Source organism: Micromys minutus (genome assembly GCF_963924665.1).
Source record: "Micromys minutus genome assembly, chromosome: 14".
Taxonomy (NCBI): Eukaryota; Metazoa; Chordata; class Mammalia; order Rodentia; family Muridae; genus Micromys; species Micromys minutus.
The window spans coordinates 6,484,621-6,772,978 of NC_137983.1; the positions used below are offsets into that span (position 1 = coordinate 6,484,621).

At 38.4% G+C, this 288,358-nt stretch overlaps 1 protein-coding gene and 3 pseudogenes across 4 annotated transcripts; 2 read left to right on the forward strand and 2 right to left on the reverse strand.

Moving 5' to 3' along the window:
- The first annotated feature begins 3,848 nt into the window (after nucleotides 1-3,848).
- On the forward strand, nucleotides 3,849-4,816 carry LOC308429683 (E3 ubiquitin-protein ligase TRIP12-like; annotated as a pseudogene). Its single transcript has one exon. The product of its transcript is annotated as an E3 ubiquitin-protein ligase TRIP12-like (transcript).
- Nucleotides 4,817-33,156: 28,340 nt separating this feature from the next.
- LOC308429684 (serine/threonine-protein phosphatase 2A catalytic subunit beta isoform-like) lies at nucleotides 33,157-145,535 on the forward strand (annotated as a pseudogene). The gene is made up of 4 exons: nucleotides 33,157-33,228; nucleotides 59,166-60,013; nucleotides 145,223-145,298; nucleotides 145,498-145,535. The product of its transcript is annotated as a serine/threonine-protein phosphatase 2A catalytic subunit beta isoform-like (transcript).
- Nucleotides 145,536-179,860: 34,325 nt separating this feature from the next.
- On the reverse strand, nucleotides 179,861-180,224 carry LOC308429894 (low molecular weight phosphotyrosine protein phosphatase-like; annotated as a pseudogene). Its single transcript has one exon. The product of its transcript is annotated as a low molecular weight phosphotyrosine protein phosphatase-like (transcript).
- Nucleotides 180,225-268,547: 88,323 nt separating this feature from the next.
- On the reverse strand, nucleotides 268,548-268,961 carry LOC308429582 (NHP2-like protein 1; the record flags this gene model as incomplete). The annotated part of the gene is made up of 1 exon (XM_080928487.1): nucleotides 268,548-268,961. Exon 1 carries the CDS (start codon nucleotides 268,932-268,934, stop codon nucleotides 268,548-268,550), a length of 387 nt encoding a protein of 128 aa, XP_080784613.1. The 5' UTR covers nucleotides 268,935-268,961.
- Nucleotides 268,962-288,358: the final 19,397 nt, after the last annotated feature.

Here is a 288,358-nt window from a genome sequence, read left to right on the forward strand (position 1 = left end):
TGGTCTCTGGTTAGTTTAGCTAAGGGTCTATCTATCTTACTGATTTAATCAAAACACCAACTCCTAGTTTTGTTGATTCTTTTTATATTTCTTTTTGTGTTTGATTTTAACTCTGAGTTTAATTATTCCCTACCTGTCTACTTCTCTTGGGTGAAGTTTTCTTTTCTTTTCTTTTCTTTTTTCTTTTCCTTTTCTTTTTTCTTTTCTTTTTTTTTTTTCTTTTTTTTTTTTTCTTTTTTTTTTCTTTTTTTGTTCTAGAGCTTTCAGATGGGCTTTTAAGCAGCTACTATATGCTCTCTCCAATTTCTTTATGGAGTCACTTATAGCTATGAGTTTTTCTAGCTTGTCCAGTCTCTGTTGAGAAGCCTAATATAATTCTGATTGGTCTGCCTTTATATGTTACTTGACCTTTTTTCCTTTACTGCTTTTAATATTCTTTCTTTGTTTTGTGCATTTGGTCATTTGATTATTGTGTTGTGGGTAAAATTTCTTTTCTGCCCAGTGTGTATGATGTTCTTTAGGTTTGTATGGGAATCTCTTTCTTTAGGTTAGGGAAGTACTTTCCTATAAAAAGTGGGTGTGTCTGAACTCCTGGAGGTCAAGCTGTCTTCATTGTTTGAGGTTGTGAAGTCTGTAGCACAGGGTCTGTTCCTGGGCCCAAATTTGAACTGGAAGGAGAGCATCCCAGGCTGGTAAGTGGGTCCTGTGTTTCCTAGGCCATGGGTGGGTTCCATTTAGGCCAGGTATTAGGATAGTAATGTTGTACTCACCCATGAGCCTGGGTGTGTTTGAAATTTACTGGGGTTTGGAGGGCTATGGCACAGAGTTTGCTCCCTGGCACAGATTATTAACCATCATTGTAAACATTAATAATCCATTGCTAAAATTTTGAGATTTTTAAAAAATTGAATAAACCTATCCACCAGTACAAAATTATTCTTCAAACTTATTTCCCTCTAAGATGATACACTTATGAGGTATCCAATGTTTAGAAACTAAATAGAACAGCAAAAGTTTCAATGGAGATTTTAACACAGACAGAAAGTCAGTGACATTGAAATTAATAGTTTTATGAGTTATAATAGAAATAAAAGCTAATCTATAAACAAAGATGTGCAACAATATTGTACTAAAAGTAATATAGGATGAAAGGTTGCTTGGACTAATTCTTATCTTTCTTATGCCTATAATTTATATCTACCAGTATTCTAAAACCTTTTCAAAAGCAAGTTGAAGCAAACCTTAGGTATGAGGCTTTATGGAGAAGTATGATCAGTCAGATGAGAATGTTATACTGATCTTTTAAAGGTCCAGTTCATTTTTAGTCCTTATTTTCCTAGAAGATTTAAAATAAGAGTCTATTCCTTTATCTTCTGCTCAACTCTTAACACTTGCCCTGCCAATATTTCTGCATTGAGAGCTCTTAGCAGAGACAGAATAACCCCGGTGCTGTTCTTAATTTTTCTCTCATTATATGCTCTGTGCTAAAGCCCAGACTCTTCTGAACATTGATCTTACAGTGCATGGTTGAGAAAATGCTGTCTTAAGTTTGCTCTCTGAGCATCTTTCTCTCATGTACAGTGTTCTTTCTGTTATTAGCCAAAAATAAAATAAAGTAAACCAAGAAGAAAGAATGTCATAATGACAAATGTAAACAGGTAAAAGCTAAAGACATTTCCTTGAGTGCCAATAATCTCTGAGCCATAAAACCATGAAAGGAGAAATACTCCCTCTTGGAGTTTTTTAATTCAACTTTAAATTTACTCTCACAACTTTTACAATAATGAATTCTATTGCATGTATTGCAAGGTCTCTCTGTGCTGTACAGGAATACCATCTTTCCATTAATGGCAATGTTCTACATTGTACTAATTCTTCCCCATGTTTCTATACGTTTTATACTTTATCATCTACATTTGTACCGAGTTCCCTCCCTCTTTGCAAATATTTTACACTTTACCATCAAATATATACTTTCAGTGTAGTCTCATTGAGAAGTGGAAAACTGTCTGTGACAGTATTGAGCAGATGTACAAATGCTGAGAAATCTTGAGCCTCAAACCCACATTCGTGCTGGATGAGTTTGAGCATAAGTTACAGAAAGATGTTTGACCAAGTACAGTCTGCATACAGGCAGATGAAGACACAAAGGCTAAACCAGTCAGGAGGGATAGTTCCTTGTCATGAGAAATTATCATAGAACTCACAGAAGATAAATGTACAGCCATAACATCAAAATCAAACTGTCTAGTGTGGCTGCACTGGATATGGATGCAAGCCCATGCTCCCAGCCTTCCAGAGCATCAGGCTAAAAGGTCTGTTGGTTTACATCAAGCATAGACTCATAGTAAGAATTTATCTCAAAAAATAACAAATAAAATTAGAAAATTATCAAGCAATGAGGAACACTTTTGATTAAGGAACATAATCTGTAAAGGAATGTTTTGTTTGGGTTACATACTTTCTAATATACTCTGAATGGTACAGTTTTTCAGTACTTCGGATTTATCATATGCATTTATTTTTAGAAAATTCATATTTATTTTATTTGACAAAATTACAGACATGGACACTCTTGTAAATAATTTCCTGAACATATGTATTTTGATCAGACCCACTGGCAATACTCTCTTTTTCTCATTATTCTCCTGCAGGTACCCACCTACTTTCCTATCCTTTCTGGGCCACTGGGCTTAGACTGAGGTTGCTTGTATGAATGTAGATGAACACATTGTGTTAAAACTCTTCATTCTTTTTATTTCTTTATCTTTCTGGTTGTCATACTTTGCTTATGTTAATCCCATCATTACCCTCTCCTGCCTTTACCCTTTCTCTCCCACAGGTTCCCCTCTTCCCCTACGTAGACACCCCCTAATTCACTGACATACCTTTTAATCTAGATTCTTCGTATGGGATAAAATGCACCAGACTGTCTTTCTCAGATCGGATGAATATAAGCATTTTTAAAGGCACAAGGGATAATCTTAGGAATGCTTCAATTCAAAAGTGTAAATTTAGGAGGTGACTGAGTTACAAATAAAGATGAGTCATTACAATAAAGATAAGATGCAAGCATTAAACTGAAAAGCAGATCTGAGAAAAATGTATCATGGACAAGTGAAGAGATAAAGAAAGATTAAAATAACCTGACACAACCATATTCAAAAACCCTAATAAAAAGAAGTTAACATGATGCAGCATTTTACTATACATGGTACATGAATTAACAAGTAAACTATAGGACTAGAATTGGAAGTCTCAAAAATACATCCTGACAGATACATGACAAGAATGAGTTAGTTCCAATATCAAATACACAACAACAAATCAATTGGAAGATAGCATAGAGCATTACTTTGGAGCTTCAATGTAAGAAGATACAATTAATCAAAGGATTAACAAATACTCTATAAGAAAACTTGAATTAGTGGTACTGGGACATTCGTCTTTTTGGGGGGTGGGGTGGGGGAGTGCAGCTCATTAATAAAGAGTATTTATTTGTCCAGCATGTTCACAGGCAAAGTAAGCCAAGAGAAGAACAGCATGCTTACCAAAGCTGGAACCACACTCTTCACAGGAACCCTCCTGGTGCCTCTTCATTCCCCATGACCAATAGCTGACACATTTCAATGGCTGCCTGAAGATGTTGACTTTCATCACTAGCCTGTAGTTCTTGAGGAAGCTGCTGGGCCTCAGAACTAGCTATGCTTCCAAATGTTCTATGGAAAAGTTGTGACATCCAAGGACCAAGAGGAGCAAACAGGTGAGGAGGAAGACCCCTGGCCTCTAACAGAGCTTGTAATCATCCCATCTCAGAATCATCAGATTCACTCTGCCCAGCGGTAGTCATGCCAACAGCCCCTGCATCAGAACTAGAGGCCGCAGCTCCTTGGGGAGCTTCAACTGTCCAATCAGCTGCTCGAGGAGTGAAACGCAGTGCTAGTCCAGATTAGAGAAATTATCCTAGCTCTGCAAAAAAGCCCAGAGGATTTCAGCATATTGAGTCTCTCTCAGAAACAAATAAGCCACCATAGTAAGTCAAAGAAGAGACATTCGGACCGAAAACAACAACTGAAATCTGCACAATTGCTGTCAGCAAGGAAGGCTCAAACCAGAAAGAGCATAGCTGCTGGTAGTTTATGGAGTCAAAACAGGAAAAGGACAGAGAGTTTTTGTGTTGAGTGGGTCTGGGTCCGAATCAACTGGTGCCGAAGAGAGATCTGCAAAACCCACCAAACGGGCTTCGCAATCGGCCACCTCAGCCAAAGCTGGGCATAGCGCCATCACTGATTGTCTTTCTGCTGCCTCTATCCCACTGCCTCCTCATCTTCAGCTGTAGTCTCGGCCTCTTCTGTACCAGCAGGTGCCAGGGTAAAGCAAGAAACCAGAGAAAGTCTAGGCATTCCTACTCAGCATCCAACCCTTGTCCCAAAAGAAGTAACAGGGAAACGGAACTGGTGGTTCTTCAACATTTGATTGGGCTGCTTGCTTCAGCCCAAAGTTAGCCTACCTAAAGCAAAACTGTCTTCTCCAGGGTCTTCTACGTCAGAGACATCAAAACCTGGACCTTCTGGATTACAGGCCAAATTAACAAATTTAAGAAAGTCTACCAAGAAGCGCAGTGAGTCCCCACCAGCTGAGCTCCCAAGTTTGAGGAGGAACTGGCCAAAAGACCACAGGCTCCTGTGCTCGTACCGGTCCGCAAGGCTGACAATAGAGAAGCAGCTGAGATCCGGTGCAAGAGAAAATGGCAGACACTGAAAGCATCCAGGAGACAGCAAATTCCTCAGCGGCTCAGACAGAACCTCCGTCTTAATGAAGAGGGAAAGATGAACTGACCAAGCCAGCTCAGCAAGTCAACAGGAGCGAGTAAGGGCAGGAGCAAGGATTAAAAAGAAGACTGACAATTAGACAACATTGTAGCATGACCCCAGCCAGTTCTGAGGCTGGGATGGGTTATTTTTCTCAATCTGCTTTTATAGCATTTTAATTACATGCAATTAATAAGGGCAGTTCTAGATTAAGAAACAAGCAAGACAAAACTAATAGTCAAGTGACAAACAAGATAATAAGCACTTATAGTCAAGGAAGAAGCAAGGCTATAAGCAAAGTTCCATAATCGCTGTTTCTAAGGACTTATCAGGATTACCTAGATATCTGAGGCTACTTCCCCACCCTAGCCCAAAGTCATATTCTTGCCTAGATTCCTGCCTGAGCTTATTCCCCTGACCTGGCCCAAAGTTGAATTCCTGCCAAGCAGCCCCAAAAGCTTTCCGAAGTGACCCACTGAAAAGCTTGCATTTAACTGGCACAGAGCCATTTGGAAGGCAAAAAAAAAAAAAAAAATCAGTCTCCCGAGTCCCTTCTGGAGGATGGCAGTAGACAGAGAGCGCTGTCAGAGAGTGGGTGTGATGATGATAAAGCCCTCCCTTATAGTGGAATTACTACTGTCTTTGTTGCTTTTCTATTACTGTGGCAAAAGGTTACAAAGGCAACTTGTAAAATCAATTTTTATTTGGTTCACAGACTCGAAAGATAGTGTCCACGATGGTAAAGTATGGTGGCAGGAACAGCTGAAGCCTTACAACCTTGATCTGTCAAAGTAACTCTTATTAACTAGACGTAGTGGCTAGCTTGGAGGCTTTTTTCTGAACAAGATCACGCACCCTAGTTCTTTATAAACTGTGGATGACTGGTTCACCTCATCTATGCTGGATCAAACCCCTTTCTCAAAGCTGGCTGATTCAAACTGGCTTCTCTTGGCTTCTCACTGAATTGCTCTGCTTAGCCTCAAGCTTACTCTGGCAATTATCTCTACCCGTGTGACCCCTTTATTTTCTGTGCCTTGGTCTGTCTTTAGCTGTTTCTATCTTGCTCTCTCTGCAACCAGTCTCTGTTAAACTCTCTGGGTGAAATTGTCATACCGATACACTACACTCCCTTTCTCTCACTCTCTCTCTCTCTTTCCACTCCTCTGACCTTATGAAATTCTTAAGAAAATGGATGCATCTAGAGACTATCATCCTGAGTGAGGTAAGCCAGTCACGAAAGAACAGACATAATATGCAGTCACTGATAATTGGATTCTAACCCCAGAAAGCTCTGAATACCCCAGAAACAACTCACAGATTCTGTGAAGTTCAAGAAAAAAAACAGAAAAGAAAAGAAAAATCCATTATGTTTACTCCTTCCACACCAAGAAAACCTTGACTAATTCCAGGTTACATCCTGTTTTACATGTACTTTATGCTCATTGTAACTAGTAAGATCTTAATGCACACTATCAAAACTTATTTTTTAAAAAAAGCCAAGCAATGACAAAAATGTATTTGTATACTTTTATGCAAAAAAATGCTTAAAATTTGTACATTTATTTTTGTTTTTTTTAAATAAAGTTCTTCAATTAAAAAAAAACAGTGTAGCAAACACTGAAAAAGCTATTAATACAAAAATAACTGAGGAAGACTCTGCCCTAGGTCAAGAGCACAGAGAATATTTTACTCTATTATATACAATTTGAATTATTCTAAATAACTCAAAACACATAGGTGTTATTTTAACCCTTTCGGTATTTACATAAACTCAAAACTAACCGTCTTGGGTCTGGGGAGATGGCTTAATAGACAAAGTGTTGGCCACATTCTAAGAATCCACATAAGAAATTTCAACATAATCATGAACATCTGTAATCCAGCTCTTGAAGGAGTAAGACAGGTAGAGACAGGCAGATTCCTGAGCATTATTGTCCATCCATCATAGACAATGAGGGTCATGTTCAGTGAGAGATTTTGTCTGTTTGTCTGTGGGATGGTAACATGTATGTGTGGAGGGAGAAAGTGAAAGTCTGACATGGAGATTAGAGAAGGTGGGGACTATAACAATCAGAATGTACTATATTACTCTGTATATTAATGAAATTTCAAAAGATGAACTTAATGAAAGAATTTAAAATAATCTTTAGAAAATTAAAGTTTATAAAGCTGGAGAATGACTTATGAAAGAAACCAATGTCAGCTTCTGGCCTCTACGGTCATGCTTGTACACACACACACACACACACACACACAAACACACACATACATACACACCTGCATGCTCAGACCCATGTACACACACCCATGCTAAGAAGCACATATAACACACATGCACTCTCATACATGAACACATGGAGACATTATATTAAATAAAATATGAATGAGATGAAGTCACAATTAAGACCTTTTGTAAAGATTTTTATTTGTAACTATGTTGTACAGCTTCCATGTTGCATCATCAATAAGCTTCCAACTAAGTATCAGGATGCTTGGGCTCAAAGTTTGTTCTCACTTAACCAATTATTTGACTAAAATAGACCAGGTAACATTCCTACTTAGTCTTCTTGAGGAGACATTTGCATTCAACTTTAATATCTATCCTAACTTTAGATATCTTGTAATTTTGATTTCTGGGCCAATATAGTAAGTACATTCTTTCCTTTTAACCCAGTTATTGTAAATTTCACATAAAAGAGGGGATAATGTCAGTGCTAAGAAGAGCAATTATATGGTATGTTGGAAAAATAACATTTACAAAAATCACATAATATACATGAGGTGTATACAGCACAAGATAATTTTTCCCATTCAATCTGACCTTTAGAAATCAGAAATATTTAGAGTACCCCTATGCAAAACAACCCTGACCTTTGTAAAAAGCAATGTGTAGAACTCTGAATGGGGTTCTGAAAATCAACCAATAAAGACTACAAAGTTATTTACCCACATAATGAACAAGCTTTTGGTGTGGAAAGGAAGGCTTTTCTAAAGCAATCAGATAAACAGCCTAATAAGTGATAAAGGTCATATTGCTGCAGCACAGACCCCCCCCCTTCTCTTCTGGCAGTCTGCCTGTTGTCTGATAAAAGAGCTAATTAGTCTCTATTTTGTTTTGTAAAGCATCATAAAATCTCAATTAAATGCTCAACATGGAAAAGTGTGTGATTTCTGTTACATTCTTTCATTTTCTCTGCAACATGAACATGAGGATTTGGGGACATAAAATACTGAATTTCCTTCCTCCCCTCTAAGTCACGTCCCTGTCTGCATAATCCCTGGCATTCCAACTTCCAGCTTTGGAAGAAAAGGGCTAGCTCATCCACTTGTCTGTAATATTCACAATAGGTAGTTTTCAGCCCATCCCTCTAAAGTCTAGGTCATTCTGCTGGTGTATGCATGCCCTTTCCTCTCCAAGTCCCAAGCTGCTTTCTTGGAACCCACTAATGGGTGTGAAATAAATTTTGCACTGTGCACTACCATATACTTCCTTTCATCACAATTCTTTTAAAAATAATAATAGTGTTAAAGAAGGATTTGAAAAGGTTCGTTGTGCTTTTTGAGAATGAGCTCAACCTGTTACTTCAGGGTGTAGGGTAATTGTACAGAAGTAACTTAGGAAGATCCAGCTCTATTGCTTCATACTTTTTAAATCAATTCTCCAGTCCTTTTCTGTCTGATTTCTTCCTTAGCTCCATTTTCCTTTCCTTTGTCAGCTTGTACATTCTGTGATAAAGGATTTCTTTCTAAAACACTTTTAAAAAAACGTTGCCTCGTTAATAAAAACAACGGTCCCAGTTATACGCCAAGTTAGATGTCTCCTTATCCAGGGGCGATCCAACAATTTAGAGGGTTATTATGCTAATTTCAGGTAGTGAGGGACAGGAGCCCAATGTATATAATTTAAATGTTCTTTTTAATCTTTTTCTTATCAATTTTATTTTATGTGTAATAATCTTCTCATGCCCGCACATGTGCACATGCTAGCACACAAACGATTGCATATGCCTTTGTGTGTGTGTGTGTGTGTGTGTGTGTGTGTGTACCCATACACACAGACAGCCATGCAGACCACATGACTGCTGGGTGCCCATGGACATCACAAGAAGGTGTTAGATTCCCTGGACTGGAGTTATGAATGGTAAACAACCTGTGGTTGCTGGGAGGCAAACCCAGATCCTCTGTAACAGCAGCCAGTATTTTTACTGAGTCATCTCTCCAGCCCAAAGACACCAATGTTTAATGCAGGTCTCAGGGGCACTTTTTCCTTGGAATCTGAATAACATTTGCAAACTTGAAGGAAAGATATGAAGCCAAAAGGTATCTAAAATATCCTAAAAAACTCTAACCATAAAATTAGGCAATCCTATCAACTCACTTAAAGGCATTAGGAAAAATATTCAGTACTTTAGAAGTTTTATTCCAGACTGGAAAAGCATTGTAACCAGAAGTTTAGTATCTGAATCCAGGCAGTAACTTATTTAGGAACATCTCTTTGACTATACCACATTCCTACTTCCTGTTCTAATATGAATTGAAAGCAGAAAATCCAGGCACAGCCACTTGTTGTGGGATTGTAATCCCAGAAGGTACAGTGGCAAAAACAGGTGACTCCTGGGACCACAGGCCAGCCAGCCTGTTGAATCAGGATCTGTATACACGTGAGCATACACATAGTATTACACACATGAATATGAGCACCTACATACACATGAACATACACATAGTCGCACACACATGAATATGAGCACCTACATACACATGAGCATACACATAGTATTACACACATGAATATCAGCACCTACATACACATGAACATACACATAGTATTACACACATGAATATCAGCACCTACATACACATGAACATACATATAGTCGCACACACATGAATAAAAGAAAGTATTGGACAACCATAATCCACAATCATATTTATAAATATTAGGCTTTAGGAAAATAAAACGCTGTGGCAACTAGTGTGACACATTTTGATATTCTTAAAAACTAGCTAGTCTTTTAGCAGTGAATTTTGTCTCTAAGTAAAACAAAATCTCAAAGAAGCAGTAGAGAACCAAACCTGATTATCTGAAGATATAAGAAAATATAAACTAAGCCTACATTCAGTTTTGACCAAAAACTTAGTAGAATCAGATCTCCCTGTGTCCTTGAAGTTAATATATGTACATATAAATTATTTCTTATGTCCTTGACATTATTATATTGCATATGTAATACCCACATATGCACGTATATGTACATGCCTACATATATGTACATATAAGTACATATCTATGTACATAATACGTATATATAAGAGATATGCATATATAATATATATATATATACATATATATTAGAGAAAGAGAGGCTATTTGGCTTTCGGTGCATCTGAGAGGTTTCTCTGTAACTTGAAGTTCCTAAAAGACAGGAAGCCCTAATAAGCTGATGAGGAATAAGAAGAGAATCAGCACACCTCACAGAACAAGACTGAAAGCTCTGTGCAGACATACTGCCCAAAGATGAAGACAATCACTCAACCTGCCTGATGGCCAGGGTGGCTGATGGATATCGTTGTAATAATGAGTACCAATCAACCATTCCAAGAAGAAAATTGGGTTTAAGTAGCTGACTGTCTCTGTGTAGATAACAGTCTGAAATCAAGTAGTGGGGAGAATTTAATGACTAAGATGCACACAGCCAATCACATAGGTTTTCATTCATCCCTGAAGGTCCGTTTGATGCCGTATAGGTAGGGCCTGAGCTTGAATTTCATTTTACTTCATTTCTATTTCCCACCCTCTGGTGGAGACACTAATGAGCGGTAAAAACAGCCAAAAGCCAGACAAAATGGGGAGGAGATGTAGAGAACATGAATAATATGCAGATGGAAAATCATTCCCAGAAAAAAAATCAGAACTCGGTTAGTGATGCCATGAAATAATGAGAATTGTCTCCCAAAATACTTCCCTTAACACACTGTAGACTAAGGAATTCAGAGTTCCTACAAGAGAAAATTTGTGGTCCATGTAATTAATTTTAGCAACTCTTACAAAAAATTCCATGGAATTCTTGAGTCTAATGTACTTAAGAGATGTTAGCCTTATAGGACTGTACTTTTCTGAAGACTGTAAGTTTCTTACGGATTAAGATCTTAAAGGAATTGTGTAAAAAATCTAAAAAGCTAGAGATTTTAAATTTTCAAAGAGCTAATTAAATATCAACTGAAATGTACAGAACTTTAACAGGAAAAGTAAAATCACAGCAACAACAACAACAACAATAACAACAACAACAGACTAAGTAAAAAGTTTTATTTTGAAGAATGTATTACATTCTCAGCTCACTGGAGAACACTGGTAGGTATAATACTTAATTGCCTCAGTTATCCAAGAACTTCAGTGATATTATCCCTACAGAGATGACTGTGACTGAGAAATTAACTGACCTGTTCAGGACAGAAGTGTGTGTGTGAGTGTGTGAGTGTGTGTGTGTGTGTGTGTGTGTGTGTGTGTGTGTGTGTGAGTGTGTGTGTGTGTGTGTGTGTGTGTGTGTGTGTGTGTGTGTGTATGTATTGTATAAAAGAGAGAACTGCCCTTCATTTCTTATAAGTGTTGGATATTAGAGTAGACAGATGACATGGGTTAAATAAGTGTTAACATCTGTTCATATAAAAAATCATTCATTGAATTTGAGTTCATCAAACGCACTTGTCAAGCTTTCTACAAAGTGTTTAGTTATTTCATTAAAATACTCATACAGATCTCAAAACGCATACACACTTGTAATCTCTATATACCATAATTATCATTCTTCCCAGACTTCCTTATGGAGTATAGTGGTTGAAATGAAAATGTTGTCCACAGGATTAGATGTCTGAAATCTTCATCTGCAGTTGGTAGTACCAATCAGGATGGGTGGTGTTCTTGAAGGAAGTATGTCACTAGACGCAAGCCTTGAGAGTTGAAAGACCCATAATATTCTGAATGTATTCCCTTTGCTACCTGCTTATGGTTTCAGATGTGATGGTTCAGATTCTGCTCCGGCTTCCATGTCTGCCTCCTGTGGCCACAATTTCTGGTCATCATGGAATCTTAAGCATGAAAACATTAGTCCAAATAAAGTCTTTTTTAAAATTGCTTATTGGATATTCTCTGAATTTACACTTCAGATATTAATCCCCTTTTCCGAAACCACATGCCCCTCCTCCTCCCATTGCCTCCATAAAGGTGTTCCTTCTCCCAACCTCCCTTTCCCACCTCAGTGACTTGGCATTCCCCTACACTAGGAAAATGAGCCTTTGTTTAACCAAAGTCCTCTCACTGATGCCAGAGAATGCTATCTTCTGCTGCATATGCAACTGGAGTCATGGGTCTCTCCATACAAACACATTGGTTGGTGTTTTGATCCCTGGGAGCTGTGGTGGGTTTGGTTAGTTAATAATTTTGTTTTACCTGTGGGGTTGCAGACCCTTTCAGCTCCTTGAGTCCTTTCTCTAGCTTCATTATTGGGGTCCCCATGTTCAGTCCAATGGCCTTTGATGACTGCTTCTATTTCTTTAGGGGTTACGGGGCTGTTTAGACTGTTTATCTGATCCTGGTAACTGTCTAGTAAAATGTCTATTTACTCTAGATATTCCAGTATTCTTTTGTGGTAGAATCTGATGATTTCTTGAATTTCCTCAGTTTCTGTAGTATTCTCCCCTTTCATTTCTGATTTCATTAATTTGGATACTCCCTCCATGCCTTCTCCCTAATCTGGCTACAGTTTTATCAATCTTGTTGATTTTTCCAAAGAACCAGCTCTTGGTTTTGTTGATTTTTTATGTAGTTCTTTTTTTCTATTTGATTTATTTCGGTTCTGAGTTTTATTATTTCCTGCTCTGTACTCCTCTTGGGTATATCTGCTTCTTTTTGTTCTAGAGATTTCAGGTGTGTTGTCAAGCTGTTTATGTATACACTGTCCAATTTCTTTTTGGAGGTGCTCAGAGCTATAAGTTTTCTGCTTAGCATTGCTTTCATTGTGTCTCATAAGTTTGGGTATGTTGTGCCTTTATTTTCATTAAATTCTAAAAAGTCTTTCAATTTTTTTTATCTTTATTTCTTCCTTGACCAATATATCATTGAGTAGAGCATTGTTGAGCTGCCATGTATATATGGGCTTTTTGTTGTTTCTGTTGTCATTGATGACCCAATCCATGGTGATCTGATAGAATGTATGGGATTATGTCGATATTCTTGTATCTGTTAAGGCCTGTTTTGTGTCTGAGTATATTGTCAGTTTAGGAGAAGGTACCTTAAGGTACTGAGAGATGGTATATTCTTTGGTTTTAGGATGAAACTTCTATAGATGCCTGTTAAATCCATTTGGTTCATAACTGCTGTTAGTTTCACTGTGTCTCTGTTCAGTTTCTGCTTCTATCTTCTGTCCATTGATTATAGTGAGGCATTGAAGTCTCCCACTATTATAGTGTGTGGTGGTGTAATATATGCTTTGTGTTTTAGCAATATTTCTTTTATGAATATGGTGTCAATAAATTTGAAGCACAGATCTTCAGGATTGAGAGTTTATCTTGATTGATTTTTACCTTTGATGAGTAAAATGTGCCCTTCCTTATTATTTTTGATGCCTTTTGTTTGAACATCTATTTTATTTGATATTAGGATGGCTACTCCAGCTTGTTTCTTGGGACCATTTACCTGTAAAATTTTTCCCAACCTTATACTCTGAGGTACTACCTGTCTTTGCTGCTGAGATGAGTTTCCTTTATGTATCAAAATGCTGGGTCCTTTTTACCTATCCAGACTGATAACCTATTTCTTTTTAATGGGAATTAAGTCCATTGATGTTAAGAGATATTCATGAATAATTATTGTTCTTTCCTGTTTTTGTTTTGTTTTTGTTTTTGTTTTTTTTGTTAGAAATATATTATACTTGTTTGTCCTTTTTCTTTTGGTTTTGTTGCAAGAGGATTTTTTTTTCTTACTTTACCCAGGGTGTAGTTTCCCATCTTGTGTTGAAGTTTTCCATCTAATATCATTTTTACAGCTGGATTTGTAGACAGATATTGTGTAAATTTGGTCCTTTCCTGGAATATCTTGGTTTCATCATCTATAGTAACTGAGAGTTTTGCTGAATATAGTAACCTGGGCTGGCATTTGTGTTCTATTAATGTCTGTATTATGTCTGTCCATGATTTTCTAGGTTCCATACTTTCTGTTGAGAAGTCTGATGTAATTCTCATTGGTCTCCCTTAATATATTACTTTTCCATTTTACCTTACTGCTTTTGGTATAGTTTCTTTATTTCGAACAAATGCAATTTTGACTATTATGTATTAGAGTAATTTCTTTTCTGGTCCAATCTCTTCGGTGTTCTGTAGGTTCCTGTATGGTCACAGTTATCTCTTTCCTAAGTTAGAGAGGTTTTCTTCTATAATTTTGTTGAAAATATTTACTGGGCCTTTCATTTGGGAGTCTTTGCTCTCTTCTACATCTCTTATCCTTAGGTTTGGTCTTCTTATTGTGTCTTGGACATTCTGGATGTTTTGGGTTAGGAGCTTTTTATGTTTCACATTTTCTCTGATTGTTGTGTCAATGCTTTCTATGTTAACTTCTGCCCCTGAGATTCTCTCTTCGTTTTCTTTTTTTTATATGAATTCAATTTTATTTTATTTTTTTGTTTACACATTACCATTTATTCAAATTAAACATTTCATAGTAATAAGATAGATTTGTTTATTTTTACATAAAGAATTTGATCATAGCTGAATATTTGATACTGCAGGACATAAAGCATCTAACCTTTTCTAGAGTTGAATATATTGATTTTTGTAACAGTCAATGCTATAGATACCACTTTTGACAAATGCGTTGTATGAAATGGTAGAAGTATGCTTTGGACAATTTCAAAAACTGACTGAAATCCTATCCTAATCTTCAACCAAAATCCACTTAAATATTTTTTTTAGTTTTTTTAACTTTATTTTAAAAAACAAAGATAAAAGAAAAAAATTTTAAACATTTTTGCATAACTGTATACAAATACATTTTTGTAAGTGCTTGGCATTTATTTTCTTTTTTTTAAGGTTTGATACTCTGCATTAAGGTCTTACTAGTTACAATGAGCAAAAAGTACATGTAAAATAGGATGTAACCCGGAATTAGTCAACATTTTCTTGGTGTGTAAGGATTGAGCATAATGTTTTTGTTGTTGTTGTTGTTGTTTTCTTTTCTTTTTTTCTTGACCTTCACACAGTCTGCGAGTTGTTTCTGGGGCAGTCTGAGCCTCTGGGGTTAGCATCCCACTATCAGTGACTGCATATTATATCTGTTCTTTTGTGATTGGGTTATCTCACTCAGGATGATATTTTCTAGATGCAACCATTTTCTAAAGAATTTGGTTAAGTCATTGTTTCTGATAGCTGAGTAGGACTCCATTGTGTAAATGTACCACAATTTTTGTATCCATTCATCTACTGAAGGACATCTGGGTTCTTTCCAGCTTCTGGCTATAATAAATAGAGCTGCTATGAACATTGTGGTGCATGTATCTTTGTTGTATATTGGAGTGTCTCTGGGGTATATGCCCAGAAGTAGAATAGCTGGATCTTCAGGTAGTACTATGTCCAATTTTCTGAGGAATCCCCAGCCTGATTTCCACAGTGATTGTATCAGTTTACAACCCCACCAACAGTGGAGAAGTGTTCATCTTTCTCCACAACCTCGCCAGCATCTACTGTCATCTGAGTTTTGGATCTTGGCCAATCTGACTGGTGTGAGGTGGAATCTCAGGGTTGTTTTGATTTGCATTTCCCTGATGGCTAAGGATGCCGAGAACTTCCTTAGATGTGACATGGCTGTATCTTGTAAGAAATCATTGTAAATGAAACAAACTGAAAGTTACACCATTTTGATAACTTTTGGTTGGAAATTTACTTTATTTGATATTAGAATAGCCACTCCAGCTTGCTTCTTGGGGCTGTTTGCTTGGAAGTTTTTTTCCCAATCTTTTACTCTGAGATAGTGTCTGTCTTTGTCTCTGAAATGAGTTTCCTGTATGCAGCAGAATAATGGATTTTGTTTATGTATCCAGTCTGATAGCCTATGTCTTTTTATTGGGAAGTTGAGTCCATTTGTGTTAATAGATATCAAGGAATAGTGGTTGCTGTTTCCTGCTATTATTGCTTTTGTAGTTTGAGTTGTCTCTGTGTCTCATTCTTCTTTTGATTTTCTTGCTTAGGAGTTTTCTTGTTTTTACTAGGCTGTATTTTCCCTCATTGTATTGGGTTTTCCACCTATAATTCGTTGTAGTGCTGGGTTTGTGGTCAGATATTGTGTAAATTTTGATTTGTCTTGAAATATCTTCATCTCTCCATCGATGGTGATTGATAGTTTTGCTGGGTATAGCAGCTTGGGCTGGCACTTGTGCTCTCTTAGGGTCTGCATGATGTCTGTCCAGGCTCTTCTAGCTTTCATAGTCTCTGTTGAGAAATCGGGTGTGATTCTGATTGGTCTGCCTTTATATGTTACCTGACCTTTTTCCCTTACTGCTTTTAGTATTCTTTCTTTGCTTTGGGCACTTGGTGTTTTGACTATTTTAGGAATTTCTTTTCTGGTCCAATCTATTTGGAGTTCTGAAGGCTTCATTTATGCTGGTGGTCATCTCATTCTTAAGGGTAGGGAAGTTTTCTTCTACAATTTTGTTGAAGATATTTACTGTGCCTCTTAGTTCATATTCTTCTCCCTCTTCTATTCCTATTATCCTTAAGTTTGGTCTTCTCATTGTGTGCTGGATCTCCTGGACATTTTGGGTTAAGAGCTTTTTGGTTTTCGCATGTTCTCTGACTGTTTTGTCTATGTTTTGAATGTTGTCTTTGGTCCCAGAGATTCTCTCTTCCATCTTTTGTAGTCTATTGGAAATGCTTGCATCTGTGACTCCTGACTTCTTTTTTAGGTGTTCTACCTCTAGGGTTATCTCTTTTAGTGTTTTCTTTATTGTGTCAATTTCCGTTTTAAATTCCTTCTTCCATTTGTTCATCTCTTTGGTTCTGTTTTCCTCTAGTTCTTTGAGTTCTTTGAGTTTTTTTCTTGTTTCCTCTTTAAAAGGTTCTGATTCTTCTTGCTTTTCCTCCTGTTCTTGTTTTAGGATCTCTATCATCATCTTGAGGTATGATTTTAGGTCTGCATCTTCTTTTTCTGGAGTATTTGGCATTCCGCTGTTTGCTGTGATGGGTGAGCTGGGTACTGGTGTTGCCAGGTTGTCTTGGTTTCCCTGGGATATGCTCTTTCGCTTTCCTCTTGCCATCTTGTTGTCAGTGATATGTTCTTTCATTTCTCTTGTACTTGGACTGTGTCCCTGGATCTCCCCTGGTCTGGGTGTCGGATGGTCCGAGCCCTGTTCTGCGCCCCAAACCTGCTAGGTGGGAACAGAGGTCCCAATTCTGGCTTCCTGGTCCCTGAATCACCCAAGGCAGGGGCATGCTTTCCGTGTGCACTCGGCAGAGATCTCTCTGCTCCCTGGCTACTCGGATCCCCTTCTTGCCAAGCCTTTATCGCTGGGAACTGCTGGTTCAGGTGGCCCTCTCTTCATTTTCTTGTATTCTGTTGGTAATGCTTCTCTTTGACTCATGACCTCTTTCCTAGGTTTTCTATCTCCAGAGTTGTCTCTCTTTGTGTTTTCTTCACTGTCTCTATTTTCATTTTTAGATCTTGGATGGTTTTGTTCAATTTCTTTATCTGTGTGTTTATGTTTTGTTGTGTTTCTCTAAGAGCTTGTACTTGTTTTTCTGTGTTTTCCTGTATTTCTTTAAGGGAGTTATTTATGCACTTCTCGAGGCCCTCTATCATCAGCATGAGGCAAGATTTTAAGTCTAAATCTTGTTTTTCTGGATATACACAATTGGTTGGAGAGCTAGGTTCTGATGTTGTCAGGTTGTCTTGATTCCTGTTGCTTAGATTCTTGCACTTGCCTCTTTCCACCATCTTCTTGTCTTTGATGTTAATTGATCTTGTTGTCTCTGAATGGAGCTTGTCTCTCCTGTGAGTCTGTGGGCTGTGGGTTCCAGAGGGAGGTTGGTCCTGGGTGTTCAGCTCTCTTTGGGCATGCTGTGAATTCTGATATTATGTGCTGTCTCTATCTCTGGATGCAGATGGGAGCCTGAAGGGCACAGACCCAAACAATACCATGATACTTGTGCTCTGAGAGTTCCTGGATATATCTCCTCAGACAATCAGTGGAAAGAGAGTGTGGGCTCACTCATGGGCTCAGCAGGGTGAGCGCTCCTCCATTTCCTTTGGGTGCTCAGCTCTCTGCAGGCAGGCTTTGAGACCTAATGGCTGTGTGTAGGCTCTGCCTGTGGCTCTAGGCACCCCAATAAAGTTATTTATACCTGAATTTTTTATGGTGTCTTAACATAGCAATTGAACAGTAACTAATACCAAAAGTGGTTACACAAATCTGAGTGGCATTAAATCAGAAACTATAACATCTATAGAACAATTAGACAGATTACCCACTTGTATCTTAGTGTTCTGTCATGTTTATACCTGATAAAATTCTCCTGGTTTGCATATTGGGTAAAGGAGATTAGGACTTGTTTTCTTAAAAGTTCAAATTGCTCTCACAAGAAGGTAACACGGAAATATATAAATTCAAATAGCATTCAGTTTAGAGGGAATCTGTATAAGAATTATTTGTTATTTCTACTTTATTTCAATTAATTCTATTAATACAGCAACATAAAAATTTTGGTTTTTAAAAATTGACTTCCACTTATTCTTAGTTGTTCACATATCAATTCAATTATGTAAATATCATAATTAACTGTCTACTTAATATGATATCTGAAGCTATTTAACTTGATATCATAAAAGCCAAAGCCTATTAAGTCATTTGCATTTCACACCAGATAATTATTGGTAATAGTCAGCCTCCAAATCTATAACCATGTATTCATATCAGTAAAAATATTTTGAGTATATACAAACATATGTAAGTTTCTAGTAACCATATACATGAGTACATTCCCTAACAAATGGCCTCTCAAACTGTTTATCTCCCAATCCTAAAAAAACTAAGCAGGGCCCAAAACTACAGTATTTTTCTCTGAATGAGGCAAAATTGAACTGAGACTATGGGTTAGAAATTTACTGTCCCTCAAAAGAAGTTTTCTACTACACTAATGTTACCTAATTCCAAACACAGACACAAGTCTAAACAGAACTACACTTTGCTTCTAATTTCCTTAGCCAATCAAGAACCATCAAATGAGTAAGCAATACCTTGAACATAAGAAGTTAATTTCAATGATTTCAAATAAGCAACAGAATAAAAAGAAAATAAAGAATGAAAAAGGAGGCACAGGAATGCTAACACTGAAGATAACAGGTGGGACCACTACTGCTACCCAAAAACTTGGTCCAAAGGGGACCTGCCAGAACCCACAAGACCCAGGAAACAGGGGCAGCCAGGAACAGGATTCTTTCTGATTCCATCTGTGCCTGGGACTGATCCTGTGTGAGATATATCCAGACCCCAGTCCTGACCCCACCTCAGTATCAACCACTAAGAGCAGGTATTTTAGGAGTGCTAACTCATCAAAAATCAGAAGAGTGCTGACACATCTAAGACAATAGGCCTACAGGCTCACAGACTTACAGGCTCACAGACTCACAGGCTCACAGGAGAGACAAGCTCCAGTCAGAGACAACAGACCAGCCATCACCAGAAATATCCAGATAGCAAAAGGCAAGCACAAGAACATAAGCAACAGAAACCAAGGCTACCCTGCCATCATCAGAACCCAGTTCTCTTGATGCAGCAAGCCCTGGATACCTGAACACAGCTGAAAAGCAATATTCTGATCAAAAATCCCATCACATAATGAAGATTCAGGGCTTTAAGAAAGACATAGATAAATTCCTTAAAGAAATAAAGGAGAACACAGGTAAACAGGTGTTGGGAGTGACATCTACCCCTGAAGGGTTAATTGAACTGCCTGCTTGTATGCTTAGACATTGGAAAAACAACCCACCATGCTTCGTGTTTTAAATTTGGCCTAGTAGGTGACTCACAACCTTGTCCTTCTTTATGCTGTTCCTCTTTATGCTGTGCCTGTTTACATTGTTTCTTAGGTCACAGGATGCACCCAGGGGGTGTTTATTTCACGGGGCAGCTGGAGAATTTCCATACTGCTTTTGTATGTAAGTTTTTTTTTTTAACTATTCAGAGAGTAAATGGCATTTTCCTAAATGACACAAGTTGTGTCTTTCTTTAAATCCTCAGGCCTTCACCAGACTTGGAATAGATTCCGACAGTGCAGATGCTGGCAAACAGGTAGAAGTCCTTAAAGAGAAAACACATAAAACCCTTAAAGAATACTGAAAAACACAACCAAACAGGTGAAGAAATTTAACTAAACCATCCAGCATCTAAAAATAGAAATAGAAACAATGAAGAAATCACAAAGGAATCCAACCTTGGAGATAGAAAAACCTAGAAAAAAGATTGTAAGACCCAAATTGAGTCTTATCCATTTGAGGCTCCAATGAATAAGAGGAGAGATTAGGAATCGATGCAAAAGCAGGGAGGTTAATTTTTCCAGTGCACTGGGGTGGCCTACATCCAGAGGAGAGGCAACCCCGAAAGACTGTTACAAGCAGTTTTTATACTTCTTAGGGATATAAGTTACATCAGCAAATTCAAATTCATTGGCTAAGCATATTGACCCTTTAACCTATTGGTTAGTGAGCATATATGTCAGGGCCCTAACTGGGACCCTCTAGAGGGTCAGATGGCTATCAGTCAGCACATTCTGTGGTTTATCAAGAATACTGTTGCTTCTCCCAAGAACTTTGGGTGGAGAACTTGGCCTGGCCTTGTCCTGAGGTGGTAGGATTAAGTCTGGCAAAAGCCCCTATGGTCCTTTAAGATCAGGAGTCATAGCCTCAAGCATCACCAACAGAATACAAGAGATAAAAGAGAAAAATCTCAGATGTAGAAGATACCATAGAAAATATTGACAAAAAAAAAAAATCAAAGAAAATGCAAAATGCAAAAAGCTTCTAATCCAAAATATCCAGGAAATCCAGGACAAAATGAAAACAACAAACCTCAGAACAATAGGTATAGAAGAGAGCAAAGATTCCCAACTCAAAGGGCCAATAAATATCTTCAATAATATTATAGAAGAAAACTTCCCTAACCTAAAGAAAGAAATGTCTATAAATATACAGCAAGCCTACAGAACACCAAGCAGATTGGAGGGTAACGACATCCAACAAAAAGCAAGAAATTAATCTTTCAACAAATTCAAAAGAAGATGCCCACATGCACTTAATTTCATTTTAACAACAAAAACAACAAGGAGAAATAATCACTGCTACTTAATATTTCTTACCATCAGTGGACTCAATTCACTAATTAAAAGACATAGACTAACAGACTGCATACATAAACAGGACCCAGAGTTTTGCTGCACAGAGGAAACATATCTCAATTTAGAAGACAGACACTACTTCAGAGTAAAAGGCTAGAAAAAAAATGATTCAAGCAAATGGTCCCAAGAAAAAAGCTGGAGTGGCCATATTAATATTAAATAAAATCAACTTTCAACAAAAAGTTATCAAAAAATATGAGGAAGGACATTTTATACTAATCAAAGGAAAAATCTACCAAAATGAAATGTCAGTTCTGAAAAGCCATGCCACAAATGCACTAACATTCATAAAAGAAACTACTAAAGCTCATTGATACTGGAATAATAATACTGGAAGACTTCATACCCTATTCTCATCAATGGACATATCATAGAAACAGAAACTAAACAGAGACAAAGGGAAATAAACAGAAGTTATAAACCAAATGGATTTAACATATATCTTTAGAATATATCCTAAAACAAAAAAAGAATATACCTTCTAATCAGCACCCCATTGTACCTCCTCCCAAATTGACCATATAATTGGTCACAAAGCCTCAACAGATACAAAAAGTTTAAAATATTCCATGCATCATATTAGATCAACATAAACTAAAGCTGGTCTTCAATAACAAGAAATACAACAGAAAGTTTACATACACATGGAAGGTGAACAACTCTTTACTCAACCATAACTTTATCGGGGAAGAAATAAAAAAAAAAAAACCTTCTTAGAATTTAATAAAAATGAAGGCAAAACATTCCCAAACTGATGGGATATAATGAAAGCAATGCTAAGAGAAAAACTCATAGCTCTGTGTGCCCCAATAAAGAAACAGGGGAGAACATACACTAGCAGCTAAACAGCATATCAGAGACCTCTAGAACAAAAGGGAACAAATACACCAAAGAAAAGTTGACAGGCAATAAATAATCAGACTCAGAGTAAAATCAGCCTAGTAGAAACAAAAAGAACTATGCAAAGAATGAACAAAACCAAGAGCTGGTTCTTTGAGAAAATCAACAATATAGGTAAACCCTTAGCCAGACTAACCAGAGGGCACAAAGACAGTATTCAAATGAACAGAATCAGAAATGAAAAGGGAGACATAACAACAGAAACTGACGAAATTCAAAAAATTGTAAGATCTACTACAAAAGCCTATATTCAACAAAACTGCAAAACATGGATAGAATTGACTATATTTTTCGACAGATACCAGGTTCCAAAGTTAAATTAGGATCAGATAAAAGATCTGAACAGTCCCATAACACCTAAAGAAATAAATTCAGTCCTTAAAAGTTTCCCAACCAAAATAACTCTGGGAGACCAGGAAGTTTTAGTGCAGAATTTTATCAGACCTTCAAAGGCCTTATATCAATACTTTTCAACCTATTTCACAAAATAGAATCAGAAGAAACACTACCTAATTTTTTCTATGAAGCCACAGTTACACTGATACCAAAACCACGCAAAGACCCAACAATGAAAATTTCAAACGAATTTCTCATGTAAATAATGATGCCAAAATACTCAATAAAATTCTTGTAAACAGAATCTAAGGATACATCAGAATGATCATTCACTATGATCAAGTGGGCTTTATCCCAGGTATGCAGTGATAGTTCAATATTTGAAAATCTAGCAATGTATTCCACTATATAAACAAACACAAAGAAAAAAGCCACATTATCAACTCATTAGATGCTGAAAAGCATTTGACAATATTTAACATGACTTTAAGGTAAAAGTCTTCAAAAGATGAAGAATTAAACTCCCATATCTAAACATAGTAAAAGCAATATACAATGATCAAGTAGCCAACATCAAACTAAATAGAGAGAAATGTGAAAGAATTTCACTAAAATAAGGGACAAAACAAGGTTGCCCACTCTTTTCCTGACTATTTAATATAGCACTTGAAGTTCTAACCAGAACAATTAGATAAACAAAGGAGGTCAAAGCAATATAAATTGGAAAGGAAGAAGTCAAAATATTACTATTTGTGGATAAGATGATAGTGCTTAGGTTCCTCCAAAAACTCTACCAGAGAACTCCTAAACCTGATAAACAACTTCAGCAAAGGGGCTGGGTATAAAATTAACTTGAACAAATCAGTAGCCTTCTTCTATTCAGTGAATAAAGAGGCTGAGAAAGAAATTAGGGAATCAGCACCCTTCTTAACAGTCACAAATAATATAAGATATCTTGGTTGACTCTAATCAAGCAAATAAAAAATCTGTACAACAAAAACTTCAAGTTTCTGAAGAAAGAAATTAAAGAAGACCTCAGAAAATCAAAAGAACTCCCATGCTCATGGATCAGCAGGATTAACATAATAAAAATGGCCATCTTACCAAAAGCATTCTACAGATTCAATGAAATCTCCCTCAAATTTTCAACCCAGTTCTTCAAAAAAAAAAAAAAAAATAGAAAGAATAATTCTCAAATTTGTTAGAAACAGCAAAAAAAAAAATAGAATAAAATAAACAGATAGTGAAAATTCATCTCAACAGTAAGAGAACTTTCAGAGAATCTCCATCCCTAACGTCAAGCTGTATTACAGACTGATAATACCTGTACTCTATTGGTATAGAGACAGGAAGGTAGATCAGTGGAATAGAACTGAAGACTCAGAGATGAACCCAAGCACCTATAGTCGCTTGATCTTTGTCAAAGAACCTAAAACCATCCAATGGAAGAAAGATTGCATTTTCAACCAATGGTGCTGGTTCAACTGGCAGTCAGCATGTAGAAGAATGCAGACTGACCTCAAGCTCTCCTGCAAAGCAATAGTAATTTAAAACATAAAACACATGGCATTGGTACAGAGACAGGCTTGTAAAGCAGTGGCATAGAATTGAAGACCCATAAATGAACACACACCTATGGTCACTTCATCTCTGACAAAGAAAACAGAACTATCCAGTGGGGAAAAAGACAGCATTTTCAACAAATTGTGATGGCTTAGGTGGAAGTCTGCATTTAGAAGAATGCAAATTAACCCATTCTTATCTCTTTTTTCAAAGATCAAGTCCAAGCGGATCAAGGACCTTCACAGAAAACCTGATACACTGAAACTAATAAAAGAGAAAGTGGGAAAGAGCCTTGAACATATGGGCACAGGGGAAAATTTCCTGAACACCGATGACTTATGGCCTAAAATCAACAGTGAACAAAAGGGACCTCATATAATTGAAAAGCTTCTGTAAGAAAAAGAACACTGTCAATAGGACAAAACAGGAACCTACATTTGGGGAAAGATCTTTACCAATCCTACATCCGATAGAGAGCTAATATCCAGAATAGACTAAGATCTCAAGAAATTAGACTCCAGAGAATCAAATACCCTTTTACGAAGTGAGGTACCGAGCTAAACAGAAAATTCTCAATTGAGGAGTTTCACAGAGCTGAGAAGCACCTAAAGAAATGTTCAACATCCTTAGTTATAAAACCAAAGATATAAAACCAAACTACGTTCATCTGTGGTTGAAGAAAGCAGTTTATGGGCTCAAAGCAATAATATTCAACATTTTAAATAAAGGCAAGCTTCACGTTTGAACAAATTTCATAAGCATGTAAGCATGCAGATTATTGTGTAAATTAAATGAGTTAAACAAAACTATAAATGCTATATAATCTACATAATTTATTTATATATGTAATTCTAAAAATTAGAGAAAGTTTAAGTGATTCAATCAGAGAATAAAGCATTAGTAGCCAGAATTTGGGAGAGAGTAAAGGATGTTGAGGAAATATTCACAGTTTTAGTTAGATTATGAGTATGAGATCTCTAATACAACAAAATAAAATGGCTATAGTCAATGGGAACCTACTGCATACTTAAAATATGAATGCAAATTTCAAAGTTTTATCATATATGAAACTGTATATGAAGCAATGAATTTGTTAATTAGATAGATTAGCCAGTCCACAATTTGGACATATATATGGGTGTGTGTGTATGTATTACATTAAATAAGTGTTACTTTACTTGTCAAAAACAAATGGATAAAGATATATAAAAATTAATGAAAATTATTTGGGGAAAATCAGGACAAGCAGATTTATAAGTCATCTATTTCATTATATATTTAATTTACATATATATTTGCATATATATTATATAATATAGTTTCATTGTATCAATGAAAGTAATTCTAGGAAGACCTTTCTTTGAGAGGGACTGGGCATTGGACAAGGAGGAAAAGAAACAAAGTCCATAGAGTGGTCAACTGTAAAGCTATTGAATATGAAAATGATGTTAACTTGTTCCTACTTTTAAAATCAAGTCACAGACATAAGCCATACAAGATGGATTGTGATAATCCACACTGTCTATGTCAAAGAGGTTGGAAAGGGGAAAAAAAGTGGATAATAGAACTTTCTAGAAAGGATACAACACGGCATAAAGTTTGGTTACTTTGATGTGCAGAGGCGACTGACTACTCAAGGTTTATTGGCAGAGCAGAGACATCAAAGGGGAGTTGTCTACAAAACCAAGCCCTCATCTGCTTTCCAAATGAGGTCAGTGGTGATATGGACCTAATTTTGAATAGCCCTGAATATCCAAAACACAATGCCCACCAAGTTAAGCCATGATGTGTGCCGTTTTTGAAATCTACTTGGCTCTAAAAATCATCATAGCATACTAACAGGGTGCATAATAAATCCACTTTATCTTACAAAGAGACAGTAAATAAAGAACTGAGAGTCACTGTTAGAATTTAGATCCCTGAACAGGTAAATGTTGAATGAGGTCAGAGAGCGCATGCTCGGTTATTTTTATTGCCAGTATCACCTTCAGGTGGTTTTTAAGCCTTTCTCTATGGTCCAGACTACCCCACTCCAGTGCCTGGTGGGCTTTTCTTCCTTCTAGGGGCTTGGGAAAAAATCACTTACATTCAAAGCCATTGTCTCAGCCACAGACTCTTACTGCTTCTTATCCTGATCAGTGTTTCAGTGAGACAAGCATGTTTTTATGGCAGTGGCATCTGTTTTATGGGTGGCCTTCAAATTGTCTTTAAAAATAAAAGAAAGACATGGCTAAAGGGTAAACTAATGATAACTCAGGATTTCAAATAAACATTATGTAGTTGCATTTTCAAAGGGAATGTGGTACATATACACAGTGGAATTTTTCACCCATGCAGAAGAATGAATTCCCACCATTTACAGGAGAATGAATGCAAATCCAGGGAATCATATTAAATAAACTAACTCAGACAAATGTTATGTTTTATCTCATAAGTCGTTCCTATTTTATGTGGGTGTATAAAAGCATGTCTGTTGATATGATGTGCAAAGTATCTAAAGGGACAAGCAGAACTAATGGGTAGAGATGGGAAGAACGGGGTATGAGGCATGAAGGGAATATCTTCAGTATATAATCCATAATTGTGTGACATTGCCTCTCTGTGACATAGTACTGGGAACAATGAATATATCCAAGGAGAAGCTTTAAATATTCCCCAAAGCTCTGCCCTATCTACGTGTTTACACACATAGAAGCAGGAAATCAAAAGAGTAACTTGAGTCAAATTTCAGTGTAGACCCAGACTTCATTGACAGGCACTGTGAGTTCACCAGGGGACAATGTGCATCTGTGGTATTTCTAAATATAAGAGTCCTAAGGCTTAAGACAAAAAAGAAATCTCCTGGCAAGAATTGACTAAATTCCCAAGGGTGGATGCTTGAATATCACTAAGAAGAGAAAATAAAACTGTCACTAGAGGTGGAGAGGAGGGGGAAAATGGTGGAAGGCAGGGAAAGGGAATTGGGATGGGGATCAGGTGTGGGTAGAGCAGAAGTGGAGGGAGAGCGTTGGGAGAGAGACTAGAACTCGATAGAGGTGGGCATCTATGGGACAAGCTGCAGACCTGGAATGGCACAAGCTTCTGGGAGTCTCTAGGGGTAGCTCTAGCTGAGAATCACAGCAGTGCGGTATAGCAAACCTGAAGTGGCCAGATCTTGTAGCCAGGGAAGACTTCAGTGGAGGAAGACGAACATGAACCTACACACAAAACCTTCAAAACAAAATTTCCCTTGTCTACAAGATGCACAGAGATCATGATGGAGCAGGGATTATAAGACTTGCCAGCCTGGCTCAACTTGAGATGCAACCCATGGAAAAGAGCCAATTCCTGACACTACCAATGCCAATCTGCTAGGCAAGCAGACAGGAGCCCAGCGTAACTGACTTCTGAGAGGCTTCATCCAGCAACTGATGAAAACAGGTGCAGAGACCCACCTCCAGACAAAATGTGGAGCTCAGGAATCTTGTGGAATTGTCCTGGAAAGAACTGAGGGAACCTGAGGAGTCATGGGCAACAGTTGAATTAACTCTCCAGTCTTTAAAAAGCTCATGTGCTTTTTAAAATGTGTGTGTGTGTGTGTTTGTGTGTGCATGTGCGCACCCACATTATGTGTGTCTGTGTCTGTATGTGTGCAGTGTGTATGTGTGTGTGAGTATATGTCTTTCAGTGTGTGTGTACTATGTGTGTGGTATGTATGTGTTTGTATGTGTATATGCTGATGCGTGTACATGTACATGTGTATGGTGTTTATGTGTATATGTGTGTGGTATATATGTGTGTGTCAGTGTATGAGTGTTTCCCTGTGTGTGTGATGTGTCTTTATATATGTGTGGGATCTGTATTTGTATGTGTGCAATGTTGTATGTGTGTGTGTGTGAATGTCTTTCAGTGTGTGTGAATGGTATGTATGTATGTGTGTTCAATGTATTTCAGTGTGTGGGTATGTAGTACGTATATGACTGCATGCGTGTGCATGTGTAGAGTCTATGTGTGCAGTATATATGTGTGTGTGTGTGTGAGTGCATGTCTTTCAGTGTGTATGTGGTATGTGTGTATATGTGTGTTGTGTGTGTATGTGTATGTGTGCATGTGTGTATATGTCCATGTGTGTGATGCCTATGTGTGCAGTGTGCAGTGTGTGTGTGTGTGTGTGTGTGTGTGTGTGTGTGTTAGTCTTCATCTCTCACTTCAGTTGAGACAAGGGAGCTTGTTACTTGCTTCTGTTTCTGGCATTCTAGTTGTCCTTCCCCGTTCTCTTGTCTCTGCCTCCCATCCTGTCATACGGTTGCCATTAAATACATGTGCCATCACATCTCCCGGCCCTCTGGGGTTCTAGGGATATAAACAGAGGTCCCCACACACACATGTAGCACGTGCTTTACCTGCTGAGAAATCTCTGCCCGAAGAGTGATTTTAAACATTCACCTTTGCAATGGTATGCAATAGCAGAAAAGAGTAAGATGATAAAGTTTCTCCACAGAGTGCTAAGCAGATGGCTGGCACAATCCGTGTCTCGGTTCAGATCTTATGGCAACTGCAAAGATGTTGAATAACATCTGCAAGTGATTTCGAAGTGATAAAAACTGTTCTTGTTTAAAGATCTGCCATAAATAGCTACATTGCCTTCTCAGCTGTGCGATGCGAAAAGAAAGGTTTCTGTCAGATAGCCTTCGTTTTGTGATTGAACCACCTCAAGGGGGTAATATACAAACCCACCGAGTAGAAGTTATGAATTAAGGGCAAGCTAACTTTGTAATGACTGACACAGTGATTCTTAGTATTTAACCAATGGAAACTTGTAATTCTGCTAATTTTCAGAGATAAAAAGTGACTTGGGGTAGGTGAGTTAATAGTTTTGTTACTGAGAGGGAAGTTGGGGAAGTGACAATTTGTCTGCTATGCAGTGACATGAGTGACAGAGAAATGCCCTCCCCCACTCCTTGCCACTTGAGGCAGGGTAGGCCAGAGAATTGTCCACAGGTCATGAAAGCAAGAAAACTGGATATGCCCAAATGTTAGAATAAAAATGTCAGATAATGGATTTTAAATTTCACATACTGTGAACCAAAGTCTTTTTAATTTCCCAAACCTTTATTAAATTGCTGAAAGCTCAGATACAAATAGGGGTGTGTGTGTATATATATGTGTGTGTCAAGTACAAAGAGTATGAGTTTGATGTTTGGTTAACTTATAATTAGCACATGCGAATGAGATACAGTATAATGCTTTAACATGTATGAAAATTAAATAATATTCAAATCAGTGCATTTAACATATCTATCACTGCACACATTTTCCTCCATTTCTAATAAGATTCCAGGGTTCTCTCTCTTCTAGTATTTTTGGGATTCAATCTAATATTTCTGCTGTAGTCACCCTACTATGTAACAGAACACTAGAACTTGTCCTCTGGTTCTATCTCTAGACACCCTACTGTGTAACAGAACACCAGAACTTGTCCTCTGATTCTATCTCTAGACACCCTACTGTGTAACAAAACACCAGAACTTGTCCTCTGATTCTATCATTGTCACTGCATATGAAGGTCCTTCATTTTTTATGACTGAATTATATCCCATTACATACAGAACATGACAGTTTCTTAATCCATTCATTGATTCAAAGTGGACACTGAGAGCAGTCACTTAAAGAGAAGAGTGACCTAATGTACTTCCTGAAGACGTGTCTTTGAAAATGAAAGCACAGTGAGAAGATTATGCTTTTACTTCTTGAGGCATTTCCATATATATAATATCCCCATATACATAAAATGTTTTCTCATATTCTTTCTAGTGATGTCTAGATCAGAAATACTCACATGCTAAAGGGTCTTTGGAATATAGTTTCAGGAAAAATAAAGGAAATACCAGAGTACAAACATCAAAAGACTTCAACGGGGACAAAGTACATGTTCCAGGGACAGAGAAGCCCAACTGCAAAACACACACACACACACACACACACACACACACACACACACACATACACACACACACATACACACACACACATACACACACTCTCTCTCTCTCTCTCTCTCTCTCTCTCTCTCTCTCTCTCTTTCTCTCTCTCTCTACTCTCAGAAATTAAGCATTCTTAAATATCAAAAGGGAATTCAGTTGAATTTATCTAGTACCTAACATTTTAAGTTACCCAAGAAAAGATTGAATTAAAAAAAAAAGGAAAAGTAGATACCATATGGTGAGAGCCTGAATTGTTATTTAATCCAGAGAGATTAATCAGGGTGAAGTCTCTTGCTTTCTAGCCACACTAAAGGCAAAGAAGCTAAGGCTAAGAAAGTGTTCTGAAAGTTTTACAGGTAAAAGGAGAAATGTTAATTTTCATTATGACTGGAATCTAAAACCTCTTAAGGTAATTTTTCTTAGTCTGAGCAAAAAGACATTGTGAACAGACAATAGCTCTTCTAAAATACATCAAAGCTTGCGAGTCAACCAGCGAGGTAGAAAGGCAAGTTCATAAACTGTTAATGAACCTTTTTCTGGGATGGGGGCTCATCTCCATGTAAGAAGGTCAACAGCTAGATTTGTTCCACAGTAGAATTGACAGAAACAAAAACTATTTACATGAATGACACAGACGTGATAAGGGGTTACCCATTATCAGTCCGATAAAGTGGGGTATGGGTGGTTTGCAAGCTTTATTTAAGAATTTAACATACTACATGCCTAAAATCTCCATATAGAATAAATTCTTATTATCTTTTTGCCTGTGTTCTATGAATAAAAGACTAAATTTACACATATACATCTGCAAAAATTCCTATTTAGTGATTTTCTTTGTGCTACAAATAGTATTGCATATGTCTTGTCTTATTACTCCAACTCTAGTAGGAAAAAAATACCTGATGAATTATATTTTTCCACAACAATGCTTCTAACCTAAATCCTCCCATCCCTAAACATTTTGGCATCTGTGGCCAGAATTTCATAAAATATTCTATAATTTTTGGACAATCAAATGCCTGACTATACAACCGCAATTTTATTTGTCCTCATGGTATAAGAATTCTTAAGTAACCATGATCTGTGATGCTGAAGATGGGCTTAAAGTTAATGAAGCCTAGGATAGCTACTGGAAGAGATCCCAGCTTCTCTTACATGGTGATACATAAAATTTTGCTCATCCATGAAATGATTACAAATAAATTCAACTTGCTCAGATTTTTTTCTTCATTGGGAAAAAGTACTTCAGGTATCTTTCTGAATTGTTAGATCCCTCAAAATTTGGAAAAGAGGAGGATTTATTTTCAAAATGTATTAGTTTCTATCCTTTCAAGATACTTGTAAATAAGAGATTCTAATGCACCAAAGATTACTTTGCATGTCTTTCTACGAAAAGACTAGACAAGAGTTCATCTACATGTGCAGATGTGCACACATGTGGACCTTGCCTGGATATTCCTTTCCCATGTGGATGCAGCTCACGTTTGTTTGTTTGTTTGTCTGTCTGTCTGTTTTGCTTTATGTTGTTTGGAGAATGATCATCAATACCACTGATTAATATGGAACTAAGATCATTCTTGCTAGTCTGTGTAGCAGAGTCAAATATAACTTGAGGGACAGCTAATGCTGTTCTTCATGGCTTATTTAAGAGAAATTTGAAATGAAACATTTATTTTCTTGGTGTGTCTTCATCTTAGGCCTCATGGTCTCTCTTTAGCAGCAGCAGCAAATCTGAAGGCCTTAGTATATGGTTTGTGATAAATAATGCAATGTTTTCATAGTCTACTGCATCAAGTGGCATACTCTTGAACACAGTATTTTCTATGGGCTATCTATTCAGGGCTTTCTGTAAGTGCTCAGAAAACATTCATCACTGAGCAACTGAATAAGGGGAAATGCCTGACTCATGGGAAGTTGACTCATCCATGTCTAGTTGATAGTCACATCAAAAATAAAAACTTGTAGTATACAAAACATGAGGCAATGACAATTGTAGTATCTTATGGTGGATAGTTGAGTTTGTGCACCTCCAATTATCTGATACTAATTAAACAATGTGTTAAACATTTTAAACACATTTTAAGTGCATCAATTAAATTAATGATTAACATTTATTAGTTTATCATATTTTACATAGAACACTGGAATAGACTTGGATACTGTGAGACCTACGTCTCATGAACTTTAGCAAAGAGGTACTTGTATTATTAGGGCCCAATATACAAATAGAAAAATAGACTATAGTTAAGCTCTGAACTTTGTCACTTATTATATATACAATAAAATTCTTGCTGTCTTAGATATTTTGGCTATAGTTCTTAATACTTAGTGAATTTTAAAACCTCTTTCTTTCTAACGAGTAAAAGTACAATGATCTCTCAACAATAATGAATAAAGACAGTCATGCTTGTAATTTAGGATTTTACTTAATCTTAAGATTCATAATCAGAAGGATAACATTGACACCAGTTTAAATGTTTAAACAAATTTCAAAGAGTATATACAACTATCCTTAGGCGTTATAGACAATTACATGAAAAATGTTAATAGAATTATGTAGAGGGGGGAGTCTGCAGAGAAGGATCAGAATCATGGGCTTAATTCACAAAAATTACACAATGACTGGCCTACAACTTTCTGTAACTCCAGTCCGAGGGGATGTGATGCGCTCCCTGGCCCCTCCAGCCACTGCTTGGACATGGTACATAGTCATGTATGCAAGCAAAACGCATGAATAAAATACACATAAAAGAAAAAATTAATAATTATATGACTGCTTATGTTGAGTAGTTTTAATTTTTTCTGATTTCCCTTTATGGTGTTTGCTATTGTATTATTTATACCATAAAAATAACTCATTATTTATTCTTCAGACATCATATTGAATAATAATACTGCTTGATGATTGCTATCCATATCATTCAAATTATTATATGTGAGTCCAAATACATACACAGATATGTCTGTGTTTATGGATGTGTGTGTGAATTATGTTCCCCCTCATACCGAAGCTTTATTCTCCATTGTGATGGTTTTCTGTGGCTAGAGCCATTGGGGAAGAATTTGTGTTAAACGTCATGAAAATAGGACCCTTTAACAGGAAATACTGACTTGGTACATCTGTGTCATCCACTACTGGAAGACACTACATGAAGAAACAGGATGTCATAATAGCCAACCGTGATGGCACCCTGATCTTGGACTTCTCAGACTTCAGATCTGTAAGCAATGTGTGTCAGTTGTATAAATTACCTACGATGGAGTATTTTGTTATTATACCTTGCCCTAGTTTGCCTTAACTGTAAACTTGACACAGCTTAGGAGAGCCTGCAAGTAGACTATCTGTTGAGAGATTTACTTCATCCGTTTGGCCTGTAAGCATCTTCCTGTCTTAAATTTTAATTAGTTTAGGAAAGCCAAATGTGCTATGGGTGTCATTATTCCCTTTGTAGGTTGTCATGAGCTGTGTAAGAAAGCTTGGTAAGCATGAGCCTGCAAGTGAGTGAGCCAGCGAGCAGCATTCCGTGGTTTCTGTTTCAGGTTCTTCCTAGAATTTCTGCCATGATCTCCTTCAGTGATGAACTGTGGCCTGTAAGGATAAACCCAATGGATTGCTTTCTTCCCTGAGTTGCTTTTATTCAGGACATTTTATCACAGCAAGAGAGATGAATCTAAAACACATCCCATTGTTTTTAAAACTATAGGTGCATCTACATATTCTGAAAGGTTGCACAACCTTAAGAATGTTGACTTCTAAGAAAGTTTGGAGGAAGACAGGGATCTTTTATTATGTAATCTTTAAGTTTTGACTAATGAGAATATTAGTTTTTATTTTAAAACAGAGGACATTAAGTAACTGGTGACAGTATAATATCTTTTGCCTGCCTTCATTAAATAATTAAAAATCCATTGGCATGTAGTAAGTGCTCAAAATAGATTAACTGGATGTATAGAAATGTTGTCTTTATGTAGTCATATACCTATTTACCCTTTCTGGTGGATTTTCTAGAAAAAAAACCCTATTTGTTATGTTCATATTTCTAAACTAAGACAGCACAAAATGGATCCTGCCACTCTTCCTTAATAAAGTTAGACTTTCTTTATAAAAATAATATCACAATAAGATAGAACAATTTCAGGTTGCAGAAGAAAAAACATTCTGGAAACAGGCAGCCTTCCAGGAAGAGGAACAAAGGGCTCAAGGTTTATCACCTGGCATGTATGGGTATGCATGGCTCCCTCCACTCAAAGAATAATCCTCAACAAAATGTAAAAAAGGAAAGATGAGACTGGAGCTAAACCTTGGTGCTGGAGTACAAGGTTAGGATGCACAAGAGCCAGAGTTTATCTCCATCACCAAAAATATTGGCAACTCAACTTTTTTTAAGGCGATGTAACAAAAGAAAAGAAAGAAAAACACAATTTGTATGTATGAATATATAAAGCACTTCCAATCTCCATCTGTGCCCAAAGCTGTGGACATTCCACAGCCACTGGGACACAAAACCTGCCCACAGAGAGCAGATTGCTCAGCAGTGCTCTTACTCCTAAGCCAACAGGTAGGACCCCACATTCTCTCCACTGACTGTCCAAAGAGAAATCCACCAGGAGCTCACAGGACACGGGAATTATGGGGCTGCCTGGGACTAGACATCAAGATCCCCGAAGTACTCTCACACCTAGGCTCACAGAAGGGACAAGTTTCAGTCAAAGGCAGCAAGATCAACTAACATCACAAATAACAAGAAGAGTAAGATGTCAAGAGTCAAGCACAAGAACTTAATTAACAGAACCTAAGACAATTTGGCACCATCAGAAGTCAGTTCTCATACCAGAGCAAGTACTAGATATGCCAACACACTGGAAAAGCAAGATTTGGAGTTAAAATCATACCTAATGATGATGGAGAATTTTAAGAAGGATATGAATAACTCCCTTAAAGAAATACAGGGGAACACGGGTAAACAAATAGAAGCCTGTAAAGAGAAAACACAATAATCCCTTAAACAGTTACAAGGAAACACAACAAAACCAGTGAAAAAGATAGAACAAAACCATCCAGGATCTAAGACTAGAAATACAAACAATAAAGAAATCATAGTAAGACAGAACCCTGGAGATAGAAAATGTAGAAAAGAGATGAGGAATCATAGATGCAAGCATCACCAACAGAATACAAAAGATAAAAGAAAGAATCTCAAGTGCAGAAGATACCATAGAAAACATTGACACATAGTCAAAGGAAAAGCAAAAAATCAAAACAAAACCCTCCTAACCCAAAACGTCCAGGAAATCCAGGACACACTGACAAGAACAAACCTAAGGATAATAGGTATAAAAGAGAGCAAAGAGTCCCAACTGAAAAGACCAGTAAATATCTTTAACAAAATTATAGAAGAAAACTTCCCTAACCCCAAGAAAAAAATGCCTTTGAACATACAAGGAGCTTACAGAACTCCAAATAGATTGGACCAGAAAAGAAATTCCTCTCATCACATAAAGGTCAAAACACCAAATGCAAAAAAAAAAAAAAAAAAAAAAAAAACAAAAAAAAAAAAAAAAACAAAAAAAAAACCCCAAAATTAATAATAATAATAATAATAATAATAATAATAATAATAATAATAATAATAAAAGTAAGGGGAAAAGGTCAAGTAGCATATAAAGGCAAAACTATAAGAATTATACCAGACTATTCAACAGAGACTATGAATGCTAGAAGATCCTGGACAGATGTCCTACAAATCCTAATAGAACACGAATACCAGCCCAAGCTACTATTTACAGAAAAACTCTCAATTAACATAGATAGAGAGATCAAGATACTTAATGACAAAAAAAAAAAAAAATCACACAATACATGTCCACAAATCCAGCCCTACAAAAGATCATAGATGGAAAACTCCAACACAAGAAGAGAAACTACATCCTAGGAAAAGCATGAAAGTAATCTTTTGCAAAAGAAAAAACAAAAGAAGAAGAAGATAGCTACAAAAACATAATTCTTCCTCTAAACAGAAATCACTATTCCTCTATTCCTTAATATCTCTTAAGATCAATGGAATCATTTCTCCAATAAATTAAACTGACAGACTGGATACATAAACAGAAAAAAAGCATTTTGCTCCACACAGGAAACTAATATCAGTGATAAAGACAGACACTACCTCAGAGTAAAAGGCTAGGAAAAATTTTTCAAAGCAATGGTCCCAAGAAACAAGCTGAAGAAGTAGCCATTCTAGTATCAAATAAAATTGACTTTCAACCAAAAGTTATCAAAAAAGATAAGGAAGGATACTTAATACTCATAAAAAAATCTATCAAGATACTCTCAATTCTGAACATCTATGCTCCAAATGTAAAGACACCCACATTCATAAAAAGAAACTTTACTGAAGCTCAAAGCATATATTGTACCACACAGAATAATAGTGAAAGACTTCGACACCAAATTTTTGTCAATGGACAGGTCATGGAAGCAGATACTGAACAATGACAAATTGGTAAAGTGAGAAAGCAAAAAAGGAAGGAAGGAAGAAGGAAGGAAGGAAGGAAGGAAGACATTAAAGATCTTTTAGAATTTATGAAAACAAAGGCACAACTCAGAGCTGAAATCAACCAAGTAGAAACAAAAAGAAAGATATAAAGAATCAACAAAACTAGAAGCTGAGTCTTTGAGAAAATCAACAAGACAAATAAACCCTTAGCAAGACTAAGCAGAGGGCACAGAAACAGTATTCAAATTAACAAAATCAGAAATGAAAAAAAAAAGACATAGCAACAGAAAATGAAGAAATTTTTAAAAATTATTAGATCCTACTACAAAAGCCTATACTCAACAAAACTGGGAAATCTGGAGGGAATGAAATATTTTCCAGACAAACACCAGATACCAGAGTTAAATCAGGATCAAATAAACCATCTAAATAGTCCCATAACTACTAAGGAAAAAGAAACAGTCATTAAATGTGTGCCAATCAAAGCCCAGAACCAGATGGGTTTATTGCGGAATTCTATCAAACATTCAAAGAAGACCTAATACCAATACGCTTCTAACTATTCCACAAAATAAAAATAGAGGGAACACTATCTAATTATCCAATTATTTGAAAAAAATAATCCAAAATTGTTTTTCTATGACATGATTGTGCTTAGACTTAAACCACACGAAGAAAGAGAATTTCAGACCAATTTCTGTCATAAACATTGATACAAAAATACTCAATAAAATTCTTGCAAACAAAATCCAAGAACATATCAAAACAATCATCACCATGATTAAGTAGGCTTCATACCAGAGATGCAGGAATGGTTCAATATATGAAAATCAATCAACATAATCCACTATATAAACAAACTCAAAGGGGGGGGGGGACATGATCATCTCATTAGATACTGAGTAAGTATTTGACAAAATTCAACAACCTTCATATTAAAAGTCTTGGAAAGATCAGGAATTCAAGGCCCGTATTCAAACATAGTAAAAGTGATAGAGAGCAAACCAGTAACCAACATCAAACAAAATGGTGAGAAATATGAAGCAATTTCACTAAAATCAGGGACTAGAAAAAGGTGACCACTCTCTTCCTACGCACTCAATATAGTATTAGAAGTCCTAGACAGATCAACAAGACAACAAAAAGAGGTCAAAGGAATACAAACTGAAAAGGAAGAGACCAAAATAACACAATTTGCAGATGATTTGATAGTATACTTAAGGGATCCCAAAAATTCTACCAGAGAACTTCTTAAACCTGAAAAACAACTTAGCAAAGTGGCTAGAAATAAAATTAACTCAAACATATCAGTAATCTTTCTTTATTTACGAGATAACCAGGCTGAGAAAGAAATTACAGAATCGACACCCTTCAAATAATATAAAATACTTTGGTGTGACATTAACCTAGCAAGTGAAAGATCTGTATGACAAAAGCTTCAAGTTTCTGATAAAAAAAAAATTGAAGAAGATCTTGAAGATGAAAAGATCTCCCATGCTCAAGCATTGTAAAGATTATTATTGTAAAAATGCCCAACTTGCCAAAAGCAATCTAAAGATTCAGTGCAATCTCCATCAAAATTCCAACTCAATTCTTCATGGAGTTAGAAAGAGCAATTTATAAATTTATTTGGAATAATAAAAAAAACCCAAGATACAGAAGGAGCTGAAAGGGTTTGCAACCCCATAGGAAAAACAACAATATCAAGCAACCAAACTCCCAGAGCTCCCAGGGACTAAAACACCAACCAGTGAGTACATATGGAGAGACTGATGGCTCCAATTTTATATGTAGCAGAGAATGGCCTTGTCTGGCATCAATGGAAGAAGAGGCCTTTGGTCTAGTGAAGGCTTGTTTTCCCAGTGTACGGTAATGCCAGGGGGATGAGGTGGTTGATAATGGGAGCATCTTTATCAAAGCAAGGAGAAGGGGCAAGGATAGAGGAAGCAGAGGAAATGGTATAACATTTGAAATATAAATATATAGAATATCCAATAAAAATGATAAAAAGAAAGAAATGAATATATAGAGCATATCATATACAATTTAAAAGGTATATATGCCCATATCTATACGAATACACACATAGGTGTATATGTGTTTATTTAGAGTTCAAATTTAGAGATGTATTGTTGATCAGTAAATGAATGCAAGAAAAGTCTGGTGTCTATGTGCTCCTGTACACAAATCTTAAGTGACATAAATTGCTATATCTAAGTCTATCATTATGTCTCCCCAAGGGGTCCTTTCATTCCTACTTACTAGATAAAGGTGCCTTGAGAGTGAAAGGCTTGCCTCATTTGTCTTGTAGAAGAAAGATCTTAATTTTTTCTTCAAAATAATTCAGTTCTCTGTTCTCAATGTTATAAAACAGAAAAGCATAAGTTTTCAAAAACTTTGCCATATTCTTTTTTAGATTATAAACAATTACAACATTTTCTCTTTCCAATCTAGCCTCCAAATCTTCCCATATACCCTTCCCTTCTCTCCTCAAATACAATGTATCTTTTCCACTAAGTGTTATTATATATATATATATTCCTAAATATTACCTACTTAGTCTATATAATATTATTTGTATGTGTGGGTTCAGGGCTGACCATTTTGCACTGAACACCATTTGACATGTTTATCCATGGGGAAGACCATGCATTTTAATAAGCCATGTTAGATTTACACATTGTTTTCAGATACATCTTCTCAATGGATCATCACAACAGCTTTCTTGAATCAGAGATTTAATTTTTACTACGGCAGACCAGAAAAGCAAACATAAAACACCTGGCTGGCAGCCGGAATAGGATGTGATCGAGACACACTTATTTTGAATCTAGCCTTGTAAAATTCTGATGGGCATGGGAGCAATCCCATAATAGTTTTTGAAAGCTGAAGAACAATAATAATAGTGATAAACTCCGTATTGTTGAATCTTTAATTTTTCAACGCTTTGCCAACTGAAGCTGCAAATAGTTTTAGCATATTCTACAAAAGCAGTATTTTATCTTTTGTCTTTTCTATATGGCATGCACTTGGTAATGAGAAATGTCATAGTTGAGTCAATTGATCTAATAACAACTCTTTAATCCTAATTTAAAATTTAGAAGCATAAGCTAAGGTGCTAACAGTATTGTGCATGTTTAAAGGTTCATGGAATTGACTTTAAATGAGCCAGATGAATCTCCTAGGCCGTGGAGAAGCCGGCAAGCTCATTAGAGCAGGCACGTGTAGCAATTACTGAAGCAACACTTTTTAACTGCTGAAGCTCCTATGATTACAAGTCACTTTCTTTTATGAAAATGACCAATTAGCAGCAGGCTATTTTATCAACCTGGAAACATGAATTTGAGTTGGGTATTTTAATGAAAAAGACAGTTAAATCTTTAAATTTGAGTTTAATAGCCTGAAATTTCACCTCTTAACTTGCAGCATAGAAATTTAGTCCAAGGAAGAATGGATATATTTATGAAAACCCATTCCTCTTCTTTCATACAAAGTAGAAGACCCAGGAAGAGTTTCAATCACAATTTTCCTAGGAAAGATAAAAAGGTTATTCAGTCCATACACTTCCTCAGGGAGATGGAAAGATAACAAAATCTGAAGGTCAATGTCATGACTCCACCAGAGAAGTAGATCCTGACTTCAGAAAAGCTCTCAATTTGGTATCTGAAATGTAGATACATCTATGAAAGGTAACCTAAGCAAGAGTAGGAGGTCCAAGTCCTGAGACAGCATTATCTATACTTCCAGCTTCTCCACTGGCTCAAGGGGTCGATTAAGAGCAAAGATTCATTAGCAGTGCTACAACTAAATAAAACAGCAAGGTTGTTATTCTTGAGTCTTGCTCTGTCAGTGGTTGATGTCACCTTAAAAAAAGAGATGTGACCCAAATCCAGATTAGTGCTCCATAACTGCAATCCTATCATTCAAGGAACTGAGGCAGGAGAATCATGACATGGGCTATTCTGGACTACATACTTAATAAGACTTTAAAGGAAGGGGGACGGGGGGGGGGATTGACTATGCATGACTAAAACACTGAGGCACAGCTGATGGGGGCATCAATAAGAAAACTGATAGGCAGCTACCCTCTTGCTTTACAGGTGTGCTGTGTGGTTCAGCTCCATCTACTATAAGTTGTACACATCTACCAGTAGTACTTATGGGTCTGTTATATTTGATATTGATTGTGAGCTTGTTATATAAAACATAAAATGTCAGAAGTTAACAGGACTTGAGGAAAGATAAATCATCACCCAGTTTATCCTACAAGAATCTGTTAAATAATTTAAAGTGTTAAGGTTTAAAAATATACACTCCTTACCCTGAATATGTCATCCCAGTAAGAATAAACCAGTCAATGAGATGTCTCTGCAGATAAAGGCACTTACCACCAAACCTGATGACTTGAGCTCTCATCCTACAATGGACTGAAAAAAAGAAAACTGACTCCCACAAACTATCCTCTGGCCCCAAGCTACACTTCCCAGAATATAAACAGAACACATACACACACACACACAAAGAGAGAGAGAGAGAGAGAGAGAGAGAGAGAGAGAGAGAGAGAGAGAGAGAGAGATGTGAATTTTTTAAAGAATACAAACAATCACAAGCAAAATATATATTATATATGTGTCTACATATATTCTAGAGGAATATTAATGAATAGATAGATGATAAATAAATAGACAAGTAATGGACAGATTAATAGATATAGATATGAAGTTGTTTGTTTAAGTACAGTTAATAAATTATCAACCAAGTTGAAATAAAGAAGCATGCCATTAAATTCTAAGAAGGCAGAAAAGCCTAGTTCCACGAAAGCTGTCTCATGGTTATAGCAATTAAGTAAGTCAAATATTGCATAGATGGCCCTGCTACACACAAGGAAAATGTCCCTTCTTTAAGATGTCCTCGGACACAAAGGCTATTCTGAGGCTGGTAATTGCTCTTTGCAGGAGTCTCAGCTGCTTGGCTATTTGTTTATGCACCAGAAAAACCATTAAGTCTGTGAAATAGCTGAGTCATTGCTACATGTGGTTGTTTATGAACTGACGTGAAGAGAAATATTAATAGCAATAATGTGAGATGATGCTTCTTCTAACTCCTACTGAAAGCTGAAAAAGTGTAAGTCTAAAGACTAATGAAAGAAAGTAGCAAATGAATGTCAAGATTGTGAAACAAAAGAAATGTTATTTGGGATTAAAATTTGTGGAATTGTGGCAGGTTTGGATAGCATGCACCTATAATCCCAGCATTTGAAAGGCAAGATCAGGAATTCAAGATCATTTCAAACCAAAAGGTGAGTTTGGGTTACCCTGGACTACATGAGACTCTGTATCAAAACACAAAACAAGAGATGGAGAAATTATTTAACGTGTATGAAAAATGAAAGAAAGTAAAAATTAATTACTAAAGAGAAGAATTGGGCATAGCAGCACAACATTAATCCAGGAATTCAAAAGACAGAAGCAGGCAGATTTGTATGAGATTAAGGCCAGCCTGGTCTACATAGTGAGTCCCAGGACACCTAAGAGCATGACTCAAAATAAGAGAAAATGAAAATCAAAACAAAAATACTTAAAGAGAAAAGATTCAGATTCAGAAAAGCAAATACTCCATGTTTTCATTCATATGCAGAATTGACAGAGATGGAAACAGAAAGGAGGCAAAGTATATGATAATGAGGGAGACAATGGGGAAATAATGGGAGGACAAACAAAGGACCAAGGGGGTGGAAAGTGGGGGAACAATGGAAAGGAAATTATGTAAAGCTAAAGGGAAACAAAAGAGGAGGGTATCACAGTCCCCGTGAAAATGGGGGAACAATGGTGGGGACAATGGGTGGAGAATGGTGGGACAAGGAAAAACACTGCAGGGAACAATGGGGGTAAAATGGGAGTACAATGGGAAGCCAGTAAGGGGAAAATGGGGGGTGGGGAGGGTAGTATGGGGCAAAATAAGAGGAAACTGGTGTGAAAATGAGGGAAACACTGGGAAGATAATTGAGAAACAATGGGGGAAATGGGAGAGACAATGCAGGGAGAACCACGTGAGGACAGTGAGGAGAACAATGGAGGAGTAATATTATCAATGGGGGTAATCTAATGTGGGAACAATGGAGGGAAGCTAGTTAGGGGAGCTATGGAAGCAACAATGGGATGAACATTGGGGGAAAACTAATAGGAGATCAATGGGGGAACCAAAGGGGACAATAGGAGGACAATGGGAAAATAATTTGGGAAAATTGTGGGACAATGGAACAATTGTATGAACCATCATGGAACAATGGTGGGAATGAGTTAGACAATGAGGGAACAATGTGTGAAACATTTTTGGGAACAATGGTGGAAACAATGGTAGAACAGTGGGAGAAATGTGATGATGGTGAGGGAACAATGGAGGAATAATAGGGGTACAACTCTACATTTATGTAGGCATAAATGAAAGCAAATGGTGCCCAGATGGATAAAGAAAGGGACCTTGCCGCACACCATACAGGCTTTTCTGGGAAGTATCACCCAGAGCATTCAGAGGAAAGTTAGCTGGTGCACTGGGATTAGATCCTTTTCAGCCCAATGAGAAGGCCAGGGAGGTCAGGACCCACTAGCAAACAGCTAAGCAACCAGAACAGCCTCAAAGGACTCTCCCACCTGAGCCCACCAAGACAGAACAGATTCACTATAATCAGAACTCACTGGCTGCACACAAAGAGCCAAACACTCAGAAGCAATTTCCTTCCTGAGCCCAACAGGCTTTAGATCCACATAAAAAACAGGCTCCAGCCTGAGGCAACAAGGTCACCTAGAATCACAGAGAACAAGATGGCAAGAGGAAAGCAAAAGAGCCTAAGCAATGGAAACCAAGACGACGTGGCAAAATCAGAACCCAGCTCTCTCACCACAGCAAGTAGTGGATTGCCAAACACACCAGAAATACAGAACTCAGACTTGAAATCATACTTCAGAATGAGGATGGAGATCTTTGAGAAACACTTGAATAACTCGCTTAAACAATTACAGAAGAACACATATAAATAAATAGAAGCTCTTAAAGAGGAAACACAAAAATCACTCAAAGAACTACAGGAAAATAAAACTAAACAGGTGAAGAAATTGAAAACAGAAATAGAAACAATAAAGGAAACACAAAAATAGACAATCCTGGGGACAGAAAACCTAAAAAAAGAAAACAGGAGTCACACAAGCATCAGCAAAAAACTACAAGAGATGGAAGAGAGGATCTCAGGGGCCAAAGAAAACATATAAAACGTAGACAAAACAGTCAGAGAAGATGCAAAAACTTAAAATCTCCTAACCCAAAATGTCCAGGAGATAGAAAACAATGAGAAAACCAAACCTAAAGATAATCGGTGTAGAAGAGGGTGAAGAATATCAACTAAAAGGCACAGTAAATATCTTCAACAAAATCATAGAAGAAAAATTCCCTACCCTCAAGAACAAGATGACCATGAACATACAGGAAGCCTAAAAACCTCCAAATAAATTGGATCAGAAAAGAAGCCCCTCCTGACATATAATAGTCAAAACTAATACTCAAAACACGAAATATTCGAAACAAAGAAAGAATCCTAAAAGCTTTAAGGGAATAAGGACAAGTAACACATAAAGGCAGAACAATCAGAATTACACCAGACTTCTCAACAGAGACTATAAAAGCTATCCTGGACAGAAGTCATATAAACCCTAAGAGAACACAATTGTCAGCCCAGATTGCTATCCAGCAAAACTGTCAATCAACATAAATGGAGAAATCAAGATATTCCAAAATAAAAGAAAATTTACACATTATCTGTCCACAAATCCAGCCCTAAAAGGGATAATAGAAGGAAAAAATACAACACAAGGAAGGAAACCACACCCAAGAAAAAGCAAAGAAATAATTGTGAAACAAAACTAAAACAAGAAAAGCACACAAACTTGAGTCTACCTCTAACAACAAAAATAACATTAAACAACAATCACTATTCCATAATTTTTCTTAATATCAATGGACTCAATTCCCCAATAAAAAGTCATAGACTATCAGACTGGATATGTAAACAGGATCCAGCATTTAACTGCACAGAGGAAACTCATCTCAGAGACAAAGACAGACACTATGTCAGAGTAAAAGGCTGTAAAAAACAAAAAAAAAAAAAAAAAACAAACAAAAAAAAAAAACAAAAAAAAAAATCTTAGAACAAAATGGGCCCAGGAAACAAGCTAGAGTAGCTATTCTAACATCAATTAAAATAGATTTTTAACCAAAAGTTATCAAAAAAGTTAAAGAAGTACACTTTTTACTCATCACAAGAAAAATCTATCAATATGAACTCAAAATCTTGAACATCTATGCTCCAAATACAAGAGCACCTATATTTATAAAAGAAACTCTGCTAAAGTTCAAAGCAAATATTAACCACACACAATAATAGTGGGAGACTTCAACACCCCACTCTCATCAATGGACAGATCATGGAGGCAGAAATTGAACAGAGACAGAGCAAAACTAGCAGAGGTTATGAACCATCTGGAGTTGACATACATCAACAGAACATTTCATCCTAAAACAAAAGAGTATACTTTTTTCTCTGCATGTCATGGTACCTTCTCCAAAATTAACCATGCATACTATCAGATCACCAAGTACTTAGGATTGTCCTAAATAACAACAAAAACAACAAAAAGCCAACATACACATGGTAGCTGAAAAATGTTCTACTCAATGATAACATGGGTCAAGAAGGAAATAATGAAATTAAGAATGTTTTATAATTTAAAGAAAATAACAACAAAACATATCCAAAATTATGGGATGCAATGAAAGCAGTACAAAAAAGGAAAGCTCATAGCTCTGAGTGCCTCCATAAAGAAACTGGAGAGAGCATACTCTAGCAACTTGACTGCATATCTGAAAGCTCTAGAACATAAAGAAGGAAATATACCCAATAAGAGTGGACTGCAGGAAATAATCAAACTCAGATTAGAAATCAACCAAGTAGAAACAAAAAGAACCATACAAAGAATCAACGAAACTAGGAGCAGTTTCTTTGAGAAAATCAACAAGATCGATAAACCCTTAGCCAGACTAACTAGAGAGCACAGAGAGAGTGTCCAAATTAACAAAATCAGAAATTAAAGGTGAGATATAACAAGAGATATTGAGAAAATTCAAGAAATTATCAGAACCTACTACAAAAGCCTATATTCAACAAAAGTGGAAAATCTGGAGGAAATGGATAAATTTCTAGACAGATACTAGATACCAAAGTTAAATGATGATCAGATAAACCATCTAAATAGTCCCAAAACACCTAAAGAAATAGAAGCAGTCATCAAAAGCCTCCCAACCAAAAAGAAAAAAGAAAAAAAGAAAAAAGAAGAAGAATAAGAAGAAGAAAAAGAAGAAGACGACGACGAAGAAGAAGAAGAAATGAAACCAAAAATCCAAAAAAAAAAAAAAACAAAAGTCCAATATCAGATGGGTTTAGTGGAGAATTCTATCAGACTTTTATAGAAGACCTAATACTATACTATGCAAACTATTCCACAAAATAGAAACAGAAGGCACACGAGCCAACTACTACTTTGAAGGCACAATTACACTCATACCTAAACCACACAAAGACACTACAAAGAAAGAGAACTTCAGACCAATTTTGCTCAAAAAAATTAATGCTAAAATACTCAATAAAATCCTTGCAATCTAAATCCAAGTACACATCAAAACAATCATCCATCATGATCAAGTAGGTTTTATCCCAGGGATTCGAGGATGGTTCAATATCTGGAAATCCATCAATGTAATCAAACTTAAACACACTCAAAAAAAAAAAAAAAAAACCCACATGATCCTCTCACTAGATACTGAGAAAGGAAGCATTCAACACAATTCAACACCCCTTCATGAAAAATGTCTTGTAAAGATCAGGAATCCAAGGCCCATACCTTAACAAAGTAAAAGCAATATACAGCAAACCAATAGCCAACATCAAACTAAATGGAAAGAAACTTGAAGCAGTCCCATTAAAATCAGGGACTATACAAGGCAGCCCAATCTTCCCCTACCTATTCAATATAGTACTGGGAGTCCTGGCCAGAGCAATTAGATAACAAAAAGAAGTCAAAATATCTCTATATGTAGATGATATGATAGTATACTTAAGTGACCCCAAAAATTCCCCCAGAGAACTTTTACAGCTAATAAATAACTTCAGCAAAGTGGCTGGATATAAAATTAACTCAATCAAATCAATAAACTTCCTCTACTCAACGAATAAATAGGCTAAGAAAGAAATTAGAGAATTGACACTCTTCACAATAGTCACAAAGAATATAAAACACCATGGGATGACCCTAACCAAGCAAGTGAAGGATCTGTATGACAAGAACATCAAGACTCTGAAGAAGGAAACTGAAGAAAATATCAGAAGATGGAAAGATCTCCCATGCTCATGGATTAAAATGACCAGCATTTTAAAATGGCCATCTTACCAAAAGCGATCAAAAGATTCAATGCAATCCCCCTCAAAATTTCAACTCAATTCTTCATAGAGTTGGAAAAAGCAATTTGCAAATTCATCTAGAATAACAAAAACCTAGAGTAGCAAAATCTATTGTCAAGAATAAAACCACTTCTGGGAGTATCACCATCCCTGATCTCAAGATATATTACAAAGCAATTGTGATTAAAAACTGCATGGTATTGGTACAGAGATAGGCATGCAGATCAATGGAACAGAATTGAAGACTCAGAGATGAACCCACATACCTATGGTCTCTTGATCTTTGACAAAGGAGCTAAAAACATTTAATGGAAAAAGGACAGCCTCTTCAATAAATGGTGTTGGTTCAATTGGCAGTAACCATGCAGAAGAAAGAATATCAATTCTCTCCTTTCTTCTTGTACAAAGTTCGAGTCCAAGTGGATCAAAGACCTCCACATAAAACCTGGTACACTAAAATTATTAGAAGAGGTAGTGGTGAAGAGCTTAGAATGCACGGGCACAGGGGAAATTTTCCTAAACAGAACATCAATGGTTTGTGTTCAAAGATCAAGAATCAACAAACGGGACCTCAGAAAATTGCAAAGCTTCTCTTAGACTAAGAACAGCATTAAGAAGACAAAATGGCAGCCAACTGATTGGAAAAAGAACTTTACCAATCCTACATCTGATAGAGAGCTAGTATCCAATATATACAAAAAGTTCAGGAAGCTAGCTAGACTATAGAGAATCAAATAACCTTTTTTTAAATGGGGTACAGAGCTAAAAAAAGAATTCTCATATTAGGAGTATCAAGTGGCTGAGAAGCACCTAAAAAATACTCAACATGCCTAGTCATTAGGGAAATGCAAATCAAAACAACCCTGAGATTCCACCTCATACCAGTCAGAATGGCTAAGTTCAAAAACTCAGATGACAGCAGATGCTAGCGAGGATGTGTAGAAAGAGGAACACTCCTCCACTGTTGGTGGAGTTTTAAGCTGGTACAACCACTCTGGAAATCAGTCTGGTGGTTCCTCAGAAAACTGGACATAGTACTACCTGAAAACCCAGCTATTCCTCTCCTAAGCATATACCCCAAAGATGTTCCAACAAATAACAAAGACACATGATCCATCATGTTTATAGAAGCCTTATTTATAATAGCCAGAAATCGGAAAGAAACCAGACGTCCTTCAACAGAAAAATGAATACAGAATGTGTGGTACATTTAAACAATGGAGTACTACTCAGCTATTGGAAAGGATGACTTCATGAAATTTGTAGGCAAATGGATGGAACTAGAGACTATCATCCTGAGTAAGGTAACCCAGTCACAAAAGAACACACATGGTATGCACTCACTGATAAGTGGGTACTGGCCCCATAAAGCTCTGAATACCCAAGAAACAAATCAGAGACATTATGAAGCTCAAAAAGAAGAAAGGCCAAAATAGGGATGTCTCAGTTCTTCTTAGAAGGGAGAACAAAACACTCATGGGAGAAAATGCATGGTCAAATAGAGAAATAGGGATTGAAGCAAAGATCACTCAGAAACTGCCCACCTTGGGATCCACCATATATGTAGCCACCAAATCCAATCACTATAGCTGATCCCAAATGTACTTACTGTCAGAAACCCGATAGAGATGCCTCCTCAGAGACTATGTTAGAGTCCTATAGATATAGCTGAGCATGCTTATGGCTAACCATCAGACTGAACTTGGGGACCCCAATGAGGGTGCTAAAGCAAGGACCTAAGGAGCTGTAAGGTGTTGCAACCTCATGGGAAGAACCACATTATCAACCAACCAAACCCTCCGAAACTCTCATGGACTAAATCACCAAACTTTGTCCACATATTGAGAGATCTATTGATCCAGTTGCATATGTAGCTGAAGATAGCAGTGTCTGGCATCAATGTGAGAAGAGGCTTTTGGCCCAGGGAGGGCATTTTTTCTGCAATGTAGTGGAATGGGGTGGAGATGGTGATTAGGAGGGAGTGCACCTTTGTGAAGGCAAATGGAGGGGTGGGGGGAAGGTAGCAGGGTGGAGGAAAGAGATAGCATCTCAAATGTAAATACAGAGTATCTATTTAAAAGAAAAAGAAACAAACAAACATGTCTTGTTAGTGTTCCAGGTGTCCGCAAACCAATGCGATTCTTACTTAAGTTGTCAGGCATAATGATTCTATTATTTTTATGTTTTATACCACTTGTCTCATCCTCCTCAGACTTGCACTAACCTGATTGGTCTACTTGTAATTTGAATTATAAAAAAACAAAAGTGTTGGATTCCTGGATTCAATATACAATATATTCTGCTCTTGAAATAAAAACTTAAAACCAAATAAAATTTTTAAAATAGCAACAGTCTTCTTTTGTATTTGACTTCAGGGGGTTTTGTTGTTGTTGTTGTTGTTGTGTTGTTTTAATCTGGCAAACTGCCTGGATTTCCTCAAGCCACTTAATTCAATAACAATTATTTCTCCAGTAGCATCATAAATTCACAACCACAGAGCTTTTTATAAAGTATAACTAACATACAATTATACATCTAAAGCAAAAAAATATGATGTTTTGATATGCATGTACATTGTTAAACAATTACTACTATCACATGAATTAACCTAACCACTGACTCACTTAACTGCATATGCATATAGTGACATTTAAAAACTTGGTTGTAGCCCCCCCGTGATGTCTGCCATATCTGTAGAAATTATTCATTATATATATAATTAAAACTTTGTGCCCTAACCAAGTTTTCTCATAACCCCCCCCCCCCCCCGCTCCAGCTACCTGCAGACATGATTCTCTCTCCACCTCTAAATTTTACTTTTCTAGGATCTACACATAAGTGAGACCATTCAGCACTAACCTTTCCCTGCCTGCCTCATTTCACTAAGCATAATATTATTAAAGGTAATATATGATATAAGTTATATATTTTAAGGCTTCCAAATATTGTTCTATGCGTACTTTCCTCCATATGCCAATGGATGCTTAGTTTGTATTTTTGTCTGAGCTATGGTAAATATTACATTGGAAAGCACTTGTGCCTCATGAGTCTGTGGAGAACAGACTGTAGTGGGGTGCACTGGGATAGACTTTGGACATTGATCTGTGACGATGGATCTCAAACCTACATTGATCTAGTGACACAGAACTGCCCACAGTTCCCATGAGGATAGACTGATGTTAGAGAAACTTAGGGGGCAAAAATCTTAAAGTTTGAGTTCACAAGGATAGGCCTGGGTGGTCTATAGAGGAGTCTGGGTCTGCAGGAGCCAATCCTGGGCTTCGGTTCAGTGGTCCAATAGAACCGTGGCGAATATTGATCCTTAGGCCATTGCGACGAGTTTACTGCTGAGGTGAGCCTCATGTCTGGAACCTGAGGTGTGACCTAGTTTCAGGATTCAATAACAGGGTCTAGAGCTGGGTCTTTGGAAAAGTTTGGTGCCCATATCTCTATTCTCCACCCATACACAGAACTCCTCTCTCTATTCTGTTCCCTGAGCTTGGGGGAATGGTGAGCAAGTACAATAAACCTTCCCTTCCTCCTACAGTCCCGTCTCTTCTCTGTGCTCTACTCAGGTTTTGCGATCTTGAATCTGAATTCCTCAGCTCTTTGGCATTTGAGAAAATTATAAGGCTTTCCAGATTGACAGTTTCAGAATTGCAAGAGCACTGGAAACTCATATCCCTTCAGCAACATAAATTCTTAATGTTAAATTCAAATGACACACTGTGTGTCTCTAAAATAGAAATATGCTTTATTTGAATAGCTGAGAGACCAGTCCATAGGCAAGTTATCTTTTCTATTGGTCACCATGAAAATTATAGAATCAATAACTAAAGAAGTTTACATAACATTAGCCAATTCCTGTATTAATGGTCTGGGTAATTTATTCCACTCAGTAGACTCCCTGACTATAGTGATCTAAATTGATTGCTTTTAGTGTTTGGAACTGACAAATCAGTTATATCTGTCCTTTGAACTCTGTGAGAGTTATGTCTTGGACATTTTGTAATTTTTTTGACTAAAAGAATTAGTTTTCTCTTTGCTTTATTACTTACCAACAATTAGCACTAGCAAATTTTCATATAATCCATGAAGTGAAATATACTTAATCAAAAGGTAAAGACTCATCCTATGAGTTCTTTCCCATTGGAGTCTGGGAAAAAAAGAAAAATAAAAGAATTTTTAGCATTTAATTCAACATTAGTTCATGTGGCTAGCTAGGATGTATGTCTTGGGTTAAAAATACATACACAGGAATTGGGAAATACTATATAGCTATGGTATTTTAAAGAGTTTTTTTTTTAACATATAGTTGGTTATAATCCAGAGACTTCTAAATTTTTAGCTTGAGGGCCAAGACCAGTCTACCACGTGATTTTATAAATGGCGGATTCATTGTGGCAAGGCTGGGCTCATGTATTTGCCAGTCACCTAAGGAGTTTTCTTTCCATTCCCAATTGAATGGTTACATAAGTTCCATGGTGCAAAAAACTTTAAACAGCCAATAACCATTATACTCCAGGAACCCTATCGCTAAATGGTCAGAGACAGGAAGATGCTTGGAGTTCACTGGTCGTGAATCTGTGAAATGCAGGTTCAGTGAGAGGCCCCTGCCCCAAATGTAATGTGGACAACAGCAGAGGAAGACATTCAACAGCAAAAACATTAACCTCTGGCTTCCATAGACACATGTGTGTGAATACTTGTATACCCACACGCACACATACAAACACATAGATGTGCATATACTGTACATATGCAAACTCTCATTCTTCAGACTAATAAAAAAGCATAAGATACTATACTATAGAAATTATCAGAAGGCTACAGGAAAAAATTAACAGTTGAATAGTCAAATGTTTAAAGCTCTAAATGTTTCCAAACCACTGGCTTCTCAAGTTGGCTTCCTGAGTTTCCATCACTTCAGTCACCATTCACCTAATGGGAAAATTATATTAAATGAGTATGGGTAATTCACAGGGACCAGACGTGCAAGAAAATGTGAGTTATTACTACTTGGATTATACAAATGATTGAACTTCATATAAAAAAGTCAGGGGCAAACAAGGCCATTTACAACAGAGGGTTCCTAAAAGAAATATGATTCAGTTGAAGAGAAAAGTGGGCTGACCATAATCATGTATCAGACAGTGGTTCTACCCCACATATTATAGTCTTACTAACTCGTGTGTGTGTGTGTGTGTGTGTGTGTGTGTGTGTGTGTGTGTGTGTGTGCTGGAGGCAAGACTCAGAACCTTGTCCATGCTGGACAAACATGACAAACTGAGCTATATCCCTAGCCTCTAGCCAATATTTACGTTTAAGAATTGTTTAGGTCTGTGGAGGCAAAGGACTTCACATTATGCCTGACCCACTAAGCTTCAGGTGACTGTGAGCTATTATAGGACACTAGGATGCATTTGAACATTCTTCTACGTGCACTGAAAAATGAAAAGGCAGGAGGTTCTAATGAAATGCATATTGTTATCTAAAAACACTAACCTTAATAATATGTAGAATGTGTGTGTTCATAAAAGTATGTGTTGGTGTGTGTGAAAGTGAGAGAGAGACAGAGATGGAAACAGAGAGACAAAGAGAAAGAGACAGATACAGATAGAGGGAGATAGAAACAGAGAAACAGACAGACAGAAACAGAGGGGAGGGAGGGAGGGAGGGAAAGAGGAAGAGAGTCAGAGAGAGGGAGAGAGAGACTAGCCAGTGTGGGGGCAAAAATGGCACTGAAGATAAAAACACAGACAGAAGGACCCGAGCTTAATCCTTGGAATCTACATAGTAGAACAGAATCTCAAAACACTGTCCTCTGATGCCAGTATCTGTACTTTGACATACACAAACTACCCACCCCTGCCAACACACACAATAAATAAATAAATGGGAACATTTTAACTACTACTTAAGGCCTGTTGATAATTCCAAGTCCTTTGTAAAGCCTGATTGTAACATAATAGCACCTGTGGAACTCTGATGGATGATTGGACTCCAGAAAAATGTCAACTGGATGTACTTGCTTCCAACTAGAGAAAGAAGTGCCTCCACTTTGGCTCTGTGTTAGTTTATCTCTTGCCCAGTAAAACTTTTGAAGCCACTTTGAATTGCTATCTAGTTTAATGGAGATGCTGATAGTTTGTACCCTGTTACTTAGCAAAAAAGACCAAGGAGAATTAAATAAAGATTAAAGACATTTTTCATTCATTTAAAAGTAGCAGGTATTACCTTGAGCTTCCAAAGTCATTTGGAAAACATGACCTATGGAAGTCCACAGTCCTGAAAATTACACTGTAATAAGTTTTCATCATTTGACATATTTCAAACAACTTCTTATGCTCACTGTTGGCCTAGGAATGCACTGGACTGAAAGCCAAGAAATCTTCACTTTGGCCCCAGCTTCTGCCTTCAGGCCTTCAAGCAAACCATTCTGCTTCAGATCTAAGACCTAACACATATTGGTTGGAAAAGTCCCTTTCACTGCCTTTGAGCCTATACAGATACACATGCAAGGGAGGAATTTAAAAACCAACATCTGGTGTGACTCTTTTCCTCCCTAGTGGCAACACAGAGCAAGGACAAAAAAGTCTGTGGTCATCACATGAAACTGTCTTGCCAAGGGAAAGAACCATAAAATTCTAGTATCTTCCAAGGTTTAAACATCTTCATTATTTGGATAGAAATTTTCTGTTCAATTTACTTTCTATCTCACATGTGTGTTGTGTGTGTGTTTGAGTTTATATGTGCGTGCACTCACCTGTGCCTGTGTGAGAGAGCCAAAGGTTGACCTTACATATCTTGCTCTGTCATGCCTCACCTTGTTTTCTGACAGAAGATCTAACTGAACCTGGAGCTTTTCAATTTGGCTGAATTGGCTGCTCACAGAGCTTCCAGGACCCACTAGCAGTATACTCACCATCCCTGAGATTATTGGATGGATTCATCAGCTTCCCCCCCCCCTTTTTTTTTCCATGCATGCTGGAAGTTAAAACTCAGACTCTTGGGCTCCTGCAGAAAAGAGCTTACCTACTAAGCTGCCTCCTATGTCTTGTGTCGAAGCTCTTTTTAAGGCCACCACACAGGCAGCAGTGAAGGCAGTTAAAAAACAAGATGATGTGCTTTTCAAATACATTTGTTAAGATCCTCAGTGCAGACTCTGATTCCTTGACCCCCATAATAGCACAACAAGAAAATCTCACAGGAAACTTAATCTCTGATGCAGAGCCATCACATGATTTCAAAATAATCTAATGAGGACTTCCCTTTCATCTACTTTTAAAAGACCAAGTAGCTTTGAGCAATCCAGCAGTGAATTTAACTTCATGCTTGAAGACATGATTTCCTTGAACTGCAATTTTTCCCTTAAAGAATTGTTTCCTAGGATCATATCAGGGCTATAATTCTTGTTTCTGGTTTATAAAATGGCTTCACCCAGAGAGTAAAATGGGCTTCAGATTAAACTAAAATAATAGGTTGATGAAGTACTAGAAAAATGTTTGTTGGGTTGATTTACCATTACAACATGCATCCCATTACACTCAGGCAGAGCAAGTGCTTCCAATTACTCTTGCCCATTTTTTAAATAAAAGCTTTCTTGATGCTTTTCATCTCCTAGCAACACAGAAATGTACAGAACTGACAAAGATTCTGAGTAGCTTGTCAGGATCACAGTCAAAGAAGACCTCAAAAACTACATCTGCTGTAAATGGATGGAACTAGAAAAATAAGCCAAGTGAAGTAACTCAGACCCAGAAAGACAAGTATGAGAGGTACTCTCTTATAAGTGGATATTAGCCTTAAAGTAAATGATAATCATACCAAAATTCACAGACCCAGAGAGGCTACATAACAAGAAGAGATCATAGGAGGATGCATGGATCTCCCTGGGAAGGGGAAATAGAATAAATTTGCAGATGGACTGGTGGTGGGTGTGAATGGAAATAGTAGGGATCAGGTTTTGAGGGCTGGAGGGAGAGAGGACTAGATGTAGAGAGTATTTGAGAGTGATTTGGAAACCTAATACAGTAGAAATTCTAGGATTCTATGAGGTTGACCTTAGCAAGAATCTCTTTAAAAAAAAAAAATAAAAGGAGGATATGGAGCCTACACGACTTTTCCTCTATAACCAGGCAACTTCCAGTGTTGGGACATGGGACACCAACCCAATCATAAATGTGACAAAACTTTCAACCTACAATCTTTCCTGCCTGCAGCAATAGAGGCACAGAACTTGTGGGAGCGTCCAATCAATAACTGGTCTAATTTAAGGCCCTGACAAAAAGGGAGCCCATGCCTAACAATGCTTGAATAACTAGGAAGCAGAGGCTGGATATCTCAGAGACTGAGGAAAGAAAAAGATCAAGAAAATGATTCCAAAGATAGAACTTCTACTGTACTCAAAGATCAATGAATATCTAACACAATCATCATCCAAGAGGCTTCCTCCACTAGTATATGCAGAGACCCACAGTCAGATATTAGGTTGAAAAAGAGCAAAAATGGATTTCCCCATTGGATCCCTCCCTTTGGAGCTAAGGGAAACCTGGGGAAGAGAAAGAGGAAGAATTGCAGGAGCTGGAGTGGTCAAGGACACCAGGAGTATACAACCCACATAATCAACTAAGCAAGGCTGACAGTGGCTCAGAGACTGAAGTAGCAATCAAGGAGCCTAAATAGTTCTGTACGAATATGTGAATAGGCCCACTGCAAATATGTTATGGTTGCTAGCTTGGTGTTTTGTGGGCTTCCTAACAGTGGGGAAGAGGGTATCTCTGAAACTTTCACATTCTTTTCATGCCCCCTTTCTCATACTGAATGCTTTGCCCAGCCCTGCTATATAGGGTTAAGCCTAGTCTTCTTGTAACTTGTTATGACATGTTGGGGTTGATATCTCTGGAAGACCTGTTCTTTTCTGAAGGAAGGAGAAGTGAATCTGGGAGAGATTGGGGCCTAGAGAGGAGTGGAAGGAGGGGAAACCATGATGGAGATGTATTGTATGAGAGCCAAATTAAAAAAAAAATACATCTGTCTTGCTGACATGCCACCCTGTCAAATAAAGTGGCTCTATTTTTTTTTTTTTTTTTTTTTGTATCCTACTCAATACTGGAAGCTGGACTACTAGATTAACATATCATGCTTGTGACTCAAAGATCACCATTTCAGCCCAGAGTTCTTAATCAAAATGTGTGAGTCTTCAGGTATTATAGAAGAATATTTAAAGTTAAGGAGTGTAGGCACATTGGGCTGCCTGCATCTTAGTTATCACAGCCATAGGAGGCATTTGTGTGACTGGAGGATGTTCGTTCTGGACTGCTGTTCATAGCCCAATGGCCATGGGCACCAGGCAATATTTCATCTGGCCTAATCCAGGGCCTAATTAGCAAGTCACCTATCAAAAGCAAATGAGTCTTCAGTGAAGTGTGGACATGTCCAGTATGAACATGTATATAGGCCTTCCTCAAAAACATCCAAGGAGGTACACGTTCTGTGTGTGAAACAACTTTGTACATTACCATCCACATACTACACACATCCAGAAAACACATACATACTATACGGGAGTACAGCTTACCTGTAGGCTGAATGTGAATCATATAGGATATAGACAGGATATAGTTATTGAAAGAATTGCCTTCAATGAGCTATATTCCTGTCTGCTCTCTATGAAGCATGCAAGCTACTGGCCATGAGTACCATCCTGGGCAATGCGAGCTTCTTGACAGTAATCTCTCTGAGGTGTCAACCATAGCCTGGAAAGAGTTATGTGTGCCATTCATGGATTCTTGGGAAATGATCATCTTTATAAGAGGACCTTTCAAAACATCTGCTCTGCACAAGACTCTTAAAAGAATGAACCATGCATGGAATGCGTGTGCCTTCCAGCTGCTGCCTCGTACTGAGTATGCAATGTGAGTATTGCATACTAAAAGTATAGTGTCAAGTGTCAAAGACTTTTCAGAACATATTGAGTGTTCCTCTTGAGCAGACGTCCCTGGTCTGAGAGTCCCTGTTCCTCTCAGCAGGTAACAATCCCTTCCAGTATTTAAGTTATTCAGAAAGAAGCAGTGTTTCTAGTCAGTACCAAGTACGCGGGAGTGCAGTTGGCCTTCCTATTCATTTGGAAAGTTTCCTGGGGTGGATAAGGTGAATGGGACTAAACAAGCAGCTTTTGCTGACAACTCAAAGTCTGCAGTGGCCTACTTATGTCAGACAGTTTTCAGTTTCAGTGATCCAAGAAGAGAAAAATGGAAACCCTTTTCTCGCCGGAGTCCTTTGCTTTTGGCAAAAGTTTCTTAAATACTCATCCAGTAAAGATGCCTATGAGAGAAATAGTCACAACCATGAGTTTAGTGCTGTGCTGAGCCTAAAGGAGGGAGTGCCGGGCAGTCACCAAACGTGGGTGCTGTGACTTCCAGCCTCCCTCAGAGTTGAGCACCAGAGACTTCTAGAACTGTTTCCCTGCTTGAAATGCCCCCGATTCTCTCATGAGTCATCTAAAGTTTCAGAACATCTAGAGATGTGACCCTTCCCATTTATCATTCAGGCCATTTTCCCAAGATGCCCCACAGCGCTCTTCCTTCATTTCATATGCTTAAGCCTCTATGGAGTGATAACTGCTTCTTCCTCACTGTTTTTTGTGTCTAAAATTAGGGTTCTCCATTCTGGGGAAGAATTCTCAAATGCTTTGGTGCCATCCTTTTGTCTTTAACTTTTAAACTTCATTGTGTAATCATTCAGTGTTCATAAATCAATGGACTTGTTTACAGTGTGATGTTTTATATTATTAAATATAATTTTTAATAAAGCTAGCGAGTACAGTAGTAAATTTACTTTATTAAAAACCTTGTGTTTCTTGTGTTTTCTGGATAAATGTGTTCCATAAAGAGATAGAAAGATTTCTCAGTGGTTAGGTGTGTTTGTTGATCTTCCTGAGGATTAGAGTTTAATTTTCAAAACCATGTCAGGTGGGTTACAACCACCTATAACTCTAGCTCCAAAAATTCAACACCCTCTATTTTTTTGGCCTCCCCAGGTACACACACACACACACACACACACAAACACACACACACACACACACACACACACACACACGGTGGGGGGTACACATAAAACACATGTCTTTGCATATTTTTTTCATATAGTATTCAATAACTTATACATCTTTTCTCACATTTTTTGGACAAATTTAACTAATACACCATTTTCGTGTAGGATGTTATAAAAATAAATTGTCATTGGGAAACGAGTCCATGTAGTCTTTCCTAGTATGGTGCACACAACTAAGGGAAAATAATAATTCAGACTGCTGTTTTAAATATTGCGTATTAACGTTTTAAAGTGTGGCTGAAAATACGCCTTTACTGATGTTGTTGTAGGTTTATGGTTCTCAGTAGAATGACGGCTTTAAACTATGGCTGTAATCATTTCAGTTTTTGTAATTTTATTTCTATATCCATATCCAGTTTTTGACACGTTTTTACGTGGGGCCTAAAAGGTTGAATTTAAGAATATTCATGCTGATGGTACAATGGTGAATAAAATATCATTCCTTCTTGTTGACCTAAACTCAGTGAGCAAAGAAATGTGTGAAAGAGTTGTGGGGGGCTACAAGCAGAACTGGCCAAACACCCTTTTGCTGACAGTCACTATTCACGTTGGAATGAACACCACAAAGGTGTACCTGCTCAGGTGTGGGCTGCTTGGACTTCTGGTTAACATGCTCCCTGGTCCTATCCTGGCTGAGTGACAATGACTTCAGAAATGTGCAACCTCCCCTTGAAAGAGGGTGCCCCCTTCAGAAGTTTTCTTTACATTAGCAGCCCACACTCAACATGCAAACACAAGCATGGTAACGTTTTCCTCAATTATCAACTGCATTTTCTCTTCTCTTTTACTGAATATTAGTCGTTTTTCTCATTGCTATGTTGGAGTAGCTAACAGACACAAATTAAGGGAGGCCAGATCTCGGAGAGGTCCACGGGAAGCAGTAGCTAGCAGGCACTGTCCACCAGAGCCTCTCCTGAGCCTGCTCTAAGCCCTTCACTGCACCCCGATGGGCGGGGCACAGGCTGCGAGCTCCACCTCTTGGTGGTCCCGCCCGGCTGGTGTGTGTTGGGGGCGGGAATCGTGGGTCCCCGCCATATAGGACAAGCAGTTCACCGAGGAGCTGGACCAGTGGAGCAGCTGAAAGAATGTTAGCAGCTGAAGGAGAACCAAGTGCTGTGTGAGAAGCATAAGGAATGTTAACAAAAGAATCAAATGTACAAGAGGTTCACTGTCCTGTTACCGTCTGTGGAGATGTGCACGGCCAATCCCATGACCTTATAAAACTTCAGAACTGGTGGGACAGCACCAGATACAAGCTACAATGTAGACAAAGGATATTATTCTGTGGAGCATTAAAGGTGCTCTTCAGGTAGCATTAAAGGTGCGCTATTCAGAGCGCACCACAATATTGCAAGGAAATCATGAAAGCCGGCAGATCACAGTTTATGTCTTTTATGATGAATGTCTATGGAAGTATGGAAATGCCAGCGTGTGGAGATACTTTACAGATCTCTTTGATTATCTTCTACTTACAGCTTTAGTAGAGGGGCAGATGTTCTGTCTCCACGGTGGCCTCTCTCCATCCGTAGATACACAGGAGGCCTAGATCGTTTACAAGTAGTTCCACAGGAGGACCCAATGTATGATCTCTTATGATCAGATCCAGATGACCGTGGTACCTGGGACATTTCTCCACGTGGTGCTGGTTACACACTTGGACAAGATATACTGGAAGCATTTAGCCATGCCAGGGGTCTCACACGGGTGTCTCGTGCTCACCAGCTCGTAATAGAAAGATGTAATTGGTGCTGTGATCAGAATGTGGTTACCATTTTTAGTGCACACCAGTACTGCTACTGTGAGGGAACCAGGCTGCTATCACGGAATTAGATGACACTTTAAGGTATTCTTAGGTTTGATCCAGTACCTTCTCGTGGAGAGCCTCATGTACCCCAGACTACTTCCTATATATACATACATATATCTGTGTGTTTCTGTAACAAATTGTAATATGTCTTGACATTAAAACAGATCATGGACCAAAATGTACCATACTAATGATGAGTGGTTAGCACAGTTTGAACTTTAGTACACTGTCCTAGATGAATTAGCCCAACAGCCTGCCTGCTGTACTGTAGTAACCATTTATTTTTTTGGGCTGGTTAAGCAAAAGGGGCCACTGACTGCTTTATCTCCTTAGCGTTTACTTGGAAATTTAGTTACAAGTAAATTTAGTAACTGGCATAGATTATAAGGTTAGAGTTTTGTTTTTCAGAATTCACAAGCTGACTTACACTTAAATTCATAACCCTTTATTTTATCGAAATGTAAGATTAGCTAAAGAAGAGATTCTTGGTTGGATGTTGTCATAACATTAAAGAGATTTCCTTTAAAGTTTCCTAAACTAAATTACTGTTGGATGTTTATCTGCACATTTCCTTATATTTGTCATGACAGTGCTTGCATCCTGTTTGGTGTACTGAACAAATAAACTTTCTAATTTAGAGAAAAACAAAAACAAAAAAGGGGGGAGGGGGAGTGTTGAAACTGTCTATATTGCTTGGAAGGTGTGACAGCTGGAGTGGCTCAATTAGGAATGAGATTGTTCACATCTTGGTGGATAAGGAAATCAAAGACAGGACCACCCACAAACCTATGTGGCCACAGTCTCTGAGGTGTAGAAACAGCCTCCCAAAACAGTGCCACCAGCCAGATACCAAATGCTCAAGCACTCTTGTCTGTGGGCGACATTTTGTATTCAGACCGTGGCAGACTGCAAATGATCTTTCCACAGGTGATCGTCAGAGTCAGTCTGGTGTTATATGCCTATTCGTGGACTGTTGAAAAGTACTCTTTCAGAAAATTCTCAACTAATTGTTATCTCCACACTTATTCTTCCCATCTTTATGTTTCATGAGGAAAGATCTGAGAAGACTATAAGTCAAAGCTCCTTAGGCCTTAGATAGTGTCATGGTCTAGAATGACAGACAGGAGATCTGTAAGTCTGTTCTCCAGAGCCTAAGAAGAGGAAGTGTTTTACGGTTCAACAATGAAAGGGCCAGGAGGCTAAGATGTTTCTAGGTGTAGAACTTGAACCCGATCTGTATCAAACTGCTTAAGCTAAACTTTCAGACTCCTGGGAATAGAATGGCCTTTTCAAAAGCAGGAAGCAAATTGCAGCCTGCACAAAAAATGTAACCATCTGAGCAGTAGTACACAGTCTTCTCATGTGCGAAGAGCCACAGAAAAGCCTCCTAAAATTCTTAACTTAGAGTCCCTGGCAGAACGTGGGCACATGGGGGAGATCTCATGGCTTCTTAGACATGACAGGCTGGCATGGTTTCTTTGCTGGCTTGCCCGGAATTGCTTCCGTTTCTGATGTTTTGCCCAGATGCAAAGATTCTGACAACTTCAAAGAAAGTTGTATATGTAGTCAAGACAAAACGAAAAAAAAAATGATAGGGAGAAGAAATGGCTGAATTTCAAACCAAACCCCCCAAGAATAAAATATTTTAGCAAGATGAATGATAATGGAATTTTTATTTTAAAAAATGATTTTCCCTTTGTTTATTCTCAGTACATAATGCACCGTCCCTGTTCCTCCAATGAAGACTCTTGAATGTCTCTTTTCTAAATAAGCACACTGAAAGGTTGTGGTTTCCCTAGCAACAGATGACTTCGTTCTATATTTCTCTTTGGGGAGAAAAAACATACTTTGGCTTTATAAAGAGGCTTTCATCTGGGTAATGAAGCATTTTTGTGTTCAAATTGTCACCTTGCCCCAGCAAAGTCGATAAATCCGTCCACCCCCTTCATCAACGATGAGGAAAATGGCAAGTGGAAGCCTCAGCCCCAGCAGGAGCTTTTGCCTATTGTGCTTGGAGAAATGCCTTTTTCACCTTGGTCGATGGCCCAATGAGAACTGTGCAAAGGTGGGATAAAGACAGCACAATGTCATCATAGTCCACGTCTCTGAATGACTCTCATCCCATTTGGGTGGGTTCCGGCAGGATAGGTGACTTACTTTAACCAATAGAACATAACCAGTGTCATGGGGTACCATTTCCTTGAAGATCTGATCTTATCTAAACTTCTTGACAGGGGTTGGAGAGATGGCAGTCAGGTGGGAGTAGGTAAGTGGGTAGGTGGGTGGGGGAGCACCCTCAAATAAGCAGGGGGGTGGAAATGAGACAGGGGGTTTCCAGAGGAGAAACCGGAATAGGGGATAACATTTGAAATGTAAGTAAACAAAATATTCAGCAAAAAAAATACAAAAACAAAAGAACTTACTTGCAAAAGAGCAGAGTTTGGCTCCCTGCACCCATGCCTGGTAATTCAGGGACATTTATGCTTCCAGCTCCAACATCATCTTCTGGCTTTCAGGGACATCCGCACACGTACACGGGCATTCATACATATGCAAGTAAACATAAAATAAATCTTTTAAAGCTCTAAACTCTGCCACGTCACAGTGAAAAGTGAGGCTCCTAAAGCCCTTCAAGAAACAATATCCTTGTATTCACGCCTAGGAAAAGAACCAAGTGGGTAGCCTCCAGGAGAAGAGGGAAAACTCCAACAAGCAGCAGCCCCAGACACTAGAAATCTTATGTTTCTAATAACATGAACGGGGTTTTTAAAAAATGTCTTCATAAAGGTCTAAAATCCAGATAAGCATCATGTGTTTTTTAAAGACTCGAACATATGGAACCATTCTCCAGGTCCATAAAAATTGATGTGATCATTATATGTCTCTTTTATGAACTAATATAGGTGTACATCAAAATTTAGCTAAGAGGCAAGGCAAAGCCAACTGTCAAGTTGAGCCGAGAGGTTAGAGAACAGTGAAAATTAGAGTAGAAGGGTCAGAAATGTAGCTCATTGGTAGGGCATCAGCTTAGTGAGCTTGAGACCTGGGGTTAATTCCCCAGCATTGCAGAACACAAGGAGGGGACTAGAATAAAACCTTTGGAGTCTGACACAGACTTGAACATAGATAAATATGCAAAGCCTACAAGTTATGCTTTCTCATGCATGAGTATGCAGAGGCGAGCATTTGTAAATGTATAGAAGGCAAACTAGAAAGTGCAACAGATTCCCCCACTGAGTTATGTGTTATGCTCAGGAAATTAACTGTCCTAGTATAATTCAAAATAGAAAATAAAACAAAGCCAAAGCCCTTAGCACCAAACACTAAGCCGTTAGGATGTAGCTACACCAATCCAGAAAGCAAAACCAAGATGAGAATCTCAGTATACTTTACTAGAAAGTTACTGCTTAGTGCATAGAAAAATATTCTTTAAAGGCCTGGAGACTAATAGTATTGCTAACATTACTGTGAGAGTTAAAGGGTGCGTTGGGAAGCTGCGTGTTCTAATTTGTGTTTGAGAAAATAAATTTTCTTCGCTATGGCACTCCTAGATTACAAATGTTAAATGTCTTAGTTTGGTTTCTATTGCTGTGATAAACACCATGAGCCAAAGCAACTTGGGGAAGAAAGCCTGGCTCGATTTATACATCAAAAGTCATTATCTATCACTAGGAGAAATCAGGAAAGAAACTCAAAGCAGGAACCTACCCTAACTAAAGCAGAGGCAGAAGTGCTGTTTACAGGTTTGCTTTTCATGGTTTGCTCAGCCTGATTTCTTACATAATCTGCAGTGGTTTAGATGAAAATGCCCCCTTGTAGGCTCATACATTTAAATACTGGGTCACCAGGGAGTGGCAATATTTGTAAGGATTAAGTGTGGTTTTTTGGAGGAAGTGTGTCACTGAGGGTGGGCTTTGATGTTTCAAAAGCCCATTTCAAGCCCAGAATCTCTCTCTTTCTGCTGCCTGGCAATCCAGATGTAGAACTCTCAGCTACTTTTCCAACACCAAATCAGCCTGAATTGCACCATCCTTTTCACCATGAGGACAATAGAATAAACCTCTAAAACTGTAAGCCAGCCCCAATTACACATGTTCCTTTCTAATTGTGTCTTTTCACAGCAATAGAACAGTAACTAAGACATGACCCATGACCACCAGCCCAAAGGCAGCACCACCCTTGTCACTCTTCAGTCAGAAAAATCCCCTTACAGACTTGTCCACAGGTCAATCTAATATAGGCATTTTCTCAATTGAGATTCTCTCTTATATCAAGTTGAAAAAAAAATTACCCAGCACATTAAGTGACATGAAAGTCTCCCAAATATGAGTTAGCTTTTCGGAGACAGAAAAGTTTTGTAGACTACTGTTTCTGGGCATGATGAAACCAATGCTCTCTTACACTGTCAGTGTCTCTGTGATCACTTGGGGACCAGGACAGGACTGGGCTCATTAACTTTCCTTCACGGAAAGGGAGGAGTGTGGCCATGCTCCTCCCCAAGGATTTATAGACAAGTAACAATTGCTTAGGCAGAGATATTTTCTCAAGCAGTGTAGAATGTCCATACTCCTGTGGATAAGCCTAAACCCATTCTCCTGGAAGTAATCCTAGTTAACCTTATTGGTTCACCAAACTACACTAGTGTAGAATGGATTCATGGTTCCTGTGGTTAGTACCCTGTGTGAGGTGAATAGAAATGTTTTTATGACTCTTCAGAAACAGTTCACATAACAAAGGTTCTCAACTCAATGTGCCCGAACAAATATTGACTGAGGAATGAGCTATGGAGGAGCCCAACATCAAACCAAAAAGGACACTGAAAACAAGCGTGCCTTGTTTTCCTAATTTCTTCAAGGCTTGTGTTAACTACACTATTTCTTCTACTCTGACGGTATATGATCTCACTCCAGGGCCAAGTACAATGTGAGCATCCATTTTTATACATTTAAGTGTGTTAATAGGACAGAGAGACAAAGGGCATGGACCAAAAGAGAAGACACAGAATAGTGATGCTTTGTTCATAGCAGAAGCCACAGAAGTGAGAATACACAAAACAAGCTCCCATGCAACTCACAGAAGGAGCAATCTGAAATCCAGAGGGAAAATAAGAGCATTTGTCATTTTTTTTTCTTAAAAAAAACAGCTTTGGGAAAATTCACAATTAATGAAGAAGTGAGTTACAGTAGTCCTGCATAGTCAGAACAAGAAACTATTGAAGCCTAGGCTTGGCTTCAGGAGTGAGCCCCAAGTGTACCAGCACTGGGTAGAGTCCCCCCCATACACACACACAGAACAGCAAGAGCGGGAGGTGAAGCTGCTGCACCTGCACCCCATGTTCCTGATTCATTTATTTATGTGGAGGCTCGATCAATTTAGGAACTGCATATCTTTCTTAACTGCTATTAATATGAAGAGAATTTCTTCATATTGTAAGGAACCTCATCATGTGAACTGGGTAATGAAATTATGTGGTACTGGGCCTTCCAAAGCAGAGGGTGGGGGTGGGGCTTTATTTTATATTCATTTCCCAAAAGCAGCCAGAAAGGAGAATAAAGAGCAAAGCTCTCAGGCTAATATCAGGGTGTAAAGAAGTCACCATACAAGCCTGATAACCTGAGTTCAGAAGCTACATAAAAGCCAAGTGAAGCCCATGAGGCCCATGGCTGTAATTCCTGCATCCTTGTGGGGATGAGGGTTTAGGCACCAGGAGAATCCCTGGAAGATTGCAAGCCAGCTAGCCTGGCATAGGCTGTACTCTAAACAGACTATCACTAACAAGGTGGAAGTGAGAACTGAAACCCAAGATTGTTCTCTGACACCCACATGAGTGCTACACACACACACAAACACACACACACACACACACACACACACACACACAGTGAAGAACGGCATCTCTAGAAATACTAAGAAAGGCACTTAAAAGGAAAAGGTATCTTTCCCATTGTGTTTCCTTTGATCTAGAAATGTCCACAGGCCTCTCCACTTGAATGGGAGCTCAGGCCTTGTAGTAGAAAAAAATCTCTTTGTTATGTCTGCTTTCATGATCACTCACTGTCCTCTGTCATTTGTTATACAGGCTGCGGATGGCTGTCACCTTTCCCAATACTGCTCTTAAAGAGAAACTGTCTGAGCAACAACAACATTTAATTAGTGTCACATGCCAGATGTCCTGATGCATTAAATGATGTGATGCTCAGAACACCTGAGCTGGTAATATGATTAATTTTATTTATCAGCTTCACTGCCTGTAGTAGTAAGAAAACTCTGGTTTCTTCTGTAAATGTATTTTGGCTGATACTTACCTTTAAATAAATAGAATGTGAGTTTTCTAATCTAGTCGACTGAAGAGCTAAGAAAAATAAGATGTGGCCTTAGCTAAACAAATAGTAATTCTGGCAACTGACTGCCTATAAATTCAAACTTTTTCTTAAGTCAGCCCACCTCAACAGTTTTAGACTCTCAAAACTTCCAAAACTGCAAAAGCCAAAGCCTTAAAATAAATGTACTCTCTCTTTATGTCTCTCCATTTCTGGCTGTTTCTTTCTATATACTACACTCTACATAAATATGTATACATGCATATGTGTATATGTACACATAAGGGATATATACGTCTTTTCCTATGAGAAGTTTGGTATAACACTTAGTTTAATTGGTCTTGTCTTGAATCAATTTTCAACACTTAACTTAGATTGGAGGATTTCTAAAACTCTTTAGCAAGAAAAACTACAAAATACCAAGTGCCGGGGCAACCAAGAATCTGAGGCGTACCATAAAGTTTAGGGTACCCTGTAGGGAGCCGTTTGTGCTGCACCCAAACATGGTGCCGGCTTCCCGCCGAGAACTCAGCAAACAGAGCTGTTGCTTAGCCAAGAGACTTAATGCGCATGCACCACATAAGTCACAGCCCACCCCCGGGGCACGTGATTGAGCTACAGGAGGATGCACCAATCAGGTAGCAAGACAAGTCTCCTAGGCATATATAGCAATGCATTTTCTCCCCCACGTGAGAAGAAGAGGAAGACAGTGGGGAGATTTCGGGAGACCCCACGTGGAGGGATGGCGGAGAAACACCACGTGGAGAGAGACTCGGTAAAAGAGATTGCGGGAGGTCCCGAGTGGACAGAGACTGGACAGAGAGATCGTTCTTGGGGGACTGCGCGTGAGAGGCCGTCTAGACAGTAGAACTCGGTAGGGAGTCCCCGACTCAGAGACAAGTTTCCTGCTCATGAAGCCCCTGCTCAAAGTGCTGTTCAATAAAGGTTATCCGCAGAAGAAGCTGTTTGTTTTTTTGCACGCCTGTTCCTAGCGGCGGAAAGCGTGGGCGCGTGACAGTACCCAATGGAGCACTCCTTACTCCAATGGACAAAACATTTCAGGCAGCTCCTCTGTTAGAACAGTGTTGTAAAGAACGGCAACTGTCCACATATTATATAAGAAATATCAGAAGATGCTGAGATACCGTGGAAACCAATATAGCATAGAGAGATCTACAAGGGCTCCACATTCAAGTGGAAAGGTATGTTAAGATCTGGATATTATCTAGACCCAGGCAAACAGATATAGACTTTACATAAAAACTTTTTGGAATAATCTCAAACAGCTTCATTACAACTTAAATGAATCCTTTGTACCTGAATAATGTTTACGTGATTGATGAGGAATGGTGTTTCCAGTCTATTCATTATTAAATGTTCACAGCAATAATCAGTTTTTATTTGGAAGCTCCCATAAGACATACTGTCACCAACCCAATAGGCACTGACTTTCATTCTCATCATTTGAGAAAGAAATATTCTTCCAAACATTAAAACCCAAATTATAAATCATAATTCCATAAAGACATATGGATCTTGTCGATGAAAGTTGATGTTTACCTGGGGTTCTCTTTACCTAATTTTGGTATTGGAATAGCACAGATAAGTACTTAACACACCATAGGTACTAAGCATACGATAGCACTAAGAGCTACTTGTAACAGCTGAACCCCAAACCCCAATCTTGTACTGAGATATTGACAAATTTCTCAATCTTGCTTCATTTTCCTCTGCCTTTGTTTCTTTAACTACAATACAAGAAGAATAGCTGAGCCTGTTATGGTTCTTTGCTTGCATGTATAATGAGAGATATGTTTCTTTGGTCTGTACCCATTTGAATATTTCTAGATAGCATCAGATATATGAATGAAAACCCTCAATTGCCAGGAGACACAATCACAGTGCCAAAGAACCCCCAGAAGGAAACAATAGTGTGTAGAATTGATACCCTCTTTTCTTAATTTATAAAATGCAAACTCTCAGCACACTGTGAGACATATTTCTTAGCTTTGTCATGACACTGTTAACTTGATAATTCTTTTCTAGAAATGAGCCATTAGAAGCTTAAAGATTTTAAGTAGCTATCTCAAAACTATACACCGATAAGAAACAAGAACAAAAATTCCACTTTTCTAAAAATGCTGATATTTTTCCTCGACATATGATCCACAATTCAGAGATTGAGGATAGTGTTTTCACATTTTTGGAACAACAGAATCAAAATAGAACTGAAATCGTCCTTACATTCAACATGAGAGAGAGAATTATTAAATAAACACAATTGCCTAAATATTTCATTAGAATATTATCTTTGGAGAAATTAAAAGTGTTGGGTTTTTTTTTTAACCAAAATCTACTCATAGGCAGCCTGTTCTAAACTTAAATGTCAAGTGTTGTGTTTCTTATTCATACACACACTTCTCATGCCAGCTCTTCCACATTGTTACTGGTCCATTGGCAGTTGCTCCTCTTCCAGGTTGTCAAGTTCATGTATTTCTAGTTATCACAATCTGTTCTTATTTTTTCCAATTCATCCTTTGATCAAATGAGAAAAGCTATCAAGTCAATCTATTCAGGAAATGAGCAGCTATTTCCCCCAAGAGCATCTGTGATGCTCAGGAGAGGGTTCAGAAATATCCTGCGTCCTATTGCTCATTCAAAGCATGGCATCAGTTGTCTTATTCATGCACAAGATAATCCATCATCTTTTACCAGTTTTAAAACATGTATTTTCATAACTCAAGTACTTAGTTCTAGAGAAGAAAGTGCCACTTTATGGCGTAAAGAAAGGTGGAGAGAGTTAAAATAGCTATCTGCTGAATGTCCTCTACAAACTTTTCAATGTTCCCACACTCCTCTGTGCTTAGCACACACTACCCTTCTCCCTTCCTCATTTCTCTTTGTGCCATTCTCTACAATGTTTTTAAATTGCTTTAAAGAGCATTATTGTATAACTAGTGCTCTTTTAAGGAAAGAATAACCCTTCTAAACTTTAAAACTCCAATTTCAAATCATATTTTCATAAAGACGCATGGAGCTTTTCAGTGAGAGTTGATGTTTATGTAGGGATATCCTTATCTCATTGATACTCAGAACAACATCGATCAGTACTTAATATTTAGTATTTATCCACCCCAAGTTAACAAATGAGAAAACAGACTCAAACTGTAAGGCAGAGAGAGGAGAGTAAAAATCTAAGAGTGAAAGTTGCTACAAAAGTGCTAAGAGCACATTTCACATTCTTCGGAAGAAGACCACCTTCCCCTAGCCAGAGAGAAAGCGATGATGGGACCAGCACTGGTCAGCAAGTTCTACTGTAGAAAACTACAGAGAAATTTTAATGCCTTAATATTAAATTTAATCAAGTTATAATGGCTTTCCCAACCTTACCCTCATTATAGATTTAACTTTATAATTTGTTATTCTGTGGCATGTGTATGACATGTCTGTGGAAGAATCTATGGAAGTCAGAGGAAAAGTTTTGGACTCACATCTCTCCTTCCACCTCTGCCTGTAATCTGGTGGCTGAACTTGGTTGGTTGGGATTGCACTGTTGACCCAAATGTAGCTTTGCACACTGAGGCATCACAGCAGCTTATCAATACCTAGCTACTGTTTTCATAAGTCCTCTGCAAAGCCTGCACTCTGATTACCACACAAAATCCTCTCCTACAACTTCACCCTGCTTAGGTTGTATAGGTTTAAGTTAGCCAATCTTGCCTGATATACACCATTTTTATAATGCATTTGTTAGGTTGGCATCCAAAGTAATGGATTTATCATGGTCTATGAATTTATAAAGAATTTATCAGACATACATGTGTGGCCTACCTAGGTTTTGACCTGTACTTTTCCAGCTAAGTTTAGTTTCAGGTTTTTATGCCAACTTGAATGTATAAATTGCATGCCACCACCTTTACCCACCTTCCTAGTAGCTTGACATCTTTCTTATTCCTTACATACCATAGACGCTAACAACAATTTTTTGGAATTTTTTTCTTAGAATACCATTTTATTTTTCAGTAGTTCCTTGTGACAGTCAGGAAACTGTAATTAGATTATAAATAAAACTATCAATTCCCTTTCATTTTGGGATTGCTCATTAAAACACAAGCATCGTCTTCTCTAAAGCTGGTGCCTCCATGCAGAAATCACCTTTTTAACTTTTTTTCTCCAATTTTTTGCTAAGTGTTTTAAAGTGTGGCACCACCATTTTTTAAGCAACTGATCTTCCTGGAATGAATTCATGTCAACTGTGATACGGAAATTTAATGGGACTGTCCCAGTTGTTCCGGCACCACTTGTTGAGCAGACCATCTGTTCTCGGCAACTGTCTACTAATACCTTTATAACTGATAAACTAGCATCGCATGAGTGAGTCTCATCCTTAGCAGCCAGCTGTATTATTTAATGTACCAACTTCATAAATGAGCATCTGTATCACTCCCATCCTCACTCCCCATCCAATTCCTCCTATGTCTCTCCTCCTTCACAAATTCATGGTCTCTTCTTAATTATTGTTGTTACACACACCGTGTGTGTGTGCCTTTGTGTGTGTGAGAGAGAGAGACAGAGAGACAGAGGGGGGGAAGAGAGAGGAAGGGAAGGAGGGAGAGAGAGAGAGAGAGAGAGAGAGAGAGGAGAGAGAGAGAGAGAATACTTATGCATACATGTCTATACAACCTACTGATGTTCAGGGCTGACATGGAAATGACAGTCACTTACATGGGACTTACATGGGAGCTTGTCCCTATAAGGATTGTCCCTTTCTCTCAGCAGCCACTGACTGATGACCTGCAGCTGTTTACCTATGCATGCCACAGTGTGAAATTCTATCTGCCCATGTTGTCACATCAACTGGTATTTTCATTATACTGCTCGTCTCCAGGCAACCATGTTGTTGGAATTTTGGGGCGCATTTTTGCTATTATATCTAGGGGGACACTATCTGGTATCCTTCATTCTGCTCCTCTGTCTCTTCAAATCTTTCCACCCCCTCTTCCATGGTTTTTCCGTGTGCCTTAGCTGTGGAAGTTGAGTTGCACTTATGTGAGATGGAACAGAGAGCCTCATACTGATATCTTCTTAAACCAGTACATGCACTAGTGGCATTCTACATACTTACTCTTATTTCCACATGGAAAGGTCTAGTTCTCAGTCTGTGACATAATCAGGGTTTCAACTGCTATGATAAGACACTCTGACCAGGAGAAGAAAATAAACAGTAAACAGTTTATTTTATAAATCCTGGGATTACATTCCATCATTGAAAAAAGATAAGAAAAGAACTGAAAACAAAACCCTGAGGGAAAAACTGATACAAAGGCAAAGGAAGAATGGTGCTTACAGGCATTCTTTCTTTCTTTGTTTAATTGAACAACTTTATTTTTTAAAAACAGATAAATGTACAGATTTTAAAAGCATTTTTGCATAAAAGCATATGAATACATTTTTGTCAGTACTTGATTTTTTTTAAAGGTTTGGTAGTATGCATTAAAACCTTACTAGTTACAATGAGCATAAAGTACATGTAAAAGAAGATGTAACCTGGAAATAGTGAAAGAGTTCTTAAAGTGTAAAGATTAAAAATAATGATTTTTCTTTTCTTTGTTTTTTTTTTTTTGGACTTTATTTCTCTTGAACTTTATATAGTCTGTGAGTTGTTTCTAGCAGTGTTAAGAGATTTCTAGGGTTAGTATCCAATTATCAGTGACTGCATATTATGTCTGTTCTTTTGTGACTGGGTTATCTCACTCAGGGTGATATTCTCTAGATGCATCCATTTTCTTAGGAATTTCATAAAGTCATTGTTTCTGATAGCTGAGTAGTACTCCATTGTGTAAATATACAATTTTTGTATCCATTCGTCTACCCAAGGACATCTGGTTTCTTTCCAGCTACTGGCTATTATAAATAGGGCTGCGAAGAACATTGTGGTGTATGTGTCTTTGTTGTATGTTGGAGCTTTTCTAGGATATATGCTCAGAAGTAAAATAACTGGGTCTTCAGGTAGTACTATGTCCAGTTTTCTGAGGAACTGCCAGACTGATTTGCATAGTGGTTGTAACAGTGTACAAACCTACCAACAGTGGAGAAGTGTTCCTTTTTCTCCACAAACTCGCCAGCATCTGCTGTCATCTGAATTTTTTATCTTAGCCACTCTGACTGGTGTGAGGTGGAATCTCAGAGTTGTTTTGATTTGCATTTTCCTGATGACTAAGGATTTCATGCAGTTCCTTAGATGCTTCTCAGCCATTCGATATTCCTCAATTGACAACTTTTTGTTTAGCTCTGTACCCCATTTTTTAATAGGATTGTTTGTTTCTCTGGTGTCTAACTTCTTGAATTCTTTCTATACCATGGATATTAGGTCTCTATCAGATGTGGGGTTGGTAAAGATCTTTTCCCAAACTGTTGGCTGCTGGTTTCTTTTTTTGAGTGTCCTTAGCCTTATAGAAACTTTGCAATCTCATTAAGTCCCATTTATCAATATTTGATCTTAGATCACAAGCCATTGGTGTTCTGTTCAGGAAATTTTCTCCTGTGCCTATGAGTTCTAAGGTTTTCCCTAGTTTTTCTTCTAATAGGTTAAGTGTACCTGGTTTAATGTGGAGATCTTTGATCCACTTGCACTTGAGCTTTATACAAGGAGATAAAAAAGGGTCTATTTTCATTCTTCTGCATGCTGAGTGCCAGTTGGACCAACACCATTTGTTGAAGAGGCTGTCCTTTTTCCATTGAATGTTTACAGCTCCATTGTCAAAAATCAAGTGACCATATATGTGAGGGCTCATTTCTGGATCTTCTATTCTATTCCATTGATCCACATGCCTATTTCTGTACCAGTACCATGCAGATTTTAACACAATTGCCTTGTAATATAACTTGAGGTCAGGGATAGTGATTCCTGCAGTTGTTTGCTTGTTTTTGGGAATGGATTTTGCTATTTTAGGTCTTTTGTTATTCCAGATGAAATTGCACATTGCTCTTTCCAACTCTATGAAGAATTGGGTTGGAATTTTGTTGGGAATTGCATTGAATCTGTATATTGCTTGTGGCAAGATGGCCATTTTTACAACATTGGTCCTTCCAATCAATGTGCATGGGAGATCTTTCCATTTTCTGAGATCTTCCTCAATTTCCTTCTTTAGAGAATTAAAGTTCTTGTCATATAGGTCCTTCACTTGCTTAGTTAAAGTCACACCAAGGTATTTCATATTGTTTGTGACTATTGTGAAGGGTAACTTATCCCTAATTTCTGTTTCCCCATGATTGTCCCTTGAGTAGAGAAAGGCTAGGGATTTGTTTGAGTTAATTTTATATTCAGCCACTTTGCTTAACTTGATTATCAGCTATAGAAGTTCTCTGGTAGAATGTTTTGGGTCACTTATCTACACTATTATGTCATCTTCAAACAATGATCTTTCTACTTCTTCTCATTCAATTTGTAACCATTTGATTTCTTCTTGCTCTGTAATTGCTCAGGCCAGGACTTCCAGTACTATGTTGAATAGGTAGGGGGGAGAGTGAGCAGCCTTGTCTAGTCCCTGATTTTAGTGGGATTTGCTTCAAGTTTCTCACTGTTAAGTTTAATGTTGGCTATTGGTTTGCTGTATATTGCTTTTATTATGTTTAGATATGGGCCTTGGATTCCTTTTCTTTCCAAGACTTTTAACATAAAGTGGTTTTGAATTTTGTCAAATTCTTTCTCAGCATCTAGTGAGATGACTATTTGTTTTTTTTCTTTGAGTTTGTTTATATGGTGGATTATGTTGATGGATTTCCATATATTAAACCATCCCTGCATCCCAGGCATGAAGCCTACTTGATCGTGGTGAATGATCATGTTAATGTGTTCTTGGATTCAGTTTGCAAGGATTTTGTTGAGTATTTTTGCATCAGTGTTCGTGAGATTGGTCTGAAGTTCTCTTTCCTTGTAGGATCTTTGTGTGGTTTAGGTACGAGGGTTATTGTGGCCTGGAAAAATAAGTTATGACATATTCCATTTAACTATATCTTGTGTTATAGTTTGGAGAGTATTGGTATTAGGTCGTCAATAAATGTCTAATAGAATTCTGCACTTAACCCATCTCGACCTGGGATTTTTTTGGTTGGGAGGCTTTTGATGACTTCTATTTCTTTAAGTGTTATGGGATTATTTAGATGATTTAACTGGTCCTGGTTTAACTTTAGTATCTGGTATCTGTCTAGAAATTCATCCATCTTTTTCACATTTTCCAGCTTTGTTGAGTATAGGTTTTTGTAGTAAGATCTGATAGTTTCTTGAATTTCCTCGGTTTCAGTTGTTATGTCTTCATTTTCCTTTTTGATTTTGTTAATTTGGATACTCTCTCTTTGCCCTCTAGTTAGTCTGGCTAAGGGTTTATCAATCTTGTTAATTTTCTCAAAGAACCAGCTCTTGGTTGCGTTGATTCTTTGAATGGTTCTTTTTCTTTCTATTTGTTCAGTTACTACTCTGAATTTGATTATTTCTTGCTGTCTACTCCTCTTGGGTGTATCTGCTTTCTTTTGTTCTATAGCTTTCAACTGTGCTGTCCAGTTGCTAATGTATGCTCTCTCTAGCTTCTTTTTGGAAACACTCAGAGCTATGAGTTTTCCTCTCAGTGCTGCTTTCATTGCATACCAATTTGGATATGTTGTGTTTTCATTTTCATTAAATTCTAGAAAATCCTTAATTTCTTTCTTTATTTCTTCTTTGACTATGTTATCATTTAATAGAACATTGTTTAGTTTTCATGTGTATATGAGCATTTTGTTTTTGTTTTTGTTGTAATTAAATACCAGCCTTAGGCTGTGGTGATCTTTTAGGATGCAGGGGAGTATTTCAATCTTCTTATATCTATTGAGGCTTGTTTTGTGACAGATTATATGGTCAGTTTTGGAGAAGGATCGTGAGGTGCTGAGAAGAATGTGTATTCTTTTGTTTTAGGATGAAATGTTCTGTAGATGTCTATTAATTACAAGTGTTTTATAACCTCTTGTAGTTTTACAGTGTCCTTGTTCATTTTCTGTTTTCATAATCTGTCCATTGGTGAGAGTGGGGTATTGAGGTCTCGCACTATTATTGTGAGGGCTGCAATGTATTTTTATTGAGCTTTAGTAGGGTTTCTTTTATGAATATGGATGCTCTTGTATTTGGAACATCTATGTTAAGGATTGAGAGTTCCTCCTGACAAATCTTCCCTGTAATGAGTAAGAAGTGTCCTTCCTTATCTTTTTTGATAACTTTTGTTTGAAAATCTACTTTATTCAATATTAGAATGGCTACTCCAGCTTGTTTCTTGGGGCTTTTTGCTTGGACAATTTTTTCCCAACCTTTTACTCTGAAATAGTGTCTGTCTTTGTCTCTGAGATGAGTTTCCTGTAGGCAGCAAAAGGCTGGATTCTGTTTATGTATTCAGTCTGATAGCCTATGTCTTTTTATTTGGGAATTGAGTCCATTTATATTAATAGATATTAAGGAATAGTGGTTGCTGTTTCCTGCCATTTTTGCTTTTAGAGGTAGATTTGTGCCTGTATGTCTTTATTCTTTTGGTTTTCTTGCTTAGGAGTTTTCTTGTTTTTACTAGGATGTAGTTTCCCTCCTTCTATTGGATTTTTCACCTATAATTACTTCTTGTACTGGGTTTGTGGTCAGGTATTGTGTAAATTTAGTTTTGTCCTGTAATATCTTGGTCTCTCCATCTATGGTTATTGAGAGTCTTGTTGAGTATAGCAGCTTGGTCTGGCACTTCTGTTCTCTTAGGGTCTGCATGATGTCTGTCCAGGATCTTCTGACTTTCATAGTCTCTGTTGAGAAGTTTGGTGTGATTCTTACTGGTCTGCCTTTATATGTTACATGACCTTTTTTCCTTACTGCTTTTAGTATTCTTTCTTTGCTTTGGGCACTTGGTGTTTTGACTCCTATGTTTCAGGAGGAATTTTTTCTGGTCCACTCTATTTGGAGTTCTGTAGGCTTCTTTTATGCTCATGGTCATCCGATTCTTAAGGGTAGGGAAGTTTTCTTCTATGATTTTTTGAGGATATTTACCGTGCCTCTTAGTTGATATTCTTCACCCTCTTCTATTCCCATTATCCTTATGTTTGGTCTTCTCATTGTGTCCTAGATCTCCTGGACATTTTGGGTAGGAGCTTTTTGGTTTTTGCATCTTCTCTGACTGTTTTGTCTATGTTTTCAATGTTGTCTTCGGTTCCTGAGATTCTCCTTTCCATCTCATGTAGTCTGTTGGAGATGCTTGTATCTGTGACTCCTGATTTCCTTTTTAGGATTTCTACCTCTAGGGTTGTCTTTTTTAAAGTTTTCTTTATTGTTTCCATTTCTGTTTTAAATTCCTTTTTCAATTACTTCTTCTCTTTGGTTATGTTTTCCTCTAGTTCTTTGAATTCTTTGAGAATTTTTTTTTGTTTCTTCTTCTATTTCTTTATTCTTTTTCTCCCGTTTTGTTTAAGTGAGTTATTCACGCTCTTCTTAAAGATCTTCATCATCATCTTGAGGTATGATTTCAGGTCTGAGTCTTCTTTTCTGGAGTGTTTGGCATTCTGCTGTTTGCTGTGATGGGAGAGCTGGGTTCTGATGTTGCCGAGTAGTCTTGGTTTCCATTGGGTACGTTCTTTTGCTTTCCTCTTGCCATCTTGTTGTCTGTGATTATAAGTGGTCTTATTGTCAGTGATTGGTTCCCGTCTCTCCTGTGTACCTGCCCTGTGTCCCTGAATCTCTGCTGTTTTAGGTGGCACATGACTTGAGCATTTGTTCTGCGCACGAGGGCCTTCCGAGTAGACCTAAGTGTCTACATCCGAGTTCCTGCTCCCCTGGACCAACTGGAGGGCTGCCCCTACTGCATTCTAGGCCTAGCCCTCTCTGAATCCTGGCTACTCGCAGTGCATTCTCACCATGCCTGGAACTCCGCTATTCCTTGTGGCAAATGGCCTGAGCATTTGGTCCTCATGCAAGGGCCTTCTGAGTCGAAACTGAGTCTCTCGGCAAAGTTCCTGCTCCTCTGAACCAATGGGGGGGACACTTTCCATGTGCTCAGCCCAGACCTCTCTGTGCCCCGGCTACTCACAGTGTAGTCTCACCAGGCCTGTCTCACTGTATCTCTGCTGTTCCTGTTGGCAAAATCCCTTACAGGCTTTCTTTAGGTGGACTGTTCATCCTGTTTTCATATACTTCTCAGGTATATCTGCCCAGAAGAAAAAATAATAATCTTTAACCAAATAAAATTATACACAGCAAACAAACAAACTGCAAAAACAACTCCTGAACATAAGGCCTGCCCTGGACTGGTGCAAATACCCAATATAATTCCATTGCAGAAAACTGATTTCTCTCTCCAACCAGGTATAAATAACAATTCAATTGTTTACTTTTATCCCAGTGACTGCTTTTTTCATTCATTCATTCACTTTTAAATATAACAAAATAAAACCTAATAAGATTTAACCAAAACTATCACATTGCAGTTAGAAAGACAGACAGACAGAAGGAAAAGAGCCCAAGAGAAGGCATAGGAATCGGATAGCCACTATTTCACACACTCAAGAATCCCCAAAAGATGCTAAACTGGAAGCTATAATGTCATAAATGCAGAAAACCTGCTTCAGATCGGCGCAGGCCCTATGCGTACAGCAGCACTCTGGGGGCTCACATGAGCTTTGAGCATGTTGATTCACATGGCCTGCTCTCTTGGTCTCCTCTTTCCCGTGAGCTCTGATGCTCTGAGCATGTTGATTCACATGGCCTGCTCTCTTGGTCTCCCCTGAGCTCTGATGCTTTGAGCATGTTGATTCACATGGCCTGTTCTCTTGGTCTCCCCTGAGCTCTGATGCTCTGAGCATGTTGATTCACATGGCCTGCTCTCTTGGTCTCCTCTTTCCCCTGAGCTCTGATGCTCCCTCTGCCTCATTCTTGATGTTCCCCAAAGGATTTGATTTGAGTGAGACATCCGATTTAGGGCTTGAGTGTTTCACGGACTCTCACTCTCTGTGCAGTGTCTGGCTCTGGATGCATGTATTTACGCCCATCTGGTACAAGAAGAAGCTTCTCCTGAGTGCAGGCAATAGAAACATAGGTATTTTCTCATCTGAGCATCCCTTTTCCCAAATGACTATAGATATCTCAAGCCAACATAAAACTAGCCAGTACAAGCCTTCTCAGAGAAGGCTCTTTGTGCAGTACAGAGACTATTACAGAGATCTATGGCTGGTCAAAATGCAAAGAACCGGTGATGTTTTACATTTTCACAGCATTATACCAAATCTTCACATTGGCTAAACTGAGCCCATTTCATTTGCATCCCTTAAATTCTTTAGAGTTCTCCTCACTCAAAGAAATTTTGGAATCTGCTCTTTAATTTCCATAGAAAATCTACAAAACGTTTTAGATGTTTTCATTGAGATTGGATTAAAATTTAAGATTAATTGGGAGCCATAGAATGTATATGTATCTGTTCTGGAATTTCTCTTTCCGTGGTGTGCATTTTTCTTTATCCATCTTTTTTATGTACACTTGGGTGGAGTTTTATAATTACCAGTGCAAAAGCTAAAACCTAACTTGCCCAGTTTTACCAAGTATATGTGTTTTGTATATTCCAAAAATGACATTTTTTACTTGTTCTTTGACAGATTTATAAAACTGCAATTAACTTCTGTGCATTTGCTATGCAACTCAGTTGAACTCAGCTGTACTGAGTTCTCTCAAGGACCTCTAGAAACCTTTCCTGTAGATTTTCTATGCACAGTTCCTTTTTATCTGTAAATCATGAAACTACAGTTGCTGGGTCTTTTTCTTCTAATTCTTACATCATTTATTTCTCATCATCACTCACTCTGCTTTCTGAAGATTCTAGTAAAATGCTAATAAATATGAGGGACATTAGGCACTTTCCTGGCTGTTGACAAAGGACATCTCATGGCAAATGCCTTTTATAGTTGGTAAATAGAGGAGTTTTAAGTTTTGATACTTGAAAAGATTATCATCTTGTTTTTTTCCCATTTTCCTGTATGTTTCTAGCTCATTAAGACACATTTATCTTGAGTGGTTTAATTCTATTAACAGATAATTTAATATTAGGGACATTTCTACTACCTGGCATAAATCCAAGAGGTCTGAAGTGTTTATTTTAAAGTATTTTAATACAAACACTTTAGTAAAATGGATTTCTTGACTTTGTTTTCTAATATTTGTGAGAAAATAAAATATATTTCCCCATATTTCTTTTCCTAGGACTCTTCGAGTTCTGGGTGAAATGGCCTCTCACACCTCAGGGCAGTTTACTTAAGCATCAGACGGAGTTTCCTTTGACTCTTGTTCTCCTGAAGAATCCAAGTCGGCCTCGTAGTGAAGGAAAGTGAGTTAAAAACCAGTATTTACCTCTGTTCTCTCCCTCAATGGAAGAGTTTCGAAAGGTAAGAAACAGATAAACAGATAATAGCCACAGCGGAAGAACTGTGGAAGTTGAAGCCTAAGCAGGCTATAAAAGAAAACACTTGTCCCTGATGGCAGAGCGCTTAGAGGCAGGAACGAGCACATCTGGGATCTGGGGGAGAATGAAGAGCTGCATGGGAAAAACAGCTAAAAATAGGAGAGAAAATCTAGATATGATAGGGAAAGGTTGACTTGTAATATATTCAATGGCAAGAAAAATGAGAAAGTAAGGAGCTACATGCAGGTACTCTGCTGGAAACTTATGTAGAAAGATGGCAGCCACACATTCTGCTCCAAAAGCTGGGGCTGCCAAGCTTCTGCTTTCAGGAAACTGTTAACAGAGGCTTGTCTGTAGCACTGCCAAGCCCATTTACATTTCAGATAAATGTTCAAAATTATGATAATTGGGTCATGTTTATAGTTTTAAAATATATCTTTCCTTACATGTAATTAAGTTTTACTTTAACAGGTCCTTCAGGTTTACATTTGTTCAACATGGCAAGTCCAAGGTCCATACCTAAACACAGTAGAAGCAATATATAGCAAACCAGTAGCCAACATCAAATCAAATGGGGAGAAACTTGAAGCAATCCCACTAAAATCAAAGACTAGACTAGGCTTCCCACTCTCTCCCTACCTATTTACTATAGTACTTGAAGTCCTGGCTGGAGCAATTAGATGACAAAAGGAGGTCAAAGAATACAAACTGGAAAGGAAGTAGTCAAAATATCACTATTTGCCAATGATATGATAGTATACTTAAATGACCCCAAATATTCCACCAGAGAACTCCCACAGCAGATGAACAACTTCAGCAAAGGGGCTGGATATAAAATTAACTCAAACAAATCAATGGTCTTCCTCTACTTAAAGAATAAACAGGCTGAGAAAAAATTAGGGAGATGATACGCTTCACAATGATCACAAATGATATAAAATACCTTGATGTGACTCTAACAAAGCAAGTGAGAAATGGATATGATAAGAACTTCAAGTCTCTGAAGAAAGAAACTGAAGATCTCAGAAGATAATAAGATCTCCCATGCTCATAGATTGGCAGGATTAATATAGTAAAACTGGCCATCTTGTCAAAAGCAAACTACAGATTTAATGTAATCCCCATCAACTATTCATAGAGTTAAAAAGAGCAATTTGCAAATTCATTTGGAATAACAAACAAACAAACAAACAAAAAGGATAGTGAAAACTATTCTCAACAATAAGATAACTTCTGGGGAAATCACCATCCTTGATCTCAAGCTGTATTATAGAGTAATAAAAACTGTATGGTATTAGTACAGAACCCACGTACCTATGGTCACTTGATCTTTGACAAAGAAAATAAAACATTCAGTGAAAAAAAAGACAGCCTTTTCAATAAGTGGTGCTGGTTCAACTGGTGGTCAGCAGGTAGAAGAATGCAAATCAATTATCTCCCGGTACAAAGCTGTAGTCCAAGTGGATCAAAGACCTCCACATAAAAGCAGATACACTGAAACTACTAGAAGAGAAAGTGGGGAAGAGCCTCAAACACATGGGCACAGGGGACAATTTTCTGAACAGAACACTAATGGCTTATGCTTTAAGATCAACAATTGACAAATGGGACTTCATAAAATTGCAAAGCTTCTGTAAGGCCAAAGACATTGTCAATAGAATAAAACAAAACCCCTCAGTTTTGGAAGAGATCCTTACCAAACCTACATCTGATACAGAACTAATATACAATATATACAAAGGTAGACTCCAGAGAATTAAATAACTCTATTTTAAAATGGAGTATAGAGCTAAACAAAGAATTCTCAACTGAGGATTATCAAATGGCTAAGAAGCACCTAAAGAAATGTTCAGCGTCATTAGTCACCAGGGAAATGCAAATCAAAACAGCCCTGAGATTCTACTTCATACAAGTCAGAATGACTAAGATCAAAAACTCTGGTAACAGCAGATACTAGCAAGGATGTGGAGAAAGAAGAACACTCCTCCATTGTTGGTGGGTTTGTAAGCTCATACAAACCCTCTGGAAATCAGTCTGGTGGTTTCTCAGAAATTGGACATAGTAGTTACTACTTGATGACCCAGCTATATCACTCCTAGGCATATACCCAAAAGATGCTCCAACATATAACAAGGACACATGCTCTACTATGTTCATAACAGCCATTTATAATTATAATTATAATTATTTATAAGATCCAGATACTGGAATGAAGCCAGATGTTCTTCAAGAAAGAATGGATACAGAAAATGTGGTGCATTTACAAATGGAATTCTACTCAGCTATTATAAACAATGACTTCATGAAATACTTAGGCACTGAATGCAACTAGAAAATACCATTCTGAATGAGGTAACCCAGAAACACACACACACACACACACACACACACACACACACACACACACACACACACACAAACATCTAAAGATACTTACAGTAAGTAGGAAAGAACTTGCCTGGTAAACATAAAACCCTAGGTTCAATATCCAATGCTTGAACGGGCAAATAGAACCTGTGTGGACTAAGGCAGTGAGTATGTGGGTAAGAACATTTTGTATGCAAGCACAAGTAGTCCAGTGTCCCTGTCAGTGGCTAACATGGTTGTGAGCATATAATGTCAGCACTGTGGCCAGGGTTAGAGAGGTAGTTTGAGAGACACAGACATCTGAATCTTGGGAACTCATTGACCACCCAACCTAGGCAAAATGCTTAACTTCTGGTGCATAGAAAAACCCTGTCTAGAGGTATGAGAGCAAAGAGCAACACAGAATACCTCATGACTCTCTCTACTATTGATGGTAACAATGCTGGTGTAATAATGCATGCACCATATACACACACACCCTATATATGCATATGCGCTCTCTCTCTCTCTCTCTCTCTCTCTCTCTCTCTCTCTCTCTCTCTCTCTCTCTCTCTCTCTCTCTCTCTCTCTCTCTCACACACACACACACACACACACACACTTACCATGTACTAACACTAAGTGACCGTCCCCTTGATAGAATTCTTTTTTTTAATCTACTCATGTACTGAGAGATATCCATCAGTTTCTTAATGTCGTGCTTTTGCTCAGAAGTCAATAGATGGTCTGTTTATTCACCAATTTGGCTACTACATCTCAACCTTTCCTAGCCTGTAAGAACATACCTCAGAGATCACATTTTCAAACATCAGTGACCTTTCATGACCTCACCACAGAAATAAACACTTTCTACCTTAAAACTTTTCCCAGAAATTGAAGGAAAAAGAGATGAATATGGGCGAATGTGGAGAAGCACCATACTTACTCAGTTCACTTTATCAATACTTTGTACTTTATGGATTACTGTTAATTGCCTCTTAGTTATTTTGAAGTAAAAGTTACACAAGAGCCATCTAAAGTACTCAGTTGAAGTGCATTTAATATAATCACACCGTTGTGTGTTCATTCATTTTCTCTATTTCCTTCTAACCTTGGGTTTAACTCAATTCCACAGGAATGGCTGACTGAAGGTTGATTGATTGACTGGTTGGCTGGTTGATTGATTGATTTTTGATTGACTGATTAATTGATCAGCTGGTTGGTTGAGTGAGTTACTGAGTGTTTTTCTTGCTTCAACTGTTCCAGCTTTCCTCATTGGGAGCACTTTCTCTTGCTTAGAATTTCTGTGCCCTTTGACATACCTTTATCTATATGCTTTTCATGTGAACTTCCATTCTGGTTGATATTTGAGTTTTTCTTCATTATTCTTATGAAGAGAACTAATTGGTTTTAAATGAAATACTGCAAAATAAAAAGGAGACGAACCTCGAGTGGGAGAACTCAGAGTTCTGGCCCATCAACTGTAGCTGAGGATGTGGATGGCAGAGACTCCCATGTTCTCTTACTCTACACAAGTTCTACATGATCACAAAATTAAATAAATTTCTAAATTAGGAATGGACAAATAAAAGTCAATTGTTCTTTTTCTGCTCCTATATTCCTCCACCCCATAATATTAACCAAACTTCTGAACTATGTGTTTCTTTTATATTCTTCATACTTAGCACTAGATACACATTTACTAGGTTGTTAATTTAAATTGTATTCTATAAAGAAATAGCTAGGCTATAGAGATAACTCTGTGGTTGAGAGCACCTAATGTTTGGTGTCCAGCACCACGCTGTGGCTCTAACTTCAGTTGCAGAGGACCTGATGCCCTTTTCTTAAGAAGGAATGGGCATAAGAATGGTGAATATACATGCATGTAGGAAAAACATTTGTACTCTTAAAATAAAAACAAATAAGTCTAATAAATAAATATCCTAATAAATATCCTAATATAATCAATAAAGAATGGCTTAAACATCTGTATAGAAACTCATAAATGAAGTACAAATTGAATCATGTACTTGTTTCCTCATTTACTTGAAGTCATATTTATTTTAGTTTCTGGCTTCATTTTTAAATGAAACTTAGTGGACATTTTGCAACTTAAAATACATTGCTATGTATGGTAAAGATATTAATAACATATCAAAATGCTGGGCAGATAAAATTATTAGCTGCATTCAAAAAGGCATATTTAGTAGTAAAATGTTCAATTATGCTACATAACTTTCTAAAATACTTGTTTTAGCTTTTCCTATAATAACCTGTTTTCATTTTGATATCATTTACATCTTTCCTACCCCACTTACTGTTATTCTCAATATTTTTTTTCAAATTTTAAACATTTCTTAACCATTTACAATGTTTGGATTGACTGCTTCTTGTAGAGCTTCTGGAATATGAATCTTTAATTTTTACCTTAAAATTGTTTGATCAAAACAAAAAAATGACAACTGCTATGAGTTAAAGAATAAAGCAAAAATCAAAAGTCATCTCTATACATACTTACTCAAAGTTTCCCAAAGAAATAGAATGTATGTTTTCAAGTGACAGAGCATCAAGGTGCATGTGAACATGGTGTCTGATCTTCACGTGCAACAGTGTCAAACACTGAGCTCTCTCAGAAAGGGTGAGTGTGCACACCCGAGTTTCTGCTTTTTCTGTCCATCCTGGTTTACAGCCTGTTGAATGACGCCACCCAAATTCAGAGTGTGACTTCCCCACTCAGTTCTCTAATCTCCAGACGCCTCTTCTCTGAAAACACCCCCACAGGCACCGATAGAGGTATCTTCAGTAGGTTCTTCAGGTATTACTTTCTCCAGTCAAGATAACAATGAAAATTAGCCACATAGTATATAAGCCACTTCCCTTATAAGAATTATTAGCCAAGTCACATTTTTGCTTAGCACACAGAAAAGGAAGTATGGTATTGCAAGTCACAACAGTATTTAGCATCCTAACTGCAAGTCTGGAATCACAGTATCTCTGTTCTCAGCAAATCTCTAACAAAGCCTGGGTCTCTGGGTACAGAAGCAGGTACGTAGTTTAACAGCCATGACTTCAGAAAAACCATTGTAAAATGGATGATGTCCAAAAGTCTACAGGGAGGAAATGTGCAGAGTGCAGTCTGATCAGCACCTTTGTGCTCTGACAAAGTTAGAAATGGTTTAAGTTGTAAGAAACAAGCAACCGTGGTAAAGAACACACTGGGCCTCTGTTGAGTCCAACCACACACTTCAACTCAGAAAGCACAAGTCTGCTGTATGTTCTTAATGCCCGCTGCCCACATCGGGACCCTAGTCTTTCAGGAGTTACCAGATTGAAGTTTATACTTACATTTGTTCTGTTCCATGGAGTGTTTCCATCAGAGTGAATAAACTGTGCGAGAGCAAATGGCTCAGCCATAAAGAAAAAGGAGCATAGTAAATGACACAGGAAATAACTGTCACCAGACGTGTACACACAACTACAGCTGTGGGTCAGTGTTCGTACAGCCCTCAGGGAAAAGCACCCATGACCTCTGCATACACTCAGGCAGCTTTCACTGACTGGTGCTCCCAACATCCTTCCAGTGCTATGGTTTCTCCAAATACTGTCACCCTGGTTGCATGGCTTAGTCACCTCCCCAGGTCTGGCGTTTGTTTTTTGTTTGCTTGCTTGCTTTTGTTTGGTCATTTAGCTATCGAAATATTTTTCTACCTGTCTGTTGCTTTGTTCTCTCTCCTAATCTAGGATCATCCTAGACAGAGTGGCCTTGACAGAAACAATAGAGGTGAGGTTAGTCTTGTGGCGGTGAACTTTTAAATAAACAGAACCTAAGTAACTAATCAGCTATCCGCTGTTTTCAGGGAGGGTTGCAGAGTGAGGGTTGACAGTCCCAAGACACGCCCCTGATTAGAACCTGCTCCAAGACAAGCCCCTTGTTAGAACCTGCTCCAAGACACGCCCCTGGTTAGAACAAGCTCTAAGGGACTTACTTTCTCTTTGAGCCAACCAATATCCGACACTGAATAAGCCATGAATCAAGTGGCCCAAGTATTTACTAGGCTGTGCTGTGAAGCTACAGACAGCTTATTTTCCATTATGCATTTAGCTGTTGCAAAAAAAAAAAAAAAAAGAAGAAGAAAAAGAAGAAAAAGAAGAAGAAGAAGAAGAAGAAGAAGAAGAAGAAGAAGAAGAAGAAGAAGAAGAAGAAGAAGAAGAAGAAGAAGAAGAAGAAGAAGAAGAAGAAAAAGAAGAAAAAGAAGAAGAAGAAGAAGCCAATTTAATTCATCCGGAAAATTTTTTAGCTCTGGTAAATATTAAGTCATCAAAATCCCCTTGCTGTGTGTTGTTAGCGGTGTTTCTTACAATCAAAATCACACAAACCATTTTCATATGCGCCACACTCTTTTGTCCTGCATACAAGGAGAAAGTGTCACTATTGAATCTCTTTTATTCACTCTTTTAGTTTTGAAGGCAAGTGTGATTTCCTCAGTATTGCTTGTCTAAAACATATCAACCATTTTCAATATTTCTTATTATACTATTAATCATTTTCTCTAGAGAACGGTTTTTTGCAGAAGCCAAGTCCAAATCTCAACTTTAGGCTCCCATCTGGGTCATATTTGGTGTGCTCAGGAGCTACTGTGCCTAGCATTCTTCTACAGCACTTTAGGCAGTAACTTTTGCACTTGAGATAAACAATAATAAAAGATACATTGTTTCTGCTCATGTCTGTGAGTGAAATTCAATGTAAAGCATAAAGCCAAAGCCCTGTAACAGAATGTCCTTACCTGGTTGCACATTTTTGTGAAATCGCTAAAATAATTACCACATATTGGGATAGAATAATTTTTACTATTCTCTTTTCTGCCCACGTAATTGCTAGGTTTTCCACTTTCTACCACCAAAATCTATCTCCCAATCTGTACCCATTTTTATTAATTGTGCTAATAACCTAATTCAGACCTATTCCAGTGGTCTCAGACTCTTCAGCATGAGTAGCTCTGAAATGCTAATAAAAATAACTTGTTCTTTCCCACAAAAGAAGAAATGGGTATGTTTAGTATTTAATGATTCTGAAAATCTGTAATGACAAAATTATAGAATAGAATAAAATACATAAAATTACATGTAATACAATATATAATCAAATCAGTGGTTGTTACTGATGTTAACACATGTAATGAGTTAATACTTTATTGTTCTTAATCAGAGCATTGCTAGACTGCACATATATGTGTGTTAGCTGCGCTAGATGTCCTCTTTTCTTGGAAAATAATTTAGCGTGTTTTTATCTGTCCATGTTTTCTTGGGCAGAGTAATCAGTCTTGGGTCTCTGACAACTACTTCACATGTTTGGAAATATCATGGCTTATGACACCCATTGATCCAGAGCCTTGGCAAGGGTACAAACTAGGATAATCAGAGTTCCTTCTTAGATCTGGGAGACGAGCCCTTTCTTGCCTTGTGGTAAAGCCTGGAGTGTGGGCAAGCATGCTGCAGCAGCGGCAGCCTCCTCACACGTTGTAAAGTTGAGATGATGCCAGCAAAGAGAGCACTGGAAAAGCACACTGAGGAATACAAAATACCTACACCTTCTCCTGCATCTGCTTTAAACCTCTCACCCGAGAAAAGCCAACTGAGCTTTTATAAACTTAAATTTCACTCTTAAATTATAAAGCCAAATATTAGCATAAATAAAATGCAAGCATTGCACAGGAATATAAAATTGGAAGTAAAAAAATTCTACCTAAATCCACAGTCCATATTTTCATTAGCAACTTCTAAATTTGCTTCTACAAAAATGTGGGCACCACAGAGGTGAACGTCATAAAAAAATGGAAGTATTTTTAAACTCCATCAGCATTAAGCAACATATGTCACCTTATCGTTTGGAGTAAACATAGATTTACTCCATTATTTTTAATGAGCTGCAGAGAATCTCAGTGCAATGAAGTGATGTAATAAAAATGCCCAAGTTTCTAACCATAAAACTGGAAAATATAAATATATGAATTATATAAAACTAAGATTTCACTGAAAAGTTGTGAATATGGGAATAGCAGTCACCAGAGGTAGCAGAGGACCTGGCAGGAGGCAGGGTCCGGAAAGGTCAGTCAAAGGGTGAGTTGAATTAGAAGGCGAGATCATTTCTGGTGTGCCACTGAACAATAGGGTAACATAGCTAATCTCAGAAAGCTAAGGAAAGGATTGTGAACATTTCCATCACAAAGGATAATCATCATTTGAGCAGGTGGATATATTTACTCATTTAAAAAAGTATATATATATATATATATGTATATATATATATATATATATATATACATATATATATATATATAGTATCATATTAATGGCATTGCATAAATATACATAATTGTACATACCAACTGAAAATAAATAAAAATGTGTTCACCTTTTTATTTATTTTTGCAGTCCTAAAGATCAAACCTAGCATCTGGAGCATGCTAGAAATTCTAAATCACTGAGCTACAAAACACAACCCGAAATTTAATTCTGAAAAAAAAAAAAAAAAGCATAAGTAAGCACAATGCTGAAGAATAGCTTCAATGAAAAAGTAAGCTATTGTCTTCCAGAAAGTCTAGATATTACCAAATACAAAAAGTCTTGCTTTGCTTCCCATTTACTTCCTATTGGAATATTAAAAGTAATGATTCTTATTCGAATAATTAACTATATTTTACAAATGTGTTTTTAACTAATACTTGATCCCAAATTCAAAAATAGTAGAATGGAATTATCTTCAATTTATTTATTTTTTAAATCACCTCAATGGACATGAAAGGAAGCTCACTGAATGAAGCTTGTCTTGCAAATTGTGAGGACTGGATGCAGAGAAACCACATCAATGCCAGGTGGGCATCAAAGCCGGTCTAGAATCACAGTCCTTTGGCAGAAAGAGAAAGGGTGAGTCTGCAGGGCAAGGTGGATCCAAGCTCTAGTTATGTGGAGAACAAACTAAAGAAATACTCAGCATCAAATTCAGGCCTCCACATATATAAACACATGCATTCATCACAGCACACACATGTATGCCTGCACATATGCAAACATAAATACCTTGAATGTATGAGTACTGAGGCTGCAGAGGTATATTATTTTGTATATACTTCTGTATATTATTCATCTATTATGCGTGAAAACATGACTTTGATCCTCAGAGCAGCATAAAACTGGGCATGGTTTGCAGTGCCGGCACACAGCCATCAGGACTAGTGGCCTGCCCTCACTGAGCTGAGCACCCAGAGGAGATGCAGAAGCATGCTCACTCCTGAGCCCGCTTAAGCTCTAAGATCAAGAATCAACAAGGGTACCTCATGAAATTGCAAAGCTTCTATAAAGCAAAAGACACTGTCAAAAGGACACAATGGCAACCAACAGATTGGAAAATGATCTTTACCAACCCTACATCTGGTAGAGGGGCTAGTATCCATTATATATAAAGAACTCAAGAAGTAGACTCTAGAGAATAAAAGAATCTTATTAAAATGGGGTACAGAGTTAAACAAAGAATTCTCAGCTGAGGAGCATCGAATGGCTGAGAAGCACCTAAAGAAATGTTCAACATCCCTAGTCATCAGGAAAATGCAAATCAAAACAACACGGAGATTCCACCTCACACCAGTCAGAATGGCTAAGATCAAAAACTCAGGTGACAGCAGATGCTGGCGAGGATGTTGGTGGGTTTGGAAGCTAGTACAACCACTCTGACAACATCTGAAATTTAAATACAGAGAATATCCAAAATCAAAAAGAGAGTAAAAAAGCAAGCAAACAAACAAACAAACAAACATGCAGGCGTGGTACTTGTCTTAGTTACAGTTTCTGTTGCTGTGAAGAGACACTAGGCCTGGCACAACAGGGAAACATTTCATTGGTGCTCGTCTTAAAGTTGCAAAGGCTTAGTCCCTTATCATCATGGTGTTGATAATGATAGCATGCAAGAAGCTATGGTGCTGGAAAGATAGCTGAGAGTTCTTCATTATGGTCAGTGCACACCAGGAAGAGAATACCACACTGGGAATGGTTTAAGAATCTGAAAATTTGAAGCCTGTCCCCAGAAGGACTAATTTTCTCAAACAAGACTACATTCCTAATAATTCCATTCCTGATGGGCCTATGGGGGCCATTTTTTTTTTTTAAAACCACCACAATACTCCATGCCTGCAATCCCAGTATTTGAGTGGTACAATCAAAAGTTCTTGGTGATTGGTATGTATGTATGTAGTTATGTATATATTTATGTATGTACATATGTAGTATGTGTGTATGTGTGTATGTGTGTATGTATGTATGTACATATATGTATGTAGATAGAGTTTCTATTGGTACAATGAAACACCATGACCAAAAACAAGTTGGGGAGGAAAGAGTTTATTCATCTTAAACTTTCACAATGTAGTCCATCCCTGAAGGAAGTCAGGAAACTACTCAAGCAGAACAGGAAGCTGGAGGAAGGAACAAATGCCGAGGTAATAAAAGAGTGATGTTACTGACTTGATCCTAATGGTTTGCTCAGCATTTTCTCTTTTTTTTTTTCTTTTTGTCATCTTTTTTTTTTATTAGATACTCTGTGTTTACATTTGAGATGTTGTCCCTTTACCCTGCCCCATCCTACCATCCCACCCCCTCCATTTGCCTTCACAAAGGTGCACTCCCTCCTGACCACCCTCTCCACCCCATTGCCTTGGCATTCCCCTACATTGGGAAACATGCCCTCCCTGGAACAAAATTCTTACATTCATGCCAGACACTGCAATCTTCAGCTACATATGCAACTGGTCTCTCAAAATTTGCATAAAGGTTGGTGCTTTAGTCCATGAGAGTTTGCGAGGGTTTGTTTGGTTGATAATATTGTTCTTACCATGAGATTGAAACCCCTTTCAGCTCCTTAGGTCCTTTCTTAAGCAACCTAATTGGGGTCCCCTGGTTCAGACCGATGCTAGCTGCAAGCATGCTCAGCTGTGTCTATATGACTCTAGCATAGTCCCTGAGGGGGCATCTCTGTCTGGTTCCTGTCAGTAAGTATTATTTGGAATCAGCAATAGTGCTTGGATTTGGTAACTGCATATGTGGTGGATCCCCAGGTGAGGCAGCTTCTGGGTGATCTTTTCTTCAATCCCTGTTCCTCTATTTGACCTTGTATTTTCTCCTATGAAAGTTTTGTTTTCTTTTCTATGAAGAACTGAGGCATCCCCATTTTGGCCTTCCTTCTTTTTGAGCTTCATAATGTCTGTGAATTATTTCTTGGGTATTGGGTATTCAGAGTTTTCTGGGGCTAGTATCTGCTTATCAGTGAGTGTATACCGTGTGTTCTTTTGTGACTGGGTCACCTCACTCAAGATGATATTCTCTACTTCCATCCATTTGCCTATAAATTTCATGAAGTTGTTGTTTCTAATAGCTGAGTAGTACTCCATTGTGTAAATGTACCACAATTTCTGTATTCATTCATCTGTTGATGGATATCTGGGTTCTTTCCAGCTTCTGGCTATTATAATAAGGCTGCTGTGAACATGGTGGAGGATGTGTCCTTGTGATATATTGGAATATCTTTGGGGGTATATGCCCAGGAGAGGAATAGCTGGGTTTTCAGGTATTACTATGTCTAATTTTCTGAGGAACCGCCAGACTGATTTACAGAATGGTTGTACCAGTTTACAACTCCACCAAGATTACAGAAGTATTCCTCTTTTTCTACATCCTCACCAGGATCTGCTGTCACCTGAGTTTTTATCTTAGTCATTCTAACTGGTATGAGTTGGAATCTCAGATTTGTTTTGATTTGCCTTTTTCTGATGACTAGCAACGTTGAGCATTTCCTTAGGTTCTTCTCAGCTATTTGATGTTCATCAACTGAGAATTCTTTGTTTAACTCTGTACCCAATTTTTTAATAGGATTATTTGATTCTCTCTAACTTCTTGAGTTCTTTGTATATATTGGATACTAGCCCTCTATCAGATGTAGAATTGGTAAAGATTCTTTCCCAATCTGTTGGCTGCAGTTTTGTATTCTTAACAGTGTCCTTAGCCTTAAAAAATCGTTGCAGTTTCATTAGGTCCCATTGGTTGATTCTTGATCTTAGAGCATAAGTCATTGGTGTTCTGTTCAGGAAGTTTTCCCCTGTACCCATGTGTTCTAAGCTCTACCCCACTTTCTTTTCTAATAGTTTCAGTTTTATGTGGAGACCTTTTATCTACTTTGACTTAGACTTTGTACAGGACACAGGAAAGGATCAATCTGCTTTCTTCTGCATGCTGACTGCCAGTTGAACTAATATCACTTGTTGAAGAGGCTGTCCTTTATCCATTGAATGTTTTTATCTCCTTTGTCAAAGATCAAGTGACCATAGGTGTGTGGATTCATTTCTGGAAATTCACTTCTGTTTCATTGATCTACCTGCCTATCTCTGTATCAATACCATGCAGTTTTTAATCACAATTGGTTCGTACTATAGCTTGAGATCAGGGATGGTGATTCCCCCAGATGTGTTTTTATTCTTGAGAATAGATTTCGCTATTCTAGGTTTTTTGTTATTCCTGATGATATTGAAAATTGCTTTTTCCAACTCTAGGAAGAATTGAGTTGGAATTTTGATGGAGATTGCATTAAATTTGTAGATTACATTAGGCAAGATGGCCATTTTAAAAATGTTGATCCTGCCAATCCATGAACTTGAAAGATTTTTCTATCATCTAAGACCTTCTTCAATTTCCCTCTTCAAAGTCTTGAAGTTCTTATCATACAGACCCTTTATGTGCTTGGTTTGGGTCACCCCGAGGTATTTTATATTCTTTGTGACTATTATGAAGGGTGTTGATACCCTAATTTCTTTCTCAGCCTCTTTATCCATTCTGTAGAGGAAGTCAGTTGATTTGTTTGAGTTAATTTTATAGCCAGCCGCTTTGATGCAGTTGTTTATTTGGTTGTAAAAGTTCTCTGGTGGAATATTTGGGGTCACTTAAGTATACTATCATATCATCTGCATATAGTGATATTTTGACTTCTTCCTTTCCAATGTGAATCTCTTTGATTTCTTTTTGTTGTCTAATTGCTCTTGCCAGGACTTCCAGTACTATACTGAATAGGTAGAGGGAAAGTGGGAAGCCTCGTGTAGTCCCTGATTTTAATGGGATTGCTTCAAGTTTCTCTACATTAAGTTTGATGTTGGTTACTGGTTTGCTGTATATTGCTTTTACTATGCTAAGATATGGGCCTTGGATTCCTGACATTTCCAAGAATTTTATCAAGAAGGAGTGTTGAATTTTTGTCAAATGCTTTCTCGGCATCTAGTGAGAGGACCATGTGGTTTTCTTCTTTAAGTTTGTTTATATGGTTTGTAGATTGTCCTGAATCTGTTTGTATTTTAATTTTAATTTCACTTCCCTAAGAAAGGCTGTCTAGTCAGATACTCAAGAGGTGACTTCATCTGAACCTTTCCATTTTAATTAGTAAAATAAAAGAAATTCAGCAATTGGGTGGGGTGAGGTAGGTGAAGAAAAGAGGAATGAGAGGTCAGACGAGGAAGGTGGAGATTCTCAAAACATGGAGGTTCCCAAGGACCAGGTAGGACAATGTGGGATTGATTGGCGTTAAATAGCTATAAGCATTCAGGATTTTATGGATCTAATATCTCATGACCTAATAGAAGGGCAGTTTGTACCTTTGTTTATTTGTTATAATTTGGTTATTAAAAGGGTTTGTGGATTGAGGGTTGAACACATAGACCTGTATGAAAAGCTTTCCAGCTGTAGAGTTCCATTTGTATTGAGTTTTAAGGTAAACAAACCCCTCAGTTCAGACCTGGAAAACAGAAGAAAACTGCCAAGGGAAGGGAGTTGCTGGGATAAAGTTAGGCCTTGGGGGTGGCTTGGACCCATTGGAGGCTTGGACTGGGTGGCACCTCGGAATGAGTTATGGAGGTGTAAGCAGCTCTATTTAAAATCAGGCATGAGCAGTAAGACCTCAGGGCAGATAGAGAGATAAACCATACATATTATTTAATATTTACTATAGCAATGATGGATTATGTTGATGGATTTCTGTATGTTGAACTATCCCTACATCCCTGGGGTAAAGCCTACTTGATCATGGGGGATGACTGTTTTAATATGTTCTTCAATTCGGTTTGCAAGAATTTTATTGAGTATTTTAGCACCGTTGTTCATGAGGGAAATTAGTCTGAAGTTCTTTTTGAATTGTAGGGTCTTTGTGTGGTTTAGGTATGAGCATGACTGTAGCTTCATTGAACAATTTGGGTAGTGTTTCTTCTGTTTCTATTTTGTGGAGTAGTTTGGAGAGTATAGGTATAAGGTCTATAAATGTCTGATAGAATTCTTTATTAAACCCAAGTGGTCTTGGGCCTGTTTTGGTTGGGAGGCTTTTGATGAAAGTTTCTATTTCTTTAGGTGTTATAGAACAGTTTAGATGGTTTATCTTATCCTCATTTAACTTTGGTATTTGGTATCTGTTTAGAAATTTATCCATTTCCTTCAGATTTTCCAGCTTTGTTTAGTATAGGCTTTTGTAGTAGGATCTGATGATTTCTTGCATTTCCTCAGTTTCTGTTGTTATGTCTCCCCTTTCATTTCTGATATTGTTAATTTGGATACTCTCTGTGTGTCCTCTAGTTAGTCTGGCTAAGTGTTTATCAATTCTGTTGATTTTCTCAAAAAAAAAAAAAAAAAAAAAAAAAAAAAAAAAAAAAAAAAACAGCTCTTAGTTTTGTTAATTCTTTATATAGTTCTTTTTGTCTCTACTTGGTTGATTTCTGCTCTGAGTTCTATTATTTCCTACCATCTACTCCTTTTGGGTTTATCTACTTCTTTTTGTCCTAGAGTTTTCAGCTGAGCTGTCAAGCTGCTAGTATATGCTCCCCCCCCCCCCCTTTTTTTTGGAGGCACTCAGAGCTATGAGTTTTCCTCTCAGTACTGCTTTCATTGCATCCTATAAGTTTTGGTATATAGTGGTGTCATTTTCGTTAAATTTTTAAAATATTCTTAATGTCTTTCTTTATTTCTCCCTTGACGATGTTGTCATTGAGCAGAGCATTGTTCAGCTTCCATGTGTTTTGTATGCTCTTTGTTTTATTGTTATTAAAGACAATCCTTAGTCCATGGTGATCTGATAGGATGCATGGGAGTATTTCAATCTTCTTGTATCTGTTGAGGCTCATTTTGTGACCAATTATGTGGTCAATTTTTGAGAAGGTGCCATGAGGTGCTGAGAAGAAGGTGTGTTCTTTTGTTTTAGAATGAAATGTCCTGTAGATGTTTGTTAATTCCAGTTGGTTAATAACCTCTGCTAGTTTTGTTGTGTCTTTGTTCAGTTTCTTTATCCATGAGTTGTCCATTGATGAGAGTGGGGTGTTGAAGTCTCCCACTATTACTGTGTGTGGTATAATATATACTTTGAACTATAGTAGGATTTCTTTTATGGATGTGGCTCCCTTGTATCTGTAGCCTAGATGTTCAAGATTGATAGTTCATCTTGATAGATTTTTTTCTGTGATGAGTAAAAAGTGTCCTTTCTTATCTTTTTTGATAACTTTTGGTTGAAAATTGATTTTATTTCATATTAGAATAGCTACTCCAGCTTGTTTCCTGGGCTCATGTGCTTGGAAAGTTTTTTCCAAGCCTTTTCCTGTGAGGTAGTGCCTGTCTTTGTCTCTGAGATGAGTTTCCTATATGCAGCAAAATGCTGGATCCTGTTTACATATCCAGTCTGATAGTCTATGTCTTTTTATTGGGGAATTGAGTCCATTGATGTTAAAAATTTTGAAATAGTGATTTTTTTGTTTCCTTTTATTTTTGTTGTTAGGGGTAGACTTATGTTTGTGTGCTTTTCTTCTTTTGGTTTCCTCACATAATTATTTTTTTGCTTTTCCTTGCTTGTAGTTTCCTTCCTTGTGTTGGATTTTTCCATTTATCATCTTTTCTATGGCTAGATTTGTAGTCAGTTATTGTGCAAATTTGATTTTGTCCTGGAATATTTTGGTTTCTCCATCTATGGTGATTGAGAGTATTGCTGGATATAGTAACCTGGGCTGGCATTTGTGTTTTCTTAGGGTCTGTATGTTGTTTATCTATGATCTTCTAGCTTTCATAGTCTCTGTTGAGAAGTCTGGTGTAATTTTGATTGGTCTGCCTTTATATCCTACTTGTCATTACAGCTTTTAGAATTCTTTGTTTTTAATATTTGGTGTTTTGACTATTATGTGTCAGGAGGAGTTTCTTTTCTGGTCCAATTTATTTGGAGTTCTGTAGGTTTCCTATACGTTCATGGTCATTTCATTCTTAAGGGTAGGGAATTTAGTTGATATTCTTCACCCTCTTCTATTCCTATTGTCCTTAGGTTTGGTCTTCTCATGTGTCCTGGATCTCCTGGACATTTTGGGTTAGGAACTTTTTGGTTTTTGCATCTTCTCTGACTGCTTTGTCTATGTTTTCAATGTTGTCTTCATCCCCTGAGGTCCTCTCTTCCATCTCTTGTAGTCTGTTGGTGATGCTTGCATCTATGACTCCTGATTTCATTTTTTATTGGGTTTTCTATCTCCAGGATTGTCTCTTTTTGTGTTTTCTTTATTGTTTCTATTTCTGTTTTCAATTCTTTCACCTGTTTGGTTGTGTTTTTCTGTAATTCTTTGAGTAATTTTTGTGTTTCCTCTTTAAGGCCTTTTATTTGTTTATGTGTGTTGTCCTGTAATTATTTAAGGGAGTTATTCACATGCTTCTCAAAGATCTACATCACCATGGTGAGGTATAATTTTAAGTCTAAGTCTTGTTTTTCTGGTGTGTTTGGCAAACCACTACTTGCTGTGGTGAGAGAGCTGGGTTCTGATGGTGCCAGGTTGTCTTGGATTCCATTGCTTAGGTTCTTTTCCTTTCCTCTTGCCATCCTGCTGTCACTTATTCCAGGTGACCTTGTAGTCTCTTACAGAAGCTGGTCTCTCCATGTGGATCTGAGGGCCTGTAGGCACAGGAAGAAAATTGCTTCTGGGTGTTTGTCTCATTGCAGGCAGGTAGTAAGTTCTGATTGCAGTTACTCCATTCTGTCTCTGTGGACTCAGGTGGGAGAGCTCTTGCAAGACTTCTCTGGGGGCTCAGCCATGTGCAGGTTTTCCTGAGTCTTGATGGCGGTCGCCTGGCCCTCTCGCTGGGCCAGAAATGACCTGATTCCAGAGTGTCCCGTGCTAGCTGTCCTTGAGGAGCTCCAGGCTATTCCTCCTGGGACAGCCTGAAGGGTGTGTGGTCAGCTCCCCTTGTGCTCAGGTGGAAGAGCACTTGCAAGGCTGTTCTGGGGTCTCAGCTTTCTGAGGGCAGGTACTGAGTCTTGATGGCAGTCACCCAGTCCTCTTGCTGGGTCAGAGAGCAAGCTTCTTTTCTTATTTGTAAAATAAAATAAAATAAAATAATTAAAAGAGGTCCACCAGCCCAGAGATGGCACCACCAACAATGGACTGGGCCCTTCCTCACAGATCACTAATTTTAAAAGTGTCTTATACCCAGGTCTTATGGAGGCATTTTCTCATTTAAGGATCCCTCCTCTGTGATGAATTTAGCATGTCAAATTAATGTAAAACTAGCAGGTGTATGTGTGTGTCAATTGTATGCTTGTATGTATTTATAGAAAAAGAATATATATGTATGCATACCTATATATCTATAAAATCTTCATTCAAGTATGTACATGTGTGTGTGTGTGTGTTTGTGTGTGTGTGTGTGTGTGTGTGTGTGTGTGACTGAGAGATGGGGGGGCTTAAAAGAGCCTCTTCCTAATACTATAAGAACACAGTATAATTTTTGCAGAAAATGATGAAGTAGATAAAAATATTACCGGGTCTTAGGACAAAACAGATGATTTTACAGAAATTAATTTTTTATATTCTTATTAAGTAGGTATATGATTTTTCTGACCTGGTTATTTTCTATTGAGTGTCTACATTTAGTTCTTTACTTTGTTTAATTAAGCTCATAGACAAGGCTATACAAAGACACTCAATCCATGGTTTGCTTTCTTTTTATTTAACTATTCTGTTGTCACAACTGGGTTTTGTTTGATTTTTCTCCACTGCTATTAACCATGTGTACATTATATCTTGTTCTTGTTGTAAACATTGGCTGAACACAGTTTTTAATGTCTATTCTTAGGAAGAACTTCCCACTTTGAAATATATATGTATGTATTTCAGAATATATACATATTCATAGGAATACATATATTATATATACATGTGTGTGTGTGTATACACATGTATATATACCTGTATTGCCTTTTGAAATCTGATCAAGTTGGCCTCAATAAACTGCATCATATCTTCCTCATAGGAAATGGAAAATTTCACCAAATAGCTTGATTTAAACTCTATATAGTTAATAATATGCATTACAATAGTTGGGTTCTGTGACTACCGAGAAAGCAGTCATCAAAAGCAGAGCATATAACTCTATTGAACATTAAATCAACATCAGCAAGTATAGTTGTCTATGACTTTCCACAGTACAAGTGTGAAGTGTGGCAGAAATAGGAACCAGACTTAATGAATTATTTACTAGAGCAGAGAAGAAAAAGGGAAAACAACAGCTATTCTAAAAGGTTAATGTAAGTTTTTTTTAATAAGAAAAAGTAACTTTAAATAAATTTAAAACCACCAGTCATTTGAAATTTAGTAAACCAAGTAAAAAACCTGTGGGGTGGGGCAGAAGATAATCTTGGCTGTCAGTTTCTTGGAGGCACTTTTGAAACTCTTTGGCCTGAGGCTCACTAAAGAGGATGGATAGGTAGATAGATAGTCAGACAGACAGACAGATAGACAAAAAGATACAGTCAGACAGATAGATAGACAAGGTATAGTTGGAAAACACTTACCAAATACTCTCATGTTTCTTTCATTGCTAAGTAACACCATTTTACTATGATTTACAAAACTTGTTTTCTTAAATACTGATTTGGGAAAAGATACATTAACTGGCTTAAGTTTATAATTACCAAACTTGAGTCAAGCTTAATAATAAAACTATAATCACTATTAATATAATTACTGATTCAGCATTCAATAATTATTTTACCTCAGTCACTGAAGGGTTGGCATTATTAAGATGTAAAATGTTCAGTCCTCAGTGGGAGGGGATGAGACTAATCTTGCTGAAACTTGATGAGCCAGGGTGGGGCCATACCCAGGGAGGGTGTCCATCCTTTCAAAGGGGAAGGAAAGGAGGGATGTTGAAAAGGACTGTGTGAGGGGGGAAGGAGGGGGTGGACATTGATGTAAAGTGAATAAAGTATATTTTAAAAAGTGAAAGAAATCACTCATGGCGACAAGCCACAGATGACACGGTGAAGCTATAACTACAACCCTACAGAACCAACCACAGTGAGTTTCAGGAGAACGATGACCTTTAGTGACTCCCCGTGGGGCTTTGCTTAATTTCTTATGCAATGCAGGACCACTCATCCTCATCCAAAGGTGACATTGCCTATAGAGAGGTGAATCTTCCCACATTGTCCGTTAATATACTATGCACTTCAGTAGGTACTCAGGCCATACTTGTTTGTTTACATTCCAAATGCTCCTCCCCCTCTTGGTCCCTACCTCACTGAGTCCCTCTCCCTTCCCCATTCCCTACTCCACTGAGAGGGTGGGATCTTGCCTGGGTATCAGCCTATCCTGGCATATAATGTCTCTGCCAAGTTGGGTGCATCCTTTCCCACTGAGGACAGACAGTCCTATTGTGAAGTCTTGAGTTGTTGGTCTGCTACGAAAATGGGAGTAGGTTTGTTCCAGACCATGTATGTTCTTTGGTTGGTGGCTCAGATTCTGAGAGCTCCCAGCTTGTTGATTCTGTTGCTCTTCCTGTGGAGTTCCCATCTACTTCCAGGCTTTAATATTTCTCTCAACTAAGTGTCCCCAACTTCCTACTTATGTTCAGCCCTGCATATCTGCTTCTGTTTTGATCTTCTGCTAGGTAGAGCCTCTCAGAGAACAGTTATGCTAGCTTCCTGTATGCAAGCATAAGAGAGTATCATTAATAATGCCAAGGATTGGTGTTTGCCTGTGAGATGGGTTTCTAGGTGGGCAAGTTATTGGTTGGCCTTTCCTTCGGTCTCTTCTCCATCCCTGCATTTCTTTTAGATGGGACAAATTTGGGATCAAAAGTTGAATGGGTGAGTTTGCATATCTAGCCATCCACCGAGGGTCATGCCTTGCTACAGGAGGTGGAAGTTCTCACTGTTAGGTATCTAGGATAAAGTCATCCACATTGACTCCAGGGTGCATTCTCTATCACAGGTAATGGGACTGCCTTTAGATTCTACCCTCACCCCACCCCACTCAGCTCAGAATCCCATTCATTCTCCTATCTTTCTCATAATCCTGAAGACCACTGCTTTGGCTAGACTGGCAAGCCAATAAACCCTCACAGTCCATCTTCCTCAGATCCCCATCCAAGGGACACACACACACACACACACATACACGGCTTTTTCTTGGCAGCTGAGGAACTGAACTCATGCCTTCAGGCTCATGCAGTAAGCCCTTGACCCACTGAGACATGTCCCTAAGCTATTAAATCCTTCTCTTCAATATGGTTTAATAGTTTTTAGGGAAAAAGAAAACAAATAAATTCCCACACTAAGCCAGAGACAAGTTCTACAGGGATGTCTCTGGTCATCATGGAGTACCAAAGGTCTATAATATGATCACACCAAATATACAAGGAAGCATATCAGATTAGCCATTTAATGTATGGTATCAAGATAATGATAAGAAATCGTTTGATTAAAATTATGCTCATTTTTGCAAAGCAATTTAAGCCAGAGTAGGAGGAAATTATGTTCATTTTCTCAGGGTCTCATCTACATCCATGAATTAAATTGGTACAGGTGATAACAATGGAACTGCACCCTAGAGCAGTTCGGGTGCTCCAGGCCCCCCGCCCCACCCCACACATCTAGAGACAGCTTGACTCCCAGGAGGTCCAGTATAACCAAGCTCACGGGTGAGACACTCCTGCCCCAATACCTGGCCCAACTAAAACTCCCACAGGGTCCAGCAGACTTGGGACCTATCTGCCCTGTGAAATACATCTTTCTTCCAGGCCACAACACTGTCCAGGGCAGATCTGGGGCTTCAGAACCCTTCCCACACTCAGAGACAGCCTGACTTGATGTGGTCCACCCTAACAAGGCAAGAAGAAGGGACAGGGTCCAGTCAGAGACAGCAAGACATGTGAACACCAGAGATAACCAAATGGCAAGAGGCAAGCACAAGAACATATGCAACACAAAGCCAGGCCACTTGGCATCATCAAAACCCAGGAGTCCCAACACAGCAAGCCCTGGATACCCCAACACACCTGAAAAACAAGATTCTGACCTAAAATACCATCTCAGATGGGATTTTTAAGGACATGAATAACTATCTTAAAGAAATACAGGAGAATATAGGTAAACAGGTTGAAGCCCTTGAAGAAGAAACACATGAATCCCTTAAAGAATATAGAAAAAGACAACAAACATGTTAAGGAACTTAACAAAACCATCCAAGGGCTAATAAGGGAGAAAGAAACAATAAAGAAATCATAAAAGGAGGAAACACTAGAGATAGAAAACCAAGGAAACATCAATATAATTAAACTTAATTCCTCAACAAAAAGGCCTAGGCTAACAGACAGGATATGTAAATGTACCCAGCATTTTGCTGCACCTCAGTGACAAAGACAGACACTACCTTAGAATAAAAGGCTGAAAAAAATTTCCAATCAAATGATTCCAAGAAACAAGCAGGAGTAGCCATTCTAATATCCAATAAGATCAACTTTCAACCAAAAATTATCAAAAGATCACTATTATTAAGAACACTTCATACTAATCAAAGGAAAAAAATACATCAATAGGAAGGATCAATTCTGTATATCTATGCCCCAAATTCAAGGGAACTCACATTTGAAAGAAATAAAAATAAAACATTACTAAAGCTCAAAACACACATTGCACCTCATACAATATTAGTAGAAAACTTCAAAACCCCATTCTCACCAATGGACAGATTATAGAAGCAGAAACTAAACAGACAATGAGATTAACAGAAGTACTGAACCAAACAGATTTAACAGATATCTACAAAACATTTCACCTTAAAACAAAAGAATATACCTTTTTCTCAGCACATTCTGGTACCTTCTCAAAAACTGACCATATAATCAGACACAAAACAAGCCTCAACAGATACAAGAAAATTGAAATAACCCCATGGATTCTATAAGATCACCATGGGCTAAGACTGGTCTTCAAAAACAACAGAAAGTCCACATGCTCATGGAAAGGGAACAACTCTCTACTCAGTGATAACTTGGTCAGGGAAAAAAATAAGGAAATAAATTAAAGACATTTTAAAATTTAACAGAAATGAAGGCACGGCATATACAAACTTACAGGATACATAAATGCAGTGCTAAGAGAAAAATTTCTAGTACTAAGTGCCTTCATAAAAAAAACGGAAATATTCTACACTAGCAACTTAATAGCACATCAGAAATCTCTAAAACAAAAAAGAACAAAACACACCTAAGAGCAGAAGAAATCAGGAAATAGTTAAACTCAGGGTTGAAATCAAACAGTTAGAAACAAATAGGACAACTCAAAGAACCAACAAAACTAAGAGTTGGTTCTTTGAGAAGATCAACAAGTTTGAGCCAAACTAAGTTTGTGGAACAGAGGCATTATCCAAATTAACAAAATCAGGACTCAAAGGGGAGCCATAACAACAGAAACAGAGGAAATTCAAAAAAATCATCAGGTACATCTATAAAAGTCTATACTCAACAAAACTGAAAAATCTGAATGAAATGGACAATTTTCTAAACAGAACCAGGTACCAAAGTTAAATCAGAAACAGAAAAACCATCTAAACACTTCCATAACCCCTAATGAAATAGAAGCAATCAGTAAGTTTCCCAAACAAAAGCCTAGAACCAGATGGTTTTATTGCAGAATTTTGTCAGACCTTAAAAGAAGATCTAACACCAATATATCTCAAACTATTTCACAAAAAAAAAAAAAAAAAAAAAAAAAAAAATAGAAGGAACACTACCTAATACATTATATATATTATATATACCTAATACACAATTATAATAATACCTAAATCACACAAAAACCCTACAAAGAAAAAGAACTTCAGACCAATATCCCTTATGAATAATGACGCAAAAATACCCAATAAAATTTTCACAAACCAAATCCAAAAGCATATCAAAGCAATCATTCACCATAATCAATTAGGCTTCATCCCAGGGATGTAGGCATGGTTCAATAAATGTAATCCACCAACCAAATGTAATCCACCAACCAAAAAGGATATATGAGTAGGTCTTTAGTTTCCCCTACATATGCAGTAGAGGACTGCCTTATCTGGTGTCAGTGGGAGGGGAGACTTGTTGTCCCAGTAAAGGGGGATACTAGGAAGGTGAGGTGGGATTAAATGAGTGGGTGGGTGTGCACCCTCTTAGAGGCAAAGGGAAGGGAGAAGAAGGGAGGAGGTTGTGGATGGAAGACTGAGAGAGGAAACGAACAACATTTGTTATGTAAATAAATTAAATGATTAATAAGTTAAAAAAGAGACACCAATGAAATTGACACAAGAGATACAAATGGGAGAAGACAAATACAGGTCTACAGGGCACTGATGCAGTCTAAAAGAAATGGAAACCCAGTGAGAGACTACAGGATACTCCCTCTGAAATAAGATGCCTGTGCCACAACCCTTCATCCCAAGACCCGTGAATTAAAGAAGTGAGAACAAAAGGATTATAAGAGCCAGAGGTAGCAGATAACTGCAAGGAAACAATATTTTCCAGACACAACAAGGAGAGTGCACACATGAACCCATAGTAGGTGTGACAGTGTGGACAAAACAGACAAACTCACAGCGTGGAGAGGACAAAGGGGCACAGAATCCTACCTTAACTGAGGAACTAAAAAGAATTAATGTTTCTTAAAAGAAGAAAAAGTTTTACTTAAAGGTGTGGCCCCCCAAAGTCCCACCATTCTCCAAAAAACAGCCACACATACTGAAAAGTATATGGTATATATATATGTGTGTGTGTGTGTGTGTGTGTGTGTGTGTGTGTATGTATGTGTGTGTGTGTGTGTATATACATATATGTGTGTATGTGTGTATTATACTACACAGTATGTATTTATATATAGCATTTGTATTATATAATATTTTCAATAATTTATAAATTTTTTTTGAAAAAGTCAGTTCCTTGTATGCTTAGACAAGGAGCAGTAAATTTTTCAATGTGACTACAGTGCGGAGCTTAAAGAAGAAGCAACTATAATAAAGCCTAAGCAGTATTTTCTACATCTCATCTTCTTGCCTTGGAAAATAAGGTTGTTGCCTTTCATTGTAGCAATGGGAGAATGCTTCCAAATGGGTATTTCTCTTCTCCTCCATCAACCATCACAAAGGTCAATGCAATCAACTTGCAACTGCTGTTTTTCAGGTGACATTTACTTCAATAGTTAATGCCAAAATGAGAATTTTTAACTCTTTCATAGATATTATCCTGCACATGTTATAATAAGAATTAAGTACTCTGAAGTCCCCAATTACTGTGACACAGATAAAGATCATTTTGCAACAGCAATATTTCCTTTGTGGGTAGAAATTGACTACTGTGAAGGTGAGAAGTGATTACAGAATGAACTTAGGACATTTTCTGCCTGTAAGCTTTCTTACTCCCAGTTCTGGTTTCCATTATCAGACTCTCCTGTCTGTGTTGCCCTGACAAACAGCTTTCTCTCTGGGATGAAGTTACCACCATAGGACACCAGAGATTTCTCACCGTTAGTAGAACACAGAACAGTAATACTGTTTAAAGATTCCAATGTTGGCACATCTTACTATGATCCACTAAGCCAGCCTGTATGTTTTTACCTCCATGACCAAGAGGGAATGTAAAAATTAGTTCTAATACTCTGTGAGGGAAGGACTGTGGGATCCTACCTCTTACTGCTGAACTGATAGCTAATGATAGATTCTGGGAGAGGTAGATTCAAGGTCTTAATGTGTTCTCACTGCTGAGCCCTCCAGGTTCCAAAAGATAGCTCCAAGTGCATGGTCATGTAAACAATTAGTACAGCGGGTCACAAAACAAAATCAACAGACATGGATGCTAGTAAGAGATCTGTAGGGAAGAGAGTAAGTAGACAGGGATAGGAGGGAGAAACAAGGATGAAGGACGACACTGGTCAGTAGGCATTGTCTGCACATGAATGTGTGTATAAAACTGTTAAGAGTAAATAGCAATGGTCAAGTAGAAAAAAGTGCAACATCCTCAAAGACAAGAGAAGCGATTTTGCAAGGATGAGGAAAAATAGTCACTGCTCATTAAGAAAGACATCACAGTCTACAACCTCAGCTTTAAGTGAACTGCTTGTTATTAAAATACCAAGGAGCTATGGGTTGGAATTACCACTCCAAGTTTCACTGATACCTTTTCTTGTGGGCCACACTATGTTTTGATGTCCTGAATCCTGACCCAGACTATCTGCTGCACGTGTCTACCATCAGCACAGACTCCCTGACATGCATGTCTACCATCAGTACAGACTCCCTGACATGCACGTTTGCCATCAGTACAGACTATATGACATGTATATCTACCATCAGTACACACTACATGACATGTATGTCTACCATCAGCACAGACTCCCTGACATGCATGTCTACCATCAGTACAGACTCCCTGACATGCATGTCTACCATCAGTACAGACTACATGACATGTATATCTACCATCAGTACACACTACATGACATGTATGTCTACCATCAGCACAGACTCCCTGACATGCATGTCTACCATCAGTACAGACTCCCTGACATGCACGTCTACCATCAGTACAGACTACATGACATGTATATCTACCATCAGTACACACTACATGACATGTATGTCTACCATCAGCACAGACTACCTGACATGCATGTCTACCATCAGTACACACTACATGACATGCATGTCTACCATCAGCACAGACTACCTGACATGCACGTCTACCATCAACACAGAGTGATGTCCCAGTCACCTCCAGAATTTAAGACAAATCCACACAATTCTTTGACTCACTCATTAAAAGAAAGGTCCACACACTGTAAGGGATATAGTTCCCTATGAAAGTCTATTTATCAATATTAATATTACCATCCCTCAAGACAAAATCTCTGAAGAAACTTGAGGTAAGAGGAACATACCTCAATATAACATATGTTGTGTGCCACAAACCTATAGTGAACACAGCACATGACAGCATTTCCTTTAAAGGCTGAAACAAGACAACGGCAACTGTTCTCTCCACTCTTATTCAGTATAGAGTTCAAAGTCTTAGCAAGAGCAAGAGAAATAAAACAGATAAAAGAGGGGGAAAGAAGTGGCTTATCATTTTGAGCATCATGATCTTATACTACATAAAACACCCACCAGAAAGGCCTAGAGATGATAATCATTTTCTGAAAATTCTCAGAATACAAAATCAGCATGCAAACTTCAGTAGCTTTTCTAAAGACCAATAACTACCTTGCAAAGTAGTGAATTACAGCATAAATCCTATTCACCATAACTTCAGAAAAATAAAATACCTGAGAAGAATATAACTAACCAAGGAAATGAAAGATAGTTACAATGAAAAGTTTTAAACCTGAAGAAAGAATCAGCCCCCTCCCCCGGTAGGGGGGCGAACTGGAAACTAGAAAGACCTTCCATAACCAAAAATTAATATTTAGAAAATTGCCATATTGCTGAAAAAAATCTACAAACTCAGTCCTCATAAGACATTCTTAAGGCATAATGGCATTCTTCATAGAACTGGGAAAATTTTTTAAATGTATATGAAAATACATATGACCTCAAACAGCAAGGCAATCCTTGACAGAAAGAATGATGTCTGAAAGTGTTATAACACCAGGTCTCAAATGAAATCACAGAGACATGGTCATAAAAATAGCATGGCACTAGTACAAAAGAACACATTGAGCCCAAAAGAATAGAGGACCCAGAAATAAACCCACACTATTACAGACACATGATTATTTTTAAAAGTTGTCAAAATACACATTGTATAAAAGACAGTTTCTTTGAGTCCATGAATTGGAGATGGGTAGACATGGAAGGGGTTAGAGATATATGGGATGGTTTGGAAGAATGAAGGGGAATGTGTGACCATATTTGGATAAGTTTTTATTTTAAAAGCCTCTTTTAAAATGGTGCAGAAAAAGCAGATATCCACATGTAGGATAATGGAAATAGAACCACATCTCTAACCCCACACAAAAATCAACTAAAAACAGATCAAAGATGGTAGACACCATGCCGGAGGAGCTGCAGTGGGCAAGTGAGGTCCTTGGGAGTCCCCCACCCTATTCAGCCACTTTCCAGTAGGTCAATATGCACATGAACTTTCATAAGATAATATGGTTTAGATAAACTAATGATTTTACAAAATCTGATTTTCTTTGAATAGTTTTAGGAAATTAGAGTTGTTGGTGGAAATTTTAAGGAGATTTTGCTATTTTTTCCAGAAACATATGATAAAGTCAGAATTAAGAGCAGAATATGACCTCTTCATGTAGAATGGTGAGGGCTGCATAGGTTAGAAAAGGAGTACAGTGAGTTTTTATGCATTGCAAGCACATAATTGTACTTAAAAGAGAAAAACAGGCTTGGGACAAGTTAATGATTGAAACGATCATTCATTCCACATTGCATCTGAGTTCTTGGATCACATAATCTAGGTTTGGAGTGCAGCATGAAAACACACCGCTATGAATAAAGTGTAAGTAACTCCACTGTGGTGTAATAATAGAGACTAGATGATTATCTAGTTTAGCTGAATAAGACTAAAATAAGACACAAGATAGATGATGATCTGTTTCTTGGTTCATACAAACTGCCATCAGTTGGCACAGGAGAAAACTTGCTACTATAGACTGGTTTGGCTAAACTTTGTTAATCAAAGACAAAAGAATTGTTGTTTTGGGGTTATGATGAACTCATAGAGAAAAATTAAGTTGTTGGAGCCAGCTCATTGGAGTGTCTGCATCCAACAAGTAGTGTGTGTGTGTGTGTGTGTGTGTGTGTGTGTGTGTGTGTGTGTATGTGTGTGTGTGTATGTGTGTGTGTGTGTGTGTGTGTGTGTGTGTGTGTGTGTGTGTAGAATCATGTTTGTGAAGAAGAGATCTGAAGGAAGTATAGAAGGCAATACATGTAATAATACATGCAAGAAGGCACAATGAGAACCAAGTGTGATGACACATTCATTAGTGTTGAAACAAAACATGCAATAACTTTGTCTAAGAACCTATATCTATCTCTTAACCTTGACATGCGTCTTATAATCTCCTCTGATCCAAAGAGTTAAGAATGAGCTAAGGACAGAAAGAAGACCACAAAAATAAATAACTGAAAACTGAAGTGGTGGCTCTGTGGTTAATACACTTGCTGCTTTTGCAGGGAACCCAGGTTCAGTTCCCAGCAGCAACGTGGTGGCTCACCGTTGGGTATAGCTCTAGTTCCAAATGGTGTGACACCCTCGTCTGAACTTCCAGGGTAGTGCACATAATTGATACATTGGCATACATGCACCAAAACAAATTAAGTAAAAATAAATGTTCTTTATAAACAATACAATAAAATAGCTGTGTCACATCCTGTGAGGTACACGGGGAGAGACAAGCTGAGACAGAATGGAGTCTTTTATTTTGAAAGCAGTAAATTCTTGGCCATTATTCATACAGCATCCTGATATAAAGGGATTCATAAGAAAAAAAGGAAATTCAGGCTGTAAAGTAAAGTCACCATTCATTAGGCATATTCTGCTAATTGTTCTGTAAATTTTCAAAGGAATAACATTCTGGCAATGGTCAAAGAGTTCTGAGATTAAAGGCCATATCATTTTTAAAATATTCAAATTCCTATTATGATGATAAATCACAATATTTCTAAGGTGTGACTTATTCACTATCTAGCAGATGAATAATCACCAGATTAAGAGTCTTGTGCAATTTTATAGATGTAATAATGTTTAATAACTCTTCAATAATAGCTCAAGAATCAGGAAGCTTGATCTTTAATCCACATTACTTCGGAAAACTATTATTATCCAAGGATATAGAAAATTAAATTTTCCTTTCAGAAGTTGTCAAGGAGAGTTTATTGTTAAATCTATTGCTGGAAATAGTAACTGAAAACAATACCTAGCTATTCAAAAGACAAAACAAGGGAGCTTGAATTATAATGCTCACAGTGGCCCTTATCAATTAAATGTATTTTCTGATAGCTCAGGAAATCAGTTCATGGTGTATGACATGTAGGAAGTGGACAATGTAAAAGACAAATTTAAAAACATACAAGTTATCATTGACAACATACAAAATTTAGCAAAGTAAAAACAAATAAGCAACTAGTTCTAAAATTAAATGATGAATTTAAAAGTATGGATCTTGGGGGATGGAGAGAGCACGGAGTACTCTTCCAGAGGTCCTGAGATTAATTCACAACAACCACATGGTGGCTCACAACCATCTGTAATAGTATCCAATTCCCTCTTCTGTTGTTTCTGAAGAGAGCAAAAGTGTACTCACACACATAAAATAAATCTAACAGGATGAGAAGAAAAAGATTGAGAAAGGGCAAAACTAATATATATATATATATATATATATATATATATATATATATATATATATATATGTTTTATTTTATATTTATATATTATATATAATATTAAAAATATACATGTATATATGCATATACATTTTTTAAAAAATATAACTCTGAATTTGTGAGCAAGCTCATTGTGTAACAGTGCTTGTAGTGACCTGACTTCAGATCACCAGGATTCATACAAAGTGCTGCTCCTGGAGCCTGTGACCCCAGCACTGGGAGGCAAAAACAGGAAACATACTGAGGCTCCTTGGCCTATCAGTCTAACAAAAATATCGGTGAGCTTTAGGCAAATTTGAAAGACCCTATCTCAAGAGAAACTATAAGAAGACACCCAGAGTCCCTATGTTGTCTATACACATGCACACAGATATAAACACCTAGACATGTATGTGTACATATACAAACAATAGAGAGAAAGAGAGAATTATTTTATTATTAAGTATGACTCTGTAAAGCAGTTGTGTTTCATTCCTCAGAGATGAACTTGTGGATTTGGCTCTACGTTGTTCAATTCAGTGGCCATAGTCTGAGGTAAGCGTGAAACGTTATCCTGCCTGGGGCCAGCTTGTTCATCAGCGTTCCTTTCCAACATGGTAGATGATCTTCTACCAGCAGTGACTTTGCCTGCAAAAGTAAGGTCCAGAAAAAAATTATTCTCACTCTCCTATCTTTTAACAACTTATATACTTAAAAAAACAGTAATACAGAGGACAACAAGGGCTTAAATCAAGCTATTGCTCAATATTCCCAAAGAAAAAAAAGTGAGATTTCTGGATGCATCAGAGTTGATAATGTAAAAATCTTTTGGTTCTGTATTTTTGGGTTTTTTTTTTTTTCTGCCGTTTTCCTCCATCTCAGGGGCACAGCTGAGAGACTGTTTTTACTGCAGGTGATATGTCAGCATGTTACTAAGCCATCACACCTGCCAACTTTGAAAGGGTCCCTGTGTCATTACTAATAACAACCGACTGACAAGATGGCCCAGTGGGGAAGGAAAGAACCAGATGGAAGAAACAGAGGTTTTCCTGCACATGCTGCCCGTCCACCCCGTGCAGCGCACAAGAAGAATCTTAAATAGGGCAGAACAACCCACACATTTCTCTCAGGTAATTGGCCTTACAGGCCTGAGTGATGGACACTGGGCCCTAGGGTCAATGGTCATAGCGCACTGGACCAGTTGTTCTGTTTGAGAATGAGAGAAGGGGCTTGGTTTAATCACATGGCGAAGACTTGCTTACCGTACTAACTGGTTTAGGATTGCTTCAAGATTCTCTTTGTCAGTTTACCATTTTGAGTTTAAATCGCACGGAAGGGACAACCAATGAAGCAGAGGCATCACTGCAGTGCTATGGGACACGTGTGACATTAACCCTGGTGACTGAAGAATCTGTACAAATGATGGAAGACTTCACCTGAGGGGAGCGTTGTGCTATGACTTTGAATGCATGCTTTGGCAGTTCCGGTTGCAGTTCACTAGGGATACACTAGAAGACTCACATGTTCACCCTGGGCTTACTTGCTTTGACCTTTGAGTTAAATTAGCCAGTCTTACAATTGCTTGAAAACTATGCCGAGGGGAGGGAGTCTGCCATGGTGTTCAGGGAGGGCACCGAAGCAAAAGAGCATCATTTATAACCATTTGAGCAGCCTGTTGGCAGGGGAAGGTCATGCTTCTGCATTTTGAATGCCTTTCTGGGGACTAAGTCAGCTCCCTAATGTGGCTGTAGGTTAAACTCAGTATTAATATGGCTTAAGGTACAATGGAATGACACAGGAAATGTTTGAATGTCCCCATGTCTTGGCCACCCCCCTAGGCTTTCTGAGTTAATTGGGCTAACATAGAGCCCAAACATCAGAGTTCCTTTTTTATCTCCACAGTTCCTTCTAATGTTCAGCCAAGGAATAGAACCCCTGCTTTACTTCAAGAAAAGAAAGAGAAAAACCACTCTCAGGAAAGTGAAAAGCTTTTTTCTGGGAGGACAGGTCTACCGCTGTTTTGAAAGGACCTGTCACACCCTAGTGACGTTGATTCTGTCATATGATGAGGTTCATCAGCCTCCAAGATGCTGGGTTCTGTGAGTTCTTACCAACTTCCTCATGAAATATTTGCATCAAACTATGCAGTTATCTTAACCCCAATGGTCACAGCATGCACAGATGTGTATGTGCCTAACCTCCCAGGGGTCACAGCATACACACGTGTTTACATGCCTGACTTCCCAGTGTTCACAGCAGGCACATATGTACATGTGCCTGGCCTCAAGTCTTAAAATAACTAGTGGTGTCTGGTGAAAATTCAGTCTTCAGAGATCTTGCAGAAAGAATGCCATAGTGATCATTATAAAACTAACAACCTTTCGAAAGTATATATCTTCCCTAATGTGCCTTAAATTCCCTTTTAAATTTGTCACTAAAGGGATCCTTCTATATAGAAAATTTGATATTTGACCACAGTCAGGAAGGCTCCAGTTTTTAAGCTGACACAATTTCTTTGACAAAGTAAAGGCTGTCAACATTATATGTAGAAGCCCTAAGGCAGGAAGAAAGATACTTTCCATCTTGGTGGTAAATAACATTCTTGACAGATAGTATCTGAATGAACGGAAAGAGTCGTCCAGCTGGAAATCTCCGGACAGTCATTCTTTGCCATGGTGCAAAAGAATTTGAGATGGAGACATAATTAGCTTTGATCAAGTGTTGGGACACAGACCCCAGCCTCATGGAGCAGAGTATCATACCCAGCACCATCTATAAATTGGTTGCATTATGCACCCTATGATAAAAAAAAAAAAGATGGTTGCCATTCTGGGCATCCTAAATTGGGGAAGCTCAGCACATGAATTATGATTTAAGTGTGAAGGCAACCTTGCAGGAAGAAAGCAGTTTAGTCCATGCAAAGCAATTCAGTCGCCATAACTCCTCTGTATCCCAAGTTTCAGTGGATTGGTAGGGCATGATGAATGACTGACTCTGGTACAGGCCATACACCATTATTTGGAAATTAGAATTGATGTCAGATAGTAACTCATTATTCTCAAAAACGCTATTTGCCCTTCAATTTTGTGGAATAAGCATGAAATGTGCCACTAGACGTTTTGTGTGTTCTGGCCCCAAATTTTCAAATAAGTAATGATGACTAGCTATCTCTGGATCATTTTTTTTATCATCTTCAAACAATGGGGTTCAATTTTCTGAAGAAATTGTTCCCTAGTTTATTCAATAAAGATTCATTAGCTTCAATGTGATTCAGCACCTTCCAGGCACTGAGATAGATAACACACTGACGTCATCGACAAAATACACAGTGTAGGAGATATTGACTCTTCTGTGCTGTGACTGTAGTAGCAGAAACATGAAGTATCATATAAAACAAAGACTAACATGTTCGGGAAACAGAGATGGGAATTTCAGTTCACATTTCTAAAAGCAGTTATATGGTCATGTGCACATAAGTCCACATATTAATCCTGTGATTTTAAAATTGACAGCAAAGAATTCAGTAATTCCTGTGGTTTAAAAATTGCCCCCAAATCTCATGGAAAAAAGGAAGGAAGGATTGTAGGAGCCAGAGGGATCAAGGACACCAGAGAAACAGAGCCCACAGAATCAAGTAAGCAGGGCTTATAGGAGTTCACAAAGGCTCCATGAGTCTCCACAGGGTCCTCTGCATTTCTGTCCTAGATGTTTAGCTTGGGGTGTTTGTAGGACTCTTAACAGTGGGAGATGGAGTGTCTCTAACGTTTTTGCCTCCTCTTGGGACCCACTTCCTCTTTTGGTTGCTCTGCCCAGCCTTGACATGAGGGCTTGTGCCCAGTCTTATTGTGTCTGATATCAGTTGATATCCCTGGGGAGGCCTGTTCTTTTCTGAAGGGAAATGGGAGAGCACTGGACCTAACAGTGCTAGGAGGTATGGGGGACTGAGAGGAACGGAGCGAGGGAAGGCGGCTCTCAGGGTGTATTGAATAAGAGGAGCATAAATAAAAAGAAAAAAATGAATGTTCCCTCTGATTATTCATATATAAAAACTTGTTTAAACTCATGTATTAATGGTGTTTTGGGGTGTGACCTTTGGGAGATACTTAACTCTAGCTAAGGTCATTAGTGTGCAAACCACATGATGACATCAGTGACTGAATAAGACCTGGGTCCCACTTGCTCTGTCTTCGCCATTAATGGATTCCTTCATTTTATGATGCAGAAATAAGACCTTTACCATGTGCTAAAACTACTTTCAAACCACACAGCTTATAGAATGGTGACTCAAATAAGTAACATAAATTACCCAGTCTTGGGTATTTTGTTAGAGCAACAGAAAGTGAACTGTAAAATAATAAATTTTTATGGATCAATCAATTGTTACATCTGCTATGAGTAAGTTGCAAGAGTGTTTTTATAAGTTCTGATCTGTGAGCTCTGCCATACTACATCAGCATCACAGAAAACTATCCAATAAGAAGCTTATCACCCTTTTGTGGTTCACTATGTGGCTCTGTCTTAGAAACTTATCAAGTTATAGTAGATTCAATTCAATCCTTTTTGAATGATTACCATATTTATGGCTTTGTCTATACATTAGCTACATGAGAAGAACTTAGACATGGTTCTGCCTTTAATTAGTTTACAAGTGGCTGGAAGGAGATTTGTGGAAAGGAGTTACAATCACTGTAGGAGTGGATAATTAAACAAACTGTCAACTTGATGAGATTTAGAATCACCATGGGACCACACTCCCGGTATGTCTATGAGAATATTTCTAGAGCAGTTTAACTAGGAAGGAAAACTTTACTGGTTTTAGCATTAGCACCATCAAATGGGCTGGGATCCTGCACTGAACAAAAAAAATACAGCATCTCTCTGTTTCTCTGCCCCTGACAGTACATGCAATATGAATTGTACTCTGAACAAGAAATTAGTACTCTGCCTCATCTTTCCATTTCCATGACTTCCTTTCTTATGAACTGCACCCTCAAACAATGAGAATGAATAAATCTTATGTCCCATATGTTTTTGTATCACCTAAATACAATCTATCTGCTATATTTTGTGGACATGGTTCATATATGTTTCACTTAATCCTTATTATAATCCCAGGAGAAAATTATTGTTAATAATACCTTTTTTTCAAGTGAGGCATAAAAAGATGAGTTACCTAGCCCAGCATTAGGCAAGGCTGCCTGAGACCAACATCTATCCACAAGTGCAGCCATAATAGAACTTTCCCTTCCCAAGTGGAAGTTTTTTGAGGATATAGTGCTATTCATTCTCTGTGGCTGCTATAACACATTAACACAGATTGAGGAGCTCTTAAGATCATAAATCCCAAGAAACTTTTCTCCAGAAGCTACCAGGATAGATCCTGCCCAGTTTCAGCCATCTCTTGATGACTCTAAGCCTTGCTTAGCTTCTAATAAACTAACACCTATGCCATCCTCCTTCTTCACATCATTTTCTCCTTTCAGTCTCTGTGTCTTTTCCTTTTCTGTATCTTGTAATACCACCAACCAGTATGTATAAAGTTTATCATATTACAGATGACCTTACTTCAAGAGCATTATTATATCTACACCTTAACAATTTCTAAAAGGCTGATTCTAAATAAGGTCACAGTCACAGGTACAAGATATAAACCCTCTCCTATCTTTGTCGGGCCATAATACAGTTTATTTGGGTGTAGTGAAATTTTGGGGACCACATGGAGCTTAGCAAAATGAGAGAGACTATTCAAAGACCAGACTGGAAAGAGAATACATGCTGAGAAATACATTTAAAAATAAAAGTCCTGGTTCAAAATTAAAACCTGTAGTCCCAGCTACAAGTCTGAGAAATGAAGATTTCTTGAGCCTAGGAATTTAAGTATGGTCTGAGAAGCACATAAAAAACATAAAACAAGGAGCCAAACATAGTTACTCAATACCAATACCAAAGAGTGTGCCCTCCAGTATGCCAATATTAGAGAATTTGCCCTCTAATATAGCAATACTTGAGAATGATGGCCTCTAGTAAAGAATTTTTCTATAATAGAAGAGCATAATCAATTATGCATAACCGAAAATCTCACCAGATTGCCAGTCTGGAGGGGTATGATGAATAAAGGTCTGTGGACAGAGAGATCCATTAGAAGGCATTTAATATGACATAGATGGAAGAGCAGAGATCAGAGGCCAAAGACAAACAGTGGTGGCTGGGAAATTGAGTGGTTACAGTAAATTTCAGCAAACCTGACAAACAGATATGTGGAACTAAAGAAAAGAGAAGTTGGACATGACTTTCTGGTTTGGGCAGGGACAGTCCTCAAAAAAGACAAGCTAATAACCAAAGACCTTTACATGGCATTATTTTTCACACGTTGACTTTGGAGGCCTTGAGGATAGATCCACAAAGAGGCCTGAAAGCTGAGTGTACAAAGTTGATTAGTCTTGCGTTGTGCATTTCTCCTCCTCTAAGGATATGATGCTTAAGGTACCATGTCATATGCTGAGCCACATTTCTAACAACAAGCCTATATACTTATTTCATAGTACTTGTTACAGTATCTACTGAATTCACTGAAGGTCATCCTTTATATCAAAGAAATTACAATGGTTTATATGTAGACATGTGCTGGTTGTAATAGATGTATGCAACACATTAGGCAAGTTTATAGCCACATAGTTGTTTTTACAGAGTTTCTCAGTTCTGAGAGAATTCATTTTTCAAACTACCAGTTCTCACAAGGAACTAAACCTGCAATGCTCAACAGCTCAACCTTCCAGTTGTTTGACTTTCCAAGGGCAGAACCTAATCACACTGGGACAGGACCTGAGCAGGAAGTTGTGGTTTGGTGTCACCTAATGAAGTACTCTTGACTGACTATCAGAAACAACTGTCTTTGTACCTGAACTCTGGTCTACAGGGTGCTTTTGTTTAATGTTTCTGTTTTTTTTTTTTTTTCATCATAGAAAATTAATAAAATGTTTTATTGGATTAATTAGCTAGCTGCTGAACCACCCTTAAGAAAGCAAAGTTGGATTCATGAATATGCACATAATATCACACAAAGCGATAACAGAAGAAAACAGTAATAATAACAAATGACAATACTTCCCACAAAATATTAAGGACAGCACATGGGGCAGCATCTTATCGTGTGTTTTTTCCTTCCTTCCTTCCTTCCTTCCTTCCTTCCTTCCTTCCTTCCTTCCTTCCTTCCTTCTTTCCTCCTTTCTTTCTTTCTTTATTTCTTTCTTCTTTCTTTGTAAATGCCCTTTCCTTTTATAAATTTATATTTATATATTGATATATTTGGTGCCACATGCCCTTAATCCCAGCACTCAGGAGTCAGAAGCAAGTGGATCTCCCAGTCTGAGGCCAGCCTGGTATATAAAGTGACAGAGTGAAGTTCAGATCAGAGTGAGGACAGGACTACACTGGAAAATCCTGTCTCAAGAAAGAGAGAGGGGAGGGAATACAAAAGAAAACAAAGATTAAGTAGCAAAGAAAAAAGAAAAAACTCTTTTCCCTCAAAGAATATATCTTGATTATGCTCTCCCTTCTTCTATACTTCCAGACTCCCAATACCAGAACCACCCCTGCTGTGACTCTGTCTCTCATTAGAAAACAGGCTTCTAAAGTATAATAATAAAGTAAAACAAACAAAAACAAATACACCAGAACAAGATGAAACAAACAAATGAAAGGAAAAGAGCCCAAGAAGAGACATAAGAAATAAAAACAGATGCAGAGAACCACTCTCTCATAAACTTGGGAATTCTATAAAAATACTAAACTAGAAGCTGTAATATATATGGAAATAATTTATAAATTAAAGATAAAATATATACATATGGTATTATTTATAATAAAAAATTTAAATAAGATAGAATTAGAAGAAGGAGGAGGAGGAAGAGGAGGAGGAGAAGGAAGAGGAGAAGGAGAAAAAGAAAAAGAAAAAGAAGAAGAAGAAGAAGAAGAAGAAGAAGAAGAAGAAGAAGAAGAAGAAGGAGAAGGAGAAGGAGAAGGAGAAGGAGAAGGAGAAGGAGAAGGAGAAAGGAGGAGGAGGAAAGAGGAGGAGGAGGAGGAGGAGGAGGAGAGAGGAGGAGGAGGAAGGAGGAGGAAAAGAAAAAGAAAATAATAATAAGAAGAAAAAACCTGAGCATGACATTATAAGGCAAGGATTCTCCAAGATTCTCATTGAGTTCATTTTTCTGTAGGCCAACTACTACTGGGCCACAGCCTACCCTTGAAAGTAGTTTGTTGCCCCGCCAGGGGATGCTCCTCCCAAGATAGTTAGGCTAAAGGCAAACTCACACCTCTTCTACTGCTCCTAAGATTCAATCCTCTTAGTCTTATCACCAGCTCTGTAGCAGGAAAACCACTGTAAACTCCCTTTCCTGTTTGACTATATCCCTAATGGATCCCAAAAATGTTCTTTCCCAAGAAGACCCTTACCACTTTCCCTTGCCCTCCAAATCCAATCCCCCAGACTTATCTCAAGCATTACATCAGAACACCAAGTGTTATCTTTTTTGCTCCTGTTATCTATAGTCCCCTCCTAACTTCCTTCCCCCAACCTATTGTTTTGTCACAGACCCCAACCCCAAGGTTCCGCTGCTAACCCAAGGGCCTTTTCCTCACAGGATAACAGGTAAATTGAAGGTTCACCACCTCTTTCCTATAGCTCCTGAGATCTAAACCCCTAGTATCATCCCTAGTTTTGTAGCAGAAAACCTGCCATGGTTTATCTTTCTTCTTTGACACCATCCCTAACAGATCACAAAGACCTTCTCCCACAAACTTCCTTCCTGAAACTCATCTCAGAATTGACACCTGCAGGCATTCTCTGTGAACACACCAACAAAGCAGTAAAACAGAAAACCCACAGCCATGACACTCCCTAAAAATTCAGAGAAAAAACAGAAACCAAGTTTAAAAAAACAAAACAAACAAACAACAAAAAAATACAAACCCAGAAAGAAGCAGCTATATCTGAAAGCATTCTAAACCCAGATAACTAGGCACCAGCATAAAAACACAGTAACAGTCAAGACAATAATGTCTTCACCAGAGTTCAACTATCCTATCATAGCAGGCCATGAATATGCCCACATTAGAGCTGAAGAATAAGAAGAAGATTATAAAAGCAACTATATGAAGATGATAGATGTCCTGAAAGAGGTAAATAAATTTTTAAAGAAAACCAGGACAACACAATCAAACAGTTGAAGAAAATGAATAAAACTGTTCAAGATTTGAAAATGGTGATAGATGCAATAAAGAAAACACAAAATGAGGAAATTCTAGAAAAGAAAACGGTAGAAATATGAAAAGAAACTATAAAGGTAAACTTCACCATCATCAACAACAAAAAAGCAAAGATAGAAGGGGAATCTCAGGCACTGAATATAGGATGGAAGAAATAGATATATTGATCAAAAAGGTGCTAAATCTAAAAATCCTTGACACAAAACATCTAGAAAATATGGGACAATGTGAAAAATAGCAAATGTTAAAATGACAGGAATGGAGGAGAAAAGAAGAATCCTAGCTCAAAGGACCTAAAAATTTTCAACAAAATCATAGAAAAAAATTTTCCTAACATAAGGAAGAACATGCCTATAAAGTACAAAAAGGATACAGAACCTCAAAAAGATTGGTCCAGAAAATAATGTCCCTTTGCTACATAATTATTAAAATTCTAAAGATACAAAACAAAGAATAAATATTCGAAGTTGCAAGGGGAAAAGATCAAGTAATATATAAAGGCCAATGTATTAGAATGACACCTGATTCTCAATATTGAGTCTGAATACCAGAAGGACCTGGAACAATATGGTTCAGACTCTAAAAGAACACAGATGCCAGTCCAACTAGTACACCCAGAAACATTTTCAATCATCAGAGATGGTGAATATAAGTTATTCCATAACAAAGACATTTTAAACAATGTCCAGCCACAAATTCTGCTCTACAGAAGGACCTAGAATAAACACTCTAACTTAAGGAAATTAACTACACTTATGATAACACAGAAAATGGATAATCTCAAACCAAAAAAAAAAAAAAAGAAAAGAAAAACAAAGGATGGAAAACACACAACAGCAACAGCAATAATACCAGTAAATACAACAATAACAACAAAAAACCAACAAACACAGGAATCAACATTCATTAGTTATTTATATCTCTCAATATCAATGATCTCAATTCCCCAGTAAAAAGACACAGACTAGCAGAATGGATGTGAAAACAGAATCCAGCCTTTTGGTGTTTTTAAGAAACACACCTAAACATCAAGAATAAACATTACACCAGAGTAAAGGATTAGAAAAACATATTGTAAACAAATCAACCTAAGATGCAGGCAGGTTTCCTCATTTTAGGATCTAACAAAATAGATTTCAACCCCAAAACTAATCAAAATCATTGCAGAGGCACACCTCATACTTTTCAAAGGAAAAACCCACCAAGATGATATTTCAATTCTTAGCATTTTTACACAAAACCTCAAAGGACAAAAGTTCATGGAAAAAAAAAACAAATAAAACAGAAACAAACAAACAAACAAAAAAAATCCTATCACTACTGAAGTTTAAATCACATATTGACACTCATATTGGGAGACTTCAGTATTCCATTCTCATCAACATATAGGTCTTCCTGACAAAAATAATAGATGTTATAAACCAAATGATCCTAACCCATATCTACAGAATATTTCACCCAGGCACATAAGAATACACCCTTTTCTCAGCACCTCATAAAACTTTCTCCAAAACTGACCACATATTCAGACACAAAGCTACTTTCAGCATATACAAGAAATTCTAAATAATTCCCTGCATCCTGTGAGAACATCACAAATTAAAACTAGATAATAACAACAGAAACAACAACTTACAAACACATGGAAAAGAACTACTCTCTGCTGAATGAAAAGGGGGTCAGGACGGAAATAAAAAAAAAAAAATAAATTAAAGACTTTCTAGAATTCAATGAAAAAGAGTACACAGCATACCCAAACATATGGGACACAGTGAAAGCAGTGCTAAGAGGAAAGCTCATGGCACCACGTGATTATGTTATTTAAAAAATGGAGAAATTTCATAGTAGCACCTTAAAAGCATACCTGAGGCTCTCTGCTCCTCCCTGTTCTACAGACAGCCGCATCTTCTTGTGCAGTGCCAGCCCCATCCCTTAGACAAGATGGTGAAGGTCGGTGTGAACAGATTTGGCCCATTGGGCGCCTGGTTACCAGGACTGCCTTCTGCTCAGGATCTAGCAAAGTGGAGATTGTCGCCATCAACAACCCCTTCATTAACCTCAACTACATGGTCTACATGTTCCAGTATGACTCTACCCATGGCAAATTCAATGGCACAGTTAAGGCTGAGAATGGGAAGCTTGTCATCAATGAGAAGCCCATCACCATCTTCCAGGAGCAAGATCCCACTAATATCAAACGGGCTGATGCTGGTGCTGAGTATGTTGTGGAATCTACTGGTGTCTTCACCACCATGGAGAAGGCCGGGGCCAAATGGATCATCATCTCTGCTCCTTCGGCCGATGCTCCCATGTTTGTGATAGGTGTGAACCATGAGAAATATGACAACTCCCTCAATTGGATGGCCCCTCTGAAAAGCTGTGGCGTGATGGCCATGGGGCAACCCAGAACATTATCCCTGCATCCACTGGTGCTGCCAAAGCTGTGGGCAAGGTCATCCCAGAGCTGAATGGGAAACTCACTGGCATGGCTTTCCGTGTTCCTACCCCCAATGTATCTGTTGTGGATCTGACATGCCGCCTGGAGAAGCCTGCCAAGTATGATGACATCAAGAAGGTGGTGAAGCAGGCAGCTGAGGGCCCACTAAAGGGCATCCTGGGCTACACTGAGGACCAGGTTGTCTCCTGTGACTTCAACAGCAACTCCTACTCTTCCACTTTTGATGCTGGAGCTGGCATTGCTCTCAATGACAACTTTGTGAAGCTCATTTCCTGAATGACAATGAATATGGCTACAGCAACAGGGTGGTGGACCTCATGGCCTACATGGCCTCTAAGGAGTAAGAAACCCTGGACCACCTACCACCCCCAGCAAGGACACTGAGAGCAAGAGAGAGGCCCTCAGTTGCTGAGGAGTCCCATCCCAACTCGGCCCCCAACACTGAGCATCTCCCTCACGATTTCCATCGCAGACCCCCATAATAATAGGGGCCTAGGGAGCCCTCCCTACTGTCTTGAATACCATCAATAAAGTTCAGCTGCACCCCCCCCCAAAAAAAAACCCTGAAATCTCTAGTACAAAAAAAAAAAAAAAAAAGAGTTGTCATACCGGAGAGGAATACAAATGTAGAACTGAAATCAATAACATAGAAACAGAGCTAACAATACAAATAATCAATGAATCAAAGAGTTGATTCTTGCATAAAATAAAAGAGTGACAAACAACAATTCAAACTAACTAAAGGGAAGAGAAAGAATATTCACAGTAATAAAATCAGAAACAAAACGTGGGACATAATAACAATGCTAAAAATAATTCATAATGACATACTCCAAAAACTCGTAGTCCATAAGTTGGAAAATCTAAAAGAAATGGATAACTTTCTTTATAGGTAATATTTACCAAAGTTAAATCAAGGTTAGATAAGCAATTTAAAGAGACCTATATCCCCTACTAAATTAAAAACAGTCATTAAAAGTCTCCCAACCAAAAAGAGCCCAGGGACAGATGGTTTGAGGCACATACCTAAACATAATAAAGGCAATTTATACCAAGCCTATGACCAACATCAAATTAAATGGAGAGAAACTAAAAGCAATTTCACTGAACTCAGGAACAAGAAAATGTTTTCTACTCTTTCCATTTCTAGTCAATATAATAACTGACGTCTTGGAGCAATAATACAACTGAAGGAGACCAAGGGGATACAAAACAGAAAGGAAGAAATCCAAATATTATTATTTATAGATAATATGATAACATACACAGGTTACCCTAAAATTCCACCTGACATGTCTTATAGTTAATAAACACATTCAGCAAAAGTGGCCAGATACAAAATTAACTTTTAAAGAAACAGTAGCCGTCCTATATACAAATGAGAGATGTACTAAGAAAGAAATCAGGGAATCAACACTTTCACAATAGCCTCAAATAATATAAAATATCTTGGGGTAACTTTAACCAAGCAAGAGAAAGACTTGTCTAATAAAATTTAGAAAGAAAACCTCAAGTCTTTGAAGAAACAAAAATGAATAAGATATCAGATGGTAGAAACATCTAGCATGGCTGTGGATTGGTAAGATTAACACAGTAAAACTGGTGCTCCTGCTACAAGCACTCTATAGACTTCATGCAATCCTCATCAAAATTTCAACACAATTCTTTATAGACCTTAACAGTACAATTCTCAACTTCATATGGAAAAAAACAAAAACACATAAAACAAACAAAAAACAAACAAAGCAGGATAGCTAAAACAATCATATACAACTAAAAACAAAACAAACAACACAAAAAAAAAAAAACCTTGCTAGAGTTCTCACTATTCCCTATTTCAATTTGTACTGCATGGCTAGAATAATAAAGACCAAATGCTATGGCATAAAGACAGAATGTTGATCCGTGGAATCAATTTGAAGACCTACACACAAATCCACACACATATGAACACTTGAATTATTTTTAAAAGCCAGAAAAACACATTGAAAAACAAGAAAACATCTTCAACAAATGGTACTAGTCAAACTGGATATCTGCATGCAGCAGAGTGCAAAGAGAGCTACATTAGTCACCCTACACAAAGCTCAAGTCCAAGTGAATCAAAGACTTCAACGTAAAACTAGGTCCACTCAACCTGATAGAAGAGAAAGTGGAGACTATCTTGAACTCATTAGCACAGGACACCATAGCACACACAGTAAGACAGTCAATTAATGTATGGGAACTCAAGAAACTGAAAATCTTCTTTAAAGCAAAACATCATCAATTAGACAATATGGCAGCCTACAGAATGGGAAAATATTTTTACTAACTCCACATCTAAAAGAAGTCTAATATTGAAAATTCATAACGGACTCAAGAAACTAGTTATGAAAAGACCGAATAATACAATTAAAATAGGGTTACAAATTTAAACATAAAATATTCAATAGAGGAATCTCAATTTAATGAGAAACACTTAAAGGAATGTTCAACATCTTGAGCCATCAGGAAAGTACAAGCAAATCAAGATTACTTGAAGATTTCAACTTAAAACTGTCAGAATGACTACTATCAAAAATACAAATGACAGCTCATTCTGGTGAGGATGTGAAACAAGAGGAATACACTTTCTATTACTGGTGGGAATGCAAACTTGCACAGCCACTATGGAAATCAATTTGGCCATTCCTCAGAAAGTTTGGAATCAATGAACCTCATAATCCAGCTATTCCACTATGGGCATGTGCCCAAAGGACACTCTATCCTATCATAAGGACACTTGTTTAACCATGTCATTGCAGCTTTATTTGCAGAAACTTCAACAACTTAGATGTTTCTCAACTGAAAAATAGATTTTTTAAAAAATATGGTACATTTATACAATGGAGATTTACTCAGTTATTTTTAAAAATGACATCATAAAATTTGCAGACAAATGGATAAAACTAGAAAAAAAATCATTCTGAGTGAAGTAAACCAAACCCAGAAAGATAAATATAGTACATGTTCATTTTATAAATAAATATTAGCTGTTTCAGTAAATGATAACCAAATAACCACCCACTGACTCAGAGAGGATAGGGAAGAAGGAAGTGTCTAAATGGCATGCATGGATCTTCATGAGAGGGACACATAGAATAATTTATTTGGGAGATTGGAGGCAGGGGCAAGTAGGAGTAAGGTGATCATATGTGGAGGAAGATGTGGTAGAAGGAGAAAGTGAATAGAGGAGAATCTGAAATTGGGAAGCATTGGAATGCTAGTGCAATGGAAATTTCCTGGAATATGTGAAGATAATCCTATTGAGGGCTCCTATTAATGGGGAATGTGGAGTTTCAGTTGGCCATCTTTTATAGCAAGGCAAGGCTTCTGTTGGCTGGACTCGGTTGCATTCATTTGATTTTTTTGAGATAAGAGATCTCATGGAAAATAATCCAGGCTATTGTTAAGACAAGGTTGTTCTCCACAAATTGACAGCAGGACCCATTTTAGCAAGGACAACAACCACAACTCATTGAACATAGAGTAGTTGATACATACAAGTAGTCTTTATCTTAAGTTCTAGTCTCTTTGGTGGTGGTAGAAGGTACCCTTCAGATTATCAAAAAAAAAAAAAAAAAAAAAAAAAAAGGTGAACACCATCATAGCCACAAAACTTTGACTTATAATCTGTCCTACCTGCAAAATATGCTAGAATAGCGGGAGCACCACACTTGTGGGAGTGGCCAACCAATGTCTGATTTCTCCAAAAGAAGAAACCCATATTGACACTGCTTGGGTAACCAAGAACCAGAAATAGATAATCTAAAGACCTCTGGTAAATCCAAATACTACTGGTCTAAAAAAAAAATGTATCAATAAATGACACCTTCAATGATATTCTGTAATACTCACAGATCAATGCCTCATCCAGTCATTACTAGAGAGGTTTCTTCTGGCAATAGATGGAAAGAGATACAGAGACCTACAACCAGATGTTATGTGGAAAGAAATTCTAAATGAGAGGTCTCCCTCAAGGCCGTCTCTTCTGGGTTCAAGGAACCTGAGGAAGAGTTGGTTGAAAGATTGTAAGAGCCAGAGGGAATAGAGGATACCACAATGACAAGGCCTGCTCAATCATATGAGCTCGCGGAGATTTAGGCAGCAAACACAGGACTTGAATGGGTCTACACAAGGTCCTCTGCATATATACCATAGCTATTAGGTGGTAGCTAAGCTGGCCTCCCTACTCCACGTCACCAAGCTTGACTCTCCAGCATTGTTCTGGCTAGCTCACCCAATGCCATGGCAGACCAGGAGCTAGGCAGGCTTTCCTGCCCTCAATATTTGGGGTTCAGCTTACTCATGCCCATGCCACCAGGCTTGTCTATAATGTACTGCCCAAGTGAGGTGCAGAGCCCACTCTCCTGAGTGCTGCAGCCAGTGAGTGACAGAGATAGCTCTTCCACCTGCCACAGCCAGCAGAAGGGTGAGGTGTGAGAATAGAATGTCTTCTGGTTCAAAGAATAAGCTGTAGAAGACTGGCTACACTGGTACATTTCTTTATTTACCTTTTTAATTAATTATTTTTATTTACATTCCAAGTGTTGACTCCCTTCTGCTCTCCCCTCATAGAGCTCTTCTCCTCATTCCCCTTTCCTTCACACCAGAGAGGGTAACTCCCACTAGATATCCCCCACCCTGGGGCTTCAAGTCTTTACAGGATTAGGTACATCCTACCCAAGGAGACAATACAAGGCAGTTCTCTGCTACATATGTGTTAGAGGCCTCTGACCAGACCATGTATGATGAGCCTTAATTTTTTAACTATTCCTTTCCCTTTACAGACTCATGAATGCATTTTTTGTTCTTTCAGGCTCATAAAGTCCCTCATACAACTGATATTCCATTCTTTTATCTTGCACAGTTGAGAAATCCTGTTTATATGTTCTTGAACTCATATTTTTAAAGTTCTTTCCCACAACCTTAAGTGCTGTCTTAAAGGTTACAGCATTACCATTTTGCAAAAGAATATTAGACAAATTCTTGCTTCCCAGATGCATGCTGATTTTAATTATTATGAGCCATTAACCTTGGTGGGGAGGGCATTGCCAAATAACCTTGATGTGGAAAACAAGCTGTGGAAAATAAAATATATGTACACTACTATGCAAACAAGCCTTAGCCTACAACAATGGTCAGAACTCATGGAAACACATGCCCCACTGGCTCTACTCCAGGAACAAGAACCTTGTCATAATATCCCACCAGCAACCATGGTGGACCTGGCATGAGAGCTCCCAAGAGTGCTAAACACCTAACATCACAGGTGAGACCATTGCCCCAATAGTTGGCCCAAGTGTGACCTGCCCCCGTAGGAACTAGGAACTACAGAGCAGCTATGGAGATGATTTTCCTGGTTTTCATCTGCACTCCAGAGCTCATCCTGTGCAATAGCTATCCACACCCCAAATGCAAAGGGGGAAAGTCTGTCTCTAACGACTGCTGACACACCAAAGATCACAGACTCATAGGCTCACTGGACAAACAAGCTATAGTCAGAGACAACAAGACTAGCTATCACAGAGATAACCAGATGGCAATAAACAAGCATAAGAACATATGCAACAGTAACCAAGGCAACTTGACATTATCAGAACTAGTTCTCCCACAAATGGCAAGCCCTACATAGCCCAAAACACTTGAAAAGCAAGATTGTGACTTAAATTCACATCTCATAATGATAATAGAGGACTTTTAAAATGACACAAATAACTCCCTTAAAGAAATACAGAAGATGGGACTCAGGATTGGCCAGCAGATGACTGAGCTCCCAGTACAGTTTCACAGACACGTTTTCACCTACACCAGAGATGAAGCTGGGACACAGACCCAGATAGGTCACACCAGGAGTAATCAAACCCCTGGGAGCATGGTGCTCTCTGGACAAAGAGTCCTTTCCAACCCACAGAGAAGGCTGGGTATCTGTCACTGGGATATGGGATCTGCCCACAGAAGGCTGAGTTCCAAGATCAGCTGGACAGGAGCTATTCTACCTAGACCAAAGGTGAGCCTAACACAAAGGCCTGACAGCTGTCCTGAGAAGGAACATGGGGTGTTCTTGGAGCACAGGGAGCATGGTACTCACTGGAAAAGGGTCTTTTTGGGCCTAAAAGAAAGAGCAGGTTCTCCACCATTAAGACTCAGAACCTGTGGGCATGAGGATGAGCTACCAGAACAGCTTTGCAAGAGTTTTTACACCTGAGCCCATGAAGACAGAATGGAACCACTGCCATCACAATTTACTGCTTCCCTACAAAGAGGCAAACACCCAGGAGAAATCCCCCTCCTGAGCCCATGGGCCTTCAAACCCACAGGAGAGTTAAGCACCAGTCAGAAACAAAAAAATTACCTACAATCACTGACATCAAGATGGCAAAAGGAAAGCACAAGAACACAAGGAGTAGAAACCAAGACAACATGGCAACATCAGAACACAGTTCTCCCAACACAGCAAGTAGTGGATTGCCCAACACTCCAGAAAAACAAGATTTAGACTTAAAATCATACTTCATGATGATGATGGGGATCTTTAAGAAGCACATGAATAACCCCCTTAAACAATTACAGGAGAACCAAGAGAAGTCTCTCAAAGAACTACATAAAAACACAAACAAATGAGTGAAGGAATTGAAAATGGAAATAGATACAATAATGAAATCATAAAAAGAGACAACCCTGGAGACAGAAAACTTAAGAAAGAAATCAGGAGTCATAGACACAAGCAACAACAAAAGACTACAAGAGATAGACAATACAACAACGAAAACATAGACAAAACAATTAGAGAAGATGAAAAAAACAGAAAGCTCCTAATCCAAAATGTCCAGGAGACCCAGAACCCAATGAGAAGACAAAACCTAAGGATAATAGGAATACAAGAGGGCAAACAATATCTACAAAAAGGCAGAGTAAATATCTTCAACAAAATTATAGAAGAAAACTTCCCTACCCTTAAGAGCAAGATCACCATGAACATACAGGAAGCCTACAGAACTCCAAATAGATTGGAGCAAAATAGTCAATAAAATTCTGGCAAGCCGAATCCAAGCATACACCAAAACAATCACTCACCATGATCAAGTAGGTTTCAACCCTGAGATACAGAGATGGTTTAATATATGGAAATCCATCAATGTAATCTATCATATAAACAAACTCAAAGAAAAAAAACACATGATCATCTCACTAGTTTCTGGAAAAGCATTTGAAAAAAAAAAATCAACATCCTTTCATGATAAAAGCCTTGGAGAGAGCAGGAGCCCAAGACCCATACCTAAACATAGTAAAAGCAATATACAGCAAACCAGTAGCCAAGATCAAACTAAACAGTGAAAAACTTAAACAATCCCATGAAAATCAGGGACTACACAAGACTGCTTACTCTCCACCTAAATATGGAGTTTAGTACTGGAAGTCCTGGCCAGAGCATTTAGAGAACAAAATGAAGTCAAAGGGATACAAATCAGAAAGGAAGAAGTCAATATCACTATTTGCTAATGACATGATAGAATACTTAAGTGACCCCAAAAAATCCACCAGAGAACTTTTATAGCTGATAAACAACTTCAGCAAAATGACTGAATATAAAATTAAATCAGTAGTCTTCCTTTATTCAAAAGATAAATATTCTGAGAAAGAAATTTTGGAAAAGATACTCTTCACAGTAGTCACAAACAATATGTAATACCTTGGTGTGACCCTAACAAAGCAAGTGAATTTATGACATCTGTATGACAAAAATTTCAAATCTCTGAAGAAGAAAATTGAAGAAGACCTCAGAAAATGGAAAGCTCTCCCATGCTCATGGATTGGAAGGATCAGCATTGTAAAAATGGCAATGTTACCAAAAGCAATCTACAGATTCAATGCAGTCTCAATCAATATTTCAAGTCAATTATTCATATAGTTGGAAAGAGCAATTTGCAAATTCACCTGAAATAAAAAAACCTTAAAATAGCAAAATCTATTCTCAACAACAATAAAATGCCAATGAGAATTACCATCTCTGACCTCAAGCTGTATTACAAAGCAATTGTGTTAAAAACCATATGGTATTGGTACAGAGACAAGCAGGTAGATCAATGGAACACAACTGAGGATCCATAAATGAACACTCAGACATATCATCACTTGATCTTTGACAAAGGAGTTAAAAACATTCAATGGAAAAAGAACAGCCTCTTCAACAAATGGTGTTGGTTCAACTGGCAGTCAGCATGCAGAAGAATAAAAAAAATGATCCTTTCTTATCTCCTTGTACAAAGCTCAAGTACAAGTGGATCAAAGATCTCTACATAAAACCAGGTACACTGGAACTATTAGAAAAGAAAGTGGGGAAAACCTTCAAACACTTAGACACAGAAAAAAATTTCCTGAATAAAACACCAATGGCCTATGCTCTAAAATCAAGAATCCAAAAATGAGACCTCACAAGATTGAAAGATGTCTCTAAAGCTAAGGAAATTGTCAAGAAAACAAAATGGCATCCAACCGACTGAAAGGATCTTTACCAATCCCACATCTGATAGAGAACTAATGTTAAATATATACAAAGAGCTCAGGAAGTTAGACTCCAGAGAATCAAACAATCCTATTAAAATTGGGGAATAGAGCTAAACAAAAAATTCTCAATGAGGAATATCAAATGGCTGAGAAGCAGCTAAAGAAATGGTCAACATTCCTAGTCATCAGGGAAATGCAGATCTATGAGATTCCACATCATAGCAGTCAGAATGGCTAAGATCAAAATCTCAGATGACAACAGATGCTGGCAAGGATGGGGAGTAAAAAAAACATTCCTCCAGTGTTGGTGAGGTTGTTAGCTGGTACAACCACTCTGGAAATCAGTCTGGCGGTTTCTCAGAAAATTGGACATAGGACTACTTGTAGAAGAAGAACACATGTTCCATCGTGTTCACAGCAACTAATTTATAATAGCCAGAAGCTGGCAAGAACCCAGATCCTTCCATAGAGAAATGGATACAGAAATGAAGGTACATTTAAATAATAGAGTACTACTTAGCTATTAGAAACAATGACTTTACAAAATTCCTAGGTAAATGGATGAAACTAGAGAATATCACCCTGAGTAAGATAACCCAGTCCCAAAGAACACACATAATATGCAATCACTTAATTAAATACTTGCTCTAGAAAGATCCAAATACCCAAGAAATGACTCTCAGACCACATGAAGCTCAAAAAGAAGAAAGGCTAATATGTGGAAGCCTCAGTCCTTCTTAGAAGAAAAAAAAAAAAAGAAATGGGGAAAATGTGTATTCATCATATATTCTTATGTAACATATTTTGTGAGCTATAACAATATTTTATAATAAATTAATTGATAAAAAAGAAATATGGGAGAACACAGGTAAACAAGTTGAAGCACTTAATGAGGAAACACACTCCTTAAAGAAATACAGGAAACAAAACAAAACAGGTAAAAGATTTGAACATAATAGCCATCCAAGATCTAAAAATAGGAATAGAAACAATAAAGAAATCACAAAGGGAGCCTACTCTAGATATAGAATACCTAGGAAAGAGATCAGGAGTCTTAGATGGAAGCATCACCAACAGAATACAATACATACAAGGCAGAATTTCAGGTGTTGAAGATATCATAGAAAATATTGATACAACTGTCAAAGAAAATTCAAAATGAAGAAAAAGCTCCTAACCCAAAACTTCTAGGAAATCTAGGACACAATGAAAAGAACAAACACAAGGATAAAAGGCATAGAAGAGAGCAAAGATTTCCAATTTAAAGGGCCAATAAATATCTTCAACAACATTGTGAAAGAAAACTTCCCTAAACTAAAGAGATGAGCATAAGCATACAAGAAGACTACAGATCTTCAAATAGACTGAACCAGAAGAGAAATTCCAATGGTCACATAATAATCAAAGCACCAAATACACAAAACAAAGAAAGAATTTTGAAAGATGAAAGGGGAAATAGGTCAACTAACATATAAAAACAGACCTATCAGAATTATACCAGAAGATCCTAGGCAAATGTTATACTGACCCAACAGGAACAAAAATGCCACCTAAGGCTACTCTATACTCAGCAAAAATCTTAGTTACAATAGATGAAACAAACAAAATATTCCATGATGAAACAAGATTTAAATGATGTGTTTTCTACAAATTCAGCCCTACAATGAATAATAGATGGAAAACTCAACCCAATTTGAGAAATTACACCAAAGAAAAAGCAAGAAATTAAACTTCTTTCAACAAAGGCAAAAGAAGATAACCACAAAGACAAACCTACCTCTAATAATAAAAATAACTAGACTCAATAATCACTGGTCTCAATATCAATAAACTCAATTCCTCAATAGGGAGATATAGACTAACAGACTGCATATATAAACAGAACATAGCATTGTGCTACATACAGGAAATGTACCTCAGTGACAGAGACAGATACTACCTTAAAGTAAAATCCTGGTGAATAAAATTTCCAACCATATACACACAAGAAACAAGCTGTAGTAGCCATTCTAATATCAAATAAAATTGCCTTTCAACCAAAAGTTATAAAAAAAAAGATAAGGAAAGACAATTCAAACATATCAAAAGAAAAATCTGCCAAGATGAACTCTCAATTTTGAATAGCTATGCTCTAATTTAAAGAGTACCCACATTCACAAAAGAAAGTTTATTGAAGCTTAAAGCACACACTGAACCACACACAATAATAGTGGGAGACTTCAACACCCCACTCTCATCAGTGAACAGATCTTGAAAACAGAAACTAAACAAAGGCACAGTGAAACTAACAGAAGTTATGAACCAAATAGATTTAACAAATATCTATAGAACATTTCATCCTTAAACAAATTATATATATATACCTTTTTCCCAGAACCTCATGGTACCATGTCCAAAACTGATCATATAATAGGTCACAAAACAAGACTCAATAAATAAAAGAAGATTGAAATACTCCCATGCATCCTATCAGATCCCCATGGAATAAGGTTTGTCTTCAATAAAAACAAAAATAATAAGAGGTCCAGATACACAAAGAAGATGAACAACTCTTTCTACTCAATGATAACTTAGATAAAGAAGATATAAAAAATGAAATACCTTTTAAAATATCATGAAAATGATGGCACCACATACCTAAACTTATGAGATACAATGAAAACAGTGATAAGAGAAAAACTCATACCTCTGAGTTCCTCCACAAAGAAACTGGAGAGAGCATACACAAGCAGCTTATCGGCACAACTGAAAGCTCTAGAACAAAAAGAAGCAAATATACCCAAGAGTAGTAGATGGTATAAAATAATCAAATTCAGAGTGGAAATCAACCAAGTAGAAATGAAAAATATATATAAAGAATCAACAAAACCAGTAGCTGGTTCTTTGAAAAACCCAACTAGATCAATAAACCCTTAGATTAACCAGAGGGCACAAAGACAATACCCAAATTCACAAAATCAGAAATGAAAAGGGAGAAATAACAACAGAAACAGAAGAAATTCAAAAAAATCATAAGATCTTACTATAAAATCCTGTACTCAACAAAACTTAAAAATTTGAAAGAAATGGATAATTTTGTAGAGAGGGAACAGATACCAATGTTGAATTAGAAAGAGAAAAACTATCAAAAATAGTTCCATAACCCCTAATAAAATAGAAGCAGTCATTAAAAGTCTCACAACCAAAAAACCTCAAGACCAGATGGTTTTAGTGCAGAAATGTATCAGACCTTCAAAAAAGATCTAATACCAATACTCTTCAAACTATTCCACAAAACAGAAACAGAAAAAAACACTACCTAATTTGTTATATGAACCCACAGTTACACTGATACCTAAATCACTCAAAGACCCAACAAAGAAAGAGAACTTCGGACCAATTTCCCTTATAAATATTAATGTAAAAATACACAACAAAGCTTTAAAAAAACCAAATCTAAAAACACATCAAAACAGTCATTCACAATGATCATGTAGGCTTCATCCCAGGATGAAGTGGTTCAACACACAGAAACCTATTCATAACCTACTATATTAAAAAACTCAAAGGAAAAAGCACATGATCATCTCATTAGATGCTGAGAAAGCACTTGACAAAAAAAAATCAACACCCTTTCATGTTAAAAGCCTTGGAAAAGTCAGGAATTCAAGGCCCATACCTAAACATAGTAAAAACAATATACAGCAAACCAGTAGCCAACATCAAAGTAAATGGTGAGAAACCTGAAGCAATCCAACTAAAATTAGAGACTAAACAAGGCTGTCCACTTTATTTCTATCTATTCAATATAGTATTGGAAGTCTTGGCCAGAGCAATTAGACACCAAAAGGAGGTCAAAGGGATATAGATTGGAAAGAAAGAAGTAAAGATATCACAATTTGCAGATGATATGATAGTATACTTAAGTGACCCCAAAAATTCCACCAGAGAACTTTTACAGCTAATAAACAACTTCAGCAAAGTGACTGGATATAAAATTAACCCGAACAAATCAGTAGCCTTCCAAAGAATAAACAGGCTGAGAAAGAATGAGAGAATAGATACCTTTTACAATATTCACAAAGAACATAAAATACCTTATGGTGTCCCTAACCAAGCAAGTGAAGGATCTGTGTGACAAGAACTTCATGATGGTGAAGAATGAAATTGAAGAAGACCTCAGGAGATGGAAAGATCTCCCATGCTCATGGATTTTCAGGATTAACATCATTTTTTTAAAAATGGCCATTTTATCAAAGCAATCTACAGATTCAAAACAATCCCTATCAAAATTCCAACTCAATTCTTCACAGAGATAAAAGGAGCAACTCTCAAATTCATTTGGAATAACAAAAACCCCAGAATAGTAAAAACCGATTCTCAACAATAAAAGAACTTCTGGCAGAATCACCATCCCTGATCTCAAGCTCTACTACAGAAAAATAGTAATAAAAATACTACATGGTTTTGGTACAGAGACAGACAGGTAGATCAATCTTTTAGAACTGAAGACCAAGAAATAAGCCCACATACCTATTGTCACATGATCTTTGACAAAGAAGCTAAACCATTGAGTTGAACAAAAAAGACAGCCTATTCAACAAATGATAGTACCTTAATTGAAGGGCCTCGTGGTTGTCTGGGTCACAGGGCCATGGAGCAGGCTGTGCTTGCTGCGGAGGAGCCTTAAACCTTGTAGTCACCATAGCTGTCACAGCTACCGCTACTGAGGCAGTGTGGAGCTCTTATTGCTACGCTGCCCACCCTAGAGCAAAGCCCTGGGCCTTCCTGCCCATGTTCAGATTGTTAAATAATACAATGTCTAATGACATGAGAGAAGACTGCAGGGATGACATTGGGAGAACGAATTTAAATGTCAGCTACCTCCCTCAAAACATGTTCCAGGAGAAACGATGGAGTCTGTTCAGCAGCATTGAATAAACAAAGCTTATTTGGGATAAAGTTGCAGGTCACAGCTTAGGCTACAGCTTTGTGACATCCTGAGTGTCTGTCCAGACATTGCATGCATGGTGCCCACACATCAGATACTGTTCATGCAACTTCCCGAGTTTCCAAGACCACTGAACATAGCTTGAATGCACAATGACTGCTCTGTTTTTAATGACACAAAAGCACTTGAGCATTGTATTTTTTGCATCCCTTCTTCTGAGCACTATACATTTTCCAATCTTAGTCGGATTTTTTTTTCTTTGAAATTTTGCTTTTGTATAGACACTCAGCAGAAAAGTACTTCTTGCCAGTTATCTATTAACAAAACCCTTTAATTTGTAGTTTTAAGGATGAACCCTCAAAGTTCTCTTCATAACTGCCTTGATGTTTTGGGTTTTGTTTGTTTTTATTTTTGCATTTAAGACCATTAAATTCAATTTTGTTTTGCTGGGAGGGGGAAGGTCAGCATGTAGAATAATTTAAATTGTCCCATTCTTATCTCCTTGTACAAAGCTCCAGTCCCAGTGAATCAAAGATCTCCACATAAAACCGGATACACAGAAACTATTAGAAGAGAAAGAGGTAAAAATCCTTAAACATTGGCATGGGGAAATTTTCCTGAACAGAACACCAACTTCTTATACTCTAAGATCTAAGATCAACAACTGACAAATAGTACTTAAAGAGTCAGGAGGGCCTTTGTATCCAGGAGACCCCTCTCAAAGAAACACAGAGGCACCAATCGATGCAAAAGCAAGAGGTTTATTGTCTGGTGCTTCAGGGTCATCTTACACCCTGAGGAGAGGCAACCCTGAAAGGCTGTTGTTACAAGTAGTTTTTATACTTTTTAAGGATATAGATTACATCAGCAAGGTTATGATTCAAATTCATTGGCTATGCATATTGACCTTTAAACTTGTTGGCTAGTGAGCATATATGTCAGGACCCTAACTGGGACTTTCTAGAGGGTCAGGTGGTAAGAATTATTTACTCAAGGAAGTCCCTTAAGCCGAGGCAGGGTGGGTCCTTCAATCTCTATTAGTCAAGCACAGGTGGAGAGGAGGGGAATCTATGGAATGTAGAGAGTGGGAGTGTCAGGATGGAAATTTTCCTGCCATGTTGGAGGGCAGGACTATTAAGGACAGAGAATTTCTCACTGTGACTTCCTTCAGTACCTCATAAAATTGCAAAGCTTATGTAAGGTATAGGACAATGTCATCAGGACAAAACAGCAACCTACAGATTCAGAAAAGATCTTTACCAATACTACATCCAATAGAGGGCTAATTTCCAAATATACAAAGAACTCAAAAGCTACACACAAGAGAACCAAATAACCCTATTTAAAATGGGGACAAATCTAAACAAAGAAATTTCAGCTGAAGAATATCGAATGTCTGAGAGGCACCTAAAGAAACATTCAAGATCCTTAGTCATTAGGAAAATGAAATCAAAATGACCCTGAGATTCTACTTCACACCAGTCACATAGCTAAGATCAAAAATTCAGATGACAGCAGATGTTGTCAAGAATGTAAAGAAAGAGGAACACTCCTCTATTGCTGGTGGCATTGCATGCTTGTATAACCACTCTAGAAATCAATCTGACAATTCCCCCCAAAATTGAACATAGTACTACCCGAGGACACAGCTATACCACTCCTGGGAATATATCCAAAAGATATTTCAATACATGACAAAGATACTTGCTCCACTATATTCACAGCAACCTTATTTATAATAGCCAGAAACTGGAAACAACCCAGATCTCCCTCAACAGAGGAATTGATTTAGAAAATATGGTACATTTATACAATAGAGTATGACTCAGTTATTGAAAACACTGACTTTATAAAATTTGCAGGAAAATGGATGAAACTAGAAAATATCATGTTGAGTGAGGCAACCTAGTCCCAAAAGAACACACTTGGTATGTACTCACTCATAAGTGACAAAAAGTTTGGAATACCCACAATACAACTCAGAGACCAAATGGAGCTCAAGAAAGAAGAGCAAAGTGTGAATTCTTCAGTACTACTTAGAAGTGTGAACAAAATAATCATGGGAGATAGAAGGTAGGAGAGAATTGGGAGGAATAGATGAGGAGGGGGGGGGGGAATGATGGGCAGAATCAGGTATAGGAAGAGGTGGAGAAGATACTCAGAAAGAGCCAAAAAGTTGAACAGAATTGTGTAGCAATCTGTGGAGAGCTTTTGGGGTCACTTGGCAAAAGTTTGATGTTGGGTCGGGACAAGAAAGTAGAGCTACCCTAGGCAGGAATTTGACATTGGGTTAGGACAGGGAAGAAAGCTCAGAGAGGAATCTGATTTTAGGCTAGAACAAAAAAAATAGGCTTCAGGTAATAACTTGACTTTGGCCTAAAACAGGGAAGTAGGCTCAGATAATCCTGTCATCTTTACAAGCCTCCTTAGAAACAATGATTATGGGACTTTGTTTATGGCCTTGCTTGTTCCCTGACTATTTGTGTTCACTGTCTTGCTTGTTCCCTTAACCTAGAACTGACCTTATTATTACTTGCATGTAATTAAAATGGTATAAAAGGAAACTGGAAGAATTAAACTGCCTTTCAGCCTCAAAACTGGCTGAGGGTCACACTGCAGTTTTGTCTAATTGTCTGTTTCTTTTTTAATCCTCTTGCTGGTGAACCCCCTTGACTAACTGAGCTGGATAGCAATTGGGAATGGGAACTGGGGGTAGCAAGCAGTAAGTCACCGATATCAGGAAAGCAAGAGGCTCCCAGGCTTCATTGGGTATGACATTAGCTGAAATGGCCAACAAAGGGGAGGGAGAACATGTAGAGAGCATATCCAAAGGTTTTAGGCAGGGTCCTAATTGAAAAATAGGGCCACCCATCCATCTCAAAAATATTAACCCAGAATTGTTCCTGTCTAAAGAAAATACATGGACAAAGAGTGGAGCAGAGACTAAAGGAAAGGCCATCCAGAGACTGTGCCTGGGGATCCCATATGCAGACACCAAACTCAGACACTATTGCTGATGCCAAAAAGTGCTTACTGAAAGGAGCCTGATATAGCTGTCTCCTGAAAGGCTCTGCCAAAGCCTTACCAATAGAGATGTGGATGCTTGCAGCCAACCATTAGGCTGATAAAGGAGACCCCAATGGAGGACTTAGGGGAAGAACTGAAGGTGCTAAAGGGGTTTGAAACCCCATAGGAAGAACAACAATATCAACTAACCAGACCCTCCAGAGCTACCAGGGACTAAACCACTAACCAGAGAGTACACATGGAGAGACCCATGGCTCCAACTGCATATGTAACAGAAGATGGTCTCATCAGGCATCAGTGAAGGGGAGGCTCTTGGTCCTGCCCCAGTGTAGGGGAATGCTAGGGCAGTGGGACAGGAATTGGCAGGTAGGTGGGAGAGCACCAACATAGTAGCAGCAAAGGGGGATGAAACAGGTTTGTGGAAGAAAAGCCATGAAGGGAGATAACATTTGAAATGTAAATAAATAAAATAACCAATAAAAATTAAATAAATGAATGAATAAATAAATATAACCTTTTCCCCCCAACTTTTTTTTTCCAAGTGTTTTATTGCAACAAATTCCTAACTAAGACACTATGTCTTTCATCTTTGTTGAATGCAACAAACTTCTTCATCCTGGGCTGGTCCCACTCCCTGTTAGCAGCTTTACTCAGCAGGTAGCCTATGGTTCTGGCATCTCAAACATCTTGGGGTCTCTAAGGCAGCTTCAATGTAACAGTTTCAATGTACGGGATCCACACATGACCTTCTGGGCTCCTCCAAGGGCTGGCTTCACTTCTCCAGCTCTGACCTCTGTAGCACTTCAAGCTCAGGTTGATCCACTACACCTTTGCTGTTGCTCTTGGTGATCATCCCATGGTACTGTCATCTCTAATACACTGGAATCTTCCATTGCAACTAGGCTTCACCAATAGCCTCTCATAGGCTCCATTCATGGTGACAAGCTTCAAATCCTTTGCATGACCCCTTCAATCCTGGTTTGTCAACTACAGCTGAGGCTGAACTTTCACCAGTGGCCTTCCATGGTCTCTCACAGTCCCAAGCCTCAGCTGTTCATGGCACCTTCCTGCCTCCAAAACCAGTACCACCTGGGTGATTCTTACACATTACCAAGTACAGCCATAGCATGAGATACAACCTTGGCTATCTTTGGAACACAGTTTTTTGTCCTCTCAGAAAATACTTCCCAGAAGATTTTACCTCAGTGATGCCAGTCTCTTCTTAATCACCACTAATTTCTTAGCTCCAGTTAACCAGAATCAATTGTCTTCTTCTCTTAAATATAAAGTCAGAGCCACATGGCCGAAGCTGCTAAGTTCTGCTGCTTGCAGGAGCTGGAACATGCCCCCCTTATTCTATTATATTACCACTAGATTCCTCTTTTCTAACTCCTTCACTACCTAAGCTTGGCTGTCCTGGATTTTTCTCTATAGATTGACCTTGAATTTAGAGATCTGTATGCCAGTCTTCTGGGATTAAAGGTGTGTACTACCACACCTGGATTTAAGCTTTTCTTCACCTAGAACTAGCTCTGTTCTAGGATGGCAGAGAATTTAGAGATCTGCCTATTTTTGACTCTGGGGATTAAAGGCTTGTGCTAAATTGCCTGGAGCTAATTTAGCTGGGTGGGGTCTTGCCCAAGGTCCTTACTTCCTTAATTCAATTTAAAATTTTTGAACACAGGATTTAACTCCATTTTACTTCCTGGTGTCCCTTCAATACTCGAACCATATATTTTGTATCTTTCCTTTCTCAACTTGCTCTTTTTCATTAAAATACTCTCCATAAGGGAAAGTTTTAGTAACCACACAACAGAATTTACTGTTGTGTGGTTTTAGTAGGTTCTGTTGTGTGGTTTTGACTTCCTCAAAACCACACAACAGAACCTTCCTGTTGCTGTTTTGAGACTTCCTTTTTCAAAAAAATTAATCTAAATCTATTCATTTTAAACTCAGGCAGACTCTTTGGACAAGGGCAAAAAGCAGCCATGTTCTTCACCAAAATACTACAAAAACTTGGCCACATACTGAAATTCTCCATTGAAATCACTTGATCCAAGTCAGCACGTTTCAAATCATTCTCAGTAACAAAGTCTTCCATATTCTTACTGGATAATCCACTAGACCCTATTTAAAGCCTTCCACGTCTTTCCAAATTCAAAGTCCCAAAATCTATATTCTTTCAAACAAAAAAATGATCAGGCCTATCAAAGCAATACCCCAATCCTGGTACCAACTTCTGTCTTAGTTAGGGTTTTATTGCTGTGAACAGACACCATGACCAATCCAAGTTTTATAAAGGACAACTTTTAATTGAGGCTGGCTTATAGGTTCAGAAGTTCAGTCCAGTACCATCAAGGTGGGAGCATGGCAGCATTCAGGCAGTCACAGTGCAGGAGGAACTGAGAGTTATACATCTTCATTCAAAGGAAGCCAGGAACAAAGTAAGTATCCTCAGGCAGTTAGGAGGATTGTCTTCAAGCCCACCCACAGAGTGACATACTTCCTCCAACAAGGCCACACCTTCTAATAGTGCCACTCCCTCGATCAAGCATATGCAAACCATCACAGTCAAGGAACCATTTGGAAGGTCAGATTTTTTTCCTGTCAAATGAATTTACATTTTCACAAGTTGGAACCTCCAGTATACAATATTCTTGTTCTCAGATCAGGCCACCTTTCCTGTTGTCCTGGTACAAGGCAAAGGTTTCTCTTTAGTAGTATTTTTTTTTAAAATAATTATAGCTACTTTTGCTGCACCTTATCGAACCACAACTTTAAATTTTCTCCCATTTAATTTCTTGACACCTTCATATTTATCATCTTACGGTTTTATCTCATTCTGGGTCTGAATAACTGCAGTGAGCAATAGCCATTCCACAACCTGAATGCTTTTGTATCTTATAATTTTCTCTTCCAAACTAGTAGTATATTACTTTTGAATCCAGCCTCACTCCAGTTCTCTGGACACTGATAGCATGAAGTCAGATTATTTGTCACAATATAATACAAGTTTTCTCTAGACCAGCTCTTGGGAGTGTACTTGCCCTATCTGAGGAAGCTGGGTCTCTGCTGCTCACATTTCTCTCAGTCTGTCTGATCTTCCAAATTATCACCAGAATGGCACATTAAGCTCTGTTTATAGTATTCTCTGGGTTGTTTAGCCCATAGCTGCTCTTCCATATTCCTTCTGCAAACTAGTTCTAAAAATATAAGTACCACATGATCAGGCTCAGCACAGCAAGATTCTGACTTCTCCATGCAATTCCCTGTATCAGTTAATACTCATGGCTGTGGCTACACACCTGCTTAGTTTCAGCTTAAAAGAGTGATGGTTTATTTGAAGTTTCATGGTGATTAGATAGACAATGGCTAGGATGGCAGAGAAAGCATGGAATTAAGAGCATGTGTGTGGTAAAGTTACAGGATATCTCCAGTTAAGAAAAAAGAAAGACAAATGGTGCCCTTCAGATCACCTTTGTTTTGACTCAGTCTGGGACTCCAGCCTGTATGACAGCACTATCCACATCAAGGTTATTTCCACCACAAGCAGCCCAATACTGAGTCATCTTTGCAGACATAACAGAGTTGGGTTTTGTTTGCTTGTTTGTTTGCTTGTTTTGATTTGATTTTTTTCTCTTCTATAAAACAGTACTTACTTATCAAGCCAGAGTATCCTGATATGGTTGGTGAGAAATGAAAATCAGGTTGGGTTGGAGGGATCCCAACAAGACTAAAGCTGTGACAGGTTTATTGCAAGTAATCAGACTTTTTATACCCTTCTCAACAGAAACAGAATATCATGGTAGTTGTTAGGATGCAATGACATTTTCAGGCTCTCCAGGGAACACAAATGCTATGTGTAGCCACAGTGACTCCTGAATCTAGTAAACCTTTCCTGGTCCATTATGCAAAGGTTTCCATGATCATCATGAGCAGAATTCTTCATTGGTCATTACTAAGCTTAACGCAAAGTTTGATTGTAGTGAAAGCTGGAACTCAATAACGCTTCTGCCTGTCTCCTCAACAGCTAGGATGACATGTACATGCCACCATGTAGATGGGATCACATGAGAATGCCACAATTTAACCTCAACTTTCAAACTCCCATTGAACTCTATGCAACTGTCTGTATAGAGGCCCACATGTTATCACTAGAATGAAGAAATGGTCTAAGGGTGACCTATGTGGAGTGTCTATGAGTGAGAAATAACAAAGTAAACACCTTTCACAAAATTTTTATAATGTTATATACTACAGTTAAAATTTCCTATTAATAGGCCATTTAGAATAACCGATACATAAAGAAAATCTTTTCTCATTAGAAAAGAAGAAAACAAAGACTTCTTATACATTGAAGCATTGCCAATTAGGAATTTTGCCTTTTCCTTCCTTTTGTAAATTTATGAGACATGGCCTGCCTTGAACTCATACAGTTAAGAATGGCATCAAAGTCACTAGGTGGCTTCAGATCACTCTAAACTCCTGATCCTCATTTCTACCCCTCTCCAGTGCTGGGATTACACCACCACACCCATCTGGAATAACTCTCCCAAGATCTAGATACATTCCCCACATAGTGGCCCTAACAGAAGCCTTTAAAATGAACATTTCTTGAGTCACTTGAGACATGTTATTCTAACACTACTATACATTTTTAAGTTAAGAACTTTGCTCAAAATTTTTGCAACAGGGTAAATTATTATCACAGAAGTTAAAAGGTATTGTGTTTATGAAAAAACTAATAAGACAAGTCATGAAGCTGCATGGAGCTGTAAAATTACACACAAGTTCTAATAGCAACTATGCAAAAAGAAAGGGAACATGCACACACTTGTATATGTCCAGTTGCCTTGGCAAAACTCACACAGAGAGTTGGCTATTCTCCATGATGGTATCTGGTCTACAGATGAAATTGTTTTTGTTTTGTTTTTGTTTTTCTGTCTTGTTTTAAATTTAATTGTTTTAGATAGCTCCCAAAGTCCCTGCATGACAACAGATAGGATTTCAGCACTGGACAGCTGAGTAGATTAAACATTCCTGTCATTATTTTGTGTAGTCAAGCCAGTAAGAAATCCAGGCACAGCAGTACCCATTCCCATGGGCCTACTTCTTTCCAGTCCAACAGGCATCAGTATTTCAAATACCATTTCAAAACCTTACAAGTACTGATTAATCTTTAATGATCATCACTGTTGCCTAAGTGACTACTGAGCAAGCGGAGGTTTAAAAAAAAATCAATTAGGTTTTCTTAGCACAAGTTCAGTTCAACTTAATACGACAGCATTACCTGAGATATTCTTACGAGCGAGGCAAAGACAGTGCATAATCCAGGATTGTGTGTTATGTATAAACTAATTAGAAGATAAGACAAAATTAGAAATAGTCAGGACTGGATAAATGAGGAGTAAGAATAATGACTAAGAGTCATCACCATAAGAGTGGGTTAGGTAATGAAGAACAGCAAAGACAAAAAATTGCACTCTCTTGAAAAGAATTAGAAAACGTTCTGGAAGGCACAAAGTTTACAACCAGAGCTGGGGAGACAGGCATCTCAGGAGACATGAAATCAAATGCAAAATAGAAGAGGAAAAATCATATGTTGCGCACAGAGAAAAGAGTAAGCTTCACAATCGGGTCCTTTTTAATACATGAGATTGTTAATTGAGGTTCTTATCTCAAGACTTTCAGGTGGCTTTTTTTTAAGATAATAAGGAGACAAAAAGTGGATAAGCAGAAAATAATTCCTAGAAATAAAGCTGCAGTTCATCTCTAAGCAACAAGTGGGGTGAGTCTGTATAGCAAGTGGCCAGAGGTGGGATCAAAATACAGTCTCAGTCGCTTAGGAAAGCTTGGTGAGAGCCAAAACTTCAGTCAAGAAGGTGGTAACAATTGTGGAATAACTTTACTTTTATAACTTCAGGCAGGAAGGAGACAAAGGGTAGTGGGAAAGGGAGGTTTCATGAGCACGCGTATAAAAGACAGGAGCAGAGAAAGATTGACAGCCCCCAGTGTAGCAGCTTCAATCAACCAAGGCAGCATGCTCTGAAAAAAAACTGATGCATTATGACAGCCATGGGAGAAGCGATGATTAAGTTAACGACCCTTAAAAAGTCACCAGGGACCTCCGTTTTTTCTTCTTACTCTCTTAGAGCCAGGCCACAGATAACACTAGGCACACCTGAGGATGCTCTTTGCCCTTTCCCTTAGCAAACATTTTTTCCCATAACAATTTGTGTGTGTCCATAAAGTTCATTGTAAAGAGGCAAAAGAAGCTGGAAACAGCATCTGTAGCAACATGACATCATTGCAACTTTGCCTGCAGTGCATTAACCTTGGGGGGCCGAGGTGGAGGAGAGAGAGGTGCCCTACCTAAACCTGGTTTCTTGCCACTCTGTGTGGACAGCACAGTAGAGCTGGCCCTGGACGTGGGTATGAGCACAGGAAAGTCAGCCCTGCCTCTTGTCTGCTATATGGTGGCATGGCAAAGAGAGAGATACCCTCCTTACCTCCCTTGTCTGTTGACATCTATGACAAGTGGAAGCACTGGCTGGGGAGTCATGAGAATGGGAGAACTGGCTATGTCCCTCACTGGCTGCAATACTCGAGGGAGAAGGTCCTATGCCTCACCTAGGCAGCAGGGTAGAGCTGACTCTAGGAGTGGGGCTTGCTGTTGAATCAGGTCTGAAGGCATGAGAGCAGGAGCCGGTGGGCTGACCAGCTCAGATGCCTCTCAGGCCCAGATCCAGGGCTTTGAATTGGCACACCCCAGCCTTTACACCATTGACAAGCTGCTAGAGAACATAACAGGGACAGTCCTACGGATCCAAAACTATAGGATCTCTGTGACACAAGGCAACAACAGCATATTGGCAAGGAGTCCCAGTATTGATAGAGGAGCAGAAATCAGAGGCCTCACACCAGATCAAAAAGCCGTTGCAGTGAACATTGGGCAGCAAAGAGTGGACAAAAAGCCATACGGTGGGATACGCCATGACACAATACAGCTTCCACAGAGAGATGCTTCTTCTCTGTTGAGGGAGAGGTTCCAAGAGTAGAGGACAGGTACAAGGGTAGAGGAAAATGAATGGGATTGGGGTGCTTGGTGCAAAATTCACACAAAAAAGTCTAAAAAAAGAAAACAAAGGTGAACTACGGTCAAAGTCTACAACGGCAACTGAAACTGAACACTTTCCTAACATAATGTTTGCTCTTTCTGTGTTTCTTTTTTCTTTTTTTTTTTTTCCCCAGAGAAAGATACTTTCCATTTACTGGACTCCTTCCAGTTCTCCGAAGCTGCCTCATTCTGCTGACACCAATGCCCTCCGTCAGCACGTAGCCTGAATCTAAAGGAGATAAATAGGTGTCCTCTGGGGCTTGCAACAGACAGGCCTCTGGGCATTACTGAGTCCCCTCAATTATAAAGTGTCATTCCTGGGTGGTGACAGTGGTACCAAACAATCCTAAGAAAATGAAATCTGGGCAGTTAAATTTCGGGTGACTAATTTGGTTGCCTCTGTTTGCAGGGTTTGACCGGCCACTGCAGGTGAAGGGATTTGATTGAGCACAAATCAACAATCTCCCCAGAGCCAGTGACCTTGCTAAGCAACTTTGCTTCATCTTTTATGCTCAGAGAAGCATGGATATTTTCTATTAACCTCTGAGGCAACAACAGGTTTATCCATTGCTGTCCCTACTTACCGTCTTCCCTCAGATTCTTCAGCAAAATGACCCTCACCTCTCTCATTTGCCACCTTGCTGTGGGTGCTATGAGAATGGAGTCCTGTGTAAAACTGCTCTCTACACTACCTCTCAGGGCTCGTTTCTTGGAATCTTACCTTTGTGTAAGAATCCAAATCCAAATTCTAAAGGACTTGAAATAACCAAGAGTGATTTGCTATCCTCTGTGTCTCATAAATAGGCTAACTAAATAGTTTTGTCAGGCTGAAGTGAATCAGTCCAATCTCATTTATTGTTAGAAAAAAACATATTAAAATACTAAGCTCTGTATTGGTGCTGGGTATATGATAAGCCACAGTGCCTCCAGAAATAGAGAGTGTAGCTTTTAGAAGAGGTTTTGGTGTCACACTGGGGTTCACACATCACCTTGACTTGCCCCTGAGCCTCAGTTTCATGTGTCCAACATGGGAATGGTGCCATGGAAGGAATCTGCACACTACCTGCTCTCAGTGAAACTGTATTGGTGACCTATCTTTCCCTTCCTTCTGGCATAAACAACCTAAAGGGAAAGGGTTTGTTTTTGCTCATAATTCAGAGGGAGTCATTCCATCTTGATAGGGAAGGAAGGCAAGAGAGATCAGGTTGGCAGGGGAGAGTATAAAGTGGAGAAACCTTAAGTGGAACTCAAGCTATAACCTTCAAGGCCAACCACTCCCAAGTTTCCCAACCTCTCAATACAGCCCCATCACTTAGAGACCATGTGTTCACGCAAACTACAAAAGAAATGTTTCAGAGACTGTGCAAACCATGATGATACTCAAATGTTAACTTTGTTGTAAGAGGCAACTCTTTTCTCAAAAAACAGTCTTTGTGGAAAGAAGCAAATTAAAGCAATGCCTATAGAATGGTACACAGAGGGTGATGACCAACTCTCCTTCAATAGTACATGTTCCATCGTTCCTGAAGCTCCCTTAAAGGCACTCCATTCAAATGTGATATAAAAAGCAATGGACTTGGAGTCTTCCTCTGGCTTTGATGACTTTCTGATTTCTATTCCATGTAAATCCCTGAGCCTTGAGGAAAGGGTTTGATGAAAACATCTCAGTTAGAACTGTAGTGCCTTAAAGTCTCTTATTCTCTACAAGCTGTCCAGTGTTGGTCTGTGTGTTACTTCCCATCTATTGCAAGAAGTGTCTGTAATGACCAGAGATCAAGGCCCTGATCGATGGTTATAGTACCATTGTCATTAGGAGTCATGTTGTTAGTATGTTTCCTCACCAAAATAAGAAAACAGCACCTTCTAGACCCAACAGGATTAACACAGTTCCAAACTCACAGGGACTGTGGCAGTAGGCACAAGACCTCCACAGGTTCAAACTACACAAAATCTTAGCACCAAGAAGAGGGAGTGGGCACAAAATCCCACTCTGAACAAAGAAACTGTTTGCAATTGATACCTACTGGAGTGGGGATAGCCATTTTTATACAGTGGAGAATCACTGTTCATAACAACCACACCCCAAGGCAGGCCCCATGATCAAAAGTAATTGGTCAACACAAAACAGCCTTCACATTTTTCTATGTGTGGGTATTTTGTTTTGTTTCATTTCAGTCTTTTTGTCTTATTGATTTTTTTATTTAGTTCATTTGTTTTTATTTTTATTCCCTGAGTTATTTTTTCTTTTTGGTTCTTTTTGGGGCTTTCTTTTTTCTTTTTTTCTTTTTCTTTTTTTTTCTTTCTTTTTTTTTTTTTTTTTTTTTTTTTTGAAGAAAGAGCAACATAAAATTAGGTGGATGGGAGGAAGGGCAAATTTGAAAAAAGATGGAGGAGAGGAAGGAGAATGATCAAAATATGTTCAAATAAATTCTAAATGAAAATGATACAAAGACATTTAAAAAGCAGTACTTAAATAACCTCAGAGACATTTGTGTGTATGTGGATATAAATAATCAGAGCAATCCTTAGACACACTTGCACCATAGCAAAACAAAGATACATAGAGCATCATTGGTTTTCCTGCCTTCCGTGTTATTAGCATCTCTTCCAGCATAATTGGTCAGGACCAGCCCTGGTCAGACTCTGTCTCAGCCAGTTGTGCTTTAGAGAACAATGGTAAACATGTTGTTCTACTGAGCCTGCTGAGAAACAACCCAGCCTGGAGTTGTTGCTATGTTACTGAGAGAACAGCAAGCTCCTGATATTCCCTCAGCAATCAAACAACAGCCGTAGAACACTCTCTTTGGCTTTCTAACCAAACTCCTAACAGGCAACAAGGCCACTTGGGAAATGTCTTACTCTCCTTTTGGCCTGGCAAAAACATGATTATCAAAAGATGGACAGAATTCCTGATGGCAAAAAAAATCCATTCAAATATTGGTGATCATGCTAGACTCAGTTGTGTTAGTCACTGGCTCTGGTGTTCCAACACTAGAGGCCTATATCTCCTGAAGAACAAGTTTACATTGAAGTAGACAAGGATCATGAGAAAGAAATGGTGCTCTATGAGATTGGCAACTGCTGTATACACATAAGACAGGCTGAGTGTTCAGTAAGTCTCCTTGCTTTACACAGGACAGAATTTATGACTATGTGGTGGCAACCACATAGATGATTAGTCCCAAAGCCTCCCTACCATCCTGTATTAGTTACTTTTCTGTGGCTGTGACAATGACCAAGGCGACATAAAGACTAGAAGTATTTCACAATCTTTGGGTCTTGACCCCAAAAAGATTATCAGAAAATGCAGATATTAACATTAAGATTTATAACAGTAGCAAAATTATAATTATGCATTAGCAACAAAACTAATTTTATGGGTGAGATCAGCACAACATAATTAACTATATTAAAGTGTTGCAGTATCAGGAAGCTTGAGAACCACTATTGAAAGAGCTTCTTTTAGTTTAAGTTTCAGAGAGTTAAGTGTCTACTATGGTAGGGCATTGTGGAAGCAACAGGCAAGCATTTCAGCAGGAGCAAAATACCCAGTGATCAATCTTTAAACACAAACATAAACATGAAACAGAGAGTCACCCTGAATTGGGGCGATGCTGTTAATTCTCAAGCCCCTCCCCTAGAGATGATATTCCCTTAGGAATGAGGCAAAATATTGTTCCAATCAGCACCAACAACTGAGGACCAAGCTTTCAAATAACCTGACTGAGCCTTGGAAAGCATTTCTCATTCAAACCATTATACACCCAAACCAAAGACGCCACATTCACCTTTCAAAGGGCTCTTTTGAAAGTAAGAACATCATGGTTTTGCAGCTAAATGGATGGAACTAAAAAATATCATTTTAAGTGAGGTAACCCAGACCATAATGGACATTCATGGTATGTACTCACTGGTTAAAGTGGATAATAGCCAAAAAGTACAGAATACACAGATTGTAAGAAGGAAGGCCCATAAGAGGATGCTTCAATACCACTTAGAAGGGAAAATAAAATTGTTTTTAATCATGGAAGGTTAAGGGAAGGGACCTGGGTGGGAGAGGGGAAGTAGATAGAAAAAAATGGGTTAGGACCAGATGTGAACAAAGAGAGGAGAGAAGCCCAGAAGGGCCAGGATAATGAATGGAAATATGCAGAGGTGGTGGTAAAGGCCGGGGTGGAGGGAATGACCTTGAGAAAGTCACAGAGACCTGGGATGTGAGAACTCCCAGGACTCAATAGGGATGATCTTAGCTGAAATGCCAATGGGAAGATGAAACCTGAAGAGACCACCTCCAGTAGATAGACAGGGCACCCGGTGGAAGGATGGGATAACCAACCAACCTTCAAATTTTTTGACCCAGAACTGTTCCTGTCCAAAAGAAATGCAGAGACAAAAATGAAGCAGAGACTGAAGAAAAGATCATCCAGTGACCAGCCCAACTTGGGATCTATCCCATGGGCAGGCACCAAAATCTGACACTATTACTGATGCCACGTTGTACTTGTAGACAGCATGGTTGTCCTCTGAGAGGCTCTACCAGCAGCTGACTGAAACAGATACAGATACTTACAGCCAAGCATTGGACTGAGATCAGGGACCCCTATGAAAGAGTTCGGGGAAGGATTAAAGGAGCTGAAGGGGAAGGCAGCCCATAGGAAGACAAACAGTATCAACTAACCTGGACCCCTGGGAGCTCCCAGAATCTAAGCCACCAACCAAAGAGCATTCATAGGCTGGTTGGTGCCCCCAGTCCCCACACACACATATGTAGCTGATTGCCTTATCTGGTCTCAGTGTGAGAGGATGTGCCTAACTGTAGAGACCTGATGCCCCAGGGGAGAAAGTTGTCAGAGGTGGAAGCACCCTCTCAGACACAAAGGGGGGAGGGAATGCAGTGAACTCTTGGAGCGGGGACCAGAAGAGGACAGCACTTGGAATGTAAATAATTATATATATATATATATATATATATATATATATATATATATATATATATATATATATATATATATAATTTTAAAAAGGCTTTTTTGGAGTCCTGTCGCATAATTATATGATCATTAAAAAAGCTAGTTCTAGAATAAAAGTGAAAAAGGGTGAGAATTTGACCCTGCTGAATGTCTGATTTCTTAAGGTATTCCAAATGAAAATCAGAATTCGCAGTGTTTGCCTGGGGGTGGGGGGGTCTCTCTTAACTCATATTCACTTTGCCTCTCCTCCATTGCTCTTGATGGATTGTCCTGAATGCATCAGCCCTCTGAATTTATTCCTGATGTGCTTCTAGATCTGGCCCTTGTGATAGCTATGACTTGGTGCTTTTACTTTCTCTCAGAGTACATTTTCCAATGGCTTTTGTTAATCTCCCTTTAATGTTATAAGTTTCTCACTATCTGATTTAAAACCTATCACTTGATTTTATTTAAGTCCAATTGGAAAGACATCCATTCAGCTCTAAGACAGGTGTGGGACACATTTAAGTTGCTTTGTTATAAAAGGTCATCCTTTTAAATGGTTAATTTATGTAAATTTGGGTTATTCCATTCCTCAGAGAGAGAGTTCTCAGACCCCACCCACCTGCAATAATGAAGCTGGGGAGAAGCACCAGAAGCTTTACTTCCTGTGGTGTGAGCAGCTCTGAGGAACTGAGCCCGCTTGGCATTTGAGTGGCACTGGAACTCTGGTAGCCAATGTTATAGTATAGCCCAATAAAACTTCAATTTACATTTTAAAAAGCAAAGAGTTCATACTGGTTTGGGGGACCAGGAACACAAGAACATCTTTTAATACTGATAACAATATTTTTCACAAATCACTTTGATTTTCACTGTTGCTTTCCTTTTGTCTTATCTAACACGTTAGGTCACACACATATCTCCTGGGGTAATAACTCATCCAAAATCCCCAACAAATTTTACATTTTTGCTGTGCACAACAACATATACCTTTCCTCAGTGGACAATGACATTTTCTAGGAGCTGATAGCAAAACTCTAACTCCACAGCCCTATGATACTGTCATCCATAATCCTATGGACATCCGCTAACTGCCTGAAAGGTAAGTATAGCAAAGATGCTATGAAGACAAATAAATAGTTCCTACCACCCGCCCAGGAGTCATCTCTCTATGCCTATTGGAAGATGGGGGTGGGGGGGACATTACCTGCTCTTTTGCCTCTAACTCATAACCTGCCCCAGGCAAAAAAGAGCACACAGGTACTCTTCTAGTTTCTGTCGCCAGCGCCATGGCCTCTTTTAATCACAACTCAAAAGCTGGAGAACTTCTCTTGCCACTGCAGCAGACTAACCCCTTCGGGAACTCTATAAAAGAAACAAGAGAAAAATAACCAAAAGTGGACCTCTCTACACAAATTTACAATAAAATGCAAATTTCTACCTGCAGCCCACTTCCTGACTTTTTAATGTTTAACTACTTGATCCACGAGGTAATGTCTGCCTCTTTCTATGGGAGTCACGAAAGGGAGGTTGGAGTTCAGCATTATTTAGGAACATTCCTCTTCAATGTCCTATATGGGAATCACAGCATCTGGATTCTACCCTCTCTCCTGAAGATGTAGGGAGCCTCGATAGCGAGGAGGCATGAAATTGAACCAGACATTGAACACGAGTGCCTTGAAACCATGTCTCCTGTGCATGAGAGGAGCCTGCACTCATGAACCAAAAGCACCAAGCGTTACTTGCAAAAGAGCTGCATAACCATTCCAGCACTGCTGGGGGAAGCAATCACCATACCCCACCTTTAGCTGAAGACCTCTTGGCAGTTGATGGCAGCTAGTAAAGGAAAAGTCCGTTTTCTCCAAGACTGGATCATGGTTAAGTTGTCTGTGTGCCAGTGACGGCAAGACCTACATTGATGCACATATAGGTAACATGTAAACTCAGTGTGTTAGTAAACAAAAATAAAGAGAAGGAACTAGAAGAGGAAGAGAAGGAGCCACAAAACTGGGATAGAGATCTGGTAGGGGAGTCTCAGAAGAGTTGAAGGAGACAGTGGGGGGTAGGTATGATCAAACAATATACTTACATGAAATTTTTAAAATATAGTTAAAATTTTAAATTATCACATGCAAAGTGGAGAGGGCATCAGAAAGACATACAGGTATACATAAGGAATATGTATCCTGCCTGCCTCTATTATCTCAGCTGTGGTCTCTTGCAAACTAACTTTAAGGACCCCTGTCTCTAATGACGTAATGGCCTTTCTGTAAAGGATGCACTGAAAGAGGCATTTTTTCTAAATGCAGAAGGAGAATTATCCACAGAAGGACAAAGATAGAATTAAACATCTTCAATGATTAAAGAGAAAATAGTTCATCTGTGGAACAGAAAAGCATAAAAAAAAAAGGATCTGGTGTCTTTATGTGTGTTTTTCAAAACATCACAGAACATCCTGGTTTCTTTTTCTGTAAAATATAAAACACCTCTCTAACCTCCAACCTTGGCTAGAGACAAGGAAATCTCCATGCTTGTGTTTCTATAGGGACATGGTACAGGTAACACTTAGGTTCCAGGAACTCTGTAGTTTCTCCTTGATTCTTTTAAACACAAGCTGTCAAACCACACATTTAACACAAAAGTCTCACTATGTCATATGAATATCTTACTGTAGCCCTGAGAGATTTCTCCTGCTCTGTAAGGCTAGAGAAAAAAACCTATACTAACCACTTACAATATGAATTATCATTTTTCTCTTTAAAACACACAGATTCAAACAACCCAGGCCTTCTAATTAGCATTGGAAGAATTTGCATCTAAAATATTCTACTTCCTTTAAAAATGTAGCAACGTATAGCCTGTATGTAGACAAAGAGGCATAAAACAAGTCACATGTTTTAAATGGCACTGTTAACCAAGAAGCAAGCAGCAAAATTTTAGTGAAACCAAGATAGTAAATTATTTATATAAAGACTTCAACAGTCACCATAAATATTACATATACTCTTTAATGTATTAAATATTTATCACTGTCAGTCAACTTCAAAATCTCACTTGTATGAGCATAAACTCTACACAGTACTTGATAAGAGTTCTTTAGAGTACCTTCTGGCTCTAGTTTTATTCCTTTGGCTGTGATAAAACACTCTGATCAAGACACTTAGGGGAGCTAAGTTTATTTGGCTTACAAAGCTAAGTCACAGTCTGACATTGAGGGAAACCAAGGAACAAAATTGAAGTCTGGCCTCTCAACTATTCCACATATCATTACCACTGATCAAAGAATTCACTTCATAGCTAAAGCAGTGTAGCAGGAACCACAGAACATGCTGCTTTCCAGGCAGACGAAAGCTCAGCTGACTTTCTTACACTGTTTAGGATGTCTGACCCAGGGAATGATGCCACCTATAGTGGGCTGGATCATCCTACATCAGTTAATAATCAAGACATTGCCCCAAAGCCATGTCCACAGACCAATCTTATCTAGACAATTGCTCAGGGGAAATTCATTTATCAGATAATTCTAGGTTTTGTCAAATTGATGCTAATAAACAACAACACAGGCCTTCCTTACTTAATGGATGTACTGCTAGTAAGTTGTGAACCACATTTAAATTTCACTTGATCAAACCAACTCTAGGAAATTATTTTCATCATAAATTTTAGTTAGTATACAAAGAAACTGGCTTCATTGGGACTTTTTGTATTTTTTATTAGATACTCTCTGTGTTTGCATTTAAAATGTTATCCCCCTTGCCCACCCTGCTCCCCTCCCCTCGGTCCCCTCTACTTGTCTTTACAAAGGTGCACTAGCTCCCAATCATCCTCTCCACCTCAGTGCCTTGGCTTCACCTACACTGGGAAAATGTGTCCTCCTTCCAAAGGCCTCTTTTCACATTGATGCCAGACACTGCTGTTCTCCACTACATATGCAACTGTAGCCATTGGCCTCTCAGTGCTTGCTAGATGGTTGGTGTTCTGGTTCATGGGAGCTGTAGAGGACTTGGTTGGTTGACAATGTTGTTCTTCCCATGAGGCCGAAATCCTCTTCAGCTCCTTCATCCCCCCCAGCACCTCACTGAGGTCTCATTGGGACATTTTAATATATACAAATTAGGGATGGAAAAGTGACTCCGTGGTTAAAACACTGGTTGCACTTCCAGAGGCCCAAGGTTTGATTTCTGGCACTCACATGGTCATTGCAAACATCTGTAACTGTATAGGGGATTCAATGTCTTCTTCTGGCCTCTGCAGACACCAGGAACAAAGATAGTACAGTGACATTCATGCAGGCAAAACATCCATATACTTTTAAAACTTAATACATATAAATTACATTACAATTATTTTTTTTACTTATTCACTTTAAATCCTGCTCACTGATCCTCCTCCTGGTCACCCCCTCCCACAATCCTTCTGCTATCCCCCCCACTTTCTCCTGTGAGTGGATATTCCCCTGAGAACCCCCCCACACACACACACACACCCTGGCATATTAAATCTCTGTGAGGCTAGGTGCTTCCTCTCCCACTGAGGCCAGACAAGGCAGCCGAGCTAAAAGAACACATCCCATGTACAGGCAACAGCTTTTGGGATAGCCCCTGCTCCAGCTGTTTGGGACTCACATGAAGGCCAAGCTTCACATCTGCTACATATGTGCGGGGAAGCTTAGGTCCACCATAATACATATGTTTCTTTTCCTTTACTCATCCCCTTTTCTTGCTCCTCCATCAGAGCCTTGCTCTTCTTTCCAGGATATGCACGTTCCACTGTCTTCTCTTGTGTTCCCTGTTGTTCCCCACTTTAGACTTCTTCCCACCCTCTCATAGTTCCCTATTTTTCCTGCCCTATGTCGTAGACATGGAATGTAACACAGGCTAGACCTAGGCCTCCCCACACGTATGTAGCAGTTGTGCGTCTTAGTTTTCATGTGAGTCCTAAACAACTGGAGCAGGGGACATACAAAAGCTGGTGCCTGTGTGTGGGATAAGTTCTTCTAGCTGGGTTGCTCTGTTTGGCCTCGGTGGGAGAGAGAGTGCCTAGACTCAGCAGAGACTTAAAGTGCCAGGGTCGGAATGATACCCAAGGGGTCCCCATCTGTTCAGAGTTGACCGGGAGAAGGGATGGGAGAAGAATTGTGGGAGGGGTGCCCGGAGGGAATACAGTAAGCAGGATGTAAAGAGAATAAGTTAAAAAAAATTAAATGTAATGTAATTTATATATTATATATTATGATCATGTATAATATTTATTTAAATCTGCATGAAAATGCATGAAATGACATTTCAGTGAGGCAGTCAACTGATAAAAACTTCCTCTTTACTTTGCTCCTATAGACAGAGGCATTATGTGTCATAAACATGAGGACATCAGGGGAAGACAAAGGGGTCGAGGAAGAATGTGAGCCAAGCAACAGAGAAACTGTATGAGCAGCAGACCTCAGAACGGACAGATCTGATGCCCGTGTGCAGCCAGAGAACAGTAATGGAAGGCTTCCTGAAACCTTACAGACACGGGTCCTGCTTACTCTCCATTCCAGCACCTCCAGGTAACAACTGCCACTGTGATGTCTAGCTCAGTAGAACTAGCCCCCCTCCATCGAATGTTAGTTTTACAAACGTGTCTAAAGTCTTACTCTTACTTATGGATTAAGGGTCATTGATTTGACCTCAATCAAAAGACACTTGATTGAAGGAAAATAAAATATTCACACACACACACACACACACACACACAGAGAGAGAGAGAGAGAGAGAGAGAGAGAGAGAGAGAGTGAGAGTTAGAGAGAGAGTGAGTGAGAGAGAGAGAGAGAGAGAGAGAGAGATGATGATGATGATGATGATGGCCCTATCTTTCTTGTCCTTGCTAACCCCTGAGTTTCCTTACCTACAATCTAAAATAACATTATGAATCAGAGCTATTTTTAAATAACAAATCTGGTTATGATTGTTTGAAATGATGGTCAGACAGTGAAGAAAAGTCAAGCATATTCAAACGATGCTTTTATTAAAAACGGAATAAAGCAGGAAGCATATACAATGGCATAAGTGGTAGTTTGCCTTGGAAGTTGAAATACATCAATATTTATTATAATAAGTAGATTGTATTCTTGACTTTATGCAAGAAGCCACTAGCACAACAAATAAATCATAATAAAAAGTAATTTGTATGTAAAGTATTTTAAGCCAAAGTAAATCCTCCCCAGAAAAAAAAAAAAAGAAAGAAAGAAAGAAAGAAAGAAAGAAAGAAAGAAAGAAAGAAAGGAGCTGTTTATTTCTGTGCCGTTGGATGCTTAGTTTCTTTGGGAAATTTTCAGGTTCATTTAACTACCTATAACACAACAGAGTATTTATGACTGTGGTTTTTCTTGGAATAAAACATTATTTTATCCTTAAAATTTTTAAGAGTATATCTGGTGTACATAAAGCAATTCGTTCTTGGTCAGTGAGCTGGCTTTGTGAGTAAAGGCAACCAAGCCTGATGACCTGAGTCAAGGTGGGGAAAGAGAAATAACTCCCAAAATGCATTCTCTGATATCCATGTGAACCATGATACACACAGACACACAGACACAGAAACACACACACACACACACACACACACTAAATAAATAAATAAATAAATAAATAAATAAATGCAATTCTATAAAATAAAATATTTTTAAAGAAACATCCTTTGACTTCACTAAAACAAAATTACTTAAATGAATAAAGCAGTTGAGAAAGCACAGCAGTGATTCGGGCATCTTGCCTTGCCATAACAATGACAGTAACAATGATTGAAAATATTGGCAAGGAGCCATTTTGCAGGTAAAACAGAAAATGTGTTATAAGTACCAGGTGTTCAGGTAGAGGAAAGCCCGGAAAATAGCAGTTCTGTATACAAAACGTTGCAGAGAAAAATGGAGGTAAGCTTGGAATAATCTTAGATATCACTGTGCACACTACACAGGAGGGGATTCTGGGAAAAGTTAGGCCGGAGACATTTGGGACTTTTGGCAGATAGAATGTCCTAAAATTGCCTAGTAGGGAGAGTAAATAGAAAAGCTTATTGGTGGCTTAGGATCTAAAGGTCAAAAGAAGCAACCAAAATTAACAACAATGAGTAACAACCAGGAAAGAGAAGTCAAGACAGAATATCATGGGATCTTAGTTTGGATTTTATTGCTGTGAAGAGACACCATGACCAAGGCATCTCTTACAAAGGCAGACATTTAATTGGGGCTTTCTATACCTGGATCCAAAGGCAGCTAGAAGGAGATTGTCTTCTGTCAGTGGCTAAGAGGAGGGAGGCTCTCTTCCAAACTGGGTAGATCCTGATCATAGGAGGTCTCAAAGCTCATCTACAAGTGACATGCTTCCTCCAGCTTAGCCACACCTCCTCCAGTAAATCCACACCTCCTAATACTGCCACTTCCTATAGCCAAGCATTCAAACATGGGCCCAACCCTATCCAAGCCACCACACATGAAAACCATGAAACCAGTGCTTGCAAAGAATGGCATGGTCCACAGTGCCAAATGCTGCAGCTAAGTCAGAATCACAGAGTGATGCCTCTACCCTACTGGGCATGCTGCCAAGCATGGTCTTGGTGAACTGGCAGAAGGAAAGCCTTATGGGAGGAAGTGGACTGAAAAAATAGGGTAATTACAAAACAGAGACAGTTACTACAGTGTTCTAAGGGCAAACAATAAAAGTAGATGAAGAGGTAATTCTTTCAAAGGTAGATGCCATGATATCATAAAACCATAAAAAGAATGATGGAATACTGAATTATGGGAACAACTCAGTAATAAAAGAGAATGATGAGGCAGGAACAGAAGGGGTGAAATGAGAGACAGAAGATGGGAAGAGACTGAAGACACAAGCTGAAGGGCTGTCCTAGACAGGGCAGATCATAAGGACATTTGTGGAACTGAGCCCAGCTTAGGGAGCACAGAGGACAGGAATGGGTATGGAAAAGAGAGAGGAAGAAAGCAGTTAAACCTAACCACAGCCTGAAGCATGCTGTCATGAGATTTATATGAAAAAGTAGTGTGTGTGTGTGTGTGTGTGTGTGTGTGCATATGTGTGTGTGTGTGAATACTTTATTTTCCTTCAATGAAGTGTCTTTTCACGGCACACACTTTTCATACCAACACTAAGGAGGCTAAGACAAGAGGACTGCAACCTTGATGTCAGCCTGGGCTACACAGTTAGAAAAACAATCATACACACAAAGACACATACATACACACACATACACATACACACACACACATACACACACACACACATACACACACACACAAATACACACATACACATACAAACACACACACACACAAACACACACACACACACACACACACACACTGTAGATTAACCACGTTGGTTGTCAGCTAGAGTTCACAGCTATGACATTATTACTATAACAGTAACTTTTCCTGTTTTTCTTTTTAAAATCAATATCTCAAAGAGAAAATAATCAAATATAATCAGGGTTTAATTACAAATATCTTTAAGGAGTGAGTAGTTGAAGCTTGTGTCTCTTCTAAATAATGGTTTCCAACACAGAATCATGTAAAGATGCCCATCAAGTTCCCATAAAAGAGCACAAGGAGGAAACCATGGTTCTAGCTGTAGATGTGACAGAGGATAATAGCCTTGTCGAGCATCAGTGGGAGGAGAGGCCCTTAATTCTGTGAACACAGGATGCCCCAGGGTAGGGGAATGTCAGGGTGGGGATACAGGAGTAAGTGGGTTGGGGGGAGCACCCTCATAAAAGCAGGGGAGATAGGATGGGAGTTTCCAAAGGGAAAAACCAGAAAAAAAGGTAACATTTAAAATGTAATTTAAAAAATTATTCAATGACGGCAGCTCGTAGAGGCTGAGCAACTGATGAGTGGGAGACCTGGGCTGCCAGGGAGCAGAGAGATCTCTGCGGAGTGCACACCGAAAGTGCACCCCCTGCCTTGCCTTGCCCTGCCCTGCCTTGCCCGATCCAGCGACTGGGAACAGAAAATTAGAACTTCTGTTTCCACCCGGAGGCGACTTCAGGACGCTGAGCGGAGCCTGGCCCATCTGCTACCCGGAACGGCAGCTCGTAAAGGCTGAACAACTGGTGAGTGGGAGACCTAGGCTGCAGGGGAGCAGAGAGATCTCTGCAGAGTGCACACGGAAAGTGCACCCCCTGCCTTGCCCTGCCCTGCCGTGCCTGATCCAGCTACCAGAAAAAGAATGTTGGAACTTCTGTTCACACCCGACGACTCTGAGGCATAAAACAGGGCTCGGCCCATCTGACACCTGGACCAGTGGAGAACCAGGGACACAGACCAGATACAAGGGAAAGGCAAGAACATATCACTGACAACAAAATGGCAAGAGGAAAGCGAAAGAGTATATCCCAGGGAAACCAAGACAATCTAGCAACACCAGAACCCAGCTCTCCCATAACAGCAAACATCGGAATTCAAAACACTCCAGAAAAGGAAGACACAGACCTAAAATCATACCTCAAGATGCTGATAAAGATACTTAAACAAGAAAGGGACAAAAAGCAAAAAGATTCAGAAGCTTTTAAAGAAGAAACAGAAAAAACACTCAAAGAACATAAAGAACTAGAGAAAAACAGAACCAAAGAAATAAAGGAATGGAAGAGGGAAATTAAAACAGAAATTGACACAATAAAGAAAACGCTAAAAGAGATAACCCTAGAGTCAGAACACCAATAAAAGAAATCAGGAGTCACAGAAGCAAACATTTCCAATAGATTACAAGAGATCAAAGAGAGAATCTCGGGGGCAGAAGACAACATTGCAAACATAGACAAAACAGCCAGAGAAGATGCAAAAAACAAAAAGCACCTAACCCAAAATGTCCAGGAAATCCAAGACACAATGAGAAGACCGAACCTAAGGATAATAGGAATAGAAGAGGGAGAAGAGTATCAACTAAGAGGCACAGTAAATATCTTCAACAAAATCATAGAAGAAAACGTCCCTACCCTCAAGAATGAGATGACCACAAGCATAAAAGAAGCCTTCAGAACTCCAAATAGGTTGGACCAGAAAATAAATACTTCCTGACACATAATAGTAAAAACATCAAGTGCCCAAAGCAAAGAAAGAATAATACTAAAACCAGTAAGGGAAAAAGGTCAGGTAACATATAAAGGCAGACCAATCAGACTCACACCCGATTTCTCAACAGAGACTAAGAAAGCTAGAAGAGCCTGGACAGACATCATGCACTCCTTAAGAGAGCACAAGTGCCAGCCCAAGCTGCTATACCCAGCAAAATTATCAATCACCATCGATGGAGAGACAAAGATATTTCAAGACAAATCAAAATTCACACAATATCTGACCACAAACCCAGCACTACAACGAATTATAGGTGGAAAACCCAATACAATGAGGGAAAATACAGCCTAGTAAAAATAAGAAAACTGCTAAATAAGAAAACAAAAAGAAGAAAAAAACACAGACACAACTCTACTCAAAAAAGCAATAATGGCAGGAAACAGAAACAACTATTCCTTGATATCTATTAACAAAAATGGTCTCAACTCCCCAATAAAGAGACATAGACTATCAGACTGGATACATAAACAAAATCCAGCCTTTTGCTGCATACAGGAAACTCATCTCAGAGACAAAGACAGACACTATCTCAGACTTAAAGGGTGGGACAAAAACTTCCAAGCAAACAGCTCTAAGAAGCAAGCTAGAGTGGCTATTCTAATATCGAATAAAGTAAATTTCCAACCAAAAGTTATCAAAAAAGATAAGGAAGGATACTTTTTACTCATGACCGGAGAAATCTGTCAGGAGGAACTGTCAATCCTTAACATATATGCTCCAAATAAAAAAGCACCCACATTCATAAAAGAAACCTTACTAAAGCTCAAAAAATACATTTCATCCCACACAATAATAGTGGGAGACTATAATACCCCACTCTCACCAATGGACAGATCATGGAAACAGAAACTGAACAAGGACACTGCAAAACTAGCAGAGACTTTGAACCAAATAGAATTAATACATATATACAGAACATATTATCCTAAAGTAAAAGAATACACCTTCTTCTCACCACCCCATGGCACCTTCTCGAAAATTGACCACATAATTGGACACAGAACGAGCCTCCATCGATATAAGAAGATTGAAATACTACCATGCATCCTCTCAGATCACCATGGTCTACTGCTGGTCTTTAACAACAACAAAGCCTACAATAAGCCCACATACACATGGAAACTAAACAATGCTCTGTTAAAGGATAGCAGGGTCAAAGAAGAAATAAAGAAAGAAATTAAGGATTTTCTACAATTCAACGAAAACGAAAACACAACATACCCAAACCTATGGGATGCAATGAAAGCAGTCTTGAGAGGAAAACTCATAGCCCTACGTGCTTCCAAAAAGAAACTGGAAAAAGCTTACATCAGCAACCTGACAGCACAACTAAAAGCCCTAGAACAAAAGGAAGCAAGTATACCCAAAAAGAGTAGCGGGAAAGAAATAATCAAAATTAAGGCAGAAATAGACCGAATAGAAACAAAAAGAACCATTGAAAAAATCAACAAAACAAAGATTTGGTTCTTTGAGAAAATCAACAAGATTGATAAACCCCTAGCCAGACTAACTAGAGGGCAAATAGAGAGTATCCAAATTAACAAAATCAGAAAGGAAAGTGGCGACATAACAACTGAAACTGAGGAAATTTAAGAAATCATCAGATCCTACTACAAAAACTTATACTGAACAAAATTGGAAAATCTGGAGGAAATGGACGAACTTTTATACAGATACAAGTTCCCAAAGTTAAACCCGGACCAAGTAAACCATCTAAATAACCCTATGAAACCTAAAGAAATAGAAGAAGTCATCAAAAGCCTCCCAACCAAAAAAAAGCCCAGGTCCAGACGGGTTCAGTGCAGAATTTTATCAGACATTTATTGGGGATATAACACCAATACTCTCCAAACTATTCCAAAAGATAGAATCAGATGGAATATGACCCAACTCATTTTTTGAGGCTACAATAACCCTCGTACCTAAACCACACAAAGACCCTGCAAGAAAAGAGAACGTCAGACCAATCTCACTTATGAACATTGATGCAAAAATACTCAACAAAATCCTTGCAAACCGAATCCAAGAACACATCAAAACGATCATTCATCATGACCAAGTAGGCTTCATCCCTGGGATGCAGGGATGGTTTAACATAAGGAAATCCATCAACGTAATCCACCATATAAACAAACTAAAAGATCAAAATCACATGGTCATCTCACTAGATGCTGAGAAAGCATTTGACAAAATCCAACACCCTTTCATGTTAAAAGTCCTGGAAAGAACAGGAATCCAAGGTCCATACTTAAAAATAATAAAAGCAATATACAGCAAACCAACAGCCAATATCAAACTTAATGGCGAGAAACTTGAAGCAATCCCACTAAAATCATGGACTAGACAAGGGTGCCCACTCTCCCCCTACCTATTCAACATAGTACTGGAAGTCCAGGCTGGAGCAATTAGACAGCAAAAGGAGATCAAGGGGATACAAATCGGAAAGGAAGAGATAAAAACATCACTCTTTGCCGATGACATAATAGTGTACTTGAGTGACCCCACAAATTCCACCAGAGAACTCCTACAGCTGATAAACAAGTTCAGCAAAGTGGCTGGATACAAAATTAACTCAATCAAATCAGTAGCCTTCTTATACTCAAAGGACAAACATGTGGAGAAAGAAATTAGGGAAAAGGTACCCTTCACAATCGTCACAAAAACTATGAAATACCTTGGTGTGACTCTAACTAAGCAAGTGAAGGACCTGTATGACAAGAACTTCAAATCTCTAAAGAAAGAAATTCAGGAGGATCTCAGAAAATGGAAAAATCTCCCATGCTCATGGATTGGAAAAATCATCATCTTAAAAATGGCCATCCTACCAAAAGCAATCTACAGATTCAAAGCAATCCCCATCAAAATTCCAACCCAGTTCTTCATAGAATTGGAAAGATCAATGTGCAGTTTCATATGGAATAACAAAAGACCTAGAATAGCTAAATCCATCCTCAACAACAAAAAATCATCTGCGGGAATCACTATCTCTGACCTCAAGCTATATTACAAGGCAATTGTGCTGAACACTGCATGGTACTGGTACAGAAATAGGCATGTGGATCAACGGAATAGAATAGAAGATCCAGAAATGAGCCCTCATGTATATGGTCACCTGATTTTTGACAAAGGAGCAGTAAACATTCAATGGAAAAAGGACAGCCTATTCAACAAATGGTGCTGGTCCAACTGGCACTCAGCATGCAAAAGAATGAAAATAGACCCTTTCTTATCTCCTTGTACAAAGCTCAAGTGTAAGTGGATCAAAGATCTCCACATTAAACCAGATACACTGAAACTATTAGATGAGAAAGTAGGGAAAACCTTAGAACACATAGGCACAGGAGAAAATTTCCTGAACAAAACACCAATGGCTCAAGCTCTAAGGTCAAAGATTAACAAATGGGACTTAATGAGATTGCAAAGTTTCTGTAAGGCTAAGGACATAGTCAAGAAAACAAAATGGCAACCAACAGAATGGGAAAAGATCTTTACCAACACCACATCAGATAGAGGCCTAATATCCAAGGTGTACAAGGAACTCAAAAAGCTAGACACCAGAGAATCAAATAACCCTATTAAAAAATGGGGTACAGAGCTAAACAGAACGTTTTCAGTTGAGGAACACCGAATGGCAGAGAAACATCTGAGGAAGTGCTCGACATCCTTAGCCATCAGGGAAATGCAAATCAAAACAACCCTGAGATTCCACCTCACACCAGTCAGATTGGCCAAGATCCAAAACTCAAATGACAGCAGATGCTGGCAAGGCTGCAGAGAAAGAGGAACACTTCTCCACTGTTGGTGGGGTTGCAAGCTAATACAACCACTCTGGAAATCTGTCTGGCGATACCTCAGAAAATTGGATATAGTACTACCTGAAGACCCAGCTATTCCACTTCTGGGCATATACTCCAGAGACACTTTAATACACAACAAAGATATATGCACCACAATGTTCATAACAGCTCTATTTATAATAGCCAGAAGCTGGAAGGAACCCAGATATCCTTCAGAAGTTGAATGGATACAAAAATTGTGGTACATGTACACAATGGAATACTACTCAGCCACCAGAAACAATGACTTAACCAAATTCTTAAGAAAATTGCTGCATCTAGAGAATATCATCCTGAGTGAAATAACCCAGTCACAAAAGAACAGACATAATATGCAGTCACTGATAGTGGGATGCTAACCCCAGAGGCTTGCACTGCCCCAGAAACAACTCACAGACTGTATGAAGTCCAAGAAATAAAGAAAACAAAACAAAACAAAAAAAAATATTTACAAAACAAGAAAACTTTAACTATTTCCATGTTACATTTTGTTTTACATGTACTTTAGCTCATTGTAACTATTAAGTTTTCAAGGCATACTATAAAACCTTGGAAAAAATCAAGTACTGACTAAAAAATATATTCATATAGTTTTATGTAAAAATTATGTTAAAATCTGAAAAAAAGTACTGACAAAAATGTATAATTTTAAGCAAAAAATGTTTAAAATCTGTACATTTATCTTTGTTTTGTAAAATATAGTTGTTTTAAAAAAAATATTCAATAAAAGAAAAAAAAAACACAAAAAAAGGTCCCAGAAGAGTGGAGTATTTATAAGAATATTTATAAGGCCCTCCCACCCTCATCCTGCAGCCTCTATGGAGCAACTGTGATGGCTGGAAACCAACATGGCCTTCAGTGAGAAGGAGTCTTGCAGAGCCTGTAGAATCTTTAGAGCAACAAAAGAAAAAGTAAAATGAGAAAAAGCAAGTCTGCTGGGAGATAGATGCTTTTAAAAAGTGGTCTCAGAAAAACGTAAGGGAAGATGGTGGGGCAGAGTCATGCCCTGGGCAGAGAAAGGCGAAACTCCAGATGAGGCAGTGAAAGGTAAGGTGACCACAGAGGCCGTGGGTGATAAAGAGCATGCCATTACTGAATAGGGTCAGCTCACTGCTCACCTGCCAGACCATAGAATGTGGAGCCTGCAAGGCTGTCACCTGTGCCGCTGGCCCTGCTGGAAGGAGGAGAGAGATCTCAGGGCCCCTGCACTGCCCATAAGCAGCAAACAGGAGGTGCCTGCGAGTGGTGTGGAGTTCCTGTGGATCTCCCCCACCCCTCGCCGCCATGCCTAGCTGCAAGACCACCCTGACTCTAGTCAACAGCAGGGTATCTGCGGCAAGTCTCTGTGATGGTTGAGTATTCAAGATGCTACCATGCTTCGGACTCCAGAAACCTTGAACCAGACCAATGACTCCATGCAATGAGAATTTGCCTGTGGAGCTGGTAGGGGTTTAGGGGCAACATACTCTGTGACACATTGCAAACACACTGCAGTTTGCAATGCCACTTTAACAAAGTAATAGACCACGGGGCGGGGGTGGGGGATGGAGGAGCGAAGAGGCATGTGCTCCTGGGGAGAGGCAGCAGTAGAGACCTAATGGCGATCAGAGGTGTGGGCGAAGGCTGCAGAGGACTGGGGAGTATGTCCTTGCTGACCAGGACCCGTAGGCAGCGTGCAACAGCCGGGGGCTTTTGCAGACTCAGTCCCTGAATATGCCGTCCAGTGGACTGATTGCTCTGGCTCTGAACAGTGGCAGAATATCCAAGATGGAAAGACCTCCAGGCTCCATGCTGCTCCCTCCCCGATCCTCCTCAGTCCATGTTGGTAACTGTGATCCTGGCTACAGCCCGAGGATGTGCTGCTGTGTTCACAGTCGATGCTGCTGCGTCCATGTGCATGTCTGTGATGTGTATTACCACCGCCGGAGGCCATGTTGATGTGCATGGAACATGCTACTATTGGAGGCCCTACATTTCAATGTCCATGGGAGATCTGTATGCCTCGCATACTGGACCGAAAAAGCAATTCTTTCAGACACATAATAGTCAAAACACAAAATGTACAAAAGAAAAAAAAATAATATTAAAATCAGTAAAAAGAAAAAGGTCAGGTAACATATAAAGGCAAACCTATAAGAATTGTACCAGACATCTCAACAGAGACTATGAAAGCTAGAAGTTCCAGAACAGATGTCATACAGACCCTAAGAGAACACAAATGCCAGCCCAGGTTTCTATATACAGAAAAACTCTCAATTACTATTGATGGAGATATTACCAAAATATTCCATGATAAAACCAAATTTACACAATATCTGTCCATAAATCCAGCCATACAAAGGATAATAGATGAAAAACGACAAAACAAGGAGGGAAACCACACCCTAGGAAAAGAAAGAACATAATTTTCTTGCAACAAACCCCCAAAAAGGTAAGTACACAAACATAATTCTATGTCAAAAAACAAAAGTGACAGGAAACAAGAAAAGTTATTCCTTAATATCTCTTAATATCAATAGACTCAATTCCCCAATAAAAAGACATTGAATGTCAGACTTGATATGTAAACAGGACCCAGAATTTTGCTGCATACAGAAAACTCATCTCAATGGCAAAGACTGAAACTACCTCAAAGTAAAAGGTTGAGAAAGAATTTTCCAAAGCAAATGATCCCAAGAAACACTCTGGAGTAGCCATTCTAAATATCAAATAAAATAGATTTTCAACCAAAAGTTATCAAAGAAGATAAGAAAAGACACTTTTTATTCATCAAAGGTAAAAATCTATCAAGATGAACTCTAAATCCTGAACATTTATGCTCCAATTACAAGGGCACCCATATTCATAAAAGAAACTCTACTAAAGTTTAAAGCATATATTGCACCACACACAACAAAGTTGGAGACTTCTCATCAATATGAAAGCACTAAGAGAACAATGACACAGTGAAAATAACAGAAGTTATGAAAGAAATGAATTTGATAGACATCTATAGAACATTTCATCCTAAAACAAAAGAATATGCTTTTATTTCCAGGACCTCCTGGTACCCTCTCCAAAATTTACAACACAATCTATCACAAAACAGGCCTTAACAGATACAATAAGATAGAAAAAATTCCCATCTATTCTATCAGATCACCATGGACTAAGGCTGGTATTCAATAACAACAAAGACAACAAAAAGCCCAAATACACATGGAAGCTGAACAATGCTCTACTCAGTGATAACTTGGTCAAGGAAGAAATAAAGTAAGAAATTAAAGACTTTTAGAATCTAATGAAAATGAAGACACAACATACCCAAAATATGGGATACAATGAAAGAAGTGCTAAGAGGAGATCTCATAACTCTGAGTGCCTCCAGAAAGAAACTGGGGAGAGCAAACACTACCAGCTTGAGAGCACAGTTGAAAGCTCTAGAAAAAAAAAAAGAAGAAGAAGCAAATAGACCCAAGACAAGTAGATGGCAGGAAATAATCAAACGTAGAGCTGAAATCAACCAAGTAGAAACAAAAAGAAATATACAAAGAATTAACAAAACCAGGAGCTGGTTCTTTGAGAAAATCAACAAGATACATAAACCCTTAGCCAGACTGACTAGAGTGATCAGAGACAGCATTCAAATTAACACAATCAGAAATGAAAAGGGACACATAACAACAGAAACTGAAGAAATTCAAGAAGTCTTCATATGCTATTACAAAAGCCTATACTCAAAAAAACTGGAAAATCTAGAGTAAATGGACAGTTTTCTAGACTGATACAAGTACCAAAGTTAAATCAGGATCATATAAACCATCGAAACAGTCCCACAACCCCTAAAAACAGAAGCAGTCACCAATAGTCTCCCAATCAAAATAGGCCCAGGACCAGATGGGTTTAGTGGAGAATTCGGTCAGACCTTCATAGAAGACCTAATACCAATACTCTCCAAACTATTCCACCTAATATAAACAGAAGGAACACTACCCAAATCATTCCTTGAAGCCACTATTACAGTCATACCTAAACCACACAAAGACCTTACAAAGAAAGAAAACTTAAAACCAATTTTCCTTATGAACATCGATGCAAAAATACTCGATAAAAATCTTGCAAACCAAATCCAAGAACACATCAAAATGATCATTCACCATAATCAAGTAGGCTTCATCCCAGGGATGCAGAAATGGTTCAATATACAAAAACTCATCAATGTAATCCACTATATAAACAAACTCAAAGGAAAAAACCCACATGATTATCTCAGTAGATGCTGAAAAAGTATTTGACAAAATTCAACACCTCTTCATGTTAATGATCATGGAAAGATCAGGAATTCAAGGCCCATACCTAAACATAGTAAAAGCAATATACAGCAAACCAGTAGCCAACATTAAAATAAATTATGAAAAACTTGAAGCAATTCCACTAAAATCAGGGACTGTACATGGCTTCCTATTCAATATAGAACTGAAAATTCTAGCCAGGGCAATTATACAACAAAAGGAAGTCAAAGAAATACAAGTCAGAAAGGAAGAAGTCAAAATATCACTATTTGCAGATGATACAATAGTATACTTAAGTGACCCAAAAAATTCCACCAGAGAAATCCTACAGCAGATAAACAACTTAAGCAAAGTGGTTGGATATAAAATTAACTCAAACAAATCACTAGTCTTCCTCTACTCAAAGGATAAACAGACTGAGAAAGAAGAGAATTGACACCTTTCACAATAGTCACAAATGATATAAAATACCTTGGTGTGACCCTAACCAAGCAAATGAAGGATCTGTATGACAAGAACTTCAAGTCTCTGAACAAAAAAATTGAAGATCTCAGTTGGAACGATCTCCCATGATCATGGATTGGCAGGATTAATATAGTAAAATTAGCCATCTTGCCTAAAGTAATCTATAGATTCAGTTCAATCCCCATCAAAATTTCTACTCAATTCTTTATAGAATTAGAAAGAACAATTTTCAAATTCATTTCAAATAACCAAAATCCCAGGATATTAAAAACTTTTCTTTTTTAATTCTCTGTATTTACACTTCAAATGTAAAATTTCCCCCACTTCCATCCTCCCCCTTCCTCATTTATAATATCCAGAAGCTGGAAAGAACCTATACGTCCTTCAATAGAGGAATGGATACAAAAATTGTGGCACCTTTACACAGTGGAGTATGATTTGGCTATTAAAAACAATAATTTCACAAAATTCCTAGGCAAATGGATGGAACTAGAAGCTATCATCCTGAGTGAGGGAACCCAGTCACTAAAGAACACATATGATATATACTCACTGATATGGGGATAAAAATACTAGGCCAAAAAGCTAAAAATACCCATGAAACAATTCACAGACCTTATGAGACTCTAAAAGAAGAAAGGCTAGAATGTGGGTGCCTCAGTCCTTCTTAGAAGGGAGAAACAATTATTCATGGGAGAAAATCCAGGGACAAATATAGAAGTAGGGAATGAAGAAAAGATTGTCCAGAGACTGCCTTACCTGGGTTCCATACCATATACAGCCACCAAACCCAGTCACTATTGCTGATGCCAAGAAGTGTTTACTGACAGGAGCCTGATATGGATGGCTCCTCAGAGACTCTACCAGGGCCATACTGATACTGATGAGGATGGTTGCAGCTAACCATCAGACTGAGCATGTGGACCTTAATGGAGGAGCTAGAGAAAAACCTGAAGGAGCTGTAAGGGTTTGCAACCTCATGAGAAGAACAACAATATTAACCAACCAAACCTTCCAGAGCTCCAAGGGACTAAAACACCAACTAATGAGTGCACATGGAGAGACCCATGGCTCCAGTTGCATATGTAGCAGAGGATAGCATTGTCTGGGATTAATTGGAGGAAAGGCCTTTGGTCCAGTGAAGGCTCATTTTTCCAGTGTAGGTAAATGCCAAGGCTCTGAGGTGGAAGTGGCTGGTTGGGAGGGGGAGCATCTTCATGAAAGCAAAGGGAGAAGGAGGGGGAATGGGAGTGGCAGGGAAGGGGATAACATTTAAAATGTAAGTATAGAGAATACCCAATAAAATAATTTTTTAAAAAAAAGAAAGAAGTATTGAGGGTCTTCTCTGGTAGGACAGCTGTGTTGTGGTGGATACATATTGCCCTGCTTGGCTTCTAGGCCTCTGTTTTTGTGGTAAATATGGGTGTAGGTGCTGGTTTCTGAGTTTGCCTTTGCTAGGTGCAGCTTTCGTTCCTTAGCTTCTGTTTTCTCTCTGGATTTTCAGAGTGTTCTGTGTGTTGCCCGATTTGCTAGCTTACTAAGCTGGTGTGTTCACAAGGAGTGCCTGCTGGAGGATGGGATGCTGGAATGAATGTGGAAAGGACAGTCAGGAGGTGTGGTGTGAGATCCACAGAGGCCTGAATAGAGCAGAAGGCCAGCTCCAGCCTGGTGTTCTGTTGCAGTGCTTAGAGTGAGCCTGAGGGATTTGATCTGCTTGGGGAGCAGAGAAGTCTACAAAGTTTTTTATAAAAATGTATTTTAGATAGTGAAAAATGCATTCATATGACAGTGTTTTATGAAAAAAATATATTTTATGCTGTATTGGGTTTTTTTGAGCTCTTCAGAAATATCATAACTGAGAAGGAAATAAAATGACCTGCACATGTCTACTAACTCACCAAAAATCTGGATGTGTTAGATGTGTCTGGCTCTCCTTGAATATAGATGCATAGTAGTTCATGTTAATAAATCTTAGCACCCTACAACTAAATTCAGCTAGATGAAGTTAGTCCACCAGGCCATACTCACTGGAATAACGAAAAATCTATGCATTTTCTAATTTATGACCTCATACATGGTATTTACAAGAAAGGAACGAAATTGGGCTGTAGTATGTAAAAGGATCCATTCTCAGCCACATCAAGGCTAACATATATTTGTGTCATTTAGTTCAAGACAAAGAAAGCTAAAAGCAGCAATAAAAAGCTGATCTGGGTTTATGACAAATGGAGGCATTCTAGTTACTTAAAATAAGCTCTTTTCCCTCCTGACAGTGGCTTTGTCTGGGGAGATGCTCTAATTATGCACCATGAAGAGGCTCTTCCTGAGAACTAGGGAACCCTCTTTTGCTCAGCAATTAATCATCCTCAGAAGTAGCTGGAGACTTTGCTCTCACACATTGCTCCATATGTATGAATCTGAAGGTGAAAAACTAATTGAAGCCTTTTTAAAGCCGTTTAATAGTCAAACCGCCTCTTCTTGTCCCTCCTCCTCTCTGGGTTAGACAGAAAATGTTTAAAGAGTGAGCTGATCTGTGCAAGTTGTGAAGAAACTCCAGAAGTGCCCTGGGACTTCTTAGAGAGAGAAAAGCACAGGTCCCTGGTATCCTATTCTAGGTAAATAGGACGATTCCAAAGAAACCATTCCATCAGGTCTAGCTTGGTGAACTGAGTTTGTTACTGTTAGTTAAAGACATGTGGATGAAGGTTAATTTACAGGAACATGGATGACTAGGGACAGATGCATGGCCAAAATCCTAATCCCAGCATGGATATTGAGTCACTCATGATAGGCTCATTCCTGAGCATCTCCCGGAAGGATTAAGAGTCTCTTCTTCATTATTGTTAGTACTTACATAGTCCGTACTCCTGGGAAGGGGCTTGTGAATCTCCTAAGTTTAAGAAACTTCCTGAAACTTGTAGGTTTTATCTACTCCCTGTGCTTTGATGGAATGTTTCAATACAGAGGAAATAGTTATACAACAAGAAACAAGCCAAGTGCTTGGCTCAAGTCCAGTTTACTCATTTGGAAACCAACATTATAGCAGTGCCAATCTCTTATTCCTAAAGTGAAAGTACTAGCCAAGAAACTGCCATTAGTTTGAACTGATCCCTATAAATCATGAGGTGACATGATTAAAGGAGAGATAATAAAACACCAAATGGTACCTTCAGCCGGGTCTGGATCAGGTAAATGATGCCAAAGAGGCATTGGTATTGCAGCAACAGAAAGGAAGAAATGGATGCTGGTGCCAATTTTAGCCTTTATTCATTCTTCTAAGCAGAAAGTTCTGAACTGAAAAGGTGCGTAAAGTAAAAACAACGCAAATACTACTCTATCACGAGTGTCTACATAGTGACTTACTGTAAGGAAAGCTGTCTCAATAGCAATGACATATTCCTGAAAAGAAACTAGTTTCCCCCATTAGATTTGATTGCTGTTGAAGTCTCTTAAGGTGTGATTAGTAGCTGTTTGCTTTCAACAGCACTTTCTTATGGAGCCATTCACAGCGCATTTCCCTGACACACAGAAATCATATGCCTTGTTTAGTATGTCCAGCTTCAGATAAGTCTTGTTAAGGCCATATTCTCACAGCGTATAACCAGAAGCCTGACCCTAATAACTCTTCATGTCGTTATTTACACAGAACCATCAGGGAATACTGGCTCCCAAAAACATGATGTGGCAGACAGGGAAAGGATCATGGGAAATGACTGAGTCCATTGTTTTATAAAGCAACACTATGTACTGCTGGTGTACACATATGCCATTGCAGTTTCCTAGACTTACAAGTTTCGTAGTCTTACAAGCTATGCCTCAACTCACCTGGAGCCCTCCAGCAGCAGTATTGCCAGAATGCTTAGTGTCTAGATGTTTAGAAATATGATGGGACATGTTGGCTAGATATTTGCTTCCAAAAAATTCTATTCATTATCCTTCATTACAAGCAAATTGGAACCCAGATGTCCTTAGACAGAGGAATGGATACAGAAAATGTGGTACATTTACACAGTGGAGTACTACTCAGCTATTAAAAACAAGGATGTCATAAAATTCTTAGGCAAATGGATGGAATTAGAAAATATCATCCTGAGTGAGGTGACCCAGTCACAACAGAACACACATGGCATTCACTCACTGATATCTGGATATTAGCCCAAAATCTTGGAATACCCAAGATACAATTTGCAGACCATGTGAACCTCTAGAAGAAGGAAGATCAAAGTGTGGATGCTTCAGTCCTTCTTAGAAGGGAGAACAAAATACTCACAGGAGGAAATAAAAAGTTAAAGTGTGGAGCAGAGACTGAAGTAAAGGCCATGCAGAGACTGCCTTACCTGAGGATCCATGCCATATACAGCCACCAAACCCAGACAATATTGTGGATGCCAAGAAATGCATGTTGGCAGGAGCCTGGTATGGATATCTCCTGAGAGTCTATACCAGAGTCATACTGATGCAAATTAAGATGCTTGCAGCTAACCATCAGACTGAGCATGGTGACCCTGATAGAGGAGCTAGAGAAAGGACTGAAGGAGCTAAAGGGGTTTGCAATCCCATAGGAAAAACAAGAATATCAACCAACCAGACCCCCCCCCAGAGCTCTCAGGGACTAAACCACCAACCAAAGAATACACATGGAGGGACCCATGGCTTCAGAGGGGTGGCATTATCTGGCATCAACCGGAGGAGAAGTCCTTGTGAAATCTAGTTTCCCCAGTATAGGGAAATGCCAAGGTGCTGAAGTGGAGTCGGTGGGTGGGAGGAGGAACATTCTCACAGAAGCATGGGGAGGGAGGAAGAGAGAGGGGGAAACCTGGAAAGGGGATAACACTTGAAATGTAAATACATATCCAATAAAAAGAAGATAAAAAAAAAAAACCAAATTTCCTTCTGGTCTACAGTAGGGTCTTTCACTTTGGTTCAGTTAGGTGAACAGTCCAATGCTTTTCTTGTGGCTCTTTGTGTTTATCACGCTGTCTCTAGTTGTCTAGATTAATTTAGGAACAATAAAACACTCATGAACGCTTTCTGAGACACTTTGGATTTATTCAGTCAGTAGTGCTGGACTGGGTTCAGCAAACCAGCAGCAGATGCTCCCTTGGTTTCTCTGGTGCCTTTAACCTAAACTCAGCAGAAAGAAGATTTTGTCTTATTTGTCTTGTTTCTGAAAGGATTTGCTGGTTGGAATTTGAGCTAAAAATCAATCCTAACACTGAACATAAACAAAGGAATTGTAAACCTTCTTGAGGAATACTATGACATCTATCCCAGGTATATGTGTGTGTGTGTGTGTGTGTGTGTGTGTGTGTGTGTGTGTGTGTGTGTGTGTTATTTATAAGTGAATAAGTGCTAATTGCCTTCCTCCTTAATTTAAGCACTACCAGAACATTTTTCTTCCTGGTAGCTAACAAACTAGAAACAAACTATTTTAAATTCTCTAGAAATACCGTGACTACCTGCACACCAAGAAAATGTGGGACTGTAAAAGTTAAAAATCTACCTCAGACAAATTATCCAAATGCCTATTTCAAAACCCGGAGAAGAGGTTAAACAGGCTGCTTTCTTCAGAAAGCCCCCTTCACTTTTCTCACAGTTAAACCATCCCTTGTTCCTGTCTTAGTTGTGTTCCAACACTTGGAACAGTTATTTCTTCAGAGAAACAAAGGCAAAATTTCGCGAATTTGCTACAGGGACACTGGGCACTTACAGACATGAACAACAACTTTGTTTTCCCCTCCTGCGGGCCGTTTTGTTATGCTTCTTTGAGATTGAATCACACAACGAAGTCCTGCAATCCTCCTCCACCTCACAGCTATAATTTCAGCCTCTTTGTTATCTGTAGACATTATCTTTAAGCACATCAAATTTAGTGGGAATTTCCTCTTGCTCTCTCGGAGCATATGCAGTTTTTCTTCCTGATAGCACCTCAGTATAAAGTTGTGGAAAGTTTGAACTGTCTCACCAAGTTTCAGAAACAGGTTGCATTTCTATTTCTTTTGGATCAGTTCCTTGTGGGAGCTTACACGTCACCTGAGCATCAAGGTTGTTACTGTGCTTGTGGTTGTTAGGATGCCCCGGAGGCTTATTTATAACATGAGTCTTTCAAAGGAGGAAGTGTGTGTGTAGGGGGGGGGGGTGATTCCAGTAGATTTCGGGAATTCCAGGTGTCAAGTTTTAAGCACCATAATCACTCTCTTTCGAGTGGCTCCACATTTCAAAGATGTGGATTACCTAACGTTCCATATGCTATCACCTCTAGCACAGTCCTCCAGGAAGGAGGCGATGAATCAAGAAACTTGAGTTGCCCAGTGCATCAGCAAAGCAAAGCCCGGGCTGTTTACTTGAAGCCAGTTTTACCACCACACTACTCTACTGTAAATGACTCCCCAGTATTCCTTGGTCATTTTCCTCCTACCCTAAAACATTAGCCACATCCATTAACTTTTAAATCACGGGGAACTCTGTCTGTGTAATGAGCAGTCTCAGACTAGGGTGCTTACGAATAACCTGTGATCCACACTGAAAACGCAAGTCCTTTTTTCTTGTCTCTTTTAAGAAACTGATGAAGATCCAGCTATTCCACTTCTGGGCATATACCCCAGAGACACTCCAATATACAGCAAAGAAACATGTACCACAATGTTCATAGCAGCTCTATTTATAATAGCCAGAAGCTGGAAAAAAACCCAGATGTCCTTCAGTAGATGAATGGATACAAAAATTGTGGTACATTTACACAATGTAGTGCTACTCAGCTATCAGAAACAATGACGAAATTCTTAAGAAAATGGATGCATCTAGAGAATATCATCCTGAGTGAGATAACCCAGTCACAAAAGAACAGACATACTACGCAGTCACTGATAATGAGATACTAACCCCAGAAAGGTCTGAACACCCCAAAACAACTCACAGACTGTAAAGTTCAAGAAAAAAGAAAAGAAAAGAAAAGAAAAGAAGAGAAAAGAAAAGAAAAGAAAGGAAAGGAAAAGAAAAGAAAGGAAAAGAAAAAACCATTATGCTCAATCCTTACACACCAAGAAAACTTTGACTAATTCCGGGTTACGTCCTGTTTTACATGTACTTTATGCTCATTGTAACTAGTATGACTTTAATGCACACTATCAAACCTTTGAAAAAAAATAAAAGCCAAGCACTGACAAAAATGTATTCGTATACTTTAATGCAAAAATGCTTAAAATTTGTTCATTTATCTTTGTTTTTTAAAATAAAGTTGTTCAAAATAAATAAATAAATAAAAGAGCCTCAGAATAAATTTAAAAAAAAAGAAACTGATGAAGCATTTCATAGTGGTGTGTATAGACGCGTTTCAACAAAGGCATCATGTGATTGTAACACTTGGAGTCTGAAGATTGTAAGTTTTGGGAAAACTCACTTAGTTTTAATTTTCATCCCACTAGACTTCACCTGAGCTTGTCTCACACTAACATGGCTTCTGGTTGACAATAAAGTATGATAAGCTATAGACTTATGGGTTTAGATTTGTTCTAATTTTGGGGTCTTGAGGGATCTTTTTACCTGATAGATCACATACAGCACTTACTAAAACTTTAAAGACATAACAACATGAATCCACTATATTTACCACGATAACTTTTGTGCTTTGCTGTGGAGATCTACACTTCAGGATGTTTCTTTCTTTCTACCATTTCCCTTATCTCATGTCTTGTCCAATCTGTGTTTGGATTCACTTAGTACTTGCAGACATTTCGTGAAGTGTTCGATACCAGTCATCACTTATAAATGCTGTGAGGCTCTGTGAGGAGTTATAAGAATGACAAACTTAGTAGCCACTGCTTATGAAGACCATTTTAATCTGGCAGAAATAACATAAACACATACACTTAACTTATCTCAAGAAAGACGACAAAATGCCTACCCCTACAGGAGCTATCAACAATGATCATGGGTAGAAAAAAGAAGCATTTGCAAGGATAGGAACTGTGTTACTGTTCAGCTTCATTACAGTTTTAGCTGTCTTCCCTTGAGTTTTCAGTAAATTTGGATGAAATAACCAATAACATGACACAGAACATACAGAAACCTCTATTTTATTTTTCTCTAAAACCTTAACCTAATTCCTCAGGTTATATCTCTTACAGCTACAAAATATCTGATCACATGATTTATGACTGTGGCAGGTTTACTGAGGGTTTTAGGCACTATATCTTCTGCTATTTTCCAAACCTGCTTTCCTCTGGTGCCCTCCTTGATACCTACCCATCTCTGGGAAGGATAATGCTTTTCATCCTCCGAAAGACACTTACTACTGAGGCAGGCCCAGCCTGCCCGATACTCTCTGGATACAAATTTCTTCATTCCGATCATACCAATAAAGCCATCTGCATTCCCCAGGAAATGCCAAGATGCTAAAGTATCCAAAGCATTTGGGTATAAATTCAAAGATCATTACTCAAAAAGTAGTGTTCCTATAACCACAACGCTGATGAAACAAGATGCAGCACCAGCTGATCGATCAATTACAGTTTGCATCAAGCCTACTTCTCTCCTAATGTATGGTCTCTCAACGAGAAAAATGAATGGCACGTTTTCCTATAAAAGTCACGTAGTTACTCACAGATAGGACCTTTGCAATATTCAGAATAGATTTTTCACTTATTTTATGTATTTAAACTTCAAAATTCCTTTAATTACACATACAGGAAATATGTGTGAAGTGCTGGACTTCAAACACTTGACAAAGCAAACAAAAGAAAAGGCATCACAGAAAGGCAGTCTGGATGAAAGTCTAAAAGCTCACCAAGCTCTGGCCATTGAACATAGTAGGTCTAGAACCTCCTTCACCTCCTAGAAACTAAGCATGCTGGTGCTATAAAGGCTCTATAAATTAAAAGAGTCTTTCAATGAGGAAAATATTTCTATTTACCTTATAATTTTTAAGTCACACACAAATCCAAGGTTTATATTTAGCTTATTTTTGCCTTGAAACAATTAAATGTATAATATTTTTTCAGGAAGATAATGCAGTTCTTAACACACGGAAAGGCAAACCCTTGATGGAGAGAGTGTTGCTCACTGTAACCAATGATGGTACACCATACACACAGTAAGAACACAGGCGGCATTACTGATAAATTCTCAACGCCCATCAACAGGGATAACATAGAACCTACACGTGCATGTCAGATGCCCTTTGCCTCACTCCGTTTCTTTGTTTGTATGTTTTTATTTATGTCTTATTCATGTGCATGTGTGTACATTTGTTTACTTGTGGAAGACATGAGTCAGCTTCAGTTATCTCCAGTGGATTCTGTCAGAGCAGAATCTTAGAGATTCAGCTGGCTTGGCTGTCCATGAACTTCAGGGATCTACCTATTTTACCGTTCTCCCTTCTTCTCCAGTGTGGCACTATTGTGCCTGTTTTTTTCAATGGATTGTGGGCATCCAAACTCAGGTCCTTCTATTTTCAAGGTAAGTCAAAGGCACCTTCTCTCTATATACCCTACCCCCCCCCCACCAAGAAAACCTTACTCTTCTGATTATGGATTTGTTCTAATAACACATCCAAAACATTAAATAATATCATCACTCTTCTCAATTTGGTCATTAGTTAGAAAGTCAGATTTTCCTTTGTTCAATTTTTTTAGACTAAAATATCATGAGAAGACATGATGGCTGATGGCTGCCAATCAAATTTATGAAATTCCAACAGGCAAAATACAGGTGGGTGTGCAGGAGCCATGCGGCCAATCAAGGCAACAGCAGATGTGATAGGACTTTGATGAACAATAGTCTGGGAGGGTTTGAGGGGGGCAAGAAAGTTAACTGTGTAAGAGAAAAGACCATTCTATGTGGCATGGGCAAAGTGGAACAGGAAACAGAGTTTCTTAAAAGAACAAGCAAGAGGAGGCAGCATATATGAGACAAGAAAAATAGAGCAGCCTAAACACCAGAGCTTTCATTTAATTCAAATTACAATATCAGTCATTATAAACAAAAAGGCAATAATTTCACGGAACCTCACATTCAAAGGCTCTCCCAGACCCTGAAAAGTTAGAGAACCCTCCCAAACGAAGTAGCTATTCAGACTCTAACACATCTTGGGGTCATGAAATCCATTCCTTACTAAGAACATTCCTGTTTTATAAAGCTCATAATTATTAGAATCTTAATTTTGGTAGTAGCCATCACTTATGTACCACATGGGGATATGTGGTGGCTGACACTAAAAACATAAGATGCCTGTCAGTCCTGAGACTGTTTAAAACAGCCATAAAACATCACAAGCATTTTCTTATGCAACCATATTCAACCTTCTGACAGTGTGAAAAGACATTGTCAACTACAAAGTAGACCCTCAAGAACTCAGTAATCAAAGTAACAACAACAAAAAAGAAATGGATTAAGAAGGCATTTTAAAGTCCTGTTTATTATTTTATATATGTGTGTGTGTATATGCGCACCAAGTGAGTTTCTGGTACATAGAGCGGTCAGAAGAAGGCACTGGATCTACCGGAACTGGAGAGGCAGGCAGTTCTGAAACACCATGTGATTGTATGCAGGAAACTCCTGGTCCAAGTGCTTTCAACTAGGCTATTTCTCCAGCACCCCAAAAACTCATAATGTTCTAAATTAATTGTGTGTCTGTGTTTGTGTGTGTGTGCATGTGTGTGTATGCGTGTATGTGTGCTTGCATGCATGCATGTTTGTGCTGAGCTTCAGTTATAACTATACTGGGGTACATACAGACAGGCTTTTACTATTTCCTTCTTTTTATCTTGACTGTATCAAAACCTAAATGCCTATCTATATATACATTTTTATTTCTTCTACTTGCTTTCTATGTGTTTCTTAACATGATAATATGATAATATCTGGATTGGTCATTCTTTTTTGTATTTTAGTTTTATTTGATAATGTCCCAGTTTAATTCACAATTTTTTCTGACATACATGCATCCATATAAATTTGAGGTCCCTTTTCTGAAACTGCACTAAAATTACTTATGCTTGCCTGTCACTGTGTAAAATGCTGATGAGCAAGCACTCACAAACACACCACTATTTAAGCACACTACTTTTCTTTAAAGCAAAGTGGCTCAAATAAGAACAAAGTTCCAGAAACTACATAAGGCCCTGCATCACCTAAGGCATTGCTGGCACACCACCTCGAAGTCAGAGTCGTTGCCATAACAGGGATCTTCAATGAGGAGCTGTTTCTGTGGATCATGGCTCCCAAATAGCTTAGTTCTAGCTTTGCAGTTTTTAACTTGATGGCTTTCTCTATTCAAATTTCTCAGATTGCTTTCCTCCATAAACAGTATATAATTGAATGTCAGGGGGTTTCCCCACTTCATAGGTGGAGGTCGCCGCACTGTCTGTCCTCCAATTATCTGAAACCTTTAAACCAGTGACTAATTTTCTGAACACTGCTTCTGCAATGGGTGACCGACAAATGTTATCGAGACACACAAACAGCACTGACTTGGACCCAGCCTCTGCCATGTTTCAGTGCTGACCGTGATGCCCTGAAACCACATAGGCTGGATTGGTCATTCTTTTCTCAGCAACTTTTTATCTCCATAATTCATGCTCTATTGTAAATAACAACATGAAATGCCAATTCTCCAACCAACAGAAAAAGCAAGTCTTTACATTTTCTTTTACATTTGTCACACAGTCACTTGAACCTGTCACCTTCACCAGCCTGTCTTTGAGCTTTTCTTGCTCTCTAGAAACTTTATATAAAAATATTAATATATAAAAATAGATCTGGGAATAATGGATTATAAAAGATATATTCAGAAGACAGCATACCTAAAAGACTGAAGCAAGAATATTGCTACATGTTTAAGGCCAGCTAAGACAACACAGTAAGACCTATTCTCAAAACAAAAACAAATAATAAATAAATATTAAGTAATAAATAAATAAATACAGGGGGAGGTTTTACTTAGCTTTATCCTCCAACCCCTTAAATCTGGTATTTCCTGGGAATATGTGTATTACAGATTTCTTGCCTTTTTTCCTAAACCATCTTGCCTGTTTTTTATGATTTTACTATCCAGCCTACCAGTGAGCAAATCACAGTTTGTTATTACGCAGAGAGCACATTCCTGGTTCCTTTAGCTTTCCTCTTGTGCATCTTCATCCCGCTCTCCTCCTGGGAGGTACTGAAGACAGGTTGTACTCACCTAACCTTCCCCCACTAGAATTCAGAATGCTCACCAGTCCCATGAACCCAGGCCTGAAATCTGGAGCCATCAGTTGGTTCGTGCTTTGCTCCTCCCACCCGCCTCCCATCAACCACAAATCTAGCAGATCCATCTGCTCTCCCCACCTGGACCTGTTCTGCACACACACCCTCCTCCATCCATACTTTATCTCTTCGTCCAAACTCCTCAGTGGTCTTCAAAGTTTTGCCAGCAATCTTTTGTATAACCTTCCAAATGTATACACTGAAGGACAATTAGAGACCACATTTTTCAAAAGCTTAAACTGTAGCACTTTTTAAAAAGCAGATTGCCTTTCGTTGTAAATTCAGCAGACTGCCCTTCAGACTCTGCCACCTGCTTTGTTTCTTTCCTTCTGTCCTGTCAATCTGTTTTGTATTGAGTGCACTAGGTTAGGGGACCCTCACCCATCCTTGGGTCTCTGCCATGCTCTGTGCTACAATAGGGGCTATTGTACACAATCCAATGCTATCTTCTCTGGTCTAAGGATCTCTGTCTGAATGTGGAGTCTTGTCCTCTGTCAAGGAGCATTAGTGGAAGATCAGAGAAGCTGTTCCTTCACCACAAATTCTACCTCAGACCTCATGCTTCTCTACTGGCTTCCTCCTTTCCTTCTCTGTCAACTCTCTCCAATATAAATAGATAGCCCAAGCCAACCTGGAATTCACAGAAATCCTCCTGTCTCGGCTTAATGCTGGAGTGAGTGATGCGGGTCACCATGTCTGACCTGATTGTTGAGTTTGACATTCTCAGCTAAGGGGCTAATTTACAGCTTCCAAGTCTTTTTTCCATGGTTATTTTAATTACACTAATTTGCTGGATACAAAGAAGTAATTCAATAAATCTGTGAGTGGGAAATGATCAAATCAAAGCCGTTATTTAAAACCCCAAGTGTTTTAAAGATATTTGGTTAACATAACTTTGTTTATTCATGGGACACAGTGAGATATGTCAATATTTGTATACTAGATTTGCACATTAATGGATTTCCCTCTGTGAAGTCACATGTTCTATTACAATTTCTTTATCTTCAACTCATTCATCTCCTCTTACATGAATGCAACCTCATCATTTTAATACATATCAAAAATATTATATTTGGTATCTAGCATATTAAATATCCTATATTATACATTACTTTTATTTTCTTTATAATTTATGACAATTAATATTTTGTTTAATATAATGTATAATAAATATATTTAAATATAAAATATATTTTAAAATAAACATATATTAACAAGACCGAAAGGGTCCAGGTTAATTTACTCTGTTGGCCTTCCTGTGGAGTTTCTATCCTCTTCAGGTTTCTTGATCCTTCCTACAACTCTACCACAAGACACCTGAGTTCTGTCTAATGTTTGGCTGTGGGGCTCTGGATCTGTCTCAGTTAGCTACTGGGTGGCACCTCTCAGAGGACAGCTATGCAGGGCTCCTTTCTGCAAGCATAGCAGAGTATCATTAATAATGTCAGAAATTGGCTCTTGCCCATGGGATGGGTCTCAAGTTGGGCCATTCACTGGTTGGACATTTCCTCAGTATCTGCTCCATCCCTACACTTCTTATAGGCAGGACAAATATTAGGCAGAAGGTTTTGTGGGTGAGGTGGTGTACTTATTCCTCCACAGGAGTCTTGTCTGGCTACAGGAGGTGATTGCTGCAGGTTTCATGTCTTCACTGCTAGGATTCCTAGCTAGAATAACCTCCATAGACTCCCCAGGATCCTCTCTGATCCCAGGTCTCTGGCATGTCCCCCACACAGCAGCCAATTTCTGTTCACACTCTCAGCCATCTTTCTGCACACCTGATCCTCACCCTCTAACCGATTCCCCTCTCCCACCCAGTTCCTTCCCCCTATCTGCCTCAGATGACTGTTTTAATTCCCCTACTGAGTGAGATTCAAGTGTCCTTCCATGGGCACTCCTTCTTACTTAGTTTCTTTGTGTCTGTGGATTGTACCATGGGTATTCTGTAAGTTATGGCTAATACCCACTTATAACTGAGTATATACCATGCATGTAGTTTTGGGTCTGGGTTACTTCACTAGTTCCACGCATTTGCCTAAAATTTTCATAATGTTCTTGTTCTTAATATCTGAGTAGCATTCCATTGTGTAAATAAACTACATTTTCTTTACATATTCTTTAATTCAGGAACATCTGGCTCATTTCCAGTTTCTGGCTATTACCAGCTCACATGGACACAGAGGAGCATATGTTCTCGTGGTATGGTAGAACATCTTTTGGATATATGTCTAGGAGTGGTATAATTGTGTCTTAAGGTAAAACTATTCCCAGTCTTCTGAAGAACCATTTCCAGCACGGCTGTGCCAGTTTGCAATCTCACCAGCAATGAAAGAGTACACCTTCCCCTTTCTCCACATAATTTTCAGAATGTGCTATTACTCGAGATTTTTAACTTAGCCATTCTAATGGGTGTAATGTGGATTCCCAGAGTCATTTTGATTTGCATTTTCCTGATGACTAAGGACTTTAAATTTTTCTTTAAGTGTTTCTTGACCATTAGAGATTCCTCTATCGAGAATTCCCAGGTTAGCTGTATACTCCATTTTTATTGGGTTATTTGGTTTTTTTTTGTTTTTTTTTTTTTTTTTGGAGTCTTGAGTTCTTTGTAAACTTTGAATATATCTGTTGGATGTAGGGCAGTAAAGATCTTCCCCCAACCTTTACTCTGCTCTTTTGTCCTTTTGGTGGTGTCATTTACCTCCCAGAAACTTCTCGGTTTCATGAGACTCCACGTATTAATTGTTGATCTTGGTACCTGGACTATTGGTGTTCTGTTCAGGAAGTTGTCTCCTGTACCAATGAGTTCGGGACTATTTCCCACTTTCTCTTTTATTATATTGCATTATTCAGCTTTATGTAGATGTCTTTGACAAATTTGGACTTGAGTTTTGTGCAGCGTGATGAATATGGATCTATTTGCATCCTTCTACATGCAGAAATCCCATTAGACCAGCATCATTTGTTGAAGTTTCTTTTTTTCCATTGTACAATTTTGGTTTCCTTGTCAAATAGCAAGTATGCATAGGTTTATGGTCTTATTTCTGTGTCTTCAATTTGATTCCGTTGATCAATCTGTCTGTTTCTGTATCAACACCAAGCACTTTTTATTCCCATTGCTCTGTAATACAGCATGAAATCAGGGATGGTGATGAGAAGTTCTTTTCTTGAACAGAATTGTTTTAGCTCTCTTGTGTCTTTTGTTTTCCATATAAAGTTGAGAATTGTTCTTTCAAGAACTCGAAAGAATTATGTTGGGATTTTGACGGGAATTGCATTGACTCTGTAGATTGCTTTTGGTAAAATGGAGATTTTTACAATGTTAATCCTGCCTATCAATGAGCATGGGAGATCTTTCTGTCCTCTTATATCTCTTTCAATTTCTTTCTTCAGAGACTTGAAGTTCTTGTCATACATGGATTTCACTTGCCTGGCTAGAGGTACACCATAATATTGTATATATATTTTGGTTGTTGTGAAGAATGTTGTTTCTCTGATTTCTTTCTTAGCCCATTTATCATTTGTATAACAGAAGGCTACTGATTTTTTTAGTTAACTTTGTATCTAGTGACTTTTCTGAAGAAAACATTCTTCATTTTTAGTTTTATAAAAAGAAGCAAACCCTCTGTGGTTGGTCTCTTATCATTCTGGCTATTTTTTTTCTCTGTTTCATTTTAAACTCTTTCTTTTATCTGTCTCTAAACTCAAAAACTTGTTAAAATGTTTGTACAACTCAGCTTTTCATTGCTGTAAGTCATGGCTGAGATTAAGTCAATTTATTAAAATGCAAGGTTTTGTATGGGCTCACGCCATAGGTACTTCATCCCATTGTCTTTGCTATAGGGTATGGTAACACTGCATATCACAGAAGGCGTATATGGCACAGGAAACTGCTCACACTGGGGCACCCAGTAATCAAACAGCAAACGAGGAAGAACCAGGACCCCAGTGTTCCCTTCTAGGTCAGCCAATTATAATTAGAACTTCCAACGAGATACTTAACCTAATGGTTCCATAGCAGCCCCCAAGCACAGCAGTGTGATACGGCACCCTGTCATCTCTCAGACACTTTTCTTTCCTTAGAAAACCATGCCTATAGTTATGCCAGGAAACTATACAATGAACACATCACATGGGAAGAATGAAATGTAGGATTCCCGAAGGATATTGTTCAACTATAGAGAGGAAAGGAACCAAAGCTACAGTATCAATGAACTCTGACAGCACTCCAGCAAGACACAGCCGTATCATTAAATGACACGAAAGGCAGTCTGTATGATCCGATGTATATAAAATGCTCAGAACATACAAGTTTTCTGGGAACAGCAAATTCTGGGGCTTTGGAGTAGAAAGTAAGAGCAAGTATTATAGAAAGGATTTCTTTGCAAATATATTCTAAAACTAATGATGACGTCCATAGGAATGTATTGAATTTGTGTATTTTAAATGACTTAATTGTATGTTTCCTGAACTATGATTAATTGTAGCAGCAACAACAAAAAGGCAATTTACAATGTACAGTCAAATTTTATCTTCAATTTAATCTGTCTCCTAACAGATCTCTGTCATGCATAGCACTGGAAATTCTCCCCACTCCCTCCCTCCTTCTCTCTCTTTCTCTCTCTCTCCCCCCCTCTCTCTCTCACACACACACACATACACACACATACACACACACACAGACACACACACACACACACACACACACACACACACACACACACACACACTTTCCGCATGACACCTTCTCTAACCAAATCTGATCTAGTACAGTGTCTCTCAGTAGATACTAACACATTTTTCACTGGCTTAAATCTAATGATCGTATTTAAAATCACCTGTTTCTCTTTTGTTAGCAAACCCAAGTGAACTGGTGTTTGTTTTTTTCCAGAAATCTCAGATGAAAACAGTAAGACTGAGATTCTATTGTCTTAGTGTAAGAGCTTTCTGCCTCACTGTCCACAACACATTGCCTAACTCAGTTCAAAGCTTTGCTTCGAACTATAATGTGGGAATACAGCATGCCTCTTCTGTCCTCTCTGTCTTAGCTTAGAAATACATGAAAGATTTAAATACCATAGCCTTTGCAGGGCCAATTAGCACCTTCAGGACTAGAGACTTCTGCTTGTCTCTCCTTGAGTAATCACATTGTATTTCTATATCTCTGGTTAAATCTTGCACCATGCAGAAACTGATCTTGCCTTTCTTTCTCCCTGACTTGATTAATTATATGTTCTTATGACCTTTCTCCATTCTCATTCCTATCTTATTATAATATGTGTGTGTGCGTGTGTGTGTGTGTGTGTGTGTGTGTGTGTGTGTGTGCAGGTGCACACATGTCATGGCACATGAGTAGAAGTAACAGTGATAATCCTTGCCTTTTACCTTCTATGAAATAAATTCCATGGTTACTCACTGTTATGTATGCCATGGTACCTGTACAGTGCAAGGTGTTCTCCCATCTCAGCCCTCCATCTTGCTGAGGAGTACTGGGATTCCAGTCCCATGTAGCTCTAAATGGCTTATGGTGATCTGCATTCAGGCCTTCTCTTCCCATGAGCAGTATTGTACTTACTGAGTCATCCTCCCAGCCCCATCCATGGCTCCTTTCAGTGAGGATTATATTTGCTGCCTGTTAGCTCTCTCTTGTATAGCACATTTCTTCCTTTTGGTACTATGAGTTATTATTTTTATCATTTTTTATTATCCTAAAAGCTCAGCAGGGTACTTGAAGTAGAATTGTATATTGTTAATACACATCTTAAATTGAGAGCTTCTTAGAGAAAGTTCTTGTTTTACTTATGGAAATTTTAGTGCTACCTTTTGAACCCCACCCCAGGAAGAGTCTAACAGACTAAGGGTAGAGGGGTTGGAACTCCCCAGGAACAGACTGTTATAGTGAGGGTTTCAAGGTTGAATAGCTTAGACTTGTGTTTGGCTAAATAGAACACACAGTAGAAACTCATATAGATGCAGAAAGGTAATTTGGAAAGTGCAACTATGACTGGAAGAGATCAGGAGGTATCAGGTAGGGAGAAGAAAAAGATGAATTAGGTAAAAGTAAGAAATTAAGTGCAAGAACATGTAATAAAAAGATTTTATGAAGCTTTGCCCTGTGGTGTCCAAAATAAATATGTTTCCTGCTCCCTCATTAAACTTTCAGTAACATTCAATTAACTTCCTAATGAGCAGTAGAACTGTAACTGGACTAGGCTGAAAGAGAATGAATCAAGTTGCCGAGTTCCTCTTCCAGGTGGATGTTGGATGAGATCAACACAGTTGTGACTGTGACTCAAACACAGCCAAGAAAAAGACTCATAGTAACCATCGCTCACTTGGTTCTTCTGCAGATGCTAGACAATGACTTACATATCTTTTTGGTTTTCCAACTCTCTTATATAAATAGATAGATAGATAGATAGATAGATAGATAGATAGATAGATAGATAATAGATAGATAGATAGATAGATAGATGATAGATAGATAGATAGATACATATATACATACATAAATACATACATACATACATACATACATACATATATACATACATAAATACATACATACATACATACATACATACATACATACCACAACTGAAGAATTTCAAACAGAGCAGCTTGACTCCCTAAGTAATGAATGGTTTCACTCCCAATACTGAGAGGACATGTCCAAAAACTAAAGGCTGTTTAACTTACATTCTTTCTCATTGTTTGTTTCCATCTCTACAGCGTGAATAATTAAAATTATAAGTTTGTAAGGTTGGTATGGTGATCCTATGTATTCAAATGCTAAATTCTTGACCTCAATATCTCATGGCTCCTCCCAGGAAATCATCCTGTACACCAAGTGACACTATGTAACCTTGTTCCTCAAGTTAATTTGTCAAAAAGCCTGTGATTGCGCATGGGATAGAGGTAGGCTGTTTTTGAGCTAACCTGGCTGATAGTCACATGTAGGGACAAGAGGGAGAAAGGAGGCAGAGTTGAGAGGGCCATCATGAGAGAAGATGGACCATGAGCACATGGCCAGGAGAAACAACAAATAACAAAGACATATGGCTGGGGTGTAAGTTAGAATAGCTCCAGAACCTGTCCAATATACTCTTATAGCTTATAAATAAAATACCAGGATTGTGTGTCTTTTACACAGCATGCTAGAATGCATAATTCATCTTGCAAGATAGAACCTCAGGGGAGCAGTGCAACAGGACAAATGGACCAGTGTGTTTTACTAAAATCCTTATGCAAGTTAGACTCAAACTTAATGAATTCATTAACTCATAAATGCACTAACTCTAGTGACAGTGATCGGAAGGTAGAATTACAATACTGTTTTGTAGCACTCACGGTGCCTTTTTAAACAGGAAGTCCTAGAGAATCCTTCTTTTCAACATAACAATGCAATTTCCATTGCTCTTGGTTGCCTGACAGTACTTGAAAATACAACCTTATAGCTGAAGATACAACAGTGTTACTAAAGACAGCAAACACTTTTACACCCAGGATTTGAAAAAGAGAAACTAAAATTTACCTGAAAACCCCTTCCCTGATGACTAGATGTCATAATGCTTGAAGGTGCTTGTACTGGCTGGCTTTATGTGTCAACGTGACAGAAGCTGGAATTATCACAGAGAAAGGAGCCTCCCTTGAGGAAATGCCTCCATGACATCCAGCTGTAAGGCATTTTCTAATAAGTGATCAAGGGTAGGAGGGCCCATTTTGGGTGGTCCCACCCATGGGCTGGTACTCTTGGGTTAATAGTCCTACCTAGCTAGAATGCCTACAAACCTTAACAACCTACAAACCTAGCAATATATCCCAGAAGATTCAATAGTGAGACTTACATCTTGATAATCAACAGCTGTCTGATTGGACTTAAAGCCAATTCAAAGAAAGAAATTCATGGTTGGAAGGGGAATGGAGCTCAGAGGAAACCCTACCATTGTTACTTTCCTGAACCAGTATAATTTTTAACTGCATTCTTAATACTTATGGCTACACATAAATCAGCAAAGAAGCTTCTTTTTGGAGCAGACCATTATAGAAATAAACAATTACCCAAAATGCAAAGAGCATCACACTGTGAGGTATCCAGCCCCAACTGACACATTTCTAATGCAGACCCAACACCTAAGGCTCAAAGAATATCAAGGAAGAGTGGGTAGAAAGATTGTTATAACCCAGAGTAGTTTTCATCCACTGTGACATAGGGAATACTCTACATATGACAGGAAAGCTGTACTCATGAAAGTTCAACAATCTGGTTCCCGAATAAGTCCCAAATAATGACAGCACCAGTTGATGTACCAACTCAGCCATGTTTCCTTTGAAACACTCAGGGCCCTATCCTTAGATGAAGAAGAGGTCTGGGCAATTAATGGCTTAGTTCCCTGAGAGAGTACACAATCCCAAGTGGTCAGCCCTAAGTGCTTACACCTGAGCAACATAAAATGGACTCAGCAGGTTTAATATGTGTGAGTGAGTGAGTGTGTGTGTGTGTGTGTGTGTGTGTGTGTGTGTGACTTTGTGTGTGTAATAATAATGATTATGAAATATAATCATGAACATGAATGTTAGAGGTAGAAAATGGCATGGTAAAAAATAGGCAGAAGAAAAGGAGTAAAAATTATGTAAACATAGTATGTGTGTATGACATTAAATATGAGTTAATCTCTATATCTTACCAAAACAACTAAGTGCAGTGGCAGGAGACAGAAGGTATCAGCCTCACTCTGAGCAGCTGAGAACAAGTGCGGGTCACGAGGCAGGTCTAACTTTGGCATCACACCTTACAGATGTCACAGGTCACACACAAGCTGGCCATGACTGGACAATCTTCAAATCAAAGAACAATTGTGGTCAGGTACAGAGGGATCCAAATACTACCAAGCCATGAAATAATGTTCTGAGCATAGCTGAAGGACCCAAAGCTACAACGTCACTATTATGTTTTACCGTGTTACAGTTTTACATATTTTACACTAAAGATGGTGCATTTTATAGTCAGCAGTGGCGGGACACACATATCATCCCAGAATTTGGGAGTAGAGGCAAGAAGATAAAGAGTTCAAGCTCATCCAAATCCACTGGGAGAACCTGAGGCCAGCCTGAGCCAAAGAAGACTCTGTTTCAAAAGCAAAAACTAATAGTGGAATTCTGTTTCAAAATAAAAAAGCAAAAAGCTCCAAAGCATTTTTTTCACAGAGAAAGCTGTCTTATTTTTAGCTATATTTTTTTTACTGATTTTATTGGATATATTTTATTTCCATTTCAAGTATTGTCCTCTTTCCCAGATTCCCCTACTTCATCCCCCTCCACCTGCTTCTATGAGGGTGTTCACTCACCCACCTACCCCCTCCTGCCTCTCCGCTCAGACATTTCCCTACACTGGGGCATCCAGCCTTGATAGGACCAGGGCTTCTCCTCCTCCCACTGATGATGCCCAACAAGGACAGCCTCTGCTACAGTGTAGCTGGAGTCATGGGACCATACATGTGTGCTCTTGTTTTCTGTCTGGTTGGTTGGTATTCTTGTTCTTATGGAGTTGCAAACCCCTTCAACTTCTTCAATTCTTTTCCTAACTCCTCCATCAATGACACCATTCACAGTTCAATATTTGGCTGTGAGCATCCGCCTCTGTATTTGTCAGGCTCTGGCAGAGTCTCTCCAGAGAGAGCTATATCAGGCTCCTGTCAGCATGCACTTCTTGGCATCAGCAATATTGACTGAGTTTGGTGACTGTATATGGTATGGATCCCCAGGTGGGGCAGTCTCTGGATGGCCCTTTCTTCAGTCTCTGCTGTAAACATAGTCTCAATATTTTCTCCTGAGAATATTTTTGTTCCCCTTTCTAAGAAGGACTAAAGCATCCACACTTGGGTTTAGCCTTCCTTCATCTTGAGCTTTATGTAGTCTGTGAATTGTATCTTGGATATTCTGAGCTTTTGGACTAATATCCACTTATCAGTGAGTGCATACCATTAGTGGGTTTTTTGTGATTGGGTTACTTCATTCAGGATATTTTCTAGATCTATGCACTTGCTTAAAAATTTCATGAAGTCATTGTTTTTAATAGCTGAGTAGTACTCCATTGTGTAAATGTAGCACATTTTCTGTATCCATTCCTTTGTTGAAGGACATCTGGATTCTTTCCAGCTTCTGGCTATTATAAATAAGGCTTCTATGAACATAGTGGAGCATGTGCCCCTGTTGTATGTTAGAGTATTTTTTGTGTATATGCCCAGGAGTGGTATAGTACTATGTCCAATTTTCTGAGAAACTGCCAGCCTAATTTCCAGAGCAATTTTACCAGCATGCAATCACACCAACAATGGAGGAGTGTTCCTCTTTCTCTCTATCCTTGCCAGCATCTGCTGAGTTTTTGATCTTAGCCATTCTGACTGGTGTGATGTGGAATTTCGGGGCAGTGGTTGACTTGCATTTATCTGGTGACTAAGGATGTTGAACATTTCTTTAGGTGCTTCTCAGCCATTTGATATCTCTCAGTTGAGAATTCTTTATTTAGCTCTGTAGCCCATTTTTTAAATGGGTTATTTGATTCTCTGGAGTCTAACTTTTTGAGTTCTTTGTATATATTGGATATAAGCCCTCTATCTGATATAGAATTGGCAAAGATCTTTTCCCATTCTGTTGGTTGCCATTTTGTCTTAATGACAGTGTCCTTTGCCTTGTGGAATCTTTGCAATTTTATAAGGTCTCATTTGTCAATTCTTGATCTTAGAACATTAACCATTGTTGTTCTGTCCAGGAAATTGTTCCCCAGTGCCCATGTGTTCAAGGCTGTTCCCCACTTTCTCTTCTATTAGTTTCAGTGCACAAGGTTTTATGTGAAGGTCCGTGATCCACTTGGACTTGTACAAAAAGATAATATTGAATCTATTTGCATGCTTTTACCTGCTGACCCCCACTTGGACCAGCACTATTTGTTGAAAATGCTATCATTTTTCCACTGGATGGTATTAGGTCCTTTGTCAAAGATCAAGTGATCATAGGTGTGTGGGTTCATATCTAGGTATTCAATTCTATTCCACTGATCTTTCTTCCTGTCTCTATACCAATATCATGCAGTTCTTATGATTGTTGCTCTGTAACACAGCCTGAGGTCAGAGATGGTAATTTCCCCAGAAGTTCTTTTATTCTTGAGAATAGTTTTCGATATCCTGGTTTTATATTATTCCAAATGAATTTGCAAATTGCTTTTTCTAACTCTATAATGAATTGAGTTGAAATTTTGATTGGGATTGCATTGAATCTGTAGATTGCTTTTGGCAAGATAGCCATTTTTTACGATGTTGATCTTTCCAATCCATGAGAAGGGGAGATCTTTCCATCTTCTAAGATCTTCAATTTCTTCCTTCAGAGACTTGAAATTCTTGTCATGCTGATCTTTCACTTGCTTGGTTAGAGTCAAACCAAAGTATTTTATATGTGGGACTATTGTGAAGAGTGTCATTTCCCTAATTTCTTTCTCAGCCAGTTTTTTCATTGAGTAGAGGAAAGGAAGCTGTATTTAAATCTTAAAAGCAAGTTAAAGGTTGAGGATGTAGTTTGCTTGGGAGTGCTCATACCTTGTATGAAGACCTCTTGACTCAATATCAAGCACTACAAGAAATGAGTGTGCTAGCACATACCTGTAATCCCAATCCGGAGAATCTGGACCAGAGGATCAGAAGTTCAAGGTCAAGCTCACCTACATAAGGTAAAGTGTTTCTGGACAGCCTGTGCTATGTGAGACACCTCACTACCACCTACCCCCAAAAAAACTGAAAGTTAAAACTAAAACAACAACAACAAAAAAACTGAATTAAACCAGAATTTCTGGTGTAGGTAACAAAATGGTGCTTTTTCTTACAGAAACATAGTATCAATTATTCGGATTACCACAGAATGGAAACAAGAAAAAATGATTCTCAAACTATTATCATTTGATTAACATGCAGCTGTACAATGAAAACAAAAGAAAACAAACTATAAAGCTTTTATTATAGCATACCAAAGAAAAATAATTAAAAGCCCCACTTTTTCACACCATTATCTCTAAATACATAGCAGTGAGTTCGCTTATTGGGCTTTGGTTTTTAAAATAAGTTTCTTAAGACAGGAAGAAAGGAAATGAGCTGGTTCATGAAATTTTTTAAGTGTATTCTTAACCACAGAACCTATCTGCTCAAAAAAAAACATTTTGTATCAGAAAGACAACGTCTGCACAGAGTCACATGACCTAAGGGAGAGGATGCTTACCAGAAAAACATAGCAAATGGCTCAAGAGTGTTTGACAAAACAGCAACCACGTACTTAAAATCTCCAAGTGTTTGCATTCTTAATGTGAGAAAAAGATTTCCTATCATCCAAAAAGAAATGTGTCTACTCCATTCCAAACAGCTAAGTTACATTCCTGCTTTCACACCCAATTAATTGTGCCTCTGCAGAGACAAACCATGCATTTCACCTTTCCTCTAGCGCTATTGTGTCTTCCGGGTTGGTAAAGATTCCCACCAGGACGGATCGCAGAGCTTTCAACTCCATTCAAATAAAAATGGCATGAAAATGTATAGTTCTTGACACAGCAAATGTTCTCTGGTTATCACCCATCCAAAGAGACCCGAACCAGAACTGTTTAAAGGAACAGCCGTTACTCTGGGATGAAGCTGAGTGGCAGTTGATATAAATAGCTCTGTAATCTACATATCCTTCCTGCACAGTTCAAAAAATAAAGAAATGAACAAGGAAGGAATCCATGTTGTTTGGTTGGCTTTTGTGACACACTAAAGGCTTGTGGCCAGCTAGAGTTAGATCTGCTATCTGAAACAGGACTTTCTATTCCAAATCCATTAGTAGGAAAATCCTCAGTCAAATAATTGAAACCACAGTTCAGACTTTTGATTAAGAACAAAGCCATCAGGTGAGTCCATCTCCGCATCACAGATTCCTGCATCACGTCCCATTAGGGGGAGTGTTCCAAAAGAGCCAGGCAACTAACTCTATGCAAATAAAGGCAGTGCTTAGTGGGATAAAGTAAAAGAGAGATAACAGGCTGAGTAGATAAAAATAAAGGCTTATTGGAAAATAAGGGAGAAAAAGATAAAATGTAATGGAGTAAGATAATGAAAGACAGCAATATATTAAACAGGAAACAAAACTAGATACATTATTACTCTTCTCGTTCTGCAAGAGTGGCACAAAATAATGTTCTCTTGGTGATGTTTGTTCTATCCGCATTTTAATATGTCACATACATACTATGAGAAAGCATAACACATTCCCACATGCACACATAACAAACCCGGTATATAAAGCACTCTATAAAGTAAGGGGCTTGCAGGAGACCTCAATCTGGGTATCAGAAACCAAGTGACAAATAGCACATTCACCAGCATGCTCAGTCTCACCCCCCACACACAATAAAGGGGAACATTTTCATTTCTCTATTTTAATGGATACATAGACGTGTTTGCACATAATTATTGGATATCATGTGTATGTTAGAGAATGTCTGCAATGTATAAAAATCAGGAGACTGTCATATTACATTTCACCATCTCTCTGTGTATGTGTGTGTGTGTGTGTGTGTGTGTGTGTGTGTGTGTGTGTGTGAGTGTGTGTTTATTAGGCTTCTTTCATGCTTGTCACTTGTTTTCTTTTTCAACAATGTATCTCACCAAACTTAGAGCTCACCAACTCAGCCAAACCAGCTGACCACAAACCCCCAGAAATATTCCTCTCTGTCTCCAAGCACTGAGATTACGGGCATGCACTGCTATGCCCAGGTTTTGTTTTTTTCTTTTTTTATATGTGTGCTGTAGATTTGAATTTGTGTCCTTGCACTTGAAAAGCAAATCACCTTTCCAGCCTGCCACGCACAGATCCCTCTAGGTGCAGCTGCCAGCACTGCTTGGCTCCAGAGTGTCAGCACACACCTATAAGCTCAGTGGAGGCAGGAGGATCATAAATTCAGGTTTGGGTTGGTGATGGTGGTGGTTTTTAATGTATATAACATTGAAAATCCCATGTGCTCCTCAGAAGAACTTGTTCTTGCTGATCATACTTATATTGCTATACTGTAGAATATCAGAACTCATATCTCCCGTCCAATTTCATTCTTTTACCCATTTACCATCGTCTCCTCAGACCCCACACCCACACACAGCTTTTCTGAGTTCTCCGAAGTGCTGCCCCAGTCTGCTCTTCTGTGACAACCCCGTTAAGTTTCAGAATGTAAGAGCCCAAGCTGCTCATCTTTCTCTACATGACTTAACTTCACTCAGCATGATGTCCTCCAGTGTCACCATGTTGCCACAAACCGCAGAATTTCTTTCTTGCATATGGCTCAGGAATATTCCTCTGTGTGTACACGCCACACTCTGATTGTAGCCCTTCCCTGTTGATGGACTTCTTGGTTGATTCTGCCTTTTGGCTGTTGTAAAGAGTGCAGTAACTGTGGGAAAGCAGAGATCTTTCTTCATATGCTGATTTCCTTTTCTCTGACTGCAAGCCTGATATTGCAATTAGGGGATCAATTTATAGCTTGGGGAGGAGACGCCATGGTATTTTCCATAATGGCTGTACTAATTTCCATTCCTACCAGCAATACATAAGAGTTTCTCTATACCCAGTATTTGTTAAAAGTTTGTTTTGGTTTGGAGTATTTATTTATTTATTTATTTCAGCTTTTTAATAATATTCACTCTAACTGAGATAAGTTGGTATTTCATTATAATTTGACATTTCCCTGATAATTAGGAGTGTTGAGTTTTTTTCATACACTTATTGGTCATTTTCATGTCCTTTTTTTTTTTTTTTTTTTTAGAAATGTCTGTTTAGATGAGTTGTTCATTTTAATTGGATTGTTTGCTTGTTTCTGACATTATTTTAGTTTTTTATATATAATTGGCATTAAGGCCCTGTCAAATTACATTTTCTCCAAAATAGGATTTCTTTTTAAATCAGAATTTTTAAAAGACCCACATGGTGAAGGAAGATGTATAAAGTGTGTTTGGGTAAGGTATTGCCTGTATTATAAATCCTATAATCCACAATGAAATGTTTATGCATAGAGAATGGAGTTCTGTGTTTTACATGTATATATGTGTGTGCACACATATATGTGATAAGGATAGATAGATAGATAATAGAAAGATATATAGGCAGATAATAGATGATAGAAAATAAAGAGATATAGATATATAGAAAGAGTTTTAGAAAAATAATAGAAAAATGTCTATATAAATGAGAGATTCAAAAAGATGATTGATAGATATTATTGATTGATTGATTGATAATACATTCATAGATGATTGACCGATATAGAAAGATAGAAGTTTAGTGAAAAGATATGTAATAATATAATATGCAATATATAATATATAAGATACATAAAATAGATGATAAATACTTAGATAGATATATTTAGTTAGATTAAAATGTGATAGATTTTAGATATATAGATAATTAATAGATTTTAGATATATAGATAATTGATAGATTTAGGTAGATAGATATTAGATAAATAATTAACAAAAATATTTACATGAGATGATAGACAAACAGACAGAAAGATAGATATGCTAAAGCATGTTAATGGTAAATATTCAAAACAGATTATTTCCAAACAGGCAATCCTTCTCATGACCACTGGATATGTTGTCCTTCTGTCGGTTGGGAAGCAACTACTGCATTCTTATTCTTGAAAACAGTGATTCTCAAGCTTTCTAATGCTGTAATCCATTAATACAATTCCTCATGTTGTGGTGGATCTTCCAACCATAAGGTTATATTTGTTGCTACTTGATTACTAATTTTGCTACTGTTATGAATTGAATTGTAACATAAATATCTAATATGTAGAATATCTGCTGTAAATGCCTGTAAAAAGGTCATTTGACTCTCAAGGATATAAGTTACAGGTTGAAGAGCACTGTTTTTAAAGGAAGGATATATCTTCAGGGTAACTATAACTAGCTTCCTCCTGAGTCCACTACCATGTTTTCAATTTCCTTTCATTTAATGTGCCTTAGCTAGAATTGATTGTCAATTTGTAAAAGCCTTGGTTGAGGAATTGCCTACATCAGATTGGCCTATGGAAATGTTTGTGTGGGGTTGCCTTGACTTTTAAATAGTGTTAGTTGCTCAAGCCTGCTGTTGGTGGCACAATGCCTAGGGAGATAATCCTGGGTTGTATATGAAAGCCAGTTAATCGTGATCCTGTAGGAAGCTAGAGAGGAAGCCATCAAACAGTGTTCCCTGCCCAGTCTCTGCTCCAAGTTTGTGCCTTGAGTTCCTGTGCTGACTTACTTCATGATGGATTGTAATCCTAAAGCATAAAACAAATAAATATTCTTCCCTTAATTTGCTTTTGGTCTGTAATGTTTTCTTTTTTAATCTTTTTTAAAGATTTATTTATTAATTATATATAAGTACACTGCAGTTGTCTTCATACACACCAGAAGAGGGTATCAGATCTTATTACAGATGGTTGTGAGCTACCATCTGGTTGCCAGGATTTGAACCCAGAACCTCTGGAAGTACAGTTAGTGCTCTTAATCACTGAGCCATCTCGCCAGCCCTAGTCAGTGAGTTTATCATAGCAACAAACAGGAAACTAGAGCAATGTATAACAGAAACTAACAAGGTACAGTAGATGCACAAATTATGAGTTTAGCACTGCCCTTTCTGCAAAATCAATGGCAGTGGGATGAGCTAGTTTAAAAATAACACTGGGTCAACTGGGTGGTGGCAGTCTGCACCTTTAACCCCAGCACTGGCTAGACAGAGGCAGGTGGAGCTCTGAGTTCGAGGGCAGTCTAATCTACAGAATGAGTTCCAGGACAGCCAGGGATTTTTACAGAAACCCTGTCTCGAAAACAACATAACAACAATAATAATATGTTTCACAAAAGTCAGGAAAACTGGTCTTTTGACCTTTTTTCCCCAAACTATTTTCTTCACATTTGGAGAGCAGAACAAATGCTGATTATGAATGGAAATGCCTCTCATATTACACAAGGGCCTAAGCTCCTCCCATAGCCTCTATCAGTCAATCATCTCCATAGCAAAAGAGCAAGATCTTCTATTAACCTTCCCCTAAATTCTCCTTCAGATGACATTTCAACTCAGAGCAAAATATGAAAGAGATTTCTTTCAGGAAAGACTTTGGGTCATCTCCTGTAGGCAATCATAGCCTGGCCCAGCATGTGAAGTTGGCCAGTATAGGTTTCTAATCCAAACATAGTCAATTACTGTGTTAAATTCTCTGTTGCAGTCTTCAAAGACAAAACCAGTCACTCTAACTGAAGAATTCTAACTCACTTAAGGGATTTTCATCTTGAAATCTTAACTTTCCTTCTCTGTATACAATATATGAACATTCTCAGCATGAACACTGGAAAAGCTCACCCTAGAAACTTCTATGTCAGTTCATAAATGTCCCTAATCCCTTGAGGTTCCAACTCTTTCAGAAAGCTTTAAAAACATGTAAATGAAGCTGCTCTTTCCAGTGACTTCTACAGTGCTGAACCTAGGAATCAGTGAAATGAGGTGGGCCATCCAGTAGTTCTGCTTTGCAGGATTCTTACAGAAAGTTTCTTATACCCAAAAACCATACATTAATAATCCATAAATAATCATCTTTAATTCCACCCATTCTAGAAAAAAAAAATTGGAAGAGCATAGCTCTAGCCCATGCTTTGGTTGCTTTTCTGTTGCTGTGATGAAAAGCGCCATGCCCTAATATAACTTACAGAAGAAATAGCTTGTTTGGCTTCCGGCTCCAAAGAAATAAGAGCATCGTGGAAGGCATGACAGCAAGGACCAGGCAAAACAAGAGGAACAGGAAGCTGAGAACTGACATCCCCAACCACAAGCACAAAGCAGTGGACTTACAAGTGGCAAGAGGTACACGTATTTGATGTCAAAGTTTGTCCCACGTGACTTCCTCCAGCATGACTCCAAGACCTGAACCTCCCCCAGACAGCACCACCCACAGGACACAAGAGCTCTTTGGAGTGCCAGCACTGCAATCAGCTACTCCGAATCAACAAAGGCCTGAGGCTTTGAAAGAAAGACTTGACTCAATTATTTGTGTTACCAGAAATACTGCTTTACTCTCTCTGGCTCTCTGAAATCCAGCTCTTAAGATATACACTTACAAAGGCAATATGCAGATTCCCTAGATGCTTGGTGGAAGCTGCACCCTCTGGGGTGAGTCTGTAGCCTCTGGCCAAAAGAACAATTTATGGTTAAGTTTACAAAGTGTAACTGAATGGTGGGTGGGGGAGGAGGGATATTGTTAATTACATTTAAGCTTTCTGTGATCGGTGTTCATCTAAAAATTGTTAAAGTAACTTTCAATCCAGTAAAGAAGGAAAACAGAACAAGACAATGCTTAAATGTAACTTAATCCAAGAGATGAATAAGAAAAGGGGAAAATGTTAGACAGAGGTAGTGGTGACTGCAGACTGAATAAAGAGTAAACTTACAAATGCACCATGAATGACTTCCATTCACACTCCATTGTGAGAGATTTAGTAAGCTTTAGTAGTTCAGCCTGAAACACCTCACTGTCTACACAACAGCCAAAAAGTAACTAGCAACCAGTGCCCAGATGCACTGTACTGCACAGGCCAAGTCAGCTCAGGGGCCACCAGCAGGAAGCACTGTCCCTTCCAAACACATTGCTGCAGCAACAGAGCTGAAGAGACTGAGCAGGCTTTTCAAGACTCCATTCAGGCTGGTTGTACCAGAAGAGAAAGACCCAGTAGCAGCTTGAGCAGTGGAAATTAGGCAAAGTATAGGGCTGGACCCTGAAACTGAAGCTGTTGGCAGGTGCCCAGGAGAATGAACTACCCCCAATGTTTGCCCAGGCTGTGCACAATTTGCCAAGAAAAAAAGGCACAAAAAGGTAAACACAGGCAGATGAGATCTTGCATGCCTTTCTGAGATTAAATAAAAAGCAACTACATGTGAAAAGAACATTCCAAAAAAAACTGAAGATGGAGCTATAACTGAGGGGGAAGTGAAACAGATTGGAACCCTGCCCATGGTGAACTTGCTCACCAAAACTCCTCTCAACAAGAGCACACCAACACAGTCCTTTTGAGACACTGGGATTAGCAACCCTCTCTCAGCTTCCAGAACCAGAACATACAATGAAGAGGGAGAGCCTGCATTTCCTTCATCCCACAATAAGGAATCTTCTACTCTGTTATTTTTATCTTTGGTTTTGTTTTTTGTTTTTTAAATTGAACAACGTTATTTTTAAAAAACAGAGATAAATTTCTTTTGTGTTTCCTCTTTAAAAGCTTCTATTTCTTTATGCTTTTCCTCCCATTCTTGTTTAAAGATCTCCATCATCATGGTTTCAGGTCTGAGTCTTCTTTTTCTGGAGTGTTTGGCATTTCGCTGTTTTCTGTGATGGGAGAGCTGGGTTCTGATGTTACCAGGTTGTCTTGGTTTCCATTGGGTTAGTTCTTTCGCTTTCCTCTTGCCATCTTGTTGTCTGTGATTATATGTGGTCTTGTTGTCAGTGATTGGTTCCTGTCTCTCCTGTGTACCTGGTCTGTGTCCCTGAATCTCCACTGTTTAAGGTGGCAAATGGCTTGAACGTTTGGTTGGCACGCAGGGGCTTTCCAGTGCCCTATGTCTCGGCTTTCCCGAGTCTCTATGGCCGAGTTCCTACTCCCCTGGACCAACTGGCGGGCCTCACCTACTGTGTGCTAGGCCTAGCCCTCTCTGTGCCCTGGCTACACACAGTGCAATCTCACCAGGCCTGTGTCCCTGAATCTCCACTGTTCTTGGTAGCATGGTCTGAGCGTTTGGTCCGAATGCAAGGGCCCTCCTGGTGGAAACAAAGTTTCTACAGCAGAGTTCTGCTTCCCTTAACCAATGGGGGGGGGGGGTGCTTTCCACGCACTCAGCCCAGACTTCTCTGCACCCCAGTCACTCACAGCACAGTCTCACCAGGCCTGTGTCCCTGGATCTCCTATTCTTTTGTTTTAAGATAACATATTCTGTAGATGTCTGTTAAGTCCGATTGGTTCATAACCTCTGCTAGTTTCACTGTGTCTCTGTTCAGTTTCTGCTTCCATGATCTGTCCATTGATGAGAGTGGGGTGACAAAGTCTCCCACTATTATCGTGTGTGGTGCAGCATATGCTTTGGGCTTTAGTAGGGTTTCTTTTATGAATGTGGGTGCACTTGTATTTGGAGCATAGTTGTTCAGGATTGTGAGTTTGTCTTGATAAATTTTTCCTTCCTTATTTTTTGATAACCTTTGATTGAAATTCTATTTTATTTAGTATTAGAATGGCTAGTTCAGCTTGTTTCTTGGGACCATTTTCTTGAAAGGTTTTTTTGTCATTCTTTTATTCTGAGGTATTATCTGTCTTTATTTTTGAGATGAGTTTCCTGTATGCAGCTAAATGTTGGATTCTGTTTATGTACCAGTCTGATAGTTTATGTCTCTTTTGGGAAATTGAGTCCATTGATGATAACAGATATTAAGAAATAGTGATTGTTGTTTCCTGTTATTTGTGTTAGAGATAGAATTATGTTTGTGTGTCTTACTTCTTTTGTTTTTCTTGCATGATTATTTCCATGCTTTTCCTGGTGTAGTTTTTCTCTGTTTGTTGGATTTTCCATCTCTTATCTTTTTAGGGCTTGATATGTAGTCAGATAATATGTAAATTTTGTATTGTCTTAGAGTTTTTGAGTTTTGCTGGCTATAGTAACTTGGGCTGGCATTTGCATTTTCTTAGTTTGTATGATGTCTGTTCCGGATCTTCTGGCTTTCATAGTCTCTGTAGAGAAGTCTGGTATAATTCTGGTTGGTCTGCCTTTATATAATGCATCTCCTTTTTCTGTTACTGCTTTTAGTATTGTTTCTTTGTTTTGAGCATTTGGTGTTTTGACTATTATGTGTTGGTATGAATAGCTTTTCTTCTCCAATTTATTTGAAGTTCTGTAGGCTTCTTGTATGTTCATGGTCATCTCACTCTTAAGGGTTGCGAAGTTTTCTTCTATGATTTTGTTGAAGATATTTGCTCTGTCTTTTAGTTGATATTCTTTGCCCTCTTCTACAACTATTATCCTTAGGTTTGGACTTCTCATTGTGTTCTGGATCTCCTGGACATTTTGGGTTAGGGTCTTTTGGGGTTTTGCATCTTCGCTTACTGTTTTATATATGTTTTCAATGTTGTCTTCTGCCCCTGAGATTCTCTCTTCCATCTCTTGTAGTCTGTTGCTGATACTTGTATCTATGACTCCTGATTTCTTAAGTTTTCTATCTTCAGGGTTGTCTCTTTTTGTGAGTTCTTTATTGTTTCTATTTCTATTTTCAATTCCTTCACCTGTTTGGTGTGTTTTCCTTTAGTTCTTTGACTGTATACTCCTTGTTCTGTACTTTTCAAGGGAGTTATTAATGTACTTCTTGAAGATCTTCATCATCATCATGAAGTATGGTTTCAAGTCTAAATCTTGTTTTTCTAGAGGGTTTGGCAATCCACTACTTGCTGTGGTGACAGATCTGGGTTCTGATGTTGCCAGGTTGTCTAGGTTTTCATTGCTTGTGTTCTTGTGCTTTTCTCTTGCCATCTTGTTGTCAGTGATTGTAAGTGATCTTTTTGTTTCCTATTGGTGCTTGTCTCTCCTGTGGGTCTGAAGGCTTGTGGACTCCAGAGGGACATTTCTTCTCGGTGTCCAGCTCTTGTGGGCAGGTACTAAGTTCTGATGGCAGTGACTCAGTTCTGTCTTTGTGGGCTCAGGTGTGAGAGCTCTTGTGAGGCTGTTCTGGGAGTTCAGCCCTCTGCCCACAGGTCCTGAGTCCTAATGGCAGAGTCCTTTCTTTAGTCCAAAAGGACCCTTTTTCAGAAAGCGCCATGCTCTCTGCTCTGAGAACTTCCAGTGTCACTTCCCCAGGCCTGTGCTTCAGAATGACCCTTGGTCCAGTAGAAGGTGTCTGGGTAGCTGTTCTGGGAGCTCAGCCTTCTGCCTAACTTCTGGTTTCTGATTTCTTTTGGCCATTATATCAGCGAGAGATGCACCAGTGATGGCTCACTGGACTTTGACTGCATGTAGGGTTTTTTCCTTTTAAAAATTTCCCAACTGCCCTTTTTGTAGAGGGCAGTCTAGTTTAACTGCTGAGGATTCCTTTTGGAAAGCAATGTGACTTATATTTTGCATTAAGAAATTGGAAAACCTTCCAGTTGGTCCTGGAAAAGTGCTAGGGTTAGAGTATGAAGCTCCTGAAGTACACAGCTCAACCTTCATGGTGATAACTGCAGCCCTGCCATGAAAATATGTCAATATATTATATATACAGTGTTTACATTTAGGGGGCAGCTGCTGCATGAGGTTGGAATTTGACATTTTTTTTTTAATTTCTGTGATAGTCTCACAAGCAATCTTAAGCTCATTCAACTGGGAGTCAAAATATTATTCTGATAGAGAACTGTGAAATTATTCCATTCTGTCCCTTGCATTCTTTACTTCTTATAAATGATATGACCTGTTGATGTTGTTGTAAACATCTTAGTTTAGTGGATTTCAGTTACTTTAAATAAAAGTGCATGCAAATCTATTAATAGGTCTTGGTAATGTCACCAGTGTGATGACTCAGAAAACTATCACGTATATTCTGATAAAAAAACACACCAAACTGACCCAAAGTTGAGTAAACTCAAGTAGCTGAAAAACAAAAATAAAGTAAAAAAATTATTATTTTTGTCAGTTATATGATATTAACTAAAAAAAATGTAAACCAATCATGGACAAGATAAAAATGGAGTAAAAAATAACCCAAAGAGGTGTGTGTGTGTGTGTGTGTGTGTGTGTGAGTGTGTGTGTGTGTGTGTGTTTGTGTGTGTGTGTGTGTGTGTGTGTTTGTGTGAGCATGCATGAATGTGCACAGGTGAGAGAGAGAGAGAGAGAGAGAGAGAGAGAGAGAGAGAGAAAGAGAAAGAGAAAGAGAAGGAGGGAGGGAGGACTAGGGGAAGGATGTCTCAGGAGGCAGCAGGACATTTACCAGTCAGAGATCATTTCTGCAATGTCTAGGTGATCCTCATTAAATGTTCTTTATTTTTGTATCTTCCTGGACTATTATGAAATGCCTAAAAGGATAGGATAATGTATTCAGGACACAAGTTAGGAAGGCCTTAGAGAAAGGTAGTATGACATTTTCCCTTACAGCTGAGAGTCATGGTGAATTAGACTCTAAAATATCTCTGAGAAATTATTACAGAAAAAGGAGATAATACCTAAATTTTAAATAGGATATATTGCCATCTAACACAAACTTGCATATTTTATTCTTCCCCATAAAACAATAAATTATATTCATTTGTCAGTAATGTCCTATCAGTGAGCTAAAATTTAATTAAAAATGAGGGAATTAACTAAATTTATTTTATTAGGAGAATAGTAACTAGAAATATAACCTTTCCAAATTAAACAGGAAGAAATTTTCAGTGTCATCACTGAATCCATGTTAGAGACATGTGACTTTTGGTTACTTACAGTTGTCACTTCATTTTAACCTTTCTTATTAATAAGTTGAAATATTTTCTGATAATTACTTTCAAACTTTGCTTGAAAACACAACTACATGCATCGGTTTCTAGGCACAATTCTACTTTAGAACTGTGACTGCCTGAATGAGCTGCTATTGTTTTCCTCTAGGATGGTATTATATAATGACTCCATAGCCCAAAATGGGCTGATGGAGCCGAGGACAATATCAAGAAGAGATCATTTAGTAAATCATGAGACTGGGTATCCAGCAACATGTGTAACCTCTGGTGATTGAGTTAATCTATTTAGTTTGTGTGTGTGTGTGTGTGTGTGTGTGTGTGTGTGTGTGTGTGTGTGTGTGTAAGTGCAGGAAAATATGTTTGCTTGCATGCATAAGAACAGTGCGTGAATGTGTGTTAGCATACGTGGAAGCCAGAAGTTGATGTTGTTTCTAGGATCTGTCCATTTTGTTACTTGATACAGAGTCTAGTATGTTTACCTCCATCTTATTTTATGACAAAGTTCCTCACTGAGGATGAGGACCTCACACTAATTTTCTGGGGTCAGGAAGCTACATGAATTTTGCTGGCTCTACCTTGTTGACATTAAGATTATATTTATATGCTTCCATGACCAGATTTTTATGGGGAGTTCTGGGGACTGAACTCAGAGCTTCATGCTTGCATAGCAAGTGCCTTTACAACTTAGCCACCTCACATCTGTTAATGTTCTCCCTATCTTTTAAATTCTAAGAGGGCAGACAGAGAAAGAGGGAGTGAAAATATTTCATTAATACACATAGCCTGCTTAAATTTGGCAATGCATACTGTAAACTACACATGTAGTTACATGGCGGTAGAGACAGGAGGATCAGAACCTCAAGCTTTATCTTGGTGACCTGGTAAGCTCTAAGCTAGCCTAGGACTCATGAGAACTTGTCTTTAAAATAAACAATCAAAAAAATCAAACAAACAAATGGAATTCCCCCATTGGTCATGCTGTTTGGGGGAAATTATAAAACTTAGTATGTGGAACCTTGCTAGAGGAAGTATGTCATTGGCAGTTGAGTGTTTATCAACTTGACCCAGTTTCAATTCACTCTGATATCTCGCTCTCCCTCCCTCCCTCTCTCTCTCTTTCTCCCTCTCTGTCTCTCTCTTTCTCTGTCTCTTTGTCTCTGTCTCTGTCTGCCTGTCTCTCTCTCTCTCTCTCTCTCTCTCTCTCTCTCTCTCTCTCTCTCTCTCTCTCTCTCTCTCTCTCTCTCTGTGTGTGTGTGTGTGTGTGTGTGTGTGTTTGTGGTGATGTTATCATCTAGCTTCCTGCTGTGGCTGCCTGCTGCCATACCTTCCCCACAGTTATGGACTCTGTCTAGAACTCTAAGCTGAAACAATCTTTCTTAAGTTGATTTTACTCCTGGTATTTCACTGTAGAAACAAAGGTACTTCCTACATAGTTTTTAATGTCATCCATTTTATTCTTCAGAGTCATTTTAATGGAAACATTTGGTTTCACTGTAACTATCACTATTTTACACATTTGTGATTGGACAGGTATCAACTCATTTTTATTGAAAATATGCAAATAGGAGAAGTAATTTGCTTAGCAGGCCAGAAAGGTTTCTTCATATAAGAAGAAAACTTTCCTATCTTTACTCTAAAGTCTCTCATGTTAAAAGATTTTGTGAATCTATAATATAGGTCTCTCTCTTAAAACAGACAGACCAATGGACAAAATAAAACAAAACAACCCCCTTCAAAATTCCAACAATTCTCCCCAAATTATATATGCACTTCTGTAAGAATTGTCTATAATTCCGAAAACTTAGTTATCATTAATTGTCTTAGTTTAATGCTTGTCTTAAAATGGATAATTGGGCTAGGTATAAAATAGTGATGGTCATTTAATTACTTTTAAAGCTGGATGTTTATTATTATATGTTCATAGGGTTGCTAATGAGGAATATGGTATTATTAGGTTTGCATTAGAGGAGTTAGAGTTTCTCCCATACAATTTTTAATGTTGTTTCTTTAAAAACTATACTTTTTGTTAAACTTTTCACAAAACTAATTATCTGATTAAAACTTCATTGGCTGTAGAGAGGCTGGCCCACAAACTAATTAAAATTTTTCTTGGGCTCTCTTTAGCACACTTAATATTCAATTCTTCTCTCCTCAATGTCTGACATAAAATCTTTGAGACTATCAAGTAAACTCTCTAGAGTGCATTAATTTAACAAAGCATTGACATTCATCCCCCCATCTATTTCTTGAAACTTTTATAACTGATGACTTTAAAAAAAAAAAAAAAAAACTGGTTTCTAAAATCTTCTTGTTCCCTGGAATTTCAGCTCTTTAATATCTTGGTTTTGATTTGTAGGCTTGTAAAATTGCTTTTTAAATTTTATTAGATATTCTCTATATTTACATTTTAAATGTTATACCTTTTAACACTCTCAATCCCCTCTCTCCTCTCCTTCTACTTGATTCCATGAAGGTGCTCCCTCTCCCAATCACCCTCTCCACCTCAGTGCCTTGTCTGATTGATGATGTTGTTCTTCCCATGAGGTTGCAAACATTTCAACTCTTTCAGTCCTTTCTCTAGCTCTTTCATTGAGGGTCTCTGTGCTCAGTCTGATGTTTAGCTGCAAGCATCCTCATCTGTATATATGTGACTCTAGCAGAGACTCTGAGGAGACATTTATATCTGGTTCCTGCCAGTAAACACTTCTTGGCATCAGCAATATTGCTTAGGTTTGGTGGCTGCATAGGGGATGGTTCTCCAGGAGAGGCAGTCTCTATAGATCTTGTCTTCACTCCCTGCTTCTCTACTTGACCTTGTATTCCCTCTCATTTTGTTCTCCTTTCTAAGAAGTACTGAAGCATCCATATTCTGGTATTCCTTCTTTTTGAGCATTATAAGATCTGTGGATGGTTTCTTGGGTATTCCGAGCTTTATATTTGGAAGGTGGGCTAGTATCCCTTTATAAGTGAGTACAGACTATAAGTACTCTTTTTTTACAGGGTCAGATCATTCAAGATGATAACTTCAAGTTCCTTCCATTTGTCCAGGTATTTCAGGAACTCGCTGTTTTTAACATCTGAGTAGTGCTACATTGTGTATGTACACCACAATTTCTGTATCCATTCCTCTGTTGAAGGACATCTGGGATCTTTCCAGCTTCTGGCAATTATAAATAAGGCTGCTATAAACATGGTTGAGCATGTATCCTTGTTAGATGTTGGAGCTTCTTTTGGGTATATGCAAAGGACTGGTATAGCTGGGTCCTCAAGTGATACTATGTCCAATTTTCTGAGAAACTGCCAGACTGATTTCCAGCGTGGTTGTACCAGTTTACAACCCCACCAACAATGGAATAGTATTCCTTTTTCTCCACACCCACACCAGTATTTGCTGTCATCTGAGTTTTTGATCTGACTGGTGTGAGGTGAAATCTTAGGGTTGTTTTTATTTGCATTTCCAGAATGACTAGGGATGTTGAGCATTTCCTTAGGTGCTTCTCAACCATTTGATATTCTTCAGTTGAGAAGTCTCTGTGTAGCTCTGTACCCCATTTTTAATAGAATTATTTTATTCTCTAGAGGATAACTTCTTGAGTAGGTGGTATATATTGGATACTAGCCCTCTATCAGATGTAGGATTGGTATAGATCTGTTCCCAATCTGTTGCCGTTTTGTCCTTTTGAAAGATTTGTCCTGAGCTTTACAGAATATTTGCAATTTCATGAGATCCAATTTGTCGATTCTTGATCTTAGAGCATAGGTCACTGTTGATCTATTCAGGAAAATTTCCCTTGTACCTATGTGTTCTAAGCTCTTTCCCACTTTCTCTTCTATTAGTTTCAGTTCATGTTCATGGTTTTATGTGGAGGTCTTTGATTCACTTGGACTTGAGCTTTATACAAGGAGATAAAAAGGGGATGATTTGCATTCTTCTGAATGCTGACTGCCAGTTGAACCATTTGTTGAAGAGGCTGTCCATTTTCCACTAAATGTTTTTAGTTCCTTTATCAAAGATCAAGTGAACATATGTGTGTGGGTTCATTTCTGGGTCTTCAGTTTTATTTCATTGGTCTACCTGCCTGTCTCTGTACCAATACCAGGCAGTTTTTACCACAATTGATCTGTAATACAGCTTGAGGTCAGGCATGATGATTTTCCTGGAAGTTTTTATATTGTTGAGAATGGTTTTTGCTCTCCTGAGTTTTTTATAATTCTAAATGAATTTGCAAATTGCTCTTTCTAACTCTATGGAAAAAAATGAGTTGGAATTTTGATGGGATTGCATTGAATCTGTAGATTGCTTTTGGTAAAATGGACATTTTTACAATGTTGATCCTTCCAATCCATGAAAATGTGAGATCTTTCCATCCTCTGAGATCTTATTCAATTTTTTTTCTTCAGAGATTTGAAGTTCTGGTTATACAGATCTTTCACTTGCTTTGTTAGGGTCACACCAAGGTATTTCATATTGTTTGTGAATATTGTGAATGGTATCTTTCCTCTAATTTCTATCTTGGCATGCTTATTCTTTGAGTAGAGGAAGTCTACTGATTTGAGTTAATTTTATACCCAGTCATTTTGCTGAAGTTGTTTATCAGTTTTAAAAGTTATCTGGTGGAATTTTTGGGGTCAGTTAAGTATACTATCATGTCATCAGCAAATAGTGATGTTTTGACTTCTTTTCCAATTTGTATTTCTTTGACTTCCTATTGTTGTCTAATTGCTCTGGCCAGGACTTCCAGTACTATATTGAGTAGGTAGGGGGAGAGTGGGCTTGTCTAATCCCTGATTTCAGTGGGATTGCCTCAAGTTTCTCACTTTTTAGTTTGATGTTAGCTACTGGTTTGCTATATATTGTTTTTACTATGTTTAGGTATGGGCCTTGGATCCCTGCTCTTTCTTAGACTTTTAACCTGAAGGCATGTTGAATTTTGTCAAATGGTTTCTCAGTATCTAGAGTAATAATCATTTTTTTCTTTGAGTTTGTTTATGTAGTGGATTACACTGATGGATTTTGGTATATTGATACATCGTTGCATCTCTGGGATGAAGCCTACTTGATCATGGTAAATGATCGCTTTGATGTGTTCTTGGTTTTGGTTTGCAAGAAATTTTTGAGCATTTTTGCATCAATGTTCATGAAAGAAATTGGTCTGAGGTATTCTTTTTTTGTAGCTTTAGTGTGGTTTAGAAATGAGTGTAATTGTGGCTTCAAAGAATGAATTGTGTAGTATTCCCTCTGTTTCTATTTTGTGGAATATTTTGGAGAGTACTGGTATTGGTTGTTCTATGGAGGTCTGATAGAATTCTGAACTAAACCCATCAGGTCATTGGCTTTTTTGCTTGGGTGGCTTTTGATGACTGCTTCTACTTAGTTAGGGGTTATGGGACTGTTTAGATGGTTTATATGATCCTAATTTAAGCTTGGTACCTGGTATCTGTCTAGAAAATTATCCATTTCCTCTATATTTTCTAGTTTTGTTGAGTATAGACTTTTGTAGTAGGATCTGATGATTTCTGCAGTTTTCTCAGTTTCTCTTGTTATGTCTCCCCTTTTGTTTCTTATTTTGTCAATTTGGATAATCTCTCAGTGCCCTATAGCTATTCTCACTAAGAGTTTAATCTATCTTGTTGATTTTCTCAAAGAAGCAGCTCCTGGTTTTGTTGATTCTTTGTATGGTTCTTTTTGTTTCTACTTGGTTGATTTCTGCTCTCAGTTATTTCCTATCATCTGTTTCTCTTGGATGTAACTGTTTCTTTTTGTTCTAGAGCTATGCTGTCGAGCTGCTAATGTATTCTCTCTGGTTTCTTTTTGGAAGCACTCAGAGCTATGAGGTTTCTTCTTAGTACTGCTTTCATTTTATTTAATAAGTTTGCTTATATTGTGCATTCATTTTTTTTAATTCTAAAAAGTCTTTGATTTATTTTTTAATTTCTTTTTTGACCAGGCTATCATTGAGTAGCACATTGTTCAGCTTCCATGTGTATGTGGGCTTTGTGTTGTTGTTTAGTTATCGAAGACCTGCCTTAGTCCATGGTGACCTGATAACATGCATGGGCTTATTTCCATGTTCTTGTATCTGTTGAGGCCTGATTTGTTACCGAGTATATGGTCAATTTTATAGAAGGTGCCATGAGGTGCTGAGAAGAAGGTATATACACTTTTTGGATTAAATATTGTATAGATGTCTGTTAAATTCGTTGGTTCATATCTTTTGTTAGTTTCACTGTATATCTATTCAATTTGTGCTTCCATGATCTGTCCATTGGTGAGAGTGGAGTGTTGAAGTCTCCCACTATTATTTTATGTGGTTCAATATATCCTTCAAGCTTTAGTAGAGTTTCTCTTATGAATGTGGGTATCCTTGTACTAGGAACATAGAAGTTTAGGATTCAGAGTTTGTCTTGATAGATTTTTCCTTTGATGAGTAATAAGTGTTTTTCCTTACTTCTTTTGATGCATTTTGGTTGACATTCTCTTGTATTTGATGTTAGGATGGCTACTCCAGCTTATTTGTTGGGACCATTTTCCTGCACAATTTTTTTCCAAACTTTAACTCTGAGGTACTGCCTATCTTTGTTGTTGAGATGAGTTTCCTTTAAGCAGCAAAATGCTGGAGTCTGTTTTTGTATCCAGTCTGATATTCTACTGTTTTTGAAATTGAGCAATTGATTCCATTGATATTAAGAGATATTAAGGAATCATAATTGTTTCTTTCCTGTTATTTTCATTTTTAGAAGTTCAATTGTGTTTGTGTGCCTTTCATCTTATTATTCTTTGTATGGCTAGACTGTGAATAAATATTGTGTAAATTTGGTCTTGGAATACCTTGTTTTCTCCATCTATGGTATTTGAGAGTTTTGCTGCATATATTATCCTGTGCTAGCATTTGTGTTCTTTTATGGTCTGTATGACATCAGTCCAGCATCTTCTAGTCTTCACAGTGTCTGTCAAAAAACTCATGTAATTCTGATTTTTGTTTTGTTTTGAACATTTGTTGTTTTAACTATTTTGTGTAGGAAAGAATTTCTTTTTGGTCCAATCTATTTGGAATACTGTAGGCTTCTTATATGTTCATGGTCATCTCTTTCTTTAGGTTAGGGAAGTTTTCTTCTATAAAATGTTGAAAATATTTACTGTTTCTTTTAGTTGGGAGTCTTTGCTCTTCTATACCTGTTATTCTTAGGTTTGGTCTTCTCATTGTGTCCTGATTTCCTGGATGTTTGGGGCTGGTAGCTTTTTAAATTTTTCATATTCTCTGACTGTTGTGTCAATGATTTCTATGGTATCTTCTGCTCCTGCAATTTTTTCTTCCATCTCTTGTATTGTGTTGGTGATGCTTGTGTGTATGTCTCCTGATGTCTTTCCTATGTTTTCCAGCCTCAGTGGTGTCTCCTTTTGTGATTTTTTTATAGTTTCTTTTTCTATTTTCAATTCCTACACCTGTTTTTTGTGCTTTCCTTTAGCTTTTTAAGTGATTTTTGTGTTCTTTTTTTTTTTTGTGTGTGTGTGTTTCCTCTTTAAGATCTTCAACTTGTTGGCATGTTTTCCCCTGGTTTTCCTGTACGTCTTTAAGTGTGTTACTTATGAGCTTTCCGGGGATCTCCATCATCATCATGAAGTATGATTTTAAGTCTAAATTTGGTTTTCTGGTGAGTTGGCACCTCTACTATTTGCTGTGGTGGGAGAACTGGGTTCTGGTGTTGCCAGGTTGTCTTGGTTTCCATTTCTTAGATTCTCATGCTTGCTTCTTGGCCTATTGTTATTGAAGATGCTAGGTGATCTTGTAGTCTCTTACTGGAGCTTGTCGCTCCTGTGGGTCTGTGGGCCTATAGTCTGCAGACAGAGTTTGCTCCTGGATGTTCAGCTCTCTGGGTACATTGTGAGTTCCAATTGCAGTGCCCAGTCCTGATGCAACTGGGCCTGCTCTAACCTTGGGCTGGAAGTGTCTGTTTCAAGGAAGCAACACCACCTGCACCATGAGACTTCTGAGTGGCCTCTTAGAAATACATTTTATAAATTAAAAAAACAAAACCAACAAAACACTCAGGCCATTTGCCACCAGGAACAGCAGATATCCAGGGACAGGCATGGTGAGACTGCACTACGAGTAGCCAGAGCGAAGAAAGGTCTGGGCTGAGCGCACGGAAAGCGCACCCCCCCACTGGTTCAGGGGAGCATGAACTCTGCCTTAGGGACTCAGTTTCCACACAGAGGGCCTGTGCCTGCGGACCAAATGTTCAGGCCATCTGCCACAGGGAACAGCGGAGATACAGGGACACTGGCATGGTACAGGGGAGAGACAGGAACCAATCCCTCACAACAAGACCACGTATAATCACAAACAACAAGATGGCAAGAGGAAAGTGAAAGAACTTACCCAATAAAAACCAAGACAACCTGGCAACACCAGAAACCAGCTCCCCCTTCACAGCAAACAGCAGACTGCCAAACACTCCAAAAAAGAAGACTCAGATCAAAAATCATACCTCAAGATGATGATAGAGATGCTTAAACAAGAACAGGAGGAAAAGCATAAAGAAATAGAAGCTTTAAAAGAGGAAAGAAGAAAAACACTCAAAGAAATTAAAGAACTAGAGCAAAACAAAACCAAAGAGATGAAGGAATTGAAGACAGAATTTAAAATGGAAATGGAAACAATAAAGAAAACACTAAAAGAGACAACCCTAAAGGTAGAAAACCTAAAAAAGAAATCAGGAGTCACAGATGCAAGCATCTCCAACAGACTACAAGAGATGGAAGAGAGAATCTCAAGGCCTGAAGATAATATGGAAAACAGACAAAACAGTCAGAGAAGATGCAAAAATAAAAAGCTCCTAACCCAAAATGTCCAGGAGATCCAGGACAGAATGAGGAGAACAAACCTAAGGACAATAGGAATAGAAAAGGGCAAAAATATTAACTAAGAAGCACAGTAAATATCTTCAAAAAAATTGTAGAAGAAAACTTCCCTACCCTTAAGAATGAGATGACCATGAGCATAAAAGAAGCCTACAGAACTCCAAATAGATTGGACCAGAAAAGAAATTCCTCCCAACACATAATAGTTAAAACACCAAATGCCTGAAGCAAAAAAGAATATTAAAAGCAGTACGGGAAAAAGGTCATGTAACAAATAAAGGTATACCAATCAGAATGACACCTGATTTCTCAACAGAGACTATGAAAGCTAGAAGATCATGGACAGACATCATGCAGACCCTAAGAGAACACAAGTGTCAGCCCTAGCTGCTATACCCAGCAAAACTCTCAGTCACCATAGATGGAAAGACCGAGATATTCCAGGACAAAACTAAATTTACACAATATCTGACCACACACTAAGCACTACAACAAATTATAGGTAGAGGTAGAAAACTCAATACAAAAAGGAAAACTACATCCTAGTAAAAAGAAGAAAATACCTAAACAAGAAAACCAAAAGAAAAAAGACACACAGACACAATTCTACCTCTAAAAGCAAAAATAGCAGGAAACAGCAACAACTATTCCTTAATATCTGTTAATATAAATGGACTCAATTCCCTGATAAAAAGACAGTGCTTAATAAGATACATAAACAGAATTCAGCATTTTGCTGCATATAGGAAACTCATCTGAGAGACAAAGACAGACATGATATCAGAGTAAAAGCTTGGGAAAAAAAACGTTCCACGAAAATGGCCCCAAGAAACAAGCTGGAGTAGCCACTCTAATATTGAATAAAAAAGACTTTCAACCAAAAGTCATCATAAAAGATAAGGAAGGACACTTTTTACTCACTACAGTAAAAATTTGTCAGGAGAAACTCACAATCCTTAACATATATGCTCCAAATACAAGAGCAACCATATTCATAAAAGATACTGTACTAAAGTTCAAAAAATACATTGCACCCCACACAATTACAGTGGGAGACCTCAACACCCCACTCTCATCAATGGACAGATCATAGAAACAGAAACTGAACAAGGACACAGTGAAACTAGTAGGGGTTATGAACCAATTGGAATTAATAGACATTTACAGAACATTTCATCTTAAAACAAAAAAAAAAAAAAAATACACCTTTTTCTCAAAATCTCAGGGCACCTTCTCCAAAACTGACCATATAATCTGTCACAAACAAGCCTCAATAGATATAAGAAGATTGAAATACTCCCATGCATCCTATCAGTTCACCATGGACTAAGGCTTGTCTGTAGTAACAATAAAGACAACAAAAAGCCTATATACACATGGAAATGAAACAATGCTCTATTAAACAATAACATGGTCAAAGAAAAAATAGAGAAAGAAATTAAGGATTTTCTAGAATTTAATGAAAATGAAAACACAACATACCCAAACCTATGAGATGCAATGAAAGCAGCACTGAGATGAAAACTCATAGCTCTGAGTGCTTCCAAAAAGAAACTAGAGAGAGCATACACTAGCAACTTGACAGCACAGTTGAAAGCTCTAGAACAAAAGAAAGCAGATACACCCAAGAGGAGTAGAAGGCAAGAAATAATCAAACTCAAAGTAGAAATCAACCAAATAAAAGCAAAAAGAACGTTTCAAAGAATCAGCAAAACCAAGAGCTGGTTCTTTGAGAAAATTAACAAGAGTGATAAACCCTTAGCCAGACTAACTAGAGGGCAAAGAGAGAGTATAAAAATTAACAAAATCAGAAAGGAAAGTGGAGACATAACAACTGAAACTGAGGAAATTTAAGGAATCATCAGATCCTACTACAAAAGCCTATACTCAACAAAGCTAGAAAATCTTGAGGAAATGTATGAATTCCTAGACAGATACCAGATAACAAAGTTAAACCAGAACCAGGTAAAGCATCTAATGAATCCCGCAACACCTAAATAAATAGAAGCAGTCATCAAAAGCCTCCCAACCAAAAAAAAAAAAAAAAAAAAAAAAAGCCCAGATCCAGATGGGTTCAGTGCAGAATTCTATCAGACATTTATTGACTACCTAATACCAATACTCTCAAAACTATTCCACAAAATAGAGTCAGAGGGAAAACTACCTAACTCATTTTTTCAGGCCACAATAACCCTTGTTCCTAAACTTTACAAAAAACCTACAAGAAAGGAGAACTTCAGACCAATCTCACTTATGAATATAGATGCAAAAATACTCAACAGAATCATTGCAAACCGGATCCAAGAACATATCACAATGATCATTCAGCATGATCAAGTAGGCTTCATTCCTGGGAAGCAAGAATGGTTCAATAAACAGAAATCTATCAACATAATTCACCATATAAACAAACTCAAAGAAAAAAAACCACATGATCATCTCACTAGATGCTGAGAAAATATTTGACAAAATTCACCACCCCTTCATGTTAAAAGATTTAGAAAGATCAGGAATCCTAGGCCCATACCTAAACATAGTAAAAGCAATATACAGCAAACAAGTAGCCAACATTGAACTAAAAAGTAAGAAACTTGAAGCAATCTCACTGAAATCAGGGACCTAGACAAGGCTGCCCACTTTCCCCTTACCTACTCAATATAGAAGTAGAAGTCCTGGCCAGAGCAATTAGACAACAAAAGGAAGTCAAAGGGATACAAATCAGAAAGGAAGAAGTAAATATCACTATTTGCTGAAGACATGATAGTATACTTAACTGACCCCAAAAATTCCACCAGAGAACTTTTACAGTTGATAAACAACTTAAGCAAAATGACTAGATATAAAATTAACTCAAATCAGTAGCCTTCCTCTACTCAAAAGATAAACATGCTGAGAAATAAATTAGAGAAAAGATGCTCTTCACAATAATCACAAACAATATGAAATACCATGGAGTGACCCTAACAAAGCAAGTGAAAGTTCTGCATGACAAGAACTTCAAATCTCTAAAGAAGGAAATTGAAGGTTTAGAAGATGGAAAAATATCCCATTTTCATGTACTGAAAAGATCAACATTGTAAAAATGGCCATCTTACAAAAAGAAACCTATAGATTCAATGCAACCCCCATCAAAATTCTAACTCAATTTTTCATATAGTTGGAAAGAACAATTTGCAAATTCATCAGGAATTACACAAAATCTAGAATAGCAAAATCTATCCTCAACAACAAGAAAACTGAAGGAATCACCATCCCTGAGCTCAAGCTATAATACAAAGAAATTATGTTAAAAGCTGCATGGTATTGGTATAGAGATAGACAGGTAATGAAGCAAAATAAAGATACAGAATGAACTCTCATATATAATTTCACTTGACCTTTGACAAAGGAGCTGAAAATATTAAATGGAAAAAGGACAACCTCTTTAACAAAAGGTGTTGGTTCAACGCGGCATTCAGAAAAATGCGAATCAGTCCTTTCTCTTCTTTTGGTACAAACCAAGTGGATCAAAGAACTTCATATTAAACCAGGTTCACTGAAACTATTAGAAGAAAAAGTAAGAAAAAATTTAGGAGACATAGGCCCAGGAGAAAAATTCCTGAACAGAACACCAATGGCTTATGCTCTAAGATCAAGAATCAATAACTGAGACCTCATGAATCTGCAGTTTCTTTAAGGCTAAGGACAATGTCCAGAAAACAAAATTGCAGCCAATAAACTGGGAAATGATCTTTACCAATCCCACATCTGATAGAGGGCCAATATCCAATACAAACATAAAACTCAAGAAGTTAGACCCCAGAGAATCAAACAATCTTATTTAAAAAATGGGGTACTGAGCTAAACAAAGAATTTTCAACTGAGAAACACCAAAGGCCAAGAAGCACCTAAAGAAATGCTCAAAGTCCCTAGTCATATGGGAAACAAATCAAAACAAGCCAGAAAATCCCCCTCACACCAATCAGAATGGCTAAGATCAAAAACTCAGATGACAGCAGTGCTATCGAGGTTGTGGAGAAAGAGGAACACTTCTCCACTGTTGGTAGTGTTGTAAACTGGTACAACCACTCTGGAAATCAGTCTGGCAGTTCTTCAGAGAATTGGACATAGAAGACCCAGCTATTTCACTCCTGGGCATACCTCAAAGATGCTCTAACATATAATAAGGACATATGGTCCACCATGTTCATAGCAGCCTTATTTATAATAACCAGAAGCTGGAAAGAACCCAGATATCCTTCATCAGTGGAATGGATACAGAAAGTGTGGTACATTTACACAATGGAGTACTACTCAGCTCTTAGAAACAATGACTTTATGAAATTCCTAAGCAAGTGGATGGAAATAGAGAATATCATCTTGATTGAGGTAACCCAGTCACAAAAGAACACACATGTATGTACTCACTTATATCTGGGTACTATCCCTAGAAAGTCTGAATATCCAAGAAACAACTCACAGACCTCATGAAGCTTAAAAAGAAGGAAGACAAAAATTCGAAGCCTCAGTCCTTTTTAGAAAAAAGAAAGAAAGAGCAAAAAAAAGAAGGAAGAAAACAAAGAAATAAAATTATTTATTCTTTATATATTATTATGTAATAAATTTTGTGAGCTATAATATTTTATAAAATAAATAAATTTATTTAAAAAAAAACAGAAGTTAGGAGAGCTCATGAGAGCAAGCTATAAGGGCTGCCAAGGAAGCATAAAAGGCTAAGCAGGCTTCAAAGAAGACAGCAATGGCTACAAAGACAGTACCTAAACAAACAAAAATAAAGGTTTTGAAGATCTCTTTCATCAGAGTTGGTGGAAAATGCTAACTTGGAAGATCAGAGTTAAAATAGGGATTTGTCTGACTTTTAAAAGAAAAAAAAGTAAAACCGTACGTGCCATGACTCAATGAGTAGCCATAGGTTAGGGTTTTTTGCTTTTTGAAATTGACTATGTTTTTAAGATTTTTCTATACTATTTTAGCCACTTCTACTTGACCAAGACATTCTGGACATTGCCATATATTCAATCCACTCCAACAAAGTATCCCTAACTTATGATTTAGTCTTTTACTACATCATATAATTTTAACATTAGCCATTGTCCTACTTGGCAATGTTAACTGTGAGCATGAGACTGCCTAGGTTTACCAGTGGATGGGGCTTCAGTTGAGAAATGAGAGTGCTAACTAAGCCTGGGTCTGCATTAGAGCCATCAAGCAGTGTTCTAACACAGCTTCTGCTTCAAGTATCTGCTTTAATTCCTTTCCTGAATTCCCTCGGTGAATGACTGTGAACTGGATGAAGAAAACATTTCTTTCCCCCATGTTTTATTCCTGGTATTCATCACAGCAACAGTAAGGGAAACAGCCCCCACCTACTAGGCACATCATTTTCAATGGCATTCTCTCACCACTGTCCTTTGCCATGCAGAAGCTCTGTGATTTGATGCAATGCTGTACATCTGGTTTTCTTTCTCTGCTTGTCCGCTAGGTTCAAATGTTCTTTGTAGTGTATAGATTTCTCTCTATGTTTTCTTCTAATGGTTTTATTTTTTAGGTCCTACATAATACATTTTGAGCAGATTTGGATGTGTGATGAGAGGTAAGGCTTTGATTCCTTAGATATTCATAGTGTTCTTGCATCTTGACATCAAATTATATATAAAAAATCAACTCAAGAACAAAAAATGAGATGACCCAATTTGGACAATGAAGAAGAGAGAGAGAGAGAGAGAGAGAGAGAGATGAACATTTAATGCTCTTACAGAGGAGCCATACTCAGTTCTCAGCAGGCACATGACAGTTCACAGCCATCTGTTACTGCAGTTCAGAAAATCCGGTGCCTTCTTCTGAATTCAATAGGTCACAGTAATACATATGGTACAAGTATAACATGCAAATAATACATTTTATCACTTTTTGCAATGAGAACATCTATAGATTTTAAATTTCTATTTATACAATATAGATTAAATAACTGGTACATATACATATTATAGCATATGGCAATAAAAAAAACCAATAAGCCAGCATTATGTGTATTCATCAAAAAAATATCAAGTTGTCATTTTTTAAAGCTGCTAAGTATTGTTATGTAGTGCTTATACATATATATATATGTGTGTATATAAAAGAACTATATAGACATAAACATTAGTCAAATAGATGACTGTAGAGACAGATGATAAATAGATGATAGATAGATAGATGATAGATTGATGATAAATAGATATACCATACATACATACATACATACATACATACATACATATATGACTAGATATTAAAAGCTGTAACAAGTGAAGCTATTCATGATTACCTCTGGAGCTTGCCAATGAGGGACCTGTAAGGCTTAGAAAATTTTCACTCACCCCTTCATTGCTTTTATACCATTTTAATATGTTACTTTTACTAGCAACCTGTAACTAATTTAAAATATTAGAAGAACAAGTTTCAATATCACATGACATGACAATGTGCATGTTCTTGCATTTTTGGGGACAGTACTTAGGGTTAATTTTCTGTGGTTAAAAAAAAAAGTGACAATACCTTCCTAAATTAAAATGTGATACAACAATTCCTTCTGTAAAGCATCCTTCTATACTTATTCTGGTTCACCCACAAGATAGACATTGCAATGACAGAAGTATTAAATAATAAACCATAAAATTCACAGAAAATAGACACAACTAGAAAATTTTCATTCTGAGTGAGGTAACTAAGACCCAAAAATCAAATATGGTATTTTTCTCTTATGTGTGCATGTTACCACTTAATCCTGAGACAGCCATGCTACATTCTATACTTGCTACATGCTATAATCACAGACATTAGGTTTAAAGTAAAGGACCTGAGGGAAGGGAAAGATTTACGAAGAAGGAGAAATAAAACATACATTACAGGGAGTTTGGAAAGTAGAATGAGAGGATTAGATGGAGAAGAGGAAGGAGGAGTAAAAGAGAATATGGGGAAGACAGAAATAAGGGCCATTTGAGAGGTCATAGGGAATTCTAACATAGTAGAAGTTTGTTAAAATATATACATGAATAAAAGAAATATAAAGAAAATCACTAAGTAGTAGGGAACACAAGGCCTCAACAAGATATTTTGAGCCAATAAATGAATCCTATGATGCCAGTAATGGGTTACATCTGAGTTGATGGTAAAAGGAGCCCCAATTTCACCCCCAACAACTCATGTGATTGCCAAGGCTATTGTTTGTTCACAACAAACTAAGATCCTATTGCCAAAGATAATACTGACATATGTCATTGAACATGGAGAAGTCAAACAGGTACCTAACTAGAGTCCTTACCGGTAGTAACTGTGGTAATAAAAATTACCTGTATACCACCATAAAATTATTGTAAATGACAACCCACCAATAAACTCTTCAGTGTACAATGATGATTTGCCTGCATGGCACACTGATGTAATAATGAGATGAAAGTTGTATGAGTGACCAACCACAATCTGATTAGATCTAAAGCCTTATCCATGAGCTACAACTTATACCAGACTTACTTAGGTGACCAAAACCATGAGACTAGATAAGCCGTGAACCCAGGGAAAAACCAAGCACTATTGTTCTAGTAAAAGAAAAGAGAAATACAATCATTGCTGATGATATTCTGCTATAACTATTGATCAGTGTTCTACTCAGCTACCATCAGTGAAGCTAATTAGATGAAAACTAATACAAAATTTCAGAACTAGACAATCTGTGGAAAGCGAGGGACCTTGGAACTCTCAGTCATAAATAGGGTATTTTCTCAGCACCTCCTTGGGACTCAGAGAACTGTACAGAAAAGGGGGTGAAAAGGTTTTAAGAGTTAGTGGGGATGAAGGACAGCAAAGAAAACAGTACATTCCAAACACAAAGGGGCAACACATATATGAAGTCACAGAGATTGTGGCAACCTGTACAGGTCCTATATAGGTTCAAGTCAGACAAGAATACAGCACTGAGAGGGACAGTAGAGACAGGCAATTATCCCTAATCTAGAATCTGTCTCCAATTTGTTAACTACTTGCAAAGGAAAAATTAGTTTTCTCCAGTCTAAGGGCAGGTCACATGCCCAACAATAAATGGCCAACACAAAACAAATTTAATGTTAATTTTGGAGAGTTTTTGTTATTGTTATTGTTTCATAATGCTTTGTTTGAGCAATTTGCACACACACACAGACACAGACACACACATACACACACACACACACACACACACACACACACACACGTTTATGTCTTTCCCATGCTTATGCTTTTTTTCTGTTTATTTTACTCTAACTCATTTGTTTTTATTTGCCTAGTTTTGTTTTTAAGAGAAAGAAGGCATGGAGTTGGATGGGTGGGGAGGTATAGAGGATCTGGGAAGAGATTAGAGAGAATAGCCATGATCAGAATATGTTGTGTGTGTAATGGTTTGAATAACTATGGCCCCCATAGGCTCATGTATTTGAATGCTTGCTCATTAGAGTGTGGTGCTACTTGACAGGTAATATGGACTTGTTGAAGTAGATGTGGCCTTCTTGGATGAAATGTGTCACTAGGGGTGGGCTTTGTAGTTTCAAATGCTAAAGCCAGGCCCAGTCTTCGTCTCTGTCTCTCTGTCTCTTTCTCTATCTCTTTCTGTCTCTGTCTGCCTCTTTTTTCATCTAGCTCTGCCCCTCCCTCCCTCCCTCCCTCCCTCCCTCCCTCCCTCCCTCCCTCCCTCTCTCTCTCTCTCTCTCTCTCTCTCTCTCTCTCTCTCTCTCTCTGTCTCTCTCTCTCTCTGACACCCACTGATTAGCTGCCTCTCCAGCAACATGCATGTATGACTGCATGACTCCATGTTTCCTATAATGATGATAAGGGACTAAAACTGAATGTAAGCAAGCCTCAATTGAATGATTTATTTTTATTATAAGAGCTCCCATGGTCATGGAGTCTCTTCACAGCAATAGAACACTGACTAAGACAGTATAAAAAATGTGATTTTCAGTGGAAAAGAAATATTGTATTGACAAGGGAGGAAGAAATCGAAATCAGCACAAGCATCTGTCAGCAGTACAACAAAAGTGAACAATTAGGTCTTTGTCAAAGTTTATCTGTGCAACTAAAGTTTAACATACACCTAAGTATGCAAAGTATGCTAAAAGAAATAGGGTTTGTGTGTTAAAAATAAATAACCTATAGACAAATATATACTTTCAAATGCAGAGGATAATTTTTGGAATAGTTGAAAGAGCTGGCAATTAGTTTTTCTCCTAAAGATAGCCTAGGAAGAGATGTGAAGACTTAAATTTACTATATATCCTATTATGTCTTTTTAATTATGTGTTTTTTTAATAATGTTAATCAAAAAGTTCAAGCCAGGCATGGTGACACACATCTGTATTTCCAGTACTTGGAGACTAGAGATAGTAAGGTCATTTCAAGGGCACCCTCGGCTACATAATGAATCCAATATTTATTTTCTAAAAATTGTTGCTAAGAAACTGTTGATAGCAGCCACAGATTTTCAGTTTTAAGAACCACTTGAACCTCATTGTTGCAATGGGCAAGAGGGAAGTGGGTGAAAAGAGAGACCTTTGAATAGGCTACTGTTTACATTTTTCTTAGAACTCCATGCTCTTCCAGGCCATTAGAGGTATTCAGGTTGAAGGCTGTACAGAGGATTGTCTGGAGGGCTGGATGTGCAGTGTAAGAGAGAAAAGCCAAGGATGATTACAAAGTGCATGTAGTCTTTGAGCAAAGACCCTTTGAACCACAGTTCCAATGATTACTCAGTAAGAACACTTTTGCCTGTCTTGTTTAACACTGCAGTCTGGTCTCTAAACTCCACTCCCTGACATCCGTGTCCCTCACTCTAATTTTTTTCTCACATGACACTTCTGATCTCCACACTATATGACATTACATATTATTTATATATTTTCTCAGCCTATACCCTAGACTTCCCTTATTCTGGGGCAGCTGTGTGGATGACATTCTAGAGCATAGACACATGTGGAATGCTACAGTGCATCCCACTAGCATGTTTAAGTGATATGTATTAATAGTTCTTGTAACAGTCAGAAGAGAACACTATGAGTGTACTTTTGAGCTGTTCCTTTGTGACTACATGAAATGTATACTGAATACCTTCAACATATGGAGGCCTTTGAAATTTCATGTCTTAAAAACAAACCTTCATAGAAAAGTCTCAGTGGCCAGCTCCAAGAGACAGCAGCGCGTGCAGAAACTGAGCTGAGAAGACATAACGCAGAGGAGAAGATGCTCAGACGCAAGAGTTCTGCAATCACAGGTTCAAAGAATTACTGACTTCAACAAAGTGTTCTTACCTTTGCACCCCAGAGCTGCCAAACAGACGGTTCGGTTGATAGAAGAATGTATTTGTGTGGAGGGTTTGGGGGGAGAAGGGTGTGTGCATATGTGTATTTGGGATTGATATTGGATATGGAACCATTTTCATGCTCACCAAGTGAGTACTCCAGCACTGAGCTATACTCACAGAAACGTGCAAAACACATTTTGTAAGTACATGAGTCCAGATGCACCTGTCTCTGGGTCCACGTTACTTATTTAGGCCAAAGCAATACCCTGCTAGTATTTCCCAATTATCTGAGCATTAATAGCTATTTAATGCAAGAAATGAAAATATGTAAACACTGAATTTTTAAAAATAAGATTTTTATAATAAATATTATAAAATTTTTAGAAAATGTTCTTTAAAATCAAAACTAACGAAATTATATTTTAGGTAATAGAGAGGATATCTTGTTCTCAATGATGGTGAAGCTCTTGTGAGCTTTCTTTTCTCTCTCTGTTTTCATTTCTTGATGTCTGCTTTATTTGGTGGGTGGGTGGGTTGGTCTGGTTGATTGCTTAGTTGGTTGGTTGGTTGATTGGTTGGTTGGTTGGTTGGTTGGTTGGTTGGTTGGTTGGTTGGTCAAATAGTTATAATGAAGGTTTTGTGTTTCACTGGACAGGGTCTCATGGTATAGCCCAACCTGTATCTGCAAGTCTCCTACCTCAGTCACCTGAGGCCTGAAATTACAAGCATGTGCCATGCATAACATTGTCTTTGTATGATCTTTTCTATTTAAAAAAAAAAAGAACATGTGCATTCAGCCCTTCAATAATCCAAACTCACATTGCCAATAGAGTGAAAGGTTAGAACTCTTGTTCTGAGAAATTCCATGAAAAGATCTATTGGGATTTTGGTAAACAAAATTTCTGTTTTCATAGGCTTGTATGAGAAAATATGCATGACTGTCATCACATTTTTTTTGCCCCAACTCAATAACAAACTATAAAACTAATGGCTCTTATGGGACCCTGAAGGCCCCAGTGGAGAAATGCATCTGTCACACGGAAATGCTCACAGCTTAGAGCGTTCCCCTTCCCTTACTGAAACTTATGGTGGAAAGAGAAGTAGCTTTGAAAGAGTTTAAACATTAGGAGATTGGGCTGGAGGACCTGAGAAAAGACACTAGTATACACCCAACCTACTTCTATGATAAAGAACAACTCTCAAAGTCCACTTATCTATCAGATAGTAGTTTTAAAGTAACTGAACTGCCCAATATTACAAAGAATCAATAAATGTTTCATGCACATAACACCATTTTCTAATGGCAACAACTGAGAACATCAGAAGACATTCACAGTTAACACTGTAGTTATTTCCCAACTCTATTTCATGTGGCAAAAGCCATAGCATCAGGATGAAGTAACCAATATCTTCAGGAGTTTTAGCATACCCCCTAAAACTACATATTACCAAATAAAGGCAGTATCAGCAACATAATTTGGACAAAAAACTATTTAAGATGAGTGCAAAATTTTCTTATAGCAAAAAAAAAAATATTATAATCAATGAACTTCATAGGGTGGGTAAGATGATTTAGCCATTGATGCCAATCTCAATGATCTGAAGATCCCACATGATGGATGGAAAGAAACACCTCTGTCTCTAAGTTGTCCTTTAACTTAAACATGTGTTCTTGCACCCTGCCCAGCCCACTCATTCTTGTAATGCACTTGAAGATGGAGAGATGACTCTTTGGTTAACATTACTAGCTGCTTGTGGAGAACGGGTGTGGCAGCAGTCCAAAGATGGTGCTTGAGACTCTGGCCTAGTCTTGTGACTAGCACCTGACTTCCTCCTGCCCCCCCTTCAGATTAGCCACTCACCAATGACTCGAGATCAGGCCAGATGATTCGGACCTATGAACTGCAGCCACGCAACATGGACTGAGGAGGTAGAGTTGAGAGAGGATAAAAAGGACTGCGCTTGTGGGCGGGGAAGGGAAAGAGAAACAGAAAGGTTTTTACTGGCATGCTGTAAGGTTCCTGAATAAAGCGCTCTAAGAAGAACGCTGTGTCGTCTCTCCTTTTCTGCTGGTCGGAGACGGTAGCAACAGCTGCTCTTGAAGAGGGCCCAGATTCAGTCCCCAGAACCCACATGGTGGCTTACAACTGTTTGGAACTCGTCTTGCGGATCAGACTTCTGTTTTCTGCAGGACCTGTATATACTTCTTATATAGACATTCATGGAGGCAAACATTGGTTCTCCTGAGTTTTATATTTACCTCTCTTCTCTTCTTTTATTAGAGATACCATGGCAGTGGAGAGGATAAGACTCCATTCAGTTGTTCTGTGTCCCTCTCCCCTCCTCTTACACCACACACACACACACACACACACACACACACACACAGAGCCATTCTTCAGACACTTTACTCACTCACAGGTGTGACTGCCTTCCTGTTTTTCTTACTTCTGAGACCACTACTCAACACAGGTAGTCTATAATTTTATGACATATTTGAGTGACCTGAATGTGTGTGTGTTTCTGTGTGTATGAATATGTGTATGTGTGTGCATATATGTGTGCCTACATGAATGTGCATGAGTATGTGTTTGAGAGAGAAATAGAAACAGAGACATACAGAGAGAGAGAGAGAGAGAGAGAGAGTTTGCAAAGTCATTCTTTCCAATGACCTTTTCTTATTATTTCCTAATTGGAAAAGGAAAATTGTTCTTTCATAAATTTTGGACTGATATTATTAAGTACAAAACCGTTTTGAGCTGAGAAAGCAAGATAGAGCCAGTTTTCTGATGTTTGGCTCTAAAGTTACAGGATCAATGGATTTTTGACAAGCCGCCATTTCTATGTGATCCCTCAGAAGTTTATATTAACTCTAACCTTTAGATTGGATCTATTGATGCCTATTTCTTGTTCTGTCTGCTGGGATGCAATTCGACAGTCCCTGTAACTTCTCAGTTGGGGATAAAAAGCATAACAAGGAAATGATAGCAATAAAACAAGTACATACATAGTATGAAATAAGAGAAGTCTCTAAAAGGCACCATAAGATATATGGACAAATCCTTTGGCCAAAACAGAATTAAATGATGAGTAGGAAACAGGAGCCAAGAGATGTGAGTGGAAGGAGGAACAGCATACAGTGAGAAATATGTCAACAAAGACCAAGACCATAAAGGGGTAAACTTAGCTTTATCAAGTTATATGTATTTGATGTAAGATGACAGAGTTGCATGAGGGATTATGGGAGTTGTAAAGTAAAGGTAGCACTTAATTGTCTTCATCTCCATTGTCTACAAACACAGACATCTCATTCAAGATCCACATTATTGACACCTATCACCATGGAGGCTGCCACCTATTCCCTCAGCGATGACTCAGTGACTGAAGAGAAAATATAAAGATTTAGGAAATTACAAAGGAACTTGAATTAACACCTCTCTCATTTCTGAAAGTGCTGTTAGAAGTCATAGATTGATATTTTGTGTTCATATAAAACTCATCACTTTGAAAACAATGACAAGCACTGCTCTCTGATGGGAAATCAACTCAATTAATGGCCACCTTTTCCCGACAGAGAAAGCCATTATGGAAATTCTACTTTCCACTTTAGCATGGACAGAGAAGTACTTTCTCCACACAGAACTCTATGCTTTGCTTATAATCTTACAATAGTTACATTAGCACTCTCTGGACAAATGTGCTATTCATTTGAGCACATAAAAGAAATATGTATTGAACTGTGGTCATATTGACTACACTGTGTGTTCTTTATATACAAACTTCAGGGACGATGTTTTCCATAGAGATTGTCTGTGAAGCCACAGCTGTTACTCTTGGTTGGCCAAGCACATAATATTTTAATGTTTCTAATACTACATACTTCAGACTCTCCATGTTAGATAAATGAAAACATGCCTCTTTTTTTCAAGGAATGGTTATTTTTCCTTCTTATCTCAGGGAAAAATCAGGCCATAAAAGGGGGGAAGGTATTGACAGCATATTACCAGTCTGAAGAGACCTTTGCACTGCTGTGAAAAACATAAATTAATTGGTAAGCAATAACAGGCATTGGGAATATGACTTCCCATGACTTAAAAATCCAAAACATACATGCTGCTTTCCTTCAGTTGATATATTAAAATGCAAAATGAGGTTTTAGAAAACTCTTCCAATTTATATTTTAAACACATGTAATTTTGTGTGCATATATATAATTTTTTAAACTATTCCAATTTACATTTTAATTCTCAATATTTAGGAAAAATGTATATATACATATTTGTATATATGTATATGTTTACATATATGTGTATATATACATGTCTATGTCTATATAAACATATGTATATATGTTTGTGTGTGTATATGTATACATATATATGTATACATAGAAACATATAGACATGTATATGCATGTGTGTTTTATATATATGACTGTTTACATATATTTGAATGTATATGTATATATATATACCTGGCTTGTGGTTTTTTTATGCTTTTTCTAATAAAATAAAATATAATAAGACAAAAACTAAAACTAATTCATCAAAATAGGACAAAACAAACAAACAGAGGGGGAAAAGTCCAAGAGAATAAACAAGAAACAGAGACCTGCTTGTTCACACATTCAAGAGTATCACTACATATACTCTTGGACCTATATGGTTAAAAGAGAAGAAAAAATACCTCATATAAATTATTAGAAAAATACATTATATATATATATATATTAGAAAATATATTATACATTAGTACAAAGAAAAAAGGAAGTAGAGAGAGAGAAGGAAAGAAAGAGAGAAAGAAAGAAAACCCAGATGACATTGTAAGATAAGAAATTTCCAAAGATGCCTTTGAATTTGTGTTTTGTTGTCCATCTATTGATGGGAACACAGCTTACACCTAAGAGTATATTGTTTGCCTTGGAGTGAGACTCACTTGAAGAAAACTCAAATTTTATTTATAAGTGATAAGCGATTGAAGATCCAGTGCAATGCCATGCAGGTCCTGTATATGCTGTTTCTGTGAGTTCCTTCCTATGTGCCTCATTTTGTTGTTTAAGAGGGCCCCCTTTATAATGCCCTCCGTCCTCTCTAGATCTTAGACTCTTTCTGCCTCCTGTTCTTTGGGTTCACTAAGCACTTTGGGGACTGAATGTTCCAAGACCTCACTCTCAGCATAATGGCTGGCTGTAGGTTTCTGTATTTGTTTTCATGAGCTTCAGGAAGTGTCCTCTCTGAAAATGGCTGAGCAAGACACTGATCTATGAGCATAACAGATTGGCACTAAGAGTCATGGTATTGCTGTGTTTTGTTTTTGTTGTAGAACAATGGTATTAAGTTTTACCCTAAGTCCCTTGGCTATCTAATCTCAGGTTTTTGGTCATCCAAGAACCGTTGCCTTCGGGCTCCTTTGTGTTGAATGGTCCCATGTCAAATCAGATATTAGCTTTTCCCACAATCCTGGTGCCACCATTGCCTTAGAATATCTTCAGGCAGGACACTATTGTAGATCAAAGTGTTTGTGTTTGAGCTAGTGTTTAGATATCTCCTTTAATAGCATTCAGTGTACCTCTCTATACCAAATCTACTAACTTGTAAGGGTGAAAGCTCTGTGTAAGCGGTACCTCAACTTCTCCATGTTCAATTAGTTGTGCAGGTGTTATCTTCATCAATGGGGCCTTACTATCTGTTTATGGAAGTCAACCTATGTTCTTGGCAATAGCATAGGTTGCTTGGTTAGTCCCATGGGACCCCTTCTATCAATCTATTTTCATCCATCTACATGCAAACACTTAGTTTGACTGGAGCCATTTGTTGAAGATGCAGACTTTTTTTATAGTGTGCATTTTGGGTTCTTTATTAGAAATCGAGTATCCATACATGTGTGCATTTATTTCTGGGTTTCCATTAATCAGTGTGTCAGTTGTGTGCCAATGTCATGCTGTTTTGATTGCTACAGTTTTGTACTACAACTTAAAATCAGATATGATGATACCTCCAGAAGTTTTTTTTACTGTTCAAGATTGTTTGATATTCTCAAGGGCAGATTCTCAGATAAAGCTGAATATTGTACTTTCGAGTTCAATGAAGAATTGTACTGAACTGTTGATGAGTGTTGCATAGGATTGTAAATGGCTTTTGGTAGGATGGCTATTTTTACTGTTAATCCATGACCATGGGAGCTCTTTCCTTGTTCTGATACCTTGTTCAGTTTTTTTTTTTTTTTCAGTATCTTTTTTTAAATTGAACAACTTTATTTTTTTAAGAAAGTGGTAAATGTACAGATTTTAAAAGCATTTTTGCATAAAACTATATAAATATATTTTGTCAGTACTTGATTAATGTGAAAGGTTTGATAGTATACATTGTAATCTTACTAGTTACAATGAGCATAAAGTACATATAAAACAAAAATTATCATAGAAATTGTCAAAGTTTTCTTGCTGTATGAAGATTAAATGTAATGATTTTTTAATACCAAGGATTTCCACGAGGATGCATTCTTAGCTCTTGCATTATTAATGATTTAAAGTATAGATGTACCACACTCTGACAGGGTGCTATACACTTTTTTTTTCTATTAAGGACTGAGGCTTCCACATTTTGGCCTTCCTTCTTTTTTGAGCTTCTGTGAGTTGGTTCCTGGATATGCAGCAATTCCTAGGGCTAGGATCAAATTATCAGTGACTACATATTATGTCTGTTCTTTTGTGACTGGGTTACCTCAGTCAGGATAATAGTCTCTAGTTCCATCCATTTGCCTAGAAATTTATAAAATCATTGTTTCTAATAGCTGAGTCATACTCCATTGTGTAAATATACCATAATTTCTGTATCCATTCATCAATTAAAGGACATCTGGGTTATTTCCAGCTCCTGAAAATTATACATAAGGCTGTTATGAACATGGTGGAGCATATGTCCTTATTATATGTTGGAGCTTCTTTGGGGTATATGCCCAGAAGTGGAATAACTGAGTCTTCAGGTACTATTTCCAATATTCTGAGGAACCACCAGACTGATTTCCAGAGTGGTTGTGCCAGCTTACAAAGTCAAAGGGTGTTCCTATTTCCTCACATTCTCACCAGAATTTGCTGTCATCTGAGTTCATTGTCTTAACCATTCTTGCTAGTATGAGGTGGAATCTAAGGGTTGTTTTGATTTGCATCCCTGATGACTAGGGATGTTGATCATTTCCTTAGGTGCTTCTCAGCCATTCAATATTCCTCAGTTGAGAATTATTTGTTTAGCTCTGTATCCCATTTTAAATAGGAGTGTTTCATTTTCTGAAGTATTGCTTCTTGAGTTCTTCGTATATATTGGATATTAGACCTCTATCAGATGTGGAATTGGTAATGATTCTTTCACAATCATTTGGCTGCCATTTTGTTTTCTTGACAGTATCTTTACCCTTACAGATACTTTGCAATCTCATTTGAAGTCACATTTATCGATTCTTTTTTTAATGAACTCAGCAAGTTATATTTATATATTTATTCATGCATATTTATGTATATGTAACAATATTGGAGAATATAAAGGTGATCAATTTGAGGAGTGGGAAGAAATATGGGAGTGGTTAGAAGAGAAGAGGAAGTAAGATAACTTTATTTTCACTTAAATTTTTTTCTCTCTTTTTTAAATTAGATACTCTGTATTTACATTTGAGATGTTATCCCTTTGCCCCACACTGCTCCCATTTCCCTTTCCCTCCATTTGCCTTCACAAAGGTGCATGCCCTCCTGATCACCCTCTCCACCCCACTGCCTTGTCATTTCCCTACATTGGGAAAACATGCCCTCTCTGGAACAAAAGTCTCTTCTCACATTGACACTAGACACTGCTATCTTCAGGTACATTCGCAACTGGATCAATTGGTTTCTCAAAGCATACACAAAGATTGCTGATTTACTCCATGGGAGTTTTGGAGTGTTTAGTTGGTTGATAATGCTGTTATCTTCCCATGAAGTTGCAATCCCTTTCAGCTCCTTAGGTCCTTCCTTTTGGACCCTCATTAGGATCCCCAAGTTCAGACTGATGGTTAGCTGCAAGCATGCTCAGCTGTATATCTATATGACACTAGCATAATCCCTGAGGAGCTAACTCTATCTGGTTCCTGCCAGAAAGTACTTTTTTGGGGATAAGCTATAGTGCTTGGATTTGGTGACTGCATATGTGGTGAATCTCCAGGTGAGGCAGCTTCTGAGTGATCTTTTCTTCAAACCCTGTTCCTCTATTTGACCTTGCATTTCCTGCCATGAGTATTTTGTTCTCTTTTCTAAGAAGAACTGAGGCATCTTCATTTTGGCCTTCCTTCTTTTTGAGCTTCATTATGTTTGTGAATTGTTTCTTGGTTATTGCATATTCAGAGCTTTCTGCAGCTAGCATCTGCTTATCAGTGAGTGCATACCATGTGTGTTCTTTTGTGACTGGGTTACCTCACTCAGGATGATAGTTTCTAGTTCCATCCATGCATAGGAATTTCATAAAGTCATTGTTTCTAATAGCTGAGTAGTACTCCATTGTGTAAAGTACCACACTTTATGTATCCACTTATCTGTTGATGGAAACCCAGGTTCTTTCCAGCTTTGTGAATAAGGCTGCTATAAACATGGTGGGGCATGTGTCCTTGTTATATGTTGGAGCATATTTGGTATATATGCACAGGAGTGGAGTGACTGGGTTTTCAGGTAGTATTATGTTCAGTTTTCTGAGGAACCACCAGACTGATTTCCAGAGTGGTTGTATTAGCTTACAACCCCACTAACTGTGGAGGAGTGTTCCTCTTTTTCCTCATCCTAGCCAGCACCTGCTGTCAGCTGAGTATTTTATGTTAGCCATTCAAACTGGTGTGAGGTAGAACTTCAGGGTTGTTTGATTTGCATTTCTGTGATAATTAGGGATGTTAAACATTTCTTTAGGTGCTTCTCAGCTATTTGATGTTCCTCAGCTGAGAACTCTTTGTTTAGCTCTGTAATGAATTATTTAATAGGATTATTTGATCTCTATAGTCTAGCTTTCTCACTATATATTTCTTTGTATATATTGGATACTAGCCCTCTATCAGATGTAAGATTAGTAAAGATCCTTTCCCAATTTCTAGGCTGCCATTTTGTCTTTTTAACTGTGTCCTTAGCCTTACAGAAGCTTTGCAATTTCATGAGGTCCCATTTGTTGATTCTTGATCTTAGAACATAAGCCATTGGTGTTCTGTTCAGGAATTTTCCCCCTGTGCCTATGGGTTCTAAGTTCTTCCCCACTTGTTCTTCTAATAGTTTCAGTTTACTTGGTTTAATGTAGAGATATTTGATCCACCTGAACTTGAGATTTGTACAGGAGATAGGAAAGGATCTTCTGCATGCTAACTGCCAATTGAACTAACACCATTTGTTGAAGAGGCTGTCCTTTTTCCATTAGTGTTTTTAGCTACTTTGTTAAAGATCAAGTGACCATAAGTGTGTGGATTCATTTCTGGTTCCTCAATTCTGTTCCATTGATCTACCTGCCTATCTCTGTAGCAATACCATGCAGTTTTTAATCACAGTTGTTTTGTAATATAGCTTAAGATCAGGGATGGCGATTCCCCCAGAAATTATTTGACTCTTTAGAATCGATTTTGCTATTCTAGGGTTTTTGTTATCCCAGATGAATTTGCAAATTCTTCTACCCAACATTATGAAAAATTGAGTTGGAATTTTGATGGGGATTGCATTGAATCTGTCGATTACTTTTGGCAAGATGGCCATTTTTACAACATTGATCCTGCCAATCCATGAGCATAAGAGATTTTTCCATCTTCTGAGATCTTATTCAGTTTCCTTCTTCAGAGATTTGAAGTTCTTGTCATACAGATCTTTCACTTGCTAAGTTAGGGTCATACCAAGGTACTTCATATTGTTTGTGACTATTGTGTAGGGTATTTTTCCCTATTTTTTTCTCACAATATTTATCCTTTGAGTAGAGAAAGGCTACTGATTTGTCTAAGTTAATTTTATATCCAGCCAGTTTTTAGGTTTTCCATCTCCAGGGTTGTCTCCTTTTGTGTTTTCTTTATTTTTTCTATTTCCATTTTCATTTCTTTCATCTCTTTGGTTGTGTTTTCCTGTAGTTCTTTGACTGTTTTTAGTGTTTCCTCTTTAAGGGCTTCTATTTGTTTCTGTATGTTCTCCTGTAATTGTTTAAAAGAGTTATTCATGCTCTTCTCCAATATCTCCTTCATCATCATGAAGTATGATTTCAAGTCTGAGTCTTGTTTTTCTGGAGTGTTTGGCAATCTACTGCTTGCTGGGTTCCAATGTTGCCAGGTTATCATGGTTTTCATTGCTTAAGTTTTTTTGTTTTCCTCTTGCCATCTTGTTATTTGTGGTTATATGTGGTCTTGTCTCTCCTGTGGATCTGAGGGCCTGTGGGCTCAGGAAGAAAATTTCTTCTGAGTGCTCAGCTTTTTGTGGGTGAGCAGTGAGTTCTGGTGGCAGGTACTCAGTTATCTTTGTGGGCTCAGGTGGGGAAGCTCTTGTGAGGCTTCTTTGGGAGCTTGGCCCCTTCTCCCACTGGTGCTAAATAGTAGTGGTGGGGATCTGGCTCTTTCTCCAGGACAAAATAGACCCTTTTCCGGCAAGTACAGCACTATCTGCTCACTGAGAACTCATGGTCTGCCCTTCCTGGGCCTTTGTGTCAGGTTCACCTCTGATCCAGGTATAAAAGCATCTGTAGAGCTGATATTCCGGAACCGCCTTCCCCAGGCAGATCATGATTCTCTCTGACACAGTCCCGGGCACTACCTCCAAGCACTCTCTGTAGCCTGGGTAACACTGCACAACCTCACTAGGTCTGCACAGGTTACCTGCGGGTCTAGATCGAAGAGCTCGGGGCATCAGGTCTGCCAGCGCAGCCTTTCCAGCTCTGTTTGTTGTTGTTGTTGTTTGTTTGTTTGTTTGTTTGTTTAAAATGTCTCAATCATTATTGTGAGGTATAATTTCAAGTCTGAATCTTCTTTTTCTCTAGTGTTTGGCAATCCAGTGTTTGCTGTGGTGGGAGAGCTGGGTTCTGATGTTGCCAGGTTGCCTTGGTTTCCATTGCTTAAGTTCTTTCGTTTTCCTCTTGCCATCTTGTTTTCTGTAATTATACGTGGTCTTGTTGTCAGTGACTGTCACCTGTGGATGAGGGCCGGAGTGTTCAACTTTTCGTGGGCATGCAATGAGTTCTGGTAGCGGTGACTCAGCTCTGTCTTTGTGGGCTCAGGTGAGGGAGCTCTTATGAGGCTGTTCTTGGAGTTCAGCCCTCTGCGCACAGGTCCTGAGTCCTACTGGCAGAGACCTGGCTCTTTCTCTAGGCCAAAAAGGACCCGTTTCCAGAGAGAACAGCATTCTCTGGGCTCTGGGACCTCCTGGTGTGACCTCCCTGGGCTTATGCGTGAGGCTCACCTCTTTTCCAGGTGTAAAAGTGCCTGTGCAGGTGACCAGCGAGCACTGCCTTTCCGGGACAGATCTTGAATCCTGATGACAGAGACTCAGTCCTCACTGTGGGCTGGAAAGGACTCTTTACCAAAGAGCACAGCACTTTCTGTGCTCGGAGAACTCCTGGTGTGACCTCAAGGGGCTTGTGCCCCAGTCTCTACATTGGTAAAGTTGGGAAAGAGCCTATTCGAAAACCACCAGTCCTGGGCAGATCCCAAATCCCCACACAGGAGAAGTTTAAAGTTGACAAACTTCTGGTGGCAGCAAGACTGTGTCAGCACAACTTCTGGGATGAGAGCTGCTTTGCCTCTTCAGTATCTTAAAAGTTTTATTAAACAAACATTTCGCTTGCTTGGTTACCATTGCTCCACGATATCTGAGGCTATTGTGAAAGGTGCTGTTTCCCTACTTTCTTTCTCATTATATCTGTCATTTTTATATAGGAGGGCTACTGATTTGTGAGAGTTAATTTTTTATCCAGCTACTTTGCTGAAAGTGTTTATTAGTCGAAGAAGTTCCCTGGTGGAAACTTTTTCAGGTCACATATGTATACTATCATATCATCTTCAAATAAAGAAACTTTTATTTCTTTCATTGGAATTTCTATTCCTTTGATCTTTTTTGGTTGTCTTATTGCTCTAGCTAAAATGTCAAGTACTATATTGGATAGGTACGGGGGAAGTGAACAACTTTGTCTTCTTCCTGATTTTAGTAGAATTGCTTTGAGTTTCTCTCCATTTAAGTTCATTCAAATTGATGTTAGCAATGCAATTTTGTAAACTGCCTTTATTATATTGAGGTATGTCCTTTCTAACCTCAATCTTTTCAGAACTTTTATTATAAAGGGGTGTTGGATTTTGCCAAAGGCCCTTTTTTGCATCTAAAGAAGATGTCATGTTTTTGTCTTTCAAGTATTTAGATGCTGGGTGACATTTATTGACTTATATACATTGAAATATCACTGAATCTCTAAGATGAAGTCTAATAATACAGTAGATAATCTTTTTGACATCCTTGAATTCCATTTAGAAATTTTTCTTGAGAATTTTCACATTTATGTTCATGAGAAATATTGATTTATTATTTTTTCTTTGTTGAGCCTTTAATAGGTTTTGAGTTTCCAAGCAACTGTGGCCTCTTTAAAGGAATTGGGCAATATTTTTTTCTCCTTCTATTTTGTTAAATAATTTGAAGGGGATGGGCATTAACTATTCTTTGAGTCTGGTATAATTTTAAACTCTCAAGCCCTGGGCTATTTTTAGATGGGAGAATTTTAATGACTGCTTCTGTTTCAATAGAAGTTATAAGTTTGTTTAAATTGCTTAGCTGATTTTGGTTTAACTTTTGTACACTGTATGTATTGAGAAATATATGCAGTTGCTTTATATTCTTGCAATTTTTTGTAGTAAAGGTTTTTTTTGTAAGTATGTTCTTTGATCCTATGAATAGTCTCTGTGTATGCTGATATGTCCCCCTTTTGGTTTCTAATATTATTAACATCTATATTTCTTGTATTGGTTTGAACTGACCCCCAAAGATCCATGTGTTTGAATATGCATAGCCTAGAGTTAGCACTATTAGGAGGAATGGCCTTATTGGAAAAGATGTGGTCTCGTTGGAGAAAGTATGCATGTAACTGTGGAGGTGGGCTTTGAGACCCACCTTCTAGCAGTCTGAAGACAGTCTTCTCCTGGTTGCCTTCAGAATAAGATGTACAACTCTCAGCTCCTCCATACCATACCTGTCTGTACAACACCATGTTTCCCACCATGATGATAATGGACTAAACCTTTGAACCTATAAGCCAACCCCAATTAAATATTTTTCTTTCTAAGAGTTGTCTTGGTCATGGTGTCTCTTTAGAGCAATGTAAACCCTAACTATGACAGAGGTTGGTACCAGTTGTAAGGTATTGCTCTTATAGGCCTGACCATGCTTTTGTTTGGAGGAATGTAGATTTGGGAATTTTTGATTGGGAGAGCATTAGAATTCTTTAAGTGAGACTTAATGGGGAATCCTAGTAGGAATATGAAAGAAAGTGGTAGTGAGAGTGATTTGAACTATGGGGTCCTGGTTCTAGATGTTTCAGAGAAGAAGAATTTTAGTATGTGCCTTAAAGACTTTTCTTGGGAAATTTGGTGAACAATATGGTTGCCTTTTGCACTTATCCAAAGAGTCTACTTGAGGCAAAGGTGGAGAGTCATCAGATTAATTGCATTGACAAAGGAAACCTCAAATCAACCAAGTTTAGACTCTGTCCTGTGATTCACTCTTATGTGGAGTGCTTTCATCAAACATAGCAAGCTTTAAAAGAAAAAAAAAGCATAGAATGTCTGGCTTAAGTAATAAAGGGACATGAGGAAAGAAAATGGAGCTGAAACTTTTGTTCAAGGATATTAAATGGATGACCTCAGTGCAACATCCCACCTAACATAACACCTAACATATTATAGCTTGCCCACATTTGCATTGGTTGACTTGATTACTGTTTTTCTTTGGACTTTGGACATAAGGAGATATAATTATGTTTCAAATTGACAGGAGATAAATTATGATGGCTATTCTCAATTTTCTGTTGTAATAAATATTTAAAATTCAAATCCAGGGTTTCTATTCCACCTTTGGTTGTTGAGTTCCCAAGTGAAAGACACACACACACCCTTTATATTTTTAGTATGCCTTAAGCAGTACAATAGCTGGGCAGCTGCTTACCCTCTATGCTGTTACAATTTACTTTCCTATCAATAACCCCAAGTTATTTATTACTGTTTACTATGTTGATTAAGATCTACAATGAAAAGCTTAGGCCCAGGCATGGTTATACATTCCTTCAGTCCCAGCAGCCAAGAGACAAAGCCATGCAGATCTCTGACTTCAAGGTCAATATACAGAGCAAGTTCCAGAACAGTCAAGCTTAGGCCGTGAAAGAGTTAGAAAACAGACAGTTTGTGATGATGTAATAAAACAAGGGGGTCATGTTCCAGCCCCAGGAAGCAGCAGAACTTGGCAGCTTCAGTCATTTGGATCTGGCTTTAGAGTCAAGGATAGAGGGAACTACTGGGACAATTGATTCTGGTTATCTGGAGCTAAGAAATTAGCAGTTGTTGAGAAGAGACCAGTATCACTGAGGTGAAATTTTCTGTGAAAAGTTTTTTGAGATCACAAAGATGCTGTATTTCAGAGATAACAAAGCTTGTACCTTATGTTGCAGGTAAATTTGGTAATATGTGAGGATCTCCCAGGTAGTACTGGTTTTGAAAGCATAAAGGGGTCATGGAGAGCAGCTGAGGCTTGGTACTGTGAGAGCTATTGGTCAAGGCGCAGCTTCAGTTGTAGTTGATGGTCAAAAACTAAGGAGGTCATGAAAAGAAGTTGAGTCTTCTCACTATGAAAGAAACCTAGGAGAGGCTGTTGAGGAAGCCTAGTTACAGTGGAAGACACAAGTGCACTGGAAATGCCAGAACCATGGGATGATTTCCAAGAACAGCAGCAGCAGTGTAGTGGAATCAAGAAGAGCCTATAGAGGGTAGAACTAGAAAGGTGACCCAAGACCTTTAGAGAATCTCAGAAGATCCTATGTGGATCCCAGACATGAAAATAAAAAGCTGTGAAGGTGAAGTTGCATGGACACTCCAAGATGTTAGAGATGCCAGAGCAATGGGATACCTGCAAAGAAAAGCTGCCAACAGAACTAGCCCAAGAGAAATGAAGTTGTTGCAGTCAACAAAGCTAAAGAAACTGGAGATCTGAAGAGTGTGTTGGCATCATACATTGAGGTGCAGGGTTTGAAGTTTATCCAGCTGGTTTCCTGACTTGCTTTTTTCCAATATTTCCTCACTATGGTATTTCAGAATTGCAATGTATATTCTGTGATATTTGATGTATGTGATTTGCTTTTTTTATTTTGATTTTATAGGGGATAACAGTTAGGAGATTACATGAACTCAGAGGAAACTTTGGACAGACTTTTAGCACTGTTGAGACTGTCATAGACTGTGGAGACTTTGAAGTAGGTTAAATGTATTTTGCAGTATGCTATTACTATTTATGATTCTCATAGATTCGTGTGTTTGAACAAACCAGAGAGTGAAATGTAGTGGTTTGAATATGCTGGGGCCAGAAAGTAGCACTGTTAGGTGGTATAGCCTTGTTAGAGTAGAAATGGCCTTGTTGGAGGATGTGTGTCACTGTGTGGGTAGGCTTTGAGACCCTCCTCCAAGTTGCCTAGAAACTATCTTCTAGTTGCCTTCAAAACAAGATATAGAACTCTCAGCTCCTCCAAAGCCATGCCTACTTTAACACTGCCATGTTTCCCACCTTGATGATAATAGACTGAATCTTTGAACCCATAAGCGAGCCCTAATTAAATGGTGTCCTTTACAGGAGTTGCCTTGGTCATAGAGTCTCTTCACAGTAATAGAAACCCTAACTAAGACATTCTTTCTCTACCTTTTAGTTAATTTGAATAAGGGTTTTCCAACCTTATTTATTTTTCAAAGAACCAATTTTGTTTCATTGATTTCTTTGTATTCTTTGTTTCTATTTTATTAATTTCAGCCTCAAATTTGTATTTTTGCCATCTATCTTTTGGGGTTATTTATTTCTTCTTTTAGTTCAAGAGTTTTTCATGTGTGCTATTAAGTACTAGTATGAGATCTTTCCAGTGTGTGTGAGTGTGTGTGTGTGTGTGTTCCCCTATTTTGATTCTCTAATTTGGGTTTGTTTATCTCTTGCATTTTCTTAGGTGTCATTAACCTCTATAAGTTAAAGTTTTCTTCTTAGCACCTTCTGTAGGACTAAATTTGTAGATAGATATTACTTAAATTTATTTTATCATGGAATGTCTTATTTTCACCATATATAGTGATTGAAAGTTTTGCTAAATATAGTTGTCGGGGCTGGCCATTTGTGGCTTTTTAGAACCTCCAATTAAAAATCCAATGAGTCTAATGTGTCTGCCTATGTATGTTCCTTGATCTTTTTTCTCTTTTTTCCATGTAAAATTTTCTTCTACAGTTGTGTTGAAAGTATTTTCTGTGGCTTTGACCTAGACTTCTTCTCCTTCCTTTATTCCCATAATTCTCAGATTTGGTCTTTTCATAAGGTCCCAAATTTCTTGGATGTCTTATATTATGCCACAAGTTTTTAGTATAACATTTACATTAAGCAAGGCATTCATTTCTGCTATTGTATCTTCTATCACGTTGTACCTGAGATTCTCCCTTCCATTTTGTGTTCAGTTAGTGAGTTTTTTCTCTGAGATTTCTGTTCAGGCTTCTCAGTTTTTTATTTCCATATTTTTTTCAGTTTGGATTTTATTATTGACTCTATTTCCATTCTCAGGACTTGAACTGTTTTATTTCCTTTCACTGTTTGTGTTTTCAAAGATATCTTTAAGGCATTTATTCATTTTCTCTGTAAGGACCTATATCAGATTCATTATATCTATTTTAAAGTCTGGTAGAAATATTGCTGATGTTATGTTAGAGTACTCGGGGCCTGTTGTGGTAAGATGGCTCAGCTCTAGCAGAGTCTAGGTATCTAGCTCTTTGTTGTCTGCTGTAATCTTATCTTTGTTGGGGGATGCACTTTGGTCCTTGTTTTCTGCTGCCCTCTTTGGTTTTTAGGAGAGTATGGTAAATGTGTGTTGCCTTCTTAAAAAATCTCCTCAGATCCTGATATGTGTGCAGCTACTGTGGGTTCCAGGTAAAATGTGTTTCTATGGATTTGGAACAGACATTTAGGAATTGGGATGTGTTAAGAGAAGGGCAAGCAGAAGGGGTCCACAGAAGGGAGATACTAAGGTTGCTTTACCAGAATCTGCTTATTCCTGTAGGAATTTGGAAATAGAGTGAGGAGAGGCCACAATAGGTAGTCCTCTACAGAGCTTGGGATGCAACGGGGGAATTGCATATGGAGGACAGGAGGGAGAGTGAAGCTCTTTAGCTCCACTATCTGTTTCCCTGGCATAGTTGCTTCTCTGGCATACTCAACTATCTAGCTCTTAGTGAATGACTGCTGGGGTTTAGGGGCTGAGTTAACAAGTATGAAGGGAGTTTGGAGAAGATCTGCATGATCCACTGGAGAAGGGGGCAGATAAAAGGGGGGAACATCAGGTTGTCTTCTACAGAGATAGAGGTGAGACTGGGGGATTTGAATTTAGGGTGGATGAGAGAGAGATTAAGATCTGCTTCCCTATCTATAGTGGCCTGCAGGCTCCCAGGGAATGGCTGCTGGAGTTGGGGTAGGAGAAAGTGATGAGTGGGGAGGATAGGGTTGGAAGGGAAGATCTGTGCAGCCAGATGGAGATAAGGGCAGGGGTTACAGAGAATTTTGAAGTCCTGTTATGGGTGCTGAGAATAAACTTGTGCCACCTGTAAGAGCAGTATATATATATATATATATATATATATATATATATATATATATATATATATATATATATTCATAAGCTCTAAGTATATATATATATATATATGTATATATATTCATAAGCTCTAAGCTAGTTCCGCAGATGTTTTTTGTAAAGCTGTGTTTATCTGTACAATCAGCAATATATCTACAATATACCCAGGCACTCTGCTTCAGGCCTGACTATAAAACAGCTGCTGCTTACTTCTAAGGAGGCCAGCCACCTGAAACCCCACGTCACCTGTGTAATCCTTAGATACTGACAAGTTCCTCATCTTGTCCCACAGTCTGTGTCTGTGTAGCCCTCTGGCTTAACATGCTGCTCACTAATCTGTGCCTTTCTTAGACATTGATGGATACTTCACACGCTGACCACCATTGTGTGACCCTTCGACATGCATGGGCTCTTTACACGCTGCCATTGATCCTGTGTAACCCTCAAATAGACACTCCACGTTCAACCCACTATTCTATATTACACTAAACTATCCCCATCCGAAAGCCTTAACCCTCACAGAACATCTGACCACGTGAGTCTGAGTGAGTACCGCTGCACAAATAGTTTCAGGTTGTTAAGTGGAGAGCAGCATGATTAAGTAGTAAAGAATATTCTCTATCATACACAATGCCATCTTATGAGTGGATCTTCCTTTCTCAAGCTGGGTACCAGTCTCTAACCGGAGAACATATAAAGTAAGTTGTCCTCATAGTGTCTGCAAATGTTCATCTGCTACTGGGTACATATTAGGCCCTGGATCTTTCTCAGGAAGGAGTGGAAGAGGATCCAACTTCAGATTTGTACCTTGATGCTTCTAAACTGAGTGCCAGTGCTTGCTCCTCTTCTGGCATCTCTATGCAATGCCACAAACATTGTTTCACCTCAAACTAAGTATTTAATCACTTAACTTAAAGGAAAATAAATCTTACCACACAAAGGGGAGATTAAATGAGAAAATACTGCCGATTCTTGGTAGCAATTAATACAACCTGTCACCCTGAGGGCAGGCATGAAGCAGACACAGTGACAATGAATGCACAAACCCTTTCAGATAATGCTGAGTATCATTGGTCAATCATGTTCAACATAAAAGTGAAAATCCTGATTATGTCAAGAGCCCACCTCACCTCAATCACATTATCTGTCAAAATAAATAAAAGTGGCTATGGAGATGGCCCGGCAGACATAGTAATTGCTGAGCTAATGTGTGAACCAGTACTTGGATCTCTAGACCCATATGTAAGCCAGCCAGGCAGGGGATTGTTGAGGCAAATATTAAAAACTTGGAAACCTATGGAAAACTATGCTAGTGCTCGCATCCAGTGTGTTCTCCACTGCCCAGTAGAAACATGATTCCACATTCAGTAACTTATCAAACAGGCTTATACGTTAAATTCTCAATCCACAAACCCTCTACAGAATAAGCTTACAACCAGTGGACAATGATATAAACTGCTCATCTATGTGAGATAAATTAGACCCATAGAAACCTTTAGAAATAATCACAAGGCCTTTATCAAGCTAGAGATATGCTGAGAGAAACATACATGCTGGCTTCCATATTCCATTCATCTCCTCCTACCACCTCCTCTTCCACTTTCTTAAACCTTCCCCCAACTACCTCTTTACTGTCCAATCATGAATCACCTTAATATAAACCTACAGAGGTAATAGAGGAAGCTATTCTTCAACTTCAGTCTACCCACACACGTGTAATTTTGCATACATATACATGTAGCACACACAAATGAAACAAATACCAAATACGAGAAAGGGTACGAGGGAAATGAGCTCTTAATAGTGTTGGAGGAAATCAGTATGGTTCTTCCTCAAAAAAATTAACAATAGACTGGCCACCTGATCTAGCTATTCCACTTATGAGCATTTACACAAAGGAAATGAAGTCAGCATACTGAAGAGAGACATGCACACCCATTAACTACACCATGGTTCACAGAAGCCGAGGTACAGAATCCACTTAAGTGTCCATCCACAGCTGAATTGGGGTGGAGGAGGAGTGACAGCATTCAGTTACAAATGCATTTTGTTCCACTGTAAAAAATGAAATTTGAAGGAAAATGGTTGGAAGCAGGGGACATCATATTTCTCTGCTAAACACTGACAAATACCTTGTGTATTCTCACATGTGTGAAACTAAAAGAAAAGAAGAGGAGTAAGAGGAGGAGGAGGAAAAAGAGGAGGAGGGACTGTTAGGAAAGGGGGGGACCCAAAGAGATAGGGAAAGAAAGAGGGTGAAAGAGTAGCAGAAGGGTCGACACAACCAAACACAATATATGTGTGTATAAAAATATCCCAGTGAAACCCACCAATTTGTGGAACTAATAGGCTGTATGTATAGTTGTAAAAGAAAACAGAATAAAGGCTGTAGCAATAAAATTTTATGTTATCATGTGGTAGTTTGAAAAATAATGGCCTCCATAGACCTATGGGTTTGAATTCCTGTCCTATGGAGTGGGACACTATTAAGAGGTGTGATCTTGTTGAAGTAGGTGTGGCCTTGTTGGAGGATGTATGTTACTGTGGGGGTGGGCTTTGTGGTTTCATATATGCACAAGCAGTCTCCTCCTGCCTATGGATCAAGATGCAGAACTTTCAGCTCTTCTGGCACCAAGTCTGCCCAGAAGAGGCCATGCTTACTGCTATGATGATATTGAACTGAACCTCTGAAACTGTAAGCCAGCCCCAATGAAGTGTTTTCCTTTATAAGAGTTTCCGTGGTCATGATGTCTCTTCACAGATATGAAGCACTAAATAAGACAAATAGCTTTCATTCTGTATAGTGTAAACAACACAAAAGTACACAATTCGATGACAACCTCCACCTGCCTTGTTCCCCCATTCCAGTCATCAGCTACAAAACACATTTTTAAAACATGGCTTTGGAGTCTCATAAACTTCACCTGTATTCAAAGGCAATTGTCCATTTTTAATTTTGTATATAGTTTTAGAAAATATGGGGAAAATTAAACCTTCCAAAGGCTTTAAAGAAATAAAAAACATTTCCAGCTTCAGGCAAATTATGCCTTAAGCAGAAGTGAGGGAGATGCTAATTTTCACTCCTTATCATATTACACATGGAAGATAAAGGGTAAAGGGTCAAGCCAATCCCACTTGGTGATGTTGAGCATAAGTTTCTATGTCCAGGATTATTTATGATTTCAGCTAATCTCAGAAGCTAAGCAGGGTCAGGCCTGGTTAGTTTATGGATAGGAGATATTGCAGGAATTGAAGATTGTCCATAAAAATGAAGATAGTAATAAAAGAAAAGGCAACAAATTAAAAAACTAACCTGAACCCTTGGGCCTCTCAGAGATGGAACCACCAACAAAACAGTATACACAGGCAAAATGGAATCTCTGCACATATGTAGTTTTCATGTGGGTCCTGAACAACTGGAGCAGGGCTATCTCTAAAGCTGCTGCCTATCTGTGCCATTCCCCACCTGGGCTGCTTTGTCTGGACTCAGTGGGAGAGGATGTGCCTGAAGAGACTTGATGTGCCAGGGTGGGGGAATACCTAGGCCAGGAGACTCTGCCCTCTCAGGGAAGAGGGGAAGGGGAGAGTATTAGGGGGAGGGATTCTGTGAGGGGAAATGAGGGGGCAGCGATCTGGATATAAAAAGAATAAGTAAATAAATTATTGAGAAAAAAGTTCACCCTGTACACTGTGAAAGACTTTATAGGTCAAAAGGAAGCAGCTTGGTTCTTCTTAGCTAGACTCCAGCTTTAAATCAAAATATGACTGGATGCATTGCTACAGGTGAAAAAGTCAATTTGATACTCAGGATGGGTTCTGCTTTTTATATAGGCTCTCACTCTTCAGCCCAAGCTGGCCTTAAACCCAAAGTAATCCTCTTATCTTAGTCTGCCACTGAGATTATAGGTGTAAGCCATCACACTCAGGTGTAACTTTTTTATCTTGTTTTTTTATGGACTCTAGACACATTGTAAATCTTAGTTGTATTGTAATGTCTATATAAACAACATAGCAGTGTTTCTTGCTTCCACTGAAGTGTAGTTGTCAGCAGGGTGTTCATGGTGCTTCTTCAACTGCACTTACATATCACATGCAGACAAAATAGAGGAGTAAAATTTGATTTTTATTCTTGTTTTCCCATGCTAACAGTTTCTTAAAATGTGGGCATCTATGAAAGTATCTATTCAAATAATTTTTCTCTGTTCTGAGACATGGTTCAAACGTTGTATGCAGTTCCCAATAGCCTTGAACTCATGGTCCTCCTACTTCAGTCTGTCAAGTGCTGGAATTATAGGCATGTACTACCATGTCCAGCTTAATGAAACATATTCAGTAACACACTACTCTATGAACACAAATATGTGTTAGTTGTAATTATATTATAGGAATAAATATAATTACAGAATGATTATAGATAGATGAACATTAGATAAATACTTCCTTTAAAACTGGTAATTTTTAATAGATATAAACCATTTCAAGTATTTATTTTAGAGATAGATTTATCACATATATATACACGTGTGTGTGTGTGTGCGTGTGTGTGTGTGTGTGTGTGTGTGTGTGTGAAAACCTGAGTTATCTGCCCTGTGAGAATACAGGTGCCCACAGAAGCCAAAATGAAGAGTCAAAGCCCTGAACCTGGAGTTACAGGCAGTCCTGAGCCTCCACATAGGTGTGGAAAATCAAATGTGAGTCCTCTATGAGAAAAAGGAAACATTCTTAATGTTTAACCATATCTCCAGCCTCCCAAAATAATTTTAATTTAAATTGATGAGCTTCCAATTAAATTCTCTGAAAGCACTTGGAAATATCATACTTATGTATAGGTAAATACTTACAAAACACTACAGGAAAAGGGAGACCTGTCTCAGTTTTAGACTATCATATTTTGGAAAATTAAGTGCTACAATTTGAATGTATCCCCTTCAAAACTCACATTGAAAGTTAATTGCTAGTGGATCAGGGTTAAGTGGTGAATGAGGAAGTAATATGCCCATGAGGGTCCTGCCCATTACAAAAGACTAGCCTGATCCCTCACATTCCCTCTTAACATCTCTTGACCCTTGCATCCAGTACTTTCCATTTAAGGCAGACAAATGGTCTTTCCCTGATGCTGTCCTTTTAATACTAGCTGGTGCTTTCCAGATTCCAAAGCTGTGACCAACACTGTGAATGTTTCTGCCTTATACATCACCCAAGCTGAAGTATTCTGTTACGACAGGGAAAGAAAAAAATAGACTGAAAAAATAATGAAACAAGGTCCGTGCCTCTGCTGGTGTCAAAAATATATTTGACTGGCCAAATGCAATTGCACTCTTCATAAAAGAAAGCTTTTATTGCTAACAAAAAAATACTTACTTTACACTTGTCTCATTTTACATTGCTATGATTCCTAGAATTACAATCATATCTTTGAAATCTGTAGGATGTGTGAATAGAATGTGTTGTGAACAATATCTAAAACAATCTCGATCTTAAATCACGAGATCTCCAGGTAATAGCTTGGGCTTGGGTCTGTTAATATAGGCAATCAGTGACTCCTCACACCTAAGCCAGGTCTTTTTCTTTGAATCTAATTTGTTCTATTTATCTGAAATACTCTGTGAGCAAATCTAAACTAAGGCATAGGGGAACGAAGTATTCTGAGAACTCAATTGAAATGTCCCATGATTTGACATAATTTGAGGTGTAGAACAATACCATACTATAAAAATACAAACAAGACCAATGAAAGTAGGCTGTGGGGGTGGAGAATAAAAGCCTTTTAAGTTGACCTCTGCAAGGAAATGAAAACTATTTCAGGCCAGAGGCAGAGAGACGCCTCAAGAAGAGAGAAGAAAATGTGAGGAAAATCCAATTCTCTTTGCTAGAATGGACCCACTTGGAATGAAATCATATTGGCTTTGCCAAAATACTCTTATCTCAGGGGCTCCATTGCATTCACTATAGCCATATTAATTTTCTCAAAAAAAAACCCATATTAAAAGTGAAAAAATTGCTACAGAGGCAACCCATGCTTATTACAGTTTCTTCACCCTCCAAAGATAACTAAAACCTAGCGAAGTCAAGACACTGCTCTTCTTTGGAACCTTCTGTGGTCAGTTGAATTAACAGAATATGACAGGCAGTTTAAAAGGGAGAACAGAGTAGAGGAAAGCTAATAACCCCAGAAAGCCAGCATCACTGTCCCAGATCCAGAAGAAAATGAAGTGAACCTATGTTCTCCACATTTTAACCCAGTATGTTCCTGGCCCCACACCTGGTTTCCTCGCACAACTTTGCTTCTCATAGCAATGTCGCTGTCCTCCCGGTTTCCACCTGTCACAGTTCCATTTCTGAAACACAGGCACTGGAAATTAGCTGGAGGGGGAAGGGAAATGAGTCTTACTCAAGAAGCATTTAAGTGACAAATAAAAAATATTATATATATATATATATACATATACTATACATATACACATACACACACACACACACACACACACACACACACACACACACACATATATATATATATATATATATATATATATATATATATATATATATATATATATATATATATAACCACCAGACATTCCAGCAGTGACAGGTAATGGCACCAGGAAGAGCAGTGTGAGAACATGTGCTTAGTAGTTGGTGCAAGTCACACTATTCCAAGCTGTGGGACAGTGAACCCATCTAGTCTAGCCCTGAACTTCAGCCTCAGAAAAAAAAAAAAAGAGGTTATAGAGGCGATTGATGGCTTTTTAAAAAATGAATTGTTTAAAACCTGACTTTATTTAAAATGGAGCAAAAAATGTTGTGTTTTAAACCCCTAAAGCATATTTTAAAACTCACGTATTTCTCCCTTAGTTTTTCTTGGCCTTATCCCTAATGTGTGTGTTTACTTGGATGGTAAATAAGTGTCTACCTTGAAGCTTTGAAGCTTTCGAGTCCGTCTATAACACAGCAGATCCAAGTATCTTCCACGCTCCCCAGGAAATGTGAAAACAGCAGACAATGGGCTGGAGAGAGTAGGCTGAGAAGTCATCTATCACATGCTTTGCTCAGCCCAGAGCAGGATAGAAAACTGTTGTGCTGCCTCTGACAAACTTGTTCATTTTGATAGCAGAGCCCCAATTTGCCTCAGTTCTGTATTCTGCTCCCAAACCATAGTGCTTTCCGTGGATTCAACCCTACTTTAACCTTTTTTAATTGTTTAAGGAATAACACACTAACCTAGGTCCATGGAGACTAACAGAGATTAAATCACCAACCAGAGATCATGCATAGAATAGAAAAGGGCCCCCTAAGCATATGCAACAGAAAGCATCATATTTTCTATGTGGGTACCCTAAAAATTGGAGTAGGGGTTGTCTCTGTTGCCTGAATTAGGTCACTTTCTCCTAATTGTAAGACCTCAATAGGAGATGATAGCCTAGTTCTACCGTAACTTGATATGCCAAGGCAGGTTGGCATCCATAGGAACCCTCCCCTTTTCTGAGGAGAAAGGGAGGGAGGGTGTTTGAGAAGAGGGAGAAGAGGGTAGAGGGAATGGGGGGAGGGACTGGAACAAGAGGAGTAGACAGGTTCACAGTGAAATAGTCTGCTTTTTCTACTGCTAGATTCTAAACCAAATAAAGTTATTTGAAATCAAAAACAAAAAATAAATAACACATATCAAACCCCCAGCAAAATCTGTGGCTTTTTGGCTCTGTTTGTTGTTGTTGTAGTTGTTGTTGTCATTTTGGTTTTTTTTCTGCAGAAAAGGAATTGTATTCATGTCTTAAGGTGCCAAGAGAAAGGGAAATAATTAAGATGGCATAATACTGATAGGTACCTGATGTTAAGGATTATTAAAGGGTTAACCCTATACTAAAATAGAAATGATATAATTGGAACTGTGAGAGAGTGAAGAGGAGGAGAAAAGAGAGAGTGATGGGGTGAAACAGAAAAAGTAAAAAGAAGGGTAAGTGGAGGAAGAGAGTATGAGGAAGCTTGTCCAGGCCAGTAAAGAGGTAACTGTACTGTGTCAATGTAATAGCCCAAGTTTCCTGAGTGTTCCACTGAAATATAGTCATAAATTTAAACATTTCATCTGAGCAAAGCACTGAAACTCAAGAAGACTGGATATGAAGTTGGGACAATAAGAAAAAAATAGATTCCTAAAGGAGAATGTGGAAGCTTCCATGAAGAACATGTGGAGAAGAGTTCTCCTTTCCCAGAGAGAACACAGGGATCCTACCAAAAGACCATCAAAGGGACAGAATAAATGTCCAGCTGTGCATAGCAGCCCGACCAAAGACCACGAGGCCTCAGTGACTCCTCTCTGCCTTTCTCCCTTTCTTCCTGCTCCAACTTCACACCATGTGCTTTGGAAAGCAGCCACCTTGGCCACTGAACCTTTATTTCATTCTCTAGTCCTGAGTGAGACAAGTCTGCACTAGGCATCTGCTCCCCAGCTGCTTCCTTCTTTGTCTCCCAGACGAAAGGATGGAAGTGGGAATGTGTCTTCCCATCACTACAAGCTTCCTGACTTCCTTTCTCCCATCATAATTCTTGCTTTTCTTGAGTCTCTTCCTACTATGCAATCCTCTTTCCACACATCTTTGTTGTCATTCACTGAAGCCAAAGTTGCTCCTTGTACTGATTGATTTTTTAATACAAACTAGAATCAGCTGGGAAGAGGGAACTCAATTGAGGGATTGCCTCCATCATAATCACCTGTGGGGATATTTATAGAATGTTTTGATTAATACAGGAGGGCCTATTTCACTCCAGGCGGTAGCCAGGGTCAGGTGATCCTGGGTTATATAAGTAAGTAAGCTGAGCAATGATGGAAGCAGTAATCACCCATGGTCTCTGCTTCAGTTTCTGACTCTAGAATCCTGCCTTGAGTTTCTGCTCTCCTTCACCTGACGGTAGACTATCAACTGTGTGCTGAAAACCGTTTCCTTTTCCACATTGATTTTGTACAAAGTTCTATCACACCAATATAAAAGCTAGCTGAAATATTTCTATATACAACTCAATTATAAGAGGTTCAACTTCATGTCCATCCATTGTGCTAGACCACAAAATTATTTGAGTGGGTGTGCAGGGCAATTGGCAGGCGGTAAAGGATACCCTGGTTCTCAGTTGAGATAAATGAAGCCCCGGGAACTTAAGGTGAGATGACAGAAGCTTCCTAGCTTCCCAAGAAACCAGGCTCCTTCATGAAGCCCACACCACAGCCCCCGATAAGTTGGCATAAGTCATGCCCCAAAGTCCCTTCTCCACAGGGGAGGATGTAACATAGACCCCAGCCAGATCTGCCAAAATCCAAGTTGCTCCTCGGAAGGTGAGGATGTGACCACACTCAGGACAGAAGCAGGACCATGCCCAAATATGTAGACAAGGTTTTCCCAAGCACTCAGTCCAAGCCAATAGGAAGCACCTGTTGCCAGGCTCTCAACCATCCCAAAAACTGTATATAGGGGATTGTTCAAAAGTAAAGGTGTGACAGATTGCTGGGAACCCAGAAGAGCTGCAGGAACACTCTCTCACTCCTGAGCCCACAGGTGAGTCCTCACTCCCTCTACACTGACTATCTGGGAAGAGAAAACCCAGAACTCTCAGAGCACAGGTAGCATGGTGCTTCCTAGGAACAGAATGTACTGGACTAAACCCAAAGCCGGCCCACTGCCATTGGAACTCACAGCCTACCCAGAGAGCCAAACACAGGAGCAATCTCCCTCCAGAGATCACAGCTCACAGACCCACTGGAGAGACAAACACTAGTCAGAGACAACAAGGTCACCTAGCAGCACCAATAAAAAGGTGGCAAGAGGCAAGAACAAAAACTTAAGAAACAGAAGCCATGACAACCTAGCAACATCAGAACTTACTTCTCCCACCACAGCAAATAATGGATATCCCAGACTAACAGAAAATCAAGATTTAGATTTAAAATCACACTTCATGATGATGATGGAGATCCTTAAATAGCACATAAATAACACACTCAAAGAAGTATATGAAGGCCAGGGGAATGCACACAAACAAGTTGAAGCCATGAAAGAGAAAACACAAAAAGCTAAAAACAAAGAAAAACCACTTAAAGAGCTACAGGAAAGCACAACTAGACAGGTGAAGAAATTGAAAACAGAAAAAAATAAAAAAGAACTCACAAAAGAAGGCAACCCTGAAGATGGAAAATTAAGGAAAGACATTGTGAGCAATAGACAAAAGAATAAACAACAGAATACAAGAGATGAAAGAAAGAATCTCAGGAGCAGAAGATACCATAGAAAACATTGACACAACATGCATAGAAAATGCAAACATCAAAGCTTCTAACCCAAAACATCAAGGAAATCTAGGAGACAATGAGAAGATAAAACCTAAGAATACTAGGTGGAGAAGAGAGCAAAGACTCTATCAACTTAAAAGTCCAGTAAATGTCTTCAACAAAATTAGTGAAGAAAACTTCCCTAACCTAAAGAAAGAGATGACCATGAACATACAAGAAGTCCACAGAACCCCAAAATGAATGAACAAGAAAAGAAATTATTCCCAAAACATAACAGTCAAAACACTAAATTTTCAAAACAAAGAAAAATACTAAAAGCAGAAGCACAAATAGCCCCCCAGGTCACTATATCCAGCAAAACTCCCAATTACCATAGATGAAGAAACCAAGATATTCCAGGAGAAAGCCAAATTTACACAATATCTGTTGACAAATCCAGCCATAAAAGACAATAATAGATGAAAAACTCTATCACAAAGAAGAAAACTACAAGCAAGGAAAAGCAAAAAATTAATTTTCTCTCAACAAACCCCAAAAAAGAAAAGCATGGAAACATAATTCTAGCTCTAACAACAAAAATGACAGGAAAAAAGAATCATTATTACTTAATTTCTTTTAACATCAATGGACCCAACTCCCAAAAAAAATACATAGATTACCAGACTAGATATGTAAACAGGATCCAGCATTTTGCTGCTTATGGAAAACTCATCTCAACAACAAAGACAGGAATTACCTCAGAGTAAAAAAGTTTCCAAGTAAATAGACCCAAAAAACAAGCTGGAGTAGCTATCACTATAATTTGTCTGGTACCAGTGACCCCAAATGGGCAATGTTCTGGTCTCATAGAGTTTACATTCTAGTAAGGATAAAGTGCGAGTTACTTGTTGTATCATATGAGGCAGACTCACATGGTGTTCTGCTGAGGCAAGATCTGTGGGAAGATGTGATATTTCGAGGGAGTTTAAATAGAACTCAATGGACAGTGTGGGGGCCCTTGCAATGCTTCTGGAATCTCAAGTCTTCACTGATCTTTAGCTTGTTGAGAGAGGCCTACCAGGGGAGTTCTTGCTGACATGTGCAAATTAGGTGGAGGCCTGGCTGTTTCTGCTGGATCGTACCAATGCTGCCAATTCATGTTTGATATCCTGAGACTATGGAACTAGTCTGCTAATAGTCTGACAAATGGAGACTGGTATTACTCCAAAGAAATGCTTCTAAACAGATCCATATTTCCTTTCCTATTTACCATCTTATCTCCCCTACCTCTGAATGGTGAGCTAAAAGAGGAGTGAAAGCATTTGAGAAACCTTATCAAAAGTAGATTCTAAAAAATCTAAGCCTACAGAAGGACAGACAGGGGGATACATAAGTAAACAATTATGGCCTCTAAGTTAATAATGCTATGAAGAAAAATTAACTAGGAGAAGTTAATTTTTGGAAAAAAAAAACAATTTTAAATATGTTGAGAATAACAAATTTCTAGGTTAAGTAAAGAATGTGTCACGTGGAGATTTTGGAAAACATTCCAGAAACAGACAAAATTCTTTGTTTACTCTTTCATTCTCTTGATCTCCGTGTTACCTAAATTACAAGTTTTCTAAAGATTTTACAGACTGTCTCTCCAGTATTGTCTGATTTCCAAAGCTACAGTCCTTCCTCAACCTCACAACTCTCCCTGTATAATTTTCCTGTTGTAGTAAATTACACACACAGAAATTGATTCTCTTACAGTTCTAGGAACCATAAGTCTCTAATTGAGATGGTGGCTGACCTTTTCTCCCTCTGCAGCTCAGAGAAGAAATCAATTCCTTGAATTTCTCATTTCAGCCACCCAGATACTCCTGGCTTTTTAGTAGTGTAATTCTATCTTCACCTTCCTCTCTGCTTCTTGTTTCTTCTCTTCTGGCTTTTCACCAGTCACTGGGTAGAGAATGCCTATCTTATCAAGCATTTAGACATTGTGAACTTACTGATAACTGCAAAGATAGTTTTTTAGGGCTGAAGATATGGCTCAGCAGTTAAGAGCACTGACTTTTCTTCCAGAGGTCCTAAGTTCAATTCCCAGCAATTACATGGTGGTTCACAACCATCTGTAATGAGCATTCGATACTCTCTTCTAGTGTGTTTGAAGACAGACAATGTACTCACATATATAAATTAAATAAATAATATATAAATCTTTTCTTAAGAGATCATTTTAGGATACACTCAGGGTCTCTAGAGCTCAAAGCTAGAGCAGATCCTTGGTCTGCTTAATGCTCTGCTGTAAAAAGGCCCTTTGTTGTTGAAAAGTAAGTGGTATAGCCATGGAGAGACTCATGACCAATGGCCTTTGTAGTCAGTTCTGAAGGACACATCTTGAACACTTTTCAGATGGCTTGCAGGACCCTGAAAGCCATTCCCCAGTGCCCTGGAGCCATGTTCTTCACCAAACTCTGCAGAACCTGACTCACATTTTTTTCAAATGCTTAAACCATTTCTAATCTAATACTTCTGTCTTCATGTGTTGAAATTTCTTGAACAGACAACTCTCTGAGGCCTTTTACCCCTCCAAATTATCTTCTCATCATTTTTATAATTTTTCATCTATACAACTGAATACTTGGGGGCTGGATAAATAGCTCAGAGCTATCTGCTTCAGGGCAAGCAGCTCTTCCAGAGGTTTTGAGTTCAATTCCCAGTAGCCACATATAAGCTCATGGTCATTTAAAATGAAGTCTAGTGTAAAGACATACATGCAGGCAGAACACTATACATAATAAATAAATGTTTTAAAAACTGAAATTTTCAGATCCTATATATAAGTGGAAAATACAGTGTTTTCCTATCTGCACCTGACTTATTTTCATTCAAATAATATTTTCGACATTTTTTGCAAATAACATGAGTTGCTTCCCTTTTGAGATTAAATAATGTGCCCCCATTTCTTTAGGCTATTTTCATATCTTAGCCTATTGTGAATTATTCTGGGTTGAACATGAGAGTACAGGCATCTCTTTAGCATCCTGATTTTATTTATTTTGTATATTCCTCACGATTGGATTGCTGAATCATAAGTTAGTTCCTATTTTAATTTTAAAAAGCTCCCATATTATTTCTGAAAATACAGTGCATATTTAACATGTATCCACACTTGATAAACCTGGCATGGGGTAGGATTCATATCCTTCTGTGCCTATATTGGTTTTTAATGGCTGTAACAATTTTTATCTCCAATTTTTATCTGCCTGCCTCTGTCTCCTGACTGCTATATTGAAAACTTTTTATCTATATCTGTTTTTGATTTTATATCTTTGGAAAATGTCTGTTATGGGGTTTTTGTTGTTTTAAGGAGACACCATGGCCAAGACAATTCTTATAAATGACAATATTTAATTGGGGCCAGTGTATACTTTTAGACATTGCGTTCATTATCATCATGGCAGGAATCATGGTAGTGTGTAGGTAGACATGATGCTGGAAGAGCCAAGAGTTCTACATCTTGATCTGAAAGAAACAAGAAAGAGACTGGCATCCTCAAGTAGCTAGGAGAATGCACTCTCAAATCCCACTCTGACCATGACACTCTTCCTCCAACAAAGTCATTCCTCCTCATAGTGCCACTCCCTGGCCCAAACATATTGGAACCATCACAGTGTTGACTCAGATATTTTTATCTAATACATGGTTTGCTATTCACTCCCTGCCTTTTTGTTTTTCTAGTTGTTTCCTCTACTCTGGGGGAGGGGGCTTCAATATAATGTACTGCTACATGTATATGTTTGCTTCTGTGACTGTGCTTATGTTGTCATACCTGTAAAAGTCACTAATAATTTTTTATCTAATGTCAATAATGTAATATGTTGCAACATTCCTTGTTTGCTCAAAATGTCTTAAACCCTTGGCAGGCATTTCCTCAAAACATTCAGTGTCCCACCAGTCACTCCTCTTTGTTCAGTAAAGAAGAGATCTTTATTCCCACAATATCTTTCTATGTCACATTAAAACTAAATGGGCCAAAGAACTACCCACCACTCTCCCTCTGCAAGTAATGACGACTACTGAGAGATACAGCCCCTTCTCCTACCACATGGTAGTGCCTGAATAAACATTAATTTACTAGTCAAGTCTCCCATTAGTCTGCCAAGTTACTTCTCACTTGAGAATAAAGAAATTTTAGGGTTGCCTAACAGAGAACTGTGTTACAAACCATACAACTGGTGCATCTGTGTGGATCTCCTCATAAAATATGTGATTAGGAAAGAAAATAATAAATATTGATCCCCTGTTGTTGTGCACTGGTAGTCTCAGGATTCAGAGGAACTGGGGCGCAGGGACTCCAGTGGTATTGAGTTCTGCAGGTGTAAATGAGTCAGGAAACTGAGGTGGAAGACAGCTCACTTATTAAAATAGAGGTGCTAGATTACATAGCTTGAATAAGAGGAGAGGAGTAGGTGCTAGTGACGTCAGAGGGCTTCCAAGTGTATCAGCTAGATTAGCAGACTGCCAGTCACATGATTTCTGAAAAGTGCTCTGTAAGAAAAATAGAAGTCTAACTGACTTTGTAGTGTAGTCTTTGTCTCTGTGGACTTAAATCAACCCAAACCTGATATGATAGGAAGTGGCCCCACTCTTGCCATGCTCTCTGAGAGCTGTCCAAAGTATAGGAAGTGTTCTACAGTCCTTGGTCTAGCCTGGGAATTCCCACTCAGTCAACCACTGTGTAAAGAAAATTCTCCATTCTTAATTTATTCCTAAGAAGAGTCATGTGACTTAAAATTTTCATCCCACAGTCAAAGCAAGTATATCCTCAATGACACACTGATATCAGTCTGTGCAATAATGTCACTCAATCTCCAAGTCAACAGTACTTCTGCTTCTAAGCTAGAAATTTCTTCTACAGGAAATTGAGGATGATCTCAGAAAATGGAAAGATCTCCCATGCTCATAGATTGGAAGGATCTACATTTTTAAAATGGCCATCCTACCAAAAGCAATCTACAGATTCAATGCAATCCCCATCAAAATTCCAACCCAGTTCTTCATGGAATTGGAAAGACCAATGTACAATATCATATGAAATAACAAAAGACCTAGAATAGCTAAATCCATCCTCAACAACAAGAAAACATCTGCGGGAATCACTATCCCTGACCTCAAGCTATATTACAAGGCAATTGTGCTGAAAACTGCATGGTATTGGTACAGAAATAGGCACGTGGATCAACGGAATAGAATAGAAGATCCAGAAATGAGCCCTCATGTATATGGTCACCTGATTTTTGAATAAGGAGCCGTAAACATTCAATGGAAAAAGGACAACCTATTCAACAAATGGTGCTGGTCCAACTGGCACTCAGCATGCAAAAGAATGAAAATAGACCCTTTCCTTTCTTCTTGTACAAAGCTCAAGTGTAAGTGGATCAAAGATCTCCACATTAAACCAGATACACTGAAACTATTAGATGAGAAAGTAGGGAAAACCTTAGAACACATAGGCACAGGAGAAAATTTTCTGAACAAAACACCAATGGCTCAAGTTCTAAGGTCAAAGATTAACAAATGGGACTTAATGAGATTGCAAAGTTTCTGTAAGGCTAAGGACATTGTCAAGAAAACAAAACGGCAATCAACAGAATGGGAAAAGATCTTTACCAACTCCACATCAGATAGAGGCCTAATATCCAAGGTATACAAAGAACTCAAAAAGCTAGACACTAGAGAATCAAATAACCCTATTAAAAAATGGGGTACAGAGCTAAACAAAACGTTCTCAGTTGAGGAATATCGAATGACTGAGAAACATCTGAGGAAGTGCTCGACATCCTTAGCCATCAGGGAAATGCAAATCAAAACAACCCTGAGATTCCACCTCACACCAGTAAGATTGGCCAAGATCCAAAACTCAGATGACAACAGATGCTGGCGAGGTTGCAGAGAAAGAGGAACACTTCTCCATTGTTGGTGGGGTTGCAAACTAATACAACCACTCTGGAAATCAGTCTGGCGATACCTCAGAAAATTAGACATAGTACTACCTGAAGACCCAGCTATTCTACTTCTGGGCATATACCCCAGAGACACTTTAATACACAACAAAGATATATGCACCACAATGTTCATAACAGCTCTATTTATAATAGCCAGAAGCTGGAAGGAACCCAAATGTCCTTCAGTAGATGAATGGATACAAAAATTGTGGTACATTTACACAATGGAATACTACTCAGCCACCAGAAACAATGACTTAACCAAATTCTTAAGAAAATGGCTGCATCTAGAGAATATCATTCTGAGTGAGATAACCCAGTCACAAAAGAACAGACATAATATGCAGTCACTGATATTGGGATGCTAACCCCAGAGGCTCGCACTGCCCCAGAAACAACTCACAGACTGTATGAAGTCCAAGAAAAAAAGAAAACAAAACAAAACAAAAATAGTCAAGCTCAATCCTTACCCACCAAGAACACATTGACAAATTCCGGGTTGTACCCTGTATTACATGTACTGTCTGCTCATTGTAAAAAAAAATCTTTACACACCAAGAAAACTGACTATTTCCAGGTTGCATCTTGTTTTACATGTACTTTATGCTCATTGTTACTTGTGGGATCTTTATCACACTATCAAACCTTTAAAAAAACAAAAAACAAAAAAAAACAAGTACTGACAAAAATGTATTGTATAATTTTATGCAAAAAATGCCTAAAATCTGTACATTGATCTTTGTTTTGTAAAATAAAGTTGTTAAAAAAAGAAATTTTTTCTATGACACTAATAACCTCACAGACAGGTGAGGGTCTGTGACAGTCCATCACTACATGAAGGTCTGTGATCAACTAATAGCTGCTGGTATATGGAGTTCCTCAGGAGTGTAGCCATTGAAAAATTTACCATGTTTGTGGTGATTTGAATACACTTGGCCCATGGGAACTAGCAATATTAGGAGGTGTGGCCTTGGTGGAATAAGTACATCACTGTGGCAGTAGGTGCTGAAACTCTGCCTGGTGTGGAAGAGTCAGTCTCTCCTAGCTGCAGTCAGATCAAGATGACAAACGCTCAGGTCCTTCTCCAGTACTAAGTATGGACACTGCCATGTTTCCTGTCATAATGATAATGGACTGAACCTCTAAACTAAAAGCCAGCCCCAGTTAAAGGTTTTCCTTTATAAGAGTTGCGTTGGTTATGGTATCTCTTCATAGCAACAGAAACTCTAACTGTGACAATGTTCATGCAAGCAACCATATGTAAATTCAATAGTTCTCAAAAGAAACTAAGTAAGTTACCTAGGGAGAGTGAAGCCAACATTTACTCGGTACCTGAATAAATTGTCAGAGAATAATTTTTTAATGTTTATAGTCATTGGTCATAACAATCTCTTCAATTATACTATTCACTTGTCCAAAAAATATGATCATGATCTTGAAGAACTTTTTACTAAGAGACATGCACTCTATGACTTGCTATGCTTCCTATGATTTTATCATTATAAAAAACTCACTACAAGACATTGCTGAGAACTCTAATTCAGCTTCCTACTGATACTGAACTATGGACTAACCTCTTTCACCTACAGCATAGAAAAAAACTTGGAATTCCCAGCATTTGAGGCTGCTGGCACAGGGTCAAAGTAGGTCTCACAGAATCATGGCACCTTGCTGAAATCATCTTCATTTTCCATCCACAGACTGTCCATCATCCTCAAACACTGACAACAAAATTGAGAGTATTGGCTTCAAAGTCAGGCGTCCCACTGCTGTGTCTATGGGCAAGCTGCCCAAACACTATCTTTCCACTTTAGAGAGGAACTGTTCCCAAACAATTATTGGAGACACATGCAAGCATTTGTGGTACTGTATAGACATAGAGAGTTTGTAAATATTCAACATTACTCTTTAAACTTGGTTCTCTAAGATTTATTAAGTAATAACGGATAATAATATGTATTAGCAGAAATAACATTAGTGTTTAATAAAATAGTAAAAATAATTTGGGATTTGTATTTCTTGTTTTAGTTTTTTTAATTGAACAACGATTAAAAAAACAAAGATAAACTTACAGATTCTAAAGGCATTTTTGCATAACAGTATATGAATACATTCTTGTCAGTACTTGATTTTTTTAAAGGTTTGAAAGAATGCTTTAAAATGTTACTAGTTACAATTAGCTTTAAGTACATGTAAAACAAAATGCAACCTGGAATTAGTCAAAGGTTACTTGGTGTATAAAGATTAAGCATAAAATTTATTTTTTTTTTTTTGGCTTTGTTTTTCTTGAACTTCATGTTCTATCTGGGGTGTTCAGAGCTTTCTGAGGTTAGCATCCAATTATCAGTGACTGTATATTATGTCTGTTCTTTTGTGACTGGGTTATCTCACTCAGGATGATATTCTCTAGATGCATCTATTTTATTAAGAATTTTATAAAGTCATGTTTTCTCATAGCTGAGTAGTACTCCATTGTGTAAATATACCACAATTTTTGTATCCATCCATTTACTGAAGGATATCTGGGTCCTTTCCAGCTTCTGGCTATTATAAACAGAGTTTCTATGACATTGTGGTGCATGTGCCTTTGGTGTATGTTGGAGCTTCTCTGGGGTATATGCCCAGAAGTGGAATAACTGGGTCTTCAGGTAGTACTATGTCCAATTTTCTGAGGAACCACCAGACTGATTTCCAGAATGATTGTATTAGTTTACAACCTCACCAACAGTGGAAAACTGTTCCTCTTTCTCCGCATCCATGCCAGCATCTGCTGTCATCTGAATTTTTTATCTTAGCCATTCTGACTGGTGTGAGGTGAAATCTCAGGGTTGTTTTGATTTGCATTTCCCTGACGACTCAGGATGTTGAGCACTTCCTTACATGCTTCTCACCCATTTGATATTTCTCAACTGAGAACTTTTTATTTAGCTCTGTACCCCATTTTTAAATAAAATTGTTTGATTCTCTGGTGTCTAATTTCTTCAGTTCTTGGTATACCTTAGATATTAGGTGTCTACCAGATGTGGGGTTGGTAAAGATCTTTTTACAATCTTCAATTTTGTTTTCATGCCAGTGTCCTTAGCCATACAGAAACTGTGCAATCTCATTAAGTCCCATTTGTCGATATTTGACCTTAGAGCTTGAGCCATTAGTGTTCTGCTCAGGAAATTTTCTCCTGTGTTCTAAGGTTTTTGCTATTTTTCCCTTCTAATAGTTTCAGTGTACCTGGTTTAATGTGGAGATCATTGATCCACTTGCACTTGTGTTTTGTACAAGGAGATAAGAAATGGTCTGTTTTCATTCTTCCGCATACTGAGTGCCAGTTGGACCAGCACCATTTGTTGAATAGGCTGTCCTTTTTCAATTGAATGTTTACAGCTCCTTTGTCAAAAATCAAGTGACCATATATGTGAGGGCTCATTTCTGGATCTTCTATTCTATTCCATTGAACCACGTACCTATCTCTATACCAGTACCATACAGTTTTTAACACAATTGCCTTATAATATAGGTTGACGTCAGGGATGGTGATTCCTGAAGATGTTTTTTTGTTGTTGAGTATGGATTTCACTATTCTAGGTCTTTTGTTATTCGAGATGAAATTGTATATTGCGCTTTCCAACTCTGTTAAAAATTGGGTTGGAATTTTGTTGAAGATTTCATTGAATCTGTAGATTGCTTTTGGTAAGATGACTTTTTTTTACAATGTTGATCCTTCCAATCCATTAGCATGGGAGATCTTTCCATTTTCTGAGATCTTTCTCAATTGCCTTCTTTACAGATTTGAAGTTCTTGTCATAAAGGTCCTTCACTTGCTTAGTTAGTCACACCAAGGTATTTCGTGTTGTTTGTGACTATTGTGAAAAATACCTTTTCCCAAATTTCTTTCTCCATTTGCTTATCCTTTGAGTACAGGAAGTCTACTGATTTGTTTGAGTTAATTTTATATTCAGCCACTTTTCTGAACTTGTTTATCAGCTGTAGAAGTTCTCTGGTGAAATTTTTGGGGTCACTTACATACACTATCATGTCAACTGCAAACAGTGTTGTTTTTACTTCTTCCTTTCCAATTTGAATCCCTTTGATTTCCTTTTGCTGTCTAATTGCTCCAGTCAGGACTTCCAGTACTATGTTGAATAGGTAGGGCGAGAGTGGGCAGCCTTGTCGAGTCCCTGATTTTACTGGGATTGCTTCAAGTTTTCCACCATTAAGTTTGATGTTGGCTATTGGTTTGCTGTATATTGCTTTTATTATGTTTAGGTATGTGCCTTAGATTCCTGTTATATCCAAGACTTTTAACATGAAGGGGTGTTGAATTTTGTCAAATGCTTTCTCAGCATCTAGTGAGATGACCATGTGGTTGTGTTCTTTGAGTTTGTTTATATGTTGGATTACATTAATCGATTTTTGTATATTAAACCATCCCTGAATCCCATGGATGAAGCCTACTTGATGATGGTGAATGATCATTTCGATATGTTCTTAGATTCGGTTTGCAAGAATTTTGTCGAGTATTTTCATATCAGTGTTCATAAATGAGATTGGTCTGAAGTTCTCTTTCCTTGTAGAGACTTTGTGTGGATTAAGAACTAGGGTTATTATAGCCACAAAAAATGAATAAGGTAGTGTTCCATCTGACTCTATTTTGTGGAATAGTTTGGAGAGTATTGGTATTATTTTGTCAATAAATGTCTGATAGAATTCTGCACTGAACCTATTGGGACCTGAGCTTTGTTTTTGGTTGGGAGGCTTTTGATGGCTGCTTCTATGCATTTAGGTGTTATGGGGTTATTTAGATGGTTTACCTCATCCTGGTTTAACTTTAGTACCTTGTATCTGTCTAAGAATTCATCCATTTCCTCCAGATTTTACAGCTTTGTTGAGTATAGACTTATGTAGTAGTCTTTGATGGTTTCTTGAATTTCCTCAGTTTCAGTTGTTATTTCTCCACTTTCCTTTCTGATTTTGTTAATTTGCATACTCTCTTTGCCCTCTAGTTAGTCTGGCTAAGTGTTTATCAATCTCATTAATTTTCTCAAATAACAAGTTCTTGGTTTTGCTGATTCTTTGAATGGTTCTTTTTGTTTCTATTTGGTCTATTTCTGCTCTGAGTTTGATTATTTCTTGCCATCTACTCCTCTTGGCTGTATCTGCTTCCTTTTGTTCTAGAGCTTTCAACTGTGCCGTCATGTTGCTAGGGTATGCTCTCTTCAGTTTCTTTTTAGAAGCACTAATTGCTATGAGTTTCCCTATCAGTGATGCTTTTATTGCCTCCCATAGGTTTGGGTATGTTGTGTTTTCATTTTCATTAAATTCTAGAGAATCCTTTATTTCTTCTTTGACCATTGTATTTTTTAGTAGAGAATTGTTTAGTTTCCATGTATATATGGGCTTTTTATTGTCTTTCTTGTTATTAAAGACCAGCCTTAGAACATGGTGATCTAACAGGAAGCATGGGAATATTTCAATCTTCTTATATCTATTGAGGCTTGTTCTGTGAACAATTATATGGTCAGTTTTGGAGAAGATGCCATGAGGTGCTGAGAAGGTGTATTCTTTTGTTTCAGGATTAAATGTTCTGTAGATGTCTATTAATTCCAATTGATTCATACCCTGTGCAAGTTTCTCTGCATCCATGTTTAGTTTCTGTTTTCATAATCTGTTCATTGATGAGAGTGTGGTGTTGATATCTCCCACTATTATTGTGTGGGGTGGAATGTATTTTTTGAGCTTTAGTAGGGTTTCTTTTATGAATATGGGTGCTCTTGTGTTTGGAGCATATATGTTAAAGATTGAGAGTTCCTCCTGACAAATTTTCCCTTTAATGAGTAAAAAGTGCCCTTCCTTATCTTTTTTGATAACTTTTGGTTGAAAATCTACTTTGTTCCATATTAGAACGACCACTCAAGCTTCCTTCCTAGGGACATTTGCTTGGAACATTTTTTCCTAAACTTTTACTCTGATATAGTGTCTGTCTTTGTCTCTCAGATGAGTTTCCTGTATGCAGCAAAATACTGAATTCTGTTTATGTATCCAGTCTGATAGCCTATGTCTTTTTATTGGGGAATTGAGTATATTTATGTTAACAGATATTAAGGTATAGTGGTTGCTGTTTCCTGTTATTTTTGCTTTTAGAGGTAGAATTATGCCTGTTCGTCTTTCTTCTTTTGGTTTTCTTGCTTAGGTATTTTCTTGTTTTTACTAGGATGTAAATTCCCTCCTTGTATTAGGTTTTCCATCTATAATTCACTGTAGTGCTGGGTTTGTGGTCAGATATTGTATAAATTTAGTTTTGTCCTTGAATATCTTGGTCTCTCGATCTATGGTGATTGAGAGTTTTGCTGAGTATAGCAGCTTGGGTTGACACTTGTGTTCTCTTAGGGTCTGCATGATGTCTGTCCAGGCTCTTCTAGCTTTCATAATCTCTGTTGAGAAGTCGGGAGTGATTCTGATTGGTCTGCCTTTAGATGGTACATGACCTTTTTCCCTTAATACTTTTAGTATGCTTTCTTTGCTTTGGGGACTTGGTGTTTTGACTATTATGCGTCAGGAGGAATTTCTTTTCTGGTTCACTCTATTTGGAGTTCTGTAGGCTTCTTTTATGCTCATAGTCATCTCATTCTTAAGGGTAGAGAAGTTTTCTTCTATGATTTTGTTGAAGATATTTACTGTGCCTCTTAGTTGATATTCTTCGCCCTCTTCTATTCCTATTGTTTTTAGGTTTGGTCTTCTCATTGTGTCCTAGATCTCCTGGACATTTTGGGTTAGGAGCTTTTTGGCTTTTGCATCTTCTCTGACTGTTTTTTCTATGTTTTCAATGTTGTCTTCAGCCCCCGAGATTCTCTCTTCCATCTCTTGTAGTCTATTAGAGATGCTTGCATTTGTGACTACTGATTTCTTTTGTAGGTTTTCTCCCTCCAAGATTGTCTCTTTTAGTGTTTCCTTTATTGTTTACATTTCCATTTTAAATTTCTTCTTCAATTCCTTCATCTCTTTGGTTCTGTTTTCCTCTAGTTCTTTGATTTCCTTGAGTGTTTTCCTTGTTTCCTCTTTAAAAGTTTCTATTTCTTTATGCTTTTCTTCCCATTCTTGTTTAAGGATATCTATCATCATCTTCAGGTATGATTTCGGGTCTGATTCTTCTTTTTCTGGAGTCTTTGTCATTCTGCTGTTTGCTGTGATCTGGGTTCTAGTGTTGCCACATTGTTTTTGTTTCCATTGGGTAAGTTCTTTTGCTTTCCTCTTCGAATCTTGTTGTCTGTGATTATATGTGGCCTTGTTGTGAGTGATTGGTTCCCATCTCTTCAATGTACCTTACCTGTGTCCCTGGATCTCTGCTGATCCCAATGGCAGATGGCCTAAGTGTTTGGTCTGCATGCACGGGCCCTCCGGGTAGAAACCGTGTCTCTGTCCCTCTGAACCAATCGGGGCAGGGTGCTTTATCCATGAGCTTGGCCCAGACATCTCTGTGCCCACCGTCTACTCACAGTGCAGTCTCACCAGGCCTGAGTCCCTGGATCTTCGCTGTTCCCGAGACTCAGATGGCCTGGGTGTTTGGTCTACATGTACGGGCCCTTTGGGTGGAAACCGAGTTCTTATGGCAGAGTTCCTGTTTCCCTGAACCAATGGGGGAAGACGCTTTCTGCATGCTCAGCCCTGACTTCTCTGTGCCCCGGCTACTTGCAGCACACTCTCACCAGACCTGTGTCCCAGGATCTCTGCTGTTACTGGTGGCCGGGATTTGTTTTTCATTGTTTTTATTGTTGTTTTGTTTTTTAACCAAAGTCTTACTTCAGAGTTCAAGGTAGCATCAAACCCCTTGTGTATCATAAGCTAGACTCAAACTCATGATCATCCTGCCATCACCTCACGTATTCAAATTCAGAAATGTACCACCATGCCTGGTCAAGACTGGAGTAATTAGTGGCACATGCCTTTAATCTAACACTTGGGAGGCAGGGACAGGCCCATTTCTTTAGTTTGAGACTAGCATGGTCTACATAGCAAGTTCTTGGACATCCAGGTCTACATAGAAAGAATTTATTACAGAGAAAGGAGAGAGAGAGAGAGAGAGAGAGAGAGAGAGAGAGAGAGAGAGAGAGAGAGAGAGAGAGACTGTTCATTAAACTAGTATTGACTTATGAGTTCATATCACACTTATAATCTGCTTATGCACTAATGTCTCTTCATTATGGTCTATCTCTGAATTTGGATCATTACGTAGTTTGAAATTTTTTCTTAGTATAATATGTTAAAACAACTGCCACTTTTATCATTCAGAGAATTTCATCATAATAATTGAAAGTGTTAATTTATGTTCTTGTGCTTTAAATTGTAAGTCCTTTATATACAATGCATCATTGTGCATTGTTTTCAATATTCCTCCGTTCTTACTCACATCTGTGTCCTAAGTAGACCATAAGAAACTTTGTTCTTAGTAAATGAAAGAGAACCAAGAGCATGTGCAAATCAAAACAACCTCAGACTCAATGATCGTATACTGGGATGGAGAGGTGGCTAGGCAGTTAAAGCCGTGCTCTTGCAGAGGATCCAGCTGGATTCCCAGTACCCACATGGTCACTCACAACCATCTCTAACTCAAGTTCCAGGGTCTCTGATATTCTCTTCTGGCCTTCATAAGCACCAGGCCCATGTGAGGTATGTATCCATTCACGCAGGCAAAACACTCATGCACATAAAATAAGACAAGTGCACTAAAAATGATATCATGCTGACTTGTAGTTCAGTTTTAGCTGAAGTTTGCATAGGAATTGCCCCCAAGGGCTCATTTAATAAAATTTTGGTCACTATCTTTTCACATTATTGGAAGGTGATAAGACTATTGGGAGACTGGTTGAGCCTTAGAAGAAAGCTGAACTGTGTGGGAATTCCCTAGAAAGGATTGTCTACACGTAGGCCACCACCAAGTGGGAAGTGTTGCCTCTCAAGTGTTTTTCACCATGACATTTTATGTAGCTATAAGCCCCAAAAGAGTGGCTCCAAATGACCATAAACTGAAACCTCTAAGACCAATAGGAAAAATAAACATTTCCTTCTTTTAAGTTGCCAACCTTGAATAGTTTGACAAAGCAACAAGAAGCTGGGACAGCTACTGTATCATGTATGTGGTGACTCCTAAACAGGACTGTATTGTGTAGAAAACAAACTCTACATGCTTTGTGCTGGGCTGTAGCTTCTTAGAGCCTGAATATAGAAGATTCTATGTGTGAATTATAGAGGATATTGTAGCTACTCTTGGGAGATGGACATATTTTTTAATCATATTCCAGTGCATATAAAAATAACTTCCTTTATGACTGAGTTTGGAGTAAAAAGTTGCTTGAATTAACCATCATTATAGACTTTTTAATATGCATGCATATGAGCTAGTTCTCTGATAATGATGGTGCTAGAAATTTAACTGATACCTCATAAAGGAAATGTAATAAATCACAAGAATTTTCTAGCACAGGAATTTCATAAAACCTTGGAAATGACTCAGGGCCAAAGTTAAGGTCACAAGAAAGAAAAGAGTCAGTTCCAGGAGCTGACTGTGAAACAGGTGGGCAAGCTTCAGAGACTGCTCACCCATGCCCACGCTAACAAATCTATGAGCACTGACTGGAAGGAACCCTGCCAGGGCTGGGAATGGATTTAAGACACTGGTGATGTTTGTTTTAAGGGTGACTGATATCCAAAGTGTCTCACTAGCAAAATGTATTCCTGTTCTGGCATTCAAAAATCTGTCACAAGCTCCATGAAAATATGCCAGATGGTGGACACCATGGAGAATTTAAGGCTGCTAAACACATCTCTGCTCCTTACTGAAAAGAGTTCAAATTTTGTCAAAAGAGTGGAAATACCTGCCAAAGATCAAATCTTTTACATAGGAATAAGAAGCAACTATTTGTGTTCTTTTATTTTATTTTATTTTCACTGAAAATGAAATATGAACATATATTTATTAGGATGCTCAACAATGAACATGTTCCACTTTCTTCACTCGAGGGAGAATACAGCTGACCCATGTTGTGGGAGGAACAGGATAAAGGCTCCCAACACAGGTGTCAAACTGCTCCACGAGAAATCCCCATTCACCGAGGAGAGGGTGTTAACATTGTCTCTGCTGTAAGTTCCAGCCAAATCGCCATGACTTCCCCAGAATCTCTTTGAGCTGTTACTGCCTCGGATACAGAAGAATATGTTACATCTAACAGAAACACACAGAACATTAATAAATGGCACCCAGACATAGGCCTAACATCAAATTTCTTCAAATGATAGTGGGGGGTGGAGGACTACTGCTACCCAAAGTTTCTCAATGGTGATAACATTTATGGAGACCTTACATCAAAGGCACAAGAAACCAATGTCACTGTCATCCTACCCTGCTCAGTGGAAGAAGTCTGCAGATGAAAGTACAGACTGTCCCCAGCTTAAGTTTATCCTGGTTCTTTCCACTGTTAATGGTGACATTCTACCTTTCACCTGCCTTAGCTATCATTTCTTTTTTTTTTTAAGGCTAAAAAAAAATGGTATAAGAGGACAAGGAGATGGTAAAAAAAAAAAAAAAAAAAAAAAAAAAAAAAAAAAAAAAAAAAAAAAAACCTGTTAAGACAAAAATTAAATAAAAATACAAAAACCAGTGTAATACAATATAATAGAAACTGGCTGAAATAGTACATGCCAACAGACAATGTGATACACAAACAGAGTAGGAGTAGGCAGTTAAGGGTAGAGGTCACAGCCTACACCAGGAGCCTTTTAATAGACTGCTGAATGGACCGGATCTGCTGCTTCAGTTGAGAGCCTTCTTTGATGGTAACAGAACAGGCGATGACCGGTCTGGAGACTCCACAAGCCCGTCTTAAAGCCTGCTTGGAGCGCACAAATACATAGGGCACATTCTTGTCTTCACACAGCAGAGGGAGGTGCAGGATGATCTCCAAGGGCTCAGCGTCTGCTGCCATCACAATGAATTCAGAGATGCCTCTGTTGAGGGTTTTGGTGGCTTCATTGGCTCCTTTCCGAAGCTGCTTGTAGTTGCACGACTGTTGAACAAGGTCCAGCAGCTTCTTGGTGAGGTGGGCATTTGCGAGGGGACAGGCCTTTGGATTCACATCAGTCTCTGTCATGGCTGCGGTGCGCCGGCCTCGCCGAGACTCGATTACAGCCCACCTCAGACAGACTGAACTGTGTTCTTTTATTTTTTTAAAAAAATGCAGTTATGTTTAATAAAGACAGCCATATACAACCACGCACCATCCTAAACATGTGCCACATTGTCTAATAGACAGTCTTTGTAGATGATGAGGACACAGCTAGATGATTTCCTCAGCTCAGAAAAGTTATTTGTGTTTATATTTCTTTAGATGTGCATGCAAGGAGCCAAAATTCAGTCCACAGAGCACATATTGGGTGACCTGCAGTTGCTTGCAACTCCAACTCCAGGGGATTCTATGACTTGGCTTTAAAAGAAGATAAATTACCCAGCATCCTGGAGTTATTGAGTATTAATGGGTCCTGAGGAGAGCTGAGTGGGACTATGTTGGGAAGAATAGTGGATTGGAAAGGAAATAAAAAGGATAACAGGGAGCAAAAAGAAATGACTGCAAGTACAGTGTGTTGTATATGTTTGAAGCTATAAAACATAATAATAATAATAATAATAATAATAATAATGCTGAATATAACCTGAAGGAAGAACAGAATACTATCAGGCTGACATGATAGCACAGTGATTAAAAGTGCTTGCCATCTGCCTTAGGGTTTAATTGATGTGAAGCGACAACATGATCAAGGCAAGTCTTATAAAAGAAAACATTTAATTGGGCTGGCTTACAGTTTCAGAGGTTCAGTCTGTTATCATCATGGTAGGAAACATGGCAGCATCCAGGCAGACATGTTTCTGGAAGAACCAAGAGTTCTATATCTCGATTCACACAAAGCAGAAGGGGACTGTATCACTGGGAGTAACTTGAGCTCATATATGAGAACTCAAAGCCCAGTTACACACTTTCTCCACCAAGGCCACACCTACTTCAACAAGACCATACCACATAATAGTGTCACTCCCTATAAGCAAAGCATTCAATCACGTGAGTCTATGGGGGGACAAACTATCCAGACCTGCACATTATTAAACCTCATCATCTGAGTTCCGTCCCTTGAAATCACGTGGAAGAAATAGGAAACAGCCACCTGCAAGAGTTGTCTGAGCTTGATACATGTGCATGGCGTGAGCATACACATGTATGCACATATGTGCGCACACACATATACACACAATAAATAGATATTTCTAAATAACCTGTTATTGTCTATGCTAACATTTGCTTATCAGAATAAGACAGTGTCAGCCAACAAGAAATGACAGTACAGGAGAAGCCATTGTTCTCTACAGTACAATTTAAGTGAGTCAGAGCCATTGAAACCTGTTAGCAGCACCTGGCATTTTTATTTGTTCTCCTGGCTCAAGAGTGATTGGAATTGTCACTGAAGAGGCTTCAATTTAATTCAACAAATACATGTTGGTCTCAACATAAAGCACCGTAGTGAAAATACGGATTGGGAGCAGAGGCCTGTTTGCTAAGGAGTTTGTGATGGAGGAGGAGGTGGGATAGTTGGCATGTCTTCAGAGTACAAGGTAGACAAAGGAAAGTGAGAATACCCAGGTAACCAGATGCCCTGAGTGACATAACTTGGTGTCTCATTGTCATCACCTGGAAAATGGGGACACCATGATCATGCCACAGGTTTGAAGTGAGCATTAAATGGGCCAATGCATGCAGATTCTTAAAACAATGACATAGAAAACTCCACCACAGAAGTTACAACTGTTGGAGAAGGGCAGCGTGAGGGCCAGAGTGCTACACAAAACAACATACTACACGTACTGTAAAGGGTCAGAAAAGGTTTGGGAGAAGAAAATGCTGCTTGAAATGGGTTCATAAAACCAGGCACCATTTTGAAAACTGTACAGTGGACTGTGTGGAACAAGAAAGAGAGTAGATAAAGGAAACTAAACCACATCACCACATTTCAGATAAGATTTATCAGAAATTCAGTTCCAAGGATGGAATTATCATCAGGACGTTCAAAAAAACACATACTAACATGTCAAAAGAAATCCAGAACAACTTGGCAACCATAACTCAATCATTTAACTGCACATCTGAGGACAGGATGTGTTTTGGGAAAGAGGAAAGTCATTTGAACTATCCCTAAGAGGTGAGGAGTCAGAAATGTCTCCTGATAACTCAAAACAGAAACAAGCAGACCCTGCTGTGGTTGAAGATATTTACTTAGATAGATAGACAGACAGACAGACAGACAGACAGACAGACAGGCAGGCAGGCAGGCAGGCAGGCAGATAGATAGATAGATAGATAGATAGATAGATAGATAGATAGATAGATTGATAGATAGATAGATGATAGATAGATAGATAGATAGATAGATAGATAGACAGATATATAGATGATAGAGATTAAAATACTGTAATAATTTTTCCATATTGCATGATTCATCATTTATAAAGGCAAACACCCCATTGCTGGCTTATATTTTCATACAGTTTTAGAGAATCTTTTTATAAAATTAAAGTAAAAACACATTTACCATTTGCCCCACTACCACCAAAGTATCATTTCCTGCTTGGATATCATGACAACTGGGATTCTTAGTAGACAATCACTGCTGCCATGACCGCAGTCTGAAGTGAAGGTCTGCAGAGTCTTTTGGGTTCTCATCTAATGCTGTGACCCCAGGATTACCATAGGTACAGCCCCTTCCCAACCAATTTTCCATAAATGAAGAGTTGGGTATGAAGGGAACAAATGTTCTGAGCCTCGGGAGGCTGATGTGGGAATGCTAGCCTAGAGGCAACCTGGGTTGCACAGTGAGGACTCTGTCTCAAGAAAAAAAGAAATGGCTGCAATAAATTGCACTGAATTACTAGATGAAGTGTGTGGCTTTGTGTTACCATGAAAGCAAAGCTAAAGTTATTATTGCTTCCCGATCTGGGAGAGGGGAGTGGTAACAGCGGCAGCAGAATGCCTGTGCTAGTCAAATGAGACGAAATGAGATAAAAATGAAATAAATAAAACAGCATGCAAATACTGAGCCCTGTTATTTGGACCTGTTGTTTTGATTGTTTGCACCTACCTATGCAGCTGTGAACATATGTCACATATAAAATTGCCACTGGAAAGAACCACAAGCTAAGTGATTACCCACTAAAAGGAAAGAAGATTGGCAGTAGCTGCTGCCGAAATCCAGGGATATTTATTTTTTACTTCAGACTTGGGCGCGTTCTTGCAGCTGTGTGTTTTATATTACAGCCTGTCTGGGTTTTGTAGAGAAGAGAGTAAACACTTTGGCAAAGAGCTGTGTGTGGCTAACATGTTTCTTTTGAAATATATACATTCATTTTGTTTTATGTGTGTGGGTGTTTTGTCTACATGAATGTATGTGCATGTTTCTGTATGTGTGGTGCCCACAAAGGCCAGATTTTGTCTACATGAATGTATGTGCATGTTTCTGTATGTGTGGTGCCCACAAAGGCCAGAAGAGGCACTGGTTGGGAAACTAGAGTTCCAAATGTAAACTTTGTTGGAACTGGGAATCTAACCTAGTTCCTCTGTAAGAGCATAGTTCATATGTGTGACAGTAAGTAAAATTTAAATAGGTTATTAAAATTACTATATTGTTACTATTATTTAAAGTAAATTTATCTCAACAATTGTGGTTTTTGTTTATTATAAAGCAGTCTCTTAACACAACCTTCAGTTTTATATCATTTATATTTAAGCTTTGGGCATCATTTTATCCCTTGAACTAATATTTCATTCCATCTTATAAAAGTAAGTACAAATTATTTTCATAGAAAATGAAAAGGGTAAGAGTATGAGATCTCTTAAAATAACTCTAATTTGGAAAGGATACTGGATGACAGTGACATTTAATCATGAGGTGGCTCTATCTGTCTTTACCTAAAGTACCTCTAATTTGGAAAGGAGACATGAGGCTGGTGATATTTAATCATGAGATGGCTCTGTCTGTCTTTATCTAAAGATAAAATTATATGACTAAAACTCCTGCCACCAGAATTAGAATAATCAATACCTGAGTCTCCCATTCCTTATGTCTTTACAAACATAAAGTTAGGTCTATATTTAGCACAGCATTTACTACCATTTTCATCTAAGAACCAAGGAATTCTATCTAAGTAACCTATACCATCTGATGGCATATTATTTCTTCCTTCACATTCTCTCAATATTAGTAATTAAGTTTTTAATTAAGCATTTTACTGTGAAATCATTAAAAATAACATCACTTATAAGAAATAATACAAAGAAACACCATGCGACATTTACTTGGTCTTTCCTAGTGGGAACAGCTTGCAAAATCACACAATGTCACAAGCAGGACACCGATGTAGATACCCAACACACCCATCACCACAAGGCCCTCACATTGACTTGTTATGGCCATACCCACCTCCCTTCTCCTTCTATCTCCTTAGTCCTGTCAGTTATCAATTTATTTCCATGCCTATAATGTTTTTATTTTAAGAATATCACATAGTGAATCACACAAAGTATGACTTTGATAATCAGCTCTTTTATGATGCATCATTTCCTAGACATCCATCTAACCTGCTATGTGTGTCAATATCCTGTTCCTACTCATCGCTAAGTAGTGTTCCATAACATGGAGAAATTACAGCTGCGTACATTGTCACCTATTTAAAGACATTGTGATAGTTTCTATATGCTTGGCCCAGGAAGTAGCAATATTAGGAAGTGTAGCGTTGTTGGAGTAAGTGTGTCATTGTAGGTGTGGGCATAAGACCCTCATTCTAGCTGCCTGGAAGTCAGCCTTCTACTAGCAGCTTTCAGATGAAAATGTAGGACTCTTAACTCTGCCTGCATCATACATGCCTAGATGTTGCCCTCTTTCACCTTGATGATAAAGGACTGAACCTCTGAACCTGTTAGCCAGCCCCAATTAAATGTTACCCTTTATAAGACTTGCTTCGGTCATGGTATCTGTTTATAACACTAAAACCCTAAGACAGATATCATACTTAAACCTGTTGCTGTAAATATAAATGAATATCTAGAAAACTGCTATGCTTAATTTTTAATTATACATAGTTTAAAGTATGTGTCCAAGCATGTACATGATATGGCACCACACATCATATCAAAGGACAATGTTTTGGAGCTGCTTTATTTCCCTCTACTATGTGGGAAGCAGGGAACCAACTGAGATGGTCAGGCTTGACAATAAGGGTTTTAACCCACTGAGCCTCTCACTGGTCCCTGTAGGCTTATAGTTTTTAAAACCTCTATTAACAAAGGGTTCTTAAATGCTTCAAACTCCCTTCTACCATAGCCCACCTACCAGAGGTACAGAGAAAAAAGGTTACTAAGAAACAGAGGTTGTGGACATGTTCAGAAGTTTTTCTTTGGGACAATTCCAATCTTTCTTGTCAGGATATCAGCAGTCCAGTCCAAAATACCAAACATGAACCAGAAACAGTGGCCCAATCCAGAAGAAACCAGCAGGTTCTACTTAATTGGCATGAGTCTGTAGAAATGACAAGAAGCAGCCAGACTACCACAAGGCAAATGTCTCACATAAAATTACAACAAGCAGAGGTTAGCATAGACCAGCAAAGCATTGCAAGGTGAACCAATGCAGGAGAGTCCTCACACTGCCTGTGAGGCTCTATTTATATTCTTTTGACACATCACATGCCCTCTCAAGCATACACTTAAGCAAAATATCACACACCATTTTCACAAAGACAGTATCCTCCATAAAAACACCATGTTTGCTCCAGCAAAACATCCTTTATAAGACAGCTTCCAGAAAATATCACATGACATAACCAAATCTCCAAAGAAACCAGGAATTTCTACTTTGGGTCCCTTCTCTTAGTTTTTAAATGTGTTTAATTAACATATGTTACTTATATTTATAATGGGTTTATTATAACATTTTCACATATGTGCATTTGATCCTATTCGCTCTTCCCTCTATTTCTCTTTTATCTCCCCATTCTACCTCTGATCATCTCCTCTTCCTCTTTCCAACCAGTCCCAACATTGATCAGGGCTCTGTAGAAGAATATAACCCATAGAAGTAGTGTATATTAAAGGGTATTTAATAGGTTGTCTCATCTGGTATGTGCTGGGTAGTCCAACAGTGACCATCTGCATGCTGAAGCTAAGGACCCTATAGCTGATCAGTTTATGAGGCCAGATGCCTCTGCAGTGGCCATTTGCATGCTGGAGAGGCTGAGAGTTGCTCAATCCCGTAGTTTCTCAGCCAATAAGGCTGGAGCCTCGGCAGTTTCATTCTGGAACTGAGGGCCTGAAGTGTTCCTGCAGAATCACTGCTGTTAGCCAAAGAAGCTGCATTCTGATATCCACAAAGGAAGAAAGCTCAGTGGCAGCAGCAATAGCAGCAGCAGAGTAGATGAACTTACCAGTCAAACACCAAGTCAAGACAGAGAAAAGCAAAACCTCATCACTTGGGTCTTCTTACATCTAAGTAGAGGTAGAAGGATTGGCCCATATTTACAGTGAGTCTCCAATAAACCTAATCAAGAAAAACCCTTAAAGGCAAACCGAAAGGCTTACCTAATTTAGATAACCCTTCTTATATGTACTCAGAGACTTGTCTCTTAATAGATTCAGATCCAGTTGTATTGACAACCAAATTAACCATCACACCCTTTCTACTTCAGTGTGTGTATGTGTGTGTGCTCACACACATGCGCATCTATGTACCTGTTTTTATATGAGTGTGGGCCTTTGTGTATGTGCTTGTGTGTATTTGTGTGTATGTGTATGGAATGGGGGTACAAACAAGGTTTATGGTAGCTTAACACAAGCTGGAGTCATCAGTGATGAAGAAGCCTCATTAGATCTTGCTGTAAGCAAGACTGTAGAGCATTTTCTTAATTATTGATGTCACTGATGGAGGAGACCCAGCTCACTGTGAAAGATGTCACCCCTGGGCTGGTAGTTCTGGGTTTTTATGAAAGCAAGCTGAGCAAGCTATAGTGAGCAAGCCAAAATCCAGCACTACTCAATGGCCTCTGCATTAGCTCCTGCCTCTAGGTTTCTGCCCTGTTTGGGTTTCTGTCCTGACTTCCTTAGATAACAAACAAGGATGTAGAAGTGTAAGCCAAATAAACCCATTCCTTCCCACAGTTCTTTAAACGTGATGTTCCATCACAAAATTGGCAACCCTAAAACATCATGTGTGTATATTTGTGTGTGTGCTTGCATGTGTATGTGCAGATGTGTATGCATACATATGTGTGTGCATTGTGTATACCTATGTGGGGTGAATATGTGTGTGTGTGTGTGTGTGTGTGTGTGTGTGTGTGGTTGTTGTTGTTGCTGATGATGATGTCATTGTTATTATTGTTGTTTTGTTGTTGCTGCTGCTGCTGTTTTGAATTTTGAGACAGGATCTCCTGTAGTCCAAGTTGGCCTTGAACTTGCTATTTGTAGTGGCTATTTCTGGTTGTCAGCTTTACTATATCTGGAATGAACCACAGTCCAGAATTGGGAGGCTCACCTTTGATCCTGATCTTGAGGTATAAAGGCTATGAATCTTAGGACACTAAAGCAAAGAGATCACTAACCTCAAGGTCATCTGGGACAAAGCAAGTCCCAGATCCAGGTGTGGTGTACACACTTTAAATCTTGGACACACCTTCTGTTGGAGACCTACGTAAGGACATTGGAAGAAGAAAGAGCTGGCTCTCTTTGCCTACTTGCATTGTGGGACTGAGCATCTGCTAGATCCTTTAACTTCACAGCTGTTGTTGACTATTGCTGAAGAGTTGGACTACAGACTGAAAGTCACCAACAAATTCCTTGCTATATAGAGACTACCCATAAGTTCTGTGACTCTAGAGAACCCTAATACACTGTGTAACCAATAACAACCTTAAATTCTTAAGCCTCCTGTGTCTACCTCCCTAATGTTAGAATACCAGATGTGTGCACTGAGTCCAGAAGATGCCATTATAAGATGTTTAAATGAGAAGAGATGATGTGCCCATTTTCTGTGTTGTACTTTGGCTTAGACTCAGACAACTATTGAGAAACCATAGCCACAGATGCCAATGGAGAGGGCTTCATCTATTCTAAAAGGCAGATGTCCATCTAGTGTCTTCTTCCAAACACACTCATCAGTGAGCTCTTCCATGTTTTTGTCAGAAGCAAGGCCAACACAAACCAAGTATGAGTCCTCAAGCCAGCAGGCCAACAGGGAACTCTCTGAACCATGTGTGCACTCTGAGATTGCCAAAGACCTTCTAAGAGTTGTGCCTCACAAGAATCCTTCTACATTACACTTCCAATGTTGTTGTCCTGATGCTGAGATAGAAGTCTGAGGATACCAGACTGTCCTGAGCTCAGTGCAAAATGGCAGAATCCCTTTGTCAGTGGGGTTTTCTCTTCTCTGGGGGAACTTGGGCCCATCTGCATTGACTACCTGAGGAATGTCACCATAGTTCTACCCCTGGGATTACTGGAATGCTTCCCCCAATCTAATGAGACATCTCAATAGCCTTAGCCTTCAGCCAATGACTTTTGCCCACCCTGTATAGTCTCACCCTCTATCCTAAAACTATATAACCCTTGGTTCATCCTGAATAAAGTGTATGTGTGTAAACCTACCCAAATTAAAGATATATGCACAAGCTAAGATCATCTCAGAAAGAAGGCCACTCACTCCCAGATGGACCAAGATCCTGCCCCTCCAGAGCCTGCTTCATTTTCTTGCCCTATGTGTAGCAGCATCTGGACACCCTGAGAAGAAGAAAGCAGAAGACATGGAACCACATGCATGTGTCCTTGCAAAGAAGATGTGGATGCTATTCATTATCCACAAATGACAGCAGCATAATAGAAATCATCTGCGCTTGCCTTTGAAAGCAAACAGCAAAAGAAATAGTTGTTTCTTTTGTTTAAAAGGATTTCCCAAACACCCCTATCCAGAAACTATTTATCAAGAGGCCAGCAAAATGGCAAACACCCTGCAGTGTAAATGTAGAGTACAAAACACTAAGGTAGCATCGTTCTCAAAACTATGAATGATATTAGAATTCCTAGTGAGGAGCTCCGATGAAGAAGGTGAGTCAGAATTATATTGCTGGTAAGTAATTAAACGCCAGCAGACATGTAGTATGATGTCTGGGAGAGTTCTTCTTTAAAACATAGCCCTTTAGTTGGTGTCTCTCTATGTTGTGTTTATAAAAATATAGAAAGAGAAGGAATATGTTTGCTGGGTGTGCAGTCAGGTATGGGAGAAGGTGATGCCTCTATGAGCCCATGTTGAGGCACCCCTTCCCCCTGGGGGACCAGCCAAATGATGGTATGGTATAGAATATTTATTTATTCAGGGTATGGGGAAGAGAGTTAAAAAGGGTAGTGGAGACAGAGAAAGTCAGAAAAATAGAGAGAGACAGAGAGGGGAGAGAGAGAGAGAGAGAGAGAGAGAGAGAGAGAGAGAGAGAGAGAGAGAGTAGGGAAGTAGAGGCTGGCTATGAGCATGTGAAGAAATAAGGGGGGAAGGAAATGGGGGAAGAGGGGAAAGAGATGAGAGGACAGAGTGAGGCCAGGAAGGCAAGAGAGCAAGAGAGAGCTGAGGGGGGCAAGCAGCCCCTTTTATAGTGAGCCAGGCACACCTGGCTGTTTCCAGGTAACTGTGGGGTGGAGCCTAAACTAAATGCTAACACTCTAGAAATAGCTAGGGTGGAAAACCATATATGATCTTTTACATATATTCCCATCAGGTTCATACTACTTGTTATGCCAAGTAGTAGAAAACAGAAAAATACCCCCTCTGAGTTATTTACTGGATAGACAGGTTGCAATGAATTAGAGCCTAAATCATAATGACCAGGGCCATCAGTGAATAATACCACTGCCCATACATGAACAGCATATAGAAGTGCAGAGACAGCTTCTACAGAAAATGGAAGGTTAGTACGTTCTTAATATGTTGTAAAAAAGGCTAAGGCCATGACTGTATTGTTAGTCATTTGAGATGGTTTTTATAGTTTTGTGGGACAGTGGTCACAGCAGTTTGAAGAGTCACTGACACTTACCCTGGGTCACATTATCTAAGTTCTTCACATTTTTACACAGCGCAGTTCTCACTGTAATGCTTTCAGGTTGCCATCAATTCCTCAACTTTGTAGAGCTGCTTAGGATAGTTGAGTTGCTTCTTCAATGTTGCTGTCAATGTCATTACAAATCTCATGTCTTGAAACAAAATTGTTGCATTGTCTCAGGGGCTGACATTCAGATGTTCAAAACACAATGGTATTGCTGTGCCATGTCTCTGCCAAGGCCATTGACAGTCTCCTGCCTCTTCCGTCTTCTTGTGCTCCCAGCTGTGCATTGGCTTCTGAACGTATCACTCCCTACTCTGCCTTCATCTCAGCATCACCTCCTCCTCTGAATGGCATTCTTAACTCCTTTGCCTTTTCCTCCATCAATGACACTTGTTATCAGATTAAGGGCCCACTTGAATGCCAGGGTAATGTCTCCTCACATTCTGTAACTTAATTATTCCCGTCATGTCTCTGGAAAAAAAAAATACTGGAGTTCTGAAAATATATACATAGGTTCTGAAGGTTTAGAAATGTACGTATCCTTTGAAGCATCACAGTTAACTGAGCACAGTTCACCAATATCTGCACAGGTACCAAGGGTCACATTTCAGCTCTCTTACCTCAGAGTACATGCCCCTTAGAATGCCACTATTTTTGACTACTCTCTGACAAGCTCCTTAGTAATCCAGTGAAAATATTCATTACTTGGAAAACGTAATAAGTACCTAACATGTCATATCTGTAAGGCATTATTAACCTTTGTTAAAACACATGAAGTTGAAAACCATTCAATCCATATGCTGTGCACCGTTTGCAAAGTGACTTACTTTATTCAGAAATTACCAAAATAAGCTGCCACCTCATCCTCTGGCTCCAGTCTTTTTAAATTACATTGATCCACTACTGTGGGACAGTTGGTTTTAAATACTAATGGACAACTCTGACAACTTAAAAATTTCCTCATCCTAATCCAAAGAAAGTGGCTTGTCTTTGAAGATTTGGTGAGTGTAGTCAGTCAGAAAACTACAGTTGTCTGGTCCTCAAACTGTAAGTGAGTCTGCATAGGTGGCTTATGTTGAGGACTGGGGTGCAGACCCACCCCCACAGAGATAGCATCAATTACCTGTAAATTCTCTCCTCAAAATTTATTTTCTCATCTTTTATCTTTTTTTTAAGATGCTATCCCACAAGTGATGGAGAGAAAGCATCCGTTGGAGAACAAATGGAAAGAGAATAGAAGTTTTTTACTTCATTTGTCTAACAGAGAAACTCATTCTCTACACAACTGTCTAGAGATAGACAATCATCTACCCCATATTTTCCCAGTCTATAACAAAACAACTATTCAGAGGCATGATAAGCACCCCCAAAACTACAGCAGAATGGAGCACCCCTAAAGCAAATTAGAAGACAACCACATTTCAAAGAAGTAGCATGTGTGTAGACTCCAAGGCAGAGTCCTTTGGCATATGTACCCTGTTATTGCTTTGGGAATAGACACCTACTTGCATACTGCACAGATTTGTTGCAAGATTCAAACAAACAATTAAAAAATAGTCACAGCACCTGTAAAATTAGTCACAGAGTGTGAAAAATTACCCCTTGCATTTCAGATGTAGAATATAATTTCTGGACGCAGATAGAAAATACCTGGACCAACCATGAAAATATGTGTGTTTCTTAATATTATATGTTAATGAGCAACATGTTATTTATAACTACTTTTACTTTTGCATCAGAGTCTCATGTGGCCCAGGCTGGCTTCAAAGTTGCTACATAACCAAGGATGACTTTGAACTTCTTGTCTTCTGTCTCCACTTCCCCAGAAAGGAAGAGTCAAAAAAATAAGCAAGGAGACTGAGATACTGCCTAGTTAGACTAAGTACAGCTCTAACACAGCTAGAGACTTTCTTAAAAGTGGAATTGTGAGGAAATTCTGCTAATTAAAGTTGAAGTCTACTATTGACAGAATAGCCTTGGTGTGTAATGGAGAACCCCATTCATTAGCAAGGTTTCTCCTCCCCTGACCTTGCCCAGGGAGTTCTAAGTCCCTACACTCACCTCTAGCTGAGGAATATCATGTAGCCTCAATTAGCTTATAGGACTAATATCCTTTCTCCCGACAAAGGTTCAGCTAGCACCTAAGATTCTGAAATGTTCCCTATGCTAATAAAGCATTCCAGGTACTTTAAGCCCCAGCCAATGGCATTTGTTCATCGTGAATGTCCCTACCCTGAGTCCCTAAAAACTTCATAAGCCTTCTAAACTTGATCTGCCTACTGACTGTGGGTCTTACTGTGGTCAATTCACTGTACATATTTACAGGGTTTCCAAACCTCCAGTTTGATGTGTCTGCTCCCACTGTCCTCATGGATTGAGTTGACAGATGATCCGTGAGAGTGAGGACACCAACATGTAATTATTTTTATTGTAATAGCATATGAGCCAGCCCATTGCACAATAAATTACATCTAACTTAGTATTTAGGACAATTTTGGACTGTATTTTAATAACCCAAATTCAGAGACTTCTTTTAATACCAAATTTTGGGAGCTCTTATCTTTCTTACAAAACTAAACCACTCGCTGAGCCCTTGTTACTATGTTTTGACAGGTGAACTGGACCCTTTTCCTTCCTAGACAGTAGATGAGGCTACCTGTAGCAGATGGTACATCTTTTAATTGCATTGTCCAATTGTGTGTGGTGACACTATCTTATCTTTCACTGTCCATTTGTTAATATAATAATAACACTATATAAAAAATAAAAGCATCTAATCAGTAACAGTGTTAGGCAATTTGCATGGCTAACACTGTGTGCCACAGGACTCTGAGAGACTGGAGAAGCAGAGACAGTATATAATTAAATACCTGTGTGCTATTGAAAGTTATTTCGGAAGCACCAGTGAACAGAAGTTTCATAGGGAGCAGAGGAACTTGAACTTAGCAGTGACATGTCACTGAATATGTATGACGAAGTGGGCAGCCTTCCAGAAGAAGGAGAGGTGCTGCATCAGGAATTTATGTCTTTGCGCCCGGGTTGGCTTGGCCTACTGCTGGCACTTAATGAGCACAGATGAATGAGACATATAGACAAGACTAATATATGAAGAGATTTCAATCTCAAAGACATCTAAGGATGCTCAATGTGTGTGAACACGGGCAGTATGCCACAAAATGTACCTTCCCTGAGATCTACAGTCTCCTCTCCTCTTCTTTTCCCATCTTTTTCTCTTCTTCCAGGCCTCTGGTCCAGACTAGCCTTGAACTCATTCCACCAACCTCAGGCTCTCAAATACTGGTTTTCAAGTGTGCATTGCCAGAGCCAGATGGAATTCTAACTCATAAGATTCTTCATGAACTTTTGAACTATTTTAATCTAGGATGAACTGAATATAATGAGGTGAGGTGTGGAGTTTGGGGAGAAGCCTGGGTGGCTCTTCCCCTTGCACAGCAGACATCTCAAGGTCAACTACTTCTTAACTGATGGCAATGTCTTATCCTTGAATCCAAATCATTGGATCATTCAGAGACGGCCTCACCTGGGGATCCACCCCATATGCAGCCAAATAAAACCACATACTATTGCAGATGCCAAGTAGTGCTTACTGGCAGGAACCTGATATGGATGCCTCCTCAGAGGCTTTGCCAGAAATATACTGATACAGAGGAGGATGCTTGCAGCTAACCATCAGACTGAACATGAGGACCCCAATGAAGGAAGTAAAGAAAGGACTGAAGGAGCTGAAAGGTTCTGCAACCCCATGGGAAGAACAAAATGATCAACTAACCAAACTCACTACAACTCCCAGAGACTAAACACCAACCATGAGTTTGCATGGAGAGACCCATGGCTCCAGGTGCATATGCAGCAGAGGACGGCATTCTCTGGCATCAATGGGATGAGAGGCCTTTGGTCCAACAAAGGTTTTTTTTGTTTTTTTGTTTTTTTTTTTTTTCAGTATAGGGGAATGCCAAGATGCTGAGCTGGGAGAGAGTTGGGAGATGGAGCACCTTCATGGAGGCAAAGGGATGGAGAGAGGGGATGGGATTGGGGGAAAGGAGATAACATCTGAAATGTCAATACAGTGAATATCCAATAATAAAAAAAAATCTTTATCTGTAAGTACCAGGACTGGAAAGGTGGCTCACTGCTTCAGAGTGCTGGCTGCTCTTCCTGAAAACACATGTTCAATTCCCTACACACACATGATAGCTTACAATCATCTCCACAATTCTAGTCTTGTGAATCTGATGCCCTCTTCTGGCCTCCTTTGGCACTGCATACCCCTAATATATATATATATATATATATATATATATATATATATATATATATATATATATATATATATATATATATATATTATATGCAGATAAACACTACTACTGATAAAATAAAAATAAATAACTTTTTGAATTAAGTGACATTGCACACGAAAAGAAGGTTAACATCTACTCTTCTGACATCTTCAAATAAGTTCATAAAACAAAGACATCTACTTCCTTAGTTCACCAATTTCTCTCTCTCTCTCTCTCTCTCTCTCTCTCTCTCTCTCTCTCTCTCTCTCTCTCTGTGTGTGTGTGTGTGTGTGTGTGTGTGTGTGTGTGTGTGTGTGTGTGTGTGTGTGTGTGTGATGCACATGTGGAGGTCAAAGGACAATCTGTAGGAGCTCGTTTTCTCCATCATCATGAGGTTTCTGGGAATCAAACTCAGGTCATCATATCTGGCAGCAAGTGCCAGTCTCACTACTGCACTTTAAAATTAAAAAACGTAGAGGTAAAAATGGTACTCTGTGGCATTCTCAGCCTTGCTCAGCTGCCATTAGAGACGCTTCTTCCTACAACAGACAGGAACAAATAACGAGACACAGAGAGTGAAATGTTAGAACACTCAGCCCTAAATGGGGTGTGTCCATCAAACCCTCCCCTCAAAGCTCAGAAAACCCCTCAGAAGAGGAGACAGGAAGCATAAAAGCCAGAGGGGGTGGGGAAACCTGGAGAACAAGGTCCTCTAAATCAGCATGACCAAAGCTCATATGAACTCACGGAGACTGAAGCATCGTCTCTACAACCTCATGGGTCTACTCCAGGTCCTCTGGGTATACATTATGGCTTCCAGTTTAATGTTTATGTGGGATTCCTGAGTATGCTTTTTCTTGAGTTCTTTTCCTCCTGTTTGTCTCTTTCAACTCTAATGCGATAGTTTTTTGTTTTTAAGCATTTTTTGGCCATTTGAGATTTCTCTCCTGAGAATTCTGTTTAGATATGTACTTCATTTTTTAATTGCATTATTTGGTTTGGTTGTGTCTGGTTTCTTGAGTTCTTTATTTATTTTGGGTATTAGCCTTCTGTCAGATGCAGAGTTGGTGAAAATCTTTTTCCATTTTGTAGACTGCCATTTTGTCTTATTTATGGTATCCTTTGCCTTACAGAAGCTTTTAAGTTACATGAGGTCTCATTTTCTAACTGGTGATCTTAGTGCCCCCTAAGATTGGTATTCTTTTCAGGTAGTTGTCTCCTGGTACCAATGAATTCAAAGCTGTTCCCCACTTTCTATTCTGCCAGGTTCAGTGTGTGAGATTTTACGTTGAGATCTTTGATCCAATTGAAGTTGAGTTTTGTGCAGGGTAATAGATATGGATCTATTTACACTCTTCTACATGCAGACACCCAGACAGACCAGTACCATTAGTTGAAGATGATTTCTTTTTCCCATGTAGCTTTCAAGCTTCTTTATCAAAAATCAAGTGGCCATTGATGTGTGGATTTCTATGTGGATCGTTGATTTAAATCCATTGATCAATGTGTCTTTTCTTTAATGCCAATACTTTGAGATTTTTATTACTATACATCTGTAGCGCAGCTTGTAATCAAGGATGCTAAAGCCTCCAGAAGTTTTCATTGTACAAAAGGGGACTTTGTATTCTCTTCCAGTTTATTTGGTGTTCCATGTGCTTCTTAAACATGTATAGGCATTCCTTCTTTAGGTTAGGAAAATTTTCTCCTGTGATCTTGTTGAAAACAATGCCAGGGCCTCAGAGCTGGGATTCTTTTCTTTCTTCTATTCCTAATATTTTTAGGCTTGGTCTTTTCATCGTGTCCCAGATTTCCTAAATCTTTTGTGTTAAGAATTTGTTAGACTTAACATTTTCTTTTCCTCTATTGTGACTTCTATGCCTGAGATTCTCTCTTCCATCTCCTGTATTATGTTGGTGATACTGCATCTGTAGTTCTTGTTCACTTTCCGAAATTTCCATCTCCAGGATTCCCTCGGTTTGCGTTCTTTATTACTTCCATTTCCGTTTTCAGGTCCTAAACAGTTTTGTTTCCCTTGTTTACTTCAACTGCTTGTATGGTGTGTGTGTGTGTGTGTGTGTGTGTGTGTGTGTGTGTGTGTGTGTGTCCCTTAACTTTCTTGGATGCCTCTAAGGGATTTATTCATTTCCTCAAATTTTTGTCTTTACTCAATTTTTTAAGGAACTTGTTCATTTAATTAAGGAAATAAAAACTTAATAAAGTCTCATGGTCTTTTTCTTGAACTTCATCTGTTTAAGAGAGTTTCCTGTAGTAGAATATCTGGGATCTAGTAGGCTTTTCAAAACCTACTCAATTTATGGTTCTTAAACGCTTCAACCTCCCTTCTAACCAGATGCAAATAGATCCTTTCTTAACTCCTTGTACAAAGCTCAAGTCCAAGTGGATCAAAGATCTCCACATAAAACCAGGTACACTGAAACTAATAGAACAGAAAGTGGGGAAGAGCTTAGAACACATAGGAATAAGGGAAATTTTCCTAAATCAATGACTTATGCTGTAAGAGCAAGAATCGACAAATGGGATCTCATGAAATTGCAATGTTTTAAGGCCAAGGACACTCTTAAGAGGACAAAATGGCAGCCAACAGACTAGGAAATGATCTTTACCAATCGTACATCTGATAGAGGACTAATATTCAATATATATATATATAAAACTCAAGAAGTTAGACTCCAGAGAATCAAATAATTCTATTTAAACATGGGGTACAGAGCTAAACAAAGAATTCTCAACTGAAGAATATCAAATGGCTGAGAAGCACATAAAGGAATGCTCCACATCCCTAGTCATCAGGAAAATGCAAATCAAAACAACCCTGAGATTCCACCTCACACCAGTCAGGATGGCTAAGATCAAAAACTCAGGTGATAGCAGATGCTGGTAAGGATTTGAAGAAAGAGGAACACTTCTCCACTGTTGGTGGTGTTGTAAGCTGGTACAGCCACTCTGGAAATCAGTCTAGTGGTTTCTCAGAAAATTGGGAACAGTACTGCCTGAAGACTCAGCTATTCCACTCCTGGACATATACCCAAAAGATGCTCCAACATATACTAAGGACACATGCTCAACCATGTTCACAGCAGCCTTATTTATAATAGCCAGAAGCTGGAAAGAATCCAAATGTACTACAACAGAGGAGTGGATACAGAAATTGTACATATACACAATGGAGTGCTACTAAGCTATTAAAAACAAGGAGTTTATGAAATTTCTTGGCAAATAGGGGGAACTTGAAGCTATCATCCTGAGTGAGGTAACACAGTCACAAAAGAACACACATGGTATATACTCACTGATAATTGGGTACTAGCTCTAAAAAGCTCTGAATACCCAAGAAACAATTCACAGATCTTATGAAGCTCAAAAAGAAAAAAGGCCAGAAGGTGGATGCCTCAGTTCTTCTTAGAAGGAAGAACAAAACACCCATGGAAGAAAATGGGACAAATAGAGGAGCAGGGATTGAAGAAAAGATCATTCAGAGACTGCCTCACATAGGGATCTACCCCATATGCAGCCACCAAACCCAAGCACTACTGCTGATGCCAAGTACTTACTGGCAGGAGCCAGATATAGATGCCTCCTTAGAGGCTCTGCCAGAGTCATACAGATACAGTTGAGGATGCTTACAGCTAACCATGGGACTGAACACTGAGACCCTAGTGAAAGAGCTAGAGAAAGGACTAAAGAAATTTAAAGGGTGTGTAGCCTCATGGGAAGAACATTATCAATCAACCAAACCTTCCAGAACTCACAGGGACTAAAACACCAACCAATGAGTACACATAGAGAGACCCTTGGCTCCAATTGCATATGTAGAAGAGGATAGCGTTGTCTGGCACCAATGGGAGAAGAGGCCTTTGGTCCAGTAAAGGAGCATTTTTTTAGTGTAGGGGAATGTCAAGGCATTGAGGTGGAGCATGTCGTTGGGAGAGGGAGTACCTTCATAAAAGTAAGTTGAGGCAGAGGGGAGATGGAAGTGGGAGGAAAGGAGATAACATTTTACATGTACATACAAATAATATCCAATAAAAATTAATTTAAAAAGGCAGTGAGGACCAGCAAAGACTAGCAAAGCTTTGCATAGTGTAGCAATGCAAAAGCTGTTTATGGGGTTTCATATATATTCTTTCTAAACATCACTCACAAGATGGCTTCCAAAAATCATCATGTGCCATAACTGATTTCCTAAAGAAACCAGAAATTTTGATTTAGATGCTGACATAGAACTACAGTTCTAGCTGTAGTTGATCATGTTCTTATGTTAGTGCCTGCATATCTAGATCTTGGGTGATTGTAGTTCTAGGTAATGATTTCTTAATTTGTCTTTGTTAGGTAGTTGTTTTGCTCCTTGGTTTCTGCTTCCTCTCAGGTGTTCTGGCCTGTGTGACCTATAGTCCAGTAGTGGGTCACTAACCTGAGGTAGAGTGGAGTTCTGGTGGCAACAGCAGTGGCCCATGGTTTAGTAAGGAATCTCCTAAGTTACAGACTGGACTTCTGATGACTAGAGTGGCCTTTGTTAGAACACGGTATCTCCACCCAAGTTAGGGCCTGGGATTTGGTGATCAGGACGGGAGGAGGAAATTGGGTATACTGTCAGAGAGGTGACCACAGAACGAGTGGAAGAGATCTAGGGATGGGCAGCCTTTCTGGAGTCTGATGGTAGGCATGACATCTGGTCCAGGGGCAAGTCTCCACATGAGTTCATCTCCTGTTCTTCTGGCTGGTCTGGCCTGTGTTTGGACAGGAAATGTCCACCAAGTTGAAAGTTGGAACATGGCAGCGGGGGTGGTGACTAAAGAGAGATAGGGTGATGTCCAATTAGGTCTGAGGAAGTGGGAGAACTCCAGTGGACAGCCAGCCTAAGTATTCTTCAGGCTGCCATGGCCTACACTTGAAAATGGGATATCAGACCAAGCTGTGGGTGAGACACTGGGGGAGTGGGGAGGAGGTAGAGGAGTGGCAAAGTGGGGGTGGATTGGGTTTTTGAGAACTCAACCAAGGGAATGGGAAAGTTGTGCAAATAGGCAGCCTACCTGTTCTGCTTGGCATGGCCTATTCTTGAGAACGAGATGTTAAGTTGGGA